The sequence below is a fragment of the Xiphophorus couchianus genome, chromosome 1 (genome assembly GCF_001444195.1).
Source record: "Xiphophorus couchianus chromosome 1, X_couchianus-1.0, whole genome shotgun sequence".
Classification (NCBI taxonomy): Eukaryota; Metazoa; Chordata; class Actinopteri; order Cyprinodontiformes; family Poeciliidae; genus Xiphophorus; species Xiphophorus couchianus.
Genome location: NC_040228.1, coordinates 1,290,125 through 1,553,625, shown reverse-complemented (window position 1 = coordinate 1,553,625; position 263,501 = coordinate 1,290,125). Strand labels below are relative to the sequence as shown.

General features: G+C 39.6%; 6 protein-coding genes and 3 long non-coding RNA genes across 32 annotated transcripts in view; 4 read left to right on the top strand and 5 right to left on the bottom strand.

Annotated features, from left to right (window-relative positions):
- Window positions 1–38,788: 38,788 nt before the first annotated feature.
- Window positions 38,789–76,522, bottom strand: kcnq2a (potassium voltage-gated channel, KQT-like subfamily, member 2a). Of its 11 annotated transcripts, XM_028020742.1 has the most exons (19): window positions 75,768–76,518; window positions 60,643–60,733; window positions 59,500–59,626; window positions 59,147–59,322; window positions 56,708–56,833; window positions 56,362–56,472; window positions 55,809–55,904; window positions 55,619–55,713; window positions 55,044–55,103; window positions 54,173–54,202; window positions 52,383–52,436; window positions 51,427–51,596; window positions 46,355–46,402; window positions 46,074–46,091; window positions 45,163–45,268; window positions 43,811–43,942; window positions 43,272–43,340; window positions 42,485–42,578; window positions 38,789–41,707 (listed from the first exon to the last, which is right to left on the bottom strand). In XM_028020742.1, exons 1-19 carry the CDS (start codon window positions 76,064–76,066, stop codon window positions 40,838–40,840), a joined length of 2,772 nt encoding a protein of 923 aa, XP_027876543.1. In that variant the 5' UTR covers window positions 76,067–76,518; the 3' UTR covers window positions 38,789–40,837. The 11 variants fall into 11 exon arrangements, 10 of the variants coding, with proteins under 10 accessions (XP_027876543.1, XP_027876553.1, XP_027876563.1 ...); XM_028020752.1 differs by lacking the exon at window positions 46,355–46,402; XM_028020762.1 differs by lacking the exon at window positions 52,383–52,436.
- Window positions 47,124–51,370, top strand: LOC114146611 (uncharacterized). The gene is made up of 3 exons (XR_003595927.1): window positions 47,124–49,006; window positions 50,130–50,196; window positions 50,446–51,370. It is a non-coding gene; the product is annotated as an uncharacterized LOC114146611 (long non-coding RNA).
- Window positions 66,236–66,596, top strand: LOC114146600 (uncharacterized). Its single transcript, XR_003595924.1, has 2 exons — window positions 66,236–66,346; window positions 66,544–66,596. It is a non-coding gene; the product is annotated as an uncharacterized LOC114146600 (long non-coding RNA).
- On the top strand, window positions 71,403–72,140 carry LOC114146605 (uncharacterized). The gene is made up of 2 exons (XR_003595925.1): window positions 71,403–71,565; window positions 71,757–72,140. It is a non-coding gene; the product is annotated as an uncharacterized LOC114146605 (long non-coding RNA).
- A 2,898-nt stretch (window positions 76,523–79,420) lies between the features above and the next one.
- prex1 (phosphatidylinositol-3,4,5-trisphosphate-dependent Rac exchange factor 1) lies at window positions 79,421–178,744 on the bottom strand. 3 transcript variants are annotated; one of them, XM_028044847.1, is made up of 41 exons: window positions 178,218–178,743; window positions 158,111–158,176; window positions 156,964–157,086; window positions 150,506–150,610; window positions 146,651–146,752; window positions 146,231–146,392; window positions 141,783–141,916; window positions 141,399–141,514; window positions 138,070–138,219; window positions 134,500–134,647; window positions 129,224–129,324; window positions 127,611–127,714; window positions 125,230–125,279; window positions 123,334–123,409; window positions 122,822–122,894; window positions 118,414–118,559; window positions 117,286–117,378; window positions 112,442–112,590; window positions 112,272–112,357; window positions 109,896–110,035; window positions 108,137–108,281; window positions 106,971–107,146; window positions 106,395–106,556; window positions 105,884–106,094; window positions 100,722–100,986; window positions 98,362–98,574; window positions 95,114–95,202; window positions 94,679–94,761; window positions 91,124–91,214; window positions 90,923–91,051; window positions 90,804–90,845; window positions 90,467–90,684; window positions 90,057–90,159; window positions 88,192–88,335; window positions 85,440–85,554; window positions 84,661–84,727; window positions 84,515–84,559; window positions 82,798–82,973; window positions 82,532–82,634; window positions 81,448–81,515; window positions 79,421–81,356 (listed from the first exon to the last, which is right to left on the bottom strand). In XM_028044847.1, exons 1-41 carry the CDS (start codon window positions 178,359–178,361, stop codon window positions 81,314–81,316), a joined length of 4,956 nt encoding a protein of 1,651 aa, XP_027900648.1. In that variant the 5' UTR covers window positions 178,362–178,743; the 3' UTR covers window positions 79,421–81,313. The 3 variants fall into 3 exon arrangements, with proteins under 3 accessions (XP_027900648.1, XP_027900735.1, XP_027900814.1); XM_028044934.1 differs by lacking the exon at window positions 84,515–84,559; XM_028045013.1 differs by lacking the exons at window positions 79,421–81,356; window positions 81,448–81,515; window positions 82,532–82,634 and having other exon boundaries at window positions 82,830–82,973; window positions 84,515–84,564; window positions 178,218–178,744.
- A 9,178-nt stretch (window positions 178,745–187,922) lies between these two features.
- On the bottom strand, window positions 187,923–216,845 carry LOC114159411 (Ral GTPase activating protein non-catalytic subunit beta). Of its 12 annotated transcripts, none has more exons than XM_028041454.1 (33): window positions 216,689–216,845; window positions 215,651–215,905; window positions 213,536–213,738; window positions 212,674–212,840; window positions 211,937–212,123; window positions 211,711–211,842; window positions 211,233–211,411; window positions 210,162–210,230; window positions 209,422–209,573; window positions 207,215–207,443; window positions 206,598–206,633; window positions 203,905–204,106; window positions 202,972–203,139; window positions 201,603–201,717; window positions 201,135–201,306; window positions 200,989–201,053; window positions 200,757–200,901; window positions 199,135–199,265; window positions 198,368–198,550; window positions 198,117–198,265; window positions 197,574–197,761; window positions 196,742–196,845; window positions 196,493–196,645; window positions 196,312–196,371; window positions 195,693–195,902; window positions 195,439–195,597; window positions 194,484–194,649; window positions 194,285–194,407; window positions 192,993–193,123; window positions 192,763–192,871; window positions 192,538–192,616; window positions 190,939–191,087; window positions 187,923–190,138 (listed from the first exon to the last, which is right to left on the bottom strand). In XM_028041454.1, exons 2-33 carry the CDS (start codon window positions 215,825–215,827, stop codon window positions 189,945–189,947), a joined length of 4,686 nt encoding a protein of 1,561 aa, XP_027897255.1. In that variant the 5' UTR covers window positions 215,828–215,905; window positions 216,689–216,845; the 3' UTR covers window positions 187,923–189,944. The 12 variants fall into 12 exon arrangements, with proteins under 12 accessions (XP_027897255.1, XP_027897209.1, XP_027897324.1 ...); XM_028041408.1 differs by having other exon boundaries at window positions 215,651–215,872; XM_028041523.1 differs by having other exon boundaries at window positions 199,135–199,256; window positions 215,651–215,872.
- A 1,820-nt stretch (window positions 216,846–218,665) lies between these two features.
- Window positions 218,666–231,255, bottom strand: vwa1 (von Willebrand factor A domain containing 1). The gene is made up of 6 exons (XM_028017291.1): window positions 230,866–231,255; window positions 223,735–224,292; window positions 221,561–221,887; window positions 220,587–220,862; window positions 220,060–220,335; window positions 218,666–219,633 (listed from the first exon to the last, which is right to left on the bottom strand). Exons 1-6 carry the CDS (start codon window positions 230,939–230,941, stop codon window positions 219,605–219,607), a joined length of 1,542 nt encoding a protein of 513 aa, XP_027873092.1. The 5' UTR covers window positions 230,942–231,255; the 3' UTR covers window positions 218,666–219,604.
- Window positions 231,256–247,906: 16,651 nt separating this feature from the next.
- Window positions 247,907–262,703, top strand: tmco4 (transmembrane and coiled-coil domains 4). Its single transcript, XM_028018463.1, has 14 exons — window positions 247,907–248,036; window positions 248,792–248,930; window positions 249,001–249,175; window positions 250,161–250,188; window positions 250,270–250,399; window positions 250,580–250,677; window positions 250,779–250,922; window positions 251,010–251,129; window positions 252,419–252,583; window positions 252,677–252,813; window positions 253,556–253,640; window positions 253,733–253,850; window positions 259,677–259,794; window positions 261,011–262,703. Exons 1-14 carry the CDS (start codon window positions 248,000–248,002, stop codon window positions 261,467–261,469), a joined length of 1,953 nt encoding a protein of 650 aa, XP_027874264.1. The 5' UTR covers window positions 247,907–247,999; the 3' UTR covers window positions 261,470–262,703.
- Window positions 261,056–263,501, bottom strand: part of htr6 (5-hydroxytryptamine (serotonin) receptor 6) — a 7,759-nt gene continuing 5,313 nt past the window's right edge. The window contains exons 3-4 of the mRNA XM_028018476.1: window positions 262,705–263,122; window positions 261,056–261,194 (exon numbers count right to left, since the gene is read on the bottom strand). Of these exons, the coding sequence (XP_027874277.1) occupies window positions 262,766–263,122 (357 nt within the window). The 3' untranslated portion in view covers window positions 261,056–261,194; window positions 262,705–262,765. The remainder of the gene's footprint in view (window positions 261,195–262,704; window positions 263,123–263,501) is intronic.

Genomic DNA, 263,501 nt, shown 5'->3' with positions numbered 1-263,501 from the left:
ATGAAAGAATCAAAGCAACACTCCAGGTTTGTTTCTGATTATGAAATATCATTATAACATGATGTAAAGCTCAAAAAAGTTAATTTTGCATGATAATGCCCCTTTAAGCTTTTATTTTGATTGTCAGTCATCGTCACCAAAAAGAGACAGTAATATACAAAGGAAACTCATTTGAATATGTTTCCCCCACAGATTTACACCAAGAAAAGTGTTACATGTTTATGAATCATTGAAAGTGAAGATTTCCTATAAATAAAAGGCTTCAAAAATGGTTTTTGTCTGATCATTTGTATTTGGTGAATAAATTGTTTTCATGCAGATGCAGGTTGTGTATTACAATTCCCAGGATGCCTCCATACAGATCAAAACCTCAGCCAGTTTTAGTTCCATTAGTGACAGGTCCGTCACAAAAATCTGTAAACAACAAGTCCTAATGCACTAACCAACCCTCACCTCCACTTTGATTATAAATGGAAACTGTATCTATGTTCCTCTTTTCTAATGTTTTCTTTTATGTTCATAGAATTCATGTTCGGGAAGCTGGACTCTTAAATCTCTCTTTTATGATGTTACACAAACCAAAACTACACGTTTAGTTCTGTTCACACAAGAAATGATAAATATTTGATTCATGTGTCACCTCAGTGGTTTAACTGAAAGATGTGAATTGTCCGGGGGAAGTGTTGCTTGGAGAATATTGTTGTGTGGGGGGGAGTGTTGTGTGAAGTCCCAGGAAATGTTTCAGGTCCATCAGTTTGAAAAAACTTGAGGATCCTAAGAAACAAATGTGCTAATGACAGAGAAACAACTTATTGCTACAAGAAAAGCATTTATCCACTGTCATTGGCTGCTATGCTAACCAGCCTTAACATTCAGCAGTATACACAATGGTAATTGGCCATAGGCTGCCCCCTCCCCACTATGGAACAGATTTACACTTCCAGGCTCCACAAGAAAGTTTTGGACATTTTAAATGACTCTTCACACCCTGGCCATGGTCTCTTCCAGCTGCTGCCATCAGGCAAGAGATACAGAGCAATAAAAACCAGAACAAATCGCCTAAAAAACAGTTTTTACCCGATGGCAATCATGGCACTAAATTCAAAGGCATAAGAACTTCTGCTCTTGACACCACTTTGTTATAAATGTAAATTCTGTTGCGACACCTCCAGGCGCTGCAACCATCTTCTGATGTCTAATTATTTCTCATTTTGTACTATTCATTTCTTTATCATTGTATACTACGTATATACACATAACCCGCATCTTAACTCGAGTCGAGCAAATCTCAGTCTCGTTGTAATCTGTTGATGACAATGACAAATAAATCTTATCTTATCTTATCTTATCTTATCTAATTGACAGTCCTGAGACCCTCCTCCTGGATCTTATTGACTGGTTCTGACTGAGGTTTATTTCTGTAGTATGGGACACAGAGAGAAGGAGAACGAATTTTATCACAGATTATCTGTCTCAAACTACAACAGGATGGTTTTAAATAATACATAGAAACCTTTCTTATTTTTAATTTCTAATACAAAAGTTACATACCCCAGCTTTAAAACCGCATAATTTTCCACTGTATTATCCGGGGTTGAGGGTTAAGGGGTTTTAAGGAAGTAAATGGCAAATCCATCCATCCATCCATCCACCAGGACTGAACCACTGCAGACAATAACTGATCTTACTTTGGCTGATATCTATTACATTTATTACTTTCTCATTCCAGTTGATTATTGGGAAGCCTCTGAAAACGTTACTTCCAGCTCCAGTCAAACTGTATCTCCTCTCTGTCATAATTTTTCTGTTAAGCATAAATTAAAAGTTCAGAGGATTGCTGCAAACGGTCGACAGCCGAATTAACGAGACGCCTACGAAATGTCAAGAGAGTAAGAGGAAATCTCCAAGGCGCATTGTGGTGGTGATGTCTGTGTCTGTGCGTGTGTATGCGTGTGTGTGGGAGATGGGATGGGGTCATTTGTCTTGGACCATGTTGGTCCCAGGCGTCCAACACGGTGACACCAGGATCTTGAGCGTCTTTGAAAGCCTTGAGCTCGTAGCAAGATGCTCGCTCATTCATCACCAGCTGACTTGACGGCCTGATGCCGTTTGAATTTCACTGACCTTTGGCCCCCTGGACTCCGGGGCCCTCTTTTATGTCCGGCGGCGTTTTCTGGATGACATGCGTGTTTCTCTGCTTTGAATTCCTGAAGCTGCGATCTGAATCGACAATGTTTTCATATCAGGTAATATTTAATGTTGACATCCTCTCAGCTCAGCCTTATTAGCAAAGCTGCTTTAAAACTTGAACCGTGGCTGCGCTTTTATTAACCCCTAAACCTTCTGACAACTTAAAAAAAAACATTCTGCTGAGTTGCAGATTTGAAAAACTAAGTAATCCTATGATTTAACTAGTCAGTAGCTAATACTTGAACTCAAGAAGTTAATAGATTCAATTTTAGCAGCAATAATTCTCCGTATGATTTTATTAGCCTCATCTTTGTGGATGTGAAGCATATCTTCATAAAATTACTTTATTTCTTCAGACGTTGATTTATCCGCAGCTCTCTTAAAGCCGCAGTATTTCATAACAGCTTGATGGCTGGACTTTCACTAGGCCATTCCAACACCCTGATTCATCTCTTCTTCAGCCATTATGTTGTAAATTTGCTGCTGTGTGTCAGATTGTTATGCAGCTGATGATCCTGTACAGGCCAGTTTCGCCTATTGGACAGATGGACTCACGTTTTACTGTTAGATGCTTTGATATAAATAGGAGTTCATTAGTGATTCAGTAACTGTGAGGCGTAAAAATCCTGCAGAACCAGAAGCATCATCTGGCCACCATCTGTATCTGTGTTTTGGTTTTTTCTATGCAGCCCATTCTCAGGAGGAATTTCCAAGAATGCTCACTGCTGTGAAGGTTAGCAGCCGTCCTAAATGTTAGACACTAAATGATAATCAGTCTGACTGCAGAATGAGAGAAAACAGTCTTATGGCTCTTCGCAGAATGGCAGAAACTATTCAAGTCTAGTTTATTTATACAGCACATTACAGCAACAAGTATGAAAACATACAGCAACCAATTATGAAACAATCATGAAACATGAAACAAACATTAAACATTACATTTTGTCAAATGCCATCACCAAACTCATCAAGGACATACACACAAAATATATTCATTATGTTCCATTTATTATCCATCAAAATCAGCTCTAACCAGATGGGCTTTTAGTCTGGATTTAAAGGAACTCAGTGTTTTGGCTGTTTTGCAGTTTTCTTTAAGTTTGTTCCAGATTTGTGGTGCATAGAAGCTGATTGCTGCCTCTCCATGTCTGGTTCTGGTTCTGCTGCATTAATCAATATGACTAAAGATAAACATGGATGAGTTACTCTGACGCTGAATGTTCTTCAGATGATAGAAGGCTGGCTTTGGTACCATCTTTACGAGATTCTGAAGGTCCAGATTTTGGGCCTGGTGAGTAGATTCTAGCTGTAGTTCTGTGCTGACTCTACATCGTTCCTTTTTAGGTCCAAATATGATATCTTCAGATTTGTTGCTGTTCAACTGGAGAAGCAGTTATTTCTCTAAAGTCATTGTTTTTCCTCCTCAGCATTGCAGTTCTGCTTCCATAGACGTGTCCATTGCCACATGATCAACACATGACAGCTGCTGCTCTCCCTCTGTAGCCCTGTCTCAGCAGTAGGGTGTACTTTGTTTTTCTACATGATTGCATTGGCAGCATTTGGAACCGTTTTTTCCTAGAACTATATATGAGGTCGTTATTTGGGTATATAGTAAACTTCTGTTTGCATGGATTATTCAGTACCTGCTGTGTTCAGCCTCACAGCTCATCCTGAAACTAAAGACAGATCAGCTGCTCTGTGTTCACTGCTTTGGTTTTTTTTGTCTTGTCCTGTCTGTTGGTGCAGACACCAACAAACTGTGTTCCTGTCTGTTGGTGCAGAGACCAACAGACAGGAACACAGTTTCAAATCATGTCAGGAAGTCGCCACAGAAAAAAAAAGGTGAAAAAGTCTCCATCAGGGCTGTGTGACAGGAATGTTACCCAAATGTCTTGCTGCCCCAAACCCAAATCCATTCAGTTTGACCAGAACCATCAGAATATCGAGGCTGCTGTGTGTAATCTACAGCATTTTGCTTTTTTTCTGAGTTCCTGCAGCCTGGTGTCAAGAGACCATGTAGCTATGCCAGAGGTGGGGACTCGAGTCACATGACTTGGACTCGAGTCAGACTCCAGTCGTTAAAATCACGACTTGAGACTTGACTTGAAAAAATGCTCAAAGACTCGGACTTGACTTTGACTTTCATGCCATTGACTTGGGACTTGACTCGACTTGAAGCTGTTTACTTGAAAAGACTTGATATTTTTTACTCAAAGTCTTAAAATTTAAAACACATTATTTATAAAGTGGCGTCATTAATTAATTTCACTCATTCCGTATCAATATGCGCAGACCGTCACTATGGTTTTCCTCTCTCCTTATGTATGTATGTGTACGTAGCTGCAGCACAACCAATCAAATTAACAGGATTTGGACGTTTAAAAAAACGCGGCAAAGCTACAGAGCTCAGGGAACGAAATACGAAATAACCGCTCGAATATGCTTCCGCGAGTAATTTCTTTTGACTACGTAGGTTATGAACTTTCGACTAAAAAACGAACTGCAACTTGTAAAACATGCAAGAAGAGAATATCGGATGGAGATGCCACGACGTCCAACCTTGTCCGGCATTTGAAGCTTCACAAAGATCGGTAGGTGGCGCTTTTCTTTTGCTGTAATATAGTTGACTTTAGCTAACTTCGTGTTAGCATGTGTACTCCGGGTTAAATTGGTGATTATTTACCATAAATCCGGTCCTTCAAATGCCTCCACAAATAATGTGCACCGTGTTAGCTCAGGAAGCCGGTGGATAGTGAGCGGGGCTCCGGAACAGAAAGCAGATTCTGGACCTGAACACAGGGAACAGAGTCTCTCTGTCCCATCATGATGATGAGCCGGGTCTAGTATCATCTAAGGATGGTTGTTGTGTTTGAAGACATCTACGTTGGGAAATTATATTGACAATATATTATTTTGACAGGTCAGAGAAAAGAGGAAAAAACTGCTGTTATGGTTCTTTGTATTGTGCTGTGGAAATGTCAGCATTTTCGTCTTTTTTTATTGAATATCAAGTTTAACAGAACTGGGCAATAAAGTGGTCCAATTTAAAAATGTTTTTTATACTTTGTGTTCAGCTACACATGTTCTATCATTTGAGATAAATACATATTTTAAAACGAACAAATGGTCTATTATTCAAATTTTTTGTATAATTGCAAATTATAAAAAAAAATTAAAATAAAAACGACTCGAAATGACTTGAAATTAAAGGTTCCTGACTTGAGACTTGACTCGACTTTTGCCTGTCTACTTGAGACTTGACTCGGACTTGAGGACAAAGACTTGAGACTTACTTGAGACTTGCAACACAGTGACTTGGTCACACCTCTGAGCTATGCAATGCTGAGATATGTAATATAATAAGAACGTTGCTTTGAAAGTGCCTAACCTGTTTTTTCTTTTTATTATGTCTTTAACACACAAGATTTAGGGAGGGTCAGGAACAAATGACAGAGGTCTGACTATCGCTCATGGATGGGAACTGACAAGGAGCAGCTGTGAGGAAACAAACCTGCTCTGATTACACACTCTGAAATCAGGCAACACACACGCACACACACACACCCACATGCCAACCTGCACACAACTCTATTGATATGACAGTTGTCCTGGGTTTAACACTAAAATGTTAAAGTTGTTTTGTTCAACAATTTACGCTTCATTTCTTCTACTAAGAATGTGAGCTGCTTTTAAAAAACACAAACTTATGTAGTAATAGGGTCTTAATCATTTAAAAGCTAAAGTGATGTTTCATTAAATAATTTGTGAAAACTTTATACTAATAAAATGTTGTTTGAATCCGAGTGTAAATGTGATTCAATGATTTTACATGTAAATCTGAAGATAGAACTGGTTTCTGTCAGATTTTTCTGTGTAGGAAAAGATTCAGTGAAACTTAGATTTTTTAATTTTTTTATCTGCCAGCAATTTCAAAACTGAAAATGTAAACTCATAACCTGCTGAAGGTCAGATTGTGAGCTCAGCCTGAGTTCTGTCTCCTTCTGGTCTCTGGCTAAGTACAATTAAATCCACGTTCAGATTGTCATCTCTGTGTTGGACATAAACTCTGATTCACAGCAGCCCTAACTGTACGACGAGGAAACACGGCTCGTTCACGTCAGGAGACTTTATAAAATCTCACTATGTCTGAAATGTTTTTTGTTTTAGTTTGCTGAGTTGGTTTCTTATTATCTGCAGGAATAAGGCATGCTGAGGAAGCACATGTCAAACCTCCCACCCAGAGAGACAGAAGCACATGATCACCCAGGAATGGAGTCTAAATGAAGGCTTGTTTGTTTTTTCACCTTCTGTGTCATTTTGTGTGATACTCGGCCCCCTGGGGGACATGGAGGAAATGTTTTCTTTTGTTTGGGTATGTATTTAGTAGTCAGTTCATGCAACATCTTGAATACTGAAAGTCTTTCTCCTACAGTACAATGTTTTTGTAAAGATTTTCCATGTATGAATTCTGTGTTATCACGTTGGAGACTTATCTAAAGTTTTATATCTTTGCTTTTTGGATAAACACACCAAAATTATGAGTAAAATGCTGGAGCAAAACAGATCAAACATTGGCTTCCCATCCTTACCCTAAAACAGAAACATGACAGAAACTTTCTATAAGGAAAGAAAGAAGCAATGCATCCAAACTATTTGCATTACTTTTTACTAGTTATGTAATATCAATATCAGTTTGGTTTGTGTGTGAATGGATATGTGCAATATCATATTACATAAAGAAACATTAACACACAGTTAGAGCTGCAGTATGTAACTTTTACAAAAATATGTTTTTCCATATTTGTTAAAACAGCATAATATGAAACAGATAATCTGTGAAAGAATCAAGCTCCTCCTCTCTGAGTTACTATTACAGTCTGTAAAAATGCTCCACTCCCGGTGTTCAGTTTAGATAGATAGATAGATAGATAGCATTTATTGTCATTGAACAGAATTCAACGAAATTTCCATTGCAGCTCCCGTGCAAAAGGTCAAATATATACAGTATAAATAAGCAAACACACAATAATAATAATAACAATATATACAACTAAATTAACTAAAGGCACTCAACCACACCAAAGAAGTAGCAGCAGGTCCAATTATGGCAAAGTACAGATAATGTGACAGTGCAAAGTGCAGAACAATATGGCTGTGTGGGGATGGGGGATATGTATGTGTGACTGCGAGGTTATGATATGTGTGGGAGGGGGCGGCGGCAGGGAGTAATGGCTCTGACGGCTGTGGGGAAGAAACTGTTTCTCAGTCTATTTGTTGTAGTCCGTATATTCCTGTACCGCTTGCCTGATGGCAGCGGCACAAACAGTCTGTGGCCCGGGTGGCTGGAATCCATCGCTATGGATCCAGCTCTCTTCTTGACCCGGTCTGTGTAAATGGAGTCCAGGTCTGGGAGGGGGCATCCCACAATGCCTTGTGCTGTTCTCACCACCCGTGTCAGTTGTTTCCTCTCCAATGCTGTGCAGCTACCATACCACACAGTTGTGTTGAGGCAGAGGATGCTCTCGATCATTGCCCTGTAAAAGTTCACGAGCAGGCGTGAGGTAAGTCCAGCCCGTCTCAGTTTCCTGAAGAAGAGCCTTTGTTGTGCTTTCTTCACCAGGTGGGAGGTGTTTGTGTTCCAGGAGAGGTCAGAAGTGATGTGGAGGCCCAGGAACTTGATGTTATCCACACGTTCCACCACTTCTCCATCTATGAGAAGGGGAGTGTGAGCCGTCCTCCTGGACCTTCTGTAATCCACAATGACCTCCTTGGTCTTCCCTGTGTTCAGCACCAAGTTGTTGGCTGAACACCACTGAGTGAGCTGCAGAATCTCCTCTCTGTAGTGGGTCTCGTTGTTGTCTGAAATGAGACCCACTACTGTTGTGTCGTCCGCGTACTTCACGACTGTGTTGGTGGGGTGGATGGCCACGCAGTCGTGTGTAAACAGGGTGAAGAGAGCTGGGCTGAGCACACAGCCCTGCGGCGTGCCTGTGTTGAGGACCAGTGGGGACGATGTTGAGCCACTTATTCTCACCACCTGAGGCCTGTTGGTGAGGAAGTCTCTGATCCAGTGGCACAGTGAAGCGGGCAGCCCCACCTCGAGTAGCTTCAGCACCAGCTTGTCTGGGATGACGGTATTAAATGCTGAGCTGAAGTCTACAAATAGCATCCTGACGTAGGTGTTGGGATGCTGCAGATGGGTCAGGGCTGTGTGCAGAGTGATGGAGACAGCATCCTCTGTTGACCGGTTCGCTCTGTAGGCGAACTGAAGGCTGTCCAGGTTTATCTGTGCTACCCATAAATCCATCCTTGTGGTAATGCGCACATCGATGCTACATCACATTCTGCTTACTCTGCAGATTTCTTATAAATACATACCTGTGGAAGTCTTGTGTCATGTGTTTTTTTTCATCAAAGATTACAGTAAGCTTTATTTCATTTATTTTATGCCTGGCTTTCATTAAGCTGCTGTATAGCTTCATGTTTTTAGTTTACATTATAGGCAAATTGTAAATATATTTATGAATGGCTTTAGTTTGTTATGTCGTTACTACTGTAAACAAGTTATTGTTTGGCGGTTAATCAGGACAAAATATGTTGTTTTGTGGGCTATTTTCTCCCTATATTTTAACACTTTTTAGTTTAATAACACTCTTTTATTAAACTATGCTAAATAGAACATGGTGGGATTGAAGCTGTGTAATATACATTAAGCATATCCTGTCATTTGAGGGTCACAGTGACCTGCGCAGTTTGGTGGACACATTGTGGCTGCGCTGCATTTGATAAAGTCTGTCATACAACAGATTAATACGCAAAAGAGAATTACGGTGATCTGTATTTGTAGATGACTGTGTTTAATTCAATTCCAATAAAACAATGTTTCCCTGTCTGATACTGTTTTATTCTGTATTTAAAATGCTTTTAAAAAGGTAGTATATTCTAATAAAAGGATTAGTACATAGATCTATTCAGCTGAAGGAAGTGATCTTGTAGTTTTGTCATGTATATAAATTGTTCCAATGCTAAGCTTAGCATAACTCCTAAGCTTCCACTTCAGTCCCGTCACGCAAATAATGTTATCCAATATATATAACATCAACACAACACAAGCTTTCAGTTTGTAAACATGACGGTAGCAGTTTTGGATGCGTAGCACCAATAGAGAGACTTAGCTATCTATTCGTGCTACAGTAGGAAAATCTGACAAGGTAGCACTAATAGTTCAGAACACCGGTCACAAATAACCAATTAGAACCTGGAGCGCTTCTTTACGCTGTCAATCATCCCCCTGTATGCTGCTCAATGTGGCAATGGTGGATAAACAACTTTATGTGACAGGAAAAACATTTATCAGCAGTTATTGGTGACTGCTTACTAGCTTTGGCATATGTGGTTGTGAGCCAGCTGTAGATTAGCAAAGACTAGCGCTGTCAGTCACAGTGACTTACAGCGCTAAGACCCTCCTCCTAGCTCTTATTGGTTGTTTCTGACTCAGTGATGATTCAGTTAACTGGGAGAAGGCAGATCAGCTCAGGTTTTTCACAGATTATCTGTCTTATATTGTAGTGACATACTGATCATTTTATATATTTTTTAAATAAAAGCCAGTGTTGTATAAAGTACTGAAATCTCAGAGTCAAGTAAAAGTATAAGTACCTCTCCAAAATATGACTTTGGTAAAAGTCCAAGTCACTGACTGAGATGTTACTTGAGTTAAAGTCTTAAAGTATCTGAAACTTCTTGTACTTAAGTATGGAAATTACTGTAAAAATGGATGTACTCAAGTAATGTAATGAAAAGTACAAGTAAAAAGTAAAACAAAGCAAATGCAGTTTGAATGACATTTTTTATATTTTGGTAAACTTGTCAAATACACTTAAAATAATGTACACAACCAAGTGCAGGCAAAATTAAACCTGCTAATAGATATACCTGCAGGCATCATTTAGTTAAGAAAATTAGGTGCTTTACCTATAGCACAAGGTTAACTTAACCTGCTTTACAACTGAACCAGCTTCTTAGTAAACCCTCCAGGACAGAAAATACAAAGTTTTTGTAAGCCTTAAGTTTTCCCTTCAAGTAAGGTCAGTGCTGAAAATGAGAAAAATAAATAGTACAGAAAATGCGGCCAACATGAAGAAAAAGAGCTGTTACGATTACTCTACTTCACAAATCAGTGAATCAGTCAATGCTACAGTCAGTAGGTGGTGCACACAACTGGTCATTATGCAAAAGAAAAAAAGAATTGGGAGGGAAATGCAGCTTATTGGCATCTGTAAACCTGGTTTTGAACTTGCATGCCTTTCCTATATTCGTTAAATTTCGTCTAAATTGCTATCGCTATGGCTTCTGTCCCCCCTTGAACAGAGGAGTCTAGGTAGCCTGCTACAGTCAACATTAGGCCTAAGCTAAATACACCACGTGTGGAACTGAAACAATGCCAAACAAAGTTCATTTATGGTCAACGTTTCACAATACAGTAGTGTCTAGTGACCAAGCTATAGTTACTGAAACAGGACGATTATAACCATTTCATAAGACGTTACCTCGATGTGTTTCTTCAAGTTGGACGGGGAGTTTTTGTAAGATAGAATTTCCACATCTTCGGGCAGGAATAACATAAACTGCATGCGGTACGACGAATCTTTAACACCCACGAAAGAGTATATTGTGTTTAAATAAGGCCATGGGCTCTCATCACCAGCTGGTGGTTCAACTGGAGCCGTGTCCGAGTAGTTGCAGTCGTTGTGGTCTCCGTCTCCTCCTCCATGTGGCTGCTGCTGATTGCGAGACTTGCTTTGTGTTTAATGGGAGAAGCGAAACAGGTGTATCCTATTGGAGGTGATGAACAAGCCCAGGCAAGTAGGCTACCGACTTTGTTCGGTAGCCTACTTGCTACTTGCTAATCAGTAGGTGGGATCAAAACACTTTGTTTCTCTCTCTCGCTTTTTTGTAACGAGTAACTAAACCACACATTGAAAATGTATCGGAGTAAAAGTACGCAATTAAGTTCGGAAATATAGTGAAGTAAAAGTGAAAGTCATCAAAAATTTTCATACTCGAGGAAAGTATGAAGTACTCCAAAATATACTTAAGTAAAGTAGTGAAGTATTTTTACTGCGTTACTATACAACACTGATAAAAGCTACATACTGCAGCTTTAATATATTGATTTTAAACCAGTTTTCTGCACCAAACAGTTAAGAATGTAGAAACACGTTTTTCACTGAGGCTCTTTAAATCGACATTTGTTACTAACCATGTACAGAATAGGCCGGAGTGTAGTCTCAAATTTATTGCGAGGTAACGTAAAGAAAAACAATCCCCCATGTTTCCTGGAGGGTTCTGTATAGTTCTTGACAGTATAAGGAAATATTTCAGTGGTAAAAAGTTTAGTTCATGTGAACATGTCACTCTTTCTTCTTGTAAAGTTTTTATTAGACATCGTTTCATCTGCTCAGACAGATGACCTGATGCAAGTAAATTTATGGTTTGCTTAAAACTTCATCCACAGTCTTGTCTACAGAAACATCAGTTCCAACCCTGCCAACAATAAATTCATAATCAAACTTGTAATTAGACAATTACAAGTTTGTAACTGTCTACAATTACTAGTTGGAGCAACAATAAACATAATGAAGCCAGGCTAATGTTCTCCATAAAAGTAGAATGGAAAGGCGACTGACTGCAGGCAGCAGCAACTCCTCACTGACTGGGAGGAAGATATTGTTATTGCCCAGATAAATTTTTCAGTGTCAACAGCCTGGAGGCTTTTGTGCTCGTCCATATCCACTTCATTCATTGGTTGATTAAAGTGATACAAGAACAACAAAGCAGGCACTCTAATCATTGGCAGTATAACTCTGCAACACAGTCTCACTCCATAACATTAAATTACAGAAAGATGTAAGTCGTCCATCAAAGTGAGATGTTTGTCTAAAAATACTTTGAAGAAGAAACACAGATGGCAAACTGTACTGGTGACTCATTCAGGAACAATGTTTGTTGGATCTCTGCCTTTCTCACAAATAACTTCCTGAGATATAATCGAGATGACACTTGGGTACATGGAGTGTGTGCTGAGCTTAGCCAGTCTGTGTACACATTATGTTGCCTTTCTGCCTCCTGTGTCAACTTTATGTTTTCATTCCTTTTTTATTGTTTATCTTTTTTCTGGAAAACAAACAGTCTCATTATGTTGCTCAAAATCCACCTAATGTCATTTTAAAGGTAACCAAGGGAGGAAGAAAATTAGTGTGAATGTGTACATGTGTGTGTGGGCGTGCGGGCGCGGGTGGGGGTGTAGGTGTGTGGGGGTGTGTGAGTCCATCTGTGTCTTCTTGATCTGCTTTTAGAATAGAATAGAATTCAACTTTATTGTCATTGCACTGTCACAAGTACAAGCAACGAGATGTAGTTTGCATCTATCCAGAAGTGCTCTACGAGATATAATAATTATTTACAATTATAGAGGGGTCACACTCTTAAGCCTCCCTGGCAAGGTCTATTCAGGGGTCCTGGAGAGGAGGGTCCGTCGGATAGTCGAACCTCGGATTCAGGAAGAGCAGTGTGGTTTTCGTCCTGGTCGTGGAACACTGGACCAGCTCTACACCCTCGGCAGGGTCCTGGAGGGTGCATGGGAGTTCGCCCAACCAGTCTACATGTGTTTTGTGGACTTGTGGACTTCGACCGTGTCCCTCGGGGAGCCCTGTGGGGGGTTCTCCGGGAGTATGGGGTACCGGGCCCTTTGATACGGGCTGTCAGGTCCCTGTATGACCGGTGTCAGAGTCTGGTCCGCATTGCCGGCAGTAAGTCGGGCTCGTTTCCGGTGAGAGTTGGACTCCGCCAGGGCTGCCCTTTGTCACCGATTCTGTTCATCACTTTTATGGACAGAATTTCTAGGCGCAGCCAAGGTGTTGAGGGGATCCGATTTGGTGGCCTTAGGATCTCATCTCTGCTTTTCGCAGATGATGTGGTCCTTTTGACTTCATCAGATCGTGATCTGCAGCTCTCGCTGGAGCGGTTCGCAGCCGAGTGTGAAGCGGCCGGGATGGGGATCAGTGCCTCCAAATCCGAGGCCATGGTCTTGAGCCGGAAAAGGGTAGAGTGCCTTCTCCGGGTCAGGGGGGGTGTCCTGCCCCAAGTGGAGGAGTTTAAGTATCTCGGGATCTTGTTCACGAATGGGGGAAGAAGGGAGCGGGAGATCGACAGGCGGATTGGCGCAGCGTCTGCTGTCAAGCGGGCGCTGTACCGGTCCGTCGTGGTGAAGAGAGAGCTGAGCCAAAAAGCGAAGCTCTCGATTTACCGGTCGATCTACGTTCCCACCCTCATCTATGGTCATGAGCTTTGGGTCATGACCGAAAGAATGAGATCGCGGATACAAGCGGCCGAAATGGGTTTTCTCTGTAGGGTGGCTGGGCTCTCCCTTAGAGATAGGGTGAGAAGCTCAGTCATCCGGGAGGGACTCAGAGTAGAGCCGCTGCTCCTTCACATCGAGAGGAGCCAGTTGAGGTGGCTTGGGCATCTGGTCAGGATGCCTCCTGGACGCCTCCCTGGTGAGGTGTTCCGGGCACGTCCCACCGGGAGGAGGCCCCGGGGAAGACCCAGGACACGCTGGAGAGACTATGTCTCTCGGCTGGCCTGGGAACGCCTCGGGATTCCCCCGGAAGAGCTGGAAGAAGTGGCCGGGGAGAGGGAAGTCTGGGCCTCCCTTCTGAAGCTGCTACCCCCGCGACCCGACCTCGGATAAGCGGAAGAAGATGGATGGATGGATGGATGGATGGATGGATGGATTTACAGATGTACAAGACTATGTATGTATGGACTATAAGGGGTTATAGCAAGAGATATAGATATTGTGTATAAATACAAATATGGGAGCTATATGCACAGATTATACAGAATATATAAGAATGTTAGGGAATGGATTATAGATAAATAATGGCAGATAAAATTTACAGGTTGTATGTGTGTGTGAAGAAAACAGTCCGTGATGTGTGTGTGTGTGAGGATAGTCCATGTGTTATTGTTGTATGAGAGGATAGGGGAGTACAGTCCTTATAGTTTATGTTTTATGTCAGGAGGCGTTCAAAAGCGTGACAGCTGTAAGAAAGAAGCTGTTCCGGTGCCTGGTGGTTCTGGTCCGCAGGCTTCTGCAATGCCTCCCAGAGGGCAGGAGGGAAAAGAGTGTGTGTGCTGGGTGAGTGGAGTCCTTTGTGATTTTCCCGGCCCTTTTCAAACACCGCTTCCTGTAGATGTCCTTGATGGCAGGGAGCGGTGCCCCGGCGACATACTGGGCAGTTTTCACCACCCTCTGCAGCGCCTACCGGTCGAAGACAGAGCAGTTCCCGTACCAAGCTGTAATACAGTTGGTGAGGATGCTCTCAATGGTGCAGCGGTAGAAGTTCTGTGAGTTTGGTAATGAGTTGTGATGGGATGACAGTGTTGAATGCTGAACTAAAATCTAAGAACAGCAGTCTGGCGTAAGTGTTCTTACTGTCCAGGTGAGAAAGGACAGAGTGCAGCGCTATAGAGACTGCGTCCTCTGTGCTCCTGTTCTGCCTGTATGCAAATTGGTGGGGGTCTAGTGTGGGGGGGAGACAGGATCTGAGGTGTGCTAGGACCAGCCGCTCCAAGCACTTGGTAATGATGGGGGTAAGGGCTACCGGGCGGTAGTCATTGAGTCTGGTTGGGTTGGGATTCTTGGGGATTGGGACGATGGAGGTAGACTTGAAGCAGGTCGGTACCACAGCGCGGGCCAGGGACAAGTTGAAGATGTCCGTCAGCACTCCTGCCAGCTCCCCAGAGCACGTTCTGAGGACACGTCCAGGTATGCCATCAGGACCCGCAGCCTTGTGGGATTTAATCCTGCTCAGAGCCGCTCCTACGTCAGTGGGGAGGAAAGTCAGTGGCTGTTGGCCTGGGGTGGTAGCTGCTTTGGTTGCAGTTGTGGTATTCCCTCTCTCAAAACGAGCATAGAAGTTGTTAAGTTCGTTGAGGAAGGAGACATCAGTAGAAGCGGGGTTGGTATTGGGGTTCTTGTAGTCTGTGAGAATCTGAAGGCCTTGCCACATACGTCGGGGGTTGGCGTTAGAAAAATGATCCTCCACCTTCCTTTTGTAGTGATGTTTGGCCTTCTTGATTCCCTTCTTCAGCTCAGCCCTGGCTGTACTGTAAGTCTGTGCATCCCCTGACCTGAAGGCGATGTTGCGGGCCTTCAGCAGGAGACGAACGTCTCGGTTCATCCAGGGTTTCTGGTTGGGGTACATGGTAATGCGTTTGCAGGTGGTGACACGTTCTATGGTGGTGGAAATATGGTTCAGTACAGATGAGGCGTACTGATCCAAGTCTGTATTGTGGAAAATAGTCCAATCTGTATTCCTGAACCGGTCGTGGAGCACAGCTTCTGAGCCCTCTGGCCACACCTTTACTGTCCTCACGGTAGGTTTCACACGTTGGATGAGTGGTAAGTACCGAGGTGTGAGGAACAGGGAGAGATGGTCTGATTGTCCGATGTTGGGGAGGGGTGTCACATTGTAGGCTCCAGCCAGATTGGAGTAGACATGGTCCAGGGTCTTGTCTCCTCTGGTGTGGCAGGAGACATGTTGGTGGAATCTGGGAAGAACTGTCTTCAAGTTGGAGTGATTGAAATCACCTGCAACAATAAAAGGAGCCTCGGGGTATTTGGTTTGGTGTTTGCTAATAGCCGCATAGAGTTCTTTCATGGCTAGCTTGGCATTAGCATCGTGGGGGGGGAGGGTGTACACAGCAGTGAGGATGATCGAGGTGAATTCCCTTGGGAGGTAATCAGGTCTGCATTTGACCATTAAAAACTCCACATTCTGTGAGCAGTGACTCTCGGTAGTAGCAGAGTCTGTGCACCAAGCTTTGTTAATATAAATGCACAAACCTCCGCCTCTGGTCTTGCCGGAGTCATCTGCTGTCCTGTCGGCTCGGTGTGTGTGGCGTCCACTTAGCTGGATAGCATTATCCGGGCAGCTGTTGTTTAGCCATGTTTTGGTGAAAAACATGACATTTGAGTCCATAATCCGTCTGTCACTCGTGATGGATAGTCGTAACTCGTCCATTTTATTAGCCAGAGAACGGACATTGGCGAGGAAAATGCTGGGTAAAGGGAGCCGGTGTGGTGTTAGCTTTAACCTAGCTCGCACCCCTCCACGCTTACCCCGCCTTTGCTTATGTTCTCGTCGCGGCCTGCGTACCCTTCCACCCGGCCGGGAGAAGTGAGCAGCCTCTGGTGTTCTGGAGATCTCTGGGATGAGTCGGAGATCGGCGATCATAGAGTCAAAATTGTAGCTCCAAAGGTCCAGAAGTTCGTGTCTGCTGTAGTGCAGCAACGCTGTGCAATTCCGAAAAAAAAGTCCAGTCATGAATAGATAAAAAAACACTAAAGAGCAGATTCTGGAGAGATGCTGAGCCTCGCGTTGTTCACGCGCCGCCATCTTGGTCATACAGTGCTTTTCAGCTGTGTCCATGGTGCAGCAGCTGACAGGATCACTCACTTTCAAGGCTGCTAATGGTAAAGCCTCCAAAGAACTGTTTCTGCTGAACATAGATCTCTAGAAATTGAGCATATAGAAAAAATATTCACATTATTTGTAAGTTTCCTGACAATTAATGAACTTCAGTGTATTTTTATGGAGGGTATTGTGTAAAATCGATTTTTTTATGCTTTACATCATGTTATATCATTTTACCCTCATCAGAAAATAAAGTGTTGCTTTGATTATTTCATGCTTGTTTGAGAAATCCTGTTATCTCCATGGCAATCATTCGAGGTGCCTAAACGCTTGGTCTCACTGAGTGTTGCCTTTTCCACGAAGCTCCTCCTTGGAGCTGCAGTTTCCAGGCTCCTGCCTCACAGATCATCCCCATTTAGCTCCTTCAGACTAGCCAGCAGCAATTAGCAAACACCTGGTGGAACTGCTGAGCTCATCATAGGAGCTGCTTCTCATAGCAATGCTGGTAAAAATGTGGCTGTAATGATGAGGTGCTGAAGGAGGAGGGTAAGAAAGAGCAGGTGTTTCTTAAAGATACAGAGGCCCCATTACAAGGGGTTAAATTTCGAAGCCAAATTTCTTTTGAGTCATATTTGACCTCTCCTTGGGCTGCCACCTTATCGTGGTGGAGGGGTTTGAGTGCCCCAATGATCCTAGGAGCTATGGTGTCTGGGGCTTCATGCCCCTGGTAGGGTCACCCAAGGCAGACAGGTCCTAGGTGAGGGACCAGACAAAGCGCAGCCCGAAGACCCCAATGATGAATAAAAACATTGGACTTGGCGTTCCCTCGCCCGGACGCGGGTCACCGGGGCCCCACTCTGGAGCCAGGCCTGGAGGGAGGGCACGATGGCGAGCACCTGGTGGCCGGGCTTTTTCCCATGGAGCCTGGCCGGGCTCAGCCCGAAGAGGAAACATGGGTCCCCCCTCCCATGGGCCCACTACCCGTGAGAGGGGCCAAAGGGGTCGGGTGCAGTGTGTGATGGGTGGCGGCAGACGGAGGGGACCCTGGCGGTCCGATCCTCGGTTGCAGAAGCTGGCTCTTGGGACGTGGAATGTCACCTCTCTGGTGGGGAAGGAGCCGGAGCTAGTGTGTGAGGTTGAGAGGTTCCGGTTAGAAATAGTCGGTCTCACCTCGACGCATGGCTCTGGTTCTGGAACCAGCCTCCTTGAGAGGGGTTGGACATACTTCCACTCTGGAGTTGCCCAAGGTGAGAGGCGTTGGGCAGGAGTGGGCATACTTGTTGCTCCCCATCTCGGCGCCTGTACGTTGGGGTTTTCTCTGGTGAACGAGAGGGTAGCCTCCCTCCGCCTACGAGTGGGGGGACGGGTCCTGACTGTAGTTTGTGCTTACGGGCCGAACAACAGTTCAGATTACCCACCCATTTTGGAGTCCTTAGAGGGGGTACTGGAGAGTGCTCCTCCTGGGGACTCCCTTGTTCTGCTGGGGGACTTCAACGCTCACGTGTGCAATGACAGTGAGACCTGGAGGGGCGTGGTTGGGAGGAACGGCCCCCCCGATCTGAACTCGAGCAGTGTTCTGTTGTTGGACTTCTGTGCTCATCATGGATTGTCCATAACGAACACCATGTTCAGGCATAAGGGTGTCCATATGTGCACTTGGCACCAGGACACCCTAGGCCGCAGTTCGATGATCGACTTTGTCATTGTTTCATCGGATCTGCAGCCGTATGTCTTGGACACTCGGGTGAAGAGAGGTGCGGAGCTGTCCACTGACCACTACCTGGTGGTGAGTTGGCTCCGGTGGTGGGGGAGGAAGCCGGTCAGGCCTGGCAGGCCCAAACGTGTTGTGAGGGTCTGCTGGGAACATCTGGCGGAATCCCCTGTGAGACGGAGCTTTAACTCCCATCTCCGGCAAAACTTCAAACACGTCCCGGGGGAGGTGGGGGACATGGAGAGGGAAGTCTGGGCCTCCCTTCTGAAACTGCTACCCCCGCGACCCGACCTCGGATAAGCGGAAGAAGATGGATGGATGGATGGATGGATGGATGGATGGATGGATGGATGGATGGATGGTTATATTTGATATACGTATATAATAGCCTTCAATAGCATTTATATAGTTAACTGAAGGTAACTTAGTTACTTGATTGTGCTACATGCTGGAAAACACAAGGTTCTTCCCCTTTAAGCAGTAAATGACATAAAGTAGGGCAGAATTGTGAAATATAAAGATGAATGGTTTAAATTTTGTAGAAGCATTTTGTCTCCAGTTACAACTGTGACTCTATGTACTTGGTGACTTCCTAAGGCAACTAGATGCACTGTATTTTATTTTTATTTATTAATCACTTCCATTTTTATTTTATTTTTCTACAATATATTGAAGTTTGTGTTTGTGGCATCCAAGTTCAAAGAGTAGAAATTCTTTTAGGAGATGCTGCACCTGCTAATGCAGCAACTGCAAAGCTGACTGAACTATTAATTTGGAAAATGGTATTTCACCATGACTCTTAATTCCCTCAATTGGTTTAGTTGGTAATGAATACATACTGTATATACAGAAAAGTTTAAGCTTCTGAAAAGTAAGAAGAGAGAGGCAAGTTGGAAAGTTCAACAGTAGCAGCTTGAGTAGACCAGAATATGGTGGACAATACTCAAAAGATGTTTTTCCTTCTGTTTTCTGTTGAGTTGCTTGCGATTGCTTTTTTCACCCAGGCATGACAGCTGCACACACACTCATACATGCAGTTTTGACAGGGAGGATTTGGGGAAAAGAAGACTTTGTGTAATGAAGAAGTTTCTAAACACAAGGCAGAATAATAGAAGGTGAAGATTATCTCAGAGAGACTTCCCTGCAGACTCAAGCACATGGAGCCAAAACTGAGCTGAGATTCGCTCAGTTTTGGCTGAGCTTACACAGCTTACACAGGCAGAAATTTGCATGTGCATTTTTTTTTGTTTGGAACAGAATGGGTATCCTCAGTTCTCTTTTATTAATCTTTTTCTTTGTGAAAGAACTCACATGATCACGAGTAAGCCTGAGAAATCTTAATTCCTCTGACTTAGTTGTCATTAAAATATACTGTGTGGTCCACAAGTTGTCAGATGTGGTCATGAAAACAGCAGCAAAGATGTCCCGATACCAATACTTATAGCAGTTAAATATAAGTATTTGATGATCTGGAATGAAAAAAGAAGAAAAAGAATAAACAGAAGAAGAAGGGAGATGGTGTGAGGGAAAGAAATTATCTGCAGTTTAGAGATATTTGGAGGAAAACACAGAGGAGACTAAACAAGCAGACTGTCCAGTGAGCTCAGCTCACTGCAAGAGGAGAGGAGAAAAATAAGTTTAGATCAGAGCTAAAGAGTTTAATATGTACCAACTGGATTACTATTCTGTATTGATACTGGGAATCGACATGTACCTAAACTGAAGAAATCATATTCAGTCTGGTATTGGGACACCGATGCCAGACTTTTATTTGTTTCTTTTCAGATAAACTTCCTCACAGGAATTACCTTCATTCACTTTATGAACCTTCTGAAATGACAAGGAGTCATAATAAATGATCCAACAGCAGCTTTTTCTCCTTAACTTTCCAACAAACCTTTGGCTTGAGGAAAAAAATGCAGAAGCTTCATTAGTTTGGTGCATTTTAACAAAGCCCTCATAGGCACTACTTATGATTTTTAATTCCAAGCAGTAAATCAGAAAATGTCTGCTTTAGAAACACCTTCTCCACATTCTGGCTTCATTTCTGTATAATAAATTCTTCCTGACAGCTTTTTATAAGTTATGCTTTTGATTAGTATCACCTGCATTTATATCATTCTGCTACATAAGATGTTTCTAATTAAGAAATTATTATATTTAATATGGGAATAAGGAGAATTGTGTGCCACAACAGTAACTCGACAACAAACTTTAAGGAAATATATTAAAATAAATCATAAATCACAATAAATTAGGGAAATCCCAAAGAGGTTTTTGACAGTAATGTGAACAGAAGTCCAGCAGTGAAGAAACTTATTTTATTCAGAGGAAAATCTGTGAAGCTCATAAGTAGGTGAGTAATAACAGACTCTCTGCTGCAACCAACATCAAGGTTATATTTAATAACAGTATCAAAAGAGTTATGATAAACATTCATTTCAATGAGACAAATTCAAGACATTTTCATATTAACATTAAAGGCAGTATTATAGAAAACAATGTTTTTTACATTTACTACTCCTCCATGATTTCCCCACGCAGCTCCTCCAGACTAGTGGGATCAGCAGTTAGCAAAGAATTAGCAAACACATTATACAAACTACTTCTCAGCTCAGTGTTCCAAACAGTTAACAACATAATGAGAAGCATTGTGATGACTTGCTGAAGAGTCGCAGCTTCTCAAAGAGACAGAGTCCCAATTCAAGGCAGCAACATATAAAATTTACTTCAGGTTTCATATACACATTTTTATAAAAACTGAAGGTAACATGGTAACTTGATAAAATGGTCCTGAGTGGCTGGAAATTATATGATACTGTCCCCTTAACACTAGGAGTGCTAGGTTTTCGATTTCTGGGGATTTCTCCCCAGACTTGCTGAAACAGTGCCAAAAGACCCTGAGTCCAAACTAACGACTCTGATGGCTCAAATTAGCCTCCATTCATCCATTCTTCCATTCTTCTATTCTTCTATTCTTCTATTGTACATGTGGTCGTTGACCGTCAGGCCAGAAGGTAGGAGTGTGAATAGTCCATGTTGGGGGTGGGTATCTATGATACCTACAACTAGTCAGTTTAATTTTGAAGCATACATGAAGTGTTTTTGGAGAGATGTGACCTTTTGCAGCTGATCCATGATGTTGTGCTGCATTATCCAGGTCATTTTGCCAAATGTACATAGAGTTTGCAAAACATACAATCTGTTTCAAAAAATATGCAAAGGTTTTTCTAAAAGAAATTAGTAATGTTTCTCTTTGAAATAAAGCTAAGAGGGTATAAAATGACAGTTTAGAAATAAACTAACCAAATTAATTGTGTTGATCCACAATTGATCCAAAAGAAATCTGGGAGACTTTGCACATGCAAATTTGCATGCAGCCTTTTGTGCTGTGGAGGATAAATAGGTGACTGCTTCACTTATTTAGTTCACAAGAACTAATGGCATTTATTTCAGTCATAATCTTGCGGGGGGTGACCAAGGTTCCATCACTATGTGACAGCTGGTCAGCAAACCTGGCAAACATGATTGACATGGCAGCACTGAATGCACATGTGCTTTATCAGGCATGCATTGGGGTGCGGGAGAGACGGGTGGACTTCCTGGTTGAGCTTGCAAAAGAGTTCGGTAACTCTCATGTGAGTTAGGGAGCTAACATGTCCGTCTCGGTTCATCTGTCCATCTGTAGCACGTTTCTCCCACACTCTCTACAGAGAAGCAGTGGTGCATACTTGTGACATCATTAGCGATACTAGAGTATCTTAAAGAGACACTACACAAATACGACTGTTACAATAAGAAGCTAGAAACTTAGAAACTCCAGTTAGAAGCAGCTTTATGAGGTAATTAGGCTCATCTGTCTCTGAATGAATGAATGTAAACTATTAAGAAGAGATGAACCTTCCACTGCTTTACTGGAATATTATGCAGATGTCCCTGAACAAAGCTGCAGCTCTGCCTTTAGAAAGCAAGATTCAAATCATTTCTCTGTTTTTGTCAGATATTTGCTCCCACAACTCTTTGTTGCTCTGTAGTTCTGGAAACATCTCAGTTATGTTTTTTCTGTTTTTGACTTCTAAGATTTCAGATTTGTGTAAAGAATTTATATTGTTGTGTAGATTGGTCCAATAGAAAAAGAAGAGCAGGTAACTCTCTGTGAAGGTTTGGTTCATAGATAAAATCTTCCTGCTGCTCAGCGATCAGCCTGAACGTCTGTCCTTTAGTCAAGGAACTCAGAGTTAGAGCGCATTCATCAACGAGTCATCTTCAGTCCAGCATATGATTTATTCGGCCTCAGTTATAAATAAGTAAATAGCGTCCAGAATAACTTAGTCATCTGGGACCGTGTCACAAAAACAGAACCAAAACAGCTTCGCAAGCATGATTTATACAGATGAGATCATTCTGCTTGTTCATGCTCAGGCTGGAGATGGTAAGTTAGTTAAGATTAGAAAATGAAGCTTCAACCATTAAACTCATTCTTTCTCCTTCATCCACTAACTGTGACACAGCTGTTACACTTCAATACATCTTTTCTGTCAGTAAACATGGGACACAAGGTGAGACCTTTGTAACCTTTTTGGTCCAAATCAGAGTTCTTAAATGCATTCACACCTTCCTAAACGAACGGTGTTCAAACCAGAATTTGATTATATTGGACTAAACAGGGCTGGTCCACGAGAGTGTAAAATGTCAAACTGGCCTCAGAGGAGGGACAGACTTAAAGTTATTAATGATCTCCATGCTATGAACCACAATGACAGGCTAACCTGACCTGGATCTGAGAAAAGCCTCAACAGCCCAACCTTTCCACTAAACCATGTGGAATACCAAAAGGAAACCATGACAACCCACCACATGCAGGAAGATGTGAAGTAGTTCATTCCCAGTTCAGGGACTGTAATCACATTTACTAAACTTTAGGAACAAAATCCACATCACTACCTGCAGTCATGAGATTTCTTTCTATCTTATTTAAATAAAATTGTGAAAAAGTGTTTGAATTTTTCAGTTGAAATGTTGGAAAGCAGGAGCCGAGTGGTTTTTCTGACTCTGAGCTGGATGTCCCTGGTGGAACCAGAACCACCAGTGGATCCAGTCTCCAGGAAACCGCCAGAGACTTTCTGCTGCTCTCACAAAACGGAGGGAATCCTTTTGTTTTCCTCTGTGTACTTCTGCTACTTTCGTCTTTTCTGTTTGTTTGTTTGCAAACTGTTAGCATTGGTAAGGTTCATGTTGATATCTGTTTTTTTGATGATGAAGTTTTCCTTGGGGTTGACCTTGTGGAACTAAACCTGTAATAATGACAGTCACTGTGGATCTTAATTCACACAGACTTTTTTTATTACTGTACTCTTGTGTTTTATTTTACATACTTTATGCTTTATAGTTTTGGTGGTAGGATGAAGTGATTTTTTGGCCATATCGAAATTGGTTCATTTCACAAAACTGAAAAGGAGAGAATTTTTTTGCATCTGGTTACTGAGGACAGAATAGTAACAGGTACATTGGAGACACGTGTCACAATTGAATTGAACAAACAATCAACTTTGTTTTGTAATGTGGAGGAGATTTGAAAAATTTTTAAGACACCATTGACAAACCAACTTTCAGTTTTGGAAATCCGACAAACTAAACTTTAACATTCCTCGTTGTATCCCTTGTAAAAATGATCAAATGAAATAGAAAAGATATGATTTCCAGCAAATTAAATAAATGAAAACATCACCTGCACCAAATCCTGCATGGGAAAAAATGCATCACCTTTTGAATTCTGTCCTTTGATGAACCTATAAGTCTTTCATAATGCATGTGGATTACCCAGTTTAAAGAGCTTTAATTAAATGGGGAATAGCATAGTGTTAAGTGGCTAATCCTGCTCCCCTGGTGTTCAGGTTATCACCTTCGGTCTGGTGGCCGTCTGCGCTGCACCTCCACCTTCCTTTAACACCAAAACGATCACATAATAAGTTTGTGCAACGCTTTCTGACAAAGTTTTTCCTTTTTTTTTCTGATCGGTCTATTTTTAGCCGTGCTGATGGAGACTGTGAGTGCTGCCCAACCACAGCTCCAGGTCTTTACACTCCTCCTAATTCATTTGATGAGTCTTGGGCACTCATGCTGTCAGGCTCTTATCCAGTAGCATTTTTAATTTAATGGAAGTAGTTTCAGCAGTGTTCATATTAAAGGGACAGCTGTTTTTTTTTTTTTTTAACAATCTCTATGAGGTACCAAATTCTATTATTTTGCATTTGAGTGCAAAAATTATTATTTAGTACTAAAGGTTGGAGAATATTGTGAGAAATTATTTTTAAAAATTAAGCCTGTAAGGAAAGAAAATTATGTCCAAAATCATGAAAATTGAGAGTTAAGCACAAAAACATGAACTTTACTATAATTACAGATTAAAGTGCAGCTAAATAAACACTGTCTGATATTTGACAAACAACCAACAGACATACCAACCTGCAGACAGCAGAGAGTTGTGTCCTTGTTGCTGCATTAGAACCAGAAGCTTCTCATAAACTGGATTTATGATCCATCATCAAAGCTTTAGCAGCCAAAATGTAATCATTTCACTATTGGATTTATAGATCTCCACAGAAATCGACTTGTGAGACGTAGATCCGCAACACCAGATACAGGAACGGAAGTCAGGACAGGAGTCTGTTGGTGAGGAAGTCACATGACTGCTAACAGCTTGTTTTCACAATATTTGTTTCAATATTTCAGAAATATTGGTAAGAAATAGATGGAAATAATCTAAAATGAAGATAAAAATTTTAAGATATGAAGATGTTGCACATTTTCATGTCAGGTTGGTGGATCACGACCAGTTTCTAAATGTAAAGAGAAGAAGCAGAACGGAATAGGCACATTTTAAAAACTATATCTTAATATCAGACAGTTTAGCAGTTAATCCAAAGAAGGCCTGGGCGAAAATATTGCAACAGTTATTACAATATTTTTTTATTATTTTGATAACGATAAATATGATAAGAACTATTTATTACATCTGTCTCAGGAAACTGTCTGTCTGTTTGACCTGCACAAACCTCTCAGGGCTGCAGCGTCAGATACCATGAGACAGTCACCTTTGTTTAAAAGGAGTTAGCATAGCCACCAGTGATGGTGGATAAACAGCTCTCCTGGAAAAGTTGAGTTGTTTCTTTGCTACTAGCACATTTAGCAGCGTGTACATGATGTTGATTGACAGCACTAAGACTCTGCCTCCTGCCCCTGATTACAGATGAAGGAAATCAATCTTTTCCCAGATTACTGTGACTACATGTTGACATTTTATATAAAAGTTACTGCAGCTTTAAGAATGGCGTGGCAACAGAGGAAGAGGAATCTGCCCAGGAAGTTTCTGTTGGAGCAGAATCCACTCAAGGACATTTGGTTTTCACTCTTAACTTTGTTGGGCGTTAAATATTCTGCTGTTTCAGAGGTCTTGCCACTCATTTATTTTGTGAGGAACTGGTCTCATTTCTAAATCTACAGTAATGGATGTACATAGATTACATACTAATCTATCTTACACGCTGTCTAAACAAGGTGAATTAATCATTCAGCATCATTTAACACTAGAATAAACAGAACTGCACTGGCTTGTTTTTCAACATCATGTCCCTCAACTGTTCAAGGTCTGAACTGATTATAGTGGAGCAGATCCAAGAGCTTGGCTCGCAATCAGCAAATACTTACCTAATAAACACAAACTGTCCTAAAGACTTAAGGTAGTCATAAAGGACATACATTGTAAACAAACAGTTTACAACATATGTAAACTGTTTTACATAAACTGTCCTATAAATGAGAAATTTATAGAGTTATTGTAAAAACTGAAAATATTAATATTTGAAAGAAACTTGCCCTTCTGGTATTTTAAAAATATGTTCTTATCATGTGCACCTGATGTGTTAATGTGTCATTTTAGCCATTTTGGCAACGATCCACTGTGTTTTCAATTGTAAGTTTTGGAATAGTTACATATATGATAGAAAAGTAATAACAAGTTTGATTATGGTTTATTTATAATATACTGTATAGTTTTCTGGTGCTAAATATAATGGTTGCTCTTTAGTAACTTCGAGTCAGTTTAGATGTAATAAACTTCAAGTTGGAGATTGCTGGAAGGTTAAGTAACGTAACTTTAGTCCTAACAAAAATCTCATATATTAAATAAATTCATAAAGTATATTTCTGAGTAGAATCCAGCGGTGCTGCTGTGGGTGTTGGGGAAGAACATGATGGGGATTCAGAGGAAGCCTTGTAAGAACAGTTATAGCTCATCTATCTTTAATATCCTATCATTTTCTCCCTCTCCTCCTACAGAGAGGTAATATTATCCCAGCTGGTGTCTGCTTCAGAGAAATCAGACCTGCTGCCTTTCAAAAATGATTGATGTGGACAAAAAATACCAAGAAAACAAAAAGTATTTAGATTGTTTATCTAAAAGTATTTGGATTCTTTATCTAAATACTTTTTGTGGGGGGAATCCCCCTGTGGGGGAATACACGCTTCTTTGTGACAATATTGCTCCATTATATGATAGTTTATAAGATCATTTTTTTGATTATGCCATCCATTAACTCTGGTTTCATTTCAAATACAGTGTCTTTCCTTTCCGCAGATCCTCAGTGGTTTGGCTCAGTGAGACTCCGTCTGCAGTTTGTCGTCTAGAAATATGAATCTTTTTCTGTTTCTCATTCAGGGAGAAAAAAAATCAATTAAAAAAAAGGATAATTGACTATATTCATATAGTGAAGTGACTTCATTATTTATTCACATATTGTTCTGAAAGTTGTCACTGAATTGCACATTTGGGAGAGCGCTTACGCTTACCTTTAATTAACACAACTACCGAAAGTCTGAAATAAAATGTCATTAAACATTTAAGACTTTTGCTTTTTAACAACTTTTCTTGAAGGTAATGGTTTTCAAATAACTTTCAAAGTTTTAATTATAACTTTAAGAAGTTTTAGAAATTTCTGCTGACTCACTTTTTGTTTTCTTGATGCCAACAGATAAAAAAACTTAAATTTTTATTTTTTGAACAAGAACTGTTTATTTATCTCCCTGTATTCATTTTATGTTGTACATTTTATTTTAGTCAACTTATAACAAATTCTCAATACTGTATTCTTCCCATACTATATGGGAAACATTATAGTATAACATGTTTGTTGTGTCAATCAAGAGGCATGATTGACAGCGCTAAGACCCGCCTCCTGGCTCTGATTGGTTCTTTCTGGTTTGCACTGGGAGAAGGTTCAGGAACTTGATTTTTTTCACAGATTATTTGATTCATACTGTCACAACATGGTTTCAACAAATAGGCAAACAAATATTTTTCATAAGACTTACAGGGATGCTCAAGCAAAACGTTTGGGGCTCTGGTTTAGGAGTTCTTCCCAGCTGAATTCATAATCTGAGCAGAAAATTTTTCTGTGGGTTTTCTGCAGCAGCAGCTCTACAGAGACACCAGTAGCTCTGAAATATTCTGCACAGAAAGAACTCGATTCCTGTTTTGGCAGAGTTGTGTAGAAATCTCAGTTCAGTGCTGTGTCACTGTTTGTTTAAATGTTCAGTTTTTGTTTTTGATTACAGTGTTGGGATTTTTAATGACTTCTTGTTTGTTAAAGTTTGCTCAGTGCATTTCCTGAACTCTTTTTATGATTTTTTTTTTCATCTTGTTTATGAAATGTGCCTGCCATAATGTTTTACAGGAGATCGCTCAGACTTTCCTGCAGATGTTCTGTTTTTTCCTGACAGCAGCTGCCTCTCTACATCAGATCGACTCTCTGGAAGCTTCCTGACTGAAAGCAGAGAATTTGACCCGGCTGCAACCTCTAAATGCAATCTTACCGATGTCACAGTCACACTTTAACACGTGTCGGGTTGGAAAAGTTTTATTACTTAAATTTGTTCATTTAATGTGTTCATATCATTTTTCCTTGAGCTTCATCTCTTATGCCCTGAGTTGCACCCCTTCACAGCTTCTTTATTTGCTTTTCCTCATTTTTTTCTTGGAAACTGCTAACTTGTTCTTTGACCTTCATCTTCCCGTTTTTACATGGGACAGAGGCATTAAACCTCTTCGCCCTCCATAAAGCCTTTATTTTTTTCTTTGAGGCCACAATGTCTGAACCTAAACCACAGATACTGTTTCGTTTTGAAAGCGCAGCAACTTAGATTAAGTTTGTGGAATATGCTAATTATGCTTTTTTCCATCATCTCTTCCTTTTCACAATCTCTGTCCAGGTCACCAAAGACCTTTTAGTTTCAGCCAAGCTGTTAACGTCAGATGGCAAATTGCTGAGGTGATAATTAGGGAATTATTTTCTACCTGAAGTGAAAAAAGAATGAAATCAAGAGCTACATTCACACTTAAACATTTCTGGCTGCCTTTTCTGCATGAGTTTTTATTGCCCCCCTGTCAAAAACAACAAAGAGCAAAGCAGTCAGTCTCCTGATGCCTCTTCACTCATCCTTTTCAAAAAGACTCTAGTTCAGTCAGACTAGACGGAAAACATCTGTGAACATCACTTTTAAAGTTTTACCACAGATTCTCCACTGGGTTCAAGATTTGACAGGGCCATTCTGATTGAGCAATATGTTTAGATTTAAATCATTCTATTTAACCTCCAGCTGAATTTATACTGAGATTACTTATCTTCTTCTATCTTCTTCCGCTTATCCGGGGTCGGGTCGCGGGGGTAGCTGCTTCATAAGGGAGGCCCAGACTTCCCTCTCCCCGGTCACTTCTTCCAGCTCTTCCGGGTTCCCCCCAAGGCGTTCCCAGGCCAGCCGAGAGACATAATTCCTCCAGTGTGTCCTGGGTCTTCCCCGTGGCCTCCTCCCGGTGGGACGTGCCCGGAACACCTCACCAGAGAGGCGTCCAGGAGCCATCCTGACCAGATGCCCGAGCCACCTCAACTGGCTCCTCTCGATGTGAAGGAGCAGCGGCTCTACTCTGAGTCCCTCCCGGAAGACTGAGCTTCTCACCCTATCTCTAAGGGAGAGCCCAGACACCCTATGGAGAAAACCCATTTCGGCTGCTTGTATCCGCGATCTCGTTCTTTCGGTCATGACCCAAAACTCATGACCACCCATAGATGAGGGTGGGAACCCTCATAGATGAGGGTAATCGACCGGTAAATCGAGAGCTTCGCTTTTTGGCTCAGCTCTCTCTTCACCACGACTGACCGGTACAGCGCCCGCTTGGCGGCAGACGCTGCGCTAATCCGCCTGTCGATCTCCCGCTCCCTTCTTCCCCCATTTGTGAACAAGATCCTGAGATACTTGAACTCCTCCACTTGGGGCAGGGCATCCCCCTGACACGGAGAAGGCACTCTACACTTTTCCGGCTCAAGACCATGGCCTCGGATTTGGAGGCACTGATCTGAGGATCGAGTGTGAAGCGGCCGGGATGAGTCCCGGCCGCTTCACTCTCGACTGCGAACCGCAGATCACGACCTAATGAAGCCAAAAGGACCACATCGTCTGCAAAAACCAGAGATGAGATCCTAAGGCCACCAAAACTGATCCCCTCAACACCTTGGCTGCGCCTAGAAATTCTGTCCATAAAAGAAATGAACAGAATCATTGACAAAGGGCAGCCCTGGCGGAGTCCAACTCTCACCGGAAACGAGCCCGACTTACTGCCGGCAATGCTGACCAGTCATACAGGGACCTGACAGCCCGTATCAAAGGTCCCGGTACACCATACTCCCGGAGAACCCCCCATAGAGCTCCCCGAGCCAAACGACCCAATGTACAAGCGCAGAGATGGGGAGCAACAAGTATGCCCACTCCTGCCAGACGTCTCTCTCCCTGGGCAACTCCAGAGTGGAAGTATGTCCAGCCCCTCTCAAGGAGACTGGTTCCAGAACCAGAGCCATGCGTCGAGGTGAGACCGACTATTTCTAGCCAGAACCTCTCGACCTCACACACTAGCTCCGGCTCCTTCCCCACCAGAGAGGTGACATTCCACGTCCCAAGAGCCAGCTTCTGCAACCGAGGATCGGACCGCCAGGGTCCCCTCCCTCAGCCGCCACCCATCACACACTGCACCCGACCCCTTTGGCCCCTCTCACGGGTGGTGGGCCCATGGGAAGGGGGCCCATGTTTCCTCTTCGGGCTAAGCCCGGCCAGGCTCCATGGGAAAAAGCCCGGCCACCAGATGCTCGCCGTCGTGCCCCCCCCTCCAGGCCTGGCTCCAGAGTGGGGCCCCGGTGACCCGCGTCCGGGGAAGGGAACACGAAGTTCAATGGTGCCGTTCATCATAGGGGTCTTCGGGCTGTGCTTTGTCTGGTCGCTCACCTAGGACCTGTCTGCCTTGGGTGACCCTACCAGGGACATGAAGCCCCAGACAGCATAGCTCCTAGGATCATTGGGGCACTCAAACCCCTCCACCACGATAAAGCGGCAACCCAAGGAGAGATTACTTATAAAAACTAAATTAAAACTATACATGCTTTTCCTTCTACATCAGTTATACACTACTAAATAGGAGATCATAAAATATATTATAGTTGTTATTGGTGGGGGAAACATTAGACATTTGAAATGTCACCTTCAGGAAATAGATGAAAAATCTTTGTCAGAATTTGTTGGAAATAGTCCCTCTCATATTTTATTGAGCCGTTTTATCTTTTATTGCTCACCTTCTCTGTGGCCTTTCAACAAGCTTCCTCAATGTCACAATGTTCATTTTCTGTTGAGAGTTGCATTGTTTCATTGCTGGGATTTTTGAATTATTCAAAGGCGAGTCAGACTCTGTTTAAAGTCATCCCATTGTTTCTCAATGACATTATTTTGTGACATAATCCCTGTTTAAAAATAAAGTATCTCTCTTTTTAATCCACTGCTTCCCAGTTTCAAGCAGTTTTCCTTCCGTTGTCCTCTTGGGGCAGCCAGCCATGTTTTGTCTGTGCCACCTATCTTCACTCCAGCAGTCATCGTGTGAAAAACTCACTAATCATTGATCATAAAATTTACACAATCTGACATTTCAAAAATAAATTTGATTATGGACACACACCAACTTTGAAAAAACGTTTCACTTGTATGATGAGGTGGTTTATTGGTTTATTTTTGCATAACTGCAATGCAAACACTTTTTTTGTTGATTCGTTTGATCATTGAAGACCTGTATGAAACTAACTACATGGAGTGTGTTATTTCACTTTCCACTGTGAAGCATCAGCAAGGTTGCACACCTCGTTGCCTATGGAAACAGAGTTTGAGGTGGATATCATCACTTCACCTTAAAGCTGCTGGTTAAACTGGATAAGAGGTTCAGTTAAAATTGTCTCAACAGAACAAGAATCTAAATTGTTCATAGAGTATAGCAGGTAAGCAACTCTTTGGTCCATCAGGTGGCCAAGAAAATCATCATAGTATGTGAGACTTGTAAATAACCAAGATAATTTTTACTACCGTAAAATGAAATCAGTTTAGCTTGACTTGGTTTTCTCAAATGGGAAGTTTTGGATTCATAGTTTAGGTTCTGTATGTAATGTTCAATTATACTGTTTCTTACCAGTGTTCACACATGTTGAAACAAACAAAAAAACATTTAGGCTGCGTTCATACTGCAGTCCCAATTCAGATGTTTTTGACATAATGCGACCTGCATTTGATATTTCCTTGACAGTCTGAATAACACAAGTCGAGTTCTTTTCAAATGAGACCCAGGCCACTTGGATAAATGATACGTATCCGATGAGAGACGGCAGGCTCATATCCTGCTATATCTGACTGAAATGTGACCTAACGTCCAGGTCGCATTCATCCGACCTGAGTGCCCCTGATACTCGACTAATGTCACTATTCTGTGTCCTGATATGCGCAAGTGGGAAGAAAAACAACCATTTCGGACTATAATGAGGATTAAGTTGTTAATATGCTGCTCTGGTCGACAACAACTTTAAATGTAAGCTAGCCACCGTTAGCCTCCATGTTTACTTCTGCAAAAACTGAGCACTTCTTTTTATGGCGGTTGGGATAACACTGAGAACGCTGACATTATTGCGCCCTCTCCTGTGCATGCGGGACACTTTCAGTTCATTTGCCCTTTCACACTGCAGAACACATATAGGTCGCAAATGGAAATGTGAACGGCCATGGCAAAAAAATCCGATTTGACAAAAAATCGTAATTGGGTCACCTCAAGCTGCAGTGTGAATGCAGCCTAATTCTCCTCATGCGTCTCTTTCTGAGAAACATAAGAAACATCTTGACTGGACGTCTTTGCTTTGAGTTGAATTATTTTGCGTTCTCCTTGCAGAAGGAATATAGTGACTTAGATCAGTGTGAGCTGAACGACCCTAATGGACTCAACATCTCTGCTCATTCTTTAACTGACTTCCTGTTACACTTCATTAATGTGAAAGACCTTTATGCAGAAACACACCTTATAGATAATGTACAGTCCAAACCCCAGGATGCATTCAGGTGCTGCTATGTGTTCAAGTCATTCTTGGTTTCGAATCAAATTTGTTCCCTGCAAAACATCTTCAGCTTGTATAACATGTTACAACATGAACGCCACTAAAACTTTGCAGAACGTCTCCTGCATAGCCCTCTAATTAATAGAGAGGATTCTGGAAGTGTCACAGTTGTTCAAGACCACACACGCACACATACACCACACACACGCATGCGCACCCCCACACACATATCTTCAGTTTTTGTTAGTTTCATAAATTTTACAATGAAACAATTGATTTGGAAAACAGATTTTTTGCCTGATTTTGCTATTTTGCAATTAAGTTACTTATAACAATTATTTCCCTTTTGATAATTAAAATAACAAAAGTTGTATGTAACTTTATTTTTGGTCCACCTGATGATGTAATTTTTAGATGTCAAATGGTTGATGTATTTGATCAGTAGTACTTCAGTCGCCTTTTTACCAAATACTTTTTGTCTTTCTTGGATGGCTATTGTTAAGGAAGAATAATTTAAAAATTAACTTTGGACAAAACGTTTGGCTCTCTCTTCCTTAAACTCCCGGGTCCTTAGCGGGCGGCATGCAGCGAGCAGGGAAACAACAACACTGCGCGTTGACGTCATAAAATCACAGAGTTTAATTCCATACAAAGCAACGCATGAATCAATCAACAAAGCTGCAGAGGTACAGAGATATGCATTGTTTACCTTATACAAACAAAGACAGACAAGACAAAGATGAACAAAAAACAAAACAAAGACGAACAAAAAACAAAATAAAGACGCGTCTTTGGAGAGAGCCGATGGAAAAAAGCAAAATAGTGGCAGCTCTCTGAATTTTTTACTCCTGACACTAAGTCTTATACTAAAGGTGTGTCTTGTCTTTTTAATATATGCACTTAAGGCGTTCCTCTAGTTGACCAACTGGAAGCTACCTTGGACACTCAGAAAAACTTAGGAACTCCCCCTAATTTACGGCAAAGATCAAAGGGCCATCTGGTCTCTGGTAAAATAAAAGAGCGAACAGCTACGTCCTGACCCCCCTGTGGTTCTACGGTCATTCGAGCAAAGAAAAAAAACATGAGATAAGATTTCACACCACCCCAGATGTTGGCCTCTGGCAGGCCTCCGATCTGCTGTGAACAGAACAGGCCTCTCACCCCCAAGCTCCATTCATTGCCCTGCAGGAAATGCTAATTTTATGGCCTCGTGTGCTCTGAGTGCTTGCCCATCTGGTTAATTTGAAATCCTCAACACAAACCTGTTCAAAATAAAGAAATTTGTTCAAAATAAGAGTGTTGAATATACCTTTTACACATGTCGTAAGATTAACTGTATTAAGCACTAAAAAAATCATTTTTCCTCAACACTATATCTAGAAGTAGTGCTATTCTTAGTTGAATTTAATTTTTGGCTGTACTTCCTCTGTGGACATCTGAGGTGAAGCTGCTTGTTAACCTTTGAATGTAGACCTGGGAATGACAGAACATTCAACTAGACTGTTCCTGTTCCACTATGTAAAATTACTGGAGATGCTAACTGATTAACTCAATGACAAGTTAGCTACACTTGTTAGTGAGCAAAGAAATTAGCATGCTAGACAAGCTAGCAAGCAGTTAGTTAGAAGAAAGCAGCGGTGTTTCTTTGCCTTTTCTCTGTCCAAACAAAACAACATGCTCACTTGTAGAGGCAGCAATTTAATCTACCCTCAGTTATGACTTCTAAGGTTGACTTTACGTTTCAACATTATCAAGCTGTGATGAAAACATGTTTATTTTACAAGACTCACATGTAAGAGTCCATCTAAAATCAATTTTACACATAGCGCCTGTAACTGAACAAATTATTTCCCAGGTGTCTGAAATGCAGCATAAGTAGCAAGTCATATACATTTGAAACATCAAGCTAAATCGTGTGTTCATTCTGAATAGCTAACATTGCATAAGTCTGCAAATGACATGCAAAGATCTAACAGACACTGAGAGGCAGAGTCAAAGTAAAGAACATCAAGAAACAGAGATTCCGTTCCAAAGAGATGATTTGAATCCCAAAGGACAACAGCTGGTTTCAGCAAGCAGGAACAGTTACTGCTGTCATTTATACGCTGGAGCTAATTCAAGTAACTGGGGCAGGTGTGATAAGAGGAGCTGGGTCAGCTCACTGGCAAAGGGCAGAACAGTCTGTTTGGGGTAGATCCTTACTGAAGATTAGAAAATAAAAAGCAACTATAGACAAGAGAGAAGACTGAGGAGGGAAATGTCAGTAACAGCTAATAGTTTTTTCTGTTGGACATTGGGCCACATGATAGCTAAAACTGAAAATAAAAGCAGTGAAGATCAGAGACTAAAAGACTTAGAAATGTGAAATGTCTTGATATGTGTGGCATAGCTGTAGAGACAGCGTTTGAAAGGAAGAAAAAAATACATTTGTCTTTATTGCTGTCAAAGCAGTTGTTACTCTGCCTGCTCGCTTTATATGTAATGTGTGCTGATGTTACATGTAAAGGGATACACCTGAAAGTGATTTTCATGAAAATAATTTAAACTGTTGTATGGTTTGTCATTGCTGATGTGTAAAAGGTGCTAAAAAAACCCTAAACGATCATAAATCACAGTAATAATGAACGTAAACAGGCAACCTACATGACTCTTTAGTTTTCCTTACAAACAGCCAGTCAGTGACTCTGCAGTCCAAACTAATGAATGAAGCTGATTTTTCCAGTCTCTCTATGCGTCAATAAAATAGTGGTGTTTTCTCTCTGACCCGATAAGCGGCTGGGCCGCATTGGTTCTGGTAAAAGCTTTGAAGATCAGTCAGCATGAGTGTTTTTTTAAATACTGTTGATGCACGACTGGAATACTTTTATTCTTCCAGAATCTTTTACTCTTTAAGTTTTACACCTGAGGAGAAACATTTATAGTAGTATAAATCCCTTCATAAAAGCTGTGTTTCCTATATGTCACAGTGTAATTCTATGTGCATGAATTCATGTTTATTATTTACAGCTTCATATACAGAGTCCTATTCCTCTGTAGTCACATATCAGTAAAGCATTACAGATTGCTTCTTGTCTCCTCCAAAGGCTTTTTTTCTGAAATGCAGCCACTGTGTAATGGCTGTAATTGAGATTTATGCTGGCCGATATTATTTCCAGCACTAATGACCGTGCCGGCCCTGATGCTGAGTGGGAAGGAAGGTCAGTTGTCTTGGTTTGTCCTCCATGGACACTGAAGACTTATTGGTGATTTTAACCCAACACCATTCAGAAATTCAGAAAGAAAGTGTTTACATGGAAACCAGCAGAGCTGAGAACAAACACCAGTGAAATCAAGGACATCCAGTTATTTCCTCCACTCGTCTGGAAAAGCAGATTGGCTTTTAATATTAGAGCTCTCGGTTTGATCTGAGCTAATTTGGTTTTGCAGTCTTTTCGTCTCTGAAGTGAAAGACTAAAAGGTGGTAATGGAAGAACAAATTGGCTTTTTTTTAAAAAACAGCAGGAAAAAAACATAGAGTTTGTATCAACATGCATCCTGTCAGTCTGTTTCCACTGGATATTTATCAGATCTCTGTTGGTCCTGACAGACTTCTCTCAGGACTGTAACAGTTTCATTGATTGCTTACCCTTCACATCCATCAGAAAGGCCTCAGTCTTCTGTCGCTGCATAACACTGATTAAACACACGTGTGCGCACCTCCACATTCCGACACGCTGACACATACATACGTTGCACAAACATATACAGGTAGCTGAAGGTTTACCTATGCAGGAATTGGATGTAAAATTCTCTTGCATAAGGCTGCACAGTGGCGCAGTTGGTAGCACTGTTGCCTTGCAGCAAGAAGGTCCTGGGTTCGATTCCCGGCCGGGGTCTTTCTGCATGGAGTTTGCATGTTCTCCCTGTGCATGCGTGGGTTCTCTCCGGGTACTCCGGCTTCCTCCCATAGTCCAAAAACATGACTGTCAGGTCAATTGGTTTCTCTAAATTCTCCCTAGGTGTGAGTGTGTGTGTGAATGGTTGTTTGTCCTGTATGTCTCTGTGTTGCCCTGCGACAGACTGGCGACCTGTCCAGGGTGAACCCCGCCTCTCGCCCGGAACGTAGCTGGAGATGGGCACCAGCAACCCTCCCGACCCCATTAGGGACAAGGGTGAACAGAAAATGGATGGATGGATGGATTCTCTTGCATATGATAACCATCTAGGTTATCATAAACAAATCTATTTTCAGTCAGATACAGTCTGGTATTGTGCAGCAATAGGCAAAGGTAGGGCATTGTTATGTTATGTAGTACAGTCACAGATCACTCTGGTCAACTCTTTCTGTGACGTCTCATTAAAAACCTTTTGAACCACATATTTATGACAGGGATCATTTGTCATTTTTAAATGGCATCTTTGTTGATTCCTGAACCTGTCCCTGTCAGGATTGTTAAAAAGAAAAACCCCTTCCTGGTGTTGTTTTGTTTTTCAGTAAGATATTAATATTAATGTTTATATGCACAGTTTGTCCTTTAGTGGACGGTGGCATAAAACATAATGTTTCCTCCAAGAAACCAGACTCTTCAGGCCTTCTGTGGATAAATCAGCTATTCTTAGAAATTATTATTTTAAATCTTATTTTCAATCCAGAGTGTGGTCATTTGAAAGGCATGTTTTGTCTGTTTGTTAAGCTACAAAAATGATCCTGGCCTTGAATCATTTATTATTTTTACCTACAACAGTAATAGAAATCAAAAAATCTTTAAGGCTTTTATGTAATGTGGAAGGAAAATGATGCCGCGTATTCAAAACTTTAACAAATAAAGTGTTAAAAGGGTGGGCACGCCTTCAATCTCAACACATCTAGAGACTGACTCAGCTGTCTTCTTTAATTGCTCAAGCTTGTTCAGATTAGATGGAGATCATTTGTGAACATCAGTTTATAAAAAAAATTTGCAATTACTTTGAGGTCTTGACTTGAACTAGGCCATTCTAACATTTCAATATGCATTGATGTATATTGAAATGTTCCATTGCAACTTCTGGTTGTATGTCTAGGGCTGGAAGGTAAACCTCCACATCAGTCTCAGCTCCTCCACTGACTCCTGACAAGTTTTGGTCCAGATTTAAAGGAACAGATTTTCACTACTGAGCTGTGAATCTCTGCAGCTGATTCAGAGCTCTGCCTGCTGCTTCGATTAATGAAGTTTATGTTTGCAGTTTGTGCCAAACTGTGTCAGTTTTTGGAAGATGGACTGAACGGTTTGTGGGATTTTAAGTTGAGCATAATTTTCCTTCCACTTCATAGTTAATGCGTGTCACAAAAATATCTATTAATCGATTAATCTGATTTTAAAAACACATTTTAATCGATTGACAGCACTACATAAAATATAAAATATTAAATAATTTCCCTGCTGGGATGAATAAAGTAATTCTATTCTATTCTATTCTATACTGAAGTTTGTAATGTGACTAAATGTGGAAAAAGTTCAAGTGTGAATGCTTTTGGAAAACATTGCATTCTAACTAACGAACCAGTCAAGCAGAAAAAAGAACGACTCCTAAACTGAGAAGAGATTATTATTTTTGTCTCCACCAGAGCATTACTGTATCTTTAATTAAATTGGTGAAAATACAGAGGAAAATTTAATTTTAGTTCCAGCAAGCTGATTCCCAAAGAGTTGCGTATCGTAGGCAATGAACGGAAGAACTGTTCCAGACCACTAAGGTTTCATATTCTGTTCATCTGCAGTCTGCAGAATGACTCAACATGAGGTTTTACAATACTGCAAAATACAGTATGTTATTCGTAGTTAGACTTTTTGCTCTGCAGGTACCGTTCGAAGTTATGTTCTCTGTCGCCATCTAGTGAAACATTTCCGCTATTGCACAATGGAGACGTCTTTGTGAATAGGCATTTATCGTTCAAATATTTAAAGCAGAAGCAATAAAACTCAAACTTTTCAGTAATGTACAAAGTTTTATTCTTGAAGAAGATGATGGTGCAGCAGTTACATCGTGTTGAACTTGAACCCGTTCTCTGGCCTCCAAAACCTTTTAGATTTAATCCATTTGCTATTAAAAACATGCCTGCAGGTTTCTGTCTTTATTTTTCTTTTGGTAAAATGTGGATTTTGTACTAACAGTCTCTAATAAATGATAATTCTTGATATGATTTTCATGTTAGAGTTTTAATGTTAAAATGTTGGGGGTTGGTTCTAACAAATAAGAGCTATTAAATGCTGCATGTTAGAACTGAATTGAAATGAAAATGTTTGATCTGTTTTTTAAATCAGACTGACTGAAGATCAACTGTCACCTCTTTTACAAAACATTAAAAAATGAAATAATTGATTTATTTATAAAATGGAGCCGGTTGAAAATAAGGCTTTGAGTGTTTAAAGATGGTTCTCATTTGCGCTGTTTGCTTCTTTATTGCATTTCCTTTTTTGTTGTAGAACCAAAGTAGCAAAAGAAATTTTACTGGAAAAATCAATGCAGTTCAGGATAACCACCATCATGTCTGAGTAAAGTTACACAATCCAACTCCAAGGATGTATTTGGTGTAAAACCCAGAAAAATCTACAAGCTGCATCAAACTCAGCCCTTTTTTTGGTTATATTTAACATTGCACTCAAGTATGCCCAAAAATGTTGTGTTGGTTTTTGAATTTTGCAAGCTCAAGCAGCATTTGCATGATTGGAAATCAAGCAAAGCCTTTTAGGAGCATTAAAAACGCTAGCTTGAAACCACTCGTGCATGCATATCACGAGTGGTGCATATACTTCATGTTTTATGCACCCCATTGTCTCTGCAGAACAGGAAATAATGTAGTTGAAGTGACTTTTTTGCTGCTGCTGCTTTGGTTTATAGTCTATCTAACAGTCCTAAAATCAACCGTTTAACATGCCATGCAGGAGGTACTCTGTTTTATCGCTTGGTATTACTTTAAGGGGAGTTGCTTCTTTGTCTTTTTCTATTTACTGCAGGCTGAATTAACCATGTTGTAAGCAAGCATATTTGTTTTTACTCTGCAAGAATCTAACCATTTACCATAGCAACAGGTTTGGCATCATAATACCTCAAGTCATTCAAAGATATAGAGGTTTACAGGACGTTATGCTAACAACTTTGCATTACACAAACTCTCAGTATTTTTTTTTCAAATGCAAAATGTTTTTAACATAAAAAGTGGTATTATGAACCACAGATTTAAAAATCTTTGACAATCTAAATCATATTCAGATATCAGCAGAATGCAAACGGTATATATTTCACTCTTTACCTAATAAAATGTTCATCAATCTTATGCCTGGTCTTCACTTTTCCACGTAATTTTATAAACTAATGGAAAGAAAAATCAGCATTTGTGATCTGTGATTCCAGTCAAAAACGCTGTAGTACCTCAGCTGTGCCAGTAGGGGGCAATAATATCAACATTAACACATCCAAATTCAAACCTTGGCACTGGCTACCATTTGCTCTCAGTCTTACAACGTTTAGAATTCCACTTGAAGTTTATAAGGAAGAAATATTAGAGAGGATAGAGGAAGATGTTAGAATAATCTCCAACTATCGAGTTAAAGCACTAATGGAAATTTCAAATTTTAAATTTGTGGCAGTTCTGGATTTGTACTGCCAGAACAGTTGAACATTATCTTTTTACCAAAAATCGGTGTTGGTATTGATGGGGCCTCAACGTTAATCCAATATTTTAAATTCCACAAAATATATGAAGCAACTGTCAGTAATCATTGCTAGTGAAATGTTTGATTATTAACAGAAAAAGTGAGAAAACATGACCTCTGATTTTTCGAAGGTTATCTGAAACCTTCTGAAAACTTGTACCAATATAACCTTTGTCATAAAGCGCGGCCGCTCATGTGAATCCACTCAGAATTGTCTAAATCATCATCATAGTGGATGGTAAGCCGGTTGGACAGGAGGTCTGATGATCTCGTCTTGGCACTGATGTGTCATCTCCAGCCTGAGCAGAGTATTCCTCTGGCCTACTTCAATCCAAGCCAGCCCCTCTCACCACAGGACGTCTCTCCGGTGAAGGACAGCGGCGACGGAGCGTACAGGTCTGAGTCAGTATCCGACTCCCCTTCGGCTATGAACGGTCGGACCCTGGCGCAGATTGAGCGTCCGCCTACAGCTTCAGCCGCTGCACCACCGCCTCCTCCTCCTCCTCCTGAACCCGCAAAGAAAGATGGCCCAAAGAAGTCCTCTTTCGTCTGAGAGATGCTGAACCCGCTGAAGGAGCGCTCCAGCTCCTCGTGGTCAACAGACGGGATGGAGAGGGAGGTGTCACTCTCCACGACCGTGGTGTCGTGCTGACACCTGTGCCTCCTGTGGCGTCGCCTGCCCTGAGAGCTGCTCTCCCTGCCGCTCCCACATGCACCCGAGGATGACCTGTCATGTGTCGGTGCGGGCGGCGGAGGCAGGCGGAAGACGGGGGGTGACTGGTCACCGGCGGCTAAGATGGGCGAAGGGGTGTTGGCCATGCTGCTGCCCCAGGCAGGCTGGCTGAGGGGGTGCTGCAGCTGGTGCTGCCAGGAAGTGGAGGGGCGGCTGTTGCTGCCGGATGGAGTGCCAACCGACCGTGCCACGGACTGACCGAGTAAAGGATCTTTCTTTTCCAGAGACCTATCAGAACGGGAGACGTCTGCCATGGCGGAACACGTGTTGGCTTTCTTTTCCACCTTGGTCGCATCATCTTCGTCCTTCTCTTCCTTGGTCTCCTCCGGGCTGTGGTAAGGCGGTGCTGGGTACGGCTCCTTGGAGTTAAAAAAGGCCTCTGTTTCTGAATGAGTGATGCCCATACGCTGAACATACACATTGACCAGAAAATCAAGTTTCCTGTCCATGCAAAAAACCTACAGGAAGAAGAAAAAAAAACAACACAAATATTACAACTCAGAATTGGAACAAGGTAACCAACAAATACCTTCTTAAAGGGGCAATGTGCCATACTCTAAAATGGCACTTTGTCAAGTACCTATGTTACCTTCAGTTACAAAAATGCTGTATATATCAAAAATTACTTATATTTGACTTTGTAATTTCACACCTAGAAATTGGGCCTCTGTCTCTTTAAGAGACAGAGGCTCTTTCTGACACGTCGCCTTCACCACGTCACAGCAACATTCCTCCATAAAGTGTTAACATTTTTACCAGTGCTTCATGGAGAACTAGCTCGTATGATGAGATCAGCAGAGCAGTTCCACCAGGTGTCTGCTGATTGCTGCTGTCGCTAGTCTGGAGGAGCCGAGTGGGGCAAGAGGAAGCTTGGGTGAAGCTCCAAGGAGGAGAAGTTTTTTGTAAATGGGCGGTGCTTTGTAGGAGCTAGCGTTTAGGCAACCCTGAATGGTTGCCATGGGAGAGTCAAGCATTTCTCAAACGTGGACTCCAGGTATGTTTTTAATGAGGGAATAAAATTATGATGTATGATGAAGAGTCAACTTTACATAATACTGCCTCTTTAAATTTATAAATACTGAAAAATTTTTTAGCCATGTCACACAATCCGCTGGACTTAGCGATGTTTATCGGCATTATATAACAGAATATGGGGAAGTTTAAACGGTATGAATACTTTCACAATGAACTGTGTAGACGGTCTCTGTACTGGTGGACAGTTGGGACACGCCCACCTGTTTCTCCACTTTGACAAGTCGTCCCATCATGCTCTGGTCCTCCACTCCCTCTCCATCCACTTTGGAGCCTTTGCCAACGATCTGGTCAACTCTAGTGTTTTAAAAAAAACTTTTAGTCAGATGGGATAAAACAAACATTTCCATGTCAGCCAGAAAACTTCAGAAATTTACCATTAAAAATGTTAAAAATGCAAAGATGTGCATGAGTCTGACATGAGAAAATGAGAAAGGAATTTCGTCTTCAAGCTCCACATAAATAACGGCGTTTTCAAAAAGCTTTCAATGAAATGTGTGGATCCATGCATTATGAGACAAAGTATGAATAAAGCCTGCAAGACATATTCAGTCTGAGGCCAAAATGCATCACTGGGCATGCCTCTGAGGTGCTGGTCATGCTTCATTTCCATTGCATCCTATGGGGGGAATCTCTTCATCTGTCTCTCCGGGAGAACAAGCATCTAGCACTTCAAACCCCTGTTGAGTGAGGCCATTGGCTGTGGCTCATTAAGATATGTAAGTATTAGTTTAAACTAATTGGTTTGTATCTCCTCCTCTTATTGGTGGCAGGTTGTAAAATATAACAAAGAAAACTGTATATTTGACCTTATAAAGCTGCAAATTTGTTATTCTGGTAATGTAATGAGACAAATCAAGAAGCTGAAGCTCAAAAGGGGTTCATCATTCAAAATAATAATGCAGCACGTAACTGCTCCAATATTTGAGCTATGGTACACAGAGAGTAAATGCTGATAAATGGTCTAAAGGTGCAGTCTATTAACCTAACCTAGGACCTTCAGTGGACTTCTTATGGCGCGGTGTTGTTGGGGGAGGGGGCCCCACAATCATATCTATCCTGGCAAGGCACACAGAGACGATATGAGTGCAATGCAAAGTGAAGCAACGTGTGAATCACATTAGCTATGAAGAACAAGTTTTAATATATTCCTCTCACACACACACACACACACGCCCATGCACGCAGGCACACGGTGAGTCTGACTTGCTGCATGGATGAAGTGTATGCATTTCACTGCTGGAATATATTTTTTGTGGATGTTAGACCTTCGGGGCGTCAGGATTTTGAGGAGGCTGATAAAATTGATACAAAACAAAAAGACGACAATGTTACACTGGATACTTTTGTGAAGGAGTGAACTGTACTGTGGTGCTGGACAAAAGCTGCAGATACAGATCTGAATACAGCACATGTAGCTGGACAAATGAAACAGGCAGGTCAATGGCGAGTGTTTATCACAACATGTGTGTATCTGCTGTGAAGTCCAGATTTCAACAAGTATCCCACAGAGTAAAACATGTACTTGCCTGGACTGCAGATTCTTAATGCGACACAGCATGTCCAGGTGACCTGCAGAGTACTGCTCAATCACATCCATCACATCATAAGGCCGCAGACTCTCCTTGAACCTCCTCTTTGACACCAGGAACTTCATGACGCTGTGGGGGATGACACCTTGTTTTCACAAACCAAGTGAAATTATTTGCTATTCAAAATATCAATGTATTTAAAGTGACCAGCTTTAAAGGTGTGATTGAACTTTTGTTTGTGTTTGGACTGAAAGAAGTCATTTATTTCAAACATGAGAAAAACTAATCAGAGCAGAGACCACCAGGTAAGACTGGGTTTTAATGGACAGGGGTGAACCGGAAGGGACATCAGGCTGGTGATAGGAATCTACCAATGTCTAATGTTTAAGGCCAGGACTCTAATGTGTTAATATGTATCAATTAATCACATACATCTTAACACGTAAACATTTTAAATTAAATTAATCACATTTATTTTTATGTACAAAAGTGAAGAGCCAGAACCCTTGCATTCGCTTGTTTCTAGTATGCCCGTAAATCTGTCGTACAAGACATCCGCAGACAACATGGATGGAAAACAAAGCCGCTTTGCTTGCCTCACTGTGGTTAATTTTTGCTTGAAAAGACAATCTGATGGAACGCTGAAGAAGACTGTTACTGTGTACAAGTTCTACTAAAAGGAGCTGGCCCACAAAACTATTCAAGCATAAAATACTCAATACTTCATGTTGAAGCAGCACAAACGTCCCCAGCACTAATGTCAGCATCGACAGCACACATTTCTAAAGAAGTACTTTTTCAAAGAAGTTGCATGAATGATCAAACTTCCTGAAATCTGAATGGGTACAACAGAACTAATTTGATGGCTAAATAACCTAAATATAACAGATTAAAAACAATGAACATCTTTGTTGTTTTATTCATATGTCTGTTTATTCAATAAAGTGAAAACATTGCTTACTTTGTCAATATATGGTTTTTGATTAAAATGCAATTAATTGCTGATTAATGAATTACAGATCCTGCTATTAACTCAATAAAATTTTTTTGATCTAATCCCACCACAACTATTATTAGATAGATAGATAGATAGATAGATAGATAGATAGATAGATAGATAGATAGATAGATAGATAGATAGATAGATAGATAGATAGATAGATAGATAGATAGATAGATAGATAGATAGATAGATAGATAGATAGATAGATAGATAGATAGCATTTATTGTCATTGAACAGAATTCAACGAAATTTCCATTGCAGCTCCCGAGCAATGGAACACAGCAATTAGCCTGTTTTGTTAGCAGTTAAAAGTCTAGATAAAATGCTAAGGAAAGAGATCCTTACCAAATAGCCCTAATAGTAACTTTGAGTCCTGGAGGTAATTCCTGGGTGAAAAACTCACAGTGGCAGCTCTTATCATCACCGATTTCCTCTCCGGGGAGGCTCGCCTCTGGAAAGCAAAGACAAACAGAGGGAATATTTTTACCTTTTCTTGCATGTGGACTACGAGCAACAGAAGCAAAGCGTGGCTCTTGCTTTTATCCTTAGCCCTACAGGTTACACTTTGGTGTTAAGCCAGTTAGCCTGCTGTAAATGCAATGCGCGAGCTTTGAGGAGAACCACAGTGTAAATGATCATGTGGAGCAGAATTGAAGGATAGAGCTGGAGTGATAAAGGAAGCTACTGAGACCTTTAATGACATGTACTCTCTTCCCACCACCAACTATTGGATTAGCATAATCAGCATTGGATTTCACATGTTTAGCTTAGCCACTGGGATAAGCTAAACATGCTAAAGGTGTCATAAAGGTGTCAAGACCTAACTGCAGAAATAAGCTGAAACTTTTGTGGTGAAAATGGGTCATTTTTCATGCAAAATAAACCTGGATTTTTGACTACAAATCTGTGTGAGTTTGTCTTAATGCTTGACTTGAACCCTCTGTTAGCTTATTTTCCGTTTGCTGTGGGGGTTGGGGGGAGAACAAGCTTCATAAATGTGTGTTTTTCAATATTGAGTAGAGGTATTAAAATCATACCATGCTTTCAGATATACTCATGCTTTACAACCTACAGTGAAAACAAGGAGAAAATAAACATAATAGAAAATTATAGAGGGGTTCATGTCAAGTCAACAAATTTCAGCATGCAGTTTTCTCAGAAACAGGTAAAGCCAATTTTTTTCTTGTTGTTTTTATATATATATATATAGTTTCTCTGTAAAAGCCAACCAATAAAAAATACTTCCAATATCTTACTTATTAAACCTTCAATTGCTGCAAAGAGAAAAAGAGGAGAGACATGAGGGGAAAAGATTTGTTATGGATTCTGTAGTTGGATGACAATGGTAGACAAATCTGTTGTAAACATGGATGCATGTGGATCCACTAAATAGTTTCTGCTTCAGGTTTAAATTGCCTCTTCTGTCTTATGGCGACCAACTGGTTGGTATAAATTTACAAAACATTGCATACTAAAGAAACGTACAGATTAAATCAGAGGTAAAAACTCAAGCCATTTTCATGGTGACTTGTCTAACCTGGAGAACTCTTCAGTCCAAAGTCTTCATCCTGCATTTCAATCAGCACTTTAACAAGTCATGAGGTGAAAGAAGAAAACATACAGCTGATGAGAGTTGGTTCAAACTGTTCAACAGAAAACGTAAAGAGATGATGAAGAAACTTTCTAGATTTGTGTCGTGGATGATGCATGGATGTAAAGTGTAGCAAACAGCCATTTTAGTCTTTAACCTGGAAAACATTTTTCTGAAGCTGTGAATTTTGAAAAATTATAGACCATCATAATATAATTAATATTTTATGTCTAATTTAAAGGAAGATTACTTTTTCTAATGGGGTTTCAGATCTAAACAGACAGAATAATATAATCCATTAGCCGTGTCCACAGCTTCCTGGTTTGAGCAGGTAAAACAATGAACTGTTGTTAACTCTGATATGGCTGAACTCTCAGGGCGGAAAGGCCAGTGGGGTGGCATGAGTGCTCAAGTGAAAAAATTAAATACATTAAAATGACAAATTTTCTCAATAGTTTTTCTGCATGTCCATTCAATAGTTTCGTGAGTTTTACAATGTAACATATACATATACAGTGATGTAAAAAAACCATAAGTATTCATGTTTTAACATGCCAGTTTAGTACGACTTTGGTATACTTCAATCAAGAAAAATTAATCCAAATGTATGAGTTTTTATTATTATTATTCAGTCATTAATAAACAATAAACTTTTTATTTTAAAAATAATAATATAGTTCTATTATGTTCAAGAAAAGACAAAAAGTAGAATTTTTTTCCAGCTAGATCAACAAATGATGCAACAATAGAACCACGTGAAAAGGTCAATGTTAATGTTTAGAAAGTTTTTAATAACAATGTGCCCATTTCTCAAGAATAAACTAATTTAGATCAGTTTGGAGTTGATATTTAGACAGCAGGCTCCTCTGGGCGCGGTGCCCTGCATGTTTTAGACATTTCTCTGCTCCTGATTCAGCCTGTTAATCTGCCATCAGTAGATTCAGGTGAGCTGAAGCAGAGAAACATGTCAAATAGAGGAGGTCAGGTCCAGTGGACCCACTGCCATGCTGCTACTTTTAGAAACATTTCTTCTCCAACACACCTGAATCAAATGAATGGCTCGTTACCACGCCTCTGTCTTTGGCCTTATTAAGGTAATAATAACTTAATAATGTTTCACACATAACTGTTTTTGTTGTTACTGTTGGCTATAAGAAAATGACAGAAAAAAATTAGTTGGTAAGAAAACAAATGCATTTTATTGAATGTTGCATTCAATATTTACTGAAAATGAAGACAAGGATGTAGTTTGCAGATTTATGACAAAATAATATTTGTTCCATTGGTGCCCTTCTGTTATGGATTTTCAAAGCAGATATTTCATCAAAACCAAGATAACTGTTAAAACTGAGATTTTCATTAAATTTATAGTTATTTTTATGTAATATTTGTCCAAAGCTGTGGAAGCGCCAAAGAGCCACATGAGGTCTGGAGCCGGCGTTGTCAACCATTGAGAACGATGAGATGAACCCACAACAATAACAGGAAGACTTTCATTACGTTCCTTGGTTTTCTTCACGGCTTTGGAGAGCAGAACAAGTCACCGTCCAGGAATATTCTCTTTCTTGTCTGACATACCTCACTTTTTGAAAAGGACTAAAAAAACGAATCTTACTCAGTTATGAAAACACTGAAACAGTGACTGCCACAGCATTGAACCAGACGTTCAGTTTAGTTGCTGTTTTTGATTTGAACTCTGAACTTGAGCCATTTTAGAAGATCTTTCATCTGGATAAGAAGGACTTTTATCTTTTATCTCACTCATATGCTTGGCTAGACTGAAATAGATTCTTATTAGACTGAACGGGATAAAACGGTCATGCTATGCCTTTATTTTCCTCAATGAAATAGATTATATTTTATTTTTCAATGATTAGATACAACCCTCTAAGTTTTGAACAACACATGGAGTCTGAGTGACCTGTTCTTTGTATTTGCTTTGCTAATTCTCACAGGTTTGCCAATCTGCTGTAGACGTTTTGATCTCGTTATTTCCAGCCACTGCATTTTGTTCTGTCTGCCTCTGTGTGCTAAGATGCACAATACCCCCAGAAGCATTAGACACCGCTCCAAATAATTGAATTGAAATGGTCTTAATACAATTCCAAGGGTATGCATTTAAAATAAAGCACCCAGGCATTGCTTCTACAAACATTTGGTTAAGAATGGCTCATGATCAGGAGTTCAGTGGACTTCAGCGTGTTTCCAGCATCCAGACGTTTCATCACTAACTACAATCCAAAGGGCAGTGATATTTTAGAGTGCACACTCCAGCTGCACTATAAAGCAATGAAAGGTGACCTGTGAAGTGACAAATCACACCTCTCTCTCCTTAGTAATTTTGAGCCTGGGTGAACCAGTTGTCAGGTAAATGTAACAACTTTAGAAAATGTGCTTTAATTTTTTATTATTATAATGTTTGAAATTTCACCAAATCCTGATTAACACTGAGGAATCCTATTTCTTTCTTATATTTTAAGAATATTATTATTTTACTTATTTTGATAAGCACTAGTACCTGTACTGTCACTTTAAGAGATTGTCTTATGACATCAGCACTGTACTACCTTCAGTTGGCGCTAGGCTGCCTGCGAAGAGGTAGGAAATTTTCTTTGCTTTTGTTTACTTTTGCGTTTTATGAAATATATAAAATAATTGTAAGTGCATGCAGCTGTGAATGTTAATTTGTTTTAACACATACAGAGGAGTATTCTTTTTGACAAGTTAAGAATTTTTTTCTTAAATGTTAGAGCAGATATTGTTGTTAGTTAGTCACAGGGTTTCTTACGGTGGCCGACAGGTGCAAATGCGCAGCAAAAGAGAAAACATGCAAACAAAAAAAAACACGCGCACAAATTAAATGCGGCAAGCAAAAAGCGAACAAAATGCAGCAAACAAAAAAGAAAACACCCCCGAATGAAATGCAGCAAACAAAAAGAGAGACGCAAACAAAAAAAGAAGACACCCCCGAATGAAATGCAGCAAACAAAAAAGAAAACACACCCGAATGAAATGCAGCAAACAAAAAAGAAAACACCCCCGAATGAAATGCAGCAAACAAAAAGTGTTGAAAACGGAAGTGCTCCAGACCACTAGGGGGAGTCAAAGAAAATCGAGACCGAGCTCAGAACGGTATGACTGACACAAAGTCTATCACGCTACCCATAAATTATTCTGTTATTCTATAATATTATAAAAGACGGCGTATCTTTTTATAATATAAGTACGTATAGTATTTATACGTACTAAATATAGTTATATAGTACGTATAACTATATTTCTGAAAAGAAATATAGTTATACGTACCTTTACTTTCTTTCAAATTTCTTTCTCTGAATCTTGCATCTGGTCCCATAGAAATGAATACTATTTTCTTTGACTCCCCCTAGTGGTCTGGAGCACTTCCGTTTTCAACACTTTTTGTTTGCTGCATTTCATTCGTGGGTGTTTTCTTTTTTGTTTGCGTCTCACTTTTTGTTTGCTGCATTTCATTCGGGGGTGTCTTCTTTTTTGTTTGCGTCTCACTTTTTGTTTGCTGCATTTCATTCGGGGGTGTCTTCTTTTTTGTTTGCGTCTCTCTTTTTGTTTGCTGCATTTTATTCGCTTTTTGCTTGCCGCATTTAATTTATGCGCGTGTTTTTTGTTTGTTTGCATGTTTTCTCTTTTGCTGCGCATTTGCACCTGTCGGCCACCGTAGTTTCTCCATGTGTTTGTCTGCTAGGGGAATTCCGACTCCTGTGAATGGAAGAGCTGCATCTTAAAGGGCATTTTTATTTCTATTTGTGCAGGTATGTGTATTTGGTTCTGTTCTACAATGTTTAAGCTGGTTGTATTTAGGGAACAAAACATCTGATTCAGAGTTTTTTATTTTTATTTTACAAGAAATCTACCTTTTTTATTATTGTGGATTTATTTATGAGAACAATAGTACTGTACTAGCTTGAGTTGGCGCTAGGCTGCCTGAGAAGAGGGGAATTCCAACCCCTGTGAATGGAAGAGCTGCATGTTAAAGGGCATTTTTATTTCTATTTGTGCAGGCCTCTGCCAGCAACCTGCATTAAAGAACAACGAACAACTCCTGTGGTCTGACTCCCTTCTCCATCTGAACACAACGCAGAACACATCAAGGTTAACCGACTGTATAAGAGTAGGATATCAGAAAAGAACACTAATAGTATACACCGGTTACATAAACAACATAACCCTGAATGCAATGTGTCAAGTGCAACATTAGGTGCAGAGAGGAGCGTAATGAGGGGCTGTTTTCAGAGGTTGGTTTTACTGCTTGGTTCCATTACAAGGAGCAATTTTAATATTTCATCACAGTCATTTTAGACAGTTTCATGACTCTTAAGACAGGGCCGGGATGGACTTTCCTGTTTCAATATGAGTCATTGCACCAAAGGAGCATCTGAATGGGTTTGGTGTTGTCTGGCCTCCATATGTTCTTCACCTGAACCAGTTCCTCCAACATCAGTAGCTGCGTTTCCATTGACCATGAAACTGGGCAAACTGAAATTCTGAAAATATATTTGCTTTGTGGGAACACGGCAATAAATTTTTTTTGATAAAACGTTTTTCAGTAAGATCAAAACACTTTCTTCGTATCACAATGCACGCGATCAACAGCCGGATGTACTACTGGGGAAAACCATGAAGAAGAAGACAACAGGAAGCGACCATTTGTTTTTGTTTTTCAGACAGTGTGCAGCCGGCTCCACCAGCTCTCACAGCAGCTGCATGGTTCATAAAATGTTGTGTGTCTGGAAAATCACCAGTTTCTGCAAATTCAAATTCTATTGAAGCAGAATTACCATTTCAAACAAACAGACCATATATTTTGTAAACCTACAGTTTATTGTCTCATAATGACATGAGATCGATCACATTTAAAAGATAAAAAGTACCAATAACTTTTTGTCCCCTGATCTAAATAAAAATCACTGAAAATCATGCATGCTATCTTCATCTCAGCTGCACTCTTTGTTATTCAGTTTTACTGCATTTTGTTTTCTTACCATCTGAGTTTTGGCGAGAGGCGCCACCCCGGACTCTGCTCCAGCTTTTGGTGCCTTTGCTCGGGCTGGCTTCAGCGCCGTCTTCTGCCCCCGGAGAGGGGGCTTTTCCCTTAATCACGGGGGCTTTGGAAGGACTGGGAAACACCTTGTCCTTCAGACTGGCTTTCCGACTACACAGAGCAAGTAACAAGAAGGAATATTCAATGAATGTGACTGATTTATTGCTGTACATCATGCCCAAATAAAATCATATAAAATGTATTTATCTTTGTTGTTCTTTGCAAAACCTTTGATAAATTAGCACTTGCGATAATTTTTCTTACCTCAGAAGAAACTCAAAAAGGCCAAAGTCCTACAGCAGAAGGAGCCATGTCCACATACGAGCATAGTGGAGCATTGAGTGGGTCAGGCAAGAAAGCTACAAGCGGGCATGCATGTGAAGCAAAGTTGCAGCTGTGGTCTCACTCTATGCAAAAAAAAAAAATTAACACTAATCATGCAAAAAATAAATCACCCTGATACTGTATGCTCTGTCAGATACTCTGGAGCTGTTAGGCACTCAGCAGTGTGCAGCTGCCTGCTGAACAGAGTTTCACAAGGGCTGATCTGGCAAAAAAAAAGGCAGCAAGCAAATTAACTGCATAAAGACATTACTAAACAAAACCATAAATCAACAGTGGTAGGGATCTAAACAGGGTGAATATGTGCATGTCCTCTGAGGGGGAAGAAACACGTGAAAGGCTGAGGGAGAGTAGCTTTTGGTTCTTATGTACAGATCGCTGACAGAACTTCTACCTCCTTATAATCATCTAGTCCAATCTTAACCTAAAAGCACGTGTACTCATTGAGCCATCTCGGTTTAGCTTTAGTTCAAAGAAAGAAGGAAACAAGGTGGGGAATGAAGGAAACACAAGAACTTGCAGTGCAGCTTGTTAGTATCTGTGCAGCAACTATACCTAAGAGTTCTTGGGCAGCACCCACAAAGTCTGTCTTTGTGTGCATTTTCACTACTGGAGTGGTGGGCAGTAGAGGAGACACAAAAAGATACAACAGCAGTGGAGACAGTCACAAAAACACCAGAGTGTGCCATAATATGATGTCAGTAACACTTTACTATAACCACAGTGTAAAATTCAATTTAATTTACTATCCCTTTTGAAATGATTTTCATTATGTTTTTTTTTTAATTACGTTAGAGTATTCAACAAAATTGGAATTATCTAACTAAGGGGTTAGCTATGATAAAGTGTTACTACATCGTCAATTATTTCACATGTTTTCTTGACCAAAAACAGTGATGTACAGTTCAAGCGCAGCTCTTAAAGTGATCCAAAGAAATAGTGCTGAGGCAATGCTGGAAGCTGGAGGGGTGGGGTCAAAGAGCAGCTTCTTTGTGAATATTTAGGGTGGCCAGGTGCCCCTCTTATGTGAGCCTGAAAAACAGTTTAATACCTTCTCATACAATTTCAGAAATGATCAACATTTTCCACCTATCAGAAGCAACGCAGCAGGACGACACTTACAAAAGGAAATTTATTGAGGGGTGTCAGATTGTAGAGCACTACATACATATACTGTACATGCCACACGTTCTGGTTTTTGTTTGCTAATGGGTTTTTTTTAAATAAAGTGTTTTGCACCCACTCATAAAGGGAGATGATGAACTGTATTCACATGAAGAAGATGAGATTTTAGCGATGTTATTAAATTAGCTTATTAAATGTTATTAAATCTGATCAGAGATTTCAGAAACCAACCAACTCTATTTTACATAATTTGTAATCACTGTGGAATATTTTGTCCTCGGGTTCTGAATACATAAAAATTGAAGTTACTGGGAAGTTACCATTGGATTAAGAATCTCTTTTTCAAGGCCGAGCATAGCAAAGTAGATTTTTAGTTTAGCTTTAAGTTAAAAATCAAATGCTAATTGCAGTGTTGCTAGCAGCTAGTCTGTAACCATATTCTAATAGGGATCAAAAATCATTTGTATCTTGTCTTTCGCTGGTTTTATTTTATCAAGATCAAAAAGTTTGAAGTGGTGGGAACTTCTTCTGTGTTTTGGTAACAAACTCTTGTGAACTAGCTAAGAAGCTAGCTGACAACAACCAGAGGTCTTTACTAGTCGACTCTTCCTAAAAACGGAGACATCTGCTTCCTCTCTTCAAAATAAGTCGTAAACATGTAGATTCAACAAGGTGCCAAGCAGACAGAAGTGACAGCCGTATCCGCAGCCCAATAAAAGGAGCTCAGTATTATTTTCAAACTACAGATAAAAATGTATTACCAGTGATGCCATTTGTCTGTAACTGACAACACAACTGCTACTTCAGCGTAGCAGCTGAAGTCATTGCCAAACTGCAACACACTATGGCACTATTATACAAATTTTTCTCAGACTTTCCTTGCCTTGCCTTGCTTACGCATCATACACAAAGTCTCACAGAGAGTTCGTCGGGATCTGGTCACCCTGTGAATATCTCATAAAGCTGTGAGAGGCCAGAGTGAGCTGATCTTTGAGCGAGAGAGCAAATGCAGCAAGACCATTCTTGAAGGAGGCACTTTTATCGCTCAGCCACGATCATGTCCGACACACACACACACCCTACACACACACACACATACACGAAGATATACTTCGCACACTCTCCCCCAAGAAGAGTGCCTCAGCAGCATCTAAGAGCCAAGTTGAAGTGAAGCCAAAGGAAGGTGAAAGATGAGAATAAAAAGGAATCATTTCACAGACCTGGGTGAGGTTTCTGCCTGAGAATCTTTCCTGTAAGGAGAAAAAAGGCACAAACTATCAGTTGCAGCTTCTCTGTGTTAGTAAATGATTGATCAGCATCGCTCCATGATGTTAGGGTGGAGATTCTTTAGAACTACAAATGAAAAAACAAATGAAGAGGACATAAATTATTGGACCAGGAAAATTTTATCTCCTGCAGTAACAGCACAACATGTGAATCTGCAAGAATTTTTTTAAATGAAAAAAACATCTTTGTTTACAAATATAAAGAAAAAACAAAACGTGAAATAAAGTGTGCCAGGAGTACAACATTCATATCTACTTACAGCATATTGGTTTGTATTCTTGGAAAAAGTGAATAAGTATAGTCTGATGTAGTTAACCAAAACTATAAAAAATGGGTGATGATGACAGAAATTTACATTTGTAAACATGAAATTCACCAAATATCATAATTAGATTAATTGCCAGTCATCCAGCTGCATTCATATTCTTTCCATGAAAACCAAAAATAATATGCCCATACCTTAGTGAAAATTTTATATCAGTATTACAAATAATAAAGTAATTATTTTCAAAATGTTCCAGAGTAAATGATGTCTCCTATGAAACACATGCCAACCAGCAGGGGGCAGCAGTAGCTGCATGAGTTTTACCAGTTACACATTCACTGACACACAGGTGAAATGCTTAAACACATTCACATACTGTGGCACAGCTAGTAGCACTGTTGCCTAGCAAGAAGAAGGTTGTGAGTTTGAATCCCAGCCTGCGTTTACCGCATGGAGTTAACATGTTGTGTCATGCATGTTCACAGTCCAGAAACATGACTGGCAGGTTAACATATATTATACATAAATCATATTCCTACCTGAATGACTTTCCCTTCAGATTCCTTAGCAGGTCCAGTTGATTTAGCGGTGGGATGATTCTAGGAACACAGAAATAGGATTGCATCTGTGAGGATGGTTTAACCAATTTAAAATGGTTAAAGCTTGCCTTCAGGGTCCTTTCAAGCTTATCACATCAAATCTGCCGTCTAACCGTCACCCTTTCACCTCAAATTCCGATTTAAGGTGAGAAACAGCACAAAATATTTCCAACACACCTTGAAAGTCACAAATCTGTTGTGTGAAAGTGAAGCTAAATGCTTTTTCTTTTTTTTGCTGAGTCATTGCAGCACTGGACATCGAATTAATTTCTCAAAGTGGCTGTAGGGAGAATCGTCTTTTAAAATGTCTTTCAGACAGATATCTCTGCCAAGGCTCCGCTGGGAGAACAGGCAGCCACACCTGATCCCACAGAAAGACTCTGGATGGGAAAAGGATAGTCTGCGTTCTACCGTGCTTACAACACCAATAATTGTAGCAGAATGTGATACAGTAAAACAATAGGATTTTCAGAAAACGCTGAGTAAGCAAGCTGCGCTTGTAAGCCATCTCTTACCTGTACATGGGAACAGCGACAGTCTGCTCGTAAAAATCCCAAGTGCACAGCAGATCTGTACGGGAGAGGTTAGTGGCATAAAACCTCCAGGCAGCCTGCAGTGAAACAGTTACTTTAGCGTTCAACCGAAAGCAGAAAACACCAAATTTGGTCTGAATATGTTGTGATGAAAATTTTCTTTGACAGATACTTGGATGAGGCCTGCTGCAGGGTTACGTCGCTTCTCAAAGTGTTTCTGCCTGTGCTGCTCCTGAACTTTGAGGGCGAAGCCAGAGCCCAGGATCCCCTAATCAGAAAAAGATAGAGTTTAATCTGAAAGAGGAAGAACGTTACACCCTGAAATAATCAGCTATACTCCTCAAAAACATGTCCGACCTTCAGTACCTAGTAAATTTAGTCACACAGTCTGTTTCAGTGTAATGAATCTAAATGAATTGGTTCTTTAAAGGTCAGAAGGTTTGAGAAGGAACACTAGTCAAGAAAAAGGGTCTATGTTGATAAAAAAAAACAAATAGAATGTAACTGAATACTAAAAATGTTGAAGTACTGGACTGAAATGAGTGAAACTGTAGGTGATTTACTCTGGGAAGAAATTTAACCTTCATGAAAGCACATTCAGAGAAATGCCCTTGACAGAACTTGATCTGCGGTCTTTAATGAAGACATAAAGCAGCAGCATCACATCAACAGGAACTCAGTCAGCGTTTGGGTTTAAAGCTTTCCCCACAAACCAACACACTCACAGCAGGAAGGGCAAAGAAAGCCACGCCTATCATGCTGAATGCAGCTCCCAGCAAGCGTCCATTCCACGTTTTAGGAACTTTATCACCGTAACCGATGGTGGTGAGTGTGACCTAAGAAAAAAGTAGAAATAAATTAGGAAAATACAAAAATATCAATCTAATTCAAGTATATTGATCAAGAGATCTCTTTGTAAAACATCATTCACATTTTTCTGTTTCAAAACATTTCTTTTCAGTTCCAATTTCTTTGTTTCAAACTTTTTTCAGTTTCAATTTCTTTTTTCTATTGAACAAACGTCATGGCCCCATTTAGCTCTATATTAACAACACAGTTATTCTGCCTTACCAGTCCCCACCACAGAGCATCAGCATACGTCTCAAACTCCTCATTGGACTCTTTTTCCACAGAATAGACCAAGAAGGAAGCCAGGATGAGGCACAGGAAACCAATATACCAGGCTGTGATGAGCTCCTGCAGGGGAAAACAGTACGGTGAGCATCAGGGGACATAAAGCAATAAAGTGGCATCAAGACAGGAGGCTATTGTCGACTGGTAAAACAATCAGCACATAATAATATTGGACACAATGATGTGAGCCCAAAGCCTTAAGTGGTGTTTCATAAATGTATTTATTTCCCTTGGTCACACACATCCTGCTTCAACTTGTCGCCTCCCGTAGGAACAGCAGCAGCGCCTGTTAGTGCAAGCCAACCATCTGGTTTGAAAGCACATAAATTACGTTTCCTCTCCACAGCAGAACTTTGTGTGTCAGAGTGAACACAAATGAATGCAGCGGCTTTTTGCTGTAAGAAAGTAAGAAAAGTTAAAAACTCAAAAGAAGTTCCAGTTACCAAGAGAAAAAGATTGTAAGTTTAATTCCAGATTTCTTCACCAGATGTAAATGCTCACACACAAGCTGAGCGTTTTCTTGCTGGAAGTCAGGAAACCAGATGGATTTATTATTTCCCAAATACAAGCTGATTAAATTATGTTTATTTCCATCTTATGTGTTTAAAAAGACTAAAAGAACATCACTACAAAACCAAATCTGCTGTTTTAAAATGATGAGATCATTTAACTGATAAACAATGTGAGCAAAAATATTTCCCTAATGAAATATTTCAATAATTCTCAGTAAAACAAGGTGTTATCCCAATATAGTGGACTGCCGCCACTGTTTCACAGTTCTGTATTTGGGAATTCACCAACAAGTTTCTGTAAAACGTGACTCCAAATTGTTTGGAGAAAACTTGCATATTCATAGTTGTTTTTGTAAAGTTTAAGAAAATACAGTTTAGGAAACTAAAATATCTTGGTGCAGTGCTGCTATTGGCTGGTGTTTACCAAGCAGCCAATCTATTCATTGGAGACTGATTGGCTGAACCTCAAAGAGAGGAGAAAAGGAAGACAGCAGGTATGTGCTAGCGCTAATGTATGTTACGGTATTTTGGTGTTTGAACCATTAAAATAGACAGTTGTAAGTATTTTTTGAAGGTAATCTCAAGTAATCATGGGTTAGCTATTCACAGACGTTTAGTTTAGTCCATAACTCCTCTGAATACCAGTTGCCCTCTTTATGTTGAGAAAATAAAATCAGTATTACTGTAAAATCAGAAAAAAACCCAATACGACAGGGTTCAAAGGAAACAGACTCCAGCAAAGGTCTAGTTACCTGAGCCACTATTTCCAGACAATGTGTTCATTTAACAAACTTTTTCTCAACATGATGACATAAATAAGTTGATGAGTATCTGGAGAAACGGCGTCTTATCTTCAAACACCCAAAACTACATTTGAAGAACATTCTTTGCTCAGCTTCTTTTGACTTCAATACAAAGTACATAAAAACAAACCCTGGCACTTACACTTACAGCTGCAGTATATAACATCTGTAAAAAAACATTTTTTCTACATATTTGTTGAAACTGTCACCATGTCGTGACAGTTTGTTACTCTGTAAGAAAAAGAAAAAAGAATAAAATAAAATCAAGCTCCTCAGCCTTCTCAAAGTGCTCACTGATCATACAACCAATCAGAGCCAGGAGGCAGGTCTTAGCACTGTTAATAGCAATCTCATGTGGCTGCTCATCTCCCCTCCCCTTTGTCATGAGTTGCGGGAGTTGTGGTGGAGGCAGACGCTGAGACCCAGGTAGGATGAATGATGGTGAATTTAATAAAGAAACAATAATCCAGGGAATCCAAAACACAAAGTCCAGACAGCACAAAGGAGCGGATGCAGAAGCTCACAAACAGTGACAACCGGTACTGGACAAACACGACGAGGACCCGACGAGGAACAAAGAACACAGGTGGGGTTAATTACACAGAGGGTAATGGAGGAGACAAGAAACACCTGGGAACAATCAAGGGGAGACAGGACAACACGGAGACTCAGAGACCAGAAACTCAAAATAAACACAGATAAGGAACAGATCCTGACACCCTTAGCCTCTTGCTCTCTGCTAAGCTGAAGCTAGCATAGTCTGTTGTGAATGCTAAGGGTAGTTAGCATGGCCAGTCATAACAGTGGATAAAGAGTTGTTTCTCCAACTTTAGGACATTGAGCAGCAAGTGCATGAGCATGATTGACAGCGCTAAGACCCTCCACCTGGATCTGATTGGTTGTTTTTGGTGCATTTCTTTAGATTGCAATAGCAGCTCAGGGAGGATGTTTTCACAGATTACCTGTCTCATAACAAACTGCCAGGACATGGTGACAGTTTTAACAAATACATAAAAAACATTTTATAAAGGTACGTACTGCAGCTGTAACATCTAGCTCACCTTACTGTGGGCATAAACAACAGATCCGAGGAGCTTCCAGGTGCCTCCACGGCGGTCCATCCGAAGCATACGCAGGATCTGCAGGAATCTCAAACTCCTGATGGCCGAGGTGGCAAAGACATTCCCCTGAGATCCGGCTGCCAGCACCGACACGGAGGCGATCAGCACCATTATGTCTGATGAGACAACCACAAGATGATATCTGTGTATAATAATTAATCCTCTTCTATAAAACAAAAGTCTATTGTGATTATTCTTCAAGGATTCATTGCGAGGAACATTGAAATAAAAAACCAAAAAGTCTGAGTTATGTTCAGGGTAAAATAATTGGCAAAACAAACTTGTTTCCTCACCTATGACACAGAAAGGCTTTCTGGCAAATTTTAACCTCCCCCTCCATCCTCTGTAGCGACAGCAACATCCAGCGGCCCATATCCGCACAATGTACTCAACTCCAAAAACCACAATGGTCACAATCTCCTGCAAAGCAAATGAAAACCAGGGAACAGCAGGAAGTCTGTAATGTGAATATGAAGATGACAAGAGAAATGAGCTTGTCTACCACACTGCTGTAGAGTTTAATGCTGAATCAGTTATTAAGTAATTATCAAAAGATTAGGAACAGTCTGAATTTATTTGCAATTTCTTAAAAAGTGTTAAGGAGGACAGTTTCCCAGGCTCATAAAATACAGAAATGTTTCATTTAAAAAGGGATTTATAGAGGATTTATTAAGCAAAATTCACATTTTGCATGTTTTTATATTTCAATTTTGGTCTCAACTGCTTCTAAAAACAGACCAAGAGCATTAAAAAAAAAAACATTAAGTCTTTCTTTTAGCAATAAGTTAATGTTTTTAATATCTGGAAAATGAGCAATTTCAAAAATCTCCCAATTGTTGAGTCACACTGTGCTGTTACCTAGCAACCCCAGCCGAGCCCTGCCTGTAACCTAACAACCCAAGCTGAGCTTCAGCACATTTGGTCAGCTGGTTTTACTGTTGTGTTCAATGGCTGCTGGAAAAGACAAATGTTCTGTTGTAGGTTTACCATTCACAAACCACTTGCTGCTCTTGTTGGTTAGTGCAGGACGCTCCACTTATGTTTTTCAAAGATGTACAATTGAGTTCAAAATAGGCAGAACTGAGCAGAGTAACATCTCCATATCTAACAATGATTTTGTGTAAAAAAAAAAATGAAATGAACATGTTTTATATAACTTATAGATATGTACATATACAGTATGTATACCTGTTCAATGGAACCATAATAGGTCACCTTTAACTAGTTTTTATGGTAAGACTTTACATCCATGATAAAGGTCTTATTCTTATTTAGGTTTCCTGCTGAGTGTCCATGAGATCAGATGACATAAGTTCTCATTCTATAATAGAGAACAGACTCAGAAGTGAGGGAGGGAGCAGCTTTTTACAGTATTTACAGCAATTAGACTTTGAAAGTTTCTGTAGCTAAGGGTCAAAACACAAAGCGGCACATACCAAGATGTACAAAGCGTTTTCTGAGTTGTCTTTATATTCTCTGATGGTGGCAAACACTGACAGGATAAGGCAGGAGAAGACCAAGAAGAAGCTGCAAAAGATGACAGAGAGAGGACTTTGTTAATTAGTTAGTTAAACCGCAGGAAGTACAGTTTGCTTCAACAAGGTGGCTAAAGGGATTTTCTACAAAACCTCACCAGAAACTCGTCAAATTAGAATGTACAAGAAAATATTAGCAATTTTAAAAAAAAAACTTTCTACCAAGAGATACAACACAAATTTCTAGAAGAAATTCCAGCATCAAAACCTTCACTGTTTTCAGTGAATGGTTTCTATTTTATAAATTAAACTCTAGGAGAGGATGTGATGATCATGTTTGAAAGGTTTGTTGAAAATCCAGTAAGTCACTAGTGTAAAATGAGACACCACTGCTGCTTTTGAGTTATGTAGTTAGCATGGCTCCAAAAGTAGTGTTTTCCTCATAAGGCCCTGTGACTGGATTGTTGTGCCATTAGTGTGGAAGAGTTTATTTTTGTCTTACACTTTCTGATATGAAACCTTTAGCTTTGTTCTCTGACTCTGCAAATATCTCCACTGATCAAATCAACTTAAAATGTTGCCTGATAGCCTGATAGTTTTTGAGATGGTATCATATTCATGTGAACAGTTCTAATAGCAACAATGTAGTTAGATATGCTGTCACTATTAGTCTGTAGGTAAAGAGTTAGTAAACCTCTAAGCTTTTGATGGTAATAAAGGTTGTTATGACAGTTCATTAAAACATTAAGGTTAAAATAGGCACCATGCATCTTCTGTAACATTAAAGGCAGAATATACAAAAATATAAAGGTACATTTAATTTATCAAACTTTATTCAGTCTATTTTAAGCTTTTCTTTCAACTTTAGCTGTTTTCTCAATTTTTTCAGTGCATTCCATGACATTATATCAACTAGGGTGAGCTTAAAAAATACAAAATAAATAAACATTTATCTACATTAGATGAACAGAATCTGAAATATATGAAACAGGGGAAAGCTTCAGCTAAGATATAAGACTGGACCTGTGAGGTGAAATCTTCTGATTATCTACTACAGTAGATAAGCTTTTATTTCCTTATTTTTGCTAAAATAATAATAATAAAATAAGGAAATATACTACTACTATAATATGTCTGTCAAACTGGGTCATTCAAGGTATTCTTATAAATTCAGCTAAAGAAATAGGCACAGTAAGCTTGGAAAAACAGCTATGCTTCACATAGCACTAGGAACAGGGAAAAAGACAGCCTGGCTTTTAGCACATAAAAAGCTTTTAATGTGTTAAAGATTATACACTTTATGTTTTTCCGTTACTTAAGTTACTCATTTATTTAGCTTCAATTGCATCTTTATGGAAGCTCGTTTCCGCCACTCTGTTAAAAAAAATAAAAAATTATCTCATAATAATGAGATAGTATCTCAAAATAATGAGATCATTTATTTTATTTTTTATCTCATTATAATTTTATAATTTATCTCATTATTATGAGATAATTATTTTTTTTTTAACAGAGTGGCGGAAACGGGCTTCCATACCATCTTCAAATGTGAGTATTAGCATTAGCACAGGATGCTAGCTGGGCTGGAGGATTTAGCATTTCAGCTCCATGGTAACTTGAGCAAGCAAGACCAAAAAATATTACAATAATGTATCTTAAGTAATCAATTTTGTTTCCAAAACATGTTATTTAAGAACACGTTTTTGGAAATGTGTCATCAGTATAGTAAGAATAATATAGTAAAGGTTTTTATCAGTACAGAAAATTCCAACTTTTTATGGATTTTTAAAGTTTCTGAATTATCAATGTGGGTGAAGCGAGATGAGCTGGTGTTGAAAATGGATTGATGAATAAAAATCTCATTAACATTAATGTCATTACAAGTTCAGTTTAGCTTAAGACACAGTAAATCCTAAGCCAACATTTCACATCATGTTTCAAACAAAAATGAACTTAAACAAAAAACACCTCATTCCTCCGTCCAGCTAAAAAATGCTGCAACAAATATGAATGTCCACTTGTTGTTCGGACCTCAGGAATGTGACGGCAGACCGGTTAGGATGAAGGGTTGCTGTTGTTGCTGAACAGTTTGCTTTTCCTTCTGGGCAGCACATGGAGAAACATTGATCTGTGGCGCTCAGCACAATGATGCCAAACAGCCTTATCACTACATTTAGACTGCAACAAACCCAGCAGGACTACATGGAGAAGGTTTCCACTGACCATGGAAACGTACAACAGTAGCGTGTGGTCAACTCATGACTCTCTCAGGGATTATTTCTGCATAAATGACACAGCAGTGATAACACAGAAATCCATCCATCCATCCATTTTCTGTGCACCCTTGTCCCTAATGGGGTCGGGAGGGTTGCTGGTGCCTATCTCCAGCTACGTTCCAGGCGGGAGGCGGGGTACACCCTGGACAGGTCGCCAGTCTGTCGCAGGGCAATAACACAGAAATGATTTAATAAAACCAGCGACTGACTGGTTTTATCTGTTAAAGGAAAATGAATTCCTTTTAAAGTATGGGTGGAAACCCCATGAGGGTCAGGGGGGTTTGTACCCCCCCCAATCTTAGAATAGAATTGTCTCCCCCCCCCCAAAATATCAAATACAGAAGGATATATCAGTTTTAATCCTCAACTTTTGCATTGAGAAAATGCTAATTTTGTGGAATTTTTAAAAATAAAATGACTAGATAATATAATAATCATTATTTTATTAGGACCAGCAGAGCAGCAGGACTTCATCCCAGTCAGGGCTAGAGCTCCTCACAGCCGACCTCTGTCCTGTGAAACATACACTAAGTCAAATCCTTGGCCTTTGGCAGCCAACATCTGTCTCATGTTTGCCCTCGCCTTTATTTCTTTCCTCAGTTCTTCTTCAGATCGCCAGCTCAGCAAAACGCAGAACTGGATCACGTCCTCAATCTGCCTCTCAGATTCATTAAACACAACGTGACTCTGCTGCCACTGATTAATCACAAACTGCAGTCTGAGTTCGCCTCCTCCTTACCGTCTGTTTCCATAATGTTCTTCCGCTGAGCTCTGATGAAGACCTGAGATAATTTGGTTTTGCTGAAGCTTCTCTCCCACTCAGCAATCAGGAAGGATATCAGAGCAGGAAACTGAACTGGAGAGATTTCAGATGCAAATATAGTCTTCAGATTTTTATGAATGGAATTTTTTTCAGTAAAAAAAGAAAATATTAAGGACAAGATTTAGATTCAGATTAAACTTTCTGACGGTGGATCAGTTTGTTTTCTCTTAAATAGGTTCTAATGAAGGGAAAATATGCATAAAAAGACATTTCCAGAGGAGAATCTGAGGAGAATTAGAATCCAGATTCTATTAAACTATAACTTTATGAACTTTAATGCATCAGCGTTAACAGCCATGACCTCTAACCTCTAACACAACCCATAGCTTTCTTTAGAAATAAATTCAGACAGTTTCAGTAAATGAACCTTAACAGAGCGAACAGTCATGGAGTTCAAAACAAACCGGCCAAGACAGAATCAGAGATGGCTGAAAATGTATAAACGCACAACAACAGATTTATTTACACATAGACACGCAAACGCCCCCCCCCCACACACACACACACAAAGCAACACAGATGATCTCATAACCCTCCATGTGGTGTCTGACAGCTCTGAGAGGGATCCAGACCCACATCTTTGGAATCAACAACAACACCAAAGATTTAATGGATTCTCTACTCCAGTGTGCAAACACGTTTTATACAACCAAATTTCTAATTAGTTGATCAAATTTAGTTTTTTGCACAGAAATGTACAAAAAAAAGAGCTAAGTACACTCACTGGACCAATAATCTGACAATCAAAGTTTAAAGGGAAACACGTCTACCCATTAGGTATAGTGTTTATTTGTCTTGTCTTTGGTTGGGCTACTGAAACGAACTTCATTGAGCTTGTATGATGACAATAAAACCTGATTCTGATTCTGACATAGAGGACGCCTCTGTGCAATACACATCATCGCCAGCAGGAGATGAGGCTTGACTGAGGAATGAGAAATATCCACCAAAATGGTTCCCACATAACCAAAAAACACAAACACACTAACTTATCCATAACTCTTGAAGCAGTTAGGTTTTAAAATGTTTTTTTTTCCCAGACCCAGATTTATAGATTTTTTCAACAGTTTTTAGAACATTCTGGAGATTTTAGGTTTTATCCTGTTTATGTTGAAGAAGTTTGGTTTCAGGTTAGAAAAAGCTTTTTCAGTGATTTTTCTTTTAGCAACGGACCTAAAATACATCAGTTCCATTTCAGATTATGTGACACTATAAAAGCATTCTAAGATTAACTAGTTTACAAAAATAAAATACAACATAAATTTGAAAAACTTTTGTTAAACTGTTGTTTAAAAACCACATTTGATTTCAGTTTCAGAGCTGCCTAAGCAACTGAGTTCTAAAAACAAATTTGTACATTTCAGAGGGGGAAAGTCACTAGATATCTCAGGAAACACAAGTATTTTTCAGTATCTACTGTAGAAATGAATAAAAACAAATTACACTTTTTCCAATGTGCTGGCAGTAATTCTTCCCAGCCAGCAGGTGGTGGTGTTTTCATGTTAAGTTTGTTATTGATAGTGATGGGATTTTCGGCTCCTTTTCGAGATGCGGCTCTAATGGCTCTTCTTACTGTGGAGAGCCGGCTCTTTCGGCTCCCAAACGGCTCCCCATATATATTTTTGACATTATTAATTAATTAATAGCTTAAACCTAATTTTATAATATTTTGTTTCATTATTGACATTGTTAAGCACTTATGATGAGTAAAAATGCCGCATAACAATGCTATAGCAATACCGATGCGTGTGATGTCCGCATGTGGCTGTGCAGGTTGTTTGTCGAGCCTGCACGATAGGAAATGTTGACTTTGCACAGTCTGCACTCTGCCCTGGAGCTTGATGTAGCATTAAAATGAGTCCAAATCTTGCTCCGTTTTCTGTCACTCATTTATTTTCACCTATTCAGTTCTCACACTGACTCCCCTTCTTTCTGTCGTGCTTCTTGACTGCCGAGTGAGTGTCTGTACATAAACACCTGCCGACGAACGCTATACAGCTTGGCCAATTGCCTGCCGTTTCCACAAAAAAGTGGAGATAAACTTTTTTTTCAGTGTTTTCCCGCCACATTATTAATTGAAACTATGTGTGATTGGTCAGATGTGTGGAGCACACGCTTGACATGAGGGCAGTGGACCGACCGAGGGAAAAAAAACTCTCCGCTCTAGCACTGGCAGAAGAGCTAAACGCGCAAGGAGAGGGAGAAGGGGAGGAGAGACAGCGAGGCACCGCAGGACAAAAAAAAAACGCCGCGGGGAAAACTATCGGCTCTGGCACTTGCAGAGCACAAGCACAACGACAGGGAGGCGTAGAGACAGCGATATACTGTAGAAAAAAACCCGGCTCCCAAATAGGATCCTAAAACGGCTCCCATTGTGGAGCCGGTTCCAATCGTTCACTTCAAAGAGCCGGCTCTTAGAGCCGGATCGTTCGCGACCGACACATCACTAGTTATTGAACAGTAGAATGAGTTCAGAAACACATGTATAATGGCTGACAGAGGCAGTTTATCAGTCTTCATTTAATCATTCTTCATCCTGTTTTGTTCTTTAGAGAAAGCACTGCTTGTAAGTATTTTGTGTTATTTTATTACATCTGAGACAACATTGAGCTATATTTGTGGGCATTTATGGTGTAAAAGGATGATGTTTGTAAGGCTGATTGTGACATGTTATTTACACAGTATTAAGCATTTGTGCCCTTACTATTTGCATGATTTGAATACGGTGGTATTCAAATTCATGTTTTTCATCTTTATTTGTAGTTTCACTCTTTTGGCAATTGAAAGCAACGTCAATTAAAGGGACATACGCCTGACAATCGTCTGAGAGTTTATCTATTTGCACAACTGTTACTTGGAAACACAGTGGGGGCAGAACAGTGAAAAAGCACAGATCTACACAACAAGCAGTGAATGTTTACGTCGAAGATCTACTATATAAACTAAAGATGTCTCAAGAAGCTGGAAAGGCTTCGTCAACTCGCTCCAGCAAGACACACCTGTCAAATTCAAGTAAGTCGTCTGCAAGCATGGCTGCTGTAAATGCAAGGGCGAAAGCTGAAGCAGCTCACACTAGAGCAGAATTTGCTAAAAAGGAAATTGCAATGAAAGTTAAGAAAGCAGAACTGGAAGCCACATTACTGGTTCTTCAACACCAGTGTGATGCAGAGGCAGCTCATGCTGAGGCAAACGTTTATTAGGCAGCTGCTAATGAAGAAGAACATATGTCTCGACCAGAGCAGCAAAATGATGACTCTTTAGAACGCACTGGCAATTATGTGAAAGAACAACTTGTCTTAAAAGGTAGTGTAACTCCATTTGATATTCTAGAGTACAATGAACTACCTGCAGCCATGACATTTTGTCAACCCAAACAAGAACCCATGACATTTTGTCAACCCAAACAAGAACTCTGAAAGACTATGTTCTTCCATCAAACATTTCAATCAATCATGAAGCTGTTCCTCAACTATCCCAGTGTAACCCTGTACTTAAAACGTCACCAAGCTTCAAACATGACGTCCAATCAAAAGACCAAGTTAACATGTCTGAACTAACAAGGTTCCTGGCTAGAAGTGAGCTACTCACTGGAGGACTAAGGAAGTTCAGTGACAAACCAGGAGACTACTGGTCTTGGAAATCCTCTTTCGAGAATGCAATCCGTAACTTACATTTGTTTGCCAGTGAAGAACTGGACTTATTGATCAAATGGCTTGGCCCAGAGTCTGTGAAGTACGCAGAGCGTCTAAGAGCAGTGCATGTCAATAATCCTGAACAAGGGTTGCTTAAAGTTTGGGACAGACTACAAGAATGTTATGGCTCTCCTGAAGCCTTAGAAAGGGCACTGTTAGATCAGATGCTACAGTTCCCTAAGATCTCAAACAAAGATCCACATCTCCTGAGAGAACTTGCAGACCTTCTACTGGAGATCGACTCAGCAAAGAGTGAAGGTTACATACCAGGTCTACTCTACCTTGACACAGCAAGGGGAATCCACCCTGTAGTCGATAAATTACCTTTTGGAGTACAAGAAAAGTGGATGAACCATGGGACTAAATACAAAGAAAAACATTCTGTGTCATTTCCACCATTTTCTGTATTTGCCAACTTTGTTTCCAGTGAAGCAAAAATGTGCAATGATCCCAGTTTTAGACATTCAGTCCAGCAACCACCAGCACCTCTCAAGATGTTTAAATATCAGGAAAGACACAGCAGGAAAGAACCTATCTCAGTAAGTCGGACAGAAGTTGTAAACTCTCAACTAAAACCTATGGCTGAGACAAAGATTGTGGATGTAGATAAAGAATGTCCCATCCACAGAAAACCCCATGCACTGAAAACATGTAGAGCATTCAGAGAAATGCCCTTTGAGGAACGAAAGATCTACCTTTAAAAGAACTCAATATGCTTCAGATGTTGCGCCTCTACCAATCACCAGGCTAAGAATTGTAGTACAGAGATAAGCTGTGCAGAATGTGGCATCAACAGTCATGTTTCAGCCCTTCATCCTGGTCCAGCAGTTTGGGCAACAAAACCACCACTAGCTGTAAGGCAGCCAGTGGACGTTCACGGCAGGGAGCAAGATCAACCATCACCTACTGCTATCTCTACCTGTACACAAGTATGTGGAAGTGAAATTGAAAGTCATTCTTGTGCCAAAATCTGTCCCGTGTTCATCTATCCAAAGGGGTCTCCTGAGAAGAAGCTGAAAACATATGCAATCTTAGATGACCAAAGTAACAGGTCCCTTGCTAGATCTTCAGTCTTTGATGCCTTCAGTATTACAAGGAAATCTTATCCTTACAAGCTAAAGACTTGTGCAGGAACTGAAGAAGTAATGGGGAGAAGAGCTCACAACTTCGTTGTGGAATCAGTGGATTGCCAGTCACATCTGTTGCTAGAGACGCTAATCGAGTGTGATATGCTTCCAGACAATCGGAATGAAATTCCAACGCCTGAAGCTGCTCAACACCATTCCCACCAACAGGACATAGCTGCAGAAATTCCCAAGCTGGATCCAGACGCTAGCATCTCGCTTCTCATAGGGAGAGATGTTGTCCAAGCACATAAGGTTATTGACCAATGTAATGGACCTCTAAATGCCCCATTCGCTCAGAAGCTGGCTCTTGGATGGGTCATAGTTGGAGATGTTTGTCTCGGCGGGGCACACAAACCTGACTATGCAAATGTCTTCAAAACCAATTTTCTGGATAATGGTCGGCCCAGTCACTTTCTACCGTGTAAGAATGCTATTCAGGTGGCAGAAGGCTTTGATTCCCCAGTTCCTCAAAAGGTCAGTTTCTGCACATCTACAAAGATAAAATGGTCCGACATCACAGACATAGGAGAAACAATCTTTCAACAAACAAGCTCAGATGAGAAACCTGGCTTCTCACAAGAAGAAAGAGCTTTTCTCCAGATAATGAACAGGGCAGTCTTTCAAGATAGTTCAAATAGTTGGGTTGCTCCACTACCCTTTCGTTCCCCTAGGCCGTGTCTTCCCAACAATAGGCAGCAGGCTACACAGCGCCTTACTTCTGTTCGCCATATTCTGAATAAACGTCCTAAAATGAAAGAACACTTCCTACAATTTATGCAAACTATACTCGATAATGGCCATGCAGAATTGGCACCCCCTCTCAAAGAACAGGAGTGCTGGTATCTCCCTTTCTTTGGAGTTTATTACCCTCGCAAGTTAGACCAAATTCGGATTGTGTTTGACTCCAGTGCACGTCATGATGGATTGTCACTCAATGACGTTCTTCTTACAGGCCCTAATCTTAACAACAGTCTCTTAGGTGTTCTAATGCGTCTCAGAGAAGAACGAGTAGCAGTGGCCGCTGATATTAAGCAGATGTCCGATTGCTTTGTCATCAGAGAGGACCATGGGAACTTCTTACGATTTCTTTGGCATGAAAACAATGACACGGAACAACCAATTGTGGAGTATCGCATGACTGTTCACGTTTTTGGCAACAGTCCGTCGCCTGCAGTTGCAACCTATGGGCTTCGTCGTGCATCAGAAGACCAGGAGAAACAAGACAACACAACAAGACATCTTGTAGAACGTCACTTCTACGTTGATGATGGCCTTGCCTCCTTTTCATCGAGTGATGAGGCGATCTCCGTTGTCAAAAATGCTCAACAAACTTTGGCTACATCCAATTTAAAGTTGCACAAGATTGCATCTAATGATATTGATGTGATGAAAGCATTTCCCAAGGAGGACCTGGCAAAGGACCTTAAAGACCTCAACCTTGGAACAGATCAGATCCTCCACCAATGCAAAGCAGCCTTGGAATAAGTTGGGACATCAACACAGACGAGTTTACCTTTCAAGTCTCAAATGAAGAGAAACCTTATACACGTAGAGGAGTGCTGTCAACTGTAAACAGTTTGTACGATCCGCTTGGATTCGCAGCCCCTGTGAGTATTCAAGGTAGAGCCCTTCTAAGAGAGCTTTCAACTGAAACCATCAACTGGGATGACCCAATTCCAGATAGGAATCTTCAGGAATGGAGTGCATGGAGTGCATCTCTAAAACATCTTGAACAAGTGAGGATCCCTAGACAGTACAACTCCCTTTCATTTCATAATGCAACAAACAGAGAATTGTGCATGTTCTGTGATGCCTCTACTAAGGCAATTGCTGCCGTGGCTTATGTCAAGATTTCAGATGCGGAAGGCAAAAGTGAACTTGGTTTCATGTTTGGCAAAGCAAAACTTGCTCCACAAAAAGAAGTTACCTTCCCGAGGTTAGAACTTTGTGCTGCTGTCCTTGCCATTGAGATTGCTGACATGATATCTGAGGAGATTGATGTTCCCTTCCACTCAACAAAGTTCTTTACCGACTGTGGAACTAACTTCCTAGGAGCATGCAAGGAACTTGGCATAACTCCAACACGCTGCAACAGTCGAGGAATTCAGAATTTCTTAAATGAAAATGAGTGTACATGGATTTTTAATCCACCTCATGCCTCACACATGGGAGGACGTTGGGAGCGCATGATCGGCATCACAAAGCGCATACTAGATTCCATGTTGTCAAGTACTCCAACTCAGCATCTCACCCACGAAGTGCTAGTTACCTTTCTAGCTGAGGTAACTGCCATTGTGAACTCTCGACCTTTAACTCCAGTCTCTTCTGATCCTATTGTCCCTTTATTCTCACACCTGCTACCCTCCTTACCCAAAAGACTGGGGATTCCTCTATACCTCCTGGAGACTTTGAGAGTGGAGGTCTTTACAGACATCAGTGGAGGCAGGTGCAACATCTCTCGAATGTTTTTTGGCATCGTTGGAGGAGTCAATACTTGCCTACCTTGCAACCGCGACGAAAGTGGCAATCAGAGAAGCCTAATCTTCAAATTGGAGATCTTGTGCTTTTAAAGGACTGTCAAGCCAAGAGGAACCAGTGGCCCATGGGCATTGTAGTTAATACCTTCCCTAGCCAAGATGGAAATGTTAGGAAGCTTGAAATAAAAATCAGTTCTGGAGGTACATGTAAGACCTTCTTGAGGCCAGTTACTGGAGTTGTTCTCCTTCTGAAAAACACCTGTGGCGAGGACACTAGTTGAACATAAGGTGACATCTTATGATGTCAGGTGGGGAGTGTGCTGGCAGTAATTCTTCCCAGCCAGCAGGTGGTGGTGTTTTCATGTTAAGTTTGTTATTGAACAGTAGAATGAGTTCAGAAACACATGTATAATGGCTGACAGAGGCAGTTTATCAGTCTTCATTTAATCATTCTTCATCCTGTTTTGTTCTTTAGAGAAAGCACTGCTTGTAAGTATTTTGTGTTATTTTATTACATCTGAGACAACATTGAGCTATATTTGTGGGCATTTATGGAGTAAAAGGATGATGTTTGTAAGGCTGATTGTGTATTTACACAGTATTAAGCATTTGTGCCCTTACTATTTGTATGATTTGAATACTGTGGTATTCTAATTCATGTTTTTCATCTTTATTTGTAGTTTCACTCTTTTGGCAATTGAAAGCAACGTCAATTAAAGCGACATACGCCTGACAATCGTGTGAGAGTTTATCTATCTGCACAACTGTTACTTGGAAACACAGTGGGGGCAGAACATCCAGACTGTGTTAGAATATTCTTAAAAAACTCCTGTTCTAACTTCCCATGGTAGCTAACTTGCTGCAGTGTATGCTGCTTATGTACAAACTACGGTTTGTACATAAGCTGACAACATGAGTTATTATTAACAGTGCTACTGCTCTGCTTATCAAACAAAACCTCATATTTGCTGCTGCTGCTTGAAAAGTCAGTGTTACATCCTGGCAGAAAAAACAGACTGGCTCTCAGAAAAGAAGACAAAACACAGCAAAAAAAAAAAAAAAAAGTACAGACACAAACAACAAGAATGGAGTTTGTACCAAACTAATGCGCCACATACTGGGACGTCACAGACTTTAAAATGAGAAAACAGATGCCATCCAAAGATGCCATTTAGTTTGGCAAAAGCTTTTTCTTTTACATCCGAGGGAAACAAAGGAAGAAGGCTGGAAAAGACGTGACTGATGTCTCCACGATAGCTTTATAAATCATCAGGGCTGAAGCAACGAGTCGGAAGATTAAATGAAGTGTGACGGATATGAATAATTCATAAAACAAATGCACAAAGTTCTGGTTTGCTGCAGAAATCCTTTGCAATAAGATTGAGATTGAATGTTTTCTGTGTGAAGCTTCACTTTGTGACAGCACTGCTTTCTTCAGTTACATTTACCAGTAAAATCAGATTTAATCACCTGAATCCCATTAGAAATAGTAACATTCAAACAAAGAACAACACTGGTCAGCGCAGGTCGCTCAGAGAGCAAAGCGGCTGTTAAAAAACTGCTTGCTGCTACTGGAGCAGAAAACCGTTAATATTTCAAAAGTCCCCTAGTACTGTGTGCATGCGCAGTGGGGGTGTGTGTGCAGGGTGTGTGTGTGTGTGTGCTGGGTCTCCAGGATCCCAGTGGAGCCTGATTGCTGCTGTGGCCATTTTCTCTGCTGGTTGGCGATCACAGTTCAATATCTGACCAAAGCAAAAAGCGATGCACGCTTTGAAACAAATCCAAACCTGTTTTCATCTGAGCACTGTACAAACCACAGGAGGTCTAAACTACATGACACTCAGGAGCTTTTTATATTTCCTTACGTCAGAAACAAACTTCGATGTATTTTATGAAGAAACTTTGTGATTGGCCACATAAAGTTTGTGCATGTTTGTGAATTGAAAGAAAGTATGCAATATGCAAATAAAAAGTTGCTTTTTTGCAGGAAAATAAAAAAAGAGAGAACAGATAAGATGCAGCATCATGAGGACAGATTAATACAGGAGACAATGAAGCAAAACAATATATGAAATAAATCTCACAGGTCTGTTCAGTCAGTAACCTGAAAGTGAAATTTTAGTTTCTGTCTTTCCCAGAAAATAAAAAATAAAGAAAATGTTCAGAGTTTGGCTGAACTACATGTCAGTGTGTGTAAATCTGGGAGACAGCGCTGTGATGGCAGCAGGGCAGGAGTACTTAATGAATTTGAATTTTTGTATTTTTCAGCTCTTAATTTGGAAAAACCGAGTTTATAAATTCATTAAAAGTAAATTGAGTGCTGAAGATCCGAGATGCAAAATATCAGGAGGTGTTTAAACTTTTTCAAGGTTCTACATTAGGCATCTATAAACTAAAAAGAGTTCAGACATATTTATTTTTAATTATGAAAAGCATTAGGGGAACCTTGTGCTATAATTCTTCTGACTATTTTAACAGATTTAATCTTAAATTATTGTGCTACATCTTTAGCAAAACATCCATCTGTTGTTTACTCGCTCATTTTGTTTCAGAAAATGAAATAGCAAAATAAATTTATTTAAATAGAAAGAACAGATCACAGACTTTAAAGGCTTTGAATAAGTATGACATTGTTCTCTTACAGAGATTATTTTAATGTAATTGTAAACTTTGAACTGATTATGGTTTATTAAACCCTGACAGTGATACATGAAAAGATTCAGTGTTGATTTTACTGGATCTCAGTTCTGAACTGAATGAATGTGATGCTGAAGAGAACATGAAATCCATTCTGAGGTTTTACTGTAAATATTGTAGCGGTTAAAGGGTGCTGTTATGTTGTTTTGTGTTTTTCCCATGAGGCTTGGCGGCAGAGAAGAGGGCAAACCGTGAGCGAAAAGGCTATCTGTCCGAATGAAAAGACCTGTGTGTTCCGCCATTAAAGTTGTGAATGTTCTGTGTCCGTGTGTCTTCATTGAGTCCTCAACAGAGGTTACAATATGTTCAAATTTCACTTGACAGAGTTTTTGTTTTACTTGGTATTTAGAAATCAGGGAATTAAACATCATGGTTTTAATGTGGGGTTCCTCATGGCACTCTTGTCTAGTCAGGCTCTAATTACACTGTTATTACATCATCACTGATGATGCACAACTTCCTGTTGCTTCTTCATCATCTTTTTCATTAAGCTTCCTTCAGTTTAATGCAGGAAAGACAAAACTTTTTTTGATCCAAGAACCAAGAACTCAGCTTGACTTAATGATGCAGAACTAAAATGCCAGAAAACTAGATGCCACTAATCAAACCTAAACCTTAACAGCCTCTTAAAGTCTATTAATGCGTCTGCCAAATACAAACTTGCAAAAATCTGACAGAAGAAAAAATATGTGGATGATTTCACTTTCAGTAGGTGAGATTACTGTGTAATGGCTCAGTCAAAGTTTATCAACCAGCTGCAGCTCTAATCTGGGGTCTCAACCTGGAAAAAAGACAACATCATATAGAATCTCTTGACTCTGCATGTCAAAGTACACATTTTTACATCGCATTACTGTTTTTTTTGCTGTTCTTCTAATATTTAGCCACCTCAGGTCATCAGGAATCTGGTAGCTAATAAATGTTCTCAGTAGCAGATCTAAACTATGAGGAGAAAGATTTAGTTTCTTTGCTCCTTGGGCCCAGATCCAACCTGGGAACCTAAAATGTGCAGAATTTTACCGTTTAATGGTTTTTTCCAACTGTTTGCTTAATCAGTTCTTTTTTTTTTGTTCAAAATAACATTTTACTGATTCTTTACCTGCAGTGCAAAAAACCATTTTGTTAATTTGTTATTTTTACTGCAATCCCTTATAAAATACTAGAAGCCTCTAATACTGAATATATATACACTGCTCAAAAAATAAATGGAACACTTAAACAACACAATATAACTCCAAGTAAATCAAACTTCTGTGAAATCAAACTGTCCACTTAGGAAGCAACACTGATTGACGATCAATTTCACCTGCTGTTGTGCAAATGGAACTTTGTACAGAACAAAGTATTCAATGAGAATATTTCTTTCATTCAGACCTAGGATGTGTTATTTGAGTGTTCCCTTTATTTTTTTGAGCAGTGTATATATATATATAAAGATATATATACATATATATATATATATATATACATATATATATATATATATAACCTGTCTTCTTCATGATCAGAACAAATCATAAAAAGGAAATAAGAACCCAGGCCACCTTTACCTTGAGTCGCAAAGACAAAAACCAAAGTTCTTGTAGTCGTTTAAACCCCATAAAGCTTCAGTTTGACTGCAGAAAGCGGTCGCTGGATAAGTGTGGAGTCATGCCGGAGCAGAACCTCTCTGCGATGTTCGGACAGAAGTACCGAGGCGGCCCGGAGCTGTCCGCACAGAGCGGTGCTGAAAGCTGCCGCATCATGACAACACGTGTTAGAATCAGCTTGAAGGAGCAGAACTGGAGGCTGAAACAGCGAACAGACTGGCTGACTGACTGACTGACTGACTGACTGCATGCAGGTGATCAGACCACAGCTGGAGTTAACCTGACATGCGCCATAGACTCCCCAAACTCCACCAAGCTTCCCCCACCCCGAATCAGTCAGAAAGGCCACGATAACCGACACAAAAAATCATTTAAAAAAGCCAAGTAAAACTGGACAGCACTTACACGTAAGCGTGGTAGACGAACGCCCATCCCCGCGGTCTCTCCAGCGCGTTGTAGAGGAAACTCTGTAGTTTCCGGTAGCTGGCATTTTTCTTCGACGGTCTGGGTCTCCCGCAGGAGATACTGGACCTGGGTCTGCTGAGGATGCCGCCCCGCTTGGTGCTGTCCGAGCCCGCAATGAGCAGCGCCCCGTCTCTGGTGGATTCCGGAGCGCCGGGGTCCAAGCCGACGAAGCCGACTTTGTGCTTTTTCTCTCCGGCTTCAGCTGGGTAAACCCCGCCGTTGAGGGATTTCTGCACCATCCTAAAGTCAAGACGACTCTGAGGAGTTGTCAGTGTCCTTGCCGCGGGGATGCATCACTGGCTGAGGGGTGTGTGCTGCTGCTGTTGCTGGTGCTGCTGCTGGATGAGGTCCGTGTTGGTCCCTGCAGAAACCCAATGTGTGTCCTGTCTACTTCTCTTTCCTTCCGGCAGCCTGACTGGCACAGCAGGAGGCATGCACATGAAATACAGTCATGATCAAACTAGAAGTAATGGCTTTAATGACTAAGATGTGCATTAGGATGAAAATTCAAACCCAACATGCAGATCAGGCTTTCTGTTCTGGTTGCTGATGCAGAAAATTGTCCAAAAAAATAAAATAAAATTAAATTAAAAAATCATTACAAGTTGTCAATATGAAGGAAATAACGGGTATCAGTCTACTTTAGTGAAAAGCATCTGCTCTGGTCTTAAAAACACAGCCTGATGTAACCCCGGTTTCTCTCCACTCAACTTCAGCCCAGGAGAGCCGCTACAATGAAAGCTTTCATTGGATGATGCAGGACTATGCAATATTCATATGTGCAGCTTTCTACACTATGAGAAATGGATACCAGAAGGTATATGTCCGCACAGAGCGGACATATTAGGACTGAGTGAGGACAGAGTGAATTAGGACTGGATTTCACTGGAAACAATAATGAAACAAAAGTCTATGCAAACACTTAAAATTATGTCCTCTTCAAACAGAAATACATTTATCCAATTTTCGTAATATTGTCACCAAAAAATGTATTTTATCAGCTTTATTGGGATTCTGTGCAACTGCCCCGTTCATGAAGATATTAAGACGTTATTACATATAGTTTACTGGTGTGCTGTCTAATTATTATTATTAAATAATTTTTATATTACGGAGTTTCCAGCATAGGTAAACATAGAAAATAATGCAAATAGAACATCCAACCCTCCTTTGGGGGTTGGATCTTTACACGCCCTGGACGTGTAAAGATCCAGGGCAGTATCTTAGTATTGTGTAAAGATACTAAATATGTAAAGAAACATATTTAACATGTTTTTTTTCTTCATTTGTATTCTCTATTAAATAATTATTCGTTTACCATTAATGCTGCCTCTGCCTCATACCTTCTGATTTTACTTGGCCGTGTTATGCTAACTTCAGGTGCAACGCAGCTTGAAAAATTTGACTGGCAGCCAATTAGGAAGATGAGCATGTAAAATAACATTTACATTTTTTGTTTTAGCTAGCTAATATTTCTAGTTCTTCCGTTTCCACTGCAGAAACCAGAACCAATGGTTCCTGCTATGTTAGTCTAAACGGTCTCAAGTCACAAAACAATGAAGTGACTGAAATGTTTGACAGAAATGTTCCACAAGAAAAAATATACTACATAGAACACAATGTTAAATAACCCCACCACTAAACGTGATTAACACATTTAAGGGCAGTTTACCTTTTCAATGGAGATTTCAAGGCGCTAGCTTTAGATGTGTGAATTTTTAAGTACATGCCACCCTGTGATGATATTAATCTATTTTTTAGTAATGTTGTGGCTTTCAGGAGGCAAATGGATGCGGTGTATGGGAATTAGAGTAAAGGAAAATGATCATAAATGCATGATATACTTTTCAGATTTGTAAAAAACAACAAGCTAACAAAAGCATATCAGTTTTTTCTCTTTGTAATATGTGCTACTTTGTGTTGGTCTACAGCATGAAATCCCAATCAGACCCATTGAATCTGTGGTATTAAAACCACAATTAACTGAATGGAAAGAGTGCTATTTTAACAAGGAAAACAAAAGTCAGTCTTACAAACACATACCAGGTTTATGGCACTGATAAACAATCTGCTGCTAACCTACTTTAAACATACAGTGCCTGGCCAAAAAAAAAAGTCGCCACCTGGATTTAACTAAGCAAATAGGTACACGCCTCCTATTGGATAAGTACTGCATAGGAGATTATCTTTCAGCTGGCAACAAGTTATTTAACCCCAGCTGATGCAATGAGTAACTCCTCATTTCTTAAACAACCATGGCAAAAGACACATCCTGTGGTCGTGGAAAAGACGTTAGTCTGTTTAAGAAGGGTCAAATCATTGGCATGCATCAAGCAGAGAAAACATCTTAGGAGATTGCAGAAACTACTAGAATTGGGTTAAGAACTGTCCAACGCATCATTAAAAACTGGAAGGATGTTGGGGAACCATCGTCTTCCAGGAAGAAATGTGGTCGGAAAAAAATCCTGAATGATCGTGATTGGTGATTACTGAAACGCTTGGTCAAATCAAATCGAAGAAAAACAACAGCAGAACTCAGGAGTATGTTTAATTGTGAACGCAAAAGCATTTCCACACGCACAATGCAAAGGGAACTCAAGGGGTTGGGATTGAACAGCTGTGTAGCCGTAAGAAAACCTCTAATCAGTAAGGCTAACCAGAAAAAAAGGCTTCAGTTTGCTAGGGAGCATAAAGATTGGACTCTGGAGGAATGGAAGAGGGTCATGTGGTCTGATGAGTCCAGATTTACCCTGTTCCAGAGTGATGGGTGCATCAGGGTAAGAAGAGAGGCAGGTGAAGTGATGCACCCATCATGCCTAGTGCCTACTGTACAAGCCTGTGGGGGCAGTGCTATGATCTGGGGTTGCTGCAGTTGGTCAGGTCTAGGTTCAGCAACATTGTGTGCCCAAAGAATGAGGTCAGCTGACTACCTGAATATACTGAATGACCAGGTTATTCCATCAATGGATTTTGTCTTCCCAAATGGAACGGGCATATTCCAAGATGACAATGGCAGGATTCATCGGGCTCACATTGTGAAAGAGTGGTTCAGGGAGCATGAGACATCTTTTTCACACATGGATTGGCCACCACAGAGTCCAGACCTTAACCCCATTGAGAATATTTGGGATGTGCTGGAGAAGGCTTTGCGCAGTGGTCAGACTCTCCCATCATCAATACAAGATCTTGGTGAAAGATTAATGCAACACTGGATGGAAATAAATCTTGTGACACTGCAGAAGCTTATTGAAACAATGCCACAGCGAATGCGGGCTGTAATCAAAGCTAAAGGTGTTCCAACAAAATATTAGAGAGTGTGACCATTTTTTGGTGGCGACTTTTTTTTTGGCCAGGCAGTGTATAACGTAAAATATAGACAGGGAGAATATAGAACGCTTCAGCAGAAGAGGTGAAAGAAGAAACCTCATCACAGGCCGGCAGCATTCACTCATCATCATATTGTAAGTGCAGAGATGTAACGATCCTGATTCCCTTCAGAGTTCAGTAATGGGTATTAGTTTAAAGGCAACATATTAATGGGTGGGACACACTGAAGAAAAACGGAGACAGAGTTCCACTAGAAAAAAACAAACTGTCATGACGAGAACATTTTATTTACTAACTTGTTAAGATTCCATTTACAATAATTTTAGAAAGATTCAACAAAAAGAATATCTTTGTACAGTTATTTTTCAACAAACATAAAATTGCAGAAGTATATATACAAAAAAACCCTTCAGAATTAGACAATAGTTTGTCCAGATATACCAACATGCTGCACTCATTAGCAACCTGCAGTGCTAACAGAGACTGCTTCAAGATCACTGAATGGTTTTTCCTCAGGTACAGAACTGAGATCATATAGGAAAATATGTTGATACAAATATCTGCACGTCTAATCATGTAAAATGATGGATGAGTCAAGCTCCAGGTAAAAAGGTGGATTATAACAGCATGTCAATATGGAACCAGGCTGTAAACAGAAACCAGCGTAAAGAATGCAGCAAATCATAGAAGTTTCTGGGTGAAGAACATTTTTAACAACCAAAAAACAGAAGGTGCAGATCCGGTGATGCTGGAAACAGGCAGGCAGCGTCTCTTCAATGCACAGTCACCAATAAAAAATATGTTTCATATACTATATTACTTCCATAAAAATAATCCAATATAACTTATAGCATTATTCTGTAATGACTGCACAATCTTCTGCTCTGACAATGTTACGTATTTATTTACAAGAAAATAAAATCTCCAGTAAACTAATGTTACTGTGTTTCAATCCTCAATACAATCCCTTTTGTTTGTTTTTGTCATCCTAAAACTGATTACAGTACTTTGTGTAACACTGAATGGACCAATCACTGTGCTTCTTTCAGAACACCTACAGCAAACAAACATAAGAGCCAATTTAAAAGTCAGATTTCAGAAAACACAAGGCAAACTTTCAACATTTGGATTAATTAATATATTAATATTTTAAGTGATTCAGTACTTAACGTTTTGACTTGGTTTCTTTGTTTTACATTTTGACCTGATTTGCATTGGCTAGCTTTAGTTACTCCATCCCTTGCCCTGATTATTAATGAAGCAATTACTGACATAATTGAATTCCACACAATTAAATAAAATGAAACACAAGCAGGTACATCTAAAGAAAACAAGAAATGGCATGCCATTGGTCTTTAAATACTGATCAATACATAGGCTGGAATGCTTTTAGACTCTTTAATACCTGATATTGAGAAAGTAAGCGATAAAAACGCTCCTTCTGGACACAATAAATAGCTATCCTTCATTTTGTGCAGCAATACAGTACTTAAACTAAACCTACAGTAATTGCACAGTCACCACATGCAACAGGCTCGGAAAAAAATTCAAAACAACTCCCTCCTCCCCCTCTGCCATCTTTTTTATCATCAGGCCCCTCAGTCCCTACTTCCATCTCTCTGTCTGCCTTTTGGACTTTCTGCGTCTACCAGCATAGCTAAAATGTTCTTCTTGACTTGTGGTCAGAACTGTGAGCCCTGGGGAACACTGGAGCACGCGGACAGAGCGAGAGGCAGTTCTCCGGATTTTGCAGTCCAAGGCAAAGTGGGTAAAAATTGTTATTTAAGACGTTGGTCAAATACAGGTAGTTTGGTTAATCCAGTTAACAACACAAGCTGATCCATGAGAACATCGTCTTCTAAATAAGTAAAGTAAGATTCACGTCAGAAGACGGCAGACGTAGTAATACTGTCCAGGATAATCTCAAAGCATTCGTGACCAGTTTGCTTTGGCCGCAGGAGTCTGGCTTTAGTTGGTCCGTTGTCCCTTGTATCGTTTGTCTGAACCGTCTTTCTTAGCTTGTACTGCAGACACCGGGTTGGTCCTTGTTTTACTGGCAGCGTCAAACTGAGAGGAAGAGATGAGAATTAAACTCATCCTCTCCTAATGTCCTCCACTTCTGCATTCACCTCCCTATGAGAAGATTCTCTGAAGTGCTCTCATAGTTCTCCATCTGAGGGTGGCAAACACAACTTGAAGAGCCTGTAAAAAGAGGAAATAGCTTTCAGATGACCATATATGGGTATTATGGGCTGATGATTGCATAATGCGGAGCTGTGCGGTGTAGGCATACCTTGGAGCTGATGGCGGCATCTGGTCCATCACCTTCAGGTTTTTAGCAGACAGCTCTACTCTTGCCCCCTGATAGAACCAAAAAAATAATTTACACATGAAAAACCTCAGGGTACAGCATTTTATATTTCCTAATATCACTCTGTACCGGATGAAAAATGTACCAAAACAGTACAATTTATTCAATATTTAAATAATATTAACCTAAAATATTAAAAGTAACCTCTAAGTTCAGGGAAACTACCTTAATATGGTCCATTAAAGGTCAGTGTAAGTTCTAGAAAAATAAATAGTATGTTTCATTAAAGTTAATGAAAGAAAATGGAAACGTTTTGGGAAAGTAGATTTTAAATTCCATGAAAGGACTTTGGAAGTTCTGGAAAAAGTTTGGGAAAAGTAACTTTTGTTAATTTCTTAAAGGTCCAAATAAAAAAATTTAAAAAACCTGCTTAATGACTTGTGGATGGTGGAGGGTAAGGGTAAGTTGTGGGAAAACAAGAGTTGTGTTCAGAAAGCTTGAAATGACCCTTGAATTGTTGGAAAGAGTAGCTCCTAAGTTCAGGAAAGTAACCAGAAAAGTAAAACATTTTCAATCATTTATTCCAAGGAAAGTAGTTGACAAGTTCTAGAAAGTAACAACTGAACATGAGCAAAGTTCCTGGTTTGTTTGGGAAACATAATCAGTTTATTGTCAGTTCCAAAGGAAAGTTCCAGAAACATTCCCTAATACAAGTCATTAAAATAAGTGACAGGTTCCCAAGAAGGTTTCAGAAGGTTTCACTTTCTGAAAATCCAGACTTACGTCTGAAAATCCAGACTTAAGAATTATTCATTATAGCAAGCACATTTATCTTGGTGAAAACTTACTTTTAAGTTAGTTTTGTCTTATTTCAAGTGTACTAAAATATTTGAAGTAGAAACTAGAAAAAAAGACTTGGCAAGATTTTATGTTTTGCAGTGTGCTATCTAGGAAAGAAGCAAATCTAAAGGTTTCATAAAGCTTTTGTAGCTTTATTCCTAATTATAATTTGAAATCTTATTGGAGGGGGTGCATAATAACTTCTTAAATCCTGTCTGAGGTTCACCTGCTTCCTCATTATGTCCATGGTCTGCATGAGGCAGCGCGGCAGGAGGCCGTGGTTCCTGGCCAGGATCATCGCTTTCTCCAGGGTCACATTCAGGGTACATCTGAAAGCAACATGAGGTCAGACTTTAACTGCCGTAATCTAAGGATGGATTCAGAAAGATTCAGACAGAGCAGCTGATGCTCAGGGATTCGCTACATATCTGCAGGCTGTTGTAAAAATATTAGAACTATGCAGAATGAGAAACACAGCAGCAGCAGCCTGACCTCTGCATGCCGGTGCCACACATGGTGATGTGGCAGGCTCCCAGCCGGTTACACAGTTCGGAGGACACACACAGCACGCTGACGCCCGACGGGTGGCCCTGCGCACTTGGACGCACGTTGACGTACGACTGCATCAGCCGACAGAGGTCATCCAGGGTGTTTAGGGGTCTGAGCAGCTATGAAAGAGAAACCAGGGTCAAAGAATGACACAGTAACGTCTCACCTGGAGGCCATCTTGGCAAGTCATTTACCTACAATTCAATGTCGGAACTGCTTTCTTTAAAGATATCGTTCTGTGCAAAAGCTCTGACACATCCATACTTTACCCTTTACTACCTAAGAGCCACTTCTTTGTTGATCAAACGTTCTTCAAGCTCTCTGGAGGTCAAACATTTCTCTTGACTGTTTGTTTTTTCATTTTCTTGTCAGTGACTTTTTGGTGAAGTCTCCAAAATGGACATTTACCAAAAAATTAAATGTTCAAACAAAAATCCCAGATATGTAAAACTGCCAATCCAACCAACCAAATCCAACCACTGTTCTTTAAAACAAATAAATTTCTGATCGCTTGAGAATGAATTTTGTCATGCCAAATATCTTCCTGGACTGGTTTTGCTCTCAGACTCCAGCTGCTGCCATGTTGCGTGTTCTAGCAGCTTTTCCTACAGTTCTTGTCAGTGAAAACGCTGTCTGTGACAGTTTGAAGTGCAGACAGACGTAAATATATATGGATCGATTTCTGGCCAACTGACAGGCCCATGTGGTGCTACTGCTGCAAAATTATATTTAAGCAGACTTAAATATTTATTGTGTCATTAATATTTCACCATACAATCCTTCTAACAATGTTTTTAGACAAAAATAATGCAACTGCTTCATTTAAAATCCCTGTGCTTATGAATATTACACACACTTTTATGATGAGTTGGACCAAATTGTGTTTATTTCTTTTACATTCCTAGATTTGTTCTAGATTTGGTCCAGAACACAAACAGCTGGTTTGACTGGATTTAAACTTGTGTTCAGAGGATTGCCTGAATCTATCCTTCAAGGTTTAATTGAGGTGTTTAATTCATTTTACCATGACTGTAACTGCTGCTTTAGATGTATTGAAATGATCCAAAAAGTAGTCAAACTCTTGAGAAATCTTGAGGAAAGATTAATTATGTAAAAGATTACAACATTGATTCTGTCCTTAAAAGTAAAAATAAACTCTAAATTCCTCTGATTGTTACTAGATTAATGAGATAAAAACAACAATATCACCAATATCACACAAAAAAGAGCAAAATGGCAGTGGAGCCAATCAAAGCTAATGAATAACAAAAATCAGAAATCATTGTAACAAAAACCCAAACTTACAGATTTCCATACAGACTGCTGTGCAGTAACTGGTTTGTAAGACGGAGCACCAATAAATATCTGGTTTGTTAACAAAAATCACCATATTTAGCAAACAGAGGTTTATTCCTGAGGTTTCTTAAAGAATAAAAATAAAAACGTGTAAATACAAAATGCTCTAGATTAAATTAAGACTATACTCTACAGATTTGATTTCAGCTACAGTCAGTGTGGGACATTAGAGGTCAGGCTGGAATTAAATTGGAGCAGGATGCTGATGCGTTCAGGTTAGTCAGAGTTAATTAGGAGGTCTTGATAAGCTAGTAGGGGTGGGGATGGTTTCCATGGGGACAGGAAGACAAATCGTTCCTCTTACTTTGGAAATGCTTGGCTGAAGGTCTCTAACTTCAAGGCCCAGTATCTGTGCTTGCATTTATATTCAGTCCCAACATGATATAAAAGTTGACTGTGATGACAGATTGCAGAGGATTGTACTGTACAGCAGTGAATGTGTAGATTTACCTGGTCTATTTTCATCGCAGTGGAGTTGGAGTCAGTAGGGAGGTTGGACTTCTCCAGATAGAAAGCCCTGTGGAAACACACACACTGGAGTTAGAAGCAGTTAGAAAATGACTCTTGTTTGTCTGAGTCAGGCAGAAAACAGAGAGAGACGATCCACTTCATGTTCATCTAATTCTGATGCTGCGTTATGAGTCAGGTTCTGGGAATTCATGTCATGTTTTATTCAGAGTTAGGAATGTTAAAAAGAAAAGCACGCAACACTCATTGGCACCCCTAGTGAAGATGATTAAAAGCCTAAAAAGAAATGTATATTTTAGCTGCATTCTAATCTTACAAAAAATTGCTTAAATTTAGAAGAGACATGTTGGCAAAATTAAAAGATTACGTAATACTTTATTTGAAGGGGTGCGCATAAGACTGATATGACACTGTCATAAATATGACATAACACCTGTTATAAACATGAAGGAGTATTTATGAATGTTTATGATTGTTGTCATGAAGTGTCATTTGGTAAATATTGACATAAAATTTTAACATTTAATGCATTTAATGCAAAGTTGCTCTAAAAATTTCATAAAAAGTCCATTAAAAGTGCCAACTTTGCATTATTTAGTAAATAATAACACTTTAAGCCTTATTGAAGTTATTTGAAGAAGTAAAGAAATATGCTGCGTTTAATTTGTGTTTGTGAAATAAAAGCATGAGAACGCCATCACAGTGAGCTCCATCAGAGTGAGCTCCATCAGAGTGAGCAGAGTGATCTGAGCTGAGTGTACCTGAGTCTGCGGTAGTAGGCCTTGACCTTCTCTAGGGACACGGCATTGATGCGCTGCTGGAACTCCTCCATGTCCACGCTGTCCTGCGGGGAAGCGCCATCTGGACGCTCCAGCGCTGAGAAACAAAGCATCCAGGTTTTTAACAATGCTGCTTCAGGGACACCGATAATTAAAAAAGCCGCATAAAGGCTAGAAATAAGCCATAATTTTTTTTTAAGCAGAAAAACCAAAAATAGAAAAATCTGATGTTGTAACCCCAAGGTGCTCTGGACTTCCCCCTAACTTGCAGTGAGGTCTGTTTTCCAGCAGGTGGCGATGTTTACCCACTGGGGTGTCCAGCTCAGAGACTCTGGGCTGTTTTGCACTTTGAAGCTCTTGGAAGAATCAGAGCTGTTTGATTGGATTAGCACTGCAGCTAGCACTTCCATATGGAAAATGAACGGCTGTTTGGCAGACTGAATGTCTTCTGACCGACACTGATGGAGAACTAAAAGGAGAGTTGGGAGGTGGAAGCGTCCAATAAAGAGCTTCAATCTAAACCCATAAAACGACTGAAGCCATCAGTAGATGAACGTGTGAGAGGAAGATGTTTCTTAACTGAATTAAAGTCGAACTATAATGTATATGAATGGTTTCCATTTCAGATGGCTTCTTCATGTGAAGTTTGTTTTAGGGTTTTCTAACTCATAGTCACTAAAAATATAAATGTTTCTTCAGGTTGAAAGAGATTAAATACGCTTTGTTTTTACACACATTTACTAGTAAATGTGTGTAAAAAATCTGCTCATGGGCGTGCCGTGGTGGCGTAGTGGTTAGCGCGACCCATATTTGGAGGCCTTGAGTCCTCGACGTGGCCGTCGCGGGTTCGACTCCCGGACCCGACGACATTTGCCGCATGTCTTCCCCCCTCTCCTTCCCCGTTTCCTGTCAGCCTACTATCATATAAGGGACACTAGAGCCCACAAAAGACCCCCTGGAGGGGGGTCTTTTGTGGGCTCTAGTGTCTTTTGTGGGCTCTAAACAAAAAATAAATACTCATAAATACAGATTCACCGATATGATATCAATATCTGCACTAGACCTGATATTGAAAACAATTCTAGATCAGTATCAGTAACAATGCTCCAGATTTATTCAGTCTAGTTCTATGCTTTATGCTCTGAGTGATGTCATGCTTTATTATTTATTTACTTTACATTATATTTAGAATTCCTAATTGCTCTTTCTGAAACATTTGAAAGGAAGTTTGTTGTAGTTTATTTTTACATGTTCGACCAATGTAGTCAACCTTTTGTTTTAGTCAGTTTCAGTTTTTTTATTTATTTTCCATTGGCTGTTATTCTGCTAACTGCACTGAACAAACTCAACTTGTTTTCCATGTTAGCTTGTGAAAGTATTGGTGTATTTAAATGTGCTGTACTGGTGCAGAGTAATCACATATATTAGTAATTCATTACATTTATGTCTGTGTTTAAAAAAACATTTTAAGTAAATTCAGCTGATTTTCTGTATTGGACTGATATCAGCTGATACTAAGCCTCAGATATTGGTATCAGAAGTGAAATTGGTGCATCTCTAATCATAAATACATCTTTTGTTGCACAAATTGCTTTTATTCAATCTTTGCCAATTTGGGTTTATCTGGAGAAATGTAGGTGGGGAAAAACAAAAACCCACATGTTTATTTAGTGAAGGTTTGGGAACGAAGATGACTAAGGATGAAGGTTGATTTTGTGTATTTCTATATCTAGTCCTTCACTTTGGAAGCTGTAAAACCTCAAAAGGAGAAAGAGAAATGACAGTTTTCCAATGTGTTTTTTGATTTTTTAATTTATAATTTGTTTAACTTATTTTCTCTATGTTTTTTTTTCTCTATGAGCTATGTCAGAGGAAATTGGATAATATTACCAGCTAGAAGTCACAGAAACTTAACCCTTTCATGCATAGTGGTCACTACAGTGGACACCTATCTAAAAGCCATTTTCTTGTGCTTCCTGTGGATTTTTATGTTATAAATGCACACAGACCACTGAAGTGGACACTAATGCATCATAAAATATAACATCAACTACTGGCCATCAGCTGCAAATTTAAAGAAATTATTTTTGTTAAATACAATATGGCCGACAGACAAAAACGCATGAGAACCGACCCGGTCCCTCCTTCTACTGTAGACGACTCTTGCAAGTAAAAGAAATATTGTGACATCAGATAACCCCTAAGGAACAATACTACTGATGTATTTTTCAAATAACAACTTTGTATTTGGACAAAATTACAATTGATCACATAAAAATAAAAAATAAATTATTTTTACAAAAAAAATTTCCTACCTTTTTTATGCCTTAAGAAAAAAATTTTAAAAAAAGGAAAAATCATTCTGACACAAAGGATCATAATTCATGCATGAAAGGGTTAAAAATATGAAGTACAAATTCAAAAATTTGAAGAAAAAAAATCTCTTATGTTTATTTTAAAAGGAATTATTGGGAGTGCTGATTTCTTTTATTTTGAAAACATGAATTAAAACGGAATTTCCTCCTCAATGTAATTAAAACAGTGTTTTGTTTTGCTGTTTTTTTTTTTTACATTTTTCAGTGTGAAATTTATGCCAGTATAATAAAATGTTACATTTATTATAAAGTGGTAAAATCAGATTTAGAATGGAAATGTTTCTGCTGCTCTTGTCAGCGATATGTCATTTTAAATCTAAAAAATGTCCCTTTAATCTGGCCCACCCGGCCCACCTTACCTCTGGAGAACAGGACCGTGTGGAGCTTCAGGCTGCCTCCATTCTGAAGCCGACTGGGCAGCTCGCTGAAATGACAACTGTCCAGGAACATGGTGACCCTCAGGGCCTGCCGGCTGCCCTCCACCTGGTAGCACACAGGTGTGTCTGAAACACATGGGGGAAGGTAATGAGACGCCATCGTTACAGGCCATGATATTCACAAGGTTTTAATTCCCAGATGAAACAAAGATGTTAACATAATTCATGTAAACACTGCTGTGGAGAATCTGTTTTCTGTAGCATACATTTTCATTTATATCTCCTTAATAGTCACATTAATTCGGTGTGTGTGGGCGTGCATGTGTGTGTGTGATGTGAATCTTTAATTCTAATTTTGCTGTCTTAAAAAAAGGTTCAACCCAGAACAGGTTTGAATTAGCCTGATTAGAAAACCTTAGTTTTGTTTGAATCATGTCATGTTTACTGTTAATGGAATATGCAGTAGAATCCAAAGCAACAGCTGCATTTCCATAAAATTCACCACAAAACTGCACAATTTGACATTTCAAAAGTAAATTTCCTTAATGGAAACATGCCAATTATGAAAAAAAAACTGATAAAAGTTTTGGCACTAGGAGGAGGTGTGTGTGTTTCTTTTGGCCTTTTTGAAATTGATTTATTTCACAAAACTGCAATGGAAAGACTTTCGATTCACATGAGTCAACAACCGGATGTTACTGCTGGCCTTAGTCACATGATTTTAATTGTGTTTTATTGTGAAACTGTGTTTCTTCAACATTAGCAGAACATCGACATTGTGATAGAAATGAAGCTACTAAAATCTGGAGACTTGTGCTGATCCTCTAAAATGTTAACATGAGTGACTCTGTGACCTCTGTGACAATTAAAAGGTGACCTTTACCGAGTCAGAACCAGAAACCCAGCAGGTTAAAGTCATTGGAATCGCTGCTGCAGACTGAACACAGTACCTCATGTTACTGTGGCTGACATGTCAGTAGCAATGGCTCCTAGTTTTCTGTTTGAGCTATTAAGAAAAAAATCAATGCAGCACAGAAAACCATCTACCTGCAGTGCAGCAGTCAAGAAACTTCTTCAGGAACACATTTTTATATTAAAGCAGCATGGAGGATCATGCTCCATGCTGCACCTATGATGCAGTTATCCATGCCTGTGATGTCTAGGGTTTGATGCCAGAACAGTTTTAGTTTCTCCCTGCAGCTCAGAGTATAGAGAGCAAATTTATGCTTAATCTGCAACTTTGCCGGCTAAAATGGGAAGCGCTTTTCCACTGCAATCTCCGCTGACCACGCCTAGGCCGTTCAAAAGACGGCCTAGGTGTCTTTTGAACCAACCTGCTGTTGGTTCAACTGTGCAGTGAAATAAATGCTTTCACCTTAAGCTATTTACCAACACAAAAACTACTACTTAACCTCATAATGCTGACAAAATGAATATTTATTAAACAAGGCACTTAAAGTCTTTGGATGCTGGAGGTGTTTATGAGTATTTAAAATTACATTTTTGAATAAATATGTAAGAAAGTGTAAATATTGCATTGTGTCTCGGAGCATCCTGTCAGGATGCATCAGTTTGGATTCTTTATTCAGTGAAATCTGGAGATCAATACCTCTGATCCAATCTAAAAGCACATCTTTACCTAAAGTAAGGATGGGCGACGTGGACTTCGAGTTTTATCACGTGCCACTGTGATAACGATAAAGATTATGAAAAAAAACATTGATTATGATAAGAATTTTTCCACAATAAATGCCCATCTCTAACATAAATCTGGTCAAACTGGACAGCTGCTTGTTCCAGGTAAATTTTGCTTCAAAAAGCCAGTTTCTATCAATCAAGTCTCTTACTTGCGACCAGACACTCGTCTTCCAGAGGCCTAAAGAACACACTGACTTTGTCCAAGTCCAGCAGAGCCGCCTTGGTGTCCTCCAGCATGGTGCGCTCCGCTTTCTGCCACAGGACAAACAGAATGAAAGCTCTTAAGTCCAATAGGACTAGTCAAAACCAGACCCATTCAGAACATCTGAGTCAAAAAGAAAACTGAAGGCCTTTTGAAAGTATTCACATAGGTAGATTTGATAAATAATTTGAGGATTTGTATCATTTTAATTTCTATTTTCAATAATGCACCACCTTCTGTTAATCTAGAAAAAATCATTGGGTTTGTGCAGGGCCATATTTACAAGAATAAGACCTTTCTAACATCTGGCCCAGAGTTGGTGGTTTCTGGAACAAAAATATGACCATTTGAACTCACTAGGTGTGGAGCCAGTGTAGACTGGAAGTGCAGCAGAACGCCGATGACGGATATCTGCTCCAACCACTTGCGGCTGGTCTCCTTACTGTCCTCCTGGTACTCTCCAGCATTGTTGAAGCGCGAGCGTAACGCTGTCAGCAGCTGCTCTGCCAGCGTGCAGAGGGCGCCGGCCGCTGCCTGGCAGAAGATCACATCCCGCCGCAGCTGCAGAGACGTGTCTGGACACGGAAGCAACAATAAGGTGAAGCTGGACTATAACCTTTAATGCCACATGGCGTGTGCGCTCTAATCTTCCTGATCTATAGAAGTGTGGTTCTGAACATGTTTTTGCTCTAACCTGTGCATTTGAGCAGAGCCAGGAGAAGCTGGTTTTTCCCATCTGTGGGAGCAGAATGAAAGTGAGATGAAGCAGCTGACAGTCTGAGGGAACACGAGAGCAGCTCGTCTTCTGCTCACCGTCCACGAATCTCTGCAGGCTCTCCACCAGGTTCTTGATGGAGTGGGGCAGATTCCAGGGATCCTCCTGGATGTTCTTGTGGATGACATAGCGACTGCGGGCGGTCCAGTCTTCAGTCTGGCGGAACTCTGTTCAAAGGAAAAAATGCATTAAAGGAAGAAGCAGCATGTGATTTCCTCTGTCAGAGGGTGGATACCTACCTGGCTGACTGTGGTCTGAGTAAAAGTGTTTGATCTCCTCACAGGCCTTCGTCATCACAGATCCTTTGAGGAGACAGTTGATCGATTCAACCTGCAAAAAGTTCAACAGATCAGGGGTTGCACCAACTACTCGACCAGTACACTAGTTGATTCTTTACTCTGCAATGACTTTTATGGGGCCAGACAAGTCACGATCATGTGACAAAACAGATTTCCCAAGAAAGTGAAAGAAAGTAAACTTGATGAGTTAGTCAGACAGCTCAAATTGTATAAAAATGTAAATAATTTACCAAAGAGAAACCAAAAATTTCAGCAAGGGCTACTGGAATAAGGACGCTGCGTGGTGCAGTGGTTAGCGTGGCGCCCTGCATGAGACTGTAGACCACAGTAGTCTGGAGACCGACTCCCGTCCTTGATTTGCTGGGCCCATGCCTCTCTCCCTTGCTGCCCTCTCCCTGTCCCCCTCCTGTTGGATTTGTCGTGATCTGTGTTTTTCTGTGTGTTTATTTTGAGTTTCCTGTGTATCTGTATCTCCGTGATGTCCTGTCTCCCTTTGATTAGTTCCCAGGTGTTTCTCGTTCCCTGATTACCTCCTGTGTATATAGTGTCACCTCTGTGTGTGTGTCTTGGTCGGGTCCTCCTCTCATTTGACTTCCAGTCTGTCGTCTGTTTACCCAGTCCTTCGTCTCATCCGTTTGTGTAACGGTTGCTACCGGCGTCGAGCCCTGGCTTCCGCTCGGCCTTGCTGCCCATTGTTTGGACCATGTTGGACTGTGTTATTCTGGACATTCATTATTAAAATCATTTACCTATCGCATCCTGGTCTACAGCGTCTGCCTCACCACCTCTACACCACAGTTCATGATAGAAGGACCCGACCAGAACATACGGTGAGGCACGCTATTTTACATCATGGACCCAGAGGAGTTACAAGAACTCATGGAAACCATTAGGGAGTATAAGGAGGCGATGGCCAAACCCTACGCTGCCGGCAGAAGGCTCGGTTTCGCCATCCGCAGGGGACTGTTGCTGGACTTCTGGGTTCCACGCTTTCCGCACCCGGGGTTGGTGGAATTGCAGAGGGAGGCAGAGTGGGAGCGTGAGGCAGCTCTAGCTGTCATGGCTGGCGACCCTCTGCCTCCCAAGCCGAACATTCCCTCCAACCGCTCCACCACCCCAGCTCCGTCAACTCCAGGTCCAGCACCTCCAGAGCCCGCAGAAGTGGATCTTCCGCCTCTCGTCGCTGCTCCGGATTTTCCGCCTCTCATCGCTTCTCCGGATCTTCCCCCTCTCGCCGCCGCTGAAGATCTTCCGCCTCTTGTCGCTGCTCCGGATTTTCCGCTTCTCCTCGCTGCTCCGGATCTTCCGCCTCTCGTCGCTGCTCCCGCTGCTGAGACTGCTCCAGCCGTTGTTCCCATGGTGATGGGATTCCAGGCGGCTCGCCTGGCTCCGGGCCGACAGGCGGCTCGCCTGGCTCCGGGCCGACAGGCGGCGCGGTTAGTGGCCTTTCCCGCCCCAGTTAGTGGGTTCTCGGCCAAAGTTAGTGGGTTCTCGGCCCCAGTTAGTGGGTTATTGGCCCCAGTTAGTGGGTCTTTTGTTCCCTCGTTGTTTCCCAGTGTTTCAGAGTTTTCCAGTGCTTCTTCCGAGCTTCCCAGTGTTCCCTCAGAGCTTCCCAGTGTTCCTCCAGAGCTTCCCAGTGTTCCTCCGGAGCTTCCCAGTGCTCCTCCCAAGACACCGCCTCTTAGTGCTCCTCCCGAGTCTCATCGTTGCCGCCTCCGTGCGGCCCCCCGGGACTCCTCGTCGCCGCCTCCGGACGGTCCCAGAGACTCCTCGTCGCCGCCTCCGTGGGGCTGCAGAGACTCTTCGTCGCCGCTTTCAGGCGGCCCCTGAGACTCTTCGTCGCCACCTCCTGCGCCGCGGACGGCCGCCGGACCACCTCCGTGGCTCCTGCCTCCAGCGTCACGGTCGTCCGCCGGACCTTCCCCGTGGGTTCTGTCTCCTGGGCTTCCGTCCACCCTGGTGGGTTGTTTTTTGTTTTTTTTTTGTTTTGGACTCTTAGCCCCTTTTCCCTGTGTTTCCGCCCACCCTGAGGGGTTGTTTTTTGTTTTGGACTCTGGCCCCCCGTCCGGCTCCCCTCCGCCCACCCTTGTTTGGTTTTTTCTTGTTTTGGGGTGTCTTGGAGGGGGGTGGGGGGGTGGCGGGGGTACTGTCGTGATCTGTGTTTTTCTGTGTGTTTATTTTGAGTTTCCTGTGTATCTGTGTCTCCGTGATGTCCTGTCTCCCTTTGATTAGTTCCCAGGTGTTTCTCATTCCCTGATTACCTCCTGTGTATTTAGTGTCACCTGTGTGTGTGTGTCTTGGTCGGGTCCTTGTCTCATTTGACTTCTAGTCTGTCGTCTGTTTATCCAGTCCTTCGTCTCGTCCATTTGTGTAACGGTTGCTACTGGCGTCGAGCCCTGGCTTCCGCTCGGCCATGCTGCCCGTTGTTTGGACCATGTTGGACTGTGTTATTCTGGACATTCATTATTAAAATCATTTACCTATCGCATCCTGGGTCTACAGCGTCTGCCTCACCACCTCTACACCGCAGTTCATGACAGGATTGCTGTCAAATAAAGGCAACTAGTGCCGAAAATATTCTTTAAAAAAGACTACAGGAGTGGGTGTGCCCTAGTGGCGTAGGGGATAGCGCGACCCATGTTTGGAGGCCTTGAGTCCTTGATGCGGCCGTCGCGGGTTCGACTCCCAGACTCGACGATATTTGCTGCATGTCTTCCTTCCTTCTCCTCCTCCTTTAAAAAAAAGACTACTGGAGTAATGTGAGACAATGCGGCATAATCCAGGCTATTTCATTCATCCAACTGATCAGCGCCACCCTGCGTATTGAAGCTTCTAACCTGGAAGCTTTATGCTCTTATAAAAGCTTCACTCTGAGGATCTGATAGAGGCGATCTCTGCCGCCGTCTGCATGTTGATTCATCCAGTCTGAGAACCGCTGCCGAGTTAGCGGAGCTTCTTGCTGTGCATCGGGGTGGAGAAGCAGGTGGCAGCGCTGAATTCAACTGTAACCAAACGGGATCCGTTCATAATAAGTTTGGTTTGTGATGTTTCAAAAGCACCATTGTGGTCAGTGTAATAATTTGACTCCTATATGTGCAGCTATTCAGAGATCATCAGTATCAGCTGGTGTTTTGAAAAAAAAGTCAGACCCGACATTGTGCAACTTTTCGGATTTTTCTCCGCTGCTTGCGAAGAAGTCCAAGATAATGTTCTGTTTCTTGTTCTTCTAATTCTGCATAATAGACTTAAATGTTAACACCATTTAAACATTCCAATGAAGAGCAGCTGCTCAATCTCAATGTCACTCGAAATATTATTATCATGAATAGTAGAAGAAATAAGTAAGTAAATGAGTTGGTTTGATTCCAAAAGTCCAACTGAAAAGAAGCAAAACTATTAAAAATTGAATTATTTTTAGATTGTCACATGTTGATTGGATACTGTTTTGAATGTCAACGTAAATCTATGAAATATAATGCACAGACTGGAACTCACCTGGTTAAACAGGTGCTCCAGGCAGCCATGTAGCTTGTCCTGCTTGTCAGAGGGAATCCTCATGTCACAGGGCAGTTCGTCTCCTTTTGGACCCAACAAAATGTTAAAGAAAAGGTTCAGAACAGGAAAGAAGAAACAAAGGCTAAGCATTTTTCATGATGCATTCTTCAATGAAAGCACACATTTAGAATGAAGAATCAAGGAAACAAATAAAAAGTTTCTGATGAATCTGATTATTCACCCTTAGCATCTGAAGTTTGTATAAACAGGAAACAAGAAACAAATCTGAGGAATTTCCATTAAATATTGACTTTCTCCAGAATGTGAAAGTCGTATGTTTTGTTCTGTCATCCAATTAACATCATGATAAAAATTACGTAACCAGAAATCCAAACACAGCAGAATATTTGTGACTGATTCGATCTTGTCCGTTACCTGATCCCATCTCATCACTCCCCAGGTAAGAACTGTTGCTTCGCACACTGGTGTAGGACAGAACTGAGTCCCGGTTGCTGTTGCATTCACTTCAAATATGCAAAAAAGCACAAGATGACCAAGTAAGTGTGTGTTATAAAGCATCGCTCTTAAATCACAGAGGATTTATACGGCAGCGTTTCATAATTATGCGTCCCTCTGATTGTATGTGACTGTTTTTGATTTACAGAGGCATAATTAAATGCTAAAAGAAAATTTGATTCACACATAGAAGCACCCATAAAAGTTTTACTAAGAATACATTCCTGCTTTTACAGTTTACATAAACTTGTTTCTTTAAAGCTACCTCATACAGGTTTCAGCAAGTCAAATTTAAGACTTTTTAAGAGCTTTTTAATGCCAGGTTGAATGAAATTTAAGACTGAAAAAACCCTGTAAATACAGGGAATGACTAGGGGATCTTCCTAGCTCGCACTGGTTGGCAACAGAAGTGGGCTAGCGGTAAAAACAACCAGCTGGTGATACGTTCGCACCATGATAGACGCAAAAAAAGCTAAGTAGCTACCTAAGGTATATTAGTAGCTAGTTTCAGACCACCTGGAGTCACAGAACGTCCTACAAGAAAAAAAACTATAAGACTGAACAGTCCTTTGATTAGCATATCAAAGACCAACTTTTATTTGTTTTAAATGAATTTAAGACCTCTTAAGGCCTTGAGTTTAGATGAATGAACTCAAGACTTTTTAATAATGTGTGGACCCCCTGTGCTCTGCTCACACAATTCTTACCTTCCCAAGACAGTTCTGTAAAATAAGGCATTTATGGTCATACATTACATGATTCAACATGATGTCTGGGAGTGTGTGGAGAATTTATGCGGCTCAAATTATGCACAGAGTTAAGCAAATGCTCCTGAAATCCCTTTAGAGGAGCTCTGAGTGATTCACAGCCTGTGTTACCAGGACAAAAGGCCGACCAGTGATTATGAGGTCCAAAAATGACAACTGTGGCTTTGTCTTCCTCTGGCATCAGGCTGGGTTGGATGAAAAAAGAAAATGGGGGAGCTGGGTCTGGAATTCACCTGCCTTGTTAGTCTGAGGTTTCCAGTGTGAATTTATGTGTGTCTGAGAGTGTGTATTTGTGCTGGTTGCCTAGTGGAACCGCAAAGGCAATAAAACTCGGGGGAGAGTTAATATACTAAGTTGGTTGAGTCCCCCATCTGGATATATGGATGTGCACTTGGAGTGTATTGGGGTGGCACGCACACATACACTTCCTGTGTGTGACTGTCTGAAACACACACAAAGCAATTTTCCTAATTTAGCCTCAGAAAGCTGCAGCCAAATGTGTGAGCGCCGCTGAGATAATTACAGTTTCTAGTAGCAGGTTTGCCTGGAACGTAAACCCAAAACAAATAGAACTGCTCACAGCTCAGATAGACTATACACAGATTAATTTATGTGCAGATCCAAAACTGTTAGGAGAATACAACACAAAGTGAGAAACAGCTTCATTTTGACATTACTCCTCTGTTTATCTTACAGACTGGATTTGTTGCATCATGCGTTGTTTTCTTCCAAAACAAAATGCTCATAAAATGCCACAAACTCACTGCAGTCAATTACATTTCCAAGGCTGACGCATCATCAATAAATGCATTTCAACAACCTGAAGAAGGATATGCAGTAAATTCTAACTGAATTACATCCTGCTGGCATTTAAAGTATTTAAGGACAATTAATCACCTCAGACACTCTGAACTGTAGTCTGTCACAACTGGATGCAGAGTTTAGGATAAAAACACTTTCTCCTGCTCGCATGAATCGGGATTTCTCAACTCTTCTGTGTCACCGAAGCGCATCACCATCACACTACTCTTAGCTATGACTTCACATCCAGACATACTTCTCTACAGAAAGGCCATCAAAAAATACTGTCACTAGTAGCTCTAAGTTACATCTTTTATTTTTTTAAGATTCTGCAGAAAACTTCACATAAATTTGGCCTGTCACAATACAATTTTTCTGGACAATAAATTGCCCCAGACGTAAGTGCGATAAACGATAATATTGTTCTTTTATGACCATTTTCAAGTAATATAATGATGGGATAATAATGCAAGATCACATTGTCAAATATAAATAAACTTTAATATATAATAAACATTTAACACTGAATCTGGAAGATGTTTTAAATACCTAAAATAAATTTTAAAAAACTATTAATTATGAAGTCTGTGTAAACAAAATTGTGCTTCAAAAAATGTCTAGTTGAGACGAAAGCAGCAGACTGAAAACTTTCATCATCCAGTTTTTGGTAGAAAGTGAGATAAAAGAAAATCATTTTATTCTGTGATCAATTGATTTATTGCTTATTACGACAGGTCTAACCTACATGTCACTTTCTTTGCCCATCTCTTTGTAAAAAGTGTGTATAATTAAATGTCTGCCACAAAGTCCTGCTACTGGAAGCAGTGATTTTGGAAAGGGACAGCAGCATCAAAGCTGAGAGTCTCTAGTTTGCATTTGAGTATTTTGTGGTCTGCCACAAATCGCCTCTTCTGAACACAGCAGCACATTTATTTGCATTTCATTTATTTAATTCCCTTTTACTGAGCCTTAATTTACTGCTACCTTTCTGTCCTTACACACCTTCTGTGTGCGTGTGTGTGTGTGTGTATGTGAGTTCGTGCATGTCGCGCTCCCCAGACCAGCTACGTTTTCCTTTGCATTTTATTACGATGAGGTGGCTGCGTTTCACGTGGCGGGCCTGGCTCTAATGACAGAGCTGGCGAGGGGGCCGCACCCTAAACAGTTTGGCTGTATTACACAGCGGCCACCACACCAACAACCAATAACTGCATCTTAGTGGGTGGTGTGGAAGGTGGGGCTTGGTGGAGCCCGGCCCAGAACACTACGCACGCACACAGAGCGCTGAATTAACTCACAACAAGCAAAATGACATAAGCAGCCCTGACCAAATCATTTTGAAGTCATTTTTAGCTCCCAGTCAGAATGCCAACATCTGGGACTAATTGTAGCCTGCAACAGGGAGAAATGAGAAGCATTAAAACTCAAAAAAAAAGGAGTCTGAATGTTGTCTATGTTTTACGGATGTAGTAGCTCCACAAAAAAAGAGGTGTCAACAATATAAACTCAATTTTTCATCAACAGGCTATCATTTCTAGGATTTATGGTGACCTAGTTGAAAGCATTGGTGAGTTTTAGGTGGGAACAGAGGAAGCTCACCTGTAGGAGTCCCTGTAGCTCATGGTGTCGTGCCCAGAGTCCTCCTGGTCCTCCTCGTTCACCTTGAAGCAAACCTTTTTAATGCCACCTGGCTCTGCTTTGTCCTGCTCACAGCCATCTTCGCAGGGGGCCAAGGGCTGACCCGACTCGTCAGCAGGGGGCTCCCCGCCCTCTCCCTCCAGCTGGGTGGGTTCAGTGATCGACGACAGGAGGCTGTGGAACCAAGAACAATGAGAAACGTTTTGTTTTTTGTAACATGATTACCATTTAGCCTAAGGTATTCTTAGTATCAAACCAGAGCAATGTGCTGATATTTATGTTTAAATAAACACTCCAAAGTGAAACAGACACACGCCATTCATTCACGCTTTCACACCCCTTCCTCGGCATAAATACACAATGTGCGTCTCTTTCTCTGGATGTTATCCTGGACTCACTCCCTGTTCCTGTTCTGGGTCTGCTCCAGAAAGGTTTTAGGGCTGAAGAATGTCCCTTCTGTAAACCAAGGGCAAAGGCAACAAGGCAAAGGGCAGACAAAAACATGGGCCGGCCGCCAAACGGCCCTGAGAGGGCGTGGCCTGGGATAACAGCAGGGGTTAGTTTCTTTGCAGACAGACGGTAAACTCTGACCCAACAGGTGATAATGATGATGATGCACAGCTCACAACTAGAACAGAGGAATGGAAATATTCTATCAATCTTCAAGATGATAGAAGATTCAATACAACAAAAATTATTTTACACTCGATTTCTTTTCTTTACGTTCCAGACAGAAGCGTACATACACTTATTGTGTGCATAAAAGTAATTCGTTTTGGAATTTTAAGTATGTTCCTTTTTCAGAGTGGAATGATGATACAATAAACAACTTTAATGATTTCTAAAAAACATGAAATTAGTGTAAAGTTTAAAATTTATTGTGAATATAAATAAACTTAATTTGGCTCAACGTTCCAGCTGACAGAATGTGTTGAGGTTGAGTCTAACGTTACCCTGCTTTATCTATTTATTATGTTTATGATTATTTTGATGTTGGAACACCCATTTGTAGAGAAATTGCCTACATTTCATCAGCTAAACATGGAAGACTTCCTCCATCCTCATTGTGCCACTCACTTTGTAAATTGTGTTCTAACTTTGAGCCTCTTTTAAACACACGTCTAACTACTAAAGCCAAACAGCTAAATCTTTGGTCAGACCTTTGGATAGGTACATTTATTTATACAGCACATTTTCAGCAACAGGGCAATAGAAAGTGCTTTACATGAATTAAAAGAAAATACAAACAAAATAACAAAAAAAGGAAAAGAGCAAAAGAAGAAAAAGAATCTAATAATGTTGATCCAAAGTATATAAACTAGACAGAATATGGCAGCTACCCCTAAAGGTGTAGTTTAAGAGCAGTGCTTGGTTCCTGGTGTTAAACTTCTCTAAACTGAGATGGAGCAGCTTCCACTTAATGACAAGCTGGGGCCTTTGTGGGATTTCAGCTGTTATAGTCATTTCTAAACATCTGAACCAATTTCCTTTCATCTCAGTAAGGCACTTTTGGTCAGACGGTGGAAACTGGAATCTGCTGTTCCTCCAAGACAAAGATCCCAAAGCTGGTTTGGGAAGGTTAAGCTTGTAGAACAGTCTTAAACCATATAAATGAAATTATTTAAATCTACAAAGAATAGTCTTCAATTTTCCAGCAGAAATTCTCCCAGAAGTTTGTTGGTGGCTAGAAAATGTGAATGATTTCCCAACAACTGGCTAATGGACATTTATCCAAATATTATATGAGTATTTCTTGATCAATTCCATCTTTATTTCCAGAAAGCTAGAAAACAGGAAAAAGGAAAGGACAGGGTAGAAAAGAAAAAGAAACGAACTGAAAGGAAAGGAAAAAATGTAGGACATGAGGGTGCAAGGCCTGAAGGGCACCTTGAGGTAGGATGACACAAGAAGGAAACAAACACAGGAGGAGGAAGGAAAGACAGAGATCAGGAAACATAGATAAACACAATACAGAGAAGAAGAAAGAAAACAACCAAGAAAGGAAAAAACAAGGAAAGGAAGAAAGGCAGAAAGGATAAACACAAGAAGGCAAGAACTGAAAGAAGGACGCAACAAAGTACACAAGGAAGACAGGAAGGAGTTGAGGAAGGACACAAGGAAAAGAGCAAGAACAAAACAAAGCACAAACAATTCTCAGACAATGGGAGAGATGATAAAGTCTGGAAAATTGCAACATTTTTCCTCTTTTATTTGCTTTCCTTATACTTTCCGAGAGTCCTAGGAATGCTGATGGATGAAAGCATCTGACCAAAACAATGCTGAAGAGATTTTTTCAGAACTATTTCAGGTCTTATACTTACACGTCTATTTGAGCAACATATTGCTTCATCTCCCTCACTGCAAAGTCCAGGCGGCTGTACAGGTGGATGTAGGCGTCCTGCGTCTCTGTGTCTTCCTGTTTGAGCAGGAAGCTCAGCCCGCCTTCTCCCTGGATGCCCTCGCCTCCGTCCGGGGTCTCCTCCGCGCTGCCGTCGGCCTCACTACCCTCCAGGCCAGAGCAGCTCCAGGAAGGAGAGCCCATGCTGGTCACACAGTGCTGGGTGTGTGACATGGGGTTGAGCTGAGCTGAAGGACAGGTGAAAAGACGGTCACACACGGACACCCCTGTGCACGAAGTGGCTGCTGAAATGAAGAGCAGCTTCCATCTCTGTCTGCTATATGGAAGCCAGATGTTAGAAACGTGCGAAGTGACACCGCTGTCTGGGCTCCATTTCCTCTTAATGGAAAACAACTTACAAAGCACAACTGTTATGGAGGAAAAATAGCAGGATGCAAAACTGTTTACTTGTGCTAAATGTCAAACTAAGGAGCAAGCTGAAAAATGTCAGAACTGCAGACGGAGTTGATTCGTGTAACAAACCTTAAGAGGGTTTGAACAAAAAACAATCTGTCTTTTATCGTGTGGGTTTAGTTTGTTTAAAATGTTGAAGAAATGGGTGTTTTTCTCCTGCAAATATATTAATTTACTTCTTTTTTTTTCCAAAAAACAACAGATTTGTCCTTGGTCCTTGAACTTTTTTTGGATGTTGTTGCATTATAAACACAAACCTCAATGGCCAAAACAAAGCAGTGCATATCTGCAAAGGAAATGTATCATATTTTCTATAACCAAATCTGTAAAATATTTTTATTTATACTCCATCAATATTTAGTTTTAGTTATAGCATTAAATATTTTGGTATGTCTTCACACAATAAGTGACTGAAATATTCACCCATTGTTCTTGGAAAAATAGTGAAAGCTCAGGTCATCTCCATAATAAATTATTAATTTTGAAGTCTTGCCGTAGATTCTTAATTAGATTTAGTTGATTTAATTAATTAGATTTAGATTTAGTCAAGTGTTAGTCTTTCTAACATGCTTAGTGATCAAGGAATGTATTGTTGTTTTGAGACCATTGTTCAATAATATAATGATAATGCAAAAACACTCCTTCAGAAATCAATAAACTTTCATTTCTAATGAACATTTAGCAAGGTAACTTTAAGACATTTTAAATATCCAAAATAAATAAACAAAGCAACAAATAAAATTAATTATGAAGTCTTTGTGGACAAAATGTCCTTAAAAAATGGCCTAGTTGAGACAAAAACATAAAATTGAAGACTTTAATCAACCAGTTTCTGGTAGAAAGAGAGAAAAGAGAAAAACAAATAATCATGCAAATGAAAATTATTGAGCATGTTTTAATTTATCATGCCATTGATTTATTAATTGATATATTGCGACAGGCTTAATGTCCATGCTTGGTTAGGTTTGCATTCATAGCAAACCATTTCCACTAGTGGATGATGGGTTGATGAGTGTCAAAGGTCAACGGATATTGTTTCATAACATAAACCTGTGTAAAGTTTCTTAATGTTCTCTAACAAACAGAGAACAGCTGCATTTATGCTGAGAGGAAATTAGACACAGTTGGATTATTTACTTATTGGCTGAGCTCTGAACACAATTGACTACTCTGGGGTTTATTTCAGGGCATCACTGGGATTAAAACTCCAACAAAATAAATTAAAGTTTGAGGTTTTAATGTGAAAAGATGTGGAAATATTTTTTTAAAAACACTGCAAAACTAAGGACCATCGTTCTGCTTCAGAAAGCAGATCATCTGACGATGATGACTGCTGGACAGATATCTGCTTCGCAGCTGGGGATTGAAAGAGAAATGAAGACAAGCCATCCTCTAAAAAGCCAGTGCTGCTGCACAGTCTACTGTCTAGACAGCTGTGTTGCATTTTCATCTTTGCTGAGAACAGATAGCTCAGCAGTTCAACTTAAAAACTCCTAATTAATACCAAGTTCTGTTGTGACAAAGCTGATCAGTGTAGCTAGCTGAAAGACAGATGCTTTGCTTCCAGACATGCAAGATTTCTAAGATCCTTGTTATTTTTTATGGTTAGGTACCAGGTTTTGTCTGTACTCTCGTTTTTACCCTTCCAGCAATGAGAGAATTTCAAACATCCTAAACTTTCTTTGCTGACATCATTCATTCTTTCGTAATGTTCATACTCTGGAAATAGTAGGAAGCTAATGGAGATCTAATAGCAAACCGCTCATCCAATTTGCAATGAGAATCCTTCTTGTGGTCGTACTATGTTACAGTGAGAAGCTGTAGTTGGTGTTCACTTCTCCATAACCCAGGAATTAAAGAGAAACAGATGGTAATAGGTAACCCCAACCCTGGAGTTGAACTCCATCGTCACAGATCATTGACACCGGTGTACTAGGGTTAAAAATCTTTTTATTTAATCTATGTCAGGGTTTCTGCAGGTTTCACCAACTCAAATTGAAGACTTTTTAATACCAGTAAGAATGAAATTCGGGACAGAAATCTACAAAAGGAAATCAAATAGATAGAAAAAAGCTAAGTATAAAAACTATTCAGGAAGAAATATGAAATTAACTATAGATCTAGTCACATTCATGCTTTAGTTAAAGACATTAATTAACGTACGAAGACAAAAATGAATGCCAGGCAGCCAAATGATGATAGATTTGCCCTTACCAAGGTAGATGCAAACAAAGGTAGCTAGCTTTTGTTTTGAAAAGCTAGTGTGGTTGTACTCAGCCAGGGCTGAGCTGAAGAAGAGAATCAAGAAGGCCAAACACCACTACAAAAGGAAGGTGGAGGATCATTTTTCTAACGCCAACCCCCGACGTATGTGGCAAGGCCTTCAGATTCTCACAGACTACAAGAACCCCAATACCACCCCCACTTCTACTGATGTCTCCTTCCTCAACGAACTTAACAACTTCTATGCTCATTTTGAGAGAGGGAATACCACAACTGCAACCAAAGCAGCTACCACCCCAGGCCAACAGCCACTGACTTTCCTCCCCACTGACGTAGGAGCGGCTCTGAGCAGGATTAAATCCCACAAGGCTGCGGGTCCTGATGGCATACCTGGACGTGTCCTCAGAACGTGCTCTGGGGAGCTGGCAGGAGTGCTGACGGACATCTTCAACCTGTCCCTGGCCCGCGCTGTGGTACCGACCTGCTTCAAGTCTACCTCCATCGTCCCAATCCCCAAGAATCCCAACCCAACCAGACTCAATGACTACCGCCCGGCAGCCCTTACCCCCATCATTACCAAGTGCTTGGAGCGGCTGGTCCTAGCACACCTCAGATCCTGTCTCCCCCCCACACTAGACCCCCACCAATTTGCATACAGGCAGAACAGTAGCACAGAGGACGCAGTCTCTATAGCGCTGCACTCTGTCCTTTCTCACCTGGACAGTAAGAACACTTACGCCAGACTGCTGTTCTTAGATTTTAGTTCAGCATTCAACACTGTCATCCCATCACAACTCATTACCAAACTCACAGACCTCGGCATCAGTCCACTCATGTGTAACTGGTTGCTCGACTTCCTGACCAGTCGACCTCAACATGTCCGGCTGGACAACCACTTCTCATCCACCATCATCATAAACACCGGAGTGCCACAAGGCTGTGTGATGAGTCCCTTCCTCTACTCCCTCTTCACCTACGACTGCAGACCTGTCCACGGCTCTAACACCATCACCAGTTCGCAGACGACACCACGGTGATCGGCCTCATCAGAGATAATGACGAGGCCGCTTACAGGGAGGAGGTAGACAACCTGCAGCTGAACACCGAGAAGACCAAGGAGCTTATCGTGGACTTCAGGAGGAACGCTGACCCACATCCACCCATCCACATTAAGGGGACAGTGGTGGAGCGTGTGGACACCTTTAAGTTCCTGGGAGTCCACATCTCCGAGGACCTGACTTGGACGACCAGCTGCTCCAAACTCATTAAGAAGGCGCATCAGCGCCTCTTCTTCATGAGGACCCTGAGAAAGAACCACCTGTCCTCAGAGATCCTCACAAACTTCTACCGCTGCACCATTGAGAGCATCCTCTCCAACTGTATTACAGCTTGGTACGGGAACTGCTCTGTCTCCGACCGGCAGGCGCTGCAGAGGGTGGTGAAAACTGCCCAGTATATCGCCGGGGCACTGCTCCCTGCCATCAAGGACATCTACAGGAAGCGGTGTTTGAAAAGGGCCGGGAAAATCACAAAGGACTCCACTCACCCAGCACACACACTCTTTTCCCTCCTGCCCTCTGGGAGGCGTTACAGAAGCCTGCGGACCAGAACCACCAGGCACCTGAACAGCTTCTTTCCCACAGCTGTCACGCTTTTGAACGCCTCCTGACATAAAACATAAACTATAAGGACTGTACTCCCCTATCCTCTCATACAACAATAACACATGGACTATCCTCACACACACACACATCACGGACTGTTTTCTTCACACATACATACAACCTGTAAATTTTATCTGCCATTATTTATCTATAATCCATTCCCTAACATTCTTGTATATTCTGTATAATCTGTGCATATAGCTCCCATATTTATATTTATACACAATATCTACAGTATATCTCTTTGCTATAACCCCTTATAGTCCATACATACATAGTCTTGTACATCCGTAAATAAATATTTATATCTCGTAGAGCACTTCTGGATAGATGCAAACTACATCTCGTTGCTTGTACTTGTGACAGTGCAATGACAATAAAGTTGAATTCTATTCTATTCTATTGTATTCTAAGGTTAAAGTCTTGTTAGATTAATAAGCTATATCTCTTTGCTAACTAGTTAGATATACAGCTATGTAGCTAGCAACTACCTGCTATATTAGCAGATAGCTACCAGTAGCCCCAATGTAACGCAGATGTCTGCATGTGACTCCAATAGAAAACAGACTCCGACAGAAAAGTCCCATAATTAAAGAAAAAGATACATAGAAAATACAAGATTAAATAGTCGTGTCACATCAAAATCTAAGACCTGAGATTAACGTATTTAAGGTCAGCCTACAGTTTTTTAATAAATTTAAGATATTGCAAGGGATTTTTTATATACATGAATGTGAGTATATTTCAGACTTTTTAAGTCTGCATGTGTGTGTGTTAGCAGTACCTTGGTCTGGGTCCATGCCATAAAGGGAGTTTTTGCGACCAAAGCGGATGCTGAAAGTCCTGCCTGCAGACGTGGCGCTTTTGGGATATGACACCTGCATCAGGTTGACATGGCAGTTTGTGGGGACAAAGTCCATGCAGCCCAGCGGGTGAGTGCGAACGCCAGCCTGCCTGAAGGACGGCCACACTTTGTTCCTCAGCTCCTTAGCAAACTGTAGCAAACAGTAAGAGAAAACATGAAAAGAGAAGCTGGAGGTGAATCAATCTGGTAAATGGGTAAAGCGTTAATTGATCAAAATGCAACATTTATGCGACTGTAGGAGTGTTGTCTCTGGTCTTAAAAGATTAGATACATGTGTTGTTGGACAGCCTGTGTGTATTTGAAGTGCAGCAGACCATTTGGAAGAAGCAAAAATAACTCATAGTGGATTTTATTTATATTTTTGAAAGGTTTGGGGACGTTTCAGGTTTTAAATACATCTTCCCAACCTAACAAAAGCGTGACTCAGTACCTCCTGATAGCTGCTGATACGACGTTTGACGCTCTCCAACTTGGTGTCACAGATTTGTCTGAACTCGTACTGTGGCATAGTAACGACTCGGTCGCTCTGGGAGATGAGCTGGCTGCAATTGCGTACAAAGAGGCTGTCATCACCAGAAAACGCCTCGAGGATCTGTGGAGATAACATCCACAAGACACGGAAGGGTAACAAATGAAAGTTTAGAATATTTGATGATGTCAGTTCCAATCTGATCCAAACTAGAAAATAGAACCAATAAAACCAATAAAATGGCAGCACAAATATCAAACTCTTTTGGTTTCATTTACATCACTTAGTAAAACAGCAAACATGACAGACAAAACGATGGAAAAAGTATCTACATCGTTTCACATTCTGTTAGGACCAGAACCCTCGATCTATATGAACTGGATTTTATGTGAGTCACCAACACAAAGTGGTGCCTAATTGTAAAGTTGAAGAAAAATTTATGGTTCCTAAATTTATTTAAATAAAGTGCAGAGAACATAAACTGTATACTGATAGGTGGAGAAAAACATAAGCCTGAAATAATCTTCTGTTAGCTACCTTAGCAGTCAGGCCGAAGCAGCCTTTGGGCTCCACCACCTTCTCCAGGACGTGGCTCTTGATTCCAGCGGTGCTCACGTATTCGTAAACCACTCCGTGCTCCAAGTGGACGTTATCCACCGTCAGGCTGACCAGGGGCAGATCAGCGGACAAGGAAAGTCTGCAGAGCCTGTGGTCTGAGGATTGATGTTATACCGGTTAACTTTGCACATTCAGAGACATCCTATTTATTTAAAAATTATCTAACATAAAAAAATACAATTATACTTGAATATCTAAGATTAAAAATTATTGTAATACAGGAATCCCCTAATTCTAGACAAACACAACTTTGAGTTCCTTACAGAGTAACACAGTGTGCTTTGGATAGGCATTAAGATCCAAAACTGACTTCAAATAAACAGTCATACACTAAAATAATAAAACGCCTTCTAACGATGGGCAAAACTAAAACTTTAACACATTACAAAAATTAAAAAGCAATTAACTTAACATATTAAAATCTATGTGATTGATTGTTTGAAATTAATGTGTTAAAGCAAAACGTTAATGTGTTAAAGCGGAACCTTTGTATTTGCATGTTTCTGGTATGTCCATAAATCTGACACACAAGCCACATCCACAAACAACAGTGATGGATGACAAAGCTGCTTCTCTTGGCTCACTGGGGATTCATTTATACTTTGAAAAAACGATCTGATGGAAAAGTCCATTGCTGTGTTCAAGTTGAGCTAAAAGGAGTTAGCATATTAGCGAGGATATTCAAGGCTAAAGCTGCATCTCTCTATGCTAAACATGTAACTGGAGAACGCTGAAGTATGAATGGGTCTAATAGCACTTTGCACCAAACTGATGGTTGAATATGTTAAATAACATATTAAAAACAATAAATATTTCGTTGACCTCCTATGTCTCTTTCTTCCATAATAAAGCAGCAAAAGGGGTTTTTGAATTGAGAATGTTGCTTATTTTATCAATAGTATTTGATTAAAATGCAATTATTTAATTACAGACACCAGAATTAACTCCATTAAAAATTTTAATCAAGTCCCACCACTAGACAACAGATTTGCATATATGATCAAGATTGCAGACTGTGTTTATAATTAAACTGAGCTAGCTGCAAGCTTTAGGAAAAATCTGTGATAAAGGTGGAAGTGTTTCACCTGTTCCATTAGTGGTGGTACACTGCTCATGGTTGGAGCCGTTCTCCACTGGGTAAGGCCTGAATGGACTCTCCTCCTTCTCACCAGCACTGCTTGGTCTCTGGAGCTCCTCGACATCCTCAAAGGCGCGATAAACCCACTGACACTAGGATGAAAAATAGATTTTAAAAGATTAAAGCTGTCTGGGGAGAATGGGATTTGTCTGAGTCCAGACGTTAAAATCAATCCACTCCATGAAAACTGGAGCAAATTACCAATGGTGATGCAATGGGATGCAATAAAAATAATGCCAATTTTTCTTTATTTAAAAGATTGGATTAAAAAAATTATACTGAAGACATTTTTCAACTGATCCATATAGAGTGATGCCTACTACACAACATTGGAGGGAGAGAATCTGGTTTTTGTGCCCTGTGGGGACATTTTCACTCTAACAGAAGAGCCAGAAATGAATGAAAGAAAGTATTTGATAACATCTGATCATTTATCCTGCTGTTGGCTGATCCAAACAGACCAGATTAGGCTGTTTGGCCAATACTATGCTGAAGCAGAAGGGAATAGTCAGAAAAGACAAGAAAAAACCCTAAACAAAGCAGCGTTTTACAGCATATGGAGGACATTCAGTGCTGTCTGCAGCCTTGTGAAATACCGCCTGGAGACACAAAGTGCTGCAACTGGAATGTCAAAACAGGCAGGGAAGAGCAGCTTGAGTGTGTGATAGCAGCCACGCGGTGTGGAGTTTAAGAAAGAGTTTAATGGTGAGTCAGCGTGCAGGAATCTAAACCAAACACTTGGCAAAGTCAATGGAATAGACAAGTTCATACAATGCCTTTTGAATCCAGGCAAGACGGCATCTTCAAGTAAAAAATTGTAATTACACTGATAATTTATGTAAGAGGGCTGCTCAGTGGCGCAGTTGGTAGCACTGTTGCCTTGCAGCAAGAAGGTCCTGGGTTCGATTCCCGGCCCGGGGTCTTTCTGCATGGTGTTTGCATGTTCTCCCTGTGCATGCGTGGGTTCTCTTCGGGTACTCCGGCTTCCCCCCACAGTCCAAAAACATGACTGTTAGGTTAATTGGTCTATCGAAAATTCTCCCTAGGTGTGAGTGTGTGTATGAATGGTTGTTTGTCCTGTATGTCTCTGTGTTGCCCTGCGACAGACTGGCGGCCTGTCCAGGGTGAACCCCACCTCCCGCCCAGAACGTAGCTGGGGATAGGCACCAGCAACCCTCCCGACCCCATTAGGGACAAGGGTGAACAGAAAATGGATGGATGGATGGAATTTATGTAAGAGATTGTTAAGCAGATGAAGTTTAAAAAAACAACGGATCTCTCTTGCTCTTTTGCTGTGTTTACACTGCTGTCCAAAACAAGAGCAACACATGAAGATTCCTCACTCTGATGGAAAAAGAAAAGCTGTTTCCTTTTACAGTTCCAGAGCTGGGCAGGTCTCTATGCTTCTGTACCTGATGGTTTTAACTGGTTGAACGTCTTTGTGTCAACAAGTAACTTCAGAAGTCACATGTGGGGAACCCTAAGGTTCAGTCCTGGGACCCCTCATATTTAATATGTACATCCAGTTGGCTCAGAAAAGTTTTTCTCTTATTACCACAATAAACTATGACATAACTAGGGATAGTAAAGGGTGGGTCAGAATTTAGTTCTTCTCAATGAAAGTACAAGTTCTGCAAAACAAAAATAAAAACAATCCAAAAGGCATGTGCATGTGAAGAACAGACTGGTGTTGTGTGTGTCCTCACTGCCTGGGGGCATTCCTGGTGTGTGTGCTGTGCGCTGAAGTGCTCCAGGACCTCCTGGTGATAGCTGCGGTTCATGTTGTTGCCGTTGACCTTCAGGATGACCTGGCCAGGCTGAAGCCCTGCTGCGGCCGCCTCCCAGCCTGCAGGAGGTCAAAGCAAAACCAGAATGTAAAATGCACTGCGGCAAAGCCAGAGTTACAGCAGACATACAAATAAAGTGTTTTAATGCCATCTCTGCCAGAGTATTCATAACTGATGAACTTTTTCACATTTTGAAAAGTTATTTCTACAAACCTCAACATATTTCATTTTATGTGAAACACAAAACGTCATCTGTATTTGTAAACTAGAAGGAAAACAATTTTTAACAAGTTTGCAAATAAATATCTGAAAATTGTGGCATCCATTTGCAATTATTGCCCCATTAAAAAAAGGCACTTCCACAGCATGATGCCACCACCATGTTTTTACTATAATCATTCTAAAGGTCAGATTTGTGGAGTGAACAACTAATATTTGCTGCACCAATAGATAAACTGTGGATTTCTGCAGGGTTGCAACGCTTGCAGAACAGCTGAAGTTATACTGGGATTAAATTCCAGACAAACTAACAATTTTTATTAGGTGACCTTTCAAAGTACATGTTTTAGGCCTAAAAGAAAGGTGAAGGAAAAAAAATGCATATTCCACTTCACATTAATGCCTTGTTTTATCTTGGTCTATCACAAAAATCTATCTGAACTACACAGAAGTGTCTGGTTATAATGTGACAAGATGTAACAAAATTGCTTGAATAAATCCAAATATCTTTTCTAAATCTGTGATGTGGCACTTAGAAGAAAGCAGCAAATGAAAGTGTTCCATGACATCACGTGAGGTTTCACAGCCTGGAAGTCCAATCAACACCTCTATCATTTCTCCTCACTGATCTAAAAATACTAGTGATGCCTTCACTTCCAGCGACTCTGGGCCGACTCAATCAACTGTGGGCCCAGTTTAAGAGGAAAAAATACTGGATTCTGAACCATTGGCTTATTGGGAAAAAAAATGAAGCTCAATCACCAACAGAGAGCCAGAGGTTATGGCTCTCTAGGGAAGAGAGAAGAGAGAGCTAGGTGAAAGCAGAGAAGCCATAATAAAGTGAAACTAAGGTATTGCATTCCATAACTCTGCGACTCTTTTCAACATGTTTGTCCTCCTGCTTCTGTCTAACTTTCACAGATCCATAATTTCTCATGTCATACAGTAAATCCCTCTTTATTCCACTTCCAGTCAGTCTAAGAAGTGTAAATATGTAGGCTGGAAGCTGTAAAGACAGCTGAGATTAGAAAGATAAGCGGTTTCATGAAGCATGTGCGTGTGCAGGGTGGATTACATAAAAGACCAACAACAGAAGAGTTAAAACGCAGAGAAAGTCATCTGGTCAACAGACGCCCATAAAATTAAAAACAGAGGGTAACAGATGGTTAGACACAACAGTTATCTCACTTATCATCCATGGTTTCTCTGATTTATTTATCATTTTGCCAACATGAACATATTGATATCACAAAAGAAAAGTAAAGTCGTGCATAAATCCTGAGTTTATGCATGAATACGGATGAAAGTTTATGCATGAATACAGATCAAACTCTTAGGCCTTGTGCTCTTTATAAAAACAAATATCTCTAACATGTCATTTGACAAAGGTAATATCGTAAAAAAATGAATCGGTTTCAGAAAAGATTTTATCCACGTGAATCTGCACAAATCTGACCAAGTGTTGTTTTAAACATGCCAGACCCACAGGGGCAGCGTAATGCAATCAGATTACTTTGAAACAACCTCCACCTCCTGTTAGGGAATTAAACATGGCGCCAGGAGAATCATTTGTGTGGACAGATAAACACGTTGAACTATTTTTAAAGAGCATATTAGAATATAAAGTTAATAAAACAAATGATGAAGTCAATATTGCCACATTATTTGTCTCAGACTGTAATGCTTAGGAATCTCTGTCTTCCCATTTACACATGCAAACAAAAATACAAAGTTTACTCAAATCTCCACTTTGGTCTGAGTTTTTATAAATAATTGTTTTTAGTGGTAAAAAACACAGTATTTGTGTGGATGAAAGGCCAAACTACATAAAAATCTATTCATTTTCCTAGATATCCAACTATATGTGGATGACTGTTTGTTGGAAATAAAGGCCGCACCTTCAGAGCTTTCGAAATAAATCCCATGAGGTCTTTCTAAAGTTTTCTTAGTCCTCCATATTTTTTTACATTTTGTCTCGTTCCCACCACCAACATCTGCATCACTCTTGACATTTTGTCCCAACATCTCAAAAACAGGTCAGTCTGGTTTCTCTTAGTCTCCTCCAGCTAGTCTCACCTTTCCTCACAGCGTGGACATGTGGTGGTTCTGACCCAGACAGCCTGAAGGAGAGGCTTTCTGGGTTGTCAGGGATCTTCACGATCCTAGACAAGGAAAAAAGACGAGTCAGAACAGCTTGTGCTTGGTGTCTGCTGAACACGTTCACCTGATTGATTCATGGCACTCACTCCTTGGCTTTGGTGGCGACCAGCAGCCGCAGAGAGCGTCGTATGCAGAAGGCCTGGTTGATCATGGCCTCCACCTCGGAGAAGGGCCGGAGGAACAGCAGGTCCTCGTTGATGGTGTAGATCTTCCTGCCCACCTGCAGGCCGGCCATCTGGAAAGACAGACGGACAGACAGGAGACAGAAGGCTCTTATTTATAGCTTGCAGCTTTCCTCTGTGTCTTCCAAAGCGTTGTTCAGAAGAGATACAGATGAACCACACTTAGTTAACAAATGCCCTGCCACAGCAAGACCTCAGCTGATTTTCCTCCATGTGAGGCAAGTTTTTGCCTGACTAGAGTCAAAAACACAAAAAGTATTTTTGTCTAGTTTCTAGTGAAAATCTCTGTCTAAATTTGAAATTAAAATTAAAACAAAACTAGCTTACTAGGAAAATATGGGAGTTTGTTTTGATCCTCTGGCAGATTTTTTCACTTATAGTAAAACATTTTTTCCACATTATAAGCTAAAAGTAATCCATCAGGGGAACTAAAACTTTTCCTTATCAATTTTCAGGAGTTCTTGACTAAAAACAAGCTCTTTAATCTTGCAGAAAAGTTTGCTGTAAGCTAGTTTTGTCTTATTTCAAGTGCATGAAGATAATTGCACTACAAAATTAGCTAAAAATACTTGGTTATGACTTTGTGTTTTTGCAGTGCAGTATGTTTTGCAGTGTTCAGCATCTTGGGCATCAAAAGAGCGGAGTAGAACCAAACAGAAAGCAAGAGACAAAAATAAAAGTATGCAGGACTATGCAGGTACAGAAAGTTGTGTTTTCATACAATAAGTGCATGTCAAGAATAATAGATATGATTGTGCTGCACACCTGGTTACTGCTGGATGGATTTGCACACATTTCCACACCAAGCTCGCAGCTCACAGTTTTAAAAAATCAGAATAAATAGGAGTGGCAATATGGACTAAAAATGCTATCGCAATATTTTATGGTACTATTGTGATAATGACAAGTATTATGGTTTGAAAAAAACTACTTATCACTCATTTTTTTGGTAACTGTATGGCACCATAAACAGATTTGAAAAAATATTCCCATTTGCAACAGGCCTCTTCAAGATGCCACTTACTTTAAAAGTGTTTTTCTATTTACCTTCAATAACTGAAATGTATCATGACAGTAATAAATCAAAAGTCTTTTCATGATGAGAAAGTTTTCATGATAACTGATAAATGTTGGGCCCTACCCTACAGGTTTTTAGTGTGATCGTCTTCTTTGAGTCTACGACCTTCGCCGGGTCAAGTTAACCTTTACACAGATTGGAAACATGCGACAACACAGTAACAGTTTCACATTTTGCTCTTCCAGGCTGTTGTTCGTTCAGATGGCTGCATGTCATCCAACGCTCTCGTTTCTCACATCTTCAGTCACGTTGTCAGAATAATGCCTCCTCTGTTTGCGGTGCTGAGGGAGCCCAATGTCCCAAGAACGGATCCGGTCGGGGCCGAGCCACAAACCCCGACTCTGGACCGCAGCCCAGCATGGACGCCATGGCGATTGGGAGGAGCCGCAGCCCCTTAGACGAGGAGAGGATGTATGTGATTACGCAGCATGGGAGCCGGATTACACGTGACTTTCTATTATAGCATCGTATATGAAAGACCTCAGTGTGTGTACGGGGGTGTGCATGTGGGGGTGCTCGTGTGTGTGTGTGTGTGTCTCAGCCCCTTTCAGAGCCCCATGGGAATCAGCAGAGCTTCATTCTCTCCTCTGGCACACAGGCCGAGTCACAATCAGCGATCCTGTTACTGCGGGAGGATGGAGGGCTAAAAGCAGATCAGCAGGAGGAGAAAAAAGAAGGAAGGAGGAAGAAGGAGAAGGAAGGACCTGGAGGAGCCTGGAGGCTTCATGGTGTTAAATAAGGGAGAGAACAGCTGAAAGGATAGAGAGAATGTAAAACTGGATTATAGGAGATAAACAGTATGCAGTACCTTGTAAGGATCTTCATCAAACTTTTAAACTTTTGCCCCATTGTGTCTCAAACATAACCACAAACTTCAGATTTGGTCTCATCTGACCTCTTTCCACATGTTTTCTGTCTCCTCTTCATGACTCTGCAAAGTTTTTGCTTTCTTCACCCCTCTTTCACAAATTCCATGTTTGCGATTTACTCATCTAATAGCTGTCATGACGACGGATTCTCCCAACTGAGCCGAGGATCTCTGCAACTTCCCCATCGGCCTCTCGACTGGTCTTTGACTAGACTTCATAACCGGTTACTTATGTTGTGTTTATAATCTAAAACACGGAACTGCCTTGTGGCTGAAAAGTGCTCGACAAATAAACTTCACCTCTCATTTCCTAGTTAGCTGCTGTTCAATTGGTCAGATTGAATAGCAGCCTCAAAGTAGAGGAGATAAACACAAATACACAATACATCAGATATTATTTTTATATTATTTTGCGGTTTTCAATGTCTTGAAAACTGTTTCCTTATGTGTCTTCCAGGTACTTTGGGCCATTTTGCAGCACAATTCAGTAACTGTTAAATGCTGTATATATCAAAGAGAACTTAAAAGAAACTTAACTGCGTAAGTAAATCCCTTAAAATTAAGTCTCTGTCTCTTTACACCGTGTTTAAAATTATTATGCAAGTGATATTTTCTCAGATTTTCTTAAATGGTCAATGCAAATGATGGTCAGTATAATTTTCAAGTCATGAACTATTACAGTATAAATCAAATTTTACTGAACAAAGCTCCCCGTGAGAGCAATATTCTTTTCAAGAATAAAAAACTCAAAATGCACTGTTCCAAATTATTATGCACAGCAGATTTTCTAAACATTTATGGATTATAAAGAACTGCAAATGGTCATTCTTTGAATGTGCAGCATTAAGTGGCCACATGTACTAAAATCAAAAGCTATTTCAATCAAAAACATCTTAACAGACCGAGTTCCATGTTAACATAGGACCCCTTCTTTGATATCACCTGCACAATTCTTGCATCCATTGAACTTGTGAGTTTGTGGATAGTTTCTGCTTGAATTCCTTTGCAGGATGTCAGAAAACCTTCCCAGAGCTGCTGGTTTGATATGAACTGCATTCCACCCTCAGATCTTCTGCTTGAGGAAACTCCAAAGGTTCTCAATAGGTCAGAGGAGGATGGTGACCACACCATGAGTTTCTCCTCTTTAATGGCCATAGCAGCCAATGACACAGTGGTATTCCTTGCAGCATGAGATGGTGCATTGTCATGCATGAAGATGATTTTGCTACAGAAGGTACGGCTCTTCTTTTTGAACCATGAAAGAAAGTGATCAGTCAGAAAGTCCATATATGGGTGTGCCGTGTTGGCGTAGGGGATAGCACAACCCATGTTTGGAGTCCTTTAGTCCTCGACGCGGCCGTCGAGGACTAAATTAATCTTCATGTACAGCTGGGCCCACTGCCACCATTTCTGCTTGTGAGTACTGGTTGGGGTGGCCCAATAGTAGGTTCATGCACCACAAGCCTCTGGAGGATCCTCCACCTTGAGGTTCCAGAGGCACCAGCAGCTTCAAATAACTGTTGCTGCTTTGTAAGGGCATTTTAATAGCTGCTCTCTTAATCCGATGAATTTGTCTAACAAAAACCTTCTTCATTATGCCTTTATCTGTACAAACCCATCTTTGTTCTGAATCAGCCACAAATCTCTTCACAGTACAATAACGCTTCAGTTTTAGTTAAATATCTAATGTTTTCATATCTTGTCATACGGCCCTACACTATCTGATGATTTTTGTCAGCAGAGATATCCTTTCTCTTTCCCATATTGCTTGAAACCTGTGGCCTGCTTAATAATGTGGAACATCCTTCTTAAGTAGATTTCCTTTAATTGAGCTCACCAGACAAACTAATCAACCCAGCTCCCTGAAATTAATTATAGTGGTTCAAAGAGCCCTGACACACAATAGCATCTATAAATTTAATAGCACAACAAAAAATTTAATCTTTATGACACGATTTGCTTATGATGAAAGAATAACTTTGTAACATGGTGTAAAGCTCAAAGAAGTAAATTTTACAAAACACTGCCTCTTTAACAATTAGACATTATTTAATAGGTGTTTTTGGCATTACTGAGACAAAATGTGAGAACCTCTTAGGCCAAGTGGAAACAGAAACTGATTACTAATTACAAATAAAATATTTCAGACAGGACAAAAGTTTGTTTTTTCAGATTGATCCATTCAGACAGCATATATTAAAAGAAAGCAAGTACGCTTCATCAATTTCAAAGATAAGTGGCTCTTTTTTATTTTAAAGTAATACACAAATGTGTGTTTTGTTATCTGGGAAATCATTCTGCAGCCAAATAGAGGAGAGCAGGAGACTGACAGCCGCCGTCAGAACAGAGGACGGCCATAACTAAGTGGAATGAACGCCCTGTGGCAGGAAGAGCGCCGTCTGAGTGTGTGTGTTACCTCCGCGTGTGTATGTGTTACCTCTGCGTGTGTGTGTTACCTCTGTGTGTCTGCGCGTTTGTTTGTAATAACTTGTGGGGACCATTTTCCTGACACATACTAGGTTGTAGGGACCCACTGCTCCTGGTGTGGACCGAAGCCCTCAAGAGGAAACACTGTTTTTGGGTCAGGGCTCAGATTTAGGACTAAGGTGTGAATTGAATTTTGGTTAGGATAAGGATAAGGTTTAGGCTGTAGAATTGAATGGAAGTCAATTGAAAGTCCCCACAAAGGTAGCCACTCAAACATGTGCGCGTGTCTGTGTGCATGTCTTTGTTACCTCTGCGTGTGTGTGTGTTACCGGCGTGTGTGCGTGTGTGTGTTACCTCTGCATGTGTGTGTATTACCTCTGCATGTGAGCCCCTGGTGACAGATTTCACCACAATGGCTTTGTTTTTCTCCTCGATCTCGAAGCCATAGTCTTCCTCCTCAGGGTGAATCTGGCACACAGACAGATTTACGCTGCTACATTGCGTGACAAATATGTTTTCTACACTTTTGCTAAAGTTACCCCCCTTTTTCCAAAAAGTGTCACATATGCATAAATCCGCATGTAAACATAAAATCCTTTGAGATTTTTGGGATTTTCTCCTCCCGTGTCAGGAGTCTCACATCCGATGATGTTCTTGGCTCCCCTCATCATACACGCCCCCACCATGAATTGAGTACGTCATCGTCAAAACCCATTAGCGTCTGCTTCTGCTGGGCTGTCTTCCTGCTGCACGGCCCTGATAAGATGGTGATCTCCTTTGTTGTATCAGAGGACATGACTGCAGTAAATAAAGAGTTCCTGCACTCCGCCTCAGTAACGGGGCAAGAGCAGAGGGGGGATCGGTTCAGCTAATCAAGTCAACGCCATTTCCACTTCTCATGGAAGGCCAGATAAGCGCGACTGCTTCCCACATTGGATGTGGAAAGAGACGTTGGCCATGCCTGTAGGCCTCCGCTGGACAAACAAGTCCCTTTCTCTTGCACCTTGTAGAATAAAACCACTCTGCTAGAACTGCTGGCTGACCTCATTTCACCTGGTAAATTAAGACTTGGTTGGACTCGTCTCTGTCTACCTCAGATTTATGGTTTTCTCAGAGTCAAAGGAACAGAGGATTCATCCAGGCTAATGCAACTGATGATAATGTGATTACACACATATACACTTTTACCTGAGGAGTGTAGCCGAATATTTGCAGAAAGAAACTGTGGCCTGTTTTTACCTCAGATACATGAAACCTCATTGTTTCCAACTAAAACGATGTTATATGTGTTTATATGGGAGAAGATAAATGCAGGGAAGTGGAACATCTGCCTGCCAGGTTTATTGTTCTTGAGATGTGTTCACAGTCATTTTATTATTAGCATATACAGTATATCTACGTATGTTCCAGATGGTGCAGATAGCACAGTGTGAAGCAGCTATTCTGAGCCAAGAAAGAGAATTTCTATAATTTGTGTGTAAATGTAAAATCTTGAAGGCTCACCACCAGGGACTTGGCCAGGATGTTTTCTATGAGTTTGAAGTCATTTCGCTGCAGCTGCTTGCTCTTAGTGCCGGTTCCCTCCGTTTCTTCATCAGCATAGAAACGGAAGAACTGCGAGTCATCTTTAAACTCGCTCTTCTCCAAAACTGAGGGATGAAAAGAAAGAAGAGCGCACGTGAATATAAAAAAAGCAGTAAGAGACAGTATGCACATCTCTCAGTTTCTATTGGTTGAATCTACAGCAAAACCAAAAGCTCTAAAATGTGATGTACTATAGAAGCAGGAAGACTTCAAAACAGAGAGGGCATTTGGTCAATTAGGTCATAAAACCATGATGCTCATCTGAGACATCTGGAGTTAAACACATCTGGGTAACAGCCTGGGGAACGCTCCAGAGAGCACAAACAGATATCTGCTCTGTGTGTGTGTGCATGTGCGCGTATGTATGTGTTAGAGCGCACTTGGGTAGAGAGTTGCTTTAACACATGGGGCACCTCAGACAGGTGAGCGCACACGGCTAATGCAAATTCAAACCCAGAATTTTTAGGAGCCTGAACTCAACAAAAACATTCAAAATCCTGCCAAAAATATCTAAATGAAATTTTATTGTTGTTTAATGTACAAAATGCTTTACATTAATTTCACCTCAAAATTTAATTGCTCTTCAGTGACATGTTTTGTTACGTCCTGAGGAATACTGCAGCATGTACTGAATTACTACTGATCTGAACTTGTTAGAAGTCCCACCAGGTTTTCTGAAGTAAGTGTATAAATTAACACTATTTTAGTTTGTCTCAGCAATTAAAAACTATATTTCGATAATCTTCCTAACAAAAAAAAGCTAAAACTTGGAAGACTCCAAGTTTAAGTATCACAGCAGATGCTATAGTTTCAGAGAAAATGAAGATGGAACATGAAATAATTTGGATTTGTTTGTCCCTTGCCAAATTTCTTTGCATTATAAAATATATAAACCTTTTATAAATATCATAAACAAGGCTACAGACTTTTGCAAACAATAGATCCACGTGTGCAATGATTTATGCAGCTGAAGTAAATTAAATCAAATTTACAGAAGTTTTAGTAAGAAAAAAACCCCTAAAAAAAATAAGATGTTTTTCCTTTGGCACCATCTAAAAAATGGGGAGTTTCTGTGTTTTAAAACTTAAAATTTATATGTGCAAAGTGGCTTGTTTTTTATTTTGTTTTGCTTTGAAATATCCACATTTATTTTTTCATTCAATTATAAGAAAACAATAAGAAATTGTTATATTTTACTCCAATTCAGATGTATTTTTTTGGAAGTAAGACATAAGAAAAATTACAACAAATTTAGACCCATTTTACTGAAGAAAAAAAAAACACTACCAAAAACTATGTTTTTTGGCACTTGCAGAGCTCCATGCAGTGTCTGGTCACTGGGCCATAAACTCAGACATTCAGATTCTTTTTATGAGCTTTGAGCCAAGAGCCTGATGTTTCCATGGGCACCAATTTATACTGAACAGCAGCATTAGATGCATTACACAACAACACACCTCTAGAAAACTAAACTACTTTCTCTGGATCACGTGTGAAATGTATTTTGTTGAGTGTAACTGAATTTTTTTCCAGGCTTCTGGCCCTTTAAGGCAACTAAATCAAGCAAATCTGAGCACTTAGCTGTTCAGAGATTTGGAGAACATCTTCCACCCAAAGACAAACTACACACACCTTCACACCACACCCTGTCAGAATGGCCGCACTCCAACACAAACCATTTATGAATATGAGTTATTTCCTGTGATTCATAAAGGCTGGGGGCCTTTAATACCTTTACACCACCTACTTAACTGAAAGGAGCGCTGGTCCGGAAACTGCTAGAAACAAGCGAGATACACACACACACACACACACACGCACCCTCCTGCGGACCCCCCCCACACACCTACAACACCCACACACATGTTTGTGTGTCTATCTTTGTGGGGACTTTCCATTGACTTCCATTCATTTCTACAGCCTAAACCTTACCCTTATTCTAACCCTATCACTAGCCATTACATACCTAACCCTAACCAAAACTCAATTCACACCTTAGTCCTAAATCTAACCCCTGAACCAAAAACACCAGTTCCCCTGGTGGGGACCAGGCTTCGGTCCCCACAGGAAGCAGTGGGTCCCCACAACGTAGTATGTGTCAGGAAAATGGCCCCACAAGTTATTACAAACAAACGCGCACACACATTTGTACATATTTGGAAATCATGTGCAAGTGTGAAAACAACCTCACTTAAGTTTATTTTGGAATGTGAAGCGATACGCTAAATTTTAAATTATTTTATCCAGTTATTTGATGCATCATTTAGTTTTTAATACTGAAAGTCTTACCAAAGTCGGACAGTCACCATTCATCATTAGTTTAGACAGTGACTGGAGTTTTGAATTAATTTACATTTCAGTTTAAAACTGCTGATCGGGTTGTGCTGGAGGGAAATCTGTGTTCGCAAAACATAATACTTACATTTTCAAATGTCATTTACATGCAGGATCCATTTAACCTGTCACAACATGGGGCTGCTGCAGTCAATTTAATCTGTATTTCGGTTTTTTCACATTGCATGCTAAGCTGTCTGAAAGGCCAACAGGCTTCAGGCTTTTATTACAGACAAGGACAGGAAAAGAAAAACAAGAGCAAAAGAAGAGTTTCAACAGACCTGCAAAAAGCAGCAGATGTGCTGACTAAGGTCTTGAGAAAGTGAATTGATTGGAGGTTAGAAGTAGCAACCGATTGGGAGGAAATGGGTCAAGGCCTTTCAGAAGGGCAGTGAAAGGTCAGAACAGGTGACACCTTCAAACAGATGGCAACGGTAGGAACCACAGAGGATCTGAGATTATATCATATTTAGCTAATGCTGCCTCCACTCTGCACTGTCACATTTTCAACAGTTTACATTTAAGTCAAAACTTTTCATTTTGATCTCATTTGACCAGAGCGTCTTCTTTCACACGTTTGCCTTGTTCCTTGTGGAAAACTGTCATGTCTACAGATTATCAACCAGTTCTCCAGCTGATTCTCTGTTTAATACTTTCCTGACCTTGTTTGTTAATTTTGGTGGAAGGTAATGTCTTAGTAGGCTTACAGTTGTTGCAAACATTTCTATTTTTAATTTATAGATTGAACAGATCTGAATGAGATAACCTAACCCTGCTTTAAACTTGTCCAAAACTTCCTGCTGTGTTTCTGTTTTTGTTCTTTGTGATAATGTTTCTCTCCTACAAACCTCTGGGGTCTTCATCGTCCAGCTGTGTGTTTGCTGACATGGGTACTTTAAACCCAGATAGACTAAGGATTCAGATGGATGATGAATGAGAAAAAATTCACAGCTTCATCTGGTTTTCACATTGTTATATATAAAGGTGCACCAAACAACATGGACGATGTGAAACAGTTACGACAGCAGCAAGCCGGGAGGCAAGGAGACCAAGATGTACCGCTGTGGTAATTAACACCAACGTAGAGCAAGGCATTGGAGGGATTCAAAAGTTTTCATGTAGCATAGATGACTGTAAATCCTACATTCTCTCTGTTTACTTTCCCACTGCCAGTGAACTCCACTAAGTCAACAAGACCTATGTTTTCCTACAAAGCAGAGATTGCTTGTTTAATCAGCACTAGAGTCCAGATAATCCCCGACACTGACACAAATAAAGCACAGTAGCACTAAACATCTTCCAAACAATTACAACCACAATCAGAGAAGTCTTAAAACTAGAATGAGAGAGAAACTTAAACTAGAGTGCAGTGAAATATGATGAGATGACAGAAGACTAAAGACTTTTTTCCCAGTCATATGAATAAGCAACACTGACCTTGTTTTAAATTGCCCAGTTTGAGTTAGGAAATGAGGAATTACTCTCATCATATCCCATTCTTATTCTGACACTTCATGCTTTAGAGCATCTCAATTTATGCTTCTTTGCGCCGTTCCAAGAATACGATAGCTGTCAGTTAGAGGTCCAAGCAGCGGTCATGGTTCAGGAGTCTGACCCAGACGGCTCTGGCAACATTCTGGGCTGGAACCCACTGCAGTGCATTGTGGTCAGCTAGGCTGTGAGAAATCAGACGGGCCATGCAAATCTATGCACCCTGTTTCTTCAAACAAATGCGGCGTATAAAAGGCAGGCGAAGATGAAATTGTTTTAGGTTGACAGCAGAACAGACTGAGGGCAAATACGGGACCAGATAATGAAGAGCAGCACCAGGGATGAGATTATTGAAACATAAACACTTCTGAATGAATTTCAAGTGCTTGTGTAAGAGAAGGAAGCACAGCGGACAAGAGATGATCTGCAATAGTAAAATGATTCACTGTGTTAAACAAGAGGCAGCAATGGTCTGCAAGTGTGTGTAGAGGAGTGAACTGACCGTGGTGCATGTAGCCACTGTTGCAGAGGCCCACACCCAGTGTCACAGCGTCCTCTCTGTTGGAGCAGTCTCCCTGGAAAACCAAACCAATGACGCAGTCAGTGGGTCAGTCAAAAGGCCTGGCTGCAGCTGCAACACCTGGGCTAAGCATGTCTCAAAACTGCCGTATGCATTCACAGCAGAAAGACGTTAAGATAACTGATCAATGAGCTTATTGATCAGTTTCTGCTGCAAAAAACTCCTTCATTGTTCCACAAAACTATACTGTACTCTGTAGACTGTACTCTTTGTCATTTGTCCAAAAAAAACCAAACATACTGACTGAATCTTTCCAGTGATTTTATAAAAATAAAACTCAGCTGGAAAAATGAAAACATTTCAACTGAATTTAAACAGGACCATTAGTTTAATAACAAGAACAAACAAATGAAAAAGCCTAAAACAAATACTGAATTAACCTCAATTTAGGTCCATTACCTTCTTGTTGCTTTGTTGAAGTGTAAGATGCTTACCTGTGAGATTAACCAGTCCACCAGTTTGCAAGCAGGCAAAACAGATTTAAAGGTTTTCAGATGGTGGTCTCTGTCCCTGAAGGAGCAACAAAAGGAAAAAAAGCAGGTGTAGTAAAATCTCACATTCATTTTTATCTTGACTGTTATGACTAAGTTTACTAACAGATGTACAATGAACCTCAACCTCCGTCCTGAATCGACGGTGAACCTCCTATACACTGCAGTGTTTCAGTGTGTATAGCAACAGACCTTTAATGTCCTTTAATGCCTTTAAGGTCCATTAAAGGCATTAAGTTCTTCACACCTGCATAATGCTATTATAATGGTGATATAAAGTGTAGACAGTTTGCAATCATCATTTGTAGCTCAGAATAGATTTTTTAACTTGTTTAAACAACCAAAAACAATAAAACAAACAAAAATAGAGAATAATAATGCACCTAAAAATCAGCTGTTCACATAAATTGGATATTAGTCAGGTTGGCCGACTGTAAACAGTGACTAGGTGGGCTGGAACTCAAAAATGCTATCTTCTTTTACTATCTTTTTTTGACCAATGAACACACCAGAGACCAGATCAGGTTGTGTTAATGAACACTGAAAGTGAAACTACTGAGGCGCTAAAAAAGGCGGCAGTGATGTAAGAAACTATTAAAAAGGTAACTGTATCTTCTGCTACGTTTTGGTTTGTCTGACTTTTGTTCAGGTGCATTCAGACTTTCAGCTGATAAAGTTTCTCTGTTCTGTCCTTTAGAGCTTTCAAAATCTGCCCATCATAAAATGATTTAAATTAAGAAACATTTTTGTAATCTTAACAATGAGCCTACAACTTTAGCTAGCTAGTTATGCTAACCACGCTAATTGCTGGAAACTGGTCATTTTTGTCTCACTTCATTTGTAAGCTACTAAAATGAAAATTAACATTAAATGCAATATCTAAGAAGTGCATATTTGAACAATAGAGTCTTTAATGCAGGAAGGGGGGGAAACATGAGTAATTATTTTATAAGTGAAGACTGCATTATTAGACAAATTAAATCAGAAGCAGCTTTATCACTCTGAAAGCTTAATAAAGCAGGAGGAGGCTTCATAATTATTAATATTCATTAATCAATAAATCACCTAAACCTTTTAATTAATTGCTGCTACAGTACCAATATAGTGCAGATTAAAAACAGAAAGACCCTGTTACATAACCGCAGCCTGGCAGAGGAACTGCCTTTGTGTGTTAATAAGATTTGTCCTCTTTGTTTGCAGCCTGAGCTTTTCAATCAGACGGTGAGCGATGGAGCCAACGATAGCAGACAAGATGGCGGCGGTTTGTGTGGAGAGACTTTCACATTACTAATTTTAAGTCTACAGTGCCTTTCAAGGTATCTCATTTAATATTTACTTGAAGTTTTAATATTAAAATAATTCAGATCAGAACCAGATATTCTTTAGAAATAAACAAAAATTAATTAATACAAATTAATTAATTTATGTAGTTTAATTAATCTGGTATTAACGCATATGAAAGCAAGGAAATAAACCAAAAGAATGAAATTTGTTTTTGCACTTCAAATTAGAAATGAACCGAAGTAATTCATCTACCTTGATTCAGTAAAAATTAAAAGTCCTTATCTTACAGTATATGCTTCCTTTAAGCACCTTCTTTAATTTAAAGTCTTAAAAAGTCTCTCACATATTCCAACATGAACAGCATAAACCTGGAAAGGTCACATTAGATGTCATGCACCCTGTCATTTCTGGCAGGGAGGCAGTTTGTTCAATGGTTACAGGAAAAGTGTTGAACTGGGTTAATGTGAGTCCTGACTATGAATATGCATCTGTGCAGCTGGAGGGCAGAAATATTAGCATATAGGAGGGGAGGGCATTAGGGGGGCAGGTACTTACTTGATGACGGGTGTGTGGAGGCTGTGGAGGCGGCAGTACAGCCTGACACCCTGTAAGAGAGGAGCATAGTGCTGCTGAGTCACAGGTCGCACATGAGTTGGATGAACATGTACCATCATTAACACAAGGCGAGATATGAAGAGTGCAGCAACTCTCCCTCAGGTTATTGATTCAGAGTCTACAACACACATTTGTTCCTAACGTTTAGATTAGCTCACAGTGAGGAAGAAGCTCTTTCTCAAAAGCATTTTTGGTGCCATGCTACATGTATAATCATTACCTTCTGCAGCTTCAAGTAAAAGCTACCTTCTGAAAATACATTTCGGTAAATTTCACACCCCATGAAATTTACCAAATGATTTCACGTAGCAATCACAAACCTTAATGTAATTGAAATCACATTTTATGTGATAGAAGGGGTGGCATTTATATTGTTTATCATTTATTGCGATAAATTTAGATAAGAATTTTGATTAAACATTGTCTCAATAAACTCCAATTAATTAAGTTGATAAAACAAAACATGTCTGTATTGTCGGAAGCGTTATTTTTACTCTTTTCTCCATTGCTTGATCAATTACAGTATCAATAAATATTAACAAATCTGAAAATATGATTAAATGCAGTTACTATGTGCAGTTTCCTTATACAAATCACACTTCGTTATGTGACTGGTTTTATAAATAGTTTTGTTTTTCATAATTCGTGTTTGTGGAGTTAAGATTGCTGCATCATGCAGTCGCAGCCGTACAGTTACCTAAAACATTAAATAGTTTCTATCAGCACATTTATCGTTATGACAACTGCACCACAAAATATCATGATTAAACTGTAAGTCCATAATGCCCACTCCTATTTGATGAATGATATTAAGGTAATGAATAACAAAAGAAAAAGGATACATTGCTTCCTGTGAGTGTGGCGTGCCACTGTACTGTAGAATTTATTCCTCTGCAGGTGGTAAATTAAATCCAATAAAACCAGCTGCCTTTAGACGTTTTCTCATTAGAAATTACTTTAATCCCAGAGTCAATCCAGAGATTTCATAAAAACCTCAGAGGTTTTCCTGAGGTCACACTGTTCTATGTCATGACATCACTGCAAACCTGCCAAGACCTGAAACAATTCATGCACAATCGGTCTTCATTCGAAAGCCAGAGATCATATCATCTACTACAATTTTTTTTTTTAAACTTAAATTCTGGTTTTAACAAGACAAAATAAAGTCTGAAACCAGAACTTAGACTCTACTTGATAATTCCCTCATTGAATCCCTGTAAAAGGTATTTGTCAAGTTTCATGTTGTAACTATAAAGTAACTATAGACATCTTTAGTCTTACTCCATGTTATATTTTGCTTCCATGCAGAAAAACATGTTTTCATGACTTTGTGTTTTGACTTTGGCTCTGGATGATTTTTATCTCATTTTAAGTTCAAGACATTAATCTTTTTACAAGAGTTTTTACTGTTTGATTATTAAAAAATGTAACTCTAATGTGATGAGTATAACCAAATATAATCTATTTTGTTTCTTAAAGAACTTTAAACTTTACTTGGTGAAAATTACTTGTTGTTTATTTACAATTTCTTCAGGTAAATCTTTTAAAGACAGTATAAATGTGTGACTCTGATAAAGTCGTAATCTGATACCAATGTTTAGCACAAAGAAGAAAGTTAATTGTGTCATGTTTCAGATCTTTTTACCTTTCAGATATCTGCTGCAAGTTACTATTTGGGTCTGCCACTTCTACTTTTGTTTTCTAGTTTCCTTACAGTTTAACACAAACATGGCACAATATGCTGACATGCTCAAGTACAAAAACTGAAGAGAAACTACAACCATCAGAATCCTGCAGAATTACTGATGAATTATTTATTTGCAAAAAAGTCCAAGTGCAAGGAGGAAAAAAAGGATAGAAAGGGCTGCAGGTATATTATCACCATTCTGACAATTGCATGCAATTGATGACAATTGTAATTGCAATTAATCAAAAAATTTTACACTCCTAATTTCCCATTATCACAATGTTTTTAATCAGTTGTGGGGATTAAGACAGTGTTTAATTGGCCAAGTACATTATTGGCAATGTTTGGAGGCATTTAAAATATGATGGTTTACCAAATTACATTACTGAAATAATTGTATAATTGTAATAGTAATTGTGATGTTGCTCACACGGTGACCACTGCAGCTGAACATATTAGGCAGCTCTGTCAGGCAGAAACCATCTTCAGTTTGAAATGTAAACAGAGTTTAAACTGTTTTTAATAGCTTCATATTCACGTTGTGATGTCACACATATCCACAGCTAGGAAATCAGGCTGCAGCCAGATTTCAGTTTCAACTGTTTTCATCAGACAGAGGAGAGAATTGGTTTACCTTTGACATGATATCTTCCAGTTCGCTGCGGGCCTTGTAGGTGCCGTCATCATAGCGGAAGCGGTACAAGACCTGTTCGTTCTTGAACTGGTGTTTGTCTGACACTGAAAGATCAGCCAAATAGAAAAATGGATTGGACTGTAGTTATTAAGTGACTAATCAGAATCCACCGCGTAAGGTCCTTGTGTCATGTGTTTGTTTTGACTTGTAAATATGAAATGATGGCTGTTAGAGGTCTCTGATTTTAATCAGTGGTTTGCCTGAAAGTCAGTCTTATGTCCGTTTTCCAGATGCATTATGGATGAGACTATAAATCTGAGTACTGCATACAAAAATGGGACATCGACTCTAGTTTGTGAGGAAACTGCAGAGTAAGACAAAAACATTATTAGTAATGCAAAAATAGAATAATTTATTTGTATTTTCTACTATTTTAGATTTTAGATCCAGATGTAGGCTGTTTCTGTATTCTGTTTAAAATCATTTTACATATTTAACTTTCTCAGGGTACAAACTAGGTCAAACATTAAAAGGAAATCTGCAGTTGTAAAATCTGTATCTGAAGAAGAAACAATAATGTTGAAATATTCAACAAAGCAAACAGCTGCCAATTCTCATAAAGCCACTACACCCCCAAAACAAGTTGCTTTTCACGAAGCCTCCGCCGCAGTGAGATGGGAAAACGATCGGCGAGGACATGACAGAAACAGAGGCAGATCGGTTCCACCACAACAAGCTGGCATTGACTCAAACAAGCTGCTGGTTTTGCCTTAGTCTAGACTTGAAATGCCCCCAAAAAAACTAAAGGAATGCACCAGGAAATGGGCTTTTGGAACGTGTTAAACATGGGAGTTATCGAGGACATGAAACCATCGTTGGGTTACCCCTGGTCCAGAGCAGATGTCAGAAGTGGGAACGTTGGCAATCAAACGTGTGTTTCAACGAGTCCAATGTGTAACTGAATGCAGAGATCAATGAGGCTGATTGTCTTTTATTGATATTACAACATGTAGGGAAAGGTTCCTTTTAAAGAGACTAACATGACTGTTTGATTTTGCCTGTAAGGCATGCATCTCTTGGCTATGAGGGGCCGTCAGTGAAAGTCTCTGGAGGTTTCCACAGGTTTTAGGAAACATGAATGTTGGCTTTCAGCAAATTTTCCATAGAGCGCCTTGTCTAAACTGTGACAGTGGATTGCACTTACAATGTGCCGCTCCAGCAACATCCTGAACAAATACATTCATGCATTATTTATGCGGTAATTTAGTCTGGAGAACCCAAGAGTGTCAATAGTAGAAATAATAAGACAAAAAAAAGGAATTTCAAAGGAAATTAAAATCCTGACTCAGGGAAACAATAAAAACTGAGTCTAACTAAAACAAACAAATCTCACACACACACACGCACCCCCGCACACACACACAAAGAGAACCACAAGTGGCAAAGAATAGTCAGAAGTAAAAAAGATTTTATGTAGCAAGTGGGAAAGAAAGAAAGAAGTAAAGGGGAAAAAAGAAAATTAGAAAGAAAGTGAGAGAGAGAGGAAGAAAGAAAGAAAGAAAGAAGGAAAGAGAAATAAAAACAAAGAGAAGAGAAGAATAGATCAACGTTACCGTGGTGAATGATGCCATTTTCCAGTAAGGCCTGTCCCAGGTTCACTCCCTCATCGGCGTTGCTGATCTCTCCGCTTTCAATCAGCCACGACACAAACTCACTGAGGGAGGAGAAGAGGAACCAATGATGACAGCCGTCTTTAAACTGATCCTCTGCTTATCGTTTAATCACCAAAACGGCAAGGCTTCAAAGCCATGAAGTGGAGAAATTACTGGTTTGAGTCTTTCAATACTAGAGATGTCAGTTCAATGTCTGTCATGTGAAACGAACAGGAAAGAGTCGGCCTGGTTTGCCTACAGCATCCCAATATGTGACTTAAAACATTCAGCTAATCAAGGGCCAAACAATGGGGGCCAAACGATAGGGCCAAATGATGGGGGCTAAAAGATGAAGGGAGGTGTTTCTGTTCAGTCTGTGCTGTTTTTAGCTCTCCTGTCCCCTGACTCCTCAGCTGGCCCACCTGTCCCCTGGGAAGCTTCGTGTTGACACGGCGGTGGAAGGTTATTTATACCCAGGGCCGTTTTTCTCTTCCAAGAAGAGCAAAATGATTTCAGTGTTTTTACTGAGACCACAGGTACAGGTGTAAAGCGTATTCTACAGATGAGCTCCTTCACAAAAATCTATCATTTCTGCCTAGATGCACTCTGGCCATCCATGTTGAAGCTCTCGTCTCGTTTCTGAGGCAATGTTGCCTAACAAATGTTTGAGGGAGAAAATGAGTTTGTTCCTCCTTCACCTCTCCTCATCTTCCTCAGATAATCAATCAGAGGGAATCTGAGAGACGATTTGTATTTATGGCTGCCATCAATAATCCTGACAAAGAAACAACATTAGCCAAAAGGTGTCTGGGTGTTTGAATCTGCAGTTCAGACTGTACATGTGTTTTCTGATATGTTTTGATTTTAATGTTTGTATGAATGTGTTTTTCACCTTTTTAAAATGGTAATTGTTTTTGGTTTGTTTATTTTATCTCTTAATCTCTTTTCATGCTCATTTCTAACTCAGGGAGTTTAACTGATGTTGAGAGGAGGAATAACAACACCAGGGGTTTGGGGGGCGTGTGCATGTGCGTGTTATGTAAGAGTCAGGTTAATTTTGCACCCAGATGTAAAGGGAGAAGATTTTATGAGCATGATGAGCCGAATGAAGGAATGTGATGGGAGACGGAAGGATGAAGGCAGGGATAAAGTAACAGTTGATTATTCATCTTGTGTTAATTCATTCTGCTGAACCTGCAAGAAAAAACAGGAAGACATATTTCCCTGGTACTTCTTGTTAAAGGGATCCTGATCAGAACTTCTCAAGGCTTTAATAAGCTTAAAAGTAAGAAAAAGTGAAAAATGGTGAACAAATGATATATTAGACATTAAATATCTATTTAAAGCTGTCACACAGTATCTAAAAGTCTTTAGGATTCATATTGTTGGTGGTAAAGTCTCTTTGTCTGCTAGAAAGGTTTCTCAGCTGCATTTTACACCATTCATCAGATGGTGATAAATGGACAAAATTGACGCAAGTTATTCTGAAAAGTTAAGGTTTTTTCCTGTCTTTAGCAACACTAAAATAAAAATTTAATCTGCATATGTATCATGAAGCAAATTGTTCTTAAGTTTTTTTTGTCAGTTTTATAATCATATAAAGATTAGCACGTTATGCACTGAAAGTATAAATAGAGATAATCCTGTAATCCCTTAATTCTGTTAAATTCAAAACTGCTAGCTCTACCAAAAACATGCAATGATTTTTTTGCCCTTTATGGTTATGGGGTTGTTGCTTTGTTTTTTTTACATTTGACAAATTATGCCCAGTGAAAGTTGTATTTGTAGAGAAAACTAGGAATCAGTATTGGTCTTTAACTTTGATTGTTGCTCTAGATTAATCTAAAAATATATATCTTATAACAGTTTTGTAATTAAAGTCCCGAAACATTCAATTGTTTTTCTAAAGTTTTCTGTTATGTGTCGGAACACCACCAGTTTTTGTTTGGATTTTCTGCTTTTTAATGTTTCCATGAGTCATAACTCAGAGTTAGTTCCTCATCAACCCTAAAAAAGCAATAAACTGTCAACTGCAAGGGGAATCAAAGTTTGGGGAAAGCATTCAAAACATAAAGAAAAACTTCAAAAGTCATCTGCAAAGACTGAAGAGATTTATCAAGACGGCTTTAACACTGGAAGTATAACGAAACCGGGCAAGATTTAAGACTTATAATAACTAATTGTGTTTTTTCTGTAAATTGGACAATAAGCATGTTTTCAACTTTCTGAGCCATTTCTCCACGTTTTCACACTAAATTGCCCAAGCTCCATTTGCTGTGTGCATCCGGCCGGGACTAGAGCCTTTCTTTTTGGAGCTAATTTATCGACTAGAACTCACAGCCTTCACATTTAGCAAGGAAGAGGAACAGACAAGACAACATTTCTCCTCATTGGAGGCAAAACCAAACCTGCAACCAAAAGATGACGGGACACAAGCTAACCCCATCATGAACCCAAATACCTGAAGACTTACCTGTTTTTAGCTGGAAGACATCTCATGGCATGAAAAAACAGGGGCAAGATGAAAAGGTAAGCTACAGCTTTAAACCCCACAAAGTAGTTTAAGTCACGAAATTATTTTAAAATCAGCCATTTGTAAGTTTGGACAGCAAATAGTTGATGGGATCAGGCTACAAAGACAACCAGTGGCTATCCAACTGGCAGTCAGCCTCTCATAATGAAATAAGGACTGAAGCTGCACTTATAATTTCATCACAAAGACAAATGCAGAGAGAGCACTCATCCACAGGACATGACAGCTGGAGACATGTGGGAGGTGCTTGATCGATAAGAAACACTGAGCCAGGTAAAATAAGGTGGATCAGACTCATAAGGAGGAGGAGGAAAGACAGAAATTACACTGATGAGGGTCATCTGTAATTTAATGCTGTTCCGAGATGAGCTGAGAGGTTTGGTACAAAACATTACAGAGTAAAGAGCATGATGCAGCCTGGGGACAGGTCAGAGGTAAAGGTGAAGTTAACCCAAAGCTGATATTTTTTTTTACCCATATCTGACTTTTCCACTGCAGTCTGAACGGCACAATGCTGACCTGTTCCCCCAAAACAACAATCAGTTTGGGGCCACGTTCATATGTGAGACTAAATCAGACATATTTAGTATGAATCTGATTGTTTTCAAGGCAACTGCAGTCAGTATGATACTGTCACTGTTTATCCGATGTTGAGGTTACCGAGCCGTTGTTACTAGTTTTGGTTTCTTTTTCTTAGCTCTCTTCATCTTGTTATGATTTGTGAACAGAGTTCTTCTACTGCACATATGGCTTGTTTTGGGGTCATAAACCGTTCACATAGAAGCAGTGGTGGGAAGTAACGAAGTACAAGTACTTCGTTACTGTACTTAAGTACAATTTTCGTGTATCTGTACTTTACTTAAGTAGATTTAATAATGGATACTTTCTACTTTTACTCCACTACATTTAACAGTAAGTACCTGTACTTTCTACTTCATTACATTTCTATATAGCGTTTCGTCACTCGTTACATCCAAGACGAATTTCAGTTTTTTGATTTGTTCGTTAGTTTGAAAGTATCCAATGGCGAGAGCAGAATCAGTCCGCTGAACCAATCCAAAGCGGGAAATAACCATTAGCCCCTCCCTCAAGAAGAGCAGCACAGTACGCAGGACCTGCAGAATCATTAACTCTCAGAATGGAGTCCAAGGATAGTCATCCTCCAGAAGACCTGCCCCACCCATGGCCTTATTTAAAAGATTTCTTTGAAATAACTGGGTCAAAAAACGCTTCCTGGAGATTCCAATGCCGCCTTTGCCTTCCCCGAAAGCATGAAATTCTATCTTTCAAAAATTCACCATCAAATTTGAAAAAACATATTGAGGTAAGTTAAGTTGCTAAACGCTATCGATGTTAAATTAATTTGTGTTAGTGAAGTTTTATGTAATCTTAGCAAGCTTTTTGTTGAACTCGACTGCAGTAAATAAATACGATTACTGTATATTGTTATAAGCTAGCATGAACTTGCAAGTAACAGTGATTACTGCGGTCGTGATCACGTCTCCCGCCATGAATGTTACATATAAGTTGACGCTAAACTCCTTCACGTCCTGGTTATTGAATAAATGTTAGCGCCATTAAAATAATCTCCATGTAACAGTTACAGTCATATTCAATAAATTAGAATATGGGTTCCAATGAGACGCAATTGTCGCAAGTCCGGCGACATTGGCGGACATGCCCGCCCACAGAGTCAGCTGTACCCCCCCTGCCTGGAAGGTGTTTATTGTCAGCCCCTTTCTGTTAAGAGTTCTCTCAAAATAGCTGGCAAAAAAGTTAAGTTCATGTTTTGTTAGGACGAAAGACTAGATGTTTCCAAATCGCTTGATGTTTGTTAGGTCAGTTTAAAGTCCCTGTTTTCAGGGAAACAATTTTCTTTGGAACGTGTTTATTTTGAATTAAATAAAACATTTCAAAGGTATAATAATTTCTCTCATTTTGCCTAATTACATGTAACCCTGCAGGTCATCCCTGGAATTCTGATGCATAGAATAAAATATCTAAATCTAAACTGTCACAGGGGGTAAACACAATAAAAACATGCTTTATCTGCAGCATTGCTCATTAAAATGGTACATTACTGATTTATTAAAACTAAATACGATAGGTACACTGAATGACATTATATAAGCCGTTAGGTATTATGGTCGGCAAGTACTTTTACTTTTAATACTTAAGTAGTTTTAAAAGCTTGTACTTTCTTACTTTTACTTAAGTAAAATAATAATGTGGTACTTTGACTTTTACTTGAGTAAATTTTTGTCTGTGTATTTGTACTTTTACTTAAGTACATTGTATGAGTACTTTCTCCACCACTGCATAGAAGTCTAAAAATTAGTGACAATGAGTTTAAATCAAGTAAGAGAAAGTTGAGTAAACCTATTCTCATCTGTATGGCCTCTTGAAAAAGCTCAACTAAACATCCTCCTCCAATAAAAGTCTCCATGTGTCACTGCATGCCAGATAATATGAGGATGCAGGGACCAAGTTAGCCCTTTTATAACTCGGGGCAGGGGGGCCTCATTACGGACAAGGAGATGTTGGAATAAAGCGCTGCAGGAGTTCTGCCAGGACTCTGGGGGAGAGACTATTGAAAGCTAGCTGATCTTACGTAACGTTTTGTAAAGATCCCCATGTGAGCATGCCCGTGTTCCAGTCACATTCCTGGAACGCAAAGAAACCAGACAGGAACGCCGACACTCACTTTCCCATGAAGCACTTGGGCACAATGCTGAGCTTCTTGCGGCGGTCCTTGATCAGGTGCCTGTTCTTGGTCATCATCATGTGGTAGAGTTTCTCTCCTTTCTCAGCGATCATCACGTAGGCGTCCCGCTCCATTCCCAACTTCAGACCTGGAAAACAGGCGAGAGGTGAGCCAGACCCAACAGGTTTTTCACATTTCACCCTCAGCCAGGGCCGAGGGGGTGGGAAAGATAACTCTGTATGGAGTGGAGTCGGTGTAAATGTGGGTGAAAGATATGAACAAGCCAAGAACAACATCCAGAAGATCCAGATATCCAAACTTGATTTAAATGTATTAAAGGGCAAAGGCAAACACACGTCATGGTGCTGTTAGAGGACAATCAGACCTTTTCCTCAGCAATCTGCCAGGGCCAGCAGAAACAAAGCAGGGTGTAAACCCCACAGACTTCAGAGTGAGTGAGGTTTAGGAGATCATGGGGCAGATTCTGATCCAGCTTCCAGGTTTTTACTTGTTAGCCATTGTTCCTGCACTGTGCAGTGGAGTCCACTGTGGTCCCTGTGAAACACTGCAGCATCTGAAGGGCTTAGATAGTGATGAACTTCTGAACTAGACTCAGTGACTTTGTGATTCAAGCAATTGAACTCCATGTCAATAGGACTTCATAATCTGCTTAACTCCTTCTAGTGGCATATCAAGCTTCTCAACTCCAGACTACAGAACTGTTGCTTACAACCCAGGAACGGTTGGATACAGTTCATTAAATTATAACTTTATGCTCTGAAAGTTTACCAATGCTAAATGATATAAAATGTTAACGCTATATTTGTGTCACAGTGACCCTTCTCCATGGCATACACACACTTCTGCACTTCACTTGATATAATTATAATTAATGAATGTTCACAAAGCTTGTTAAGCTACTGAAAATGAATTAATGCTTCAACAATAAAACAATAACTCAGATCTTCTCTCTTTAAGTTTAATTCAGTTGTATTTTATATTAAATTGAAGAGCTGAAAGCAAAAAATAAATGTGAGTTTTAGCACGTGGGAAAAAGCTGAAACGCTGACCAATACTCTTTTTTATAAAAGTTACATTTGATATTTGTTTTTCAACAGGAAATAATTTCTACAGAGAAAAGGCTGCAACTTGGGGAAAGTTTGGAGAAATATACATAAATCTTTTTTAATTGTGAACTTTCCAGACAGTCAAATTTCCAACTCAACCAAAAGTCAGAAAAATATTTCTAATCAGGAAGAAATGGAAATCATGTTTTCACAAGAAAAAGTAAAGATTGGAGCAGACTACAAGCCTGTGATCAGAGGACCTGTAATAGGTGATGTGGAAACTAAGAAGCCGTGAACTTAAAGTCTACTTGGGTCTGAAAGTTAAGGTAGGAGTCTGAAAGAAAATCCAATAAGTTACAGAGCCTATTACCAACCTCCGCTGATGGAAGCGGGGTTATATTACATTTGGCGGCAGCTGGAGCAGACTTAAACAATAAGTGTCACTGAACAACGGGGCCTCTCCTGCTGCTCCAGCTGCCACAGCTCGTCTTAAGGTGCCCTCATCTTCCTGTGGGTGCAGGATAAAACCAGAAACACTTTCACTGAGCTGATGTCCCTCACACTGACACACACACCTATGCTGATAAGACACAACACTCCCAGCTGGCAACACTAAAGACTTTCAGATGAGCTCCATGTGTCAAGAGCTCATCTGAAAGCTCCTGACACATGAAGCTTTCAGTTGAGCTCCAAAAAAGCTTCCGGTTTATCCTAAAAGGTAACAGCGCATATAAAATTAAAGGTGAAAACACTCAGCACTAGGACTAAAAACTTATATTTTTACCATCCATATAGGAGTAAAGAGTTAGGTACACTGAAACTAAAGTATGAGGTAGAAAGTGTAAGAGAGGAGCAGCAAGTGGAGAAACTGGGCAGTGTGACTGATCTGGCATCTGTTAGCCTCAGGTCAATTTCCGTCGCGGTGAAACTCAACACCATGAGCTGCAGCAGTCTTCAGACTTTATGAACTCCTTTCACTGGGATCAAACACTGCTATCGCCAACTTAATGGAAATTTTGCTTAAATTTTTTAAAGTTAAAACAAATGCTAATTTCATTGATGCCAACATTGGTATTAATGTTAGCATGAAGCTAGTTTATTCCCAACTAAGATAAGATAAGATAAGATAAGATAAGATAAGATAAGATAAAATAAGATAAGATAAGATAAGATAAGATAAGATAAATCTTTATTGTCATTGTCACAAGGACAACGAAATTCAAAGGGTGCCATCAGTCGGTGTACATGCCCAAAAACAAAAAATAACTGTCTCACAATTCACACACAACGCAAGAATCAACAAACAACTGGCAAAAAAAAAAAAAAAAAGAAAAGCAGAAGCAGAACAGAACCCTTTGACTTCATTAGTTTTGATGATCCAGTTTTGATCAATGCTATCAAGTAGCCAAAAGTTCTGGCACTGGCCGACACCCAGAACATAATCAAGACAGATGGTAGGACCAGAGCAGGTGGGAACTTAGTCTGAGGTAAAAGATAGAAGATAAAACAAGTAAAGGAGAAACAACAATATCAGCTTACACCACTGATCTCAGACCTGTAAAAATGGCTTACAATCATGAAGATAATCTTGACTGTAATTTGCAGCTGCCCACATCCACAAGCCAGATGCCTTGTAGAGTAAAGGTCAGATGGGAAGATGGAGCCCTTCAAAATAAATGTTTAGAGTATTTAAAGTGAAGCTCACAAGCCAGATGGAACTAGACCAACTGTCAACTGGTTTCTTCATGCAGACAACATGTTTCAGTGGTGCTACAGCCAAGTATTTTTAGATAACTTCTACTTATTTGCCTTCGGTAACTATAGAACTACACCTACTGTTATTCTATTTCAGGTATTTGAGATGGGTTCTGTTTTTAGCATCTCCATTTGTAAAAAGGTGTCGGATAAACAGAACAATGATCAGCTAGACATCTGCTTTTTCAATCATTTTGATTGTTGAATATTGATTTTTGCAGCTGCCTTTACAAGCTAATAATAATGGAGAACCAAGAAAACAAACAAAACAGAAATGTGACAGAAGCTTTCATTCTGTAAACCGTTTTAGGGATCTTGATTTAAGGGCAGGACACAGCTAATGAACACCAAACCATGTGTTACAGCTAGAGTTTTAAAGTGACAGCAAAAATAATAAGTTTACTATTTGCAATGATAGCTTATTTATATTTGCAAAATAACTTATTTAGGGAAAAATGAGCAGCATACATTTGGCAATTAAACATTACAAAAATACATATATATATAAAAATAAAAAAAACTTCCAATATAATAAAGAACCAAAGCAGATGGTAAAGGAGAGTAGACACCGCCTCTACAATAAAGTTGGATGATATACTGTAAATGTTTAATCACAGCTAGAGCATTCCTTCTGAAACCTCTGAGATTAAAATCTGCTTCCTGAGCAACAAAATCAAAAAAATAAAAACTGGAGGTAATGTTAAAAATTGATTTATTTTTTTTTTAAAGAAAAAAAAGTATTACTCACTCTCTCTTTGCTCCCGTTCCCTCAAGATGGCATCCAGCCACTTCTGCTTGTCCTCTGCATTTTTGGCCATGCAGACGAACCACTTGTTCTTAGCCGTGTTGTGAATCTTCCAGCCATTAGTCACTGTGTAGTTGTTGCTGTGATAGTCGGCTGGAAAGAAAAGAATGAATGAATTTAAGAGAAGAATAGGTGAACATGGAAAAGATAAAACTCGAGATTATCTCAACAATCCTTTAAAAATCCTTTTGGTCTGCTCTGCATCCCCAGAACCAGAACCAAACGGGGAGAAGCAGCTTTCAGCATCTATGCACCACAAATTTGGAACAGACTTCCAGAAAACTGTAAAACAGCTGAAACACTGACTTCTTTTAAATCTCAACTAAAAACCCACCTGTTTAGAATTGTATTTGAAATGTAATCAATTACAAATTTATTGATGGAACTTGACTTAATGCTGTGTTTTGATTATTGATTCTATATTGCATTGTGTTTCTGTGTTTGTAATGATGTAAAGCACTTTGAAATGCCTTGCTGCTGAAATGTGCTATACAAATAAAATTTGATTGATTGATTGATAAAAGTGTTTAGCCATCAATGTGACACGTGACAGCATGACAGGAAGCCGCTCTGCTCAGGTGAGGACTAAGGTCCACATGTAAAGGCTGTGCAGCAAAAAATCAGCGCTGCTGTTAACATACAGCTCACTGTGGTGGCAGCATCAGGTGAACATGCATCAGACTACAGGCATGTTACAGGTAAACCAATCACTTTCAGATGCACAACACTGGAAGAGTCATGATTTAAAACATTAAATCAGAATTCAGCAGACGGTGATTTTACAGTGGATGGAATAAAATTGGACACCACAACAGATCTGATTTTTAAAACATTTGGAAAGCATATGTCTTTGTATTGATAAATAATATCTAATCCCAATAACATCATATGTATTTATAACATAACATTCAGGTCGTTTCAAGGTGCTGTAAGTCTATTCTTTAACAGCTCTTTCTAGTTTTTTCATAAGATTTTTAAATTTTGTGCACTAGTGGCCTTTATTTAAAGGGACAATGTTATGTGTTTTCCACAATAGATAAATGCAATATCCACATACTTCATTATTTCATTATAAAACAGGAAGTATAATGAATGAAAACACACCAAGAACTTCCTGCTTTTACATTTATCAACTGGCATTCACACTACAAACACCGCCTGCAGCTTTAAATAAAGAAAATAATGTGACTAATCAAACTGCTGACATTGAGAGTATCTCTGAAGAGATATAAAGTCAAAGTTGAACATTAACATCTAATAAAGAAGATATAACAGCAGTAACGGAGCACTGACTTATGAGGATCTGTCCCCGCTCTGATCCATTTAGCTGCAGGTGAGCGGCCCTCTGAATAATGAATGACCACTAGTAATGGGGTGCATTAGTCTCGTGCTCAAAGGTCGTATAAATAGATTTGATACTTTGGGCCCTGCGGGGAGCCGCTTCTGCAGTAGAGCTGTGTGATCTGCCAGAACGGAGAAAAGAGATTACCTAAAAATCCCCCAAAGAAATCAGCAAACACAATCTGGACAAGTAAAAAAAAAATAAATGAGGTGGAAAGTGAAGTTCTCTTTTTTTCATCTCTGTTTCTAGTCACACCCGTGTTTCACAACTTTCATACTCCGTGATCAGACAACCTGAAAGTGGGACCCCCGGACTCTGCAAGTAAGGCTTGTTTTTCTCAGTGGTTTCCCTTTCAGAAACCAGAGTATGACAGCCAGCAGCTAACATAAAGGCAAAAAAAAAAAAAAAAAAGTCATGTGAGCTTGCAGAAATACACTTCCAGATTAGCGAATACAGAAACAGAGAGGGAGGGATTAAAAAAGAGGAAACATGTGAGAGGAAGATCAAGTGTTTCTACACCGGAGAACAAAAACTGCATCAATCCCAACAAACCACAATAACAGAAGAAAAAAAGGAGACCGTATCAGCAAACAGACGAGCTGCAAATCTTTCTCATATTATCTCAAACTTGAGCTGGAGCACATCAGGTTTATCAGCCGCTATTGAGATCCTGCACTTGAGTTTCACATGGATTCATAAGGCCGCCACGCAGCAGCTGACATCTAAAGGTGCACACAGCTTGCAAGCTACATCCTGTTCAGGACTCGGTGCAAGCATGGCGCTCCACCCAAACTGTCAACAAGTTCCCGATTCAAATCAGACCGGAAACAGCACAGCTAGCATGAACCAAGATGGAAAATGAGAAGGGAGAGTGAGGTGCACCAACTGAAAGGAGCAACTGTTGCTTTTGTTTTATCTTCTTCTAGAAACATAGTAAATTCATAGAAACATAGTAAATTTATATTCATTTGTAAAAACCATTACATCTTACTAAATAATTTTGGTCTAGTTCCCAGTTTAAATACCTCACAAGAACTTTTTATCAAGATACATGAGCTTGTTTTAAAGGGGCAGTATTATGTGTTTTCCAGGCATATAGTACCATTTTATAGCCCAACCAAGTAACTATGTTACCTTAAATTTTTATAAAAATGCTGTATACATATACTGTATATCAAACATGACAAAAGAAACCTGACTTTGTAATTTTATGCCTTGAAATTGGGCCTTTGTCTCTTTAAGAAGCTTCTGTTCTTTCTGAAGCTCCACCTTCAGGAAGTCATACCAACATGGCTCCTCTATTAACCCTTTAACAACATTTATACCAGCAGCTCTGAGCTGTAGCTTCTATAATGAGCTCAGCAGTTCCACCAAATGTTTGCTAGTTGCTGCTGGCTAGTCTGAAGGAGCTGAGTGGGAGGAGCTGCTCTGAGAGGCTGAAGCTGAGAAGCTGCAGCTCAGAGGAGGAGCTGCGCCTTTGGTACACTCAGGCGTTTAGCACAGCTGAATGGTTGCCATGGAAATTAAACGATTTCTCAAACAAAACTCCAGGATTGTTTCTGATGAGAAAATAATATAACATGATGTAAAGCTTAAAATAATTGATTTTACACAAACGTAATTTCTTAATTTTGATTAAACAAAATACAATGGATAATTATTTAATTCATAATGAGACATCTGTCCCATGTTAAATAATCAACCAGTGGAACTGTGACATATTCATCAATATAAAGGAAATATTCAATTAAAACAGCTCCTGCATCTCGCTGAAAAGTTACTTGTAAGTTAGTTTGGTCTTATTTTCAAAGCACTAAGATATTTGTACTAGAAACAAAAATATTTGGTAAGATTTAGTGTTTTTTCAGTGTGTTTAATAGGAAATGAGCTGAAAGTCTGGTTTAACGCATCCTGATATACAAACACAAACCTGTTCCGTCTTCCACGTTTTCCACCTCCATCACCTCAGTGTTGATCCGGCCTCTAAACACATAGAGAGGCCCGTTGATGGACTTGGTCCTCTTGGTGGATTTCTTCCCAGACACTCTGTGAGAGGGGACAACACTGCGGTTATGCTCCGGAAGAATAAACACCAGCTGATGCCAGCGCCATGCGCTACTAAAACAACCCTCTGAAAACATGCAGACGTCCAGAGTTCCTCATGCACAGGGTGTGTGCTTGTTTTGGTTCTCACATGGTAAGTAATTAGTTCACATTAACGGGAATGAACCATTTTTATTTTCGCGTCTCCTCAAGTTTGGATGCTTGGATACTCTCCTGTTTACTTCCACCAACACATGGTTCTTTTTCTCACCTGGACTTCCTTTTGCAGTAAACTAAAAGGTTGTCGAACAGAAAAAAAACGCGTTCCTGGATGTTGCCTGCCGAGATTTTCAGGAGATTTCCATGAAGGAGCAACTCCGTGCAGATATCCGTCAGGTTGGTTCCCTACAGAAACAAGAAAAAAAGGAGAAAACTGAAATAGAAGATTGAATCCAACACTGTCCAGTTCACTGTCAGCAGCCGCAGATTGTTTAATCTCAGCACAACTCTGCTGTGTGCATTCAAAACTAAAGAGTTTTCCCTTTCAGAAAACTCTTTAGGTAATAAAATACTCATCTTTTCCATCTGTATACCAGCTGTTAAAGTCGTTTACAATAAAGTGTACGTTTCTATTATTATTCTTTTAAGAATCTTTGACACCGAGGGCGGCTTATTGACATTCTTATTGTCAATGATAGGAAACACAACTGACCCCACCAAAAACATCTGCTGGCTTATATAGACAAAACTAAAATATTAACTGTTCTACTTCAGGACATGTGCATTCTTACTAGAAAAAAACAAAACCAAAAAAATAATAGCAACTGAAGAAGAGCTGAAACGTTAAAAAGAGTTGAAGTTCAGAGAAGAACTGTTCGTTTTGAGAGCTGAGCCTTACAGAACGAGTCAAACAAACTTCAACATTTTAGATTTACTCACTTCACAAAAACAAACTAAATCCTGCTGAGGTTAATGTTATTTTTTGTCTTGCATGTACCAGACTGGAGTTCAATCTCATCTTACCAGAAAACCTTTTTAAAATTTGCTGAGTCTCCTCTGTGGATTGTGGCAAATTGCAAACGTGACTTGTTAGGGATTTTGTTCAGGAAAGGTTTTCTTCCACTGGAGTTCTGGATCTCTGCAGCTCCTCGAGAGTTGGCATTATGGGTTGCCAACTCTTAATCCATCATGAGATGAATGGATTGAGATTGAAACTACTCTTGGTAGTTTCCTCCATCCTCTATTCGTTATCAGAAGATGGAGCATGGAGCATTCTGTGACATTCTGTGGATTCCTGTTTTACACTGTGGATTGCAGTTTTCAGGCTGATTACTGATCTTTAAAAGCTTGTCCATTCATATTTTAGCCAATAACCAATTTTTTTGTCTGAAAAGTTGCTAAAGTGGCAAACATGGGGGTGACTGTTATTTAGCTTTAACTACTTTTTGTACTTTTTATTTATAATTGTGTTGTAGTTTCCTTGTTTTATATTTACTGTTTTTATTGATAAAATGAGTTAGTAGTTGAGTCATTTTAATCTTGCTTGTAGAATCTTTGTTTGTTTGGAGCAAGACAAATTACTGATTGTCCAGGAATGAAAGATAAAAACTTCAGGCACATTTAAAAAAAAATTTATTAATGTGCACTGTCCCTCCCAAATAAATTAAATTATTGTTAACTTGTTAACCGCATATGTTCAGACATGACCTGCTGGGTAGGTCATGTCATGTTCCTCTCACAGCAGACCAAATGCAAACAGTGGCTGACTTTAGACACTTTTAGATAAGACCGGTTTCTCATGTGAGTATCGATTGATCTGCAAAATGTCAGGAAACATTACAGATGATGCTGCAAACTGAGCAGAAATGCATATTTCTGACTGTAATCTCTGCAGGTGAATTTGAGGTTAAATGCTTTCTGCTTCTGTCATGCAAAAAGGAAAACTGAAAAGATATAGCTAAAGCCTCTCAGCAGCTAAAATCTAGTCTGCAGCCTCACACCTTCACCGGATGTGATTGAATCTCAGACAAAAGCCTTTCCTTGTAAACTATCGAATTAACCACAAGCTATTAAAGGCAGGGCAGCAGTCTGTTACCGTCATCAAACCCAGATGGGTGGAGAGAGATCGCTGCTACAACGTTTTAGAATGAAATTATTTGCATAATCTTCATGAAAGAGAGGTTTGACAAACACATTTATCTTAATTAAAGGCATAAAGTTACTCTCAGTCACCGGATCACCATAGCTTGGTGTTTTAAAAAAAGGCTGATTAAAGGAGGCTGAACTGCAAAGTCGTTTACTGTTAATAGGCGAGAAAATTATTTTTAGAAAGCCATTTTCACATGTTCAGCTGTGGACTGGAAATGGATTTCACACATTAAAAGTCTGAGCAGCGCCTTCATTAACATGTTCCCTCCAAAGATGTGAATAATAAAACTTTGTCTTGCAGAACTGAAAAATCAACAAAACCAGAAAGCGTTTAGCTCAACACATAAAAGTGCAAACTAAAGACTGAAAGTGTCAAAACCAGGCTGCCAATCAGTTGGACAATCAGGATAAAAAACAAGTCATTACTTGTGGTTAAGTGGTTCATTCCCACCGGTTCATCTGAAACTAAAAGCCTCCATATGTGGACTCTGCAGCACACCGTCACCCATCCATCCACCCATCCACCCACCCAGTTTGGCCTCGTTCCTGACAGATTCAACCCCCACCATGTCACCTAGACCTGCAGCCTCCATAACTCTAGTTTGTTCTCCAGATAGATTGAGTTTTTTAAAGCCTTTATTTTAAGAAAACAAATCTTCCTTATTCTCTCTGATGTTAAGGTCAACACTCAGTGGGGGACGGGCTTCCATCTCAAAAAAACAATTCAAATTCAGGTCTGACCACATTACATCTGATCGGCACCACTGCTCCTCCATTATGGCTGGAGATGACCGAGCTCCCAGAGAGGCTGCAGAGGGGAGAGGAGAGCATGGCTAATGCAATTAGGTCAGGGCCTGCATGCTGGGGGTTAGAGGAGGGCTGCAGGGTCAGAGTAAAATGCCTGGCTGAGGTTCCTGTTTGCTGTTGAAAAGAAACCAAAAATCTGAACATTTGGAGTTTATCTGAGGCTCTTCTCCTTACAAACCTGATGTAACTTGATGCTTCAGCTGCTCTTTGGGTTCAGGAACAGCATTGTTCTTCATTACCAGTCTGTAGGTTAGCAAATACTGTACCTAAAATACAGTGATATGTTTCACACCAATTAATCTGATTAATTGATTATTGAAATAGTCATCAAGTAACTGTTATCTGGATCATAGAGACTCATAAAGGCATTTTGATGAAAGAGCTACACACTCAGAGCAGGAGTTAAGTTAAAACTTTACAAAACGTAAATTAAGATGAAAAACCTTCTTTATCTGAAAATGTTTTACCCAAAACATTTAATTTAGCTTCAACTGGTTCAAATAGTGTAAAAATGATCTCTTACTAAGCATGTTTAACTATCCAGTTATCAATCAGTTAATTGAAAATCAGTAAATAGATTAGGCCTATAGTGCACTGATAAGCAAAAAGGCCTTTCACATGTTGATAAAAATATTTTTCAGCAGCAGATGCATCCTGTGCAAGAGTTCACTAAAGGAAAGCTGTTACTGCATTTTAGATTAGAATGTTTATTTTCTCACTTAAAAAAGAAATGGATTATTTCTTTATTTGTATTTTATAATGTATTATAGAGATAATTATTTTTAATGTTGTATAAAATACACTTAAGCGGTTATATGAAAAATTGGCAGATTGTGTCAATTTCTTTATCCTATTAATCGGCAGAATAAGTGATAGAATAATCGATTGCCAAAATAACCACTAACTGCAGCCCTAGTATTACCAATAATAAATATACAGAAATATCAGATAGGGGCCAAAGCTGACATATTTTTATATATTTGCTTGCAGCTCTTTCAGTCTCCTGCTTTTGGTGTGAACTAGTCCTTTTTTGAAGGACAGAATTCATGATTAATTTTATTTCCCGTTTCAGGTGTTTTGTTTATTTCTTTTGAATATTCAAAACGTCCTTCAGTTTCACTGTTAAATGTTAGAAATTTAAGTTAACTGGTCTATAAAAGGGTGTACTTTTCACTTGAAAATGATCTAAAAAAAACATTATTATCGATTATCGCAATAATTTCTGGGACAATTTATTGTCCAGAAAAATGCATTGTTGAGACAGGCTTTGTGTTAAATAATGAAATGAGACAAATGGATGTTCAAATGAGGCCCATTCGAACTAAAGGTGGCACATATAAACTCCTCAAATATGGGGGTCTGCTTCTCCGGACTTTTCTGATTGGCCGGTGAGCCTGTTGGCATCCCCCCTCCAGCTCCCTGTGAACTGTCCCCAATTATGCCACCTAAGACAAGGGCCTGTTGTGGTGGATGAGGGAGGCATGAAAATGCAGCAGACCCTTCAGACCTTTAGGTAAAAGCACAGCATCAAAATACCGCGGCTGTAAAGGTGGAGGAGTGATGTGGTAGTTAATGTCTTTCAACTCTAGCTGTCTTTGTTGTGGTTTTATTAAAAATTTATTTCTCCTTTCAGTTTCCATGGAATAAACACGTGTGTTGCATTTATGACCGGCCTCTGAGTCTAAAATCTCAAAGATCTCAGATTCCCTTCCAGTCCAGACCTTCCACTCCAGGTGTGGCGGCTCGGCCCGCTCTTGTTCTCACCTCCCAGCCTTCGATGTGGGACTGCAGCTGCTCCAGAGCCTCCAGTTTCTCCATCTGCCTCTTGGTCTCGTTGATGTTGGAGCAGACGGCCTTCATGGCCTGCAGAGCCTCTTCCACGGCAGGGTAGTCTGCATGCTTCTTAGGAGTCCTTTTAAGTAGTTCCTATATCACAGAAAGAAGAAGTTCAGAGAATTAAGTAGATCTGCTAAATAAAAAGCACACAACAGAGTTTCAGGGAGGTAATTTAGGAGCATGACCTTTACCAGCCTCAGCTCCAACACTACCACCAACGGCATAGGTAGAAATGTGTCCATCTAATCAAGTTTAGGAATGAGTCATGACCTGAACTCAAACATAACCCTTTGGTTTTCAGAGTGTGCACAACAAGGTGCAGTGCTGCTGCAGCAGCTGCGGCAGTACCTTGAGCAGCAGAGGATACTTGCAGATCCTCTGGATGGGAGTGAGAAGGTAACCCTCCAGGGGAATGTCTGTGCTCTTCTTTCCTCCCAGCAGCATGCAGTGCTGCACAGGAAATAGAAGCAGAAACACGTTTCAGACTTGTGTTTTCTGGATTTGCATTGAAGCAATGACATAATGTGACTTAATGTGAATAAACAAAAGAAGTGAGAGGAGAAGAAGAGTGCCGGAAAAGAGTCCAGCTCTGCGTATAGGATGTAAAAGTCTAGCTTGGTTCCTTCCTGTGTCGATTTTAAACAAATCTCTGCCAGGGCGGGGAAAGTTGATGGTGGAAGTGAGTTTAAGGTTAACGCTGAAAATACATCACCAGACAAACAGCTGTACTTATATTATTATTTTATTTTTTATTTGACGGGGACAGATACGAGAAACACAGATCAGGACAATCTAAAGTCTGCTGCACAGTGTTTATAGTAAAAGACCCATGGACTAGCTGTGACTGATTCATGGCTTTTGTGAATTTAAAGATTCTTAAAGCTGCAGAACTTTTATTAGAAAATATCTTCCTAACATAGCAATTAAGTGCTACTTTGTGTTGGTGTTGGTGTCTCTTATAGAATCCCAATAAAAATTAATTGAAGCTTCGTGCTTAGAATGTGACTAAAAGTGAGAAGAGTGAAATTTCCATCTTTCTAAGACAGTACTCTGTAAAAAGTAAAAAAAAAAGAAAACTGTCCTTTAAAGTGACTTGTTTTAAATTTTTCTAAGATTTTTTTTAGACTTTCAAACCTTCAGACAAAGAAATTAGGGATGACTCACTGATCTAATATAAGTTTTACAGCATTTAAAGATTCTGTGGCTGTGCTTTCAAGTTGTCATGGGTATGCAGGCTTTAATTACTTATAGTTGTCGACATTAATTAGCTGTTGCTGTCATGTTTCAGTTGGCTGTTGACGCCATTTGCATCAGTCAGTCAGAAAGCCGGTCTTTAGCAGATCAAAGTCTGAGAAAAGATTTAAATAGGTTTTTATTAATAAGGATGTTGTTTTATGAGGCATGCTTTTCACACCTAAAGGTAAAATGTGATTTTAGAACCAAAAAGCCAACATACTGTATGGATCCTGTTGTTAGTGTGAAATTATGTTGAATATGTTTATTGTATTCTTTCTGCGTCATCACAGAAACTGCACAAAGCAGTTCTACAAATATCACAACTTTTAGTAATTTAGTAAAATTAAAAATAACCTCTAACTGTCTTTACCATGCAATTAAACGTTAATAAAATTTGTCATTTTCAGTAAATATAAACTCAATTTTTGAGATTTACCCACATCATAAGATATAACTAATATTTTCATACAAAGAAAATTGACTTATTAGTTAATTTCTCCTGGAGTTTTGATTCTTTCAGTGAGACAGTCACACTTTGTCAGCCCTAATCAAAACTCCTGCTAGCTAAACTTGATCCAGTCATTAGAATTGGACTCAGGTTCTGATCAAGGCGTTTGGAATGATTGCTATTTTGATTCCCTGACTAAACTGAGCTAAATCCAGACACTTTATTTTAACTTTCTATATTTATGTGTGCAGCTTGCAGAACCTGATGACAGGATAGTGGCATTATGCTGCTGAACTTATCAGTCTGGGGTTCGTCTGTTAAATTGTTTTTCACCTTTTCCAATGACGTTCACTTCCTGTTTGTGTCACGTGACCTGCTCTGTCAGCAACAGCTGTCTGGGCAGAAGAAAGCTGTGCAAAGAGCAGCTGAAACACTAATTATTAACTGTTATGATGTTTAAAACTCAGACGTTTATGAAGCAGGAAAACCACATTCAATGTAAGTTTTGTTGGAGCAGAATTAACATATTCTGTAAATGCATACTAATTCAATTGTCAAAAGGAAATCAAAGCAAAGAGCAAACATGCTAGCAATAGCCTAGCACTGCAGTACAGGATCTGATTGTGGCTGTATGGGATATAAGATATAAGCTGATATAAGCTGTTCTGTAGAAAACTGGACAGTGAACCAAGTGGAACTGTGGTCTGGTATTTTATTGCACTTTAATGCCTTTTCTTCAATTAGAAACAATTCTTTGGCCATTATGACAAACACAATAACTGATGACACTGCTATTATCAAAACTTAGTAAAAAATGGTGACAATTATGATATAAATTTAAACTTAAGAAAATCTCGTCTTCCGTCAAGTGATGAAAAATACTTTTACAAAATCATAGAACCATTTAACAAAACGGTAACCTATGAAATAAATCTTTTTCTCAGAGCAATTAAGCATTAATACGCTCTTCCCCTGAACCATCTGAAGCTTCTGCTTCTTTGGAAGTGGATGAAGGTCAGAACTTCGATAGCCTTTCACTTCAGCTCGTCTTTAGAAGAAGAGCCGCCTGTTGGTGTGCTACCAGCCAGTGGAGGAGAAGACAATCAAAAGCCAAATCAGATAAACCACTCAAACGTTCTCCAGAGAGAAGAAAGCCTGGAAATCACTTTGAAGCATTGTGATCACATGGCAATTCTTTTCAAACACAGCTGGAGATGCTGAATGGAGTTGTAAAAGCATTTCTTAAAGAAAAAAGTCAAACTAACTCTTTTTATTTCTCAGATTTCTGCTGTTTTAAATTTTTCCCCTTCACACCCCTATTCCTACTCCAGTTTCTACAAACTTCCTTTTCTCTCTCATCATCTTCATATTTGTAATCCACCAACCTGAAGCCACCAGTCGCTCCACTCATCCTTCTGACCTAATTTTCTTTCAACTTCACTTCTCTCATAGCTCACAATGCCTTTAGCTTCTCAGTTTAATGTGCAATTTCAGAAGCTCCCATCACAGCTGAAAAAAGAAATTCATTAGCAAGAAAATTTACAAAAATATCCAAAAAGAGACACTGATGACACATTTTTGGTGGCTAAATAAAGTTAAAATATATATGTCTTCCTGTACTACAACAAAGATCCTTGCTAGGTCAACATGGAGTTTATTTCTTGATTTCAGCTTTATTTTATTTGGCAGAATTCTGCTACACAGAAACACATCTGATAATCGTTTTGATGCACAGCCAGATGTTGAGTAATGGTTTTATTTTGGAAGCATCTGAATCATGCAGAACCCATCGGTTCACTGCTGCTAATCTGCAACCAAGAGAAAAAGAAACATTTTTAAAAATCCAGCCTTGATCCCCTGGATGTCATGGAAGCAGCCGGACTGTGACAGACGTGGGGGGTTCAGAGCTCACGGCCCATCCAGAAACGGCGGCCAACAGTCCACAGCTGGCTGATCCCAGGATGACTTCACTGCCTGGGAGTCGGGGATCCCCCGCTACCCGCTCAGGGGCCCCCGGCACCATTTTGACTTCATTGTCTGGTGCCCGAAAGGTTTGGGTGTCAAAACATGGAAGCAGCTGGCAGAGGAAGCACTACAAGTGTAACAATACACAAAAGTGACCTTGACGACGGTTGCTTCCTGTCCAGGCAGGAAGAACCTCCTGACCTTGTTATGGTATCTGGCCTTTATTCACGTGCTAACATGGAAATAGAGGTGATAGGAGTGGTGAAAACGAAGCAGGATCACGGAAAGGAGTCAGGATATTAAGCAAATGTAGGTCAAAGGGGAAAAAACGGAAAAACATTTAAGAATAAGAAATAATTACCCAGAGAAAAATCTGCTGTGAAGTCATCCAGAGTCTAACAAAAGTATTCACAGTTTCTCTGAGGTTACAACCCCAAATTTTTATGTATTTTTATAACGGACAAAAAGTATGCAAAAAAGAAACCTCAGTCTCCCCTCTGAATAAACAAACAAAGAAAAAGATTTTAAAAGAAAGGATATATATTTTATCTTACCAGTAGAAAGGTCCGTATGTTGGGAATCTTGTTGAGCTCCATCAGAAGTCGCAAAGCCTTCTCGTGGTTACTGCAGTACTCGCCGTAAACTGAGAAGCTCTGCTTCTGAAAACAGCAGTAAAGCAGCTTTTCAAACGGCCACCCAACACATTTCACCTGCTAGTTTACAACTCAAAGCATCAAACTGTAAATGGCAGAAAAGGAGCTGAGGCTTTCAAAGTGTTTTGCAAATCAGAATATGAAAAGTGAGTCAACCACCATTAGCTGCAATTACAGCTGCAAGTCTTCAAACACGCATATCTACCAGCTGTGTGTTCTTGTCTGAGAACACACAGCATATGCTGATGGCAGTTTCTTAAAGTTTTTCTAGAAATCCTCAATTGGATTTATGTCTGCACTTTGACTAGGCCATGTTTAGTTATGTTGTTTTTATGTTTTGTTTTATTAAACATGACTTCTTGAAGTGTACCACCAAACGTTAACGTAAGTTTTTTAACAGAATGTACTGGGAAACCTCAGAATGCAAAATTCACACACTCTTAATGCAAGTCATGCATGTTTACAAGATGTGGAGCATTTTGCCACATCGCTGTGGGTTGGCAGACACAGCTCTAAATCTGCTGTTGTGGTTTTCTGATTGGCTGATTAACATAGTTTTCTTTTTAAGAACACATAGTGAGAGTTCCCTCAATCCAGACTGCCATTAATGTTACATTTATCAAAGTTCGACTTCAGGTTAATAAGCAGTGTGCGTGTGGGCGTGTGCCTGCGTGGGTCTGCGTGCTGACGCCGTTACATATATTTGTGCAAACAGGAAAGAATGATTCATCTATGTTTGTATACAGGCAGTCAGAGACCATGTGTCGATTATAACAGCTGATGCTCTCGGTGCCGTTTTGGATCAGAATTTTCTGCCAGACGTTGTCAGTGTGCAGTAAACACTGTTTGCCCTTCACATTGGACTGTGATTGTTTGCATCATTTTGGAAATATGTATTTTAAATGAGAGTCTTAATGAGATCAGTTTTGTGTAGGAAGAAAAGTAAATAAAATCAAAAGTTGATGTTAAACAGAAGTTACCCTTTTTCATAAAAATATTCCAATCTTTACACTTCAGAAGTTTGATTGTAGCTGTGTTTCCACTGACCATAGAGTTGCTCAAATTTAAATAACAAAAAATAAATTTGCTTAATGGAAACATGGCAATACAAAAAAAAACAACGAAAACTCAGAAGTCCATTTTGTGTTTTGTAGTTTTTAGGTTTTTCAGACAATGTGCAGCTGAATCCACCTCAGCTAATTGAGCTCTCAGTATCACAGTTCATTAAAAGTTCAGTTTGTAATTCCAATGTGTTGAATCCATAATCCTTCTGTAAAATTACCGACTATAGTTTCCCCTGCATATGTAGGAGCTCCCAAGTGGGCGGGGCTTATTGCTCTAATACCTGAATAAGATGCTGACGACTACTCTGATTGGCTGATAGATGATGAGCACTAGTGCCATCATGGCTGATTTATGAATATATCTCATGTAACTGCATCCATTGTTTTTAATGACTTATCACGAGAACAAGGTTATTCACACTTGATTTCAATTTAATTTCTTATTTAATGGAAACACCACAAAATAGTTTTTTTTGACATTAGCAAAAAATAGACAACGATTTGCGCACATTTATAATGTAAGTGCAGATAGTGGCTTTTAAATTGTGTTCAAACTCTTCTGGACAGAGTATACAGCTGAAGCTTAGAGCAGCAACCTAGCTCCTGTTGCTGTGTTAGATTTCCCTTACAAGGCTGTTTCAGATTAGTTTCAGTTTCTACATGTCACGATTAGGATTCACTGTGCACATGGTTTCACATCCTACTAGCTACCTATACCTAATGGGCTTTGACCAGCAACAGGCTGTGCGTTCAGCTTCAGCCTGTACTGTGCCGCATGAATAATACAACTGAAGCTGCACCATGTTTTCACAGGACCAGGTGTTGCATTTCTTCTTGTAACTGGATCTAAATGCCAGCCTGACAAAAGGTTCTGCATCCGTTGCAGTCGGTGGTTTGTTGCATAGCATGATGCATCACCTAACATGAAAATGAGGAAGTGCTACATCTTGGGATGTTGTTTATTCATTTCCACTATGACGTACAACAAACAGAAAAGGAGAAGTGGGAGAGCGGACATCTATGAATGTTGGTACAAAAAAGTTTCAGGTTTCAGGTTTCATGCATGCCTGTATTTCTACACTTTGCGTGATCGATAAAGGGTTGCTAAAGCCTGAACTGGAATGAGTGCTTCACATTCCTGGAAGCAAAGAGCCAAATATATTCGTTCTGAGCTTTATAAGGTGAATATTGGAAGAAAGAAATGTCATCATCTCCTGTTTAGATAACTGATTACCAATGGAAGACATGCCTGTAATGTGATCACATCAGTTGTAAATAAATACTGGATTGGTTTCACATTACTTACTTTTGAAGTCCAGATTATGTATCTCAAAATGTCAGTAATATACACTGATTTACAAAATTTCACATTTTGACAAGTTGCATCCAAAAACTTCCAGGTTCTTTCCTGGGATTTTATGTGACATAGAAAAACAAAGTAGATCAGCGAACACACAAATATTCATGGTTTTATTCCAGGATTACCAAAAAGTTCATTTTCAGTCTCATCTGAGCAGAGCGCCATTTGTTTGTCTTATTTAGAGGTATTTGAGTGAAGGACATCAGAAGAGCCACACAATTCAGATTTTTACTTCTAAAAAATATTTTTTTAAATTATGTACAGTTTTCTATACAATTCACAACTATGGACAACACTATACATAATGTTGCTCAAAAAACATAAAATCCCCCAAAAATAAGAAAATGAAAAACAATGGTGGTTGCTACATGAAGAAAATCAATTATTATTATTATTATTAGTTATAATAATAATAATAATAATAATAATAATAATAATAATAATAATAATAATGAACAGGACTATAAACCCAATCTGTGATTACAGCTATCCTGACTTGCTGAACTTGTAGTAACCCGGTTCAAACTTAATCATCTTTCATATCTTGTTTTTGATCAGGCTCATTGATTTGTCCTGAGTAAAATAGAAATCTCTTCGAGATATTTCTCTTCCATGCATCAGGACAACTACACAGTTGATTCGGAAGCCCTCAAAGTAGCTTGTTTATGAAACCGGGGTCAAAAAACTTTATTTCAGCAGTTCTTCCTGAAGTCCAGGGCCGCTGTGAAAGATGTCACTTATGCCAAGAATAACTCAAAGGCTTCGGCTGTTCCTATGATAAACAATCTGTATTTCAATTCTTAGTCACTGGAATGTTTTCTGGAGACTCGGATGGAAGCGCGGGATCTCACAGAAGGAAGCGCGTCGAGTCAGAGTGTAGTGGGCAAAGTTAGGAGAATTTAAAAAATGTAGACTGACATGACTGTTTGCCTCTTTCAGCCTCACTATATATACATGGCCCAAAATGGAGCAAACAATGGTGGAAAACCTCTTCGACATGAGTCATCTTTTTCATAATTGCACGATTCTGTAATCCTGGAGATAATGTAAACCTTAAGCAAGGGTTTTTACATTTCCTAAGTATTTACAAATAAAGTTAAAAAAGTCCTTGCTAACAAGAAAATTGCCAATAAGAGTTTTAAGCTAAAATAAATAAATAAATTTGAAATGAATTTGCTTCCTTCTGAGCCATCTCAGCAGCATCCGACTTTAAATAGCTTTGAATCTTCCCGGTTCTCTTCTCTCACTGTGGTGCTGTTGAACAATGCAGGAGGTTAATCAAATCCCAGTCATGCAGTCATGGTGTTGACCTTTGGTGGAGGTCAAGGGCCGCGGTCAGAGGGCACCGGATGGGCCGAGCGATTGGCCAAGAGGACTCAGCGTTGAAGGAGATGAGGATCATGGAAGTGTAATGGATATGTGAACAGAGCTGCACTGGGGAAAGCTACAATTCTGAATGAAAAAAGTGAAAACCTGGACAATGCCATTTGTGGCAAAGCCGCAAAACCTGTAATAATTTCCACATAGTGAAACCAAAAAAGGAGAGTAAAAGTAAAAAGAAAAAAAAAAAGACTGATCAGCATATAGAATGTCCTTCTGCTTCTTGATTGTTTAAAATTTCACCGAATGAGGGTTTGAAATTTTGAGTACCAGCCAAAAAATGTGTTTTGTGAAGCCTGACTGACCTTTGTCCCCAGAAATCAGTTTATCATAGAGTCAAAGCGGACATTCGTGTCAGATGTAATGAAATTCCCTCCAGGTGTTTCTAAGATAACACATTCAAAGCCTGTGGAAGTTCAGAGACGCTCACCTTGACCTCTGACCCACAAAATCCCTTTAGCTTAGCATGCAGCAACATGGATTTTCCTCCTACACAGTTATATTTCATTTGTACCATATTTGAACATTCAAATAGGTAATTTATATCCTGCCAGAACACTTTTCTGATCTCTTGCTATCGTAGATCCACATTAGTTGATATTTTCATAAGCTGCCAAGGTTTTTTTTGAGATATGAATTGTTTTAAGAAGGTAAAGGTCAACTCTGGTTTTATGTCTAACCATCAGCTTCAGACTGCAGGACCTTCACCTGCTCATAGCCCAGAAATGTAAGAAGAGCTTGTGAATTGAAATCTATATTAAAACCAAAATATTTCTCCTCAAAATGATTTTTGTTCCCTGAATCACAATCTGGTTGTTGTTATAGTCAAAGCTAATGGTATGACCCCCAGATCTGGTTGACTTCCTGTATCCATGTCTTATTTTGAAGTAAGACAGGAAGTGGTTATTGAGTCACTGTGAGCTTGTGTGACAAGCTAGAGGCTACATGTCAAGTTGGCTGATGAAGAAGCCTCCTCCATTTTAAAATCTTCTAGGATGCACATTGGGCTCTGTATTTACAGGGTTTTAGGATTGCTACAATACTTGAGACCTGCCATAAAAGTGCTTATCTGAATATTTTAATTAAACACTAAATATGCCTCAACAGTCGTCTGGGAGCTAAGGCAGCCGCCTGTTTCAGCTTCCAAATTTTCTTTTTCTTTTGAATATTTTAGAAATGAAAATCAGTGAAGAGGTTAATCAGTGAATACTGAACCACGAGTAAAAAACAAACAGCTCTGCTAACCGTTAGCTGATAATGGTGATATAACTGGCATCTGTTTCACAATATCCCATCATGACAAAACATAAAGACCTTTTAATGGCTTTTAAGGAAACTCAGAGACAGCCAATGCCTCTATTTTAAAATATTACATTTTTAAATTTTCTACACAGATAATATGAGATTTACCTGAGTTCCAGTAAAGCAAAGCTCAAGATTTACGAAGTTTTATTGTGTTTTCGGGTACCTTAAAATTAGACAAACAAAAAATTTTATATTTGGAGAAGTCAGGCTCTTTAATCAAACATATACTCTATTTGGATTGTCAGTTTTTTTTCCTAGAATACTGTTAAATTCTTGTTTAGTAGTCTAATTGTTTGACCTGAATGTATCATAACCGTCCTGTTCATAATCCGTCAACACGAGCTCATTTCATAACCCTCAATCAACATTCTGAACTACTGTTGATGTGTCTAACACCAGTCAAATGAATTAAAAGCCCTGCTGTAAAGATCAACTCTTTTTCAGGTAAACCAAAATAAATTCTCATCTTTCAGTTTTTCCCTTTCCATTGTCAGTCGGAGAACAGAGAGATGAAAAATAGCATGCGTTAATCAGTTCTCTGCCCTGACACTTGGCCTCGCACCCTGACACTTCACACATGTATGCAGGTACAGTTTCATGAGCTAATTCTGTGACAGATATTAAATGTCATCCGTGCCACCAGACAGATTGTGTCTGACTGAAATGACTTCACAACAATGTTAGAGCGTCTCAGAAAAAGCTAAGCCCACCCCGTGATTCAGCATGCTGTACCTGAGAAAGTGAAACTCAGCTCCTGTTGCCTGGTCAGAGAATACTGATGCTGGCATATTTTGTCCCTCAGTGAATGTGAAGACAGATTATCAGAGGGACAAATGGAGGGGAGAAAGAAGTAGCTGGAGCCTGAGCGCTACCAGCAGGAACATTGTCCCCCTGGCTGAGTGACACACCATGTCTTCCTCCCCGGTCACAGACCCTTCTTTGTTTGTTCCTGGGGGCCAAACGAGTTCATCCAGAGGGGAGCAGTAAGGGTGGGTTGAGCTAGTGTCAGTTGGACTTTCAGATAGTGATGGAGTGGCAAAAGAGGAAGACAGAATCACCAAATGATGAAGAATCGGTGCAACTGATTTGGTTTGTGGGGCCATGAGATAAGGAAAAGACATTTTCCCTGCATCTATGGTTAAGGGTAAAAACAAGTTTGTGTTTTATGTCTGTGCTTTTGAATGCAGACTTCATGTATGCGTGCTCAATCCATGTGGCCTTCTGCTATCCTCTGCTTTCTGTGTACTTACGAACTGCAGGAACACGTGGCCCAGCGAGTGATTAGGATGAGGTTCGGGCTGCAAGCCGGCCTCCACAGCAGAGAGCACTTTTCTATGCAACTCCAGGATGTCCTCAATGTTGGAAAACAGGATCTGTGTGTGGAAAAATACAAAAAAAGATGATTTGAAAGAAGGAAGATGAACAGAGGGAGATAAGGCAGACAATGTTAAATATTTCATCCGAGGACTTATATGTCAGAATGAGGCCTGTCACAGTAACAAAAGTTACTAGATAAATTCCCTCAGAAATTATTGAGATAAACAATAATATTGTTGTTTTGAGACCATTTTCAAGTAATATAATGGTGATTACATAATAATGCAAGATCACATTGTTAAAGGCCAATAAACTTTAAATTCTAACAAACATTTAACACTGGAACTTTAAGGCATTTTACATATCCAAAATAAATAAACAAAATTACAGAAACAACAAATAAAATGAATTATTAAGTCTTTATAAAAATTAAAAAAAACGTTTTATTCCAGAAAATAGATAGCTGAGCCCAAACCACCAAACTGAAGATTTTTATCATTCAGTTTTTGGCAGAAAGAGAGTAAAGAGAAAATCAATTAATCATGTCAATGGAAATTATTCAGCCTGTTATAATTTATCATGTGATCAATTGATTTATTGCTTATTACAATAAGCCTAATGGGAACTGATATATTTTTTAAGATGCACACCAACTAAGTTTTTCATGGCTGATACCAATCAGCTAACCTGCCCATTACTTAAACCGATTCCCTTATTTTAAGAACTATAATATCTGAGAAAATGTACTGCAGGTGCGTAGACCTATTAGAGTTTTAAACCAGATAGAACATGAAGACATTACAATATTATGCCTGTTTATTCCTCTTTATCTCAAGTTTCAGAAATTGAAAAACGTGCATCAGTGCGTATGCAGATGATTAATACTTACACAAGTGGAAAGTAGGACTTCTTAGTTTGGATGAATCTTTGAATAGGATAAGAAATTATCTAATTATCTAAGTTTGGCCTGCTGGTTACTAAACACAGGTGATCAATGAAAGATTGGTTGATTCCAATTTCTGGCCGATCAATTGGTATATTTCAAGCATTGTGTGTTTGCGTTGGGCTTTGGGGGCTTACCTTGACGTGTTCAGGTGAAAGACACTGTTGGTCATCTGGAATTTGCTTGATTCTCTGAAGAAACGCCTCAAGAGAAAACAGAAACAGATACTTAAAAACAGAACATTTAATTTAATGTGAATGAAGAAACATGGGGGCTCTCAGAGGCGCCTGGGTCACTAAAACAAAACAAGACAGACTTCCTGCGGTCTGGAAGTCCAAGTGGGCCAACTCAGATGTAAGACGCATGTCTTTCCTTCTTTAAGGACATGTATACTGTACAAACAGATTCTGTCAGAGGCTCTGCAGAAAGAGACACACACCCACACACACACTTATCTGCAAAAAGTCGTATCTCAGTTGTTTTCCTATTGTTGCACAGAATTATCAATTTAATAGAAAATATGTTCAACACCTTTCCTCCTCCAGCAACTAACAGTAGGAATCTGATGCACCCAAGTAATTTAAACCAAAATTACTGATTTTATTACAGCATCTCTACAGAAAGATGCTGCAATAGAATCACATCAAGGTGAGCTTTACCTGTGCAAGCATATGCTTTGACACCTACCAATCAGGATATGACAAAAAAAAAGAGAGAAAGGAAGTGAATCTGCCAACAGTTTCTTTTTTACATCTTCCTCATTTCTCTCCCCATCATCACACTATATGACAGGCCAACACATTCTCCTTCCCTTAGTCTGTCTCATCTCCAGACACTAATCGGATCTTATAAAGGAGACGACATGGATCCCATAACCAACCCACGAACCCCTTCACCCCCCAACCACTTCTTTTTCCTGTTTTGTCTCCAGCTTTCAAAGCCTCAAGGCTGAAAATCAATATCCTGTCAGGTGCATAAAGGGAGCTGATTAACCTGGAGTCCATGGCTGCAGAGATGAATGGTAGAAGTGAAGCTCAAGGTTATTGACCCTTTTACCTCTTATTTGAGGCATACACAGATATATACAGTATATATTTAAATATTACACTGCTTACACTTTTTAGCCTATAAAATATGAAATATGTAGTATGTGGGAAACAACATACACCAAAGCTTCAGCCAGTTTACAGTGAAACAGGGAACTAAAGGCCAGTTTTGCCTATTGGACATTATTCCTAATGCTGCAGCTGACTAGCAGTAGGCAGCATCGGGTAAGGGAGGGGCAGTGCTGCGTAACGTTTTGCTCAACACAGCCAGACGAAACCTCTGGTTACTCCGACATTAAAGGGCATTAAACCACAGGGATTCATGACGGGAAAGTGGTGGTTTTACCAACACGAATTTTTAAATCTTGGAACATCTGTTCCAGGGCTTCACAGTTTTAAATAAATATATAATTTCGAAACCTTTGCTAAAAAGTGTGATGGTGTTTCATTAACCCAAAACCAGAGAAACCAAGAACAATGTATTAATAACTGATCAATACTGTGTAAACCAAAAAAATAAAACACTGTGGACATCTAAGTAATTGCCATTTTATGTTTTCCATACCCTGTTAATCTATTTTTGGTGAAGGTATTCGGTTACGTTGGTCTTTTGTGTTTCGCTTTGCAATCTGTGTTTCAGATGCAGCATTAAAGGTAATGAGAAAATATAGTCAGATAAATTTATAAAAAAATAATAATCTAATGGAAAAGTGAGGGAGATGTAAAAGGTTAATAAGAAAAGCAATACACAAATATATTGGCTGTACATATACATATACGTATGTACATATTGTACTTTTAGTTTTATAATCTTCTTTAAAGTTTATACATTTATATTAAACGTCTGCACACTGTAGGAATGTGAAACAGAAATTCAGTTCAAATTATGGTCATAATTTGACAATTAAAGCTGATTCTGATACCCATTCATGAACCAGTATGGATTTTTCTCTCATTGTTGGATGTTTTAAGAAGGTAAAAATCATCTTTGACTGTCTATAAGTCAAAGATGCCCGTCTATGATGAGTTTAGTACAGACACCTGCTGATTATCACTCTGCAAAGAACTTTATCTGAAAAGAAATCTCAACTATCCATTTCAGTTTCATTGTGCAAGTTGAAGGAAATAACATTAACGTTATAATGTTCACACTAAACTTAATGTTTATGACAATAAATATAAACCAAACAGTAAGGGATGCAAGTTTTTTGAGTATTTATTCCTTTTTACATAAAACTCATTTGGACAAAGTTCAGCCACCGCCCTAAACCTCTGCTGAGGTATTTTACTTCCGAGTTATTCATTGAAAACTATCCATCAGTTTCCTCCTTCTTCACAGTTGTTCTTGACTTTGCATTGGTCTGTCACAGAAAATGACAATAACAGCCACTGAACTTTGTGGCTGTACCAAGTGTGAAAAAAGAAGTGTCGATAAATATTTTTTTTGCAAAACTCCAACTTAAAAGCCTGCTTACTAAGTTCCAGTAAGTCACCGTCTGTAATGAAAGACCAGCTCTTGTAATCACACATTTGCTCTAAACATAGAATCCTGCAAACCAGACTGTCAGGCATCAACTGTATAATTTCCTCTCAGTGGGCAGTTTAAGGAAGGTTTGTTTCACTGCTTTCCCGCCTTTACCAGCTTTTGCATAGGTTTCTCGCATATAAAAAGCAAGTGTCTTTAGCTATGAGCTGCGACCACTAATTAAGAGCAGTATTAAAGGGAAGCAGAGGTTGTCATGTTCTTGACTGGCTTCGAGAGGGAGCTGATTGTGCGTGTGGCGTACGCTAATTAAATCTCCCATATGGCAACTTAGATCCACACTGGTGGAGTCAGTGGTGTGAAAGAGGAGATGAGAAGAGGCAGGAAACAAGCTTTGAATTCAGTCAGAAACAGAGAACAGGCAGAGCGGTGAGAGCAGAAGAAAGCATGAGAGCCACAGGATGAGGAGAAAAAAGCTTAGACTGGAACAAATGGTGAGGTCCAAGGTGAAGCATCCCTTGAGTCCCAATTTAAGAAAATGTGTCATGCAGATGTGGCGATCAGAAGGGAGGCTGGCTGGAAAGAGTAACAGGGAGTTCCTTATTTCACCCAGAGATGTGTTGTCTATCTTCATTGTTCCGTCACAAAGCACACAGGTTGGTTTGGAGAAAAAGCTGGGAGGCTTTAACTGTTCGCCCAGACAGTATACTCAGCAGAGCAAGAGAGGACAGCATGAACTGGGAAATAAAAAAACTAACTCCTAGAGTCTGAACTGTTTTATTTTGAGAAAATAGTCGTGATAAACAACATTGAACCAGCCCAAGAGAAGCTATTTCGGGTTTAATTGGGAAGGCAGTGACATCTGATGGATACTGGTTGGCCGGTACCTAGAATGCAAAGCAACACGACCTGTCAAACTGCAGTCAGGACACATTTTCATATTCATCTATTTTTGAGCGTAATAACCGGCAGAGAGGCCAACTTCCTGCCGAGATAACAGGAAAGTCAGTCATGTTTTAAAGAAGTGAGACAGGAACCTGATTTGTTCTGACTTTTTCCACCATCTAAATCTGCAGCTGGATGTACAGTATGACGGGTTGTCAATAACAACCCACCGCTGCGTAAATTCGGTGCGACTTTTGTTAACTGGGTGTGACTGACTTGGCAAATTGGCTGTCCAGGTGAAAACACAGAACTAAAAACAAAGCCAGTTTTTCTGCCAGTCCCTCTGAAGCAGATTTGATTGAGCTTTCAACTTGAATTATGTATCACTGGAATGGAAAGAACGACTCCATGCTGCAAACACACAGTGATATAAATCAAGATGCAGTTATTAGGGATGAGGGCGGTCATGAATAACAGCCATGTCTGGATACTCCTCTACAGAACATTACTGTCTAATCAACATGCTGAGAGGCAGCACTTAATGGCCATGGTTTACTTTCATATCTGAAGCAACCTTTTCTTCATCCTTTCTGACATTAGCATGCTGTCATCAGTACAGAAAGCGAGACACAACATTCTCAATAATCACATGATCCTGAATTACTTTTGAATGAGGTCCGTCTGCTCGGTTAACACAGGTAGAGGTGACTTTTTCCTGCCTAAAATCTCTTTTTTTTAAAACAGGAAATATTAATGTTTGGAGATGTCATTTGGTAGGCTTTACCTCAAACAGAACAAACAAGTTGTTTTAAAGCCAGAGTACATGAATCAGTGTAATTTTAAAAGAGACTGTCTTTGACTTTGATCAGCCCAGATAGTAGACTAGCTGGTAAAAACATCAAAAATCTAATCCATCTGTCAATTGGTCATGCTTAGCAACGTTTCTGCTGAGTGAAGAAAAATCAAAGGAAACTCTACTGTTCCTTCAGGACGCATCAACAGGTTTTACAGCAAGTTTTTTCATTTCCTTTTGAGCTTTGAATCGCTCTCTGTTACAGAGCATCTGACTTCTGACCGGCTGGCTTAATATAGACAAATACTGCTAACTATGCTAAAAAAGCATAAAACATCAAATCTAGAATAATAATTTTGTCTTCATTTTACAAAAAGTAAAATTTTAATGAAACTGCTTTCTCTCACTCACAGTATGACGTCACCTCTGCTCCAAATAAATCAACGCTAATGGTAGGCAGGTTAAAAAAAATAATTATTTTGCTACAGGTTAGAATTAGAATAATCAGCTAATATATATATTGTTCCTTTGTGCTTTATTTATATTTTTTCCTGCATCCAAACTTTTTCTGGAAGCACCTTTGCATGTTACAGCCATTCCTCCCCTGTTGCACACATTGCATATCTAAGGTACCTTGTTACCAGAAGCTAAAAAAAGAAAAGGTATCCATCAGTGCGATAATAATAATTTGTCAGATGGGACAGAAATTAATTTTTTGATTCCCTGGGATTCACACTAATGAGTCAGACGAGCTCAGACGGGGCTCAGCTGCAGCAAAACACAGATATTGCACATGATGGTCTCTTGCCAGGAAGGGACGTCGCACTGTCGGGAGGGGAAACTGCTCATGATGCAATCCCACCGGAGACGAGTAACAAAACCATGAAGCTCCTTATTAGACCACAAAGCAGCTGCCAATTACAATGCAAATACACAGAATACACCAAGGACTGTCACTGTGGTGAACCCAGTGAAGTACAGCATCCTCTGCAGCAGAAGCAGACACTTCAAACTGACACGAAGCACACTCACATCTACCAGCTCTGAAATCCTTAGCAATCTCTCAATCAGTCTGGAACAGAAACCAAATGTAACAATCTCCTTAACAGCACAAATAAATCTAAACACTTAAAGCCCAAATATGACAAACACCCACAGAGACTGAACAAAACATATTGTTTTCAAAAATCAAAACATTTGTAATCAGACGCCCTTCGCTAAAATCAAGCGCTACCTTCACAAGTCACCCTATTTACGAAAGGAGACCATCTCTATATAATTTCCTCTCTACATCTTTGATAAAAAGTAACAAAGTCGGCTACTGGTCTTTAACCAAAACTCCATTTGTGGTAGAAAACTAACTCTGTACATCACTCAGAGCTAGGCCTGTCACGATAGCAAATTTTGCTGAGCGATTAATTGTCTCAAAAATTATTGCGATAAACGATAATATTGTTTGAAGACCTTTTTACACTGATTTAATGGAAATGATGTAATAATGCATGCGATTTCCTGCCAAAGATAGATACACTTTATTTTCAAAAGAACACCTAACACTGGAACTGATAAACAAAATAAACAAAACAACCAAAAACAAAAATAAAATGGATTCTCAGTCTCCATTAACAAAAAACTCACTTGGAAAAAAAAACTAAACAACATAAAGCCAAAGTGGAAATAAATACTCCATTCAACCGAAAGAGGGCAGATTATGAAGTCTGTATATTATGTTGCCCTCCAGTAATAATTAGATTTAAATAGAGAAAATGGGCACATCGACTACCTGATGCAATAATTCACACTACATGATTTTTTGCTGCTATTTTTCCCCTTACAACAATCTTAGAACGTTGGTCTTTCTAAGATTGTGTGGTGTGTTACGGTAGATCTTCGTTGCCGCTCCGATCCAAATCAGGGGTTTTCCCGACTGGGATCTTAACGCAGCCTGTTGAATACGACAGGTAGCCAATCAGAAAGCGTGGATTCTCCTCCAAGCTTTCTGAGGGGAAATTACGTCGGGGAATCCCAAACAGCTGACACGGCGCAACCCGAAGTCCAGCGGACATTGGAGATGATACGTGGAAACAACATTAATGTTTATTTAACATGCAAAGAATATAGAAATGACAAGGGGAGGAGTTGGAGCGAAATTGCTACCGCTGTTGATAAACCCGGTAACTTTTCAGCTGTTCTTCGTTAACGTGACGTAAATAGGTTATAATGATTTTCATTCAGTCAGGACTGACACTAGCAACACGCATTGCAGGTAGATTGTAGTAAAGCACTGATTAATGCCTGGTTTTAAAATTAGTTCACTGGACTTGTAGCCATTATTTTGTGCCCATTGTTGGACACCACATGGCAGGAACGAACCCGATCGAACCTTTATACCTAAGATTTCTGTCGGCTAATGTGTGATCTGTCAGGTTTTGAAAATGAGCCGACAATCGGCTGGCAGCTCTAAGATTGTGCAGTGTGCGCTGGGCTTTACACTAAGGAAATGAGGAAGGGAGGAGTCAATGGAGAGCACCGGAGTTGAGCCTTTTTTCATTCAGTCTCATTAGCTGAAAGAGAAAAAGGTCGGAAGAGACGATAGTGCCGATAATTAAAATGACGTCGATAGTTTTAATTTATCGTACGATTAATCGATTTATCGTTTATCGCGACAGGCCTACTAAGAGCGCATCAGGCGAAGCAGGTCAGCATGAATGAAGGATAATCCTGGAGAAAACCTGGCAGAGATTACAACAGGAAAACATACAATGAGCAGCAATGCAATGTTTACATCAGATATCCATGATGAGCTAGAACATCCCAAGGTCCAGACCCAAATCCAATTAAGAATCTGTTACAAGACTTGAAAACTGCAGTACACAAATGCTCTTCATTCAATCTGAGCCTGAGCGACTCGGAAAAGAAGAATGTGAAAAGATTTTAGCCTCCAGACAGGCAAAAATGGTAAAGATTTATCAGGGTGCATTGATAAATCGGCCCGGTTTCCTTAATGTTGGGAGATCAGCAATGGATCAATATTTAAATGAGAAACCAATCTTATCTAGAAAGTTCTGAAAACCAGCCACTGACTCGTTCTGCTGTGAGAAAGGGCTGATGGGCAGACCAAACCACCAGGTCGCGTCTACATATGTGCGGTTAACTATAGACACGCCACTGTTACCAACTGCATCAGCCAAAATCATTATGTCAGAAAACTGCAATCGGTGCAGCCCTACTCAAAAGATTTGCTGCTGTAACTGCACAAAAACTCCACAGTGTTGACTGAGGTGGGAATGAACACAACGCATCTTTTAAGATTTTGATTTGCAAAAAAGAACATAATCAAAAAACAATGGCTGATGTTTTTCCTCCACTTCACAACTACACACTACTGTGTAACCTTTGTGCAGCCATAAACGTTTTGTTACAGTTTTTGCAACTCACACACCCCTTTCAAACATACTGTTGTACAAGGGTGTTTTCACATTTTATCTAACAAAAACGGGTTTTCCTGAAGCCAGTACAGCAGTTTACGGTTCTGCAAGAGGAAAACATCCAGCCAACAATCAGGTGCAGCTCAGAAAGAAGGTTGGCGAAAAGTCACTGTGAGGCCCACAGGAAACGTAAATGGCAGTGATCAGCCGGCTCACAACAGATTAAGGACTAAAACCAAAGAGAGGCACATTTGTGTGGTTAGAGTTTGCACAATTGAGGTCAACTGAAGCTGCTTCTGCATTTTTAAAGTCTGCCTTTCGATGATCCCCAGCATCTTGCAAGACGCTTTCCGGGAACCAAATCTTTAAACGGAACAGATTAAAACGCTACATGTACACTGGTACAGGATGCATGTCAAAAACTGTACCAGTCTCCAGAGCCATGTGGAAGCTGACTGGTGCCACTCGCTGCCGAGTCACCTGAGCTGGATGAGCCAAGGTCGGGGTTTTCTACCGGATCCGGTACAATTTAAGAGCAACAAATGCTGAAAAAAAAAAAAGAATTATGCAAAAGACGGGGTCTGAACACTCCTCTCCATTTGTGCGGCATGCAAACAGGAAGTGAAAACATTGCAATCACAAAGAACAAAAGTCGATGTTAAAAATGAATTTAAGACAGCAAATCAATTACAAGAGGTTTTCAGGTGAAGAATCAGCCATTTGACTTGGAAGGGAAAGAAGGACTGTTTGCCAGCAGAACAAAATGCTGCCTCTCAACACAAAAGAACCAGATGTCATTTTTGGACAGGATGTGTGGCTTTTTCTTAAAAGGAAGTACATGACACATGTGGCTGGCCTCTAACTCGGTTGCATTCAAACTCAGGTTTGAAAGCAGGTTTGAGCACTAAAGTGTTTTTTATGAGAAATTAACCAACGATCAGGAAGTGCTCTACCTCACAGGTACCATGGCAGTGAAAGCAGCATGCCTACTGATACCAGATCGCTCCCACCACAACACTCTTTGGTGTGAATGCTCCTGCTGAGGGAAGACTTGGTGTTAACTCATATAGGTAGGGCGTTTAATTCTACAACACTTAACTTCTTCTACATACAACTAGAGCAAGTCACCCAAAGATGTTAATTTGACGTTCAGGAAGAAAAGTGAGCCAAAGCAAACTTCAGAAGATTCCAGAATGTATAAAGTACAACAAATATCAGAGCTAAGATAAAGATGCACACACAGACACTCATGTTTACAGCTCTTAAGGCTAACCAAGCTAATCATGCTAAGTAGTTAGGAAGTCAAAGACTGTCTAAATGGTATCTACCTAAATAAGTTCCTTTGTTAACAGACAAAAAAATCACTAAATCTTAGCAAGTATTTTGGTCTGATTTCTAGTGCAAATATCTTACTATACTTGAAATAAGACAAAAATAACTTACAAGTAGCTTTTCAGTAAGATATATGAGCTTGTTATAAGTCAGTAATCCCTTAATATTAATGAAAAAGTTGTAGCTCCACTTGTAGATTACTTCACATAAAACATGGGAAAAATGTTTTGCTACAAGTGAAATAATCTGTTAGTGGAACAAGAACTTTTTTTAATCAATATTCAAGAATTACTGACTTAAAACAAGCTCAAATCTGTCTGAAAAGCTGCTTTTATAAGTTATTTTTGTCTTATTTCAAATGTACTAAGATATCTGCAATGGAAACTAGACCAAAAATAATTATTGTTTTTGAAGTGATGGTGTTGTAGTGGAGTGACAAAAAGTGTGTAAGCACTCTCTTACACACAGTGTGACGTCACCCCTGAGCCTAACAGAGATACTTACTGACCGCTAAACAGCAAGAAGGCAAGAAAAATGGTTAACATTTGTAAAGCTAAAAAAACTGGAGACCACAAATCTCTGGGTCTCTGGGATTGGTGGGTCTCTAGTCACAACTGAACCTGAGGCATGCGTGACCTCAAGCTTTTTCTCATTTGAGGAGCACCCAGAGTGTCATTATGGGCAGGGGGAGCTAGACGACAAGGTGTGAAGACAGAGATGGACCATATGCTGGTGTGGGGCACTGTCTGCTTCACCGGGCAGGGAAGAGGAGGAGCCCTGCTGGCTTCCTGTCTACCTCTGTCCTGACTGTCTGTCTGTCTGTCTCTCTGTCTGTCTGTCCACCAGACCAGAATCCTCGGTTTGGATTGGAGCCACAAACACAGACACATGCTTAAAAACAAACGGTAACTTCTCAGAAGGCTTAATGTCAGCCTCAGTCCTAATTACTGCAATGGATTTCATAACGCAAGAAACGCTACACTGTCATAATTACAAAAAAACAGAAACCAGCAGGGAAATAACTAGAGAGAAGTGAAGAAATATCAAAGTGGGTCAAGCTGCAACATGGGACTCAGACTCAGACAGAGCTCATGCTGTTGAAGTTCACGTTACATAAAATGGAGGGGATGTTCATGAAGAGTCAGGTCTCAGGCAGAAGCAGAGCATGCAATTCATTGTTAATCTACAGTGAATATTTGAAGGTCACTCGACTGGTGATCACACAGTGTCATAAATATTCTCCCTGTTTTTACCATCTGATCCAGACCTGGACAAAACAGAGCGCAACATTAGTGTGTGTAACACTGATTAAACAAGGCAGCTTGTAATGGTGTAATTGTAAAGAAATCAATGTTGGAAGCACAGGTTTCATATCTCATACTGCTAATGCAATATTCCTCAATCTTTATATTTCCAGCACAAGGTTTTCTGAAACCATGTCATTACAATGTGACATTTTTCAAAAGAATCTCCCAATAAATTTTAACCAAGTCTTTTGGAAGCTTTAATGAAATTATGCCTGTCACAATAACACATTTAGCTGGACGATAAATTGTCCCAGAAGTTATTATGATAAGAAATAATATTGCTGTTTTCAAGTACCGTATTTTCAGCACTATAAGGCGCACCTAAAACGCTTCAATTTTCTCAAAAGCCGACAGTGCACCTTATAATCCGGTGCGCCTTATACATGGACTAATATTGAGCCACAACAGGTCTCGCAACTACGGTAAGCAGCCACCGACTTCATTTTCTCCCGTAGAAGAAGAAGCGCGCGGTGCACGCTGAGATATATGTCTGCGTGAAGCGTGCCATTACATTTCCATTTGTGTGTTTGTGTAAAGAGTCAAAATGGCTCCTATTAAGAGACGCTTACGACGCAGAGTTTAAACTCAAGGCGATCAGTCACTCAGTAGAACACGGGAATAGAGCAGCAGCGAGAGAATTTAACATTAGCGAATCAATGGTGCGGAAGTGGAGGAAGCAACAAGATGACCTGCGCCAAGTAAAGAAGACTAAACAGTTTCCGAGGGAACAAAGCGAGATGGCTACAGTTGGAGGACAAACTCGAACAGTGGGTTGATGAACAGAGAGCAGCAAGTAGAAGTGTCAGTACAATCACCATTTGAATGAAGGCAACAGCGTATTATATTATACGCTGTTGCATATTATAGCTGTTAATAATACGGTAATATAACAATAATTACATAATAATGCAAGTCCCCATAAAACAAAATTGCTCAAAGCATCAGACTGAAGACTTTCATCATCCAGTTTTTTGGCAGAAAGAGAGAGAAAAGAGAAAACAATAAATCATACAAATGGAAATTATTGAGCTTGTGTTAATTTTTCATGTCATTAATTGATTTATTTTTTAATGATAATAGCCAAAATGCAATGCATGTTTTTTTATCAGATGGAACAATGAATCCCAAAAGACTGATCAGGAGGATTTTGCTCATAATGGAAAATGGTTCTCCATTATTACTTTACCTTCTGAAAAGAGATGCTGATTGGTTTTTTTCTCCCATTTATCTGGTTCTGTGTGATGAGAGCAGAGACGGTGGCAGCAGGAATAAACCTTGGCCATGTTTCCAGTCCTTTCACCCGTGGCTACATCAGCATTCAGCAACAATGCTCGGCCATCTCGTTCAATTCACATACCTCACAAGAGACCCTGTATATCAAGAGCAAGCTCCAACACTTGTCAGGTTTTTTTTTCCCAAGCGGGTCCTGAGAGGCCCCTTTTCAATTTGTTGCGGTTCCCACACCTTCAGTAACAACCCTCTGACTGAATCCCAGATCCAGGACTTTTCTATGTGGTTCTCAGGTCACCAGCCTGAAACTCTCTACCCTTCCCTTCCTCAAGCAAGAGAAAACAACAACAAGCCAAGAACAATGACCCATTAAGCATCTCTCTTTTAAAAGGAGGAGGATTGGGGTAACCAGCCACAGAGGGAGACAGGGCAGTTTTGCAGAGGGGATGGGGCCATTTTGGGGCCGACATGGCATGAAATCCAATAAATAACTGAAGAAATCCCCTCTTTGTAGCCGGAGACCAGCGGAGCCCGAGAAAGGCCCGTGGCGTTGCCACAATGAGGGACCCCAGCAAACCATGGCAGACTTCTCTTTCTCCCAGAAGCTGTAATTCACATCTCTCCTCAACCCCCCCTCCCAAGGAAAAAAACAAACTCCCACCACTCCTCCTTCACCCACCAGCCAGTCTCTAGCTGTCTTCCAAGAGAAACTCTTTTTGGCAGACCCAACTGCCAAAACACAAAGTCGTCTTTGAGCCTCGTCCAGGTCCCCCCCCCCCCCCCTTCTGCTCCTCATCTTGCTCACTTCCGCTTTGAAGGACTTTAAGCTTCAAGGTTCTTTGAGGGGCTCATATGGACGGAAACTAAACCCCACTGGAGGTTGCAGGGGAGACGGGACCTCAGAGGAAGGACAGGAACACTGAGTCAGGGAGTTCCTGTCTGAGGCCTCGCCGAGCCCACAGCAACATCAGATGATGGTGTTGATGCAAAACCAGGGAGGCTCTTTCAATATGCTGATGACATTATTTAATATCTAAACGTCAGGTGTTTGGGTAGCATTCAGAGTTAAAAGAACTCATCTGTTGATGTCAGGTTTTACAACTCTACCACTTGCTTTAAGCTATAGTTGACATATTGTGTCAACGGGAAAGGCTTGACTCTAGTTTGCCTTAGTCTCTATAAATGTGCCTTTCTGTTGACAGGTGACATGTGGCAATCCACAGATAACATCATGGACCAGATTGCAAAGGCCATCTGGAAGTTTGGAAGTGTGTTTTTGGTGCAGACAGACGTAAGGATGACAGACTGAATCACAGTGTGGCGGTGAGTGAGCCGTCAGACACCAGACCCCCACATGGAGGAAAAGACACAGGATCATGTTTTAAAAGGTTAATGCCAATACATCAATGAACAAAACAAGCCCCTCTGCACCTCAACCGGGCAGACATAAACAGTCTGCACAACCATGAAGATTAGGTAGTGGCAAAGAGATGAATTAGGGCCCAGGACGACACAATAATGGTAATTTGGGAAAGCACGTGGGCAGATATTACAGATCATTCTCTGATCAGTAAAAGACAGAAAGCAGCAGGTTAAACCTCTTTATGTTGTGGGGAAAGAAAGGTTTTTATAGCTTTGAAAACGCTGAAGCAGCTGACCCAAATACTATCAGAGCTTCTGATCTGGGCAGCCATTGTTGCAAACGAGACAGTTTTAGTTTCCACTGAAATGTTTCTCATGTCATTTGGTATTCTACCTCCTCTGGAGCCACAGGGACAAAAGAGCTTTAATCCCCCTTATAATGAATCACATGCAATCACTTGATATAAGGCAAGTAGAATAATATACACATTACTGTGTATGCAGTACTGGTCATTCCTTCCTTAAAGGTACAGATGGATGTGGGGACAAAACTGTAGTTTCCATAAACATGTGGGAGGTTTGTACAGAAATAGTTAATGTATTTGTGTCACACAAAACTTTATGAGCGGCACCACAGTAAAGCCACTTCAAAATAAAAGTTCTGATGCAAATAAGCTCCAGAAAACATCAGCAGCCATCATGAATAATGAAATCAGAGACAGTAAAATTGAAGCTAATGATTAAGAGTCTCTCTACACACAAAACTCTTCAATTACCAGAGGAAAACAACTGATGTTAAGATTTATTACATGTTATCATATCATATCTTGCTGACAAACACATCATAAAAACTGCCATTCTACCCTCATCAGGACTTAGATAAATCTACTTCTCATTAAACTGATGAGGTAAAACTGAAAGAAGTGAAAACGACTTTGACTAGGCCATTCCAACACATGAATAAAGGTTGTTTTAAACCAAGCAGCTGTTGCTCTGGCTGCATATTTAAGGTGAAAGGTGAACATTCGCTCCATTCATCTTCCCTGCAATCGAATCTGCTTTCTTGTCCCGAATGAGAAGAAGCATTCCCAGAGCATGATGCTGACCACACCATGTCTCAAACTGGATGTCAGTCTGAGTGTACAGTTTGGTGTCATCTGACCAGAGCGCCTTGCTTCAGGTGTCAGCTGCGTCTCCTAAGAGGTTTGTGGCAACCTGCAAACAGAACTTCTTTTCTTGCTGTGCTCTTCTGAAGGAAAGTTAAAATCTCAACTTTTTTCCTGGTTGCATTCGAGAAGGAAAAAACAGCGCCATCTGCCTGCTGTCCCATCCACACTCCGCAGCATTACTGGAGCCATCCTGAGAAAGTAGATCTTCAAACTCACATCCCATCAATTAACACGCTGATGAACAGCGTGTTAATTGAAGGCTTTTCTACACGTCTTTTCTAGGCGTGTAGAAAAGACGTGTTCTTTTCTACACGCCTAGAAAAGAACGTGTTCTTTTCTACACGTGAAGACGTGTAGAAAAGAAGACTTTTCTACACGTCTTCACTGCCTTCTGTTCCACACTGTGCTTCTTCGCTGTATTATCTGATGATTGATAAAGAGATGATGACTTCTTACAGCAGTTTCACTGAGCAAACCAACAACGGCTTTTTACTGTACCACAAGAAGAATCTGCAACAATCTCTTGAAGAGGAGGCTGAGTGGGTTTTTCTTTTCTTTCTTTCTTTTTTGTTTTGCTTTTACATTATACCTTTGGGGTTAACAGTGGCTCAGACTTGTTAACTTGAATTCTTAAAATTCCTACTGCAGTCTCATGCCTTAAAGAAATGGCTTATAAACACACATGACTATAAAAAGCACAGCCAGATTAAGCTGTAACAGACAATTATCCCCGCTCCTTTATAGTGACTTTGACTGGTGCAATACTTTCACTGCAAAGCACCAGAATTGTCCCAAGTTAAGAGTTGTTTAGCTGAACCATTAATCAGTTTGATTTGCAGGTTATGCTCAGAAGCAGAGAGTTAAAATAAAAAAGCCACAAAGTCCAAGCAGCTGCTGTACCTGCTGCTAAGTCTCAATAGGTCACCCTTCCATCCAGTTAAATGCGCCAGTGTTTATCTGACTGTAACCGTGCTGCAGTGAGCTGAAACCACCAGGGTTGTGGCAAAGATGAGAGTTAGAATCTTTAGCTATTTATACTCTCCAGCCAAGAGAAATTTGATGCTGGTCTTTCCCACAGAGTGGGGAGGGCAGGAGTGGTGAAACAGAGAGGGGGTTTAAAAAAAAAAAAGAGGAAATAGGAAAGAGGTAGACACATGCTTCAGCTAGTGGAGGAAGCTCAGAGCGGCTTCCTGTATGTCTGTCTTCCTCTAGCTTCAGCTCGATGGCTCTTTGTGTTTGTATGCGGACCAGGGCACGTGTCATCCTGTTTGCTTGTCTAAACAACAGCAAGAAAAGTAATCAAGAGGCAGATGAGAGAAACATTTCAGCAGATATGCAGTCACTGGATGTGAGCAGGTATGAGAAGACAGTTTATGGGAAGACAGTTTAACAAGCTCATGATACTTCTAAAATCTATAAAACTCAATTTGATTGATTGGGAACATTTGTTGCATTTTCAGCTGCTGCAGTTCACTTTCACACTGCACTGTGCCAAACAAACTAAACTAATTGAAAAAACTGTTCCTCTTCTCGCCTGTGGGGGCGCTGAACCAAGAACCACTGAAGGAAACAACATGAAAACTTCTGAACAAGACATTAAGTTAAAGCTTCCTTCTTCACCCAATGCAAACAAAACTGGAGACGCGTCAGATTTTAGTTTGTAGGATTTCTCTTTTTGTTGGTAAAAACCACAAAAATATTTTTTGCATATAATTCTGTAACTTAAATGGCCAGCTTTAAGTTTGCTTAGCTGTCTGGCTTTATATGAAATAAAACATATCAAAGAATTATTCAAAACAAAATTTTACAAAACATTAAGCAAACTTGAATCAATGTTTGAGCATTTTGAATTGATTTCCAGGACTAGAAATTTAATTACAGAATCGATTTTTTTCTGCATCCCTAGTCTACGGTCTGCTTGGCGTTCACACACATCCAAACAGCAGCAGAGTTCTCTTCAACCAAACTCAAACCGAGGTTTGTAGGACCAGAGTTCATTTCTTTAGGAGAGTTCATCTGAGCATTCACATCTCCCCCAAACAAATCAGACTTTCCAGGCAAACAAAAGTTCAATTAAAGTGGACTACACAGAGATCTCTCATTAATTGCACTTTAAACTGCAGGAATGGTTTCAGGTAAAAACTTTGAAACCTCAACAGTCACACACCAAAACACAATCTAGCTGAATTCACACATCAGCATTAGAGCACTAATCTTTCTTGTGTGGCCCAAAGCAAAGGTCAGAGTTGGCAGAATTTCCAGATGTTTCCCGTTATCCCTCCTCATCTCTCAAATCCTTTTTCACATCTCAGAATTAACACCAAACCACTGATATATTGGCCTCATATTTCCACTCTTGTTTTTACAGAATGAGATTCGGTGAAACATGGGCCACTGTGGTAAAAAAGAAAAAAAAAAAGTGGCCAAAAACCATGTTTGTTTATGGTTTTGAAGAAAAACACCCTGAAATCCAGCAGGTATGATGCTAGTGAGCGTTTTGGTGTCGGTGGATCCCAGCATGGGGAAAATCCAGTTGGCTGGATCACATCAACAAAGCCATGCCGATAGAGAGAAAATCCCCACAAATCTGTGGCGCTAAGTAGCGATCAAACACCAACAGGGCGGGGGGGATGTCACGACAAAACGTAGAGCAGTATAGCAGGAGTTATCAGCAGAAACTTGGAAATGTTCAAATCAGACGTCCTCCACTATGCTCTAAGACTAAAATAGATTTTTAAGCAATAATGCTGAGCAAACAGTCATTTTAATCCCCATTGGCTCCATCCTTCCTTCCCCTTCCTCACCTCACAACATCCCTGCATGCACGTCCTACTAACCTGGATGAGGTTGTTGGAGTTGGTAAGTGCCAGGGGATGAGAGACATGCAGAACAGCTGAGAGGCCCAAGCTGGATAACCATCCACTTAGTGTGTCAGTAAAACTGTGTTTTCAACTGTTTCACTTAAAAAAAACCCACTAAAGTTCCCATCCTACTGTCACGACGGTGTAAAGTTACGCTCCACAGAAAAATCCGCCAACAGGAGGAGGTCTACTGTTCTGACATCCTAAAACTTTCATAGGACTTTTTCGTTAAAAGCAATTACATTCACATAATTTTATATGTTTGGAACCAGGAGATTTACTAAAGGTCATCGCCTTGTGAGAATCTGAAACTGGCCCATTCAGAATCAGTGTTGTCATCCTGATGAAGAAACAGTGAAGGGTCCAAAAGTTTGCTCAAGAGCACAAAGTCAGAGGAAAATAAAGGGTCTATTTTGAAATACTGTTCAATCTGCAACATGGAAATGCTCAAAATCCCCCCAGCAATAAGGAAAACAATCAGAGGAAGAAAAGGAGAACCTAAAAGGGACTCTACAGAAAAATCAGAGATTTATGTCGTTTTCTAAGGGGTTGCACATGGAGGTACAGTGAAATAAAAATGTGGAGGCAGGCAGCTGAAACCCTGTCAGTCACATCACAGCTTTAGCTCCACATTATCAGATTTTACAGACTTCACCAACATTCAGCATGAAGGGCAGCACCGTGGCATCAACTGGCTTATAAACCCCAAGGTAAAAACCTCACTCTCCATTTCCACTGATGTTTCCTTGTGCAGCTCTCAAAACGGGGAATAAGTTTCACAGTTTATCTGGGTTCGGGATAAAAACAACGTGTAGAATCAGAAAAACACAACTAACAATTTGATTTCATGATCAGTTTGTTGTCATCCCCCTATCACTGCCTCTTGATTGTGCGGCTCTCCAGAGATCTGTAATCCCCACCCCAGTTCCAGATTCATATTTTATTTTTACTGAAAATGCTGTGAGCTCCCTTATCAACAGCACAGACAAGCTGGATGGGGGCAAACCTCTGCTCCCACTTGGGGGTAGCAGAGGAAGGCAGAGGGGTGGTAAAGCAAGATATCAGGTGACAACCGCTGCCATACGAAACCCACCGGACACTTTACTAATGCCCAGTGGGTTTTATATGGTGTAACACTGAACGTCATTCTGTGTTATGCTACAATGAGGTTCAGATCTGGGTCTAAGCTGGAGATGAGTCCATCCAGTGAAAACATCCAACATAAATTTCCAAAAGATCACCTGAGTGCTATAAAAACAAAAGTGGGATAATAAGTTTTCATCACATGGCTGTTTTGGGGTTTTTTTTTTTCGATCATGCATGTTCTGAGTGACAGGACGCGGCTCTGCAGGCAAGCAGAACTTTAAGGAAGTCCTTAACATGCGACAGCACAGAGGAAAGAGGGAACCAACGCCAAGCTTGACAAATATCTACCAGACGATGAAAACAGGAAAACGCCAGGAATCATCTGGATGCTAATAAATACATCTCTAAGGTTAAGAATGGTAACAACCAGTCTTTGCCCTCCAACCAGCAGGGAGCCAAAGGACAGAAACTGAATAGGCCGTTTGCTCCAGGGTGAGGCTTTGCATTTGAGCCTGACCTCTGACTTTTCTTCTACAGAGAGGGAAGAGGGGGCCAATAAAAGAGGGGAATTTCCCCTCAGCAATTAGCATTGTATTATAATAAAGATGTTTTATGCAGACCACACATCCATAATCTGGTCACAGTTGGAGGCAGGTGCCACCTACAATGAACAAGTAACTGAGGTGACATGGCAGAGGTTTTGCAAGATGACAGCAAGAAGCGATGAGCTGAATAGTCACCTGCAGGTGGGAAGCAAAAAAAAAGCCCAAGGCTGAAAGGAGCGAGCAAAAAAAAAAAAACAAATGACCAGTCAGTTCATTCAGAAAGGAGATCCTGACCAATGACTGAATAAGAAACTGCTGAAAATAGTTTCTTATCCGAGTCTGGGGAAGGCTTGGAGCTGCAGCTCAATGGCTGTGATTATCTTTTTTTTTTTTGTAAAGTCCCTTTGAATTCATGCCACCTTTCAGCGTGTCAGACTTGAGCTTTAGCACACAAAGGAGAGGTGTTCAAAACATGCTCCGATCAGTGGACTAGACATCCAAATCAGAAATTTTCTGATTGGTTCAATTGTAAAAGAATCAGATTTTTTCCCCCTCCTGATTAACTAAATGCACAAAAAGGCAGCCAACTGGAGAACCTGTGATTCTCTGGTAAGCTTCATTAACATTAGAGACAATGTGTTTAACTTAAGCACTTTTCTCATTTATGAGTTTCATAGTAGGGCTGGGCAATATGGATTTATCACAGTATTTTATAGTACTATTGTGATAATCGTAAAAGTGCCAATATGAACTACTTATTACTCCTTTAGGTTGCTGAATGGCACAACAATCATAGTTCCACAAACACGAGTGTTGCTCTTGGAAAAAATTTGTAATATGCCTCCTTTTGACAGCAGTCACATTAAAAAGTGTGATTTATATCACTAACTGCTCACAATAACTGCATTTAAACATATTTTCAAATGTATGGGTTTTTATTGATACTCTTGATGAAAAATTATGAAATTAAAAATCTCAGCAATAGACAGCTTTGAGGAATTTTAAAGATCGTTAATTGAATCTTATTTTGATATCGATATCAAAATTCTTATCATGATAGGAAATTTATCACAGTAAATGATAAACGATGCTATATTCCTGAGACCCAGAAAAAAAAAAGTTTTTGATTTTTTTTTTTTTACACTACATGACTCTTTGGAGTGAAAAAACATCTCTACAATTGAAAAAATTTCAAAACATGTTTTTATTTATTTTTTAGATTATGTCCTTTGGAGAGGACATCGGGACTCTCTTGTGGCAAATATGAACACATTTCGGGGCCCAGGATGTCCTCTCTAAGGACCAACAGGATTTAACACAGTGGCATGTATGGTTTCAGAGTTATGAACAAAAAACCTATGTCCTCCACAGAGGATAAAAATGTATTGCTGGGTCTCAGGAGGATAAATGCCCAGCCCTATGCCCAGTGCTTAGAAAAAATGTATCTTATAAATTTGGAAACGGGAGGTCAGGTCCTTAGTGGGTGCATGTCTAACGATTCCAAACAAACTCCTAACCTGTGTCGGACTTCAAACATTAACATGGGATTCACATCTGTCAAAGTGGAGAAGCAGAAACCAGGGTAGTCAGTGCTGCACCCAGTGTGGGTAGTAATTTGTGTCGCTGTGTTGCAGACAGAGGAAAGTGGATATCAGCACCCAGCGCGACAGATAGAGACCGGGGGGGAGGGGGGGGGGGGGGTAAATGTCAAACTTACCGACTGAAGGAAGAGCAGCGTCCGGACATAGTCCCGCTCTGTGTTGAGTATTTCGTTCAAAACGCAGAGCCGGAGCCGCTGCTGTCTGTCCGAGTCCTTCACGACGTGAACCCCGTTCTCATGCTGCCCCTCGTTCTCTTCCATGATGGAGAGAACAGGTCGAAATCTCTCAATAAAATAAAATAAAATAAATAGTTAAAAAACAAAACGCACGTCTTCTGTTTGACGTATCCGCACTCCTGACAGGAGACCTGGTTCAGTCCATCTCGCCGAAGGAAGTTCTCCAAAACCTCTCGCAGAGCTGTGATGCTCGACGCAACATAAGCAAGTAAAGTTCAGGCGAAAAGTAAGCAAACCAGAAGCAGAAAGAGAGAGAGAGAGCCTGGTGGTGAGGTCGCAACACCAGCTGAGTAGTGGAGAAAGAGAGGGGGAGCCACCGCTATGAGCTCTCAAACAAACACACAGCTGTATGTCTGTCTGCTGCTGCGCCTTAGCTTCTACCTCTGAGGCAGCCGGAGAAACACAACAGAATAAATAAACTAGCGTCACACCCTGGTACCTCAACATTAAAACAACAAATTCACCGCGTACTTACCCTGGTGATTGGTAAAACAAATTATTAGTTAACTTTAACAACAACCGAAACAACATTTGAAGTGTAAAAAAACAACCCAACGAGAGAATACATAAATATTTACTAAAATGTAAAAGAAAAAACCAAGTTACTGAAATCTTAGCAAGAATTAAGATCCGATTTTTGATACCAGGTTAAGGCAAACATTAATTGTTTAGACTTAAATATACCATTTAGTATGTCATTATATTTAAAATTTATGGAGAAAATGCTAAGACGTGTTAATTATTTTTAAATTACTATGTAAATTGTAAACGTTGAGCTTTTCTGTAATAGTCATTACGTTTGGGATGGCCGCCTGGCCTAAAAAATGTAGGGGAAACGCGCCCTCTGGTGGATTTAACTGACGGTGCATGTTTTTAGGCTGATACAGTACATAAAGAAGCCAGGGCAATGCAAATATATTTGCATAGCACATTTCAGCAACAACGCAAATCAATGTGCTTTACATGCTAAAAAAATTAAACAAAAGAGCAAATTCTCTTTTCTATGAACACATTGCAAATGCTTGTACATCCATGAAAGTGATGCATAAATCTCTGCTTTTTCCTACATTTTCAATTGCTTATGTTGATCAAAATGTATTACAGATCTTTGATGATTTGTCTCGATCTCCACAACATTTAAGAATAAGTTTGCTGCATAAATCTTAAATATGCAAATGCTTGAATAAGTTGTCATAAGTTGTCAAGCATATTTATATCCATTTCTGAGACCTTTTTCTAAATCTGTCCTGAAGTGATAAATTGCTTCCAGGTGAATCCCAAGTTTCTCCAATGTAGATAAATGTGTGAAACATCAGCTCAACCACTGAGCAACCAGTTTTCTGAAAAAGCTCAAGGTTAAATCTCTTGCACCATCAACAATGCTACATTTCTGTCAATGGAAGGATGAGAATTTGGACGGGGTCAGAACAGAAGATGAGACAGAGGAGACAGAGGATATGTTCGTTTCCATCACTCCTCCTCCATCATCATCCGGATATGGTTTACAACCCACAACAGGATGCTGATGGACTTCCTCTCACCCTGCTTTCCATTACCTTACACCATTGAGGATTTATTTTTCTCAGCATGGAGATGGAAAGTATATAAAGACTGCACTGTTGTCTCTACTGCATGCACAGTTTTTACTTAAGGAGATGGTCTCATTCTCCCATTTTTTTATTTGTGTTCTGCTTATTGTATCACAATGACATGGTGTGTCAACAAATTACGCTAAAGGAAATAAATGTGAATTTCATTATCTCTTGTCACTGATCTCCCAATTGTAGTTGACAAGAAAAACTGTAATATATTCAGGGTTTGTGCAACACATACAAGGTTTATTCAATATATTAAAGGTTTATTTACTATAATCAAGATTTCATTAAGTATATTCCATGTTTAATCCATATATACAAGGTTTAGTCAACATATTCTGACTTTCATTCGATACATTCATCATTCGCTTAACATGTCCAGTGTAAGAGACAGAAATGTCAGTTTGTAACATTGTTTATTATTGTGTATGCCTTTTGTATATTTAGAAGATTCTTTTTTTGTATGTTCTGTGGAGAAGGGCCTTCTAGTGGAAGTTCTTGAAAATTCATATGAAAAGTGAAGAAACAAATAAGCAGCCATTACATCCAGAGTTCATTCAAAATATTCAAGGTTAATTCAAAATATTCAAACTTTCATTCAATATATTCAATGTTTATTCAATATTTGCAAGGTTTATTGAATAAGCCTTAAATATACTATATTAACCCTTCAATTTATTGAATGAAAGTGTGAATTTATTGAAAGTTAATTTATGGAATGAATCTTGAATATATTAAATAAACACCGAATATATATTTCATTCAATATATTTAATGTTCACTTAATATAAGCAAGGTTTATGCAATATAAAATAATGACCAAAGACTTCCTCTCACCCTACTCCCTAACCTTAACACAAAAGGAATTTTGGATTTTTCCACAAGATGTTTTAGACAAAAAGAATTTACTTTTGGCAAAAATGTACTTATTTATTATTTAAAAAGATGACAATATTCAAGGTTCAATCAATATATTCAAGGCTTATTCAAAATATCTAAAGTAGAAATGCAAACAATTAATTGATTTAGATTAACTGTTAATAGTTTATTAGATTAAATTAGTTCAAATTAATTCTATTTTCCTATTCTGTAACCTAAAAGTTTCCTTTGCTTTGCTGTAATCGTATGTAATATAACATATACAGTATATATACAGTATATATATATATATATATATATATATATATATATATATATATATATCCATCCATCCATTTTCTGTTCACCCTTGTCCCTAATGGGGTCGGGAGGGTTGCTGGTGCCTATCTCCAGCTACGTTCCGGGCGAGAGGCGGGGTACACCCTGGACAGGTCGCCAGTCTGTCGCAGATATATATATATATATATATATATATATGTTCATACACAAGTTGAACACAAGTTGATCACACGCACACGCACACATGTGCAAGTAATTTAAATATGACTAAATGTAAAATAAATATTTAAAATGACAAGCATGGATATGGAAATATGTTCATATAACTATATATAAATCTAGAAGGTCCAGAGAAAGCACTCAAATTTATTTTTGGGTTTAAGAATGTCAGTCAACATTTTATACATACTTTGTAATTAATCAATTGATAATGTGCATCCAGAGTCCTGCTAATGACCTTATAATTTGATCGTCTAAAGGCTGCAGGACACCGGTCTTCGAGGACTGCAGCTAGAGACAGTGGCCATTCTCTTCACATTTCTGTCAACAGGAAATGTGAATTGGGTATTTAGCATACCGAATTGGAATACATGAATGTTTTTTTTAAAGGAAAAACCGGAGAACCCGACGAAAACCTAACCCGTAAGAATCCAGATATAAAAAGCCAGGCTGGGATTTTGACTTTGATGCCCTGACCTTTCTAAATTTAGTTTGATCCTTCCATCCTTCCATCCTTCCATCCATCCATCCATCCATCCATCCATCCATCCATCCATCCATCCATATCCATCCATCCATCCATCCATCCATCCATCCATCCATCCATCTACAAACACCCTACGGAGGAAACTCATTTCGGCCTCTTGTATCCGCAATCTTGTTCTTTCAATCATGGCCCAAAGCTTGTGACCATAAGTGAGGGTGGGAACGTAGATGGACCAGCAAATCAAGAGCTTCGCCTTTTGACTCAGCTCTCTCTTCATCATGACAGAGCAGTAAAGAGTATGCATCACTGTAGACGTTGCACCAAGCTGTCCATCGATCTCCCGCTCCATTTTTCCCTGATTCGTGAACAAGATTGCGAGAGACTGAAATTCCTCCACTTTGGGCTGGACCTCTTTCAAACACCTGTTGCTGGAAAAATGAAGGGAATAGATGGAAGACAAATGAACAGCAATGGAGATCAATAAAGGAATGAGCTTGAAACTAACATAAAAAATAAACAGAAACAAAAACTCTGATCTGCAATCCAAGTGCACTATACCTGCATTATTCCTGAATTTTGTAATTGTGAGATTATGTTTGTGGTCTGTAATCTAATGGCAGGTCAAGATCCTCTCTATTTTAGGAAGCAAAAAATATCTGTGAGTGTTGAAGTGATCTTCTCAGTTGAACTCATTTTGCGTGTCATGGGAAAGTGCTTTCTTAAATATTTCAATATGGCATCCTGAAGAGGATGGCCATCTAGTGACGTTGCAGCCTTCCACAGATCTCTAGTTGAGCCAAACTGATTTTTCAGATCACGGTAAAGGTCTGTAACAAAGACATTAACTTTGTCATTGTCCTTACTGACTTCAAAGTCTGCGATTTCCTGTATGATCTCCACTGACAGATAAGACAAGATTCTCTTCATGTCTGTAGTACTCACTGGCCCACCGTTTTTCTCCCAGCAGTTCAAAAATGCTCTCATTGCAAAGCATTTCATACATTCCTCCAGATCGTTCTTCTTTTGTTCTGTGGTTTCATTTATCTCTGGAATTGGAATGATCGTGATTTCTTCAACAAATCTGACATACCTAGTCCCTGGTGCTGTAAGCGATGAATCAATCAGGGAGTCAGTTTCAGCTTTTACAGGATATTCAGGCTGCTCTTTGAATTCTCTTCCAATGGTTGGGATAGAGTCCTTCTCAGTTCCTGGAGACATGGGTTTGGGGATTTGGGTATCATATGTTTGTCCAACGAGATCATTGATCTCCGAGAGCACATTGGACACCCTGTCACTCTCACTTATGCGATTAATTTCCTCATTTTTGAGCCAAAGAAATATGTTTTGGAGAAATCTCCTCACCTCGTCTTCTGTTCTGGCATAAAATATTTCAGGGCAAATTTCTGTTTGGCCAGACATGTCACTTATTTTCTCGCTAGAGAGGACAGACTCTGAAAGGTTTTCGGGGGGAACAGGAAGGTTATAATGATGGCTACTGGTGATATCAGTATATAATTTATCTGTCAGTTCCTTGGAAAACTGCTTGATCTTGTCATTCAACTGTGGGTTTTTCATGAATTCTGCACACAGTCTGTCAATTTGAGGTTTGATGGACTGAAAATCCAGCTTAGGAATTTGGTCTGTTTTCATCCCTGATGAATCTTCAGGGACACATCCAGGAAACATGAGGCGAGCCAATGTGTTTGACATATATACATCTTGCTTCAGTTTCACCACATTTGTGTCACTTGAGTCCTTGAATGAGATCTCCAAAGAAGATGCCAAGGTGGCGAACTGATCCTTTGCAAATCTGGAAAATTGTGGTTTTTTGACTATTTCTTCTTTTCCAGCAGGATCAGTTTTGCCCTTTGACCGGAAAAGGTTTCTGATATCACCAACAATCTTTTTCAAATTAAAATGAGGAGCACATGAACAACTTGGATCTTTCTGTCCAACCGAACCTTCAGCCTTACAGTAATGAAGGTCGTCAATAATCGTTTTGCTAATTCCATCTGCAACCTCGTTTACTTCTAAATGATCTAGGCAAAAATCTGCATCATCTTCTGCACCTTTCGCATCGCCTGCGTCATCAGAATATTTCTCTATGATTTCAGCAATGCTCTCGCTAACTGAGGCCACAGAATAGAGAGATTTCACACTAGGAGAAACGCTTCTCTCTGTAAGGTCAAAGGCAGTCTCTGCTTCTGCTGGAGACACACCTGAGGTTCGCTTTTTTGTGAACGCACTCCAATATCTTTCGATGCATCTTGAGCTGACTCTGTTTATGTGTTTGCGAAGACACTGAACTGCATTGGAAACCATTTTGTTGAAATTTCTCAGGTTAGAAATGCAACCACTTGCAAACACTGCTGGTTCTGCAGGAAAACTAGAGGTTCTCTTGATGCCATTTGCAATGGACGTTACTTTTTCAGAGACCTCCTGTTCCATCAATGAGTTCAACTCCATGCTGCTCTCACAGACTTCTTCTGGTGGAGACACCTCGAGGACAATGGCCATTTCTGTTGAAATCATGTTGGTCAAATGCACACTGATGTTTTCATCTGGCATTTTAGTCTTCATGGACTTCGTCATACAATCTTCCAATATTGGCACAAGGACGGTCAGTGAATTTTCCACACATTGTTGAAAAATGTTGGTAAGTATGTCAGCCATGACTGCTGTTATATGTGAATCCCTCAGACCTTGTGAAAGCAAGGTCCACTGTGCTGATGTTAAAGTGTTCAGGCGGGGCAATATGATGTCCTCCAGGTTGTCAATGGAAATGTGGATGCTTCTGTTCATTTGCCCGTTTGACTCTTCCATTTTTCAACGTTTTTTTTTCTTCAAAGTTTTCCGTAAAGAAACGACGTTCTGCTCACTGCGGCTTCTCCTCTTGGCATTAAGTTTACTTAAAACTAAACCGTAGCAGTAAGCTGCCTTTGATACTGGTTCACGTCATAATCCATTATGACGTAGCCATCCCCCGCGCGAACCTTACTGCACGCCTACGCATATGCGCATGCGTATTAGACATGACTTGTAAACCATCTCCAGAGTACAGCCAGTTTACATTATGCGCCATTTTTACTGTATTTATGTAATGTTATTGTGACACATTGTCTCAGTGTTTGTAACCCCATCGCAGTGGTCATATTACACTGTATCTTTTTATAGTCTACTATTATGTATTTTGAGTCTCAAAAACTTCTACAATAAAAAAGGTCAAGGTCTCCAATATCACGTGGTATACATAGGTCCTAAGAAACCTAAGAAACCTAAGCAGAATCTATCCACCTTATTCCTGAGAGTCTTACTGGGGAAACGATTATTTGTCTTACTTCTGGCGCCCACCCGAAGTAGCAGTATTTCACTGTAATTTGTATTATTTTTTGCTAATCTATATTCATGATAGAAGTTACATCTCTCTTTATACAGCATTTAGTTAAACTTATTCACGGACACACAGCAGAGAGCTGTTCAGCACACAGGATCGTAATTGTGAGTTTAATCACGAGGAGCGACAGGAACACGATCATTACGTTTTGTAACTAACTGAATGACCGTAAATTAGCAGCGCTTCTAGCAGCTCGTTTCGCTGAAGAACTGACAGTAATAAAGAAGAGAAGCTGGTCAGAGTTCTGAGCTGCCGTTCTGAGCCGACAGTGTAAAATACCAGAACTACATAATATTAGTTTCTTGTAATGTGAATTTTATTTTTAGCTTGTATTTAAAAAAATAATTAAGTTCATGATCTAAGTCTTTATCATTATGTTTGGGCCAGGAAAATGTTTTATAAGACAAAATAAAACATCTGGGTTCATTTAGTCCATCACAACCAGAATCTCGAGGTTCTCTGTTGCTGAGTGTCGCTGCAAATCAGCGGAGAAATGACCACAGCTGTTGCGCTCCAGACCATAATAGGGAGAATCTCCCCACTGGACTACTAGAACCGAATCACACATTAACCTGTTATAGAGAGCAACTTGCCACTGGAAAGTGTCTGCCCTTGCGGAGCTTGGGTAACTGTTGTGCTGTTCGTGGCTGTACTTTAATAATCAGACCAAGTTTAATTTGTGGCAGCAACAGGTGTGTCTTGAACATGCTCCCAAAACAAAAGCGGTAGTTTTCATCGTCTACCGACAGATAAGGAAACAAAAAGAATTTGGCTAAACATCCTAAACTTGAACAGAGAACCCAAAATGCTTTATGTGTACCCATTTCATAGCGTGGATAGAAAGCGAAGGGAAGAAAACCCGCATTTGCATCCGAAGCAACTGAGTCAGTGAAGTAGCTAAATATGCGAGTACGGGTTATTTGCGGCCATTTCTTCAAGTCGCCATTCCTCCCAGTATTAGCTGTAGTAGCGGTAAAACAATATTGCCACTTGTAAACTGTGATAGCTGGAGTTCACACATATTTTATAGCCTAAAACTTCTGTGGAAAGCCGGTTAGCGAGTTGCTAACATTTAAACAAATGGCGGTTCCGGTTAGCGGCGGAAGTCGCGCTAACAAATCACGCAAAGCCTCATGGGGGCTCGGAATAAGGTGGATAAAAGCTGTAATTTAAAATATTAAATTACAGCTTTTATACAAATTCTGTGATTAATTATCAAAAGGCATCTATGCTTGGTCTATATTATGAACCAATAAACCAAATGCTAAAGTTAGCCTACCTGCTAAAGTTCTCCAGTTTCCTCCCCTATGGAAGCTCATTAGGGCTTTATGTGAGACGGATCCCCGAGTTTCGGTCGTTCTGCCCGGCAGAAATAACTGCATTTTTTGATTAAAGTACGCCTGCTGGTAAACTATTCACATTAAAGTCTAAAATGATTACATACATTTTTTAAGACTGCAGAATCTCATTTAGCAGCTCCTGAGCAACAGATGTGAATTTCTAAATGATTTTACTGATCTATATTGTGTTTAGTGATAAATCTTCAGTCACTTCCAAACTCAGCACTGTTTATGTTCAGCATCTAGCAAAGTTATAATTTTTTGAATATTAACTATTTTCTGCTGCAGCATCTTTGAATAATGTATTTTTCCTATGAATAATAATCACTAAAACTTTGTGGATTGCATTAGTACTTACCTCGTTATACTCCAATACCTCTAAATAAAAGCAGTGCCACCAACTGCCATCAGAAGTTAAAATAATCGGCAAATGTGTGTAGTTTAAGCAGGGTTTTAATGCAGTTGTTCCGTTAGTCCCAGGTCTCAGCGGAAGCTGCTCTGCTCAGAAGAGACCATAAATCTGGGTGACAGCAGTAGGAGCTCCTCGATGAATCGCTGGTTTGATTCCCGCCTTGTCGTTTGTGTCTTTGGGCAACACATCTCAACCTTGCTTCTGTCAGCCTGCCACAGGGCAGCCATAGTTACAGTCCAGTAGCTTTCCATCATCAGCTTGTGAATGAGCCCTTTGTGATTTCCACTGGAGCTATACAGTAAATGTCTTTATAAATACAGTTTATTAAAATCACCATTAAAAACCCAATGACAGACCATGCTGTAAGAAAATGTCCAATCTGAGCTGCAATGGAATGATACAGATCAAAGGACATCCATATGTTTTAATGGCCAAGTCAAAGTCCAGACCTGAATACAGTTTAGCATACATGGAAAGACTGCACTGTTCTCAAAACTAAACTTCTAATCAAACTAAGCTTTGGCAAAGTGTAAATAAACATGGTTTAATGTCTACAGAAAACAAGTTGGGTGTTTTGGAGTGGCCTAATCAAAGCCCAGACCTCAATCCCATAGATATATAGTAGGTCTTGAAAGGGGGCTTTAAAAATATCAACTAATACAGTTACATTACTGTCATCTACAACATTTAGATTTTGATACAGAATAAAACTGGAATAAAGACCCACATAATGGACTAACAGTTTTAAAATGCTTTTTTGGCAATATGCACACTTATAACCATGAAAAATATATGGCTTCTTTTTTATGACCAAACATATTTTTTTGTAATTTGTTTATAGGATAGCAGAGTGTCCTAGTGTCCAAGCCTACTTTCAGCCAGCTGTCTGGCAGTGTGCAGCAACAGGTGAAGACCAAAGCAGAAAATTGACTTTTCTTCAATCACACAAGAACAGAATCCAACATTAGGACTGGGCAAAATTAAAAGGTCAATAATAGTTTTAATTGATGCATGTTACATTCAAACCCATTGCGTTCCTCCCACACATAACTGCAGACGTAAATACATTTTTTCCCCTCCATCGTCTCCGCTGAGGAACACTACAGACAACTTGTGAATGCCTTAGGCTATCATATATTTACAAATCTTCCACTTCTATACATAGCAAGTTCTTAAATACAGTCCAACAACAGAGGAGTAACAGGAACATGTGACTGACTGTATGCAGTTTCTTCGAAGCATATTTAATGAACTTTCCTTCCAGAAAAGGCGTGTGCATACAGCACTGTCATAAAAAGTGTCACAATTAGACATGATAGGTTAAAAACTCCACAAAGCCTCTTCATTCATATTTCACAAGATAAAACTCTTCCTTCAGCAGGGATTTTCTTTCAAAATGCAAAAAAGTACAAAAAGACATGTAAGGTAACAAAAAAATAGTTAAAATGTGCTCAGTGCATTAAGACTTTCCAATATATATCAAACAGAAACTAAGAGGTGTTTTGCCCTGTTCCATCTTTGTGATAAATAAAAGTCACATTATTACAGGCAGACAGTCAGAGGGCATTAATCAAAACCAAGATACAGTGAGAAAATACGAGTGAAACATAAAGCAAAAATTAAAGTTCGATGTACGTTTGTGTAGGCCAAAACTTCAAACTTAACAGAAATTAGATTTTTTTTAAAGTGTTTTCAAAGAAATACAGCTTAAATCAGCAAATCTGACCAAGTTTATACAGCATGGTGCAGAAATCTTAAGCCTTTTTACACACATAGGCTGACTCAAGATGTGTGCACTGTTCATCATCAAACTGTGAGCTACGGCGAGCGCTTTGGCTGGAGAAACCATCATACGGATGTTGTTTAGAAGAGACACACTGTGCAATGTTTCAGTTTGGTATCTGCAGCGACTTCACACCTAAACCAGATCTGAGGTTGGCCTAAGCTTAGCTCTGCAAACATCAAGGCCAAACCCATGAGCTCTATCAGTAAACTTCAGCACTACTGAGAAACTAACGGCGTTTTGTTGACAGATTCTGAAGGAAAGAAAAAAGAAAAAAAAGAAATGATAATTTAAAAAAAAAAAAGTGTAGTCTTGAGATTTCATTCATTTAAAGTGACAACTTTCAATTTTTAATGCCACGTTCAGAACTCTTAAAAGGTCCCTGACCTTATGTAGTGTCGACTGACTGGCTGAACGAGCAAAAAGAAATGGCCGCGCACACACATTACTGGCTGTGACAGGAGAGCCATGCTTGAAGCACAGGGGGCATCAAAATTGACATTTGCATTCAGTAAAACAACACAAGAAAATGGGAGGAAACCAATGGACAGACCAAAGGCCAAACGTGAGGTTTGCATGAGGAAGACTGTAGCTGACGCTAGCAAAAAATAAGACGTGGATAGTTAGTGGTGAGATAAGATTATGGGTCAACCTTAGCTTCTTTGTCTTGCAAAAACACAGTCATGTCGATTAAACGTTTATATCCTTGGCAAAAGTCCAAACAGAAAAATGTTTTGATTGATGATGAAAAACAGATTTGGACACAATTTCATGTTACTAAACCCCATAAAATCATGTAATAATCACAAAGGTGTAAAGAATGTTTTGTACAAGTTCAGAAAGGCCAACATTGTTAGTGACGTATTGCATTAAAGACCAAGCAAACCTTTTCTTTGCTGCAAAGCCTGAACCTAAACACGAACAGAGACAGTGACTATTAGACTCTCCATCATTCAGAGCCAGGGTGAGTGGCTGGAATACAGAAATGTTGGTGTTTCTCCCTCACCTTGGCATGGTTTCTGACACTTTGATCTCAGAGTCAAAGGCAAACAGTGTTGATATATGTATTCATATAAATAACAAAATAGTACAGTATAAATATAAAGATTTTGTGTGTGCGTGTTTGTGAATGTATGTGTGAACGCAGCTGTATGTTGTGTAGAGGTTCAGGGTAAGAGTGTGTGTGAGCCAGTGTTAGGACAGGATGGAGGGAGTGGGGTTAGAGGTGAGGCTTTCCATCTCCGACCTCGTGGAAGAGGGAGGTGTAGAACTCAGGTTCCAGTTGTTTGTTGCGGTAGCGCTGCACAATTTCAGTGATTTTCTGTTTTCGCCTCACATGCGGCGGGTTGTACAAGTCGCTCTCCAGGCGCTTCCGTCGGCACACGTTGATCACCGTCTGACGCACGAGAAACCCTGAAAGGCAGACCCAAAGGAAAGAAAAACTAAGTCACAATTTTGTCACATCAAAATTCTATTTTTCCATTAGCTTTTAAAGCTTTATACACATCTGAGGAAACTGTAGAAACCACAAAAGCTAAGGTGGGACAAATGCCATTGAAAGACTTAAAATCCAACTTTTAAAGTCAAATATATCTACAAATGTATGTCATCAATGTTAAAGAGCACCTATGATTTTTATTTCTCATACTTCCATTTTGGGTCTCAACTGCTTCCAAAAACAACCAACAAGAAAAAAACACCACCCAGATGGTTTTTTGGAAATAAACTTGTGTTTTTTGGTGTCTGGAAAATTAAACATTTCAAAAACCTCCTGATTGTTGAGTAACACTGCACCGTTACCTAGCAACCACAGCCAAGCTGGATGTTGACTTACTATTCAGAAACCACTGGCTGCATTCTTGTTGGTTGTTCAGCAGGCTCCACCTCTGCGTGTCAAAGATGTACAGCTGTATAATTGTGCATCTGTTTGCAGCAGTTTTCATATTTGAGTTGAAAGTTGAGTTGAGGGGGCGTGGCCAGCAGATTTATAGTGACAGGAGGCTCTAAAACAACTCAGAATAAACTAAAGTCTCATTATCTAAGAATGATTTGGAGCAAGAACAATGTAGTGAACATGTGTTGTATGTCCCATAGAACTGCCCTGACATTTTCATGGAAGCATAATAGGTCACCTTTAAAAATAACTAAACATACAGTTTACAGTAGTCAGCCATCACATGTTGGCCGGTCACAGCCCCTTGCCACAGTGTTACCTAGAGCCCGGCGGCTGACCACCATGCCATCCACCAGGGGGATCACCATGCCAAATTTGCCCACAGCTCCGTGCAGCCGGATCCGGAAGAGTCCCGTCTTCAACGGGTGAATGAAAATCAGAGGAACGTCCTTTTCCAACAGCCCTGACCTGGAGCAAAGACCAGGAAGGAGTATGTTTAAAAAAATACACGTGCGATGGTCATCTTTGATTATTTATTTGTAAAATATATTTAAAATGTCTTCGCTTAATTCTAAAATGGGCAAAATGATTGAAAAACGGCAGTGAAGTTGGTTTAAGATTGCCTCTTCATAGTGATATTAGAACAGGAATCCATGAGTTGCGTCTCCATGAAGAATACAAAGTTCATACAACAAAACAAATCATTTAAAAGAGACCACTGTTGCAATCTAACACAAAAAACATAACGCAGAACAAGCATATCTATTGAGAATGAGGAATATTTCAACTAAAAGACAAAATACCTATGAAATAAGGATGAAGGACAAAAAAATAATAATAAAAAGATTGAAGCAGACAAAAAATTACTTTTACTTTTGCTTGCATGTAAAGCCTTTTAACATTTGGCTTGTTTGCACCAACATGTCCCAGGTTCACCAGAAAGCGTGTTGAAATACATGTTGGTCTCCAACTTAGCTTAACTTTAATCTACACAAAGATTAAAAGTGTAATTTGTGACTCGTTCACCTGTTTTCAGACCGATGCTTTTCTCTAGTTCGTGCAGGTTCCACCAACTCAAATTTAAGACTTTTTAAGACCATTATGAATGAAATTTAAGACCTCTATCATGTCAAAAATGGAGAGAAGAAAATCACATATATGTTCTCTACAGCTTCAACCTCCGTATTGCCATACTTGCTAAACATGATAGCTAGCTAGTAATTATACATTAGAACCTAGCGGTAGCCTCAACAGCCTCGAGTCACATAATGCAGACATCTGTGTGCAACTCAAACCTTTGTCTGACAGAAAAATTTTGAAAGAAAAAAATTTACAGAACATGTGATTAAATATTTTTGCCATGACAAAATTTAAGACCTGTGATCAATGTGTTTAAGGTAAATTTTTTTATGAATATAAAACAGTTTTAATGCATTAATTTTAGATAAATGAATTTAAGATTATAAAAATGTGCAGATATCCTGTTCAAATATGACAGATTAATTTTTTAACCTTTTTTTGTTTTGACTTTATGCACAAAGTTCAAAGCAGCAGAATTGATTCTAAACTCACACATTAAACATGATGAAAAAAACTAAAGTAATTTAAAACACATGTTCTGACACCATTCTTTAAAATAATAAAGTAAAGTCAAACCTGAAGTTCACTAAAAGCAATAGATAACATTGTTCACTGTCACAACAAACTGCTCTGCCACACGTCTTTTTTCTCTGCCAACCTTTGCACACATCATATGAATACTTCCTGTTTTGCACAGCAGGTTTAAAGTACCATTTTGCAAAACAAGCGTTTCTTTTTTTTTCTTCCTTCCTTTCTGCACCTGATCTGCCCCAGATCACAAGATGATGGGTTGTGCGTGGAGGAAAGCAAAGCGCTCTCTGTGGTAACCTCTGAATACCTGCAGGAAGTGCTGTTGCTCATGCTGGCCTCCAGGCCTGTGCTGGTTTCCGCCAACAGATCAGATAACGGGAAGTTCTCTGCAGACCACAAACCCCAAGCGTTCATCAACAGTCATGTCGTATTTAACACCTTCAGATATTTTTGCTGAACCCTGAACAGTTTTATCCAAAAATTTGTATGGTCACATGAAACAGTTTTATAATTAAAAGTAGTGTGTGCATACCGATATCATCAAAGCGCTCCACCCAGACCACAAACACTTTGGTCTCAGGGCCCAGCTGGGGGTAAGACTTTCCGGTCGATGACCTCTTTGTCTTCACCAAAGGACTCAGCTGCAACAGCAACACAACTTAGCAAGTTTAGGCAATGAGTACATTTAAAAAAAAAAAGCTAAATTATATTCTGTGACATTGTAGTAGAGGTTCTGTTTAGTCAGACAAAATGCAAAACTACCTTTTTAGCAGACTCAAGGCTCTCAGAGTGGTTGGGGAACAGTTCCAGTGTGAGATTAGATTGCTTTCCAGGTATGAGGTCTGTGTTAGTGTCTGCCTCCACTGTGGAGTCGCTGTGCACAGATGACTCTTCTGCAACATAACCACCCAGACAAGTTGAACAAACCTGGTTTTTCATTACTTCACATGTGACGGTCCTGGTTCCTGATCATTTTTAAATTGTGATTTTGAACCTTTCCAGAAAAAAGGTTCAAAATCTTTCCTCAAAAATGTATGAACTTTTGAGTAGAAAAAAACTAAGCTTTTCTTTTGTCTCTCTCCCACAAACCACAACGCAGTGTGACAAAATACTATTTTATTCTCTTAGTTTTTAGGCAAATGTCGGCCGAAATAGAAAACACTTCTAATGCCAAAATATTTAAAAAATCTAAACAAGTATTTTTGTCCAGTTTCTAGTTCAAACATTTTAATACAATGGAAATAAGATTACCTTTACTTGAGAGATCCTCTTAACATCTCCGGAAAAAAATTAGCAGGATAAATATGCTTGTTTTAAGTCAGTAAGTCTTGAAAATATATATTTTTTAAAAAGAGTAGTAATTCTACAGGCAGTTTTTTCACTTAAATTGAGATATTTTCCAGCTTTAAGTTAAATAATTTGCCAGTGAAACTACTACTCTTTTTTTAATCCATTTTCAAGAATTGTTGATTTAAAACAGGCCTATTTATCTTCCTGAAAACTTTTCAGTTTGTTTTGTTTTATTTTAAGTGTATTAATATATTTGAACTAGAAACTAGACAAAAACACAAGTTACAATTTTGTGTTTTTGCAATGCAGTCACAAAATAAAAATCACAATTCCAGATTGAATGCAGATCTTTTTTACAAAATTCCAGAAAACTGGAATTTCTGTGGATTGTTTGGCATCTGAACCAAACTGAGATCCAATTTAAAATGCTCAAATGAAGAGATCTGGAGGCCAAATGGCCATTTTTAGTCTGTCAACGAGTGTGTATAGTTCTCTCCGTAATTCAAAAACCAAATTGTTCAATGATTTGTATGAAAATTGCAGCTGTGATGTGACTATGTAATCATAAGGGTCATTCTCTAAAAATAAATACATTTTTTTAGGAATGAATAGATTTGATCTCAGACAATGAAATAGTAAAGTTCCCAAACTAAATTTATTTTTTTTTTCCACACCTACATTAACTTGTAAAGTGATTTAATACAATTGCAGACATTTGAGCAGCAAAGGTCTGCTCAAATGTTTAGAAATTTCTGAACACAAACCTGAATTTTCTGTTAAAGAGGGAACAACAAAGGCGATCTCTGTCAGAGCATCAGCATAGTACAAAACTTTCTTCTCTCCGTTGAACACAGAACCTCCCGTGTCCTCGGGGCTCGCTGCTTCCTCTGACGAAAACAAAAACTGTCATTTGGTGAAGATAACAGCATCAGTTTCTGCGCTTGGAACTGGTTGTAAGCTGACCTGTCTGCAGATCAGTGCTGTCAAAGCAGGAGTTCAAGGACCAGCTGGTGTCCAGATGGCCCGTCCACCCCGGATGGTCACCCACATCCACAGGCCAGCCCAGAGACAACAAGAACTCCAGGAAGTGGGGCTGGACAGTAGCTGACGACTCCACGTTCCTTAAAATCTGAGCACCATGGAGATGCACATTAATATACAGAAACAATATTTTGCAAACAAAGTGAAAAACGGCAACGATGTTCTGACTAAACAGAAAAATCTGTCTGCCCATCTAGAACCACAGTGAAGAGTTAAATTCCCTTTTCAAGTGTAGATCATTTGTGTTTCATATTGTCAGCAACAAGGCTGGGTGACATAGATGTAAAGTTCTAACACTGATCTTGATAAACACACACTTTTATAAAGAAGTGTGATTTATTTCACTAACACACACAGTAACTGCATTCAATCATATTTACTGATATTTAATGACTGGAGAAAATAATAAAACTAACCAACAATATGATCAGTTTTGGGAATTTTAAACATTAACTGGAATTTATTTTGACAGTAAATCAAACTTCTTATTATAAGAATTTGATCATGTTAAATAATATAATAAACACCTGTTTCAAAGACCTCAACATCATAAAAAAATAATACAGTCAACAATCATAAAACAAGCAACAAACATTACAATTTGTCAAATGTCATCAACAAAATCTAACAAGTATTCATGAAATAAATTCACAAAAGTTCCAGTTATGAGGAAATAAGGCAGATCTGATCAGGTGGGTTTTTAGTCACTCAGTGTTTCTGCAGTTTTACAGTTTTCTGGAAGTTCATTCTAGAACAAACATTTAGTTGTAAACTATTTTATTTTCAACTAAAGTCAAAATCTATTTATACAATTTCAAACTGCACATCTTCAAGGTGCCTGTAAAACACCTGCAGAGTCTCCAAGTCTGTTTCTTACCTCAGAGCTGCTTTTCTGTCCCGCCCTCACATAGAAAATAAAGACGGTGTCAAACGGTCGGCAGGGCAGCAGATCCAGATAGCTGACGTCATCAAAAAACCCCGGCAAGGATGAGTCCAGGCCGATCAGATGAGGAGGTAGACGGCTGTTGTTGGGTTCCTGAAAGAAGCAACATGAAGGCGTACAACAGCTAAGCTGGTCGAGTAACGGCAGAGTGTACAAAAGAGTGGGAGGGGAAACATGTTTGTACGGACCTTTAGCGCTTCCAGAGACAGAAAACCGAAGTGAGAGAGGAAGAGGCGTGCTGTCTGGAACTCCTGCGAGGGCGGAGGAGGTTTGCACTCCGTCGGAGGGTCTGGGAAGGACTTGGACTTTAAGAGTTCCTCGCTGCGCCGCTCCAAAGTGTTCTCATAGTCTATCTGCTTGGCCATCAGACTGCGAAGCTTGCTGTGCTGAATTTCCAGCTGGAAAGGAGAAGATGTGGTAAAACAAACAAACAAAAAATAGGAGCTGGACTACCAGCAGCTGATTGGATGGATTCATGGTTAAACCTTCACCGTAAGACTCCCACAACCAGGACAAGAACCTCATCCTCAGGTTAATATGCATGAAAACCTTCATCATCTTTATCTTAGTACAATGAATTGAATAAGTGGCACAGAAATCCAGTGAAATGAATCTTCATCCAGGTCTTGTGAAGCTTTCTCTATTAACATCATCTCAAAATGGTAACATGTCAACTGATTATGTTACTTTAGCTTGCAGAAAGCTAAAGAAGAACTGGATTACCATAGAAACCAGTTACACCAACCCAACTATCTTCACCCGCTTGTTTTTCACCCAAATGAATTTTGTTTCTCTTCAATAACTTACGTATTTACACATCAGTGAACTTGTGACTGCTGAATCATCCTCATAGCCCAAACAACCCACCTGAGTTTGTACAGTAGCAAACATCAAGAATCAGCTTCATACTGGTTTTCAGTCAGAGTTATCCTTCAGATCTGCAGAGTTTGCATGAAACTGTGAACAGGAAGCGAGCCAAATAATGTACCTCCTTACTGACAATGTCATCCAGGTCTGGAATGCTGACATCGGCTTTGACCAGAGGGATCTTATCCACCTCCTCTGGAAAGGGCCTCTGCTTTACGTTATACTTGATGCCCACATCGTCGTTTGGCGTCGGGCGGCTCTCAGGAACAAACATCTGCCATGGGAGGAGAAATGTGGGCAGATTCAGACTGGAGTTGTTGGCGTTACTATGGACACCAATGTTTCACAGTCATTTCTGATGAGATCTAACCCTCTGATTGGCACGAGCCCCTCTTGGCTGATGGAAGAGCTGCATCGTCCAGGCGTGTCGTCCTGCTGTTCCTCGAATCAAAACGGTCACAGACGGACTGGGGTCTGCAGGGACAGAAATGATTTAGTCAATGAAGAAATTAAAACAGGTTGATCACTTAAGGCAGGGGTGTCCAAAGTCGGTCCTGGAGGGCCGCCATCCTGTGTGTTTTAGTTCTCTCCCTGGTTTAACGCACCTGGATCCAATGATGGCTCATTAGAGGCCTTAGGAGAACATTGACAAGCTGAGAAGGTTGTTACTACAACCAGGGAGAGAACAAAAACATGCAGGATGCCGGCCCTTGAGGACCGACTTTGGACACGCCTGACTTAAGGAGAACCCCAATCAAATTCTTAGCTAGTTTTCTACAGGAAACCCTGTGCACTGATATCAATATTAATATCGATAGCTGATATTAATACAACTGTAATGGTCAATAACTGCTTAAAATTACTGATGTTATATAGATTTCACTGCCCTTCCAACACCTCCATCTGACTAACTTAGGGAAGGTAGCTTGATTCTTCTTTATTGAGAAACACCATTCACAATGAAGACAGCTTTCAGTACAACCTGGTAGTTAATATGTGTGGTGTGTTTACTAAACAAAAAAAAGATTTGAATTTTTGAGTTTTCATCCTGCCAGAAACCAATCAGGGATGATCAAGCTGAAACCTGCTTGACTCTCGGTGAGTCTCTAATATTTTAATCTCAGCGATAATGTTTTAAAATAAAAGCAGGTCAAATCATTTGTAATAACACAACGACGGGGGGATGATGCTGCGGCACTGACTCTGCTCATTGCCGAGAGGTTGCTCCAGCATGGCAAGGATCACAGAGTTGTCCAGGACGAAGTAGCGGAAGTTTGTGGCTCCTGTGGCACTCAGTCTGGCGTAGCGTATCAGAGTGTCTTCATTCAGCAGGCTGCAGGTGGACGCAGGTCCGCTGGGAGAAGGGAAAGCCCCCAACACCTGCATGATGCTGGTGTCAGGGGATTCACACACAAAAAATCTTTGATTACATGAAGACAAGAAAAGTTTTATTGTCTTTTTTAAGCCTTTTACAAAGTCAATCTGATGAGTTGTTCTATGGTCTGTTCTTTACAACATTTCTGAAATGACAGTTATAGTACACATAAAGTCTATCACAATCAGATGACAGCAACGCATCATTTCTTTTTCATTATTTCATTTCCAGTCACTTTTTGTATCAAGATAGTAAAGCTATAATTGTTAGCAGCAGTCCTAAAGTCAGGCAGACAGCGAGTGCTGAGGTTTGAGTCACTAACTCAACCTCGTGGAGCGTTTAAAAACAGCACAAACACTGAACATCTCACCATGATAACGTGGCCTCAGCGGCGTCCTTCACCCTCATTGAAGCTGGATTGTGCTCCTTCTCCGCTTTGTGACGCACTTCCTGTTCATGGCGAGACTTGCTCCCAGAGATTCCCAGTTCCACAATCTCCAACACTTCCATCAAACAATCCTGGCGGATAAACGGAAATGCGTTTCAGTCCAAGAAACTTTCAGCACCGACTGTCTAGACTGAGCAAAGATGAAAACTTTTTTAGTGGGTCTTTGAACGCACCTTTTCATCCAACATGTCGGGGTGCTCTGTGAGCCACACACAGAGAAACTGGAAGGCAGCTACGATCATGGAGTGCAGGTCTCTGGACTGCAGAGGGGCCGGCCGGCTGCACTGGTACACAATGTAGCCGCAGATGGAGCTGACAGCACGTTTACGCTCTGAAGAGTCCACTCCCACCTTCACCTGATGAAGACACAGAGACATGAGGCAACGCAGTAATGAGACCAACTCTAGACTTTGGGGATGAGGTAGATGGTCATGGAAGCAGCTTGATTTTGCATTATACATTTGTTATTTTCAGTTTTCTGAAAGAAGCTGCCAGTCTTTAAATTCAAAACACTCCAATATTTCAGGACTCATGATGCCTTAGACACTAACAAGGTTAAGCCTGGTCTTTAGCAAAAAAACAGATAATCCCTATACTTAATCGTTGCCATGAGGTTCTTTCCCACTCTTCCATCCTTTATTTGACATCAGACTTCCCAGTCTCATTTGTTACCGAAAAGCAAAGCAGCTGTAGTTTCACACACGCCACCATGTTTATGTTTGTGATGGTAGAAAATGCCACCGTCCTGCATGCCTCTCAAACAATTGGTTAGTCTGAAAATACTGTCCAATAGTTGTTCTAAATAAACATGCATGGCTCTGCAGAGTTACCATCAAAGCTCTCAGTTAAAGTACTCGCACAGAGGTGTGAACAAAAGTTCATTTGCTACTGAAGCAGAAAGACCGACCAGCAGTAACATGTATTAAAAGCTTGTGCTTACCTTGGCCAGTCCTGCCAGCAGCTCCAGGGCAGCCAGAGAAATGCTCATGTCTTGTCTCCACTGAGAATTGAGCCTCTGTGTGACCAGGTGGATGCTGCGCACCAGCAGGCCTGCAGCTGTATCTGGAAGAGCTAGACCATAAAACACTCCGAAATACCAAACACCGCGAAACAGAAACAATGAAGGGTTAAAGCCACACCACCACAAGGTCAGACAGGAGAAACACTCAGGGCCCACTTAGCAAAAAGAAAAACATCATGCAACAACAACATCTCAACACTGCATAGCATTCGTTACAAGTGTAAACTTAGGGAAAAGATATAAAATACACGCAGAAAGAAACAGGGTTGAGCAATGGGAGCAGATTTGTTATTGGTTAATGTGAAATAAGTTAGTTAATATCTAAAACACTTACAAATACACCTGTTAGATTAATCTAACAGGTGTATTTGTAAAATGTACCACTCAGCCATGTGAGAGAAAAGATCATCTCTAAATGACCTTTAATAAAGGCTGGAACGATTAATTGGATTAATCGTACTGAATCGATTATTGAAATAATCGTCAACTAATTTAGCAATCGATTAATCATTAACTGCAGTTTACAGACTTGGAAAAAAAAATACCATTTGGTTAAAGAACATAGAACAAAAATTAAGCCAAAAAAATATATATGTATATGTTGCATACAACATTTAAAAAAAACTTAGCAAAAAAACTCAAGTGGCAAAGTTTTAACTTCATCTGGTTCAAATTTATAAAAGAAATCTATCAAGCACCTTTTGCTACCCAAATATTAAATGGTTACTCCAAAAAATAGCCAAAAGATCCATCCTACACATCCTACACATGTTGAGTGGACAGAAAGGGCCAAGCTTTTCACACATTGATATTAGAATTATGTTTTAGCTGCAGATGCATCGTTCGCTGCAAATGATCAACTACACACTAAGGAAATGCTGTTTTTGCAATAAGGACAATAAAATGTTCATTTTCTAATTTTAAGAAAGAAACTACTGGTTTATTTGTGTCTTATGTATTTCTAGTATTGTACAAAATAAACTTAATTGGTTAAATAAAAAATCTGCAACCGGTGAAAATTTTTTAATCCAATTAATTGATTAATCGATTATTAAAATAATCATTAGTTATGGCCCAAAATTCAAGGAGACAATTTTTTTTCAATAAATTGAATTATTAGTATTTTTTTTCATGCATTTCTAATATTGTATACAATAAGTTTAGTTGGTTAAACAAAAAGTCTGCAAAATGTGCCAATTTTCTTATGAAATTAATTGATTAAAAATCAGAAGAATTCATCACTAAGATAATTGTTAGTTGCAGTCCTATTTTTAATCAGACCAGATTACTCCAAGCAGTCATTTAGAAAAAAAAAAAACTTGGAAAAATCATCTCAAACTGTTAGATCACTGCAAACAAATGAATCACCTACAAAGACATTTTACCCAGCGCTTCTTAACTCTGCACACCACCTTAACCACGTTAGCTATAAACAACAGGTATGTTAGTTCGGTGTTGATACGAGCCTCAGTGAGCATCATTAATGAAGAGCAGCATCAGTGTGTTAGCTGGCTGACCAGTGGCGTGGCTGCGTGTCTCACCATAGTCTCGGAGCAGCGCCTGCGCCGGACGCTCACAGTCTGGGCTGCTGGCGTCCGCGCTGCCACCGCTGTTAAAGCTGATGCCACTGTTGGTGCGACTGTGACTCTGACTTCTCAGCGTCACATGGCTTCCATCTATGCTGCCCTGAAAAACGGGGGACGGCAGCCATCTTGACGAATGCAGTAGACTAGTTGTTGAAGAGAAAAAGAACGGGTCTGATCTGAGACTTACCGTTTCGGTCTGGGCTCCTATGGCCTCGAGCAGCGCAGAGTCTTGGACGATGTTAAGCATCGCGCCTGAGAAGGATGGAAAAAAAAAATAATAAACACACAAATAAAGACGTCAACAAGAGATAATTGTGTAGGTTAGCCATGTACATTGAAATAGGAAGGAGGTGATACCGAGGATTAATTGCGTGTTGGTGGGATCGGTCTCGGTCTGCAGAGCTCCGATGAGGACGTTAACGAGACGCAGCCTCAGAGACAGGAAGGAGACGGGCTGGTCATGAGGCCAGCCATCCTCCTCATTGAACTTTCCCTCCAACAGAACCTAAAGGACACAAACCAGCATTAGAGAATTTATTTGCATATGTTGAAGAGCAATTTCTGCTAGCTTGTATGAAAACTAGGGCTGAAATGATTAATTGTGATGAGTTGATTACTGAAATAATCCTCAACTAATTGAGTAATTGTTAACCTGAGTATATGGATTCAAAAAAGGCCAACTGCTGAAAAAGCGTATTCAAAGCAGTAATTAAGTCAAAATTGTACAAAAAATAATATACATTTCCAATGAATAAAAAAGCTGTGCCAGAGAGAGCAGAGGGCAGAGTGTGGAGAGTTTACCTCAGATTTGATGTTACCAAAGTGATGTGGCAGAGGCAGCATGGAAAGAAGGATATTAATGGAAGCTCTCCTCAAGTCTGTAGGATTTACATACATTTTGAATTTTGATAGCTCCCTAAAAAAATACAAAAAAAAAACCCAGGATGAGAATATAAAATATCCCATAGCAACATTAAGAGTAAGATCAAAGGTAGATACAAACAGCTAGGCCTGTCGCGATAAATGGTAAATCAATTAATCGTACGAGAAATTAAAACTATCGACGTCATTTTAATTATCTGCATTATTGTCTCTTCTGGCCTTTTTCTCTTTCTGTTGATGACACCAAATGAAAAAAGGCTCAACTCCAGTGCTCTCCACTGACCCCCCCTTCCTCATTTAACTTAGTGTAATGCCCAGCGCACACGAGCTGTCGGCCGATTGTCGGCCAATTTTCAAAACCTGACAGACCACACATTACCCAACAGAAATCCTAGGTATAACGGTTCGATCCTGCCGTGTGGTGTCCAACAATGGGCACAAAATAATGGCCACAAGTCCAGTGAACTAATTTTAAAACCAGGCGTTAATCAATGCTTTACTACAATCTACCTGCAATGCATGTGGCTAGTGTCAGTCCTGACTGAATGAAAATCATTATAACCTATTTACATCACGTTAACGAAGAACAGCTGAAACGTTACCGGGTTTATCAAGCAATTTCGCTCAAACTCCTCCTCTTGTCATTTCTATATTCTTTGCATGTTGAGTAAACATTAATGTTGTTTCCACATATCTCCAATGTCCGCTGGACTTTGGGTTGTGTCGTGTCAGCTGTTTGGGATTCCCTCTGTAATTTCCCCTCAGAAAGCATGGAGGAGAATGCCCGCTTTCTGACTAGCTGCCTGTCACATTCAACAGGCTGCCTTAAGATCCCAGTCGGGGAAATCCCCTTATTTAGATCGGAGCATCCAGGATACCATAACACACCACACAATCTGAGAAAGACCAACGTTCTAAGATTGTCGTAAGGGGAAAAATAGCAGCAAAAAATTATGTAGTGTGAACTATTGCATCAGGTAGTCGGATGTGCCCATTTTCTCTATTTAAATCTAATTATTACTGAAGGGCAACATAGTATACAGACTACATAATCTGCACTCTTTTGGTTGAATGCAGTATTTATTTCCACTTTGGCTTTATGTTGTTTAGATTTTTTTGTTTAGAAATCGCATGCATTATTACGTCATTTCCATTAAATCAGTGTAAAAAGGTCTTCAAACAATATTATCATTTATCGCAATAATTTTTGAGACAATTAATCGTTGAGCAAAATTTGCTATCGTGACAGGCCTACAAACAGCAAATATTTTCTCGTGTAGAGTCTGACCTGTCTGGCACAATAGTCTCCAGAGCAGCAATGAAATAGGGCACCACCACATTGATGCCCTTCAGGTCGGTACAGAAAAGAGACGAAGAATTGAGGATGATAGAAGCCAGAACAGGTCTACAGATAAAATCAGAAATCTGGAGACCCTGAATCAGAACCATGTAGAACCTGCATAAAGAGGTGAAGAACAGCAGAACATCCTCCATTATGGATGCAAATATGCAAATGCATGTAAAGATTTTAGAACATCTGGACTGAAATAAATATGTTTTAGATTAAAATCCATAACATATGATGTCGTCAGAAGCATTAACCAGAAATGAGGCATCTTAGATTAAATGCAGAAGAGCACACTAAGGTGTAGTTTCTAATCCATAAACCAAAACTTAGTTTAATTTTTTTTTAGATAAGATATGATGTGGTTACATTTATTAAACGTCAATTGATTTTTTTTTTTTGTCCTTTAGGGAGAAGGACAAAACACAGAAATCTTCATATTTCTTTGCCACACTATGATTGGCAGGCTGAGAAAGAAAAATAAAATTATGAGAATAAAGTCCTAATATCACAGGAATAAAGAATAAACTCATTATACCAGAATAAAGTCATAATCATACGACAAAAACAGTCATATGACAATAAAGTAGAAATAACACAAGAATAACTGTTACTGGAATAAAGTTGTAATATTAGAAGAATTAAGTTGTAATTTGATAACACTTGCACAAAACAAAATTTAACTTAAAACAGTCATTTTATGACGTTCTTTTGGAAATATTATGTTCTTGTAATTTAAATAAAATTTCCTTATCTGGCCCAAACACTCCATCAAATCACACTTATACAAACCAAAGTAAAATCCTCCATAATCTTTCAAACTTGTTCAGACTGCATGTGAACGCAGCACACATTCACACTGAGGCATTTCCTCACCTCGACAGGTAAACAGAAAGAATATCCTCTCCGGTTTTTTTGCTACAAAAGATGCGGCAGAGCGTCCCGCAGGCCTCGGCTCGTCCTGCCTCGTAGCTTTCGGGGAACTCGTTGATGTCGAACAGTGGGTTGGGCACCATGGAGTCAGTGGACATCTGGGAACCTTTCCTCCTCAGCTCCAGGCCCATCTGAGTGGCTATCGCTGGGGCGAGCAGGAATACAGGATATGAGAGGACCAGAGCAATGCGCTCATTCTTAAAAGCATGCAGCTATTAGAGACAGGCAAACACAAACAGATCTACTAAAGGTGAATGGAAAAAGCCATCCATACAAATCCAATGCATCAAAGCAAATAAAAAGAAGACATTTATTGAGATAAGAGAAGGAAAAACAGACTACACTGACTCCAAACAGACACTCCTCTTTAAAAGCATTCAAGAAGAAAAACCTGACACAAAGAGTTTGCCATACGAGCTGCACCTCTGTGTGTTACATGTAGTGTAAGTCATGGTAAACTGGGTCATTCAAAGTGGCAAAGCAAAATTCCTGTGTCAGCTTTTTGTGATGTTGCAGTTAACATGGCGGTCACCTGAAATACAGATCATTCACTTCATGCACCGAGACAACAAGTCAATAAAAAAAAAAAGATCACAACTCAAACTGAACACATTTAAAACTAAAACAAAAATTACGCAAACCAAAACATTAATGCAGAAGTAGAGGGAGGGTCTGAAACGCAATAATAGATTAGCATGACTCAAACAAAGTGAAAAAACTGAAATGGGGAAATGGTGTCAACAAACTGGCAACATTATGGTTGAGACAAATGGTCAGTAGATGAAATCCATTTCATCACCTTTGGAAAAGCACTGAACAAACGCTGGTGGTCTTTTTTAACTTATATATACTTTATCTATCTATCTATATACAGTACAGAGCAAAAGTGTGGACACACCTTTTCATTCAAAGAGTTTTCTTTATTTTCATGACTATGAAAATTGTAGATTCACACTGAAGGCATCAAAACTATGAATCCATACATGTGGAATTATATACTTAACAAAAATGTGTGAAACAACTGAAAATATGTCTTATATTCTAGGTTCTTCAAAGTAGCCACCTTTTGCTTTGATTACTGCTTCGCACACTCTTGGCATTCTCTTGATGAGCTTCAAGAGGTAGTCACCAGAAATGGTCTTCCAACAGTCTTGAAGGAGTTCCCAGCTTAGCACTTGTTGGTCCTTTTGCCTTCACTCTGCGGTCCAGCTCACCCCAAACCATCTCGATTGGGTTCAGGTCTGGTGACTGTGGAGGCCAGGTCATCTGGCGCAGCACCCCATCACTCTCCTTCTTGGTCAAATAACCCTTACACAGCCTGGAGGTGTGTTTGGGGTCATTGTCCTGTTGAAAAATAATGATGGTCCAACTAAACGCAAACCGGATGAAATAGCATGCCTCTGCAAGATGCTGTGGTAGCCATGCTGGTTCAGTATGCCTTCAATTTTGAATAAATCCCCAACAGTGTCACCAGCAAAGAACCCCCACACCATCACACCTCCTCCTCCAAGCTTCACGGTGGGAACCAGGCATGTAGAGTCCATCTGTTCACCTTTTCTGCATCGCACAAAGACACGGTGGTTGGAACCAAAGATCTCAAATTTGGACTCATCAGACCAAAGCACAGATTTCCACTGGTCTAATGTCCATTCCTTGTGTTCTTTAGCCCAAACAAGTCTCTTCTGCTTGTTGCCTGTCCTTAGCAGTGGTTTCCTAGCAGCTATTCTACCATGAAGGCCTGATTCACACAGTCTCCTCTTAACAGTTGTTCTAGAGATGTGTCTGCTGCTAGAACTCTGTGTGGCATTGACCTGGTCTCTAATCTGAGCTGCTGTTAACCTGCGATTTCTGAGGCTGGTGACTCGGATGAACTTATCCTCCACAGCAGAGGTGACTCTTGGTCTTCCTTTCCTGGGGCGGTCCTCATGTGAGCCACTTTCTTTGTAGCGCTTGATGATTTTTGCAACTGCACTTGGGGACACTTTCAAAGTTTTCCCAATTTTTTGGACTGACTGACCTTCATTTCTTAAAGTACTGATGGCCACTCGTTTTTCTTTACTTAGCTGCTTTTTTCTTGCCATAATACAAATTCTAACAGTCTATTCAGTAGGATTATCAGCTGTGTATCCACCTGCCTTCTGCGCAGCACAACTGATGGTCCCAACCCCATTTATAAGGCAAGAAATCCCACTTATTAACCTGACAGGGCACACCTGTGAAGTGAAAACCATTTCAGGTGACTACCTCTTGAAGCTCATCAAGAAAATGCAGAGTGTGCGCAAAGCAGTAATCACAGCAAAAGGTTGCTACTTTGAAGAAACTATAATATATGGGGTATTTTCAGTTGTTTTACACTTTTTTGTTTAGTGCATATTTCCACATGTGTTATTCATAGTTTTGATGCCTTCAGTGTGAATCTACAATGTCAATAGTCATGAAAATAAAGGAAACTCATTGAATTAAAGGTGTGTCCAAACGTTTGGTCTGTACTGTATATATATATATATGACAAGGAGTGGGGGGGCATGAAACCATGGTGGTAATGACAATGGTCATGAGAAATTCAACTGAAAAGCAGGAAGATTTGTCAAGAAACGCAAATCAAGTGAGGAAAAGAAGCTGCCGTTCCTACTTACAAGATTTATAAGAAAGGAGAATTTGGATAAAAGAGGCTGCAAGATAACAGAAATAGTGAAGAGAGACAAAAATCAAAGCAGATCCGATATTTTGGGATCAATTCATTGTATTTTTTAGTTGTTGTGTTTGATACATGACTTTTGACCCACTGAAAGTATTGGACAGTATATCAGACATGGTAGACACGTGCAGGACATTACACCAAAAAGAAGAGATAAGGAGAACCAATGATGAGCCAAATTACTTAGTAAAACTAAAAGCAATAAGTGCTTTTGAGGATTTTTAACAGAGAACATCACTGTAAACCAAATCCGTAGAATATAGTTGTAGCGTTAGCCAGGTTTAGATTAGCTGTCTGATGCAAAATGGATCAGGATCAGATAATAATCTCATCTGTGGCCGCTTATAACCAAGCCCTCCCAAGCCCTCCACACACAGAAAACAACAAAGATTCAAAGACACGGTGACAGAAAGAAAACAAACCCCAACAACTCACGATGAAACAGAACACCACCACAACAGAAAAAATAAATGCACTAATGAACAGCAACATAACACGCAGAGTGGCACCATGCAATCAGCTGAGAGTGCCGCAGCCCACCGGCTCCCTGCTTACCGGTCATGCTGGGGTCCCGGCTCAGGCCGCTGTGCAGCTTGCAGTGAACAAGAGCGGCGTCAAAAAGCCACTGGCCAAACAGGTTGAGGATGCTGTTGACCTTTGGCCTCGCCGGGGCTGGCAGGGGCCGGGCCTCCCAGCTGCTCTGGTTGGGGCTGGACAGCAGAGTGGGGGAGGATGATGGCTGCTGCTGCTGCTGGGACGCTTTGGCTGGCTGGCTGCTGCTGCTCTGCAAGGGGCAAACCGCACATTCATTTTTAAAACATACACTTCTCTGGATTAAAACAACAATCAGGATACACATAGTCTTATTAATACAACGGTGTATTAGGGTCATTGTAGGTAGATTTTTTTTTAAAAAAGGGAAAGTTAATTTATTCCCAAAAACTTTAGACAAAAGTTACCATACACCTTCAACTTTTCACCTTTAAGGTTACAACCAAAAACTTCAGAGATTGTGATTTTGTAATATGGACAAGGAGTCTTTCGTAACTGTGAAGTTGAAGTGAAATTAGATCCAAGTCTGAAAACCGGAGTGAATTTCTGTTCATCCACTCAATTAATGTTCTGCAAACACATTTCTAGGAGACTAACATCTTAGAAGAACTGTTGCTCCAACATTCTAGCATCTTTATAAAACCCTCTGACCAACTCCAACACACACACACACGCCCACGCACACCCACACAATAAAGCGAATATTGCAGACTGTGTGATTAAATAGATTTTGCATCTTATCTGAAGAGTTTTTGTTTCTTAACTTTCATGTAAAATTAAGAAATATTACATTAATCCCAACAAATTATCACATATACTTTTTGAGAATCAATAATTTGTTAATTTTGTAAAACATATAATTGAAATAAATAAATCACAGGGCCGCAGGTTTACGGAGCTCACCGATGTGTAACATAATCATTTTGGTTAATCTGTCATTTTTTCTTCAGCTGTTTCACTTTATTTTATAAAGAAATTGGACTTTATTTATTCCAGAATGAAAAGCCGGTAAGAATAAAAGATGAATAGCACTCATACAGCTTAATGTCAGAAATCAGAGACGCACAGGGTCACAAACTTTAAAGATAGCCACTCGCTGCTTATTGTTTCACACTCTTACCTTTTCAAGAAGTCAGGTTTTGACCTTTGAACTTGAAGTTTCAGAATCTCTATTATAAACCTTTCTATTGAAACTCTGGCTCAATGTACAGGGTTACATCCCGCTCAAATCTCAAATCTACTGCAGCCTCTAACAACTTTTTTCCAGGACAGTTTTTATATATCTAAATTATTTACAAGTCGAGTAAATTCAGATTTAGATGGCCGTTTCAGAGAGGAGAGGGATTTCATTATTTTTTTGTTTTTAAATCTAGTTTTATTCATATTTTAACAAAGTAAGTTTGCTATAAATGATTTATATTGCTGACCAGATTTTTGATGAAGTGTGTTTTGATGAAGTGTGCTCTTTTCTAACATTTAGCTCCCTTCACAGATTCTCCTTCAGATTCAAGCAGAAACTCAAAAACTGGGAACTCAAAAACATTAATACTACTTCAAGTCACAGGAAAAATGTCGGAAAAACAAAATTAAAATATTCACAACCAACTCTTCAAAGGGTATGAATAATTTGAGGCTTAACAGAATCTCTATCCATTGTCCTATCAAGTTTGTCCTCTGAATTCTTTAAAATACAAACTTGTATACAGATAAATGATAAAAACAACTTTGTGGTAGTTGAACTAAAACATTTGTAAGATACCAACAGCAACATGCTATTTAAAACATGTAAGACGTGCTCTCATATGAAACTCCAAACCTTCATTTCTAAACTGTAACCAAAAAGTGCTGCAGCTTCTCCAACAGACCTGAACCAAACGATCAGCTCATCATGAGGCCTCCTCTAGTTAGAGTTTAGATTGGGTCTAAAAAACAGAAAATCAGACCTGACCCAGCCCGATCCTGATCAGGCTAATTAACTTTATTCATAGCCTAAAGTAACCCAACATATTTTACTTGTGATTCTATCGCTTTCATTTTTAGACTATTTGAGTAAGCAGTGCATCTTCTCCTGTTTCTAGCTTTTGTTTAGCATCTTCCAGCTCCATCTAGTCTCCTGTTGTAATGGCAGAGTGAAAAAAGGTCAAATCATTTGGGACACCCCTAGAGTAACTCAACTGTACGTTATGGCCGTGTGAAACAGTCAGACTTACAGTTGAGCTCTTGCTGGTGGTTTTCGTGACCACCGCATGCCGCTGTTTGCGGCTGTGTGGGGGTGTAGTGTTGGCGATGGAGGGGGGCGGAGACATACTCAATCTGTTCACTGGGGTGGGCGGGGCACTGTCCGCCCGGGGACGTGATATACCTGTGAATAAAAAGGCAGCGTCACCATGGAGGCAAAACCTATTCACTCTCTAATCAGCATTCAGGCAAATGATGAGAAAAGAGAAAATGATTTGGGGTAAGAGATTTAATCAAAGCCCATCTTCATTGGTAAACATGCGTTAGAACGGTTAGATGTGAATCACCAAGATTGGAAATGCACTGATAATGATTGACACTTTGAGATCGGAGTAGTCCCCTGTTGATGATCTGATAGTTTAGTCTATCTGTGAGCTACAGTTTATTTAGCAGTAAAACCTACAGTTCTTAAAGTTCCAGTGTGCAACGTTAAGGCCAATCTAGGTGCAAAAATGCTATATATATATTATAAAAATGAACATGAAGGTCAATATTTTGCTTTAAAATAAGATAATCAAATCACTCTCTTTTGTACTAGAGCAGCCCAGAAAGCTCTAAGCTTCAGAGCAACTATATTCAATTTTGGTGGTCATTTTATTCATTTATTTTTATTGCTACATCCTACACACTGGACCTTTAACACGATCACCGCAAAAAACAAACCACATGTCCATCATGTCTCATTAAATGATGCGTCAGCTGATGAGTGTACCATGAGAGAGCGGCAGGGGACAAAAAGAGAATGCCCTCTCGCGTACGTCTCTCTTTTCAACAGAGACACCTACAGTGTGAAGAGAAAAGTACATGCTGACATGTTTCTCCTGAAATGTGGCTGACATTGTTTAGAACCCTCCATCTTCATCTCACCGAGAGGTTCTGACAAAATCAGAAAAAGGAAGGCGCAAAAAAATTCAATGCACAGATTTATTTTCATGATCAAAATAAAGTCAATGTTTTGGTCTGTTTGTTGTTTCCATAAAACCACTTTTGCTCAGTGTAATGTAGTGTTTGCTGTTCTGTTCAATATAACTTTGAATTTTAAAACATGTTGGTATGAAAGAAAGTCAACCAATTTTTCAAAGTGGTTTAAAGACAATTATGCTTTTGGAAAAAAAATGGCAAGTTACCACTGCTGGGCAAATTCCTGGTGCTCAGCTAAAGACCGGCTTCCCCTTTTCACATTCCCTCTTTTTCCCCAATAACTTTATTTCAAAGAAGAAACAAAATAAAAGACAGTGAAGAACCGAATGTCATAAATACCATGCCTAAGGTTATTATAGAACGTGTCAATTTTCATGTCAAATTAAATTGGTGCTTGCAGGGGTTGCAGTCTTTCAAGGGCAGATATCATTTGAATTGAAGTTAGCATTTAGCATTAGCATAAATAGCATAAATACTGTGTTGCTTCAGCGTTAGCAGAACGTATGTTTATGTTATTGCTTTAGGGTTGGAATAACTGTTAACGCTGCAAACCACTGCAAGTTACTATGGTAACACCTCACCAATATTTCTTCTTGCTTTTTTAATAATGCTGTCTCTTATTCACTGCTACTAGTGTCAACATAATGAGGGTTTACTAAAAATATTAATGTAAGTTTCTACTGCAATATGATATGTAAGAATCTGTGTGTAATGACAGCCACATCTTACACTAATAAAGAATGATCCACACATTTCCACTGTTAAGAACTGTGTTCCTTTATAGTGTTTAGCTGACATTTTTTGGCCTTTGTCGATGTCATATCTGCTTCAATGTGATCCATTTGTCTGTGCATCCTCTTACCTAGGAATGCATCCACGAGGCAGCTGATGCCCCTCATGGCCCTGAAGAAGATCTGGGGTAGCTGTTTCAAACACGGGTGCAGAACTACTTCATGAGGAATCCCACTGGAGATCAAAAACTGCTCTTGAAACTTTGGAGTGGTGCTCACTATGGCCGGATTGCTCAAATCCACCGGGTTGCTGGAAATAAACGAGATGCGAGGCATACTCAAGATTAGGTACACAGTTTACAGATCCCAATAAAAAAAAAAACCCAACTGAACATGTAACGAGTGAGACAATGACTGTATGAGGAGGAATGAACTAAAAGGCAGGAGGACAGTTGGATTCACTCAGAGTTAAAAGGTTAAACTATTCATGTTTAAACATTTTTAGAGGAACTAACTTTCACTTCCCCTTAAAAACAGACCAACATCCAGATCAGGTAGAGCTGTCATTTTTCTAGATGAATGAAAATATACAGAGGAGGTAAAATGCACCCTATCATGTGAAGAAAGCGATACCACGTCTGTGCCACACAGTCGTTGTCCATTTCTACGGGAATCAAGTTGGCGTCTTCATCTGGAACTTTAAAAGGTGGGAAGGATGGTCCGTGAGTAAAGCGCAGCAGCCTTGAATGTGAAATAAAAATATGCATTTTTTTAACAGTAGATAAATAATAATAAACTACACAAACTCATTCTATTGCTTGCCTCTTAGTCCTACCTTGAAGTCAGAGCGCAAGCTACTCTGCTCCACTGCTCTACAACAGGAGGATGATGTCTCCAGTTGGACAGCATTTCCCTTGCAGTCTTCCAATATGGCGGCGTGGGAAAGCAGCGGGTGCATGCAAGAAGCCACACCTCAAACAGAACTGCCATCAGCTTCTCTGCCAGTTTCTCTGCTACGCCCACTGAAAGGAAGAAGCAAAACTAAGTTACGGTTTGTGTTCACAAGGAACAAATGAATGAAGACTGATGGGTATTTTCTCAACCTATATAAAAAGAACCACAGACAACGTTACAGAGTTTTCAACCAAATTCTTGCAAGAATTGAGAAGGCACAGAGGATCATCTCCTACAAGCCGATCTCCTTGCGTTCTGCCATCCTGCTGCAGAACTTGTCTTTTTATTAGCAGAGAAGGGGAGTGAATGGAATGTGGGGGAGTGATCTTAACAAAACAGGGGGGCTACCCTGATAACAATTAAGGATAAACAGAACTAAACTCTACACACAGACAGTTTTACAACTAAGGAGTATCTCAGGAAAGCCCCCTAAAGAACTCTTATAAAAACATGCGTGAGTTCAAGGAAAGGTCTTACACACAGTTTATCAAGTTCCTCCTCTCTGGGGTGAGAACACTAAACCTTAAAACTAAACAACAACTAGTAATATAAAACTACTAATGTAAGAAAGATAACAAAACATAATAATTCTAACAAAGATGCTGGAGCGCGGCTTACCGCCAACCGATGGAGGAGCAAGCAAGGTATCGTTGATGCGTAGCAGGAAGAGCAGCAGCACCTCCCAGGTTTCCCTCACCATAGAGACAGACTCTCGTGCCAGCTTCTGGACTGCTGTCAGAACCTGCTGGCAGAGCCTGATGTGGTTCAGACTGTGCTGCTCAGGCCTGCGAGCAGAAACACACAAATCAAATTATTAAGGAAGGAAGCACCGATCCACTTTTTTCACTCCCGATACCAATACTTGAGGTTTAGTATCGGTCGATACCGATCCAAAACAGAGAAACAAGTGAAGTCACTTAAATGAATTAATGTACTGAATTACTAACTCATTTAATAACTCTGCACCAATACAGCACATTGAAACACACCAACAGCTTCACCAGCTAACATGGAAAAACAACAACTGTTCAGTAGCTGCAATTAGGAGTAAAACAGCCAATGGAAAATAAATGATAAACAAAATGAAACTAACCAAAACAATAGATTTACTATCTTGGTCAAACATGTAAAAATAAACTGCAACAAATTTTCTTTCAAATGGTTCAGAAAGAGCAATTATAAATTCTAAACACAACGTAAAATAAATAATAAAGCATGACATCACACAGAGCACAAAGCATAGAACTAGACTGATTAGATCAGCCTTATGGATTGGGTACACTGTCACTGATATCCCATCTAGAATTGTTTTCAATATCGGCACCAGTACAGATATAAATATAAGATCGGTGCAAATCTAAATATTAGCTCATTTACAAATGACTATTTAATAAAGCTCAATAATCCAGGTAAAGACAGTTGTTACTGGGCAAAGATTAAATAATTACATTAAATGAGGAAAACTGAGGCAGGTGCATACCTTGGCACAAATACGTTGTAGAGATGTCGCAGGATGGTTTGGACGTACATATTGGGTTCCTTCACCACAGGCTGGGGCATGGAGTCCCTGGGTGACACCAGCGCCATCATCCAGTCTGTGTACACGTCCACACACAGCTTGACAGTGTCACCCTCTAAGGGCAGGGTCAGGCCGTAACACAGCACCTCCATGGTCCACTTCACCTGGGAAGCAGAGGGTTTCCAGATATCAGTCACATGGGGTTTTTCCAACTAGTCTTTAAAATACTTCTGTTAGTTTATAAATCACTAAACAGCTTAACACCATAACACATGTTTAATCATATGACCATCCAGACCAATCAGGTCTTCTGGTTCTGGTTCTGCTCTGCCTCAGAACCAGAACTAAAAATAGAGAAGAAGCATTCAGCTTCTATGCACCCCAGATCTGGGACAAACTTCCAGAAAACTGAAGAACAGCTGAAGCATTGAGTGCCTTTAAATCAAAACCCAGCTGCTTAGTTGCCTTTGGTTTATAATAATTGGAATATTGATGTTGATGTATATTCACTCAATGATTTTGATGGTGGCATTTGACTAAATCTGTTTGTTTCATAATTAGTTACCGTTTAGTTTTATGATTTAAAGCACTTTGAACTGGCTTGTTGCTCAAATGTTCTTCACAAATCAACTTGACATCATTAGATGATAGAACAAAATCATTAGAAGATAGAACAAAATCATTAGAAGAAAGAACAAAATCTGTTCATTTCTCTGATTAATGCTTCTGACATAATAATAAAAACCAATATGAGAAGTCAGGGGAAGAAACTATTTAAAGGGAAACTATTTTCTACAAGACAATGCTACCTGTTTATTAAGCCTGCTACAAAAGAGGCCTGACTTCAGAGGTATTGATTATTTTGCTCTTTTTGTCATTTCCGACATATTTTGCTTGAGCCATAAATGACTTTTCTGATAATGAAAGGAACTGACAGCTGGTACTATCAAAGAAAAAAGAATCTTAAACAGGTTTTCTTGATTTGAATTGCATATTTGTGAATCAGTTTCAAGATTCCCAAGATTGGCTCAAGTCAAAGATAACCTTCAGAAAAACAACAATAATGCAAGCAGTTTGAGAGGCATTTTATTTAAACAAACACTGACTCACAAACTGAGATATAGAAGAGACATTTGCTGCAGCACTTCACTCACTCACTCATCAATCACTCATATGAATAACTGCTAAGAAAGTATCTCTAATTTAACAGCATGAGAGTCTGAGATGATTTAAGCTAATGGAGTTTAAATGGTTTGTAAGAGCAGGAGGGAAACAATATCACCTCAGTTTTTATCCACACACTATTATCTCATCAACGACATTATGAAAAATAAAAATAAAAGAACCTAACAAATTACAACCGATTGTCCCAGAAGTTAGATATACGCTTTCTAAACAAAGGGAACCAATGTAAAGGAAACTGTTAGACTGAAGATGAACAAACACCAGCATGAGTAGAAATTAGTTGGACCTTCTTATTAAATTAGATTTTTCTTGCATCCCTGTATCTTTGTTGCTCCAATTGGACAAAAAAAATACTGAAGTGCAACATAAAATAAACAAATAACCTAAGGTGAAGGTTATTATGAAGCCTTAGAACAACCTTAGAAATCTGAACAGATTTTAAGATTAAAACTAGAAAAACAGATCAAGTCCTAATACTAACAATTATCTGATTTTAACTAAACTCAAAACAAAATGTATCAAAGACAATGCAATTTGACTAGCATTGTTTTTCTTTTTTTTTTTGCTTTTTGACCTACTGATCCCCTCCCAGAGATGATCAAGGGAAATTTTCCTGTTTCTCTCATTGGAGCAGCTCTAATTATAATAAAGTTAGGACACAGACAGGCTGGTGTAAGAAAACTATTTTTTCAGTTCAGAAAGTAAAAAAAGACTCAGTATTTCCCTAATTTCACTATAAGTTGTATTGTTTAAGGAGTTACTTGTAGTGACTCCTACTGAATCACAAAACATACATTTACGAGAGAGAGAGTTTAAAAGGTGAGCAGATTTTTAGAAATAAAAGGCCATGAGTGACTGCTGAGTGTTTCCCAGAGCTGCCAGCTTTCTCACCTCTTTGTCTGATTTGAGGATGTTTTCTGTGGCCACAGGGCTCACTGCCGTGCCCAAAGGCTTGACCACTGCATTTGCCACCTCTGTGCCCACACTGGGAGGGTAGGTGTGCAGGACGCTGAGGTGACCCTGGTCGCTCTGCACCACCAGCTGCAGCGAGCGCCACTCGGAGTACATGCTGCTGGCGTCTGGTCCTCTTGCCTCACACCTCCTGCCTCCCGCCTGCAGACACACAGGCCAGCTGTAGCAGACACACTACTAGGCTTATCATTTAGTTACTGATCCACCACAGCGGTTTAAATAATACTTTTCTTTGAGTTGATATTACTCTTAAATTAAAAATTTTAGGATTGAGCAAAACTGGATGCAAACAAGCAGGATCAAAACTTATGGCATAAGATATGAAGAAAGAGCGGTTTCCTAAAAACCAAAGTCTTTGGCACACCCTAACCAAATGCAAAGCACCACGGGTGTGTGTAAAAGTCTATAATCACCCCTTCATGTCTCCCTTCCCTGTAAACATGATATGTCAGTCAGTCCGGATGTTAATGCTGTTATTTTACTTCTCACTTTCTACTAAAAACAGTTTAGCACCTATAAAAAAAAACAACGTGTCTGTTTACTTTAGAAAGAACAGTGGCCAAATGATCACTGTCAAAAACCTAGGATAGTTACCAAGCACAGGAATCACAACCAGGAAACGGATCTTCCACCGAGCAGCTTGTTAGCTTTAGCCAGCATCAAAAAATCTTCCTAATCTTACAAATGGCTTTAGCTGAAGTTAGCATGCATGTGCTTTGCTTAAATGTTGCAAGACCGCTTTCCTGAACGTATTAAAAAGATAACATCAAAGTTCAGCAGTTCTCGTTACAAACATATCACTAAATTGAAACTACGTTGTAGTTGTCCGAAGCTAGCCTTGATAACGTTCGCTGCGTTAGCCTCTTCGTTGACATTAGCTTGCTGTCGTTTCTGCAAGCTAACTTTGCAATGGCGCTAACGTTTGCTCATTAGCTGAGTAGTTGTTGTCTGTTTTACCTGGACCAGCTGGGGATGTTGTCATAACAGGCCTCAGAAACTCGCTGTTTGTGCTTTCCGTGTAGCGCTCCGCTCTAAACCATAACAGCCTCCATCTTCGCAATGTCAGGGCTCGGATATTGCAGCTTTGACGGGTCTAACGGGAAGAAGGATCCGGTGTGTGGTTAACGCCCCCTAACGGTTATTGCCGGTAATTACGTCCTAGAAATGGAGCCAATGATAGATCTTTTGCATTGTTTTCCTTTCTCCAAAATACAACACTACATACAGCACCGCTTTAATAAGCTTTGAGTTCTTGGTTACCTTTTTTACTTCTTCTCTGATTACCCCAGGCCAGATATAGAGAGCCAAACATACCCGTTTCTGGGATCTACATAGCCCAGTGCATTCTGGGATGTTTATGTTTCATTGCAATGTTTCCGCTCTTATGCACACTACAACCTCAGCTGCATTTAACACAGGTGAACTCCAGTCAAGTTGTAGTGATATCTGAAGAATAATCAGTGAAAATCAGACACACCTGAGCTCAATTTTGAGTATCAAAGCTGTAAATACAAATCAAGAAAATTATGGACAACCCTAAGCATCCTCTTCACAAGACTGACAGAAAAACAATGTCTTCAGTCAGAAGTTTTTTCAAGTTAGTTGTTATACAAACAGCTACAGGAGATCTGTCTTGCCCATCATCACCATCAGCAATAACTCTTTGAAGAACCTTGAATTAACATGAACACAGCAACATTTAATTTCCTTTTGGGATAAATAAGCTATTTTTGAATTTGAATATGTACTTATATTTAAATGCATATAATTTCATATCTGTATTGCAAAACTGACTATTAGTATGCTTTCTTTTTGTCATTTTATGTGGAGAATCTTTAAAGAGGCAGTTTTATGTATTGACTCATTTGAGCTTTTCATCATGTTTAAATGTTATTCCCTCATCAAAGAGATTCCTAGAGTTTTGTTTTGATTCTTTCATACATGTTTGAGAAAAGATTTAATCTCCATGGATGGATGGGAGCAGCAAAATGAATTAAGAGGTGTATGCATTACAAAACACAGATTCAGTACGTAAAAGAAAAGATACAACAAGATAGAATAACAACAATGTAATATGATATGAGACAGTGGGTTATTAATTATACAACATTTAGAATTTAGGAAGGAAAAACATTAAGAGAATTGGTCATAAGAACATTATTAATAAACTCTTAATAAACTATTTTTTCCATTTTATTTTAAGATGTGTTGCGCTGTGATTTTTTTTTTTTATAACATCAACAGCCACCTTGGATAGAAGTATCTGAGTAAACATCTACTGGTTATTTTTTTGGGGTGTGCTAAAGACAGTACCTTTACCCTAATAAAAATACTATAAAAATGACATATAAATAATAATAAAAAAATTGCTAAATAAATTTTTAAAAAATAAGCCAAAGGTTTGACTTAAATCTAGAATTTATTTGTTCAGATTAGCTCGGCTAACATTTTACTATTACAAAATAGGATTAATTATAAATGATTTTTCAAACCTTTAATAGAAAGAATGAAGACAGAGCTAGTGAAAAAGTAAAGAAAATGAAACTTTGGATGGTAGAAACCGGAGTAAAATTGGGAAAACGATTATCTTTGTAATACCAGGAATCATTTTAACCTATTTATGGAACCAGTCAAGAGTCAAAAAGATATTTTTGCCTCCCTTTGGGAGAAGTTCCTACTTATGCCACATCATTCTCAAGTGTCCACACAGATAAATTTTAAAAAGTGGTAATTGTAAACTCTTGCTAGAAAGAGAATAAATTATCATTCCCAATCTTGTCTAGGATAGGCTTAGCGAGTCCTCACTTGTAAAGTTGTGTTACCTTGTAAAATTTTTGTAAGCTTATAAACAGATATGTTTGATCTGTTGTAATACTCGACATTAAGTATTTAACCTATTTTACAACATTAAGAATGGACAGCAGCATTCATATACATGTTTTAAGTAAGTTTATTGAAACCTTGTATGAGGTTTTAAATGGAAAACAACAAAAAAATAAATGCAGGGGAAAATCTGCAGAAAGCTAGTACACGACTTTACAGTAGGGGGCAGCAAACACAAGCTGTAAAACAGTAACAGTCAAAAAACATAAACTGAAGCTCCATATAGACTCAAAGTTGTTAGTTCCTATAAGGTTCTCGATAAATAAATATGAATTATAGACCAATATATAGATAGCAACTCAATGTGACTTTTAGTTGCACACATCTGTTTCATATGCTGCATCTGTCTGGTTCCAGAGTGAGTGAATGTTTTGTATTTAAAGCTCAAAGCAATGCAAAAGATTTTGTTATTCAGAACTTCCCTTTTACGTGACCCTGCTGCACTCCCCAGAGTACATACAAGCAATCAATGAAAGTCTTAAAGCATGTGTTGAGCAAGAAAAGTGATTTAAGTACAACATTATTTGTAGTAAATGTGTATCAGATGTTCCCATGGTGTTAAGAGTTATAAAAGAAAATGCAGATTTGGACACATGGTGTGCATATGTTGTAAAGCTCTTCTGCAAAACATCCCAGAGAAGCCATCAGCATTCCCAGCCTTCCCTGCTCTGGGTCTTCAAAAACAGGCCGCTGAAATATTCCACATTGCTAGCTTGGGTCATTTGATCAAAGAAATTTAGATCATCTACGGGTGACAAACAGATCGGACAGTAATAAAGACGATAATACTTTTCTTTGAATTTGAGATGTTTTGCAGTCAGTATGTGCGGCAGGTTTATGAAGTGCCTGCTCCATGAGCCAAACCACATCTCTTCTGGATCATGTCCACAGAGGGGGAGCGGTACTTTGAAGAATTATGGAAGGCAGTCAGCATTCTTTCTCATTATCCTCCCTCCTTCTTTGGTAAGGTGCACGTGTGACGCAGGGCTGCTACGACTGGAAGTCGTATCCCCAAGCATCTGAGAGGAGAAAGAGAAACATTTGCAACCGATTGGGATCATATTTAAACTCCATGTAGATAAAAAAAAAAAAACAGTGCTGTTTTTTTGGTTTGGTTTTGCATGTAAAGGCGATCATAATTCAAATAATCAAGGGGAAAAAAACCCCAAATTTTCCTACATGCTGACAGCTTTAATTTACATGGGTGTTTAGATGTACAAATATGTCTAAGTTATTGTCATTTGAGGGAGAATTACTCCCTCAAGTGATTATATATTGTATATACTGTATATAGGTATAGCTATATAATTTATCTGTTTATTTTTTATTATTATTATTTTGCTTCCACTTTCACAATGCACTAGTTTATTTTCGGTTTTTCATATGTCACACTTGTCACATTGCTAATTTCATAACCCAAATGACCTTTGTCTTTCTGGACTCACCTGAGTGAAACTGTGCTGTGCAACACAGTCCATCCCCCCTTGCCGTTCGATAAATGGGAGACACACAAACTCTGGCATAAGGGGGGAGGTGTGTGAGGCGCGTCGACAGAGAATCGGGTGGAAGGTAAAGGGAGGAGAGTTGGTTGGCAGCTGAGCTTTGCTGCCCCTCCCAGGTGAGCCAGTAGCCCCTCAGACCAGCTGTGCTGCCCCTCCAGTCCACCTGCACTGAAGCACTTCCCACGGTGGTGAGCTGGAGGTCGTCCAGGGCTGGAGTCACTGGGCACAGAAAGCTCCTAGCAGTTAGTCAGGCTTTATACCAAAAAGATTGGAGAAGTTGAAAAACAGAAGGCAGCAATTTTGGGACTAAACTTGAGACTGCAGTATGAGGATATGAAGGATAAATTTGATAAAATAGGAATTTCTATTCATAAAAGTATTATCAATAATAGTCAAAACTATTATTAATAATCTGTACCAGAGACCATGAGAAAACTCAATCCCAAACTCAAACTCTTCTCAATGCTCACCTTCTTGTGTGCAAACTTTAACTGACATCGATTTCTGCTTTCCTGAGGTATGCCGGGCAGTCACTGTGACCAGGTATGTTGACCCTGGCTGGAGGTTTCTCAGCAGGGTGGAGTTCTGTGTTCGGCCCACTGTGACGGTCTGGAGATTGCCCCTGGGCAGGGTGGAGTACTCAATGTAGTAACTCGTGACAGTGTCTGGCTGAAGAGGGCCCCAGCTCACCCGAGCACTGGTCTCCCCAGACTCAGAAATTGTTACAACAGCTGGACTCTCAACCACTACAAGAATAAAATAAAAAAATGATCATGGTAGACACATTTTTTCAAAGGTAAGAAATACTGACTGATGTCCAAAAAACGTTCTAAGGATGTTTTCACACCAGATAGTCCAGAAGACTCGGTTCTATTGAGGTCAAAAATCACAATATTTGTTACATTTTTAGCTGATTTGGTTTTCTTTCACACAGCACTGAGTCAAACGATCCGAACCTTTGAAAAACCTGTTACCCTCCTTGCCTGTGGGGGCACTGCACCAAGAATCAAAGAAGGAAAAGACACAAAGATCTCAGACAAAGACATGAGCTCAACTTCCTTCTTCACAAGATTTAAACAAAAATAGAACAGTCTCATAGCATCAGATTTTAGCAGTTGAAAGGCTTCTTTTTAGTAAAAGATATCAAACATTTCTCCCTCTAGCATTTGTTTTGGTTATATTTTCCCAGAATACCCTACACTATAGTTCGCTTCCTGCTTTTGGAGCGGTTTTGAACCAGAGACAAAGGTTTTTAGGCAGACCAGAGTCAGTTTTTTTGGTCCGTGTTTGAGTTCGATTGCGCAGTTGGTTCCCCAAACAAACCGTTTGGATAAGAGTTAAGTTAAAGCTGACTAAACAGAGCTGGTGTGAAGGCACCCTTAGCTCAACAGTACCAGAAAATAACAGTGCACGTTTCTGGACACAGTCTGGGAAACAATCTAACCTGGCTTTGTTGTGAAGGTGGTGGAGAGTGTGTTAAATGTTATTTCGTTAGACTCTGGAATCAGGCTGACAGAATAGGTGGTGTCTGGCTTTAGGTCAGTCAGTCTGAGGCTATTCAGCTGCGTGGACTGGATCAGTCTCTGGTACTGGTTTCCACCGGTGCTCGGACTGGTCCCTGATCCGCCGCCGCCACCACTGCCTCCAGTTGAAACTTCACCAAAGCGAATCTCGTAGTGGCCCGTCAGACCAGACAGAACGGGCCTCCAGTGGAGAGAGGCCGAGTTGGTGGACACGTCTCGTACATGAAGGCGCTCAGCTTTGATTATCTCTGTTTGGGACAAAACCAGGAGATTTTATTGGTACTGCAGTGCAGTTTAGGGGCTAGGAGTAATTTGGTCAAGTGTCATAAGTGTCAACAAGGAAGGTGGCAAAACAGATAGCTAAATATGTCCAGACTTCAGACAGCCTCCCACAGACACAGGCTCTGCTTTCTAATTGCATTCTTTACTCCTGCAATTGAAATAACCAACCCGTAAACTGTCAGCAATGAAACAGCTACAGAGAGCATTGATATATGTGCTTAGATCTTTGTGCTAATTAAGGACTACTGTATTTCGCCTACATATACACAGGTTTTATTTATGCTGTGCATCATATCCTCTGTATGCAACATAAACTGTTATGAAGTGGGCTCTGCAAAGTAATATGCCAGTTACCTAATGCAGCCTGAGAATTGGGCAAACTCCCTACTGTGTATTTATGTATGTCTGACATAGTGTTGGAGAACGTAGGAAGGGAAGTTGAATCAGTAATCCATTAATAGATCAGCCGGTCACATTTCAGAGAGTCTCAAACATGCAGGAGTCTCATAGTGTCCTGGTATCCTGTCTATACTTACACTGGAGGAACACCATGCCTTACTGGCAACCCACTGCACTTACTGCAGGTCCAACAATAAAAGAAATGTCTACAACAGTTAATGTTTTGTTTAAAGGACACTTTTGGTAAAAATTCCTTTACATGTTTTCTGTATGGTTCAACCTCAGTCTCAGTACAGCTGGATTTTATTGAAATCTCAGTGGACTTAAAGTAATTTCATTTTACATAACTTGTTCAATATTTAGCATTCTATATGTTGGTAATAACTGAATAATCACCCAACAACTGAAATCTGTAAATTTTCCTTCAATCATCTCTGAGAAGTTGTCAGCAAGTAAATGCAGCAAAATCCAAATTTTCCTCCCAATTCATTAAAACCATCAAAACTAAGAACTTCAAACATTTTCAGTCAGCAAATACATCAGCTGACAGGTTACAGTTTGATGCTCTTTTTTAGTTCACAAAAATAAAATATATATCTATATGTTTCAATGAAATAGAGGAAAATTATTAGTGGTGAACCGATTGCAGTTTTCTGGCCAATCACAGATTACGATCCTTAAAAAGTCTGAACTGCTGATTCTGATTTTGGCCGATGCCAGTTTCTTTTGTCTGAAATGTTGCTAAACATAGCAGGGAAGTCACTGAGTTGGCAAAAGAGGGGTTAACTCCAAACATGCAAACATTTCCTGATTGGCCTTTATTTTTTGTGTTAAATTTTGGAATAAAAATAAGACTTTACACAAATTGTGACATTTGCAAAATATAGTTTTCACTTGAAATGAGAAATTATGTAAAGTTCTTAATTATTACATTTTATAACAGTTTTCTGAGTCCTAAATATGTTTGTTCTTCCAGTAAAACGGTAAGCAGCTTAGAAACTGCCGTTGTAAGAAGTGAGAGTAAATATATTGTTATATTTGGTATTCGGTCCTCAATGGAGACTTCAAATAAAACATTTGAGAAAAAAAGTTGCTAGTCAGAAAGCCGCATTTCCATTAATGACAAACAGGGGGCAACACTTTTGTTTGCAAACTGCAAATATTTATACAAATGTCACATAGAAAATGAGCCTATATTTAACTTATTGATTAGTGATGATCGTGTAACTGATGCCACCTGTGAAAGTTGCAGGACTCTGGCCCTCGAGGAATGCAGTTTGAGACTGGTTTAGGAGCATGGCAGCCAGTGCTGCAACAGCTTATATAGTCATGGAAGAAAACCAAAGAGCCACAAGCCAAAGAGCTGAACTTAAAGCTTTTAAAATAGAAGAGCACCTTTCAGTAGCAATCTCACCAATGATGGCATCGCGCAGGTCTTTGGTGATGATGCCCATGTCGTCAATGTCCACAAAGTGCAGGTGGTTTTCCACAGGAGGGGTCACAACCTCCCTCAGCACCTTGTAATTACTGTGCCCTGTTGAGACCACCAGCAACGCCACACCCTCCTCCCGCAGCTCAGCCATCGGTCCAATCACGTCCCCTGGCTTCACCCCATCAGTCAACCACACTAGTACTCTGGGCAGCCCTTTTCTCGCCCCATCGGACGTCCCGGGGCGCAGCACCCACTCCTTGGCCATTTTGAGAGCATCCACAGTGTTGGTGTCCCCCCTCAGGGGTCGGATGTTTGTCAAAGCCCCCTGGAGGCCACTTTGGGTACTGTATCTGTTGAAGCTGAACTCCAGACGTGGCTTGGTACCCACCTGCAGCAGCCCCACTCTCACTTGATCCCTTCCCAGAGAAAAGGGGAGCAGGAGCTCCGACAGGAAGGAGAGCATGCGGGCGTGCTCATAGGATGTCACGCTCCCTGAGGAGTCCAGCAGAAAGAGGACGTCACCCTCGCAGCAGTTCAGCACTGTGGAGGAAAAAAATTATGTATATAGTCATAAACCTCCACTGAGATTCCTTCTCATTCCCGCAATATTTTCCACAATCGGCTGCCACAGAACACCCTCCCTTTCACAATCCAAGCTCCTTGGAAAAACGCTGTCTATTACAGCAATCTTATGGGGAATATTGTCAGCATCAACGCCACAGCGACATGTGCAGATAAGCAGCACTCAAAACAAACAAAGCAGCCAGTAAGTACTTCACAGGCACCGATGAATGAAAGGCAGCTAAGGAATGAGCCAAAGGGTGATTTTTTTTTTTCAAAACAAGTTGACATAAACAGTGAACAGAACAGTAGTTCCTGGATAGTTGTGGAAAAGGGAGTGAAGAAAAAAACAAACTGTAGGGAAATAAAAGACATGAAATCAAGTGAAGTGCAGAGGGAAGAGGGCAGGTCCAGGTGAGAGACAGAGAGGAATGCTGGGTAGACATATATACATATACACATGTATAGATAGATAGATAGATAGCATTTATTGTCATTGAACAGAATTCAACGAAATTTCCATTGCAGCTCCCCTGCAAAAGGTCAAATATATACAGTATAAATAAGCAAACACACAATAATAATAATAACAATATATACAACTAAATTAACTAAAGGCACTCAACCACACCAAAGAAGTAGCAGCAGGTCCAATTATGGCAAAGTACAGATAATGTGACAGTGCAAAGTGCAGAACAATATGGCTGTGTGGGGATGGGGGATATGTATGTGTGACTGCGAGGTTATGATATGTGTGGGAGGGGGGGGCGGCAGGGAGTAATGGCTTTGACGGCTGTGGGGAAGAAACTGTTTCTCAGTCTATTTGTTGTAGTCCGTATATTCCTGTACCGCTTGCCTGATGGCAGCGGCACAAACAGTCTGTGGCCCGGGTGGCTGGAATCCATTGCTATGGATCCAGCTCTCTTCTTGACCCGGTCTGTGTAAATGGAGTTCACACATGGCTGCATTTATATTCACACATATAAACATATACAGTGTAAGGAACTGAATCTAACAGAGATAAATGGCTGCAGACGTTCAGAATGGTCATTAATCCAAAGGAAAACAGCCAGACCAGTGGTTCAGAAAAACAAATCATGTGAGAGAAACAGCAATTACATTTAGTTTGACTTCATAAGAAGAAAGCTCAGACAAAAGTCTTCAGAGGTTTAGTTTTCTTTGAATCCTCTTTAGAGCTGAAGGCTGAGAAAGCAGCACAGCACCAGCCTTTCCTATCCCACATGCCCTCCATCCACACCCACACCTTTATTCCTCCATGCAGCTCAGGAAGTATTTACACCTCTCTTCTTGTTTGGACTTTGGAGTCTGTGTGCTGGTCCTTACCAACCCGCACAGCCTCCACCTAAATGCAGGTGTGGGTTTATCTGCTGAAGTCAATATTGTCTAGACCAGGGGTGTCAAACTCTAATACACAGTGGGCCAAAATTTTAAATTGAACAAAGCCGCGGGCCAAGGTTGAACAAATGAATCTTTTAAGCACTGGAAGTACTGGAGTTAGTCCAGTTTGACATTTACCTATGCAGTCTAGAGATAGGCCAAATGACCTGAAGGATTGCTTTTGTTCTGTAAATAAGGCCATTACCTTATAAGTATCCTGGTAATGGCCTCAACGCATCTCACAGTTGCACAATTGTTCCTTAGACTTAGACTTCGACTTAGACTGACTTTGTTGTCATTTTGCATGCACAGGGTGTATACAGAACGAAATTTCGTTGCATACGGTCACATCTCTCCAAAAACACTTCATGTATGCTTCAAAACTAAACTGACTAGTTGTAGGTATCATAGATACCCACCCCCAACATGGACCATTCATACTCCTACCTTCTGGCCTGATGGTCAACGGCCACATTTACAATTGAAGAAGAATGCTAATTTGAGCCATCAGAGTCGTCAGTTTGGACTCAGGGCCTTTTGGCACTGTTTCAGTAAATCTGGGGAGAGGTTGAAAACCTAGTACTCCTATTAATATGGACCCAAACAAGTTTTGATTTAACAATAAATATTGAACAAGCAAGGCTTATATAACTTAAAAGTGCAGGCGTGCAAAATTGAGTTGCTAATAATAATAATAAAACATATAAATGGCATATTAAATAAAATTTAAATAAAAATTGAATGCCTCCTTTCTGAGGTAAATGTCATAATTAGCTTCGTACACAGACTAATAAATTTGAAAATAAAATAACATAACAACTATGAATAAATCATTAAATAAACTATGAATAAACCATTCAGGCCTTGGAGTAACAAGACAAGGTGCGTAGAAAACGTATTTATTGCTCATTTTGCGACACACTGATCTACTCTGATGCAGCCAAGTCAGATATCTGGCATCTTTTTTTGGATGCCAGTTCATCAATGTCGGGGCTCAGAGTTTGAGCTGAGGAAACCTTCATTATCGAACAAAGATGTTCGTCAGTCAGACGTCTCCTGTGAGACGTTTTCGTCATCTTCACTGAGGAGAAAAGTTGCTCATATACATATGTAAACAGATATTCTGTCTCCCACCTGTCCAGAAAAGTTCTATTTTCTGTCTTTCTTTTCGCCATTTTTTGGTAGGGTAACACAGTGACAGCTGTAGTTTGAGGTCGCAGTGTGGTTTGGGGGAGAGGCACGGGGATGCGGGGTGCGCCGGGGCTTTCAATCGAAGGAGTGCGCAAGAAGATGGATCACCACCTTCCTAATACATCCATGTCCGCTACCATAAGTGCTACTGACATAGAGGAAGATGCGTGTCTGCCTCTGTCCTGATTGACATGCCAAAAAAAACAGCAGAGCATTATGGGATTTGTAGTATAAGCGGTGAATGCGGCGTCACAGCGTTGCCAATGTATAATACCAGCGGGCCGGCTCTAATATTTAATTTGAAATTGCCTCGTGGGCCAAATATAATTACACTGCGGGCCAACTTTGGCCCGTGGGCCAGAGTTTGACACCTATGGTCTAGACCCTTTACTGTCTGTGGCTGATGCAGGTAGCAGTTATCACATAACCACGGGACATATCAGACACATCATTTCAATTACAACTGGCTGATAAGTTCATTTTTATTGATTAATAGAATTTATGGTTTTTGAAGATTTAATCTTTGGAAAATATGGATTTTTTTCTATGAATGCATTTCTTGAGTTTCCATAGTTCAAAGCGATGCCGCCATCTTGGTTTGCAGGCGCGCTGTACAGCTAATTTGAACATAGGTCAACTCTATGAGGGAAAATTAGAGCCGAGCTATGATTTATTTACTTATTCATGAGAATAACGTCATAATATTACCAGAATAAAGTACAAATATTAGGAGAATAAAATAGTAATTTTATGAGATCTCCAACATGAAAAAAACCCCAGAAACTTAAAATGAGGAATGTTGAGCATCTTGCAAAATTATCTATTTGTCATGATTCCAGCCCTTCAGCTCTGCCTTGGCTGTGCTGATTGCTTATTGCCCTCACCTGCACTGAGCTGGTTCCTACTTAAACAGCTGCTCGTCGCGAGATCGTCTGTTGCCCCTGTCACAGCTTTCAAGCCTTTGTCATCTCATGTTTCCAAGAGTTGTCTGGTTTTTGATCCTGCCTGTTTTTCGACCACAGATTTTTGCCTGATCCTTCTGCTGTAGAGAGTTCTGTTGCTGAACCCTGACTGTTTCTGACCCTGCCTCCTGCCTTCTGGATTTTGGATTTTCACTGCCTGAGAACCGCCCGTGCATGACCCTGGACCGTTTTACGACTTTGTCTCTGGTTGGTGGATTTTGTCCTCGTCGTCTGTTTGCCCCCCTCAGACCCCCCACAGATCTCCCCTTGTCCATTCCCCCTACCCTCCCCCGGCTGGACTCCTGATCCCTGTGGATTCCTCGTCTCTGACCCACCGGTCTTACCACACCCTTCAACACCTTTCACCTTTTGTAAATAAAACCTTTTGGTTACCATCCTCTTGTTGTGGCTGCGTTTTGGGTTCTGGCTGAATCTGCTCTTAACATTACACTATTGGTATAAGTTTTTTAGATCATTTTTAAATTAAAATTAGCATTAAATCATTATCAATAGCAGGACTTTGAAAAAAATCAGGCAAACAGCTGTGACCTGGGGTGGTCAGGTCAGATTTTCAGAACTATATAGAAGTGTTATTCTCATTAAAATGAATTTTTTCTTATATTTAATATGGTTTTATACTATATCTATGAATGGAAATATGAAAAGCAAAACATATGACCCATGGACGATAAAGGTACTGTGAATTTCATAAACGAAACAAACATAACTTCATCAAATTCTAGTTTTCTTTTTCAAAAATCAGGAAAAGTGGTTCCTGTGTTGTTAGTCCCCATTTACTCTAATATCCCTAAATAAAACTGGCAAGAGTCCATCTGTGTTTAATAGGAATTAACTATATAATCGGCAAAGACATCGGTATCGGCCGATATTAGGTTTTTTTTAACATATCGGTCCAATGAGTAAAACTGGGCCGATATCAAGAGTTGATATTTATTTCCATCTTGTTGCTGTTTGTGTTTCTGGAGTCGGTGATGTTTATTATTTATTATTTCTGGTCATGTGACAGTGATGCAGCACAAAATTTGAAGAGTTTAACTGAAGCAGAGAAGCAATGCCAACAGTGTGGTTGTTTTTTAAACAAAGTTGAAAGGATATAGAATAGAATAGAATAGAATTCAACTTTATTGTCATTGCACTGTCACAAGTACAAGCAACGAGATGTAGTTTGCATCTATCCAGAAGTGCTCTATGAGATATAAGTATTTATTTACAGATGTACAAGACTATGTATGTATGGACTATAAGGGGTTATAGCAAAGAGATATAGATAGTGTGTATAAATATAAATATGGGAGCTATATGCACAGATTATACAGATTATACAGAATATACAAGAATGTTAGGGAATGGATTATATATGTATATAATATAATACAAGATAAATAATGGCAGATAAAATTTACAGGTTGTATGTGTGTGTGAAGAAAACAGTCCGTGATGTGTGTGTGTGTGTGAGGATAGTCCATGTGTTGTTGTATGAGAGGATAGGGGAGTACAGTCCTTATAGTTTATGTTTTATGTCAGGAGGCGTTCAAAAGCGTGACAGCTGTGGGGAAGAAGCTGTTCCGGTGCCTGGTGGTTCTGGTCCGTAGGCTTCTGTAACGCCTCCCAGAGGGCAGGAGGGAAAAGAGTGTGTGTGCTGGGTGAGTGGAGTCCTTTGTGATTTTCCCGGTATATGAAAATATATACATAAAATGTATAAATAATTTTGGTAAAGGTTGGTCATCGACCATAACTGAAATATTAATATAGGTATATTAATATTCCAGTAAGACAGTGATCCTAAACATGCAGCCAGAGCTCCAAAGTAAAGGTTTAAATTCATGCATGTGTTTCTAGCGGTTCAGACATAAACCCAGTGGCAACAAAATTCTGTTTATAGATGCTATTATCCAATCTGACTCAGCTTATGCTAAAATCAGAAAAATCCCAAGAGAATAGATTAATTTATGAGGCAGTAGGACTTCATCAACTCTCATTCTTGATTGTTATGAAAACAAGTTTTTATATATATAGTATGACTATACACTGATGATGTATAATTACTGCAAGTTCGTTATCTCATCTGGTTTCTATTAATGCAGAAGCAAAGTATCAGATCCCACTCACTAATACCATAGTTATAAAAATCCAGACTCATTAAGAAAACCACAACTGTCACAGCCGCTAAGTTTAGCCGCTAATGGTCGCAGCACCACAGCTGTTTTGATGTTGGTTTAGAAATTAAAAGCTGTCAACCTGTGGGTCATTCCAACTGGCAATGAAAGAAAATTCAAGCATTAAAACTAAATCAAAGTAGAGTCCTCATGTTTGCTTGTTTTTAGAAAACATGAAGGAATGGATGGATAGAGTTGATTAAATCAACTCTATTGATTTAATCAAATAGAGATTAATATATTGATTAATATCAATATTAATCAATAACTCAATAAGTTATTGCGTTAATTTCTCCCATAGGACTGTTCTATCCTCCCCTGCTGTAATGCTGAGAAGTGTATGTCTGATTCCTGTTGGGGCACCTGAGGCCATCCGCTGCCTGCCTGTGTGGTCCATGGATGCCCTCTGGTTTGGGAACCACCTCCTGCCTGAGGCAGTGGGACTTCATCAACTCTCAATCTTGTACCTGGAGCCATGCCATGTCAGTGAGAACAGTGGAGTAATATCAACCCCACCCTGATCCACAGAGCAGACAGTGTGTCCATTTAGTGGAGCGCTTTACTTCCTAATGGCAGGAGTCACAGACATCATTGTGTCATTAAAGCATTTAAACTCAATTTATGTTCACTGACTAAAAGTTACAAATCACTGATCACTTTATTTTAAATTAAATACGAAAGTGAAATCTAAGTATTCAGCTAAGTCTATTTATTTTTTTACTCGTTCAGGAATAATAAAGTCAACATTATAAACGAGAACAATAATTGTTTTTTTGTTTTGTTTTGTTTTGTTTTTTAAAGAAGAAGGGTTTCAGTTTCGTTACCTCCTTCAGGTGCGGAGTTCTGCGAACACACCACCACCACCATCATCATCATCCATGTTAACATGTGGCTATCCATCACAACGGCTGTGAATCGGTTCCCGTCGAGCAGAATATATCACAGACCTTCTGTCTTCCAGGCTCAACCATACATTGGCCGCAGCCCGGAGGCGCACACTTCCCTGTCAGTAAATCACTGCCAAGCGCATAATTTACGAGAGTCACATCCAGCGCGCCTTTACTTTTACTTTTTATCGGTCCTCTTCGCTGCGCATGATCAGCTAAGCTCCGGAGGTGAAATTAAAAAACTGAAGGCAAAATTTCAGACCATACGTGTGCGCAAAAAGTTTGGACCCAAATGCCCGTCTCTCTCTCTCTCTCTCTCTCCCTCTTTCTTACTGAAGATACAGTTGTAGAGCACAAAGAGGTAAACACGAGCTCCCCGGAAACAACTTCAAAATAAAATATATACAGGATGTCCTCTTTCAAATTGGTCCAAAGAATGTATATTTTGTAGTCTAAATATTGTTACTTACAATCACACTGACTGTGAAACAACAACAACAAGAAGAAGAAGATCAAGTTAAAGTAATTTTCACTAACATGTTTCTTTTGAGTGAAAGTAATATTAACATTTTTGGGTTCAGCTGGATTCCTGACTTAAATCTGATAGAGACTCCATCAATGAATCAATCGATTCAAGGTGGCAGCATGTTGGAGCAGCTCTGTTCATTTTATTCTGATTTTTTCTATTTTTAAAAGCTTTATTCCCTAATTTCTAGCAGAAACAATAGTTTTTTGAACAACTATTCTCTGGTTTTGGATGCTGTGCAGATGGAAGGATTTTTTCTGATACCTTTTTTTACTTTTGGCCATTTGTTAGGATGCATTACCATAGGAACAGGGTGGTTTGCAACAGGAAGCAGCTGATTAACATCACAAAAGCTCAAATAATACCTCACCTGCATACATAAAGCCCAAATGCCTTATAATCTCAATGTGACCTGGATGCTGTGGAACATCTGAAGATTATTGTGGAAAGAATATTCTTTATAAAATTATTCAGAGTATTATCTTCATCAGACTGTGATACAACACCAACGCCTTCAGTCAGAGGTTTTTCAGATTTACACTAATCCAGGATATCATCCCTGCCCACAGCAGGAGAATGTAACTTATTGTCAACGTGACAATAAAATCCAAATAAACTCAGATCATGTTTTTCCACAATTATGAAACTTTTTATGTTTTTGTATACTTTATGTCTCATTTCCTGCTAATAGCAACTCATTGGCTGAATGACAAAATTGTAAATCTGAAGAAAACCTGATCGAGATGCAAATAATTAAAATTGTGGACAAACTTTGAAGCAGTAATGTTTAAACATGTAAATCAATAATAAAGATGTCAATTAGTTTCATATAGTAACAGACTTATTCTAGTAACTTCTATGAGTAATAATTGCTTAATGTGTGAAAGTTGAACATAGTTAGCTAACTTATAATGCAGAAAGCTAATGCTAACTTAAATTAATCAATTTGTTTTCTAAAATGCAATTCAGTCACAGTATATGACCCAGTGTTTGGTTAATACTGTCCAAAATGTTAAACATTTGAAGAAAAAAAGTTTCTAATAAGGCTTTGTAAAGTTTGTTAAGTTGAGACAAATTTATGTGCAACCACTGAAATGTCTGGTCAAATGCTCTTTTTATTGTTCTTCTATCTTCTATCTTTTTATTTTGAAAGTTGAGTTGATTTAACTTCCTGCTAGTTTCTTGTCCTTGACAGAACAGGTTAGCCTGAGGAGCTTTTCCGTCCTCCTCCCCTGTTTTCCCAGTCTCCCCAGTAACCCAGAAGAGCAAATAGGTTCACCAACCAGGCGTCAATCTGAACCAGAGTTATTTTCACTCCTCAACACTCAGTTAGCAGCCTCTAAAATGTAGAGAGGCACAGGGGGGGAAAAAAAGAAAGAATACTCATAAAAAAAAGCTGCCTTTAAAAAGATTTAAAGATGAAGGGGGGTGAGAACTGAAAGGTTTATTAGGCAGTAATAAATAGTACAATGGGAAATACAAATCACCTAATAAGGTGATTTGTTCTCATAAACTCTCCACATAGCCAAGCCAAGTCCAAGCTAGCATACACAAATGTTTAAGCACACAAATGTGGTCTTTTCATTATGTTTATTTATTTGCTTTTATAACTATAACAGCACATAAATACAAAGGGTCAATATTTACAGTGTTAATCCTTCCTTTTCATTTCTGCAACAATTCAGCCTAACATGCTGCAGGGTTGGGCATTTATCATATATCGTTTATGGTTTATTGTGTACATTTTCAGTTATTTTCAAAACAACACTGACAGTATGATCAAAAATATTATTTTTACAATTTTCCACCGTTTATTCCACAAGATTATCAATATATAAAAGTACAATTGAACATATGATTAAATGTAGTTTAGTGATATGAATCAGACTTAGTTAGCTGGCATCCTGGAGAAACCTGTTATAAATGAGAATGTTATTAAAGAATAACATTTGTATTTGTGGAACTATGAATGTTTTGTCATGCAGTCATAGTGATACAGGTACTTAAATAAGTAATTCATCTTTTTAACCATGATGTTTATTGTTACCACAATATTACCACAAAATATCACAATGAAATCCTAAGTTGACATTGTCCATCACTCTCTGTGGATATGAACTTCTAAATTCAAATTATGCAGACTGTTGGTGGCCAGTTCTATTATTGGTGTATTATTGGTGTTTTTCAGAAAACACTGATAATCCTCAGTCGGATCAGGATCTGAGACGTTTCCTGTCCAAAAGTCAAATAACTTTTGATGTTCCTGTCTTTTAGCCACTTCATTTTTACTTTTTTATTATGACATGTTGCTCTGCCGTGCTGGAAACCACATTAGCAACAAACTGCACAGATTCCTGAAAGAAGTTGGTGTTTTGCTGGTTTTGATCTCCTTCTTTAATCATGGGAGAATTCTTGGGCAGAATTATGAGGAAACCCAAATTCCTGGATGAGAAACAATCCTGGAAAGGCAATCCAAATTGGATTGGATCATCATTGGCATGACACAGGAAAGCTCTCAAATTTCTTTTACCAAGCAAACGATTTTTCTGATTCTGACACAACAGAAAGGAGGAAACAGTACGATGGGAGAAATTGACTTTGCACCACACTAATGCCGTTAGTTCTTTTACCTCAAGCAGGATTTTCATTTGTGGTTGATGTTTTTCTCAATGTTTTTTTTGGCCTCCCCCTGTGTACAGATGCACTCTTGTGCTGCCAGTGTGGAGAAAGCGCTGCGATGGTGGGAACCTGAGTAGTAGACACATTCGTTAAGAAAAAAAAATGTCCAGCATTCTTGCTGGACATGCTATGAATCATTTTTACCTGGAGGTGAAACTCTCATCTTCTTCTCTCTGTAGTCCCAAAAATGGTTTCTTCCGTTACAATTTTCTTTTCATCCATTTCCAAATATGCAAGACAATGTTAGTGCAAAGCAGTAGTGAATGCACTTTTCTCCTGAGGTAATAGAAACAGGAATAATTTTGGTAATCTAATTAGACTGACGAAGTGATTTCAGCCAGACATATTCATCAGTTTTACCTGTTAATTTCTTTCCATTTAGATTAAGTTCGATTGTCATGATAGGATAAGGAGAAAATGTGAAACTGGGTTTCTTTGTTCTATATGCATCTAATCACGCTGCTCTATAATCTAAAACAAAAGTTGAAAAAAATGAAGCCATAAGGTTAGCAAAGCACATTACATTGTCATCGCAAAAGGTTTTGGCTAAACACTCATCATGATAGAAGCAAACAAAAACCACAAAGATTTATGAGGTTTCAACTCTAGAGAGAGAAAGTCTGCAAAGCAGCACACTATCAATTTGGACAGAAAGGTACACACACACATTTTTTTTCAACCTCTTGCAGAAAACATCACGATGCATTCAGTTGGGATGCTTCAACGTAGACACTGGTAATATTGTTTGCTCTGTGTAGTGTCTGGAGGTTGCATGCAAACAAAATGTTGGTGGGAAGAGATAAATAGTTGGGAGAGGATGGAGGAATCCATGTGGGATATGGAAAAGTCTGGGTTCCTCTTATCCGAATACTTCCATTATTCCTGTAAGACGCTGACAGTAAACACACCCTCCAAACAGAAGAGCGCACTCTGTGAAGTGGGAGCTTTGTCTGAGTTTTATTCTAATCGTCTGGTGTGGGATACCACAGGAGACAAGTACAAGCATGTAATTATAATTGTTGGTGGTGACTCACCTTTTGTTCAGTGTTTGTACTTACAAAAGAGAGATTTAGTCGCCCATGGAAATGTATGCCTGTGTACAATCACTGAAAGTTTTAGTTTAGTACTATGATGATAAAATTGAGTCCTCCCAGAACGCTACACTCCACTAGAATTCATTCACGCCCTGCTACCACTGGACATGCAGCACTATTATTCTGTGGCTTGTTTGTTTTTCTGCATGTCCTCTTTAGATGAACAGACTTTTCATGTGCTTTATTTTTCACTGTATTCCTGTAATGGGAGTTCTCTACCTGATTTTTGGCAGTCTGTAGACAGAAAACCCCAGCAGGGTTCAGTCCATATAAACAAGAAAAACAACTCAGCATGCACAGTGCCTTGCTAAATAATTTATGCAATTATGTCACATTTTTCACCTTAAAAATAAACTTTAGTGGTTGTTACGTTAGGTGACACAACATCACAGCATAGTGAGTAATCATGAAATGGTTATAAAAATTTATCGTTTACATCCTTCAAGCTGACACCCCTAAACTGGTAAATTCAGTACCAACCAGAGGGGGGATCTGTCCAAAATATCGCCACCAAGTTGGTATGAGTATTGGATCGATATCACAGATAAGATCGATACTTTAGTTTCAGATTTCATCTTGAAATTGTATTTTATTTTGTACTGCAGTTTCTCAACTCTACCAACAAAAAGATTTTGCTTTGACACGCAAAACTTTTCACCTTCTTTTTATAAAAAAGTAAACAAAAAAACTGTGAAAACTATTTTGCTGATAAGCAGAAAAATGGATCTTGCGAGCTCAACAACTATTCACAACTTTGCGTCAGACTATCATAAAATTCTACTAGAATATACCGAGGTTAGTGATTGCTTGCGTGACAAAATGTGGAAAGGTTGGGGGTGTGATGACTTTCACAAGGCATCTGTGTTCCTCCCTGTCAGGCGCCGCATTAGCTGTGAAACGACTGACTGACTGGCAACAAGTAGCTCAACTGCAGCTCCTAATGTTATCATTTGACACAGAGCTGAAATCCAGACATTTCCGGCTGTTTCCACCAGGCACAGCCTCATGTCAGCAACTTGTCTCCACTATCACAAAAACTGAGAGTCATTATGCAACTGAGAGGTGAGCTGCAGCAGCGCCTTTCGGCTGGGGCTCTGGGAAATGATGGAAACTAAAACTCTTTCAAGAATGGGAAAAGAAAGCTAAGAGGGCGAAATTGAAGAGTTTACAACATTTTATTCATCCTAACATTGGGGGTGCGATAACACGGACAGTGAAAAATGAAACACACCCTGTGGATGAGTTAATGCATGAAACGGCCTTTATAAGCAGCTCAATTTATGATTTATTTATTTATCAATTTACAAGCTCTTGTAACTTCGGCCCATAATAGCAGCCCAGTTGTAATTACCTATTTAAACTTTGGCTGCACAGTGGAATGACACTGCTGGTAGTTAAGTGAATTCGTCAGCCCTATACATTTCGTTCCTTTCTGCCAGCCTGTAGGATTTAAGAACGTTTGTTTGTGCTGATTTGAGAAAGAACAGAACAAAGGCATAAAGGGCCTTGAAGTTAGTTTACACTTAGTCATATCACAACCACAAACTTCACTTATGGTACATCAACAGAAAAAAACTGTCCACAGAATAACTATTTATAAGAAGGTGTGACGAGATGAAAGTCATAGTTGAAGAAAGGACATAAATAATCCCATATGTAGTTTGACACTAGCCATGAAAGCTAGGCAAGTTTATTTGGTTGGTCATACACAGAGTATTACGAAAACTTCAGAGGAAAACAAAGAAAAACACATTCAAGAGAAAACAGCAAACGTGTAGGAAAAGTTGCTCTTGTCAAATGAGACCATTATCCTACTTCCTCTCCCCGATCAAAAACCATATTCATCCTGAACACCACATTCCCATGGTGGTGGCAGTATTATGCTGTGGGAAGACATTTATTCAGAAAGCTGGTGGAGGTTGACTTTTCAATGGCCCCACACATCCAACCCAGTATTATTAATTGCTGCAATCCATGTATTAGCATATGGATTGCATCAAATCCATGTGCTAAAATGGCCCAGTCAAAGTCCAGGTCTAAATGCAATAGAGAATCTGGGATAGGACTTTATAAATTGTTCATGAATGCATCTGCTCTAACTGAGCTTGAGGTATTTTGTAAAAAACAAAACTATGAGTGTGTAGATGTGTAAAATTGGCAAACATATTTCCAAATCTCTCAGTGTTGACAAATGCCAATCACACTTTTCAGGTTTCTGTTCATAAAATCCTCCCCACTTCACATTTATGCTTCACGCTGAGTTGGGCCCATGCCATAAAATTCTGAGAAAAAAGACTAAAGTTTAGGCTGCACAGTGGCAGCAGTTAGTAGCACTGTTGCCTTATAGCAAGAAGGTCCTGGGTTTGATTCCCGACATGACTGTCAGGTTAATTGGTCTCTGAAAATTCTCCCAAGTGTGTGTATGCGTGTGGGGATGTGTGGGCGTGTGCATGTCCACGTGTGTGGGCGTGTGCGTGTGTGTGCACGGTTATTTGTCCTGTCTGTGTTGCCCTGTGATGGACTGGCGACCTGTCCAGTTTGTACCCGGAAATGTCTCACTATAGATATGCACCAGCACCCCACCTGACCCCAGTAGGGACAGAGGTGTAGAGAAAATAAATGGGTGAAAGACTAAAGTTTGTGTTTGTAAGTGGACCAAAATGTGTAAAGGTTTGAGGGATGTGAATATGTTTGAGAAGCTCTGTGATTAAACCCTGCATGTAAGGAGAGAGATGAGGCAGAGGAGCAGGAGCGGTGGAAGTGGGAGACGGATGGGTAACTGAGCCAGGTCCAAGTTATGCTGACCGGGAGCCAAGAGAGCCGCACATTTTGCATACAAATGGAAGCGGATCAAGTCCGCTGCAAAGCTGGGAAGGAATCTTTGCCTTGTTGCCTGGTGTTGCGAACACATCCAGCAGAGCTAAACATACAGGCTGGGAGGGAAATCCCATCATTAGAATGTGCAAAACCCACAAATACTGAAAGCACCCACGGCTTTCCTGAGCATCTCCCCATCCTGCATCACTTTCCTGTCTCTGCTGAACAGCATCCTGTCTGTAGAGGCTCTTCTCCTCCAGCATCAGTAGGTATTTTCTAAAGTTCCAAAGTTTGTGATTTCCTTTTGTTTTTTAACCACTATGCTCACACATGGTTCTGTAGACTTTTATGGCATTTTTTCCGAGAATCCAGGACATAGACGTCTTTGATGAAACTCTATCTCTGCTTCTCCTAAACAAACATAACAAGTTACATTAAATACGAGGAAATGATCTGGGTCAAGGCACCAATGAGTAGCTCAGCAGAATAAATCAGAGCGTGTGTTTCAGCTTGAACAGAAGCTGAAACACTATTTGTGCGCTCCCTATTTCAGGGCAGAACTGGTTGTGCTCTCTGGTTAGCACATCTGTTTTGGAAGATTGGACAGCCAGCGACTCTCCACGCTGGCCAGGCCAACACCCACAGAGAGTTTCCACAATAAAATGTCACAGGATGCCCCTGGTCCTGCCAAGTTGGATCAATGGACATTTTTCATTGCATGGCTGACTTTTGTTCTACTTGAGAGATCCGCTCGAACAATGCAGGTATTGTCTCGTAGACTCAGAAGGAGGTTTTATTTACAAATGGAGGATAAAGGTACTCATGTTTTGGCAGGAAGTTTAATGTAAAATATTCAGGGGAAGAAGGATGTTGTTTCCTAAGATGATTGTACAGCATATGTCACGCCAACCATTTCAGGTAAGCAACAAAAAAAAACATCTGAGGAGCTATAAAGAAGCTGGCTAGAAGAGAAATTTACTGTTAAGTTTAACAGTCAGAAAGAGTCTGAATAAGGAGCCCCTGAGGCCCGAGGGTCTCTCAGAAGAGCTTGAAATCTTTTAAAGAGAAGGGTTGGGAGCTAAAACTGTGCTTTGTTGTCTAAAGTTCAGCATACCATTCCTTTCAGAGCTTCAGCTGGCCCCCTTGCACATCCTTGTGCTGTGTGTGAAGGACTTTCATTCCACAAAATGCTCCAGAGAGCCTCGGCTGCCTACTGCAGTAAACCAAGAAACACTGAAACTCCACTTATTACAAAACCACAAGAGAAAGGTCAGTGGCTGTGACTCATCCATGTCAGAGTCCTCTGAGCTCTGGCTCCACTCACGCAGCCTGTGGGAAGCAGAAAGGCTGGATGCAGCAGGCGATTCTCACACAACCCGAAGCTGTGTTGAGGACTGTCGCTTAGTGTCACTTTTATAAATCCATTCATAGCCTCATCTACTTCCCCTTTGATGGCTAGCTTCACATTGCACGCATACCATTATTACTTTCTCTTTTGCACCACACAGTGTATTTATTTGAATGAATCCGCCAAAGTCTTTTGGCCATAGCACACAGCAGCTGGATATTCATTTCTCTCCTCCCTTTAGTGATTTCTTGCATTTTTATGGATTTTCTTTCTCTTTAGCAATCCCAGCTGCCTTCCACGCTTAGTAATGCGCCTGTACACAACACAGACCTCGCACTTGCACCAAACACTGGCACAGAACGGAATCTGAAGTCACTTTTTTTGGTATGTCTGGAGGTTTAAAGAAAGCAGGGAAGTGTTAATTACAAGCGCATCGGCAACAGAATCTGTCGGGGCAAGTTGTGTTCAGGGAGGTGCTGGCAACCTATCAAATGAGAAAACCTAAGCCACTCTCTTGTATGTGCTTGTTCTGAGGCCACAGACTTTAAGAGAACAAACACAAAGTCTTTAATGCTCAGGATACTTTGTTCCATCGTTATGTAGCACCCTCAGCACTCACTAGCCCCACAAAGCAAGATGTGGGAAGAAACATTGAAATTTCTGTTACTACTGAAGCACTTAAAACAACAAAATCACTGGTAAGAATACTGACATCCCTAAAAATTTATATAACTGCTTATTATCTACTGCTCAAAATGGAAAAGGCACGAAAAGTCATTCAGGTTAAGCAGCTGTGTATTGTCAAGATGCATTGTTCACAAATAAGCAGGAACTAAGTGAGACGAATTTTGCTCAGCCCTGGAAACAATCTTTGCTGGTGGGAATAATACGCAAAGGCAAACTGAGGAAATAAGCAAACACCTACAGAGTAGCAGCGCCCGGCTGTACTTCAATGAATTTTTAAATGTGTGATGTAAACAGTAGACTCACAACCACAACCCAGAGAAAGTTAGAAACGTTTTATTGATAAATAGGATAATGTACAAGATAGACAGCAACTGCGTCCTCTGCACAGTTTTCTTGTGAAGTAGAAAGGTGAATGAGAGACTTTAATAAAATAGTAGAAGTACTGCATATTCAGGAACTGAGAAGATACCCAACAGAGGGGGTTTCCAAGGCAATTATTTTCCGGAGTTTCAGACTTTGACTTGAATCCTCTGTGATTAAACAACAGAGGAATGGAGAATGTCCTTTAACTAGGGATTGTTTCACCCACAGAACAACGTAGAGGGAACTCCTCTATACACTGGAAATAGGGGAAGGTGATGTCAACTCGTACAGAAACTCCGGTAGCAGGATGACATGGATTACTGATCTAAAGATCAGAGCATACCATGGGAAGGCAATAGCTATGATCCAATACTCAAAGGTCCAGGTGAGAAAGGTTCAGAACCAGAAACAGCATCACTCACAGTTCAAGCTATAGGATCAGGCAAAGGCCATGGTCAGGAGAGAGTGATTGGTGATTTGATTGGCAGCGGACTGCATTAGTTGATTGGCCCGTCGATTGATATCACTGACTGAGAGCACATGCAGCGTTAACTGGATGGGGCAATCTGCAACCGACAAAAATACCAAGAGATTTTGGAGAAACTGGCCGCCCAATTACATCATCAAAATGTCAACCACAGCTCCTGCATGCTCACATTCCTGCCCTATAAGAGGAACACACTGCCAATGGAGACACACCCAACTGGGCTGGAACCAGTTGCCCAGTTGGCAAATGGGCAACTGTGAGACTTCACAATGGAGAGGAGGATGAAGTGAAGAACAATTTGGAGATATTAAAGCGGAACTTCTGTGTGTGGTCTTTATAAGTTAGGAAACTGCAACTGGCCCAATTCTACATTAAACAGTTTAAACATTATAAAATGTAACGTACCAGGCTGGATGAGGACCCAAATGTATCTTTCCACTATTCCAGAGGATGGTTCAAAACATTTTGTGTGTTACATTATGTCAGTGTAATTAGATGGGTGATTTGGCTTTCTGCCCAGGGCGTCCTGGCTTGGGGAGTGTTTTAATGGCTGCTTTGCATGTTGAGCCAATGGAAACGGGTGCCTCCGCCCTCTTATGTTCACGCTGTGTCAGAGTTTTTACTTGCTTCAACAAAGCAGTGTTGTGTCTATACACAGCAGCTTAGAACCAGTTTTTACTTTCTTAGCTAAATATATGAATAATACCAACAAGTCTACAGCTGGACAGACAGAACCCCAAAGCAGAATTACAGTTCTTGACTAACTGAAGAGTGATGCAGGCTGCCTCTTTGATTGATTTTTTCTTATTTCTTAAATACAAAACATTGGCACTGTTTCCATGGTGATACCTTTTTAGGCAGATCATTTCTCCTTTTGTCCTCCATTGGTCCACGTTTCACATTTTTAAGAACACACTTCACAATATCCTGTATTGGTAAAGTACAGGAACCAGAAAAAAATAATGAAGAAGAACCCAAAGTGCAAAGAAAGATTTTATAAAATAAACTTTCACTCCAGAAACAGCTTCAAGTCATTCAAAGGATCCACGGGGACACGGGTCTCATCATGAAAGATGTTAGAAGATGCCTGCCTGAAAGTCTGGCTTCTGCCAGGTACAAAGGAGTTAGGGGTGGTTTCACACTGATGAAACATCACTGAGACAGATGTTTAAACCTGTGGTGAGGTTTACTCAAGCAATCCACCAGGTATGATGACAAACCCACATATGCAGACAGAAAGATGACAGGCTTGGAGCCCGGCCCATTCTGCCTGTTAAACACAATCAACTGTCATCTCCATCTGTCTGCCCACCTCCCCACTTGTACTTGCAGGGATTGCAGTTTCCTCTGTGTGTACCTCAACACTTCCTGCTTTGTTTTGATTAATGTAAATACACATACACGCCCTACGCAGAGGTCATACAGTCCACTCAAGTTTCACTCAGCTCTTCTGCTGGAACAGAAACAAGAAGTCTGACATAGTCTACTAGCGACATGGTATCAGAGCAGACATGAGGGGTGATTTGTTTGAACTTGTCTGACTTGAAGTTTGTCTTTTCTTCAATGAGTAATCCATTGTATGACTTTAACACACACCCAGATACACGTTTACACACCCCCACACGCCAACACACACACTATCCCTCTAGTGGTTCAGGCACTAGAGGGATTCCTAGCCCAGGGGTGATGGATGGGTGGCGGGGGAGACTTGATGGCTGTTTGCTAGGTTGAAGAAGTTTGTCTTCTTATAAAAGTGGTAAAAAATTTCTCAGGTTGGAAAAAAGTGCCAATATTAGTAGAACTCCCTAAATATCTGATTTTACCTTTCATTAGTCACACTTGTTGGAACTGTAGCAAAGTTCAATGTGTCGCTTTGGTCAAAATTAAATAAAGTAAAGTTCCAGAGAATACAGTTCCTCAAAAGTATCTAATTTTATACATGTTATCACGTTGCAAACTTCAATATTTTCAATATTTTAGTCCCACCACAAGAAAGTGCATAACTGTGAAAGGGAAAGAAAATGATACTCGATTTTCAAATTAAAAGAAAAAAACAAAACAAAGTTGTGTTCAGCTCCTTTTACACTGATGCCCTGGAATAAAATCCGGTGATAATTAGAAGCTCCCTAATTAGTAAGGAGAGTTAATTAATGTGTCATTTAATCACAATCTAATTGTGATTAAATTACACAATGGCCAATGAGAAGTCTGGCCAATGAGCCAGACTGCTCATTGGCTTTTATTTTGGGATGTCATAGTAAAGAGAGCTAAACACAATTCCACTACATGTTGGATGAATTGCTAAAAGTCCCCATTTGACAGATAACATGAATTATTATATGGTTTCTTTGACAGCCAAACTGGAGCAATCAAAATGACACATGTGAGTTACATTTTGTAATAATAGATTTTATTGCATCACTGTTTGGGTGACTTCTTTCATACAACCAGATGTGCTCATGATTACATACAGAGTTGTCTTTCTGCTGCTCCATGTAAAGATTCAGGTTATAAGATAAGGTACAACCAGTAGGTTCTGACAGTTTTTAAGTTAATCATTTACAACCACCATAGTAGAAAATGCAACAGCAGGGAGGAACTGTTTTCTCTCACTCCCAGACTGCTCTGTGTAAAGTTCAACACATGATTTTGCTGAGGTTCTTGGTAAATACCAATTTTACCTCCATACTTTTTCATTTACAGATATTTCAGAAATCCCAGAAAGTCCAGAATATAAATGCTAAAAGCGAAATGTGAAATCTTTATTCCCTGCATAGCTTAAGGATGTATGATGACATGGAATGAAACATCTCAGAAGTCTGTTAGAGACAAATGATTAGAAGAGGTAAATAATTAATAGTTTTACAGTAGAAACTGCATTCTTTTCAAATCACAAAACTCAAAATGACTTGCTCCAGTAGGTGACAGGAGCAGGACATGGTGCACAGATGTGCAAATATGCACAGCCTGGATTTTATGAACAGTGCAGCAAGAGTTCACTTCATATCAACCTTTCCATCTCTGTTTTTTCAACAGCGAGGATTTTTTCTATGTTTCCACTGTGGGTATCCTCTTTTCCTGACTATATGAGGTGAAAAGGCTAAATCTGTCAAAGCAGAACCAAAGAACTAATTATCTAATTCTTCAGAATATATAATATCCTGATTGTATGTGTACAATAAACATTTGTTCATTTTCCATTTATTACAGCTTAAATGCAACAAAGTCAGATGCATAAAGGAGATGAGTTTTTTTCTATTTTTTATTACTATGCTGTTGTTTTGCCACTTGTAAGGATTTGCTTGAATCCGGCCAGCAGATCGCGTAAACAGGATGGAGACAGGCATGGCTCCTAAGAGACAAATCCAGGATATTGTTTTGACAAAACAGCAGCATTGTAAAAATACTTCTTCCCCATGGGGGTTCTGACTGGAAGTTTAACCCACTCTCACACTTTTCCAGTGTTTGCCTTTGTCTCTGAGTCATTGCTCAGAATTCAGACTGGAAAACATGAAACACATCAAACATACTGAGCTGAAGGAGAGAGGAGCAGATCCCACAACGCCTGAAGAGGAAAGAGCGGTATTCTGAAGTCACTTATTTCAGAATACCGCTCTAGGCAATTATTTTATTCGATTGATTTGGACTATTAATCAATAAATCAGATAAATTCTACAGATTTTTCATTTAACCACTCAAGTCTTTTCATAAATATTAGGAATAAAATATGAAAATAATTAAATTATTTAATTCAATTTTTAAATAAAAAAAATAAACATATTGGGGCGTGCCGTGGTGGTGTAGCGGTTGGCACAGCCCATGTTTGGAGGCCTTGGGTCCTCGACGTGGCCGTCGCGGGTTTGACTCCCGGACCCGGAGACATTTGCCGTATGTCTTCACCCCTCTCCTTCCCTGTTTCCTGTCAGCCTACTATCATATGGGGGACACTAGAGCCCACAGAGGTACCCCCTGGAGGGGTAAAAAAAAATAAATAAAAAATAATATATATATATATATCATTGCGAAATGTGCCGTAACAGAGCATTCCTTTAGTGAATTGAACCTGGTGAAAGTAAAACTATTCTGCCTGAAGAGTTTTGGTCTAAAACATACTTACAGACAAAGGTGTTAATATCTTAAATGCAAATTTAATATATATACATATATATATTCTACAGTTTTGTCTTAATTATTGCTCTGAATATGTTTTTTATTTTCGTCAGATTGCTTTTTTAGAATCTGTATACTCCACAAAACAATTACTTAATTTCTAAATTGGTTGATAATTATTTCAATAATTGATTTATCACGATTAATCTGATTAATCATTTCAGCCACATAGCATATTACTATCATATTGTAATGCACAATTTTTAAGGCTCTAGAGATTTTTCGTACTTTCTCTAAGCATTGCACAATATGACATTAGGGTGTGTTTAGTAGTATGTCAACTCTGGGGAAATCTGTCAACTCCCTGCAATGTTTTCCACTTGCAAAATAAGCTGTCTCACTGTGTAAAAATGAACTTCCATTTGTTTGGAAATTGCCCTATAAAAGTCTTCCCAGATTGATGAACAGCAGCAATTGTTTCTCTAAGTTCCCTGCTGATGGCCTCCTTATGAGTGTATTGACACACATCTTTATGTTCCAGACCAGCAGAATACAAAAATACAGACTCCTGCTGAATAGTGGTGGCCACAGTAGCAGTTATAAGTACATTAAATACATTTAATTAACAACATCTGGCCAATACTGTAGTTTCCTATTACATCTGATAAAATTCCAATCACATCAATTCTCCCTTCTATTTCACAGCTAGTTTGTGTTACCCTTTTTAAAAGGTTTTGTTGGCTCTAGTGGCCTTTATTTGAAAGTAGTTTAACAGGAAACAGGTAATGAGAGAGGGGAAGACATGCAGCAAATGTCACCAGGCTGGGAATCAAACCTGTGACCACCACAAGGACTAAGGCTTGTGAGTTGTGTTTTGCCCCTGCGCCACCACAGCACCCCTGTATTACACTTACCATCCAAAGAGTGAGATGACTTGTAATTTTTTTTAACATCTACTATAGGATTTTAAAAAACCTTGTTTTTTCTGTTCTTAGTGTATAAAATGCTAAATAAAAAAACAAAAGACAAAAAACCCCCCCAAAAACAACATAGCAAAAACAGAATGAATATATTTTCTATATTTTCTTCTTGACTGAGAAATTAAGTAGGAAAAAGCTCATCATTTCTAACGTAATGACAAGAAAAATAGACCTAAATCTTACTAAATATTACCCATTTTACTTTACTGTTCAGTAGTACTTTACTCCATAAAAACACTGAAAACAAAACAAACAAACTACATTTGTTCATAAGATCAAGATCAAGTAATTGTGCTCCAGCAGAACCCGGGTTCATTACAGAAAATCACAATAAAACACATTGACAAAATGTGAACCCGTTAAATAAGTAAGCCATGTGTTGTGCAAAATATATATTATTCTGACAATATGTGTACTCTACATAATCATGATTCTTTATTATCCGTAATTACCAGAATGACATGACCTTAAAATAAACATCCTATTTCTTCTTTGACACCCATAAACCTTTTGAATCCTTGTATTATTAAACGTGTAAAAATAAACAGTGCTGCACTAATATCCAAAGGGTGCATCTATTCCAGTGACACCAATGTGCTTAACTGAAGCAGATGCAGTTGATATACCTGTCTGATATATCACGATCAAAGCGTCTCATGGAAATGGAAAGCCTTTTCAGACTCAACAAACCACTCTGAGCAAGAAACATTTAAATATATCTGGTGAATACATTTGAAGCCGGGAGTAATGCAGCACACGGAGCTTCAAATAAAATGGGTCCTTTATTGTTTTTTAATGAAAAAAGAACACTTTTCTCTCTTTCTGGGTTGCAAAGAAACAAATGTAAATGACCCGTATTCTGTCAACATAAAGCCTCAGCTTCGGTGAAAATGGCGGGCTCACCTGTAGCAACGTAGCTTCACATACAAAAGTAAAACTCTTACAAAGAGTGTAATAAACGGCAGTGGCACTTCTAGAGGACAAACAAAGAAAAACATAACATTAACATCCTCTCCTTAACTTTGTTCACAGAAGATAATTCAGCTTCGACATTACCGAACACTTGGATTCTCGGCTTAGGTGGCCATGTAGTCATCTTTTCACCAGGTCTCGGCACACAAAAAATGTCCTTCTTTTCTCAGAATGCCACGATACATACACAAGAGGTTTTTTTCTACTTCCTGAAATCTTTTGACCTCTCTGTAAAGCAGCACCACATGTTGGCAAAAACAAGAATTGCAACCAGTTGGCGAAACAAAGCAAAACAGGGTTTTATGAGTGTTATGAAAGAAAAATAGAAACTACACTTACACCTACTGGCCACAGATGGATAACACTGATGGATCAGCTGCCTTTCATGTGTTTCTCTCCAAATTGTGGTCGGTGTTACTCACTGTAGTGCTGCCGGCTGCTTTACTTTGGGAATCAATGGCAAATAACTAATATTTATTCCCCAATGGAATAATATTATTATAACAGACATATGGCTTATTATATTTTAGGGCTAATATTGTGAGAAAACCTCTACCCTTGTTCGTGGAAGTTACGTCACTTTTAACTTGACGAGGTTGCGGTGCATTTGAGGATGCTGGTAAATATTTCATTTGCTAACCATAAAAGATCGTTTCACCTATTAACATCTAGTATTGTCAACGCTCGCGGTTGTATTGTATCAGTTATATTTGAACTTAACTGTGTAAAAAATATATTCTCTAAATAATATATTAAATTAGCAATAATGCTTTTCTAATTTTAGTTTTCCTTTCAGAATTTTAATGATTGAGCTCAGAGTAGCACCGCTAACTACATAATTAAAACGAAAACATTTACTAAAATCAGCTGTTTTTCTTCAGTAAAACAGGAATAAAGCTACTTGTACAGTAGTCTGAGCGAATGTTGTGAAAGCTGTAATGTCAGAGCTCGGAGTGGAAACGTAAATGCAACAAAAGTTCGGACTTCAGAGTTGTGACAGCTACCATCATGGAGGAAAAACAAAGCAACGCCGACTTCTCACTAGGTACAGCTGATTGCCCTTACTGTTTTCATTAACATAGTGTTAAAATAAGGAAGTAAACTAGTCACGTCGTTTGTATTTCACCAAGTACCGTTCGCTTGTTTACTTACTAAGGGACGAGAGGATAAGACAGCTGTCTCAGCTAATGCTGTTTTACTTTCGCTGAAATTCATAAGGTTTTAAAACTGGAAAATAGATAACATTGAAAAGATGAAGAGAAACTGAATATGTGTGTCGCTTTTTGGCAGCTTGAGTCTGTTGAATTCAGGTCAGCTCATCGGAGAGCGGATGAAGTACAAAGTTAGACTGTAATCTAGTTCTTGCTTTATGAGGACAAAACAATATGAAATAGGCTGCATTCATAACTCAGGCAGCTCAGTTCAATTAAATTTTTAATACCAACGCCGAGAAGCTAGCCACCAAACTATAAATAATTTTCTATGCAAATAAATCAACCATAAAGTAGTGCTTTAGTGTGAAAGGAAAATTATATATACAGTATATATTTTAAATATCATCTTTATCCATGGATGGATGGATGGATACCCACTTTACTCTAACACCCCTGAAGAAATTCAGCAAAGTGAAGTTACCTATGCAGAAAATAGTTTGCAATGTAACCTCAGTATAGATACAGCTACTCTTACATCATCACCTTTCAGTCCATCCTCCATAGTGGATAGAGTATGTAGGGTGATGTGTGTGTTTTCTCTCATGTGTGTTGTTGCAGTTTTTCATGAGCCCATTTCTCTTCTCAGACCCTGGAGGAGCAGCAGCAACAGCAGATCATGAGCCGGAGAAAATAACCAGCCGCCAGCTGACCGAACAGAGCCGCTTTGCTTTTGCTGCTCTGTGCGCCGTTTCCTTGGGCCAGCTGTTTTCTGTGTCTGAAAACAGGTGGGGAGGAGATGCTATTGGAGCATGACAGTCCTGTTTACTGTAATGAGAGTTTCTTCTTTATCTGTAGTGCGTTTAGGGAGCAGTACCTGCAGGACTTGGTCCAATGGCTGGGTCTGGACCAGTCGGTGATGCCAGTCATGGGGGCTTTCCTGTCAGGCCTGGGCTCTGAGGGCACAGACACCTTCCTCTCCATCCTACAGGCAGATCCGCTGGTGGCTGCAGGAGCCACGCCCATCATACAGGTGCTTAACTTTCAAATAAGCAAGACTCCTTTGCTATATTAAAAGAATCTCACAGTGGAAAAGCATTTCTGCAATATTTTCTGCGATATTTAGAGATTTCCTTACAGTTCTGCTCAGTGTATGTGTTGGCAGCAGAAACTTGGCTGTTCATCCAGCTTTGTTTGTCACAGTTCCAATTATTTTAATGTTTTTTTAATAATCAACTCTCTTCCTTGGCAGAGTTTGGTAGCAGATGCCTTGATTTTAAAAATGCAACAAAAGATTTATAATAACTGATCATTGCTTTTATTCAAAAACAGAAAGAAACAGTTATCCCTTCTGCTGCTATAATAATATGACCCAAAAACAATCAATTTATGTTAAAAAAAAGGCAAGGTTTCTGAAAATTAACACAAACACAGCAGCTGATTATTATATATGTAATAAAAACACTGTGTTAATGAGAGTCAGAGATGGAGATCAGGCCTGCAACTAACGGTTATTTTAGTTATCTGATGATTAATTATGTAAAATTAGTTTTTACATTCTGTAGACTTTTTATTTAAGATTCTTTTATACAACATTAGAAATACATTAAGAATTCAAATAGACAAATAATTCCATCACTTTTTAAAGTAAGAAAATAAGGATTTATTGCCTGATTTATAACACTGGAACTGGAAGACATTTTAAATATCTAAAATAAATAAACAAAACAACAGAAACAACAACAAAAATATGGAACTAAAGTCTCTGTAAGTAAAGCTGAACTTCAGGAACAGATTGTAGTTGATACCAAAACAGCAGACTGAAACTTTTATCATTCAGTCTTTGGTAGAAAGAGAGAAAAGAAGAAAACAATAAATCATGCATATGGAAATTATTTAGTTTTTTTTTATTTTATCATGAAAACAATTGACTTATTGCTTATTACAAGCAGAGAACAAAGCTGGTGGTTGAATTCATTCCTCCATCTGTCCTAACCAACTCTGTCTTTCCTCTCCAGGATCTGGTGTCTTTGTCTGTCAAAGATGGTAAGGATCATATAAAACATCATGTTGACAGGTGTTTTTTTTTAAAATATCTTTAAACGGATGACTTGTTGTGCTTGTCAGGTCAATATGATGCCAGAGCGAGAGTCCTGATCCGTCATGTGAGCTGTTTGCTGCGAGTGTCTCCTCAGCAGCTGGAAGAGTTTGAGGAGACGCTGGGAGAGAGGCTGAGGGAGGCAGGAGAGGAGAGCGAGTAAGCTTCATAGAAACGTTTCACTCAAAGCTGTTTTCATTTGCAAACATACATCGTGTTTATTATTTCTGATGGCAGTAAGATAGCACTGTGGTGTAACCAGGGAGATGTTATCTCGGAGACTACAGGATTTCCTGGTTTCCTTTAACTCATGCAGCTCGTCTGTCTGATTCCAACCAGAGAGGAGTCGTCCCGCCGCCAGAGGAGAGAACGAAAACGAAAGCTGAGACGCTACCTCCTGATTGGCTTGGCCACTGTGGGGGGAGGGACCATGATCGGTGATTACTCCTGTTCTTCAGAGGAGCAACCAGGCTTTTAGGAAAATAAAGCTGATGTGAAGACTATCCTGTGTTTTGTGTTGTGTAACTTTTTCTTCCAGGTGTGACAGGTGGACTGGCGGCTCCGCTGGTGGCAGCCGGGGCTGGCGCAGTGCTGGGGGCCGGTGGGGCTGCGGCTCTGGGCTCAGCCGCTGGTATTGCTATAATGGCCTCTCTGTTTGGAGCTGCTGGAGCCGGACTGACTGGTAACTGACTGGGCTCGTCTTACTTTTTACAACTTCAGCATGATTTATATTAGATTTTATCCTGATTTCCACGCGTCCTCTCTGCAGGATATAAAATGAATAAGTGTGTTGGGGCCATAGAAGAGTTTGAATTTCGACCAATGAGCTCTGGGAAGCATCTGCACCTGACCATAGCTGTGACTGGTTGGCTCTGCAGTGGGAAATACAGTGAGTGAGCCTCCAGTCAAGTTTGGTTTCCTGTCAGTCTGCACTTCACATCTTTACAGATTAGAGCCAGTCTGCAGTACTCTAAATGCTTATTAAACCCCCTCATATGTTTATGTTTTTATTTTAAAGAAGCCAGACTTTCTTCAGATGTTTTAAAGAAAAAGTGTGTTTTTCAGCAGTTTCTTTGGACTTCTTTATTTGGACCTTTGCGATTCATTTTGAGGTCCAGTTCCTGTCTGTGAGCGTTTATTGATCAGCTTGATGAAAGTGAGATGTCAATAAAGCACAACTCATAATATGTACATTAGGGCTGAAAGTAACAATTTAGTTTTAGTTTAGTTTAGTTAGATTAATCTATTGAGTATTCTGATGATTATTCAATTAATCAGATAAAAACGGGCACATTTTGCAGGTTTTCCATTTGAGCCTCTTTAAAATTAGAAATGGACTAAAATATGTAAATGAACACATAGCTCAGTTCCTTTTTTTACAGAATTTAAACAAAGTGAAGCTAAACTATACTGCTTGAGGAGATTTTGGTGGAATATATTTACAGACAGGTTGTTTATTTTTATCTGAAATATAAAATGTATATATTTTTTAAGCTTTTGGCTTAATTTCTGCTGATTAAGTTGTTCTTTCAGCAATTGGCCTTTTTGAGGCTGTATGCTCCAGTTAATGATTAATTAATTACTAAATAACGTGACAATTATTTCATAAGTCATCACAATTAATCTGATTAATCGTCTCAGCACCGGCATGTGCTCAGTACAAAATATAATAAAAACTGACTGAGTAACTTAAAAATGTTAAATATTGTTGATTATCCTCACCAGATATCATCTTGTATTACATTGTAAGTTCAGTAACATTGATCCATCTGTCATATTTAAACTTTAATACAGTTAGACAACAAATAATCACAGGAAGTGAACAGAAACACATGGACTTTGATTTTTTATTGATTCGTTTTTACCTTGAACTTAAGAGCTCATTGTTGTCGATTACATTGTTCTAAAAAGTTCCAAGAAGAAAACATTTGCATAAATAATAGAGGCATTAAATGCACAAAATATTTGTGACATGCATCAACACCTATTATTGTATGTGTAACTAAGCAGAAAACACTGAATAAATTCCTCTCTTACATAAAAGTGAGCAGCTCTTCCACTAAAACGCACTCAGTCACAAGCTCATTGTCCCTTCTCACACAATGGCTGTAAAAAGACTCAGCATTGAAGAGCCACTCAGACGTCCCCTAAAAAACAACCTGCGCCTGCTGCATTCAGGTTCGTACCAGGCCCCGTGGTCCAGCCTGGGGGAGTGTGGCGAGCAATACTGCCTGGTGTGGGAGTCGCGCTTCCTCCGGGATCTGGGCTCCGCCATGATTTCTCTATTGGACGGTCTGGTCAGCATGGTGGCTCAGGAAGCCCTGAAGTACACCGTGCTCTCAGGTACTGCCAGATCTCCAGTCAGTTAAGAAGAAAACCTGCTCCTGATTTGGTCCTGGATCCATTTGAATATATTTGCGACTGTCTCTTTATCAGGTATCGTGACAGCTCTGACGTGGCCCGCATCTTTGCTAGCAGTGGCCAGCATCATTGACAACCCCTGGTGTGTTTGTCTGAACCGCTCGGCGGAGGTGGGCAAACACCTGGCTCAGGTGCTGAGGAGCAGGCAACAGGTAGGCCCACACCGTCATCCTGTCAGGGCTCAGTCTAAGCAGCTGTACAGCTGTGATGTAATTGTTTTAGTTGGCGAATTTAAAATTGCTGTTTCTGTACTTACTTTTCAAACAAAATGCTTAAGAGCTGAAAAGAGATTAAATAAAATTATTTAATTTGTTTCTAGAAACCTGAATGTTGTTAAATTACTGCATCTATCTTCCATCCACTGAGTTTGTCATTTATTTTTTAATCTGATGTCTTTTGACATTTGATTCTTCAAATCTTTGGCAGTTCATTTTGTTTTGTTTTTCTTAACATTTTTCTTATGTTTGGTAAAAATAATAAAACATTTGACAGCTCTGTGACCAGCTTTAACCCTGAATGACATTTTACAAAGTTATTTTATCTTATTTTTTAACTCTTTTCCATCCATTTTGTCTTTTCCATCAGATTGTTTTTAAATCAAATTAAACTCCACTGGGCTGAGAGAAGCATCTTTTTCATCCATCTCTGTTGATAGTGGATACTGCTTGTGGGCCATTTTTCGGTTCTGACCAGAAACATTATATGTTTTTTTTTTTTAAGTGATTAGCTGTGTTAAAAAATTTAATACATTGATATCTATGCATTTAATAATCTAACATTAAAAAGTCTCAGCTTTAGAAAATATGCATAACAACTAAGATAAAAATACTCATGAATTGTTAATGTAAATAATTACTTGGAGAATGAAACTGTCTTTTCTGACTGTATTTAAAGGGGAAGCGGCCCGTCAGCCTCATAGGTTTCAGTCTTGGAGCCCGAGTCATCTACTACTGTCTGCAGGAGCTTGCTAGTGATAAAGGTACCGTATCAGGGTCTGTCATTTGATCAACTGCAGTGCTACTGTTTAAAGTGGAAGCAGAGGTAAATGCAGAGCATTTCTCTAATCCTCAGGTAGTGAAGGAGTGGTAGAGGATGTGGTCCTCCTCGGAGCTCCTGTTGACGGCTCTGAGAAGTCCTGGGAAAGAATGGTCAAGGTGGTGGCAGGAAGAATAGTCAACGGGTACTGCAGGTAAACTCATGATCTCTAATGATTAGGGGCCTCTTGTATAAAGCGTGCGTGCGCACAAAAAATGTGCGGTGCCATATTTTATGCACAAGTCGGCATGTTTAAAAATGAATGTAAATATACGCAAACTTTTGACCTGCAGTGAAAATGTCCGCCAGCCACGCAAACCTTTTCTGTGGGCAATATCAAACTACAAGCACCAAAACTCACCTAAACACACTGAAATCTGACTAATTATGGAGCGCTTCGGCTGCTGTCTTGTTTAATTCTGTCCGTCATTAATAGAAGGATTCAGAGGGAGCGATTGATCATAGGTCATATTAATCTGCTAGGAAATGTTGATGATGGTTTATTATCAGTTAAATTAATCCAGACTGATCATCCTGGAGTTCTTAGCAAAACTTAAAGAGCAGCCGTGCGTTATCAGTGCAACTGTAGTCATCTACTTTGTGAATGCACCTTTATGGAGAGAAAACGTCTCTATTCTGTAAATGTACAACTTATGCACATGATTTCTCTATTTAGAATAAACGTACACATTCTCACTCAAAGGACTCTCTGACACACTGTCTTTAAATCCTGACTGAATGCTGTTCAAACAGGCATTTCTTTATTTTCTTTATTTATTTATTTGGAATTTTTTCTTTAAAAATTATTGTTTTTATTTTTTGTGAAGTGGCCTCACGTACAGTGGCCCTTAGATGCAAACCACTTCAACAAAATCAAAAACACAACATTAACTGGGCGTGCTGTGGTGGCGTAGGGGATAGCGCGACCTACGTTTGGAGGCCTTGAGTCCTCGACGCGGCCGTCGCGGGTTTGATTCCTGGACCCTTAAGTATCGAGTCCGATGCTGTTTGGGGGGGCTGGCTCAATTTTGACGTGCAAGACGTAACCGGTAAAATCCGGTTTAGGATTTTCAAAATAAAAGATCCGGACGTAGTTCATTATTTCTTGCGCGGCCCGGTACCAAATGGTCTGCGGACCGGTACCGGTCCGCGGCCTGGTGGTTGGGGACCACTGATATAAGGGACACAAAAAGAAAAGAAAAAACCCCCAAAAAAACCCACAACATTAACGAAGCATAATTACAAATTCAAAAGCACAAAATTAACGAAGCACTACAACATTGAATACGCTGAGTCCTACTTACGTCACCGCCATCTTCCATCTTGAAAGTGGCAGTGGAGAAAACGTGCTGTATGGACTAGTTTCAACGGTTTTACAGTACAAAGTGGACCCACTGCCTTTACCTTTCACAGGTAAGAATTAAAGATAATAATAATGATGTAAATTTACGAGCAGAATTTCTTGACTTTGTGGCCAGTACTGTGCATTTCCGTGGTGAAACAAACTTCTAAACAACCAAGAAATATTTCCTTTGTAACTAAATTGGCACAGTTAACTACTCTGACTATTTTCTTAGCTAACTTTTTTTTAAACTGTGTAGTTTTTCAAAAGAGGGAGAGGTAATGAGAAACCTGCAACGGCCGTTTGTTTATTGTTGCCATGGCTACCTAGAAGCTAGCAAGACAAGTCGCTGTTTGTCTGGTCAAACATGGTTACTTTAATGTACGTCAGTTGTCTGTAAAATGCTTTTTATAATTTATGTAGATTAAAATAATTTGTTTGATATTACAGCGAACCAGAAGTGGGCTGAAAGCAAATTAATTCAGAGAGCAGTGCGCATCCCGGGGGATTTCGTCAGGACAGGTCCATAAAGATCAGAGCTGGAGCTGTTTTTCTTCAGACTTCTGTTTTGCAGTTCATCTCCACAATGTCTGTTTAGATGCTAAGTCATATGGTGAAGATATGTTTTTTTTCCTGAATGTGAATGAATCAGGGATGTATTTTCTATTACACTGTTAGATCATTTTTATCATTCGCTTTAACCTGTGATGTTTCAGAGGCCCAGTCACCGAACTGCTCCCAGCTTGACCAGCAGACTGAACCCCTGCCTGTGCTCTGTGTTGCCAGTATAATATAAATTTGTAATGTACTGCACACTTTTTTTTTTTCACTTTTTGGGTATTTTAAGGGAAATATCTCAATTTGAAGTATTAGGGTATTATACGGAAGAGGATTAGGGCCATTGAAAAAAAAAAAAATTATAGCCCAGAAAAAAAAAAAAAATCTCTAAATTATCATGTAAATATAAAAAAAAAAAATTTCAGTGTCCCGAAAAAAAAAAAAAAAAAAAAATTTCAGTGTCCCGAAAAAAATATTAAAAAAAAATTTCAGTGTCCCAGAAAAAAAAAAAAAAAATTTCAGTGTCCCGAAAAAAAAAAAAAAAAAAAAAAATGTCAGTGTCCCAGAAAAAAAAAATAAATAAAATAAAAATTCAGAAACCACAATTCTGACTGATGGGCGCCAGCAAGCAACCAGCTTCACAACCACAGACAGAGGCGAGTTGTGGCGGACAGCTGACATTTTGGAGAAAGATGTCTGATTTAAGTCACTTTTTACGTGCCAGAGGAGTCCATGAAGCTTCTATTGCACTAATGGAAGAACAAAAGGTGAGTAAATCAAATGAGATAGTTTGGTGTCTAAAGCCCAACGGTTATAGCTAGTAGTTAGCATGTTTGTTAACTCACGCGGTTGTAGCAATAAGCTGATTTACAATGTTAAATCACGCAGATGAATAAAGGATGTAACAGCTGGTGATTGCTGGAATTGTCCCGTAAATGTTTGGTGCCTTTATTTTATTGTTCTGTTTGAATGTTTTACAATGAAACTAGGTTAGCTGAATGTCAGCTACCTTCTAAATAAGATGCCCGCTGTGTTAAATTGTGTAACTTTTAGTTCAGTGGAGGACAGAAACTATAGTATATATATATGCAAATATTTAAAAGGAAAATGTATGACTTGCACCGATCTGCGGCTGGCTGTAGATCTGATCGTAGGATCTCTTCACCAACACCAACTAATGTGCATATCTGTGATATTTTATCTTATGTATCAGCACATTTATCGCACAGGTGTGGAAATGGTAGGCTTCGTTTAACTAAATCAAAGTTAATGTGATGTTTAATTTTTGTAATAACAATGGAACTGTTAACAATATTTTCTTGTGTGTTTTGATGCATGATACCTTTTACCTTAAACGGACTGTATATTTATGAATCTGTGTTTTTATACTTACATGCTAAAAAATCCAGTTCTTCCTTTTTCAGTAAAATAGAGGATTGAACATTTACTGCTGCTGTTATTGTAATTCTCCCCAAAACAGTAAATCGTTTTAAGCAGGGACCTAAGGGTACAATCTAAAAGGTAACTTTAACGTTGATGTGCAGAGTAAATAATTGTCCTTTCTCATCTGTTTGTGTGCAGATTGACTGGGATGTCGCAGCAACGCTGGAAAATTATGGAGACGGAATTTCTTTTTTCAACTTCTGCTAAAGCAAAAAACTGTCCAAAAAAGGCCTTCTGCTAAAGACTGTTCCCTTCTTAAAGTGAAAGAAGCTAGAAAGTGTCAGATTTGGATGATATCATTAGGCTTTACTTCAGACTGTCTTTAAGTAACAAAGAAATCCTTCATATTTTAGCGCACAGTCATCATACTATATTAAGTAATCAAACTCTAAAAAGAATTTGCAGAAGACTTGGGCTGTTTAGAAGAAAGAATCAGTCCGACCTTGAAGAAGATGACAAAATGGCAGTACAGCAAGAATTACGTCATAAATTGAACACATGAAAACCAGTTCTTTGTGAAATACAAACGAACTTCATTGTTTTGTTTACCAAGAGTTTGCATAGTAGAGTTGATACCAGATATTTATGAGCAGTTGATTAATGTAAAAAAATATATATAATAAAAAAAATAAATAAATAAAAAAAGTCATGTGCAATTTTTTTCTCACTGTCTGACGTTATAAGACAAAACTTTTCCTACTTTTTAAGGTTTTTTTTTGCTCTTCCTTTGAGAGTGATCAGACAGGAAAGCCAGTAAGGAAGCTACACAGCACAGGTCATCAGTCCGGGGCTTGAACCTGTGATGTCCACATTCAGGACTGAGGCCTCCATACATGGGTTGTGCTTTTCCACCGCACCACCCCAACGTTTCTTGTTTTAAGTTAGTTAGAATTAGCAAAATTGTATTTTCTAAATTCCAAAAAACATGAGAACATTTTTAGAGTGTTTTTGTGACTTCCTTCAAATGCAACAGTTTATATATTTTTAGTAATTATCAGGGATAACTGTATTTTAATGCATTTAGACTATAGCTTTTAGACCTGCTCAAATGGAAAATGAGCTTAATCAACATATTGAAAACCATACCAGGAAAGTATTGGGTAAAGTAGCATTTTATTAGCAAAAAGTCAGAATTGTGGTTTCTGAATTTTTTTTTTTTTTTTCCTGGGACACTAAAATTTTTTTTTTTTTTTTTCGGGACACTGAAAATGTTTTTTTTTGTTGTTTTTTTCGGGACACTGAATTTTTATTTATTTATTTTTTTTCGGGACACTGAAAATGTTTTTTTTTTTTTTTTTTTCGGGACACTGAATGTTTTTTATTTTTTTTTTCTGGGACACTGAAATTTTTATTTTTTTTTTTCTGGGACACTGAATTTTTTTTTTTCTTTTTTACATGAAAATTCAGAGATTTTTTTTTTTTTCTGGGCCATAAATTTTTTTTTTCAGTGGCCCTAATCCTCTTCCGTAGTATTATGACAGTTCATGTAAAGAAATTAAAAATAATTTAGTCTGTTAGATTTTGTGCACACTGCTGTCTATAGCACAGTTAACATATTAATACTTTTTTTTAAAAAGTAAAAATACGTAGTTAAAGTTTGACAACTATTATCAAAGTTTGTCTTTACAATAAAATGTCTAAAAATTTAAATGAAGTTATGTTTTTTATTCATATCTTGAAATGGACAAATGCACATTGAATTATGGAATTGTGTTAATAGTGAATACATCACTGTAAAGGTGTGTGTGTGTGTTCATCAATAAAAACGATTTATCAGAATCGGCTGTATCAAATGTAATTATTGTGCTCCAAAACAATTAAATAATCACATCAAAAAGTTTGAAACATTGTCCCTTGTTTTTTTTCATTTCTATATATAATAATGTGTGAGAGACTGTGTCAGTGACATTCATTAACTTGAAATACTTTGCAGAAAGGCACTTTATGAGGTTTGGTCCATTTACAGTACTTGTATTCGCTTGCTCGTAGATAAGCCACTTTCAATATGGCGGACGCTATAATGTATCGCAACAACGGGCCGACCCGCTCAAGCGATAACTTCCGGGTCAAAAGCACTGTCGTCCAATCAGCGATCTCTCAGGTCTCCAACTGGGACATACCCTTTGCGTTGCAGTTCTTCGTTAATGTTGTTGTGTTTTTGAATTTGTAATTGTGCTAAGTTAATGTTGTTGTGTTTCGTTAATGTTGCTGTGTTTTTGTAATTGTGGTATGTAATTGTGGAAGTGGTTTGCACCTCAGGGCCACCGTACAAAAGCACATTTTAAATAAAAATATATAATTATTGTTATCATAAATACTTATACTGCTACAAGCAAGGACCGTTGCTATGGTTATTGCTTCACGTGGTGGCAGACTTCCGGGTATTTATACTAATTTACATATGTATTCGGATTTATAGATTTATAAATGCGCACAGCTTTATACATCAAATTTCTTTTGTGTGCCGCACTTTTCTAAATCTGTCCGTATGTCAAGTTTTAGTGTGAAAACTGCGCACTCTTTTATACATGAGGCCCAAGATGTCTACCGATTATACAGTCACTGTAGGAGTTTTTTATTACTAAAAATCTGTGGCAGTGGATCAGTAAATGACTTTCTGAATCCTCCGCCCGTCAGAGGCGACTGGCTCCTGGGGTTCCTGTACCGAAGCTCAGCTGCACAGATGTCTGTCGCTGGGCTGCAGCCAATCAACATCCAGGACCGCCGCATAATTAATGTGGATCTCTCATCTGTGGTAAGCCCTCATGCCGTTAGAATAGTTAAAAGGAAAACAGTGCTCAAACTAGACAACAGTCTGACATAATTCCTCTTTAATTTAATGAAAAATGTCTAGACTACTTGAGAGACCTTCATAGATTGTAAATCAGTTTTATCATTAGATTATAAGCTAATCATAACTCACTTCATTTTTAGATTGAAGTGTGTCTTTAGATGAGGCAACTGGCATGTCAATCTGAGAAACAGTGAGAGCAGTTTTAATAAAAAAGAGAGGCTGTTCATGGAGTTCTAACAAACATTAATCTGCTGGTTTGAACCAAACATGACATGATGAGTGTCAGGACCTTTACATTTATATATAAGAAATAAATAAATAAGATTAATCTAACTAATAGTTTTGACCTTTTATACACTGAGCACAGATAATTCCAAGTTAATCCCTATGATTCAATAAGGACAGAACTCAACAAGACAGCAGCTTATTCTGTCTTTATGCAATACAACACCCAAAACAGACACAATGCAAAACAAAAGATCAAAATTTAAACTCATACTTCATATACGTCACAGGACTGATAAAAATCCACTTCCTTTCTCTACTTTTACACCCACAGAAGAGGCATTTGTATGAACATACAACAGAAACAGTGTGACAGCAGCTTCATGAAAAAGTTTCAGCAAATATTAGTCTTATTGGTTTGAACCCAGCATATACATATTTATTTAACATTATAAATTATATAAATAAACTCACTATTCTGGGTTTCAATGAAAGTAGAAATCATTATGTAATGATTACTAATCTAAACAGGAATGGTTTGGTACAGTGGTATCCAAACCTTTTTGTCTGGGGGCAAAACTGGCAAATTTAAATTACTAGTGGGCCACAAAATTGATTAAATTAAAAATACAAAATAGTTTACTGTGATTTTTTGTTTTGTTTTACCTGCTCAACAATAAACATTTATTTTAATGAAATCTGACTGGTCATCAATTGTTTAGTGATTTTTTTGGTCAAATTTTTACCATTCATGACTTGCGGGCTGGGGTCGAATAAAATCCTTTCAAGGGCCACAAATAACCTCTCGCTGCACTTTGGACACCCATGTGTAGTATGATAAAAACCTGACTTTTTAAACAGTTTGTATAAGTATCTGGTTTCAGTTGCATATGCATATAAGTAATCTGTGTCAAGGTCAAAATTAAGAAAACATCTGCATGATGTCTGCCAGGTGAAAGGCCACTTGGACTACATGCGTCAGATGGACACCATCTTGGTGGCAGTGGGAGTTCCCACCAAAGAAGTGGCAGGAGCTTCATTTGTTCTTCCTCAGTCTGTAAGAGTCGCTCAGAAGACTGTGGACAATCTGGACTGGGCCGAAGAGCAGCATCGAGCGAGCGAGACTCAGAATCCTGCTGAGAAAGACAAAACGTCGTCACAAGACTGGCGGGACGAGACAGAGGACATGGGCAATGGCTGGGACATTCCTGACATCACAGATCTGCTAGACTCGCTGAATGAGACGGAACAAAATAACGGAGTCTCAGTTCTAAACATTGTTTCCCCCAACGACACCACATCCTCTGATTTTATTGCTCAGAACAGCAGAGAGGAGGCTGAGCCGGATGATGAGCAGATATCCTGGAGCTGGAATGACACACACTGGACTGCGGATCACTTACACAAATAAAAACCTGGAGAAGAGCGAGTTCCAGGACCATCTTCTCCTCTCAGGTTATTCTATGCAACACAGAAGCTTCTTCAGTGAAAAGACATTTCTGTTGTTGGCAGAGAAAACACGTCTCATACATGCATATGGCAGCTTTTAGAAAATGAATTAACTGCCTTGTTTCATTACTTAATGTATGAATAATTTAATCATAATTTTGCAACACAGTGTTTTTTATGAACTGTAAAGGTGATTAATATTTGTTCTCCTGTGAGACCAAGTACCTGCAGAATAGTTTAGTTTGCTGGTTAAGCAGATGCTACATGATTGGAGGAAATGTTCATCCTTCCATCCTCATTTTACATGTAGACTGGTTTCTAACAGTTCAGTCATTTCATGGCCTATTTATCTTTGGCCATGAAAGGAATGTGATACATCTTTTATCAGCAAGTGAAGTTAGTTTTATAAAAGTATGCACGATCCATGAATTTATTTCTCATTTTCATACATTCTTACCCCATATTTTATTAATATTTTACATGATATGCTACAAAAAGTAGGGCATCTTAGTGAATCAATGGAAAAATGCACAGTTTTAGATTAAATTAGGCAGTGCTGCTTTGTGTTGGTGTATCACATAAAACCCCAATGAAATATACTGAAATATTAAAGTTCAAGGAGCGTGAATACTTTTGGAAACCACTATATGGTTAGTTTGGTAAAACTCAGCTCTTTGTGCAACGCTTCGCTACGTCCAGAGGGTCTGGACCCTCGGCTAAATAATTATTTCCTGGAGGTGTGACCTCTGTTGAGGTTTTTATTTTTACCCAACTGACGTAATGTGCCAGTTGCACGCTATGAAGCTTACTGGACGTTGTTTGCACTGTAAACAACCATCCTCCACTGTGAAGAGGGAAGAGCTGATCTGAACAAGGCGATTGGTTATGTTAAATATTTGGAGGTTCATCACCGACTGAACGGCTTCCTTCACTTCCTCTGCTGCCATTGCTAAACCGCAGAATACAATCTAAATTAGAGCAGAAGATCAACGGCATCATTTTCAAAAATTTTCTAGAACAAACAAAGAGCTGGGAAAGTTGAAAATTTGATAGAAAAATTTTTTAACTAAATGTTAAACAATGTTTTGCTTCTTCTGTTCTTCCAACAAACACTCTCAGGAAGTTGTGTTCATATGTGTTAAATCTGATTTTCTCTGTTCAGTCAAATATAAAATATTACTGAATATCAGTACTTACCAATGGCCCGTCCTTCCTGTGTAATCCCTCAGTTACTAACTGGCTGTGCTTCCACAGTGATTCAGTCCAGGTTGTCCACCTGGTTGGGAAGAAGCAGAGGCAACTCGATCCCAGCTTGTTCGGCGTCCAGCAGGTTGACGCCTTCCGTGGCAGTGGCTGCTGGGTGTGCGGGGTCGGAGGCCAGAGGCGAGGTCGGGTTGTTGGCCATGTTGGGCTCCCCTGAGTTGTGCAAAGAGATGGAGAGAGCCGGCGAGGGTCTCCTGGGTGACCGTGATGAACAGCAGGGCAGGAGCTTAGCCAGAGCTCGCTTGAAGTCCCTCATGAACAGCGGGTAGATGATGGGATTTATGGTGCTGTTACAGTAGCCCAGCCAGGTGATGGTGTCAAACAGCGCAAGTGGGACACACTCACACACTGCCTGGAGAAAAACACAGGATTTCCTGGCATCACAATGTAGCAACAGGAGTTTCTTTACAAAATATGTAGGAGATATGAAAAATAAATTTTAAAAAATGCTAAAAACTGTTTCTTCTCATGGAACATTGAGTTATGTTAACCTTGTCAATGTTTAAATACTTTTAAGATGTGAGTTTGTTGTAAGAAGCAGGCAGTAGTGTAGAACAGTGGAAGAAACAAAAGGTTTCTAAAGCACGCCTGGACCAAGACAGAAATTACAGAGTAAATCACAAACCTAACGTACAGAGTTTAATCTGTGCAGCTTTTGTTTGAATGAGTGAAAATATATGTATATCTTTGACACAAGCATTTTAAACTGACAATGAACTTTTTGCACCCTT

Bases quoted from the DNA above. Each gene is read 5' to 3' on its own strand.
- vwa1 (XM_028017291.1), bottom strand. From the start codon at position 230,941: ATGGATAGCCACATGTTAACATGGATGATGATGATGGTGGTGGTGGTG. The intron at 224,293-230,865 runs GTAACGAAACTG...TTTCCTCCACAG, and splicing joins GAACTCCGCACCTGAAGGAG to TGCTGAACTGCTGCGAGGGT. The intron at 220,863-221,560 runs GTTAGATTGTTT...TTATTCTTGTAG, and splicing joins CACCTTCACAACAAAGCCAG to TGGTTGAGAGTCCAGCTGTT.
- LOC114159411 (XM_028041454.1), bottom strand. From the start codon at position 215,827: ATGTACTCCGAGTGGCGCTCGCTGCAGCTGGTGGTGCAGAGCGACCAG. The intron at 212,841-213,535 runs GTATGCACCTGC...TTCTGCTCGCAG, and splicing joins TACAACGTATTTGTGCCAAG to GCCTGAGCAGCACAGTCTGA. The intron at 196,646-196,741 runs GTTAGATCTCAT...CTCCCATGGCAG, and splicing joins GGGCTCGTGCCAATCAGAGG to ATGTTTGTTCCTGAGAGCCG.
- kcnq2a (XM_028020742.1), bottom strand. From the start codon at position 76,066: ATGGTGCAGAAATCCCTCAACGGCGGGGTTTACCCAGCTGAAGCCGGA. The intron at 59,627-60,642 runs GTATGTGCCGCT...TTTGCTTTGCAG, and splicing joins AAAACGCTTTGTACATCTTG to GAGATTGTGACCATTGTGGT. The intron at 43,943-45,162 runs GTAAGGATCTCT...CATCCCCCACAG, and splicing joins GTTACTATTAGGGCTATTTG to CGTCATGAAGTTCCTGGTGT.
- prex1 (XM_028044847.1), bottom strand. From the start codon at position 178,361: ATGGAAGAGAACGAGGGGCAGCATGAGAACGGGGTTCACGTCGTGAAG. The intron at 146,753-150,505 runs GTAAGATAAAAT...TTTCCTGTGCAG, and splicing joins ACATACGGACCTTTCTACTG to CACTGCATGCTGCTGGGAGG. The intron at 98,575-100,721 runs GTAAGTATAAGA...TTGGTTCCACAG, and splicing joins TATGTTGCTCAAATAGACGT to CCTCCTGTCGTCGATCACTG.
- tmco4 (XM_028018463.1), top strand. From the start codon at position 248,000: ATGGAGGAAAAACAAAGCAACGCCGACTTCTCACTAG. The intron at 250,678-250,778 runs GTGATTACTCCT...TTTTTCTTCCAG, and splicing joins GGGGGGAGGGACCATGATCG to GTGTGACAGGTGGACTGGCG. The intron at 252,584-252,676 runs GTACTGCCAGAT...TCTCTTTATCAG, and splicing joins GAAGTACACCGTGCTCTCAG to GTATCGTGACAGCTCTGACG.